Source organism: Heteronotia binoei, chromosome 3 (assembly GCF_032191835.1).
Source record: "Heteronotia binoei isolate CCM8104 ecotype False Entrance Well chromosome 3, APGP_CSIRO_Hbin_v1, whole genome shotgun sequence".
In the NCBI taxonomy this organism is placed as follows: domain Eukaryota; kingdom Metazoa; phylum Chordata; class Lepidosauria; order Squamata; family Gekkonidae; genus Heteronotia; species Heteronotia binoei.
This window is the reverse complement of record NC_083225.1, coordinates 92,987,880-93,273,705: the sequence shown is the minus strand read 5'-3', so window position 1 is coordinate 93,273,705 and position 285,826 is coordinate 92,987,880. Positions and strand designations below refer to the sequence as shown.

The 285,826-nt window shown below is 43.2% G+C and overlaps 2 protein-coding genes and 1 long non-coding RNA gene across 3 annotated transcripts; 2 read left to right on the top strand and 1 right to left on the bottom strand.

Moving 5' to 3' along the window:
- The first annotated feature begins 10,051 nt into the window (after positions 1-10,051).
- Positions 10,052-14,965, top strand: LOC132568948 (uncharacterized). The gene is made up of 3 exons (XR_009555230.1): positions 10,052-10,171; positions 10,806-10,921; positions 14,775-14,965. It is a non-coding gene; the product is annotated as an uncharacterized LOC132568948 (long non-coding RNA).
- A 76,647-nt stretch (positions 14,966-91,612) lies between these two features.
- ABCG1 (ATP binding cassette subfamily G member 1) lies at positions 91,613-188,293 on the top strand. Its single transcript, XM_060234218.1, has 15 exons — positions 91,613-91,767; positions 97,086-97,329; positions 159,196-159,313; positions 160,582-160,714; positions 162,243-162,293; positions 163,434-163,579; positions 164,964-165,087; positions 165,686-165,800; positions 167,070-167,218; positions 169,594-169,695; positions 170,316-170,484; positions 172,023-172,123; positions 178,210-178,368; positions 186,158-186,276; positions 187,829-188,293. Exons 1-15 carry the CDS (start codon positions 91,726-91,728, stop codon positions 188,052-188,054), a joined length of 1,998 nt encoding a protein of 665 aa, XP_060090201.1. The 5' UTR covers positions 91,613-91,725; the 3' UTR covers positions 188,055-188,293.
- A 9,803-nt stretch (positions 188,294-198,096) lies between these two features.
- TFF2 (trefoil factor 2) lies at positions 198,097-266,494 on the bottom strand. Its single transcript, XM_060235263.1, has 16 exons — positions 266,368-266,494; positions 265,359-265,476; positions 264,642-264,788; positions 263,058-263,213; positions 260,290-260,436; positions 258,232-258,402; positions 244,041-244,386; positions 234,134-234,225; positions 232,571-232,717; positions 231,555-231,704; positions 215,328-215,457; positions 214,514-214,907; positions 207,874-208,024; positions 203,861-204,007; positions 199,772-199,854; positions 198,097-198,152 (listed from the first exon to the last, which is right to left on the bottom strand). Exons 1-15 carry the CDS (start codon positions 266,401-266,403, stop codon positions 199,820-199,822), a joined length of 2,367 nt encoding a protein of 788 aa, XP_060091246.1. The 5' UTR covers positions 266,404-266,494; the 3' UTR covers positions 198,097-198,152; positions 199,772-199,819.
- Positions 266,495-285,826: the final 19,332 nt, after the last annotated feature.

Sequence of the window (285,826 nt, the reverse complement as noted above, 5' to 3'; positions counted from 1 at the left end):
CATAGGCAGTTATGAATGTCAATGTTATCCAGGCATGAAAGATATGAATCTAACAAATCCTGGAAGAATGTGTCAAGGTAAATACATATGCCCACAGTAATATGAGAATTTTTATAGCTATATTGCAAATGAAATAACTAAGCTTTTGTATAACCAGATTTTATTGGAGATTGATGTCTGGCTTAGATAATACTTCTGCTAACAGGCTATACATATGCATTTATCAACCGTGGGGCCATCAGGGTCAAACTTTGGGAAAGAAGTCCAGCTCAGCTGGGACTCTTCAAAAGGAAGTGGTAGCTTTTCATATGAGGTATGTATTACCATATAAAGAGGAAGGGCACAAGAGCATTAAGACTAGAGTCTAAAAGTCTGTAACTGCCCCACTACATCTCAAGATGTCCTCCTAGAAGACTTAAGAGGCAGATCTTAAAGGCTGGGCTGGATAGTACAGGAGGAGGCAGTCCTTCAGGTACCCTGGCCAAAGCTGTTTATGTCCTTAAGGGTGAGAACCAGCACTTTGAATTGTGCCTGAAAACAAATGATTAACCAGTGAAGTACTTTCAGCACAGAGGGTAATATGGTCCTTGTAATCAATATCTGATAATAGCCTAGCCACCACATTTTGGACCAACTTGAGTTTCTAAATCATTAAATGGCAGCCTCATTGCAAATCACATTACAGTAATCTAACTTGGATGAGATCAGAACATCAGTCCCCATGGCCACATCATGGTTTTTGAGGAAAGGCTGAAAACATGTACTACACCTTTGACCCATTTCAGTCTTTGGTACCAAGACAAATTTAGTAGCATTGGTAAATGATATTCACTTGCAGTTGGAGAGGGGACAGTCTGTTGTTGATACTGTTAGATCTTTCAGCAGCCCTTGGCACCATTCTTGATACCCCATTCTTATCCACTGCCTGGAATATAGGGCTTTTGTTAAGGAAGTAGCAGTTTCAGTCTTCTTTTTTGGTTTGAACAGAAATAAAGAGTCCCACTGCAGGAGCAAAATCATCTGAATAGGATTTGTCCTATGGAATGCCACAGCATTTTATTCTCTCACCCATGAGGCACTGAATGAAATCATTCAAAGCTTTGCTTTTGGATGACATTAACATGCAGACATCACCTAGCTATACATTTCAAGCTGGAGTTGAATCCAGAGAAGACAGGGGGTCTTGACGTTTTCAAGGAAATGGATCCATTCATTCCGTATGGAGTTGGTTTTTTCAGGGCAGATTAATAACTTGAAAAACTAATTTATATAATAAAAAAATTTAAAACAAGAAACAAAAAAAATAACTTGGGGGTGTCCATCTTGCTGTTTGAAAAGTAGGCTGGCATAGTGGCCAAGCTATATATATTCTTTTAGCTATATCTGGTTCACCAACCCTCTCCGTTTTTATACTCAGTCTATTCAGCTATGCTGACCTGTACTTCAGTAATCTCATGACTGGATTACCATTAACATGCTCATCCATCCATTACCTTCTTCAGGACTTCCACTGGTCCATGGGACTCAGCTGTTAACGAAAAATAAAGCTGGGTGTCAAGATCCCTGGACAACTTCTTCCTGTGGTTTCATGTAAATTAAAATAACTCGGGAGACAAGATGAAACCCTACATAACCCCGTAGCATAAATGCCATGGAGCTGAGTAGCATTTCCCCAAAAGCACTTTCTGACATTTACTAATCAAGTACCATGGTGCCCCTTTACTTGTAACTCAACCAAGCTATCTACAAGAATACTGAGAGGAGAATCAACAGGGACATACTCACCTCACTAGTCTCTCAGGAAAGGTCATTAGTCAGGAAGGTCATTTCTATCCCAAATCTAGCACTGAAATCCAGATTAAAATGTGTCTAGATAATCCATTTCCTCCAAAGTCACTTGAAATTGTAGGGACCATCTGCTTGAGCACCTTGCCCAAGAATGAAATGTTGGCCATTGGGCCATTCAGTTCCTGAAGGGGGATCTTATGATCACTTCTTCAAAGCAGTCAGAACTACATCCTCCTGAAAAGAGACATTTATCACCTTCTGGAGCCATTCAACCAACCTAGTCTGGCATGACACTATTAGCCATGCATTAGTGTTACCAGCTTTTTCATGGATTGCTGCCTTGACATAGTGAGAGGGCTTGCGTGGTTCAGTGAGGCTGCGGGCTATGCCATGCAGGGCCACCCAAGATGGACAGGTCACAGCTGAGAACTCAGACAAAATGTGATCCACTGGAGAAGGAAATGGCAAGCCACTCCAGTATCCTTGTCAAGAAAACCCCATGGACAGTAACAAAAGGCTAAAAAATATGGTGCAGGAAGATAAGCCCCTCAAGTCAGAAGATGCCCAATATGCTACTGGGAAGAGTGTAAGGCAATTACAAGTAATCACAGAAAGAGTGAAGTGGCTGGGCCAAAGCTGAAAGAACGCTTAGCTGTGGATGTGTCTGACAGTAAAAGGAAAGTCTGATGCTGCAAAGAACAATACTGCATTGGAACGTGGAATGTAGGATCTATAAATCAAGGTAAGCTGGATGTGGTCAAAAAAGAGATGGCAAAACTGAACATCTTGGAATCAGTGAACTAAAATGGACGGAAATGGGCAAATTTAACTCAGAGGATCACTACATCTATTATTGTGGGCAAGAGTCCCGTAGAAGAAATGGTGTGGCCTTTATAGTTAACAAGAGAATAAGGATACAATTTAAAAAATGACAGAATGATCTCGGTCCGTATCCAAGGCAATCCATTCAATATAATCCAAATCTATGCCCCAACCACTGACGCAGAAGAGGCTGAAGTGGACCAGTTCTATGAAGATCTACAACACCTTCAAGAACTAACACCAAAAAACAGATGTCCTCCTCATCATAGGGGACTGGAATGTCAAAGTAGGAAGTCAAAAGGTAACTGGAACAACTGACAAGTTTGACCTTGGAGAACAAAATGAAGCCGGGCAAAGGCTAATAGAGTTTTGTCAAGAGCTGGTCATAGCAAACACCCTCTTCCAACAACCTAAAAGGCGACTCTACACATGGTCATCACCTGATGGGCAACACAGAAATCAGATTGATTATACACTCTGCAGTCAAAGATGGAGAAGTTCCTTACAGTCAGCAAAAACAAGACCTGAAGCTGACTGTTGCTCAGATCATGAGCTACTCATTGCAAAATTCAGGCTTAAACTGAAGAAAACTGGGGAAGCCATTAGGCCATTCAGGTTTGACCTTGATCACATCCCTTATGAATATACAGTGGAGGTTAAAAATAGGTTTAAGGTACTAGAGGTGATAGACGAAGTGCCTGAAAAACTATGAAGGTTCATGATATTGTACAGAAGGCAGCAATCAGCACCATCCCGAAGAAAACAAAATGCAAGAAAGCAAAGTGGCTGTCTGATGAGGCTTTACAATTAGCTGAGGAAAGAAGGAAAGCAAAAGGCAATGTTGAAAAGGAAAGTTTCACCCAACTGAATGCAGATTTCCAGAGAACAGCAAGGAGAGATAAGGAGGCCTTCCTGAAGGAATAATGCAAAGCAATAGAGGAAAATAATAGAATGGGAAGGACAAGAGATCTTTTCAAGAAAATTGAAGAAATCAAGGGAACATTTCGTGCAAAGATGGCCATGATGAAGGACAAAAATGGTAAGGACTTAAGAGAAACTGAATAGATTAGGACGAGGTTGCAAGAATACACAGAAGAATTATACAAGAAGGATCTCAATGTTCTTGACAACCACTATGGTTATATCACAGATCTTGAGCCAGACATCCTGGAGTGTGACGTCAAAGGGACTTTAGAAAGCATTACTAATAAAAAAGCAAGCAGAGATGATGGTATCCCAGTTGAACTATTCCAAGTCTATCCCAGTTGAACTATTCCAAGATGCTGCTGCAAATTTATGTCAGCAAATTTGGAAAATGCAACAGTAGCCACAGGATCGGAAAAGGTCAGTTTATATTCCAGTCCCAAAGAATGGTAAAGCCAAGGAATGTTCAAACTATCACACCATTGCACTCATTTCACATGCCAGCAAGATCATGTTAAAGATCCTACAAGCTAGGCTTCAGCAGTATTTCGATTGGGAACTACCAGAAGTTCAAGTTGGGTTTCGGAGAGGTAGAGGAACTAGAGATCAAATTGCCAACATTCGCTGGATTATGGAGAAAGCATGGGAGTACCAGAAAAACGTCTATTTCTGCTTCATTGACTACGCTAAAGCCTTTGATTGTGTAGATCACAACAAACTGTGGCAAATCCTTAAAGAGATGGGAGTTCCAGCCCACCTCACATGTCTCCTGAGAAACCTGTATAAGGGTCAAGAAGCAGCTCTCAGAACAGGATATGGAACAACTGACTGGTTTAGAATAGGAAAAGGAGTTTGACAAGGATGTATATTGTCACCCTGCTTATTTAATTTATATGCAGAGTACATCATGCGGAATGCTGGCCTGGATGAAGCACAAACCGGAATTAAGATTGCCGGGAAAAACATCAACAACCTCAGATATGCAGATGACACTACTCTAATGGCAAAAAGTGAAGAGGACCTAAAGAATCTCTTGTTGAGGGTGAAAGAGGAGAGCACAAAAGTAGGCTTGAAACAACATCAAAAAAACAAAGATCATGGCACCTGGCCCCATCATTCCTTGACAAATAGAAGGGGAAGACATGGAAGTACTGACAGACTTCACTTTTTTGAGGATCCAAGATCACTGCAGATAGTGACTGTAGCCATGAAATTAAAAGACGTTTGCTCCTTGGGAGGACAGCTATGGTGAACCGAGGCAGTATAATAAAAAGTAGAGACATCACCCTGCTAACAAAAGTCTGTATAGTCAAAGCGATGGTATTCCCAGTAGTAATGTATGGCTGTGAGAGTTGAACCATAAGGAAGGTCAAGCGCAGAAGGATAGATGCTTTTGAGTTGTGGTGCTGGAGAAGACTCTTGAGAATCCCTTGGACTGTAAAAAGATCAAATCAGTCGGCCTTAAGGAAAATCAATCCTGACTGATCCCCTGGAAGGTCAGATGCTGAAGCTCAAATACTTTGGCCACCAAATGAGAAGGGAGCGCTCACTGGAGAAGGTTCTGATGCTAGGAAAGACAGAAGGCAAAAGATGACGGCCCAGCAAAAGATGAGATGGCTGGACAGCGTTACTAATGTGACTAACTTGAATTTGAGCAGACTTCGGAGGATGGTGGAAGACAGGGTCGCAAAGGGTCGGACTCGACTGTGCTACTGAACAACAAAATGTTACCAGGCCTCTTACTGAACCCCTGGGAGATATCTGGGGCACAGCCTGCAGATAACCCAGCAATTACATCACTTCCAGACTACATTCTAGGTATCTCTCCAATCCCTATCACTTTTACCACACCTTAAAAAGTTATAGTATTGGAAAAAGGGCAGAAGCGAGCAACTAAAATGACTGAGGGGATGGAACACCTTCCCTTATGAAGAAAGGTTAAAAAGGTTAGGACTCTTTAGCTTGGAGAAATTAAACTTGAGTGACATGATAGAGGTTTACATGGTTATGTATGGGATAGAAGAACTTATGGGCACTCAATGAAATTAATGAGTAGTAAGCTTAGAAAAGATAAAAGGAAGCACTTCTTCACCCGAAGAGTAATTATAACACGTGGAATTCACTGTTGCAAGAAGTGGTGGCAGCTACAAGCATAGACAGCTTCATAAGGAGATTAGAGCAGATGTCCATCAGTGGCTATTAGCTGCAAGGTATAGATGGGACATAATGTCTGGGGCAGTGATGCTCCGTATTCTTGGTGCTTGAGGGGCAACACTGGGGGACAAAATCTGGCCCCACTGATGGACCTCCTTATGGCACCTGGTTATTGGCCACTGACGCAGAGCGCTTGACTGGATAGGGAAACCTGATCCAACATGGCTTCTCATATGTTCCTAAGCAGCACTAGGCATTGAGCAACTGTAGATGTAGTTGGCCACACACTTCTAAACAGGTTGTCCATTTTATCAACAGCTGGCTCCTTGCCTGTAGTCTGACAGTTGCTTATTGGTGTAGAAGAAATGGATAGAAGTGTTGAAGTCATGGGGGGAATCCTAGTTTTTGAGGGGAGGGGATAGAAATTTTGGGGAATATGTAAATATGTGCAATACTTACAAGTGTAATTCTAAACATAGTCAGCGCCAGCGCTGGGGAGCCAGCGCAAGGCTAGCACCCCAGGCCAGGCACCCCTCACCGCCCCTCGCTTCCTCAGCAAGGGTGAGCTTGGCAGAGGCTGCAGTGGGGCTTCTAGCATCAGCATGCAAGCAGGCTGTTACTCTGCCCCTCACATTTGTGCTTGGGACACAGTGACAGAAAGCAAGCGGCGTGTGTGAGCAGCTGGAAGCCTTGCTGCAGCCACTAAGCTCGCTATTTCCCTCGCTGAGGAAGTGAGGGCAGGTGGGAGCACCAAAATCAGAGCCCTCTCCTCAGAGCCACACTCAAGGCAGCTGCCTTATGCTGCCTAATGGATATGCCGGCTCTGAGCATAGTTATACCTCTCTAATCCTGTTAACTTCAGTGGACTTAAAATGGTATAACTCTGTTTAGGATTGAGGTGTTATTTTCTTATGGCACCTGGGCTTATTTTACTGTTTTGCCAACGTAAAATTCATCTGTAACAGTAAGGGGTGAGGCTATGTGAGATTTGTTGTGTATGGCAGCTCCTTTCCAAGGAGCCATCCAGTCTCACAACCTCTTTTTTCCTTTCTGCCCCCCTTCAGTCCTGCAGGAAGCAAGGGTCTTGGCTGGTTGTCACCACTCTGGTTCAATGACTTTAATGGAGAGGGCCCAAAGCACCTCCCTGCCCAGGGCAGCTTCCTCTTCAAGCAGGGCATGCTCTGCTGCAAACAGGGTTGCCAGGTTTATGTTGGAAAATATCTGGAGACTTTGGGGGTAGAACCGGGAGAAAGTGGGGTTTAAGGAGGGAAAGGGCCTCAGCATGGTACAATACCATAGAGTCCACCCTTCAAAGCAGCCATTTTCTCCAGGGGAGCTGATCTCTGCCAGCTGGAGATTGTTTGTAAAAGCAGGAAATCTCCAGGCCCCGCCTGGAGGCTGGCAACCCTAGCTGCAAAGCCAAGTATGGGGCATGATGGGCCCAGGCACAGTGAATAGAAAATACTAATTTATTCACCAAATAGGGTTGCCAACCCCCAGGTGGGGGCAGGGGATCCCCTGGTTTGGAGGCCCTCCTCCCGCTTCAGGGTCATCAGAAAGCAGGGGGAGGGAAGGGAAATGTCTGCTGGGAACCCCATTATTCCCTATGGAGATTTATTCCCATAGAGAATAATCGAGAATTGATCCGCGGGTAACTGGGGCTCTGGGAAGCTGTTTTTTGAGGCAGAGGCACCAGATTTTCAGTATAGCATCTGGTGCCTCTCCCCAAAGTACCCTCCAAGTTTCAAAAAGATTGGACCAGGGGGTCCAATTCTATGAGCCCCCAAAGAAGGTGCCCCTATCCCTCATGATTTCCTATGGAAGGAAGGCATTTAAAAGGAGCACAGTCCCTTTCAATGTGATGGCCAGAACTTTGGAGTTCAATTGTGCTTGTCTCAACCTTGCTCCTGGCTCAACCCCAAAGTCCCCAGATATTTCTTGAATTGGACTTGGCAACCCTATCACCAAATATTGTAAAAAAATTCCTTTTTCACAACTGTTCTATTTAAGTAACACTTATGAAAAAGAGAAGTATCACAGGGTGCACTGTAAAAACAAAGGTCAATACTCCCACTGAACGAACATGGCTAGAAAACAATAAAGCTTCCTAATGCAACTGTTTTAGTGGATTTCTTACTCTTTTTCGATACCTGATTGCCTTAGTTTCCTTGGATGAGGAATAACAGCCTGCTGAACAAAGGCCTCTCTGTGCCTAGCTCTTGGGAGGCTTTGTCTTAACTTTTCCCTAGGCCCCACCCTCCTCTCAGAAGATTGGCTTATTTTTTCCCTCCAATTCCACAGGCCCAGTACTAGGCTTGGAGGGTATCTGGGTAATGTAGGCCCAGAGAAAAAAATCTCAGATTGTTTTAGTGTGAGAGATAAGGTTGCCAAGTCCAATTAAAGAAAAATCTGGGGTCTTTGGGGGCGGAGCCAGGAGACTTTGGGGGTGGAGCCAGGAGACATTGGGGCTGGAGCCAGAAACAAGGGTGTGACAAACATAATTGAACTCCAAGGGAGTTGTGGCCATCACATTTAAAGGGACAGCACACCTTTTTAAACGCCTTTCTTCCATAGGAAATAATTAAGGATAAGGGCGCCATCTTTTGGGGCTCATAGAATTGGACCCTCTGGTCCAATCATTTTGAAACTTGGGGGGTATTTTGGGGGAAGGGACTAGATGCTATATTAAAAATTTGATGCTTCTACCTCAAAACATACCCCCCCCCCGAGCCCCCAATACCCGCTGATCAATTCCCCATTATTCCCTATAGGAATCGTTCTCCATAGGGAATAATAGAGTGCCCAGTAGACATTTCCCTCCCCCCCCCCACGCTTTCAAAAGGGGGAGAGGGCCTCCAAACCAGGGAATCCCCTGCCCCCTCCCTCTCTCTCACACACAAATACTTATTATATCTTCTTCCTGCAGAACTTTACTTGCTGTGAAAACAAAAGCAAAAGAAAGGGAAGGGCTGTTCTCCATAGAAACTATTACTGACCCTTTCCAATGAAGCCCTTCCTGTTTCCTGCGCAGCCTTAAAGGCACACATTTTACAAACTGATCAGTTTGCAGGTTTCTAAACCTGCAGGAGCTCTACAACTACATGATGACTGTGGGGGGTGGGGCTTCCCCCCCTGGCCAGCTGGCTGGGGGCAGGGAGAAGCCTGTAAAAACGGGGGATCCTCGGCTGGGACCTGAAGATTGGGAAGCCTACATGCATGTTCTTTTCTCTCACTGGCCCAGAGCAAGTGGCACCAAAATTTGTGCTGTTTCCCCCCCCCTTTCCGGATACTTGGAGAGCGGGGGAGGAGGCTGCAAATTTGGGGGTCCCCCGCCAGGGGGGGGGGTTGGGGAGCCTAGTGAGAGAGGCTGTTTCAAGGCCTGCAGGGCATTGTACTAGTCAGCCTGGGCTGGAGCCTAGGAAAATTGATGGCATATCTTAGTTTAGACTTAGCTGCACTATTTTCATAAATGAGTAAAATTGTGTTTTAAAAAGCTCTTCACTCATTCCAAAAGATAACATTTCATAGGAGCCTTTTTTGTTCCAACATTTCCAGTTTTTCAATTGGAAGGTGGAAGGGCTTCCTGGGAAAATGACGTAGTTTTGTCTTCATAAGCGACATACAGTCTTGAATGTAGTGTTGCTAATCCCCAGGTGGGGGCAGGGTATCTGGGGCTCTGGAGGGTGCTGTTTTTTGGGAGTAGAGGCACCAGATTCTCAGTATAGCATCTAGTGCCTCTCTCCAAAATACCCCCCAAGTTTCAAAAAGATTGGACCAGGGGGCCCAATTCTATGAGCCCCCAAAGAGCCCCATCCTTCATTATTTCCTATGGAAGGAAGGAATTGAAAAGGTGTGCTGTCCCTTCAAATGTGATGGCCAGAACTCCCTTTGGAGTTCAGTTATGCTTGTCACAGCCTTGATCTTGGCTCCACCCCCAAAGTCTCCTGGCTCCACCCCGAAAGTCCCCAGATATTTCTTGAATTGGACTTGGCAACCCTACTTGAATGCCAGTGCAAGCCTTCTAAAATATAGGCATGCAATGGTGTGCTAATAGCATATTTCTATAAGTGATAGCACTTTCAGCATGATTTGGTCTGGATCATAAGAGACATACAAGCAAATTTAGCATTTTCACTTAGCAGGGGTTACCATGGATGAAATTATTGTGTAAATTAATACTAAATGCCATCTCAAAGAATATGCACATATGGGATTGGAATTGTGGTTCTTCTCTTATTGATCACGCAAGGCAATCCTTTCCATTGGATAGAGAACATGAACCTCCATCTGGCTATGTTGCATTATATTTCAAAATAAATCTAACATTCAATTAAAAGAGCACAAGACTTTCTATTGTACAGATCTTCAGATTAATTTAGTTTTGTTTTTGTTATTACAGATCCCACCCTATGTTTCAACAGGGCTGATTTCTGCTCACTGCCTACAAATAAGTGCCTTGACAAACAATATTACATCTGTTCAAGTATGTTTTAAATATGTATTAATAATTTCTTGGCCACTGTAAGGCCAGAGTGGAAAAGCTAAACAGGGAACAGTGAAAGACAAACAAAACCCTGTCCTTGTCTGGTTTCCTCCCATAAAATGGACAGCTATGGCTATCTTTGTTGCTGTTTGTTTTTTTGATATTTCACATTTCTTCATAATAAAATTAGGGGAATGTGAAAATTTTGTTCCTGCAAGGGCACCATATTTAGAGAAGAGTTAGTAGTTTTGCAACTACTTGCAAAATTTCTATATTGGGTCAAGTGGCTCTCAGTACTAAAAAGGGCAGATGGAGAAAACCTACCCGTTTTTGACCACAAATCAAATCCAGCAAGTTTATGCAAGGCTTTGAAGAGTCACTTGGGCCTCTAGGCCAAGATTCCTTTTTGTTTTCCCACCTTTAATTACCCAGCCCCAACCCAAACCATCATATGAAAACAAACCATTTGATTTGTCTGGCACTATGGGGCCCCAGAGTGATCGGGGCCCCTAGAATTCCCCCCTCCCCACAGCCCTGACCTTATGAACATTTAAATGTTGCTCATTAATAATGAAATGACAAGCTAGCAGTGAAATAAGACTGACTGTGAGATAAGTGTTGCATTTCTTTTCAGGCAAACAAGCATTTGCTTGCCGTATTTTATTCAAAAACCGGAACTTCGTATTTCCTGATCTTTATAACTCTGAAAGTGAGACCTATAGGAATCTGTCTAGTAGGATCAAAAAAATGGTAAGTTGTGGTGGTGGTGGTGGTGGGGAATCTAAATCACTACATATTGTTATTATCATTATCTGTGATGTTATTAAAATGTATTAATAATCTTACTAAGCTACATGGTACAATGTGCTGTATCCTAGGTTCTGCTGACGAAAGAGTAAGGACTGGTGATCCCACCTCATTCCTCTCAACCTGCATGGCTTTTTGTCTGTGCACTGGCAATGCCTTTTCCTGAGTCACGAGAGACTTTTAGATCTTCTTCACCTGTAGAACATCTGCTGGTTGCAGTTTAGTGTTCAAATGTATTTAAAAAACAATATCAAACCATATAAAACAAGTGCAACAATCAAGCATACATACTAGCTGGGAGAGTTCAATTAGAAGGTAACTTGAAAACACAGAAATAGACACCTCTGGATTCATAACATCAAAGTTCCAAACTAAAAAAAAAATTATTAGGAATTGGAAACCTAAATGTAGAATTTTCAGTTTGAAACCTCAATGCATCTAGCTTTTAAGGGTACTCTCATTCATCATCTAAACTGGAAATGAACTCAGGTGGGTGAAGTCACTGCTTGGCCTTCACTTGCATAAAGGGAACACATTCCCTTTAAATGACTGTTGCAATGCCCACTGACACAAACCTGGGAGGGTCGTGGTAGGTCTCTGTCAGCAGGATAGCACATACTGGACTCATAGGCCAAAAACTGGGGCCCAGTCCAAAGAAAATCCCAAACCACAAATCCTTCTTTTCCTCCCCTAGACAATCACCTAGCATTGTGCTACCATCTCTCCAGCCTGCCTGTGGAGCCTGTTTTATTTCTCCTTCAGGCTTTGTCCTGCCTTCTCCACCCTCAAGTAGCCAATCAGCCACCCTTCCCCATTAACCCAATTACCTCTACATCTGGGTCTAGCCCCACCATACTTGTTTCCTCGGCCAGATGGCCCTCTTTAATCAGCTGCTGGCCAGCTTCATGAGATTCTCAAGGCTGTCTTAAACAAGCAGCCTCTTCTTTGCCACTAGCTGATGACATCAGCCAAAGTCAGGAGAAATGCTCTCTTTTGTTGTTGCTTGGTGGATTTTCTTTCCTCATTCCCTTGTGAAACTCCAAGCAAGGTAAGTATTTCATCTCCTGGGATGGGGGTTGAGCTTGGGCACAGGCCCCTCTCAGGACACTCCTGAGAAGTCTCTTGTTCACCATATTCATGTTGGTGTTTGAGGGGCAATTGCTTCTTTTCTAAATCCAATGAGAGGCTAGGGCACAAGCATGTCTAGTGTAGAAGGCAAAGCAGATCTCGGTCTCTCTCTCATACTCTACTCACCGAAGAAAGCATTCCTTTTCTTTATGCATCTCTATATTTGCACTATGCCTAGCAGTTGTTTTTTCTTCTTATGGTTTTTAATAATTCACATTAATACAGACTTCTACTACACTGGGCAATGTGAGATAAATTTTGTTATTCAAAAAATAGCATTTGATATCTTGCAGGAAAAAAGACATATATAAAATTTAATTATTTTAAATATATAATTATTTTATATATAACTTTTTAACAGGCAAGTATCCACCAATATCCACAGGAGTCACTTATTCACTACTGCCCTATAACAACCAATTAATTTGGATTCCTGGGACCTAGAGCGGTGTAGTGGTTGTTGGACTAGGGCTGGGGAAATCCCCATCCAAGCCCTGCTCACCATAGAATTCACTGGGTAATTGAGAGTTGTACATCATGCAGGAAATAGACTAATTAGGAATGTGTGCTTGGATATAGCCAGTCCAAATAGATACCTCCCCCCCAAAAAAGTATCAGTATTTTGTAGGTATATATGGATCCAGATGCACATTGGGGAATCACAGGCAAAGCCAATCTTGAATATATCTGATATATAAATTTGTTCTGTTTGGATTCTGTGGATTGATGTTGGTTCTATTGGGCCTGCAAAACTCCCCTCCTTAAGTTTTTCAGTTTTGATTATCTGGCTTGACATTGGCTCTGTGGGCCTTGCAAAAGTTCCACCCCTGGCTTGTTTGTTCTGTTGGGCTTGAAAAGTACCCCCTTTTGTTTAAGTTTATTGTACTGGGTTTTTGTGGATTGCTACGCTGACTTGTGGTTCTTCATTGGTTCAGTTGGGCTTGTTGATTCTGCGTGGGAGACATTTGACCAGTGATTCTTGCAGCATGCTCTTGGTGATTGTCATTCCAGTTCCAGAACACTTATGCTGTTCCCAGGGACCATCACTGCACTTGGGATGGGGGAAGCACTTCAGGCCCAGTGTGGTTTATCTGGTTCCAGAGACTGTCATTCCACTCTGGGAACTGTCATTCCAGTCCCACAACACTTATGCTACTCTCAGTGGCCATCATTCCATTCAGGGGGCTGTCATTCCAGTCCCAGAACAGTCAGTCTGGGCCCAGAGATCCTCTTTGTAAATCCATTCTCATTTTCATTGCAACTTCTGTTTGCCGTATTTCAATGGTGCCCATGCAAGTCAATTGGCATTCCTGGCTCCTGTTATATCCACTTCCAGCATTTCCCGTTGTTCTCAAAGGGTAATCCTGTCATTTGGTTTACTATCTCTCCTTGTTAAATCAAACAAAGTTTGAATCTAGTGGCACCTTTAAGACCAACAAAGTTTAATTCTGGGTATAAACTTTTGTGTGCACATGAAAGCTTATACCCAGAATTAAATGTTGTTATTCTTGACGTTGCCACTTGATTCAAACTTTGTTCTATTGTTTCAGACTAACACAGCTACCCACCAGAATCCATCTTGTTAAATTAGTTCGAGTTGGATTCTCTACTTTGACATTGACAAGCCTAACGCGAGCACATTGCCTATAATATTGTGGGTTCAATGCAAGGAAATAGTGAGGTGGTAGTGATCATAGCTCTTTTATTGGGTACAGCATAGTATAGGGCTGCACTAAAAGACTGAAGACTGGGCCAATGGGGCCAACTATATATACATCCAGGTTCCCGCGCAAGCATGCCATTGGATCATTCAAACCAGCAGGGGGCCCGTGATTGGAGCAGGGCAGCAAGGATTTGGATCCTACTGCCCATTGTTCCTGAGTCCCCAAGCTCAGGCCTAAAGGCTCCAATGAGCCAGGCAGGAACACCCTTACAATATAACAACATTAGTTCCTATACACAACATTGCCCCATGGTTCTACTGGTTCTGGGTTGGTTCTCTGGGCTTTTTGGTTGTTTGCTTTGAGAGGGGTTGCTTTGCTTTATCTTGTGTCTGTAGCTATTCTTTACACTGGAGAAAGCATGAAATCTCTCCCCTCCCCAGCAAGCAATGGAGGATGGCTGGGGGCACCCTCGGGACTGATAGAATTGGACCTCTTGATCGATATCACTTGAAATTTGGAAGTTATTTAAAGAATTGGTGGTGGCAGCTCTGCTCTTCCAGCCCTCTGGAAAGATTCCCCATAGGGAACAGTGGAGCCAACTAATATTGGGGGGAGGGGGGAATCTGAATACCAAGCAAGTATTTGAAACTTGTAAAACCAAGAATATCAATATCCCAACCCCCCTTGAGCTCCAAATCCCTAGATTAATAGATTAATCTCATGTTCTTTGTTCAGGAACGTTTCTTTCTGAAAGGAGTTCTTTAAAAAGTGAATAGTTCTAAGTCTGTGGCTTGGATTCTAAGTTTTCATTCTGCTAATGATGTTGCCTTTTTTTTGACACAAGGAGTCTTGCTTTAGTAAACAGGTTTCTGTGGAAGAGAATGCTTGAGTTGGTAGAAGGCTCCACTGTTAGTGGAATGAAACCCAGCCATGTGTTTTTATATGTTTATTTTCCTTGGCTAATCTATTTACTGACAGTTTGGAACAAATTTAAATACTTTCAGGTTATTAAAGGAATGACAAGTAAGCTTGGAGGTGACAACTTTGATGTCATAATGGTTGGATACCAAAATGGAAGTTTGAAAGCATATTTTGTACTTCTAACATATGGGCAACAGTTCATTGAAGCAAGAAATCTTACAGCAGATTTAACTGAAGTGATACAAACAATGTTTGATAACCAAACTGAAGTAACAGTCCATGGTGAGTGGTAATGGATATCTTTTTCATGACATGTAATATTAAAAATGTCTTATTAGTTGTCACATCAAGAAATTATCTAGAATAGTACCATCAAAGCTGTACCTCATAACAGATAAAAGGTACATGTCCTAATAGGTAATTAACAAGAATTAAAGGTTAGGATATGTCTGCTACCATTGAACATTCCAAATAACCAAGTCAGCTGAAAAGAGGATAGAGTTAGCTGTCTAATGTCATCTCAGGACTGGTCTTCACATTCAGCAGACTATGGAGGCAATAAGTTGCAGCCACATCACATTCAAGTCAAAGGATAACATTTTTCAAAGTTTAGTTGCATTAAGAATTCCCAGAAAGCATAAAATTAGTATAGCATGTAGAGGTCTAGGCTAGAATTTTTCTTCCTGATGCACAGATATTTAAAATGAAGGCATCTTTTACACAGGAAACATGAAATATATGTTTCTCCCCATCTGTGCTCTAAAATGGTATAGCTGGGTTGCCCTCCTCCAAGTGGCGCATAGCCCATTTTGCCACCTCAGAATTCTAGCATCTCATTCTACACATGATCTGACCTTAGTGATTTTAAGAGCATCAGCTCCCTCTTCCACTTCTAGCTGGCTAGCTTTCTCAAGTATTTCAAGAGATCACATTAGGAGAATGGTCTCCCTCAGAGCCATAGATTTTCAGAGAACTGTGTGTGTAAAGTGTAAAGTGCTGTCAAGTCACAGCTGACTTATGGTAACCCCAGAAAGAGGATTTCAAGGCACGAAATTATTAATTATTGTAGGGCATTGTGTGTTGTATAGCCAGGAGATCCTAAAAATTCTAACTCTTTTAGCATTATTCATCACTAGGGAGGGAACTAGATGGGGGGTTGCGGGGGGGGGGGGGGGGGGCTGAGATAGCTCTGAGAAAGCTGTGGCTGACCCAAGGTCAACCATCTGTCTTCATGAGGAGGAATGTGAAATTGAACCCAGTTCTCCAAATTAGAGTCTGCCGCTCCTTAACCACTACACCATGCTGGCTCTTTCAATGCAAGTGAGAGTCAGAGATGGTTTGCCTTTGCCTTCCTCTACAGAATCTTCCCTTGGAGGTCTCCCATCCAAGTACCAACCCTGTGAGGAACTGGACTTGGAGACACACAGCCTAGTGTATCATTTTAGTTTATTTCCCCCTCATTCTTTCAGCAATTCATATGGAGGCCCCATCAATCTAAAAGAATTGGATAGGAGCATTGGAGGATGCACTCTGTTACTCAGTATCTTCCAAGATTGCCTCTTTGACATGGAGAGTTAATCTCTTTCACCACTGACAGGGTCTTTTGTGGACTTGGAAGATGCACCTATTAGAATACTGTTCTACTTATGGCTGCAAGTCTAAGGAAAGCAAGCAAAAGCTACTTGCTTATCTTCAGCTTCTCCAACATCAGTCTGAAAGCTTGTGAATGAAGATACTCTTTGGCAAAAAACAAAAAAAAGGGGGGGAACAGTATGTATTCTCAGTTCTAGTATTTGCCCATTACTGTTGTTTTGGGGGAGGCTGAAGGTTGTTTTACTCCCCATGTGTTTGCGTGCAGCACACCAATCTCCACAAACAGATGAAGTGATCATGGTCCTGGGTAATTAGACACTTTGAGGTTTATGATACTGAACAGAAAATCCAGGGCAGAATAACTTTCTGGCAATGGATTTTACTCCATCAGACCTATATATAGCTGCAGCAGAGTATTCTATTTCCTATCAGCAGGAAGTCCAGCCATAAGAGGAATGTCCTTTGTTCCAAGAGATGAGGCAAGAAATAAAACCCAGTTCTTTGTTTTGGTTCAAATACCTGGGCATTATCTTTCTTTATAATTCAAAATCCCAAGGTATGAAGGGGGTGTTTACTACTTCAGATAGTATGTTCTCAGGAAGCCAAAGTACAGGTCCACATTTTCACAAAGTTCATGTGCATTGAAACCTAAGACAGACCCAGACTTTCACAGGTGTTTCTGTAGTCAACAGGTTGACAAAGATTTAAGTTTGCCCCCCCAGTCAGAATGAAGAGACAGACACAAAGTGTTGGGTATAAAAACCGGGCCGCTTTATTAAATAATTAATCAACCTATAACTGGCAGGGATGGGACCTGAACGGGACAAGCCCTGGGGTCACCCCCTGACCCTGCCTTGTCCAAAGGGCGAGCCACCCTGCCCCCAGCACAAGCCCGCCGTATTCGGGTTGTAGCTGAGCGGCCAGGCCCCAGCCATTCTCCACCTGGGCTAGCATCAATCCCCCATGGAAAGATCCGCACAGGTGAGGCTCTCCGTGATCTGCATTCCCCGCACTGAGCCGTGTAGCCCATCTGCGGATCCTACAGACCACCTGCACCACTGGTGCTAGGCCATAGGTGCTCCCCTGAAAACACTGTGGCCAAAACATCCTCCAGCCACCGCCAATGCCAAGCCTCTGCTTAGGCATTAGCTCCCCAATGGACAGCCCCGAGCTGACCACAAACCCTGCCACATCTCTTCTAAAAAGGCCCGGTTGCCCAACTCTGAAAGATGAACCCCATCCGGCCGATACAGGTCGGCATCCTCAACCCGTATGGCCCGATGAGGGAGAAAATCCCCAAGCCATTCTCCATGGCTTCCTACAGGGCCCTATTGGCCTTGCGCCAGGTGAAAGGGGCACCTCCAACTCTTCCATGGCAATCTAGCTGACCATACCAGGACCAGCCAAGAAGGACAAGCCCTGGGGTCACACCCTGACCCCGCCTTGTCCAAAGGGCAAGCCACCCTGCCCCCAGCACAAGCCCACCAGATTCGGGTTGTTGCTGAGCGGCCAGGCCCCGAGCCATTCACCACCTGTGCTAGCGTCAATCCCCCATGGAAAGATACGCTCAGGTGAGGCTGTTCCGTGATCTGCAGTCCCCGCACTGAGCCGTGTAGCCCATCTGCGGTTCATACAGACCACCTGCACACTTGGTGCTAGGCCATAGGTGCTCCCCTGAAACCGCCCAAGTGAATGACCAAGATGTGCGGAGGAGGTGCCCTCCTCTCTCCGCACTACGATGGCCTAATCCCCGGCCAACACCGGCCCCCGGCGACCCAGCCATTCCCCAACTGCCCCATCGCTGCAGCCCAGCTGGGTGCCCGTTGGAGACCGCCTGGCTTGATGGGCCACCTGGACACCCTGCTGTGCACGCAGATGAGAACACGATGCCTCTCACTACGAGCCACAGCACCTGAAAAACAGAAAATTGTCAGAACAGATAATAACCAAGAGGCGATGAAACCACCGCCCTGCACAAATACCCCCTAGGTGACCAACGGGCGCACCTGGTTCAAAAGGCTGCCGCCCTCCACAAGCCAACCAATGTTGACATCCCTGGCCTGGGGCGCCTGCCTCGCAGTGTCAGTCTTAGACTGCACAACTCGCTAATACATAGCGCCGAAAAAGGCCATCAACGAGGCCGCATGAAGCAGAGCGGCCCCGAAAGGGGAATTGCATAACCCATGCCACGGAACCAGCCAACTAACATGCAGTCCCGCGGTGCTCCCAAATGCCCGGAATTGGGAAGCCGCTCTGTCGTATGCCCTTCTGTTAGTAGGTCTTCTCAACGAACCCATGGGCTTTACTAATAAAGGCCAACGCCGCCAGTTGGCCCCAAATAGTCCTCAACCCCAAACCTCTTTCTGAAACACGCAGAATTGCATAATATGAGCTGTCGAAATCGGCCAGCAATCCTGCAGCGCAGCGGCCCTCCGAAACTCCCGGAATAGGGAAGCCGCTCTACCATAAGCCCTTCTGGTACTAGGTGCCAAAGCCAGCTGAATGTCCCTACCAGCTTCAGTTTTCCAAGTTACCAGAGGTCCAGGGCATTCGCGCCGGCCACGAGTCCACTTCCGGGGCGAGCTGCTGAAAGCGCTCCATCTATTGGCGAGATAGAGCGTCCACCACCCCATTGCAGCCTTCGGGTACGTGCCCTGTCAGGAACCAAATATTCCACCGGAGGTAACGAAGTGTGAATAACCTAACCGGGTTCATCACCAACACGACTTAGAGGTCAAGGAGTTGATAACATGTACTACCGCCATGTTATCGCCCCAGAAAAGCACAAACTGGTTGGCGAGTTGCTCACCCCAGCTTGATGGCCAACTCATGCAAAGCATGTAAGAGCCAGGCGCATCACCTTGTGCCCGCTAGACCGACAAAAGGTAGTTGCCCCGATAGTGTGCCGTGTCATTAAGCCCGGTCCTATCCTGTAACGCCCACTCAACCAAGGAGCTAAAGCGCTCGAATGCAGCGCAGGAGACCAAGCACCCCATCGGGAGGGTGCGATCCATGTAAAATTTACTCTCCAAACAAAAACCCCAGGAGCTCGAAATCCTTGGGATGAACTGACAAGAGGCGAAATGCTGACTTGATGTACTTGAAACCCCGCAGTACTTTGACTGACTGGTCAAAGGAAGTGTACCGTACCAAACATAATTCCATAATTTACCGACGCCCCTCTGGGGTAGGACTGGTGAAGAATGAGGCGATATTCCCCTGGCGCCTTATTAGGCACCACCCCCAAGGGAGATACGCACAATGTGGGTACAGGCGGCGTATCAAAGGGTCCTAAGACCCTGCCCTCCTGACACTCTTTGGTGATATTAGCCCTAACTACATGCTCAAGACCCGCCACTGACTGAAGATTAGCAGCCAAAAGGGGGGCCCTAGGCCCCTGATAAGGGATCCGAAACCCCAAAGAAAACCCCTCTGACAGATACTGGCCATCCACTTTACGTGGGTACTTAATAATTTACTGAGTACCATCAGTCAAATGGGGCTGGGCCCCTTTTCCAGGGGGCTGCTGACTGCCACCACCGCCCCCGCCGGGGCGCCTACCCCCGGGCCTCGGCTTCGACCTGCTACAGGCGGAGAAGGCGTGAGCCCCACTGCAAAGTGGACACTCGCGCTTGAAATTGCAGGGTTTTCTGGGGCACACTCCCTTAGAAGCAAACTCCCAGCATAACAGCCGGGATTGAACCGGCTGGCCCGCCGTGAGGTAAAGAGGAGAACATTAAACTAACATATGACCATATGAAGCTGCCTTATACAGAATCAGACCGTGGGTCCGTCAGATTCAGTATTGTCTGCACAGACTGGCAGCAGCTCACTGGGCCTCCAGCTGAGGTTTTCTATGCCCATTTGCCTGGACCCTTTTTTAGTTGGGGCTGTTGGGGATAGCAACTGGGCCCCTCGGCTTGCTAAGCAGATGCCCTGCAACCAAGCCAACGCCCCTCTCCAAGACCACAAGCGGAGGGGGGGGCGCCTACCCACAACTCAAAAGATTGCAAAAGGAACCCACACTCCTCAAACCACCCCCTCAGCTCAGCCACCATGGGAAGAAAGGGGGGGCAGGAGGCCCTTCAGCCTCACCGTGAGCCCTCCAACCCCCAAAACTCAGGCTCTCTGCACCCCCGCGATACCACTCCGCATCCCCAAGCAGGAACTGGCCAAACTCGTGCTGCCCTGCAGCAGCCGCCGCCACGTCCCCAAGCCGAACTGGCCAAACTCGTGCTGCCCTGCAGCAGCAGCCGCCGCATCCCCATGCCGAACTGGCCAAACTCATGCTGCCCTGAAGCAACAGCAGCAGCAGCCGCTGCCGCGTCCCCACGCCGAACTGGCCAAACTCATGCTGCCCTGAAGCAACAGCAGCAGTAGCCGCTGCCGCGTCCCCACGCCGAACTGACGAAGATTTAAGTTTCTCATTAGTGTTTCATTTTTTAAAATACAGTTTATGCTATTGGCAAATTTATTGCAAACCAGTTATGACATCTTTCTAGAACATGCTAACAAAATACTTGTCCAGAAGATAATAGGATTTTCTTTTGCTTTATTCTATTTATAACTTATTTATGGTAGTGTATTCAAAATGCTACTCTTGTCTGTTATAGACAATGTCTATCTGTGGGGATGAAAAACTAAAGTAATTCTGAGATTTTCTGAATAATCCTTTAGTACTAATAATGTAGGAATAAGGAATAAACTTTGGTATTTCTGTGAATCTTACTGGCCATAAATATAATCAGTAATTTCATGGCACTGTGGTTCTTTACAGTGTTCTTGCAAAGAAAAACAACAACAGTTTTCATCTGCCATGTTAATTTTCTAGAGTCATTCAAAGACATCTGTCATATTATTTGATAGATGGGTTTTACTCTGAAAAGGTTGCAGTGATTCTGAATTGATGTAGAATCTGGAGAGACTATGTGGAGGCTGAGATGAGGACTTTAATCACTTTAATACCCAGATCCAGGTTATGGGACAAGCTTGCAGCTTCGTCTATTGACAGATGGCTGTTGTTGCTAATGGTTAGCCTTTATAGCAACTCGGGCATCAGGATAAGATGCTCATCTCAAGGCCATCTAACCCAACCAATTTTAGTGAACAAGGGTGTCAGACAGGGTTGTGTGCTCGCCCCCTTGCTTTTCAATTTCTACATAAACTCACTTCTAACCTCCTTTAATGATTTGGCTTTACATCCTCCCAAGCTCGCCGATCGGCATATTCCAGTTTTAGCGTATGCTGACGACGTGCTTATACTATCCAGGACGCAGATTGGTATGCGAAGGGCCCTTCGCCATCTAACCCAGACCAGTCTGCAGGAAAAGTTGGAAATTAATCTAGATAAAACCAAGGTTTTAGTCTTCACCAAACGTTTCAAGGCTCATTGCTGGTTTCTAAATGGTAAACCCATTGAGCAAGTTAAAATTATTAAATACCTGGGGGTGATTTTTCATTATCAGGGAAAGCGTGTGGCACATAAGAACTATGTTGCACAATCTGCGCAAAGAACAGCTGATGCCATCTACCGTTTTTACATCTCTAAAGGGGCCAAATTCTTGCCTGCAGCACTAAGGCTGCATACTGCAAAGACCAGGGTCCAGTTGCTCTATGGTGCTGAAATTGGCCCTTATTCAACCACCAAGCCGTTGGAGATAGTACAAACCAAACTCTTGCGCAAGCTTCTGTCCGTTCCCAGTTGTGTGCCAAACACTGCCATCAGGTTGGAATCTGGCGTCCCAAGCATCGAGACGTCTATGTGGTTAAACACCCTTTGTTACTTTTTGAGGGTTCTCTCAAAGCCAGGTGGCCTTCCCCATCTGATTTTCTTCGACTCTTTTGTGGGAACTTGGGAGAAAAGGTGTCTAGATTATTTTAGACTCTGATCTCTCCCCTGAGTCCCTAGCAATGATGGAACTGAGGGATGCGAAAGAACTTTTGCGCCTGAGGTTGGTTGAGCTGGAACTGAGATCTGCTAGAGCTAGTCTTTCTGCGCACATTTTCTTAGGGAAGCAAGCTGAAGTACTGTCCCCAGCCAGGTATCTTTTCAACATCACTATCCCAAAATATCGGATAGCTTTCTCAAAAGCACGACTCAACGCACTTTTCTCTTCGGTGCTTTTGGGACGTTACGCTGGGTCCCCATATCTGGAAAGATTGTGCCCCTGTAATTGCAATGAGGTCGAAACAACTCTCCACATCGTTTTGCGGTGTCCAAATTACAATGACTTGAGGGCAAGATTAATCTCTCCAATTCTCGGGTCCTTGGCGGGTAGGCCGGAGGATGAGCAGATTGCCTTCCTCCTGTCTGACACTCACTGTGATGTTTCAACTAAGATTGCCCGTTTCTGTTATTTTGCTCAGTTGGAAAGGAGGGAAATTGAGAATGTAAATCTTGGCTATGATTTTTAACAATATGTGTAATAGTTGGCGTAAGGAACTTTGTGTAAGAGGTGATGGGTTTGTTTTTATGATTTTATTTCTGTTTGTATTAAGCTGGTCGGATGACCGTGAATAAAGTACTACTACTCACTTTATACACACACACACACCCCGAGGAAGAGGAGCAGTGGGGGCTCATCACAGCCTAAACATGACCTTTTTGAAGATTTTGTTTTAAACAATTTTTACACCTTTATGATCTGCCTTGGGTTTCAACACTGAGGGTTCTCTAAATATACGATAAGTATACTTCCAGATTGAATCTAGATTCTGGTGAACAACAACAGTTTTTCTTTAATCCCAAACTGCGCCTGAAATGGGCACTAGGCCTCACTGTGCATATACTTATGTCTCTGGCCAGTCCTAGGGTTGCCAGTCCCTAGGTGGGACTGGGGGATCCCCATTTCAGGGGTAAGCCCCAACCCCAACAGTCATGACCTGATACAACATCCCCAACATGATGATGATACAAGAAAGTAACATCACACCAGGGATGTTGCACAGCAGTACTCTGGTATTGGACTTCCATAAGATGTCATCATGTCAGGGATATTGCACACAGTGATGTTTCCCTGCCCCCCACTTCCAGAAAACTCCTTCCCATCCCCACCTAGAGACGAAAGGACCTGGCATCCCCAGTCAGTCCATAGGCTTTACCATTTCTATTGATATATGAAATGCTGGCCATATATTTGGCACTGGGAAATGAAATAAAGCCCACATTCCTGCCTTAGAAATTGTATACTAGGCAAGAAAAATGAGTAGATAAGGCCTTTTGGGGCGGTGTGGATAGGAAAGGAGAGAGGAGGATGGGAAAGTGAAAACTAGATTACACCTATCGACAAGGACCCCATCAGTGCCCTCAACCATAGGCTTGGTGGAACAATTCTGTTTTGCAAGCCCTGTAGAATTGTACCAGACCCTGCAGGGCCCTGATCTCTCCTGGAAGAATGTTCAACCACTCTGGAGCCAGTTGCCCTTTCACAGACCAATTCTATGCATGTTTATGTAGAAGAAAGTCTGTTAAGTTTTGTGGGCATGCTGCATGCAAAAGGCCATGCGTGGCAACTGGAAGGAGTCTGGAAGGGGGACTTGTGGAAGGCACAGAATGGTGATTTTTTAAAAATCCTATGCCGGCCATTGGAGTGCAAGCAGGTGACAGACAATGAGAACAGAAGATCTCCCATACCCAGTGGGAATATGGCAGCCCTAGGAGTAGTCTTAAACAGATCAACTTGGAATAGGGTTGCCAGGTCCAACTCAGAAAATACCTGGGGCCTTTGGGGTGGAGCTGGGAGACTTTGAGGGTTGAGCCAGGAGACTTTCCTATTCCCTAAAATAAATTAAAAATAGAGCAGTGCAGTTCCTCTGAATACAGTCGTTATCTCCTCATCCCCCTGCAGCTGGCTACACTTCCACTAAATGAAAGTGAACACACACACACACAAAACAGCCAAAATAAACTCAGTTTGCAAGCATGCACTTTTGTGATCTCATTGGGATAATTTATTCACTGGAGCTGTTGAATGTAACCGTCTGCTGTACTTTAACCAACTTCTTCAGACTGACAGGAAAATGAAAGTAGAGCAGCCTTGGGAGTAGAGTTTTCCTCCAAACAAACAGAAGGACCTATCAAGAACCACAGCTGTTGTTGTTACTAAACTCAGCTGCTGACATGTCATAACTGACATCCAGGCCGGGGATGTCCGGGGGAGGAAAATGCCGAGCTGAGCTGTCTCACATAACAGGAGCAGGCTGGAACTTCTGTTCGGGGTAGTGGAAGGCAAATTAATGCCTACTGCCTACTTTACTCAGAGAATAGTCCAAGACATGCACAGAAAACTTTAAGGAGATTTACCTTGGTTAAAAGGGAGCCCCGGAGGGGACTTCTTTGAGGCTTTGAGGGGTCTAAGGAGAAGTTGCATAGTCATCGTCTGCAGAAGTGCCCAGAGTCATTTGACATAAGCTCGTCAGGATCCTAACCTTCTTGGACATTGCTAAACATCTAAAGCTTTGAAAGACCAGTGGAAACTTGAATAATTGGAAGAAAAGGTACAGAAGATTATTTTTTTATTCCGGAGCTATTTATAGCTTAAAGGGACAAAGTTAAAAGGTGGGAAGAGAAAATATAGAGAGCTTGGAAGAAGAGGGAAGGAAGAGGTGAAATTTGGATTTTATAAATATAAAGGACAGTGTTAAAAACTGCTAAAAAGTGAGAAGGAATTTATTGTTTTGTCTACTTGCGGTTTTGGAAGTAAAAGCAACATCGTCATACTGGAACAGACCTGCAGAACATCTGAGCAAGACAGGAAATATGTCAAGTATCGTGAGATCTTCATGTGACTTTGTGGTAACAAAAACAGGAAGTAGTGGAAAGAAAACCTACTCTAGGAATATATACCATTGAGAAACATTGGCGGCCATTGCTGGGAGGCTAAATTATAAACATTGTTATAAAAAGAATTCGGGACAGTATAAATTGTTGGAATCAACTGAAAACAGGGTAAGAAGATAAGAACTATTGGTCATATTATTTGTGTGGTCCTCGGAAATTTTTAAAAGAGAAAAGAAATTGCAAGAAGTAATAAAAGGTTGCGGCTGCCATTTTGGAAAATTTAAAAACTTTAAAAATAAATATCTGGGCTTTGGGAGCTCAGAGGACGACAAAATCGGGCTTGCCATAAAGGGCAAGTCCTACTCTTTTGAATCTGATGGTCAAAATGAAAATCGGTGAGATCTAAAATTTCGTTGTTTTTTGAAGGGTTTAAAAGTTTCAAAAAATATATCTTGGTCTAGGAAGCTCTGAGGAAGGTGAAACTAAGTTTATTATAAAAAGCAAGCCCTAATTGGAGAAGATGCAGGAACAATTGGATGTGATGGAAGCCAGAATGATGAGGGGTAAGGAAGATGATAGATGAATCAAAAGAAGAAATTATTGCAGAGATTAAGAAGGATATGGAAGATCTCAGAAAGGAAACTGGGGAAACATCTAAGAAAGTGCATGAAGTAGAAGGAAAAATGAAAGTATATGATTCCACCTTGTTGAAAATTCAAGAAAAAGTGACAATCCATGACTGCAAATTGATGGAAACTCAGATACGTCTGAGAGGAGTACCTGAAGTGGAGGATGGTGACTTGAAAGGATATATAATAAATTTAATTGCAGGATTTTTAGATGAAGATCCTGAAGAGACTAAAAATATGTATGACTATATGTACAGAGTGAATTCACCTTTTGCCAAGAAAAATAATCTACCAAGAGATGTTGATATAAGCTATATGACAAAGGAAATGGTGGGAAGGATCATGAATAAAATTTTTGAAAAGGCACTGATAGTGGGAGGCAGTAAAGTGAGAATCATGAAGGAGTTGCCAAGGCAAGTGATAAACGATAGGAGAACGTATAAAAAGCGGACAGAAAAATTGAGGGACAATGGCACGAGGTTCAGATGGATTATACCTGAAGGTTTGAGCTTTGAACTCCAGGGGAAAAGAGTCACACTTACAAATGCTCAGGAGTTGCGTAGATTTTTTGAAGGAAATAAAGAATTTGCACCATGATGGATTACAAATTATTGTCTTGGAATGTTAATGGACTAAATTCACCACAAAAAAGGCAACATTTCATTGGATTAAGAAACAAAACTGTAATATAATATGTTTGCAAGAAGTACATATTAAACAAAAGGATTATAAATTTTTATGGAACAAACAATCGGGAGTAGAATTTTCTTCACTAGCTGAACAGAAGAAAAGAGGAGTGGTTTTATATATCAAACAAGAATTGGAGCCAAAATTAGTGTTTAAAGATAAGGACGGAAGATTTGTAGCAGTGGAGACAATATTAAATGGGAAAAACATTATTGGGATTGTATGCGCCTAATGGTGCAAAGGATGCTTTTTTCAAAGACATTAAACAATTTGATGAACTGACCTTTGATCAAGTATTGTTAATGGGAGACTTCAGTGGAACAGTTAAAAACTCATTGGATAGATCTGGAGGGGGAAAAAATGATGGGAAAGAAGGGAAATTGCCAAAGTCTTTCTTTGAATTGGCTAAACAAGAAAATTTAGAATATATATGGAGGAAATTTAATCCTGAAGTGTGGGACTATACTTTTTTCCCAGCAAGACACAAAACTTTTTCTAGAATTAACATGCTATGGGGAACTAAAGACTTAAGTCTTATAACAAAGAAGATAGAGATTTTACCTAAAATAGGGGTTGACCATAACCCAATAATGTGGATTACAAAATTGTCCAAGAAATTAAGATGAGACTGAATGAAGATTTGCTACAGAATAAAGAAAGTGACATATCTAGAAAAAGAAACTAAAGCCTTTTTCCAAGTGAATGATAAAGAAGATATTGATTTTCAGACAGTCTGGGATACTTATAAAGCAATAATGAGAGGAGTGTTGATTACTTTGAATAATAAAGACAAGAGAAGAAAAGAACAGTTGTTGGACATTCAAAATGAAATAAAGAAAAAGGAAGGGGAGCAGAATTCCTTTGAGGGAGCAAATAAACCGGGAAAGTATTTGGCTTGGCAATTGAAGAAAGAGAAAATAGAATTATTAACAGAATTGTGGTAGATGGAAGAGAAGTGGTTACTCAAGAGGGAATAAAAAGAGAATTTTTCAAGTACTATGCCAAACTGTTTAAAGGTGTTAAAATAAATTAAGAGAAGATGGATGAATATTTATAAAAGTTAAAAATAGAACCCCTAACTGAAAATATGAGAAAAGTTTTGAATGATCCAATTGAAAAGATAGAAATTGAAGCAGCAATTAACGCAATGAAAAATGGAAAAGCTCCTGGGCCAGATGGATCTACAGCTAAATATTTTAAAACTTTTAAGGACGAATTAATACTAAAATTGCAGAAGTTGATGAATATAATAAGAATAAAGGGGAAAGTATCAAATACATGGAAAGAAGCTGTTATTTCGTTGATGCCTAAAGAAGATAGAGATGCCACGAATGTAAAAAATTTCAGACCAATTTCGTTATTAAATAATGACTATAAAATATTTACAAGAATTTTGGCAGAATGGCTTAAACAACATTTGATAAATTTTATAAAGGAAGATCAAGCAGGGTTTCTTCCCAAAAGACAAAGAGACAATATTAGGACTGTTGTAAATATTGTAGAATATTTTGAAAGACATCCAGAAAAAGAAGTAGCATTATTCTTTGCAGATGCAGAGAAAGCATTTGACAATTTAAGCTGGGACTTTATGTTCGCGGTAATGGAAAAAATGGAGTTGGGAGAAAGTTTTATAAGAATGATAAAAGCAATATACTCCGAACAAAGGGCAAGGTTGTGTGTTAATGCAGATCTTGAAGAAATGAAAATTAGCAAAGGTACTAGACAAGGTTGTCCGCTTTCACCACTGTAGTTTATAATGATTCTTGAAATTTTATTGATGCAGATTGAAGAAAAAGATATACAAGGTTTACGAATAAAAGGATGTACTTACAAATACAGAGCGTTTGCTGATGATATAATGTTTATAAATGAAAACCCCATACAAGTTACACCTTTGCTGTTAATTAAAATACAAGAATATGGGGAGTTGGTGGGACTCTATAAATAGAGAAAAATCTAAAATTCTGTAAAAATGTGCAGATGAATAGACAACAAGAATTACAGAGATTAACGGGTTGTGAAGTTACCTCTAAGGTAAAGTATCTAGGGGTGGAGATAACAATGAAAAATATTGATCTGTTTAAAAATTACGAGAAGTTATGGCATAAAATGGATGAAGATACGCTAAAATGGAATAAGCTTAATCTGTCATTGCTGGGCAGAATAGCTGCAACTAAAATGAATATTCTACCAAGGATAATGTATTTGTTCCAAACTATTCCTATTGTGAAGGATGCCAAACAATTTGATAAATGGCATACGAAAATTTCAGAATTTGTGTGGGCTGGGAGGAAGCCAAGGATTAAAATGAAAATTCTGTCAGATGCAAAAGAGAGAGGCGGATTTCAGTTACCAGATTTAAAATTATATCATGAAGCAGTTTGCTTAGTGTGGATGAAAGAATGGATAACTTCTAGTGTTGGAAGGTCACGGAAATAAATTTGGCTGTCACGCATATTTGTATTATGGAAAAAAGAGGATGGATGGTCTTTTCTCTCACCATTATATAAGAAGCAATTTATTAAATACATGGACAAAATACAAGAAATATGGAGATGAGAGAAGACCTTTATGGATAGTGCCAGCTGAAGTAATAAAGATAACGGCTGAGATAGGTGAAGAAAAGTGGCTGTCATATAATCAATTGTTAAAAATACAAAGTGGAAAAATAGAACTGAAAACTGCTGAAGAATTGAGTCACAAATATGATCGGTTTCAAATGCAACAAATAAAGAGCTTGGTAGAGAATGACATTAAAACTGAAGGAATAAGGAAAGAGCAAACAGAAATGGAAAAAGTTCTGCTTGGAGACAATGATAAACTAATTTCAAAAGTATACAAATTACCTTTACAATGGTCTACAGAAGATGTAGTGAAATCTCAAATGATTAAATGGGCAATTAATGTAAATAAAGAAATAAAGATGGAATCTTGGGAATATCTGTGGAAGAACTCTATGAAACTCGCAACATGTCAAAGTATTAAAGAAAATTGTTTTAAGATGATGTATAGATGGTATATAACTCCTAAAAAATTGGCAAAGATGAATAATAAGATGCCAGACAGATGTTGGAAATATAAAAAGCATGAAGGTTCTTTCTACCATATGTGGTGGACTTGTGAAAGAGCTAAAATGTTTTGGCAGATGATTCAGCAAGAGATTTCTAAGATCTTGGGATATGAGTTTAACAAAGTTGCAGAGACTTTTCTGTTGGGACTACAAATGGAAACATTTCCAAAAAAAGATAGAACTTTAATCTGGTACTTGCTCTCAGCCGCTAGGACATCGTATACGCAGTTGTGGAAGCAAGAAAAAATACCAGAAAAAATGGGATTGGATTATAAAAGTTATGACATGGAGTGAAATGGACAAATTAACAAGAATATTAAGAGACTGTGATTTGGAAGTTTTTAAGATGGAGTGGAAGAAGTTCAGAAGATACGTAGAAAAAGTGGAAAATAAAAGGACATTGGACAATTTTTGATAATGATTAAGTTTTAAAAGAATATAACTTTTGGTTTTATTAATAGTTAAGGGTACCTTTAATATAATAATATAACACTGGCGGGGGTCAAATAACGGGGGGAGGAGTGGGGGAAAAGTAAGATATGAGGTAAATAAATTTTTCTTTTTAAGTTGTAAGATATTGATATAGATTTGCTACCATATGTTACCAATAAAATTGTTTATACTCATAACTGACATCCAGGCCCAGGTAGTATATGCCACGCCCTAGAGGCCTGCTAAAGGGAAGGGAAAAAATAAAATAAAATAACTTGGGAAAACTTAAAAGAAAACCATGTAGGTTCTTTGGTCAGTGTGTTGTCAGGTCCCAGGTCTACCAAATAAAAGACTAAACTTACAGAAAAATATATATACACTTTATTACGAGATAAGGGAATAGGGAATCATAAAATAGGATATAAAAACTAAGTAAAATAAATACAATGTGCACAGAGAAACACCAAAGAAAATCCTGAGGCAATTTGTTTGCTTTCCCTACACTAGACTGTATAGTCAATTCAGATAATTACCTAAGCTATACTCACTGATGCTCATGCAGTCAGGTCCACAACACCAGGAGACATCTCAGAGTCCTGTCCTCCTGACCTTGTTGTGATGATACCTTCTTTTTGAAGAAGTCGTCTGTGTTGGTGGGCACTTAGCCTGATTATATCCTGGCTAGTCAATTGGTTAACCAATCGCTGAGGCAATCTAATCTAGGAGCTGTCATCTAGCCTTGGCTTTAGATGCTAACCTGTCAAGGCTAGATTTAAATGATCTATCTGTCATTGTGAGCTGACTTCACAGATGTGACAAATTACCTTTCACCTTAATTGATAAGTACCTGTTATCTTAGCACAATGCTAGTGCAAATCCTGGCAAACTTACAAACATATAAAGACATTGAGTCACACAAACACTTAGGTGTATTACAGTTTCTTGACAGGACCCTGTTTGTTTCTCTTCTTTCACACATTCACCAGAAGTCCCACATGGACCTGCCTAGTTGCCCTGCCCATTCAGCTTTCCTCTTAGTCTCCCTAACCACAGGATTTAAAGGCACACACAGAGTCCAAAACACAGGCAGTTTGCAGGCTTCTTCTAAGCCTGTCCAGATATAAAGGCACATGGTGGCTGTTTAGGTGCTGGTGGGGAAGAACCTGCAAAACTGGTTGATCTCCCACTGGGACATGGGGATTGGCAAGCCTAACTTGGAATGGAAGTGAGTCCAATTTTATTCAGTGAGGCTTATTCCCAGGAAAAAATATTCTGAGAATTGCAGTCCAAAATTACCTTGGTACAAATCCCATTAAATTTAACAGATTTGTACAGCAATCCTAAACAAGTCTACTCATAATTCTACTCAGGTCTATTCAATCGGACTTACTCCCAGGAAGTGTTCTTAGGATTGTGTTACTTCTGCTATGACAGAAGTGGATTCTTTTTGTGTTGTGCTGGGCTTCAAAATTCTAAAACCCATGTCCTGACTATAGTTTGTCATTTGCCTTCTTCACCATTCTCTTACAATATTTCCAAGGATGCTGGAAAAACACAACTTTTTTTTTTAAGCATGCTACTTTGTTTAATGTTCACTGCTTCCTAAAAGCTGCTGCATTTGTTAATACTTAATATTAGGCTAACATTTTCACAATGTACTTTCAATTTCAGCAATTTCAGTTTCAACTGTAAAAGAAGATTTAACCTGGAAAACAGCCATAATTGTCCTTGGAGTGCTCTTTGGTATTGTGTTAATATTTATGTTGGTAATAATTTCTGTATGTCTTTACATGAAGAGTAGATCTGGCAGATTTAATATTGAACCCCAAGGGCTAATGGGAAACTTTGCATATAAATACTTGTAAGTGTTCCCCTTGCTTTCTAATTGAGCACTTGACATGCTACAGCTAAATTTTAAAATGAGCCTAACGAGGAATAGAAGATGAACACCAGTAGATTATTTATATATGTTTTAAATAGAAAAATGATGTAACTCAGTAAAATTCCACAGAATGTTAAAGAGAATAGTTTCAAACCTGATGTAATGGACCCTAGCTTGCAATGGAACAAGATAACATTGGCAATTTAACTTTGCTTATTTTTGCACACACCTGAGTATTTGAATAATAGTCCTGCCCCACACAACTCACAACATATTTTGAAGCCTGAGCATATAGGTTGGCTATAGAATGTCCTGTTATGTCCAAGCACGTTCATTAAAACCCTGTGCATTAACTGGCCTTTAAGAATCAGAAACATTTCCAGGGGGTGAGAAGGAAAAAGCTATTTAAGATGCATATTCTTTTACAAGGCTGTTTTGTGCTCTGAATCACCCTTATAAAAAGTTCAAGAAATTTATATCTCTGGTGCAGATTTCAGCAATAGGCTGTGTGCTTGTTTTTTGCATGTGAATATCAATCCCCTGTTCAGGTGGTAAATAACATGGATGCTTTTTGAGAGGAAACAAAAAGAGGTGGTAGAACTTTGATCCTCCACCTTCCAGGCCCACTGTCAGCACAGAAATGTCCTACAATAACTTATGCTTGGATCAAACCCAGCAAAGAGGAATAGTGAATGCAGCCTGGGGTACTGGTTATGGGCTTTTCCCCTGCCATGGAAAGGCTTTCCCATGTAGAATATCCAGCCTTCCTTTTTTATGTCTTTTGAAACCATATACTGTAATTTAAATTCCAGTGATGTATCTAAACTGTCTGTGTATGATATTTAAACACAATCCTTGATGTATTTTCCAAACTTGCAAAAATAATTTATTTTATGATGTTCTATGTGTCAAAGCTTTTTTATCTTTTGAATATATAATTTCATTTTTGCCAAGTTGTTTTTTATTTTAAAACATGAGTGGCAGAGTCAGGATTACCCTGATTCAGGTTCAGCGGATGCATATTTAGGGTACACACAGATCAAATATTCCTGCTGGATTTGCACAGTTTATGTATTTGAACAGTTATATAGGCTCAAGGCAGTTTACAAACCTTTGATTATAAGAGTAATACCCAAATAAAGACTACCTTCAACAATCAATGCAACTCAGTGACTGCAAAAATCTTTACACCTCACTAAAATCTCTGGCAAATAATACTATCTTAGAAGTTTTTATAAAAAGCTGGTGCTGTCCTCACTTCTTTTTTGAATGCATTCCATAGTTTAGGAGCTGCCACTGAAAAGATACAAGTACTAGAGGAAGGCAGAAGATCTTTCTAGTATATTTATCCCACCCTTCCTCCAAAATGCTTAGAATGCTTAAAATTATCTGTCAACCCCCCCTTTTAACTTCACAGCAACCCTGTGAGGTGGGTCAGGCCAACAAAAGATAATTTTTCCAAGGTCACCAGCAAGTTTCACAGCAGAACAGGTATTTGAACCTAGGTCTCCCAGGCCCTAATCCAGCCTCTATACCATGCTGAAATGCTTCAGACATAGCAGAATTAATTGATCAGACATAGTAGCTTAAGTCTGATATACTCCCTAGGTTAAGTCTGATATACTCCCTATGATATGTAGGGAGCAGGGGTGGGACATAGTCTGTATCTTACCTTATGGCCCACACAGCATAACTGACATGCTTTTGACACTATCCATCACCTATGCTGCAGTGTAACATTCACATACTGCCTTTGTGCACTGAGATCCATTTTGTGCAGTTAATTTCCCAAATAATTTTCAGAAACTGAGTATGCAGTCTGGGTCTATGATTGGGATTTCATGTGTGAACCATACTTGACCATACTATTAGATTTTATGCCCCTACAGTGATTTTCTTCTGGCTCCATCATATGATAGATGCAGGAACAGAAAGTCGCCACTCCTAGGGTGCGGTCACACATACCATTAGTGACAACACAGCTCCATCTGGCTGACGGATTAAATGTGTTCATTCAGACATGCACATCTGGTAATCGAGCGTCATCCGGGGTCATTACGACTTGCTGCGGATCAGTGCCGCGTTAATTTGACAGCACATAAAGTCCGGCCCTTTTTCAAAACAGCGACACGATCGGCTTTTTGTTGTTTGGACAGCTCACGCGCGATACTGCTTCACCTTTAAAAATAAAAGCCCCAGCAGACGTGCGCATTGCCAGATCATCTGGGAATCTGAGGTGACGCTTCTGCTTCTCCGATCGACAGAGGCATCACTAGGGCAGGGCCAAGGGGGCCATTGGCCCCCCCTAGAGCATTCTCATTGGCCCCCTAGGGCTCTTTGAAGGCAGCAGGCGGCAAGCAATCACAGTCTTTATTGGCGGGAGACGCGGGGAGGCTCTTTCAAGGCAGTGGCGAAGCGAGAGAAGGCCGGGAGGGAAGAGGAAAGCGCAGCTCTCCGCAGGCAGGCATCAGAGGGCGAGCAGGCAAACCAGGGAAGGGAGGACGTTGCGAGCCAACCAGCGAGGGAAAGGAGGCTTTAGACGCGCGGGGCGCAGGAGGGAAGGGAAGGGGGCAGGCAGGCAGAGAGCGAGGGAGTCCCTCACGCAGGAGGAAAACAGGCGGCATCGGCCGCGCTCGCAGCAGCAAGAGGAGGAGCGGGTGAGGGGTAGCGCAGGAGCATTGCCGGCAGTGCGCATGAGCGCCAGTGCTGAAGACTCCGCACCGCAGGCGCTGCTGCTGGCGGCGGGGGAGGAGGGGGTAGGCGACGAGGACCCGAAGTGGGCTTCTTTCTCGCTGGTTCAGGCAGGTGCGCTGAGCTCCCCCAGCCGCCGCTCTCGGCTAGCAACTGGTCTTGCACAAGCCCGCGCCGCCGCCAGCGCCTTGGGAGGGACGGACTGATGGAAGAAGTAGTTTGCAGGACGAGCAGCGCCTCTCCTCAAGTTTCGGGACGGTTACCGTCCCCAAATCTTTCGGCTTCTCCAGGCGGAGGTTTCCTTTGTTCGAACGCGAGGGATTTAGCACCTCTGGGCAGCGCACGAGGACTGCTGCTCTTCCCTCCGAGTCCGGCACACTTGGCCCCAGGGTGCAACCGACTTGGCCCCAGGGTGCAACCCACGCACTTGGCCCCAGGGTGCAACCCACCCCAGTGACGCCACTGCCAATCAACACAGGATCGGGGTGGGGGGACGTTATCCCACTATTCAGAACAGGAAAAAATTCTTTTTTTTCAATGTGGAGGATTTCAAGATATCATTGTCACTGCCAATTTCTAGGAAAATAATTCCTGGCAGTTCCGTGGTTTGGATTGGCAATGTTAATTCTGGAAACTTTTGCCCTTCCCCCCGCCTCTGAAGAAAGTTTTGATTTCCCAGCTCCAAACATTTGGGTGCATGTTCAATGGACCCCCTCCCCTCCCAGAAATCACCATCTGATTACGCATGCTCCAAGAAATGAGCGTGATAGTATTGGATGTCTGATCACGCACAACAGAATGAATCGCATTCTTGGATGCTCGTCTGAACTGCCCTGCATCGAATCAATATTCAGCAGTTCAGATTTGAGCGCTACACACCCGCTTTTAATGGTAGGTGTGACCGCACCCATAGTGTTATTTAGCCATTATATCTGTGTTCCACCCCACCAACCCCACCCCAGGAAATAAAAAACTGTAATGATGGCTCTGCTATTTGGAGAGGCTGGGACATGCAGGCTTAAGAGGGCTAGTATCCTGAACTTCACAAGTTCTCACAGGAAAGCACAAAGAGTACTTCCACATGAGCCTTTTAGTCTGCAATTGTCATTAATTGTTCACCCAGTTTTAATTCAAGTACATTTGTAATCAGGGCCTTTTTTGTAGAAAAAGCCCAGCAGATGCTCATTTGCATATTAGGCCACACCCTCTGATGCCAAGCCAGTCGGAACTGCGTTCCTGTGCGTTCCTGCTCAAAAAAAACCCTGTTTGTGATGATTCTGGGGTCCTTGGCAAAAAGTCCAGAGACACTGCTCCCTGCCATGCCCTCTCTCTGAGGGCTATTTCCTTGCTGGGGCTAGCCCAGCCCCAAACAAGAGGAGGCCTCTGCAGCTTTGATGAGCAGGCTGGGTTCAAGCAGTCATTGCTGCAATAAGCAGATGGCCCAAGCCCTGGGCACAGTGTGTGTGAACTGCCACTGCTTCTGCAAATACACCAGCTCACCAAGTGGGTAGAGCAGCAGCCACCATCATGCTGACCCAGTGGGCAAAGGAGCCACCCTAGTGAATGTATGAATAGGTGGGCGGAGGAGCCACTTTTAACCATGTGTGGGAGGAAGGAGCATTAGGCCCCTCTCCCATGAAAAATCAGCCTCAGCTCCTCAAAAGCTCGCTTGGCTTCTTTTCTTCCCTTTGTCAGGAGGATGCAGCTATGAATGGGCCAGGGCATGGGCCCTTTCCAGGGCCATTTCTGCCCTGGTCACGGAGGAGGCTGCAGAATCAGGTGGTAAGGTGCCTGAAACTGCCACAGCCGCTGCTGCCCACAGCACCTGAAGAAAGGCCAGCAGTGGTGGGGTACCATAGCTAGGTGTTCAGGGATGGTAGGGGTACTCCAGTATAGGGCCCCTGCAAAAGCATGGCCTGGGGTGCTGCCCAGATGCCAACTAGCCAAGGCAGCTGATGTGGGGTGGAGTATGGGGGGACAAAATTGGGGAGGGTCAAGTCAGCTGAAGGGCCCCTGAAGCCAGTATTATGCTGCATCCAGCCAAATACCTGTCCAGTGTGTTTCTTTTAATGCACCCACTAGGAGTGCACTGAAGTCTGAGCAGAGTAAAGGGCGCTGTAACAGCTAGACCAGTGGGCACCAGAGACTGGTTTTGTGGAAGACAATTTTTCCATGGTCCAGGGGCGGGAGGGGGGGGACCATGGTTTTGAGATTATACAATTGTGCACTTTATTTTGGTGTGGTCGTTAAATGTGCGGACTCTTATCTGGGATAACCAGGTTTGATTCCCCACTCCTCCACTTTGAAGCTGCTGGAATGGCCTTGGGTCAGCCATAGCTCTCGCAGAGCTGTCCTTCAAATGGCAGCTGCTGTAAGAGCCTTCAAATGGCAGCTGCTGTAAGACCTCCCCCACCTACCTCACAGGGTGTCTGTTGTGGGGGAGGGAAATAAAGGTGATTGTGAGCCACTATGTCGTTGTCTTATTATTATTACTACATTGTAATATATAATTAAATAATTATACACCTCACAGTGCAGTTGCTAACAGGGGTGGGGGACCCCTGAGCTAGACTCACCTTTCTGCAAGACTGAAGCAAAGCAGTATTGTGTCACAGCACGATAAAACAAACTTTTCCTTTGACTTCCATATTATTTCCTTCTTTTCTAACTCATTTATATCTCCCTTCATCTAATTTTTCCATCCCCCCCCCCATTATTTTCAAGGTTTGGCCTCAACTCATCTCTAAACCTGTTTTGCAACTTAGAATGCGCTTCACAGTAGTTCAGTGGCAAACCTTTGTTAACAGAAGGAGGGGAGTCAATATTTCTCCAAGATCCAACAAAGCAGTACAAGGATGTTTTTCCCCTCCCCCACCCTTTACATGCATGCAGCGCTGGCCTGTGAGTGGTGCTCTAGGCAGACTGCCCCCCCCGCCTCCCCGCATGGCTGCGCTCCATCCCACCCCCATGCCCTGCCGAGGTGTGGCAGCCCCCTTCCTCCCCCCTCCCCTCCCTTTCCCATTTACCTCCCTCCCCCCCATACCACCACTGCCGCTAGCCCCCTCCAGCCTGCCCCCTCCTCTCCGCCACTCAGTGCATCTAAAACGAAGGCCTGCCGGCTCCTAGTAGCCCCCGTCTGTGCGTTTTACTCTTAACAAAATGCACAGGCGCAGGCTGCCAGGAGTCGGCGGGCCTTCGTTTTAGTCGTGCCAAGTGGCGGAGGGGAGAAGCGGCGAGCGAGTAAGCAGAGTGGTGTCAGCGGGCCAGAGGGGGCTAGCGGGGAGCCAAAGGGGGCAGGGGCAGGCTGGAGGACGCTAGCAGCGCCTGCAGCAGCAACACCAAAGGGGGGCGAAGGAGGAAGGCAAACTAGGCGGTTGTCTGGCTGGGGCACAAGAGGGGGGGAGAATCCAATTTGTCATCTCTCACCTCCCGGCGCCCTAGGCAACCACCTAGTTTGCCTAGTAGGCGAGCTGGCCCTGCATGCATGATAATAGAATTTATCTACTTCAGCGATAAGAACTGTGGAACAGAAACTGGAACTTTCAGTCCATGCAGTAGGTTCTTATCATTATTGTTTTGTTGGTTGATTAATTAACCTTTCCCATAGTTATTGGCTTCCATTACTAAGAAAGACTGGTACACCATTTGTTATAAATGTAATTTCTAATGACATTAAAAGATTGCATCATTTGTCATATAGGAAAGCAGCCTTTACAAACGGCTATTAGATCTTCAATACACAATACTGTTAATTAATCGATTGGAATTAGATTCCTGGTGGCAGCATTGCATACCCAAAGAGAGAGAAATAATAAGAAAATTAAGGGCACACCATATCTAACCACAAGATTAAAAGAGAGTAGTCATGGCTTTACGCTTACAAAAATGGTTTGGAAAACAGTACTGCGAAACAAACGTCACTAGATGGCACTATCTGCAGCCATTTGAAACAACTCCACAAGCAACCTCTGGAGGGCTAGCTCATAGGCTTTGTTTGCCAAAACAAATGAACAAATATTGAAACCACTTTTGGGACCAACACAAAGCTTATATAAAAAACCTAGATTGTCATTTGAAAAATGAGTGAATTTAGTCCCATGTAAATAGGGCTGATTAAAAAAAAAATCTAACTGCAATTTCCTATTTAACATTCATAAAAGCCTCAGAAAGAAATTGTTGTAAGGAAAAATTGGGGAAGGAGGAACCATTTATGTTGCTCTGAGTTCCACTGACAAATGATAGGATGCAAATATGATAGACTGACATTGTTATTAAACCTTTAAATTGCTATCTGCATCACACTGAATTCATTCAGCTGGTTGTTCAGGGGAGTGGTGGATTTTCCTTTCTCCCGGGGTGTTCTATCCTGGTGGGCACCTTCCCTGTGTGCCATCGGCACCCGCTGGGGCTCAGACGTTCAGCTGAGCTGATGGCCGGGAGCCCCACGACTACGAGGCCCTGTTCTGGACCCAAATGGCATGTGGAGGCCTGGTGCGCTGGGCTGCAGGACAACTGAGCTACAACCCCAAGACAGCTGCAGAACCTGTGACAAGTAACCAGCTGGAAAGCGGAGGGGCTTAATCCAGATGGCTGGGGAGGATACGGGGGAGGCTTCATCCCCACCCCGGGTTGCCTGAGCTATTCAGAGTCCACTGGGCCCTTAGACAACACTACCGCACTTTAAAAAATTGCACCTTAGACTGCACTTTAAGAACACTTTATGAACAGCTTCACTCTAAAAAAGCAATCTGCACCGCAATAAAAAAGGATAACATCTGGCACTTTAATACCACAGCACTCTTATCTACTGACTTTTAACCTTCCCTACTCACCAAGATGAACATAGAATTATATTGCTGGCTACTAAAATGATTGGAGAAAAGTTGTTTTAGTTAATTAATTGGATCTTGTTAATTGTTTAGCTTTGATGAAATTTATATATTTTTTAGCAAATTAATTGAGGGAGAATATTAATTGGGAGGGTTTTATCTATTAAGGAGCTACTGATTAAATTAAGTTTTTTAGCTAATCAATTAGAGGAAAGATTTTGGGATGGGATTTTTAAATTAATTAACTGTTAGAATTAAATTATTAGGGAGCTAGCCAAATCTGATTGGTAAGGGAAGGGCAGGGTTGGAAGTTTTAACATCTAATATAGAGTGGTGAGGGTGGCTGTACCCACATTGGTAAGGGTCATACCGGTCATCCAACCTGGGGATTCCAGTATTCCTGGGGAGGGGAAGTTATGTCGGTGGGAGCAGAGAGAATTATAAGGGAAGGAGGCCGAGACAAAATAGTGCCTGGCCCCCTTCCAGTCTGCGTCCCATCTCAACGGTGACAGATAGTGGGGTCAAGTGGAATGCCCCGACTCCGTCATTGGTGTTATGTAATGCCAGGTCCATAAATAACAAGACCTCGACCCTTAGGGAGTTCCTGCTTAAGCAGGATGTGGACCTGGCTTGCGTGACCAAGACCTGGGTGCAGGATGGGAAGACTGTAGCTCTCTCCCAGTTGACCCTCCCAGGATACTCGGTCTTTCACCAATCATGGACTAGTGGGCAGGGGGGAGGGATGGCGCTATTCATACAAGAGGATTACTCCTTCCGGGCTCTCCCGGCCCCAACGATCAATGGTATAGAATGTGCCAGTCTGGCGTGGGATGTGGAGGAGGGGTTGGTGATCTGGCTGGTGTACTGTCCACCTAACGCACTGGTCAGCACCTTACTACCCCTGATGGAGGCCATAACATACTGGGCATTGGAATACCCAAGGCTTATGATCCTGGGTGATTTCAATGTCCATGCTGATGATGCAACCTCCAGTCAGGTGATGGACCTAGTGTCTTCCATGGCAACGCTGGGACTCTCCCAATTTGTTACAACACCCACTCGCTAGGCGGGGCACATGTTAGATTTGGTCTTTGCAGCCAGGGTTCTGGTCCCTGGCTCCCTGGTGATTCCCTTGATGACCTGGTTGAGTCTTGGCATGGCCAACTATCCAGAGCCATCAATGAGATCACACCTTGACGCTCTCTGCACCCTTGTGTTAAGCTAGCTCTGTGGTATATCCCGGAGCTGCAGCAGCTGAAACAAGGGCTCAGACAAAGAGATTTCAAAGGGAGATTAGAATAAGAGATGTCTGAATTGCAATTGATAATGAAGCTCAAAACAATGCATCCTTCAAGACTGAATAGAGAGCTAGTTTTCCTGTCTCATTACCAATGTATGTGAATATCATTTGGTATCTGAAATCACTCCACTCTCCAAGATCCAAGTGTTCTAATTCCTAATCAGGGTATTTTTGAAAGAAAACAGATAAATCCATTTAAAAAAAAACTTTTCAGAATAAGCCAAAATAATTCCCCAAATGTACATTGTGCTTGTCAGAAGAATCTGTCAAGCATTGTATACCCATTCTATATTACAGAAGCCAGATCTAGAATTGTTACTTTTATGTTATAGAATGCAGATTGTAGAGTTGTTACTAACCCAAAGTTAAAATGTGAGCACATCAAAGTAGCAGCCCCCACCTTTCTTCTTTCACTTTTACTAACAGATGTAGGAATGTCCTCTTTGAAGATAAGACCTCCTGGGACTTGTTCCCAGGCGCAGCCAGGCCTGAACCCAGGGTGTGCTAGTCGCAATATAGATAAGGAACCCAGAGTGTGAATTTCACACATGAATGTAGATATGTTTATAGAACCTTTGATGTGCCATTTTAAAGCTTATATTCTAGTGCTACAAAGTATCAGTCCCAATCTTCAGCTCGAATGAGCCACATGAATTATCAATAAACCTAACTTTGTTTCAAAATCCAAGGATTGGTTATTTTGAAATCTCATGCTTGACATTTTGGGACTGATCCTTTATTAAGAGTTCATCTGACCTGGCAACTTTTAAGCCGGATAGCTGAAAGAGCACCAGACAACAGAGAACCTACTGATCCATTTGAAGGAGTAGAAGTGCAAACCACCCCCCCCCCCGGCACATCGTTGGGACTCGGAGAGTTGGGGGGTGCAGATCCCTGCTACACATGCAACAACTATTCATCACCCCGTAGAAGTGGGAGCCGCGCACCTCCACAGCACTAATGGACGAGGCGCCAGCACACCATGAAATCATCCTATCAAGGCCAGTGCAAAGGAGCAAAGGCGGTGGGAACCCCAGGAGAAGCTGGGAGGATTGGCCCATAAGAGATGAGGACAAGCGGGGTGGATCCTGACCAGAGGATGGCCGTCCAGCTGGGCCCGAGGGGCCCCGAGCTCGACACCTTGGACAGGTTCCTGCAGGCACTGCTAACTCAATACGAAGACCCCCTTCAGGAGACCCGGGCCATCACGGCCCTGCGCGAGATGCAGCAAGGGGCGAAATCTGTGCGTGAGTACGCGGCCGATTTCAGGGCCCACTCAGCCAAAGTATGAGGATGGAATGAGATGATGAAGATCGAGGCGTTCCAGAGAGGGCTAAATACGAGCCTGCTGGATCGAGCCCTCCAGCAAGCCCGCCCTACCACCCTAGTGGGATGGGTACAACTGGGAGGTGAGGTAGAGATTAACATGAAGCTGGTGGCCCTCCAAGGCCAATTGCAGCAAGGGGGAAAAGGGGGACGTGAGGATCAGTCGGGGGCCAAGTCAGATGGGAAGAAGAATGTGGCCCATGGGGGCCGCCAAAACCTCCCCCAGGGCGCAAGTGCTTCCATGTGGTGATCCAAATTACTTGGCGGGCAACTGCCCGGAGAAACCTCAAGGCCCCCCTTGCTCTGAAACCAGACCCAAGGAGTCAGTTCGGGGAAGCACTGCAATGTCGGCGGCGCTAGACGAGGATACTTTAATTGTGGATGCATCCAGTGAGGAGTCTTGGGGAACAGAGCCGGCGGAAAACGAGAGCGACCTGCACTAAGAGGTGCCGGGCGGCAGGTCGTGGATCTAACGACACCATTGCGGGTGAGAGTGACTGGATCCTTATTTTTTGTACCATTGACATTGTTGAACCAAAAGCTTAAACGCTTTATCCATGCCCAAGCCCTAATCGACTCGGGGTGCACGAGGGAGATTACCAACCCAAAATTAGTGGACGCTTTAGGACTGGTGCGGAAGCCCCTACCCCACCCGATCCAATTCGAGCAAATGGACGGGTCTGTAATGAGGGGGGAGCCTTGCGTAGAAGAGGCTCAGGGAGTACCAGTAGGGATAGAGGACCATTGGGACACAGAAATGTTCGTGATTGCCCCCTCCTCCTCCTTTGACGTGGTATTAGGGGTCAGGTGGCTAGCTAAGCACCAACCAGACATACAATGGGGGGACCAAACAATAGATTTCACCGACAGAAGGTGCAGACACCATCACTGGTTGGGGGCCTGGGGGCCTAATCCTCCCCCCAGGAATGAAAAAATGTGTGTGTCGGTGGAAGAGATTCATTCTATCCCCAGAGAGTACAGAGACATGCGCAGAGTATTCAGCGAGGAGGAGGCGAATGAGCTTACCCCACATCGAAGCACTGATTGCGCTATCGAACTAATCCCTGGCCAGGAACTGCCTAAAGCCAAACTATACTCCATGGGGTGGGCTGAGAAGGCAGAACTATAGACAAAAACCTCAAAAGAGGCTTTATCCGGCCGGCCACTGCCCCACACGCCGCACCGGTGGTTTTCCGGAAAAAGGACGGGAGCCTTAGGTTTTGCACTGATTTTCGTGGGATAAATGGGATTTTGATGTCCAACGCGTATCCCATCCCCTTGATTAAAGATCTACTGAGTACGCTGACCGAGGGATCCATTTTCACAAAACTGGACCTGAGGGACACGTATTTTAGAGTGTGGATCAAAGAGGGGGACGAGTGGAAGACAGCCTTCAACACTCCAATGGGGCAGTTCGAGTATCTTGTGATGCCTTTTGGATTACAGGGAGCCCCAGGGGTGTTTATGAACTTTATCAATGAGGTTCTGAGAGAATACTTGTACAAGGGGGTAGTGGTGTACCTGAATGACATCATTATCTATTCCAAAGAACTGGCTTCCCACGTTCCGTTAGTGAGGAGGGTGCTTTCCACCTTGTATGAGCACAAGTTGTTTGCAAATATCCAAGTGTGAGTTCCATCAAACCGAACTTGACTATCTAGAGTTCAGAGTTTTCGGGAAGGGGCTCGCCATGGACCCTGCCAAAACCATTCCCCCTGTTGCCCGAGGACAATGGAACCAAACCCCCCTCCTCTTGTCAGCAGTGGTGGGAGACGCTGGAAAAGGGGTGGACTGTAATTCAAGAAAACCTGGATGCAGCCAAACGGGACTATAAAGCACATTATGACAAAGATTTTACCTACTGCACCCAGACGAACCCCGAGCAAGAGCTTGGGGGGGGGGCAATATGTCAAGCATTGTATACCCATTCTATATTACAGAAGCCAGATCTTAGAATTGTTACTTTTATATTATAGAATTCAGATTGTAGAGTTGTTACTAAACCAAAGTTAAAATGTGAGCACATCAAAGTAGCAGCCCCCACCTTTCTTCTTTCGCTTTTACTAACAGATGCAGGAATGTCCTCTTTGAAGATAAGACCTCCTGGGACTTGTTCCCAGGCCCAGCCAGGCCTGAACCCAGGATGTGCTAGTCGCAATATAGATAAGGAACCCAGAGTGTGAATTTCACATGTGAATGTTTGACATTAGCTGTCAGATCAGCATGCTTCACTTGCCTCATGCCTTACTGAGCATTTTCATATGCTAACAGTCTTCCCCTTCTATTTACCAAGGTTTGATGGGGCCAGATGCCACGATCTTAGGTTTTTTTATGTTGAGTTTCAAACTTACTTTTGTGCTCTCCTCTTTCACCCTCAACAAGAGGTTCTTTAGGTCCTCCTCATTTTCTCCCATTAGAGTAGTGCCATCTGTGTATCTGATGTTTTTCCCGGCAATCTTAATTCCGGCTTGTGCTTCTTCCAGGCCAGCATTCTGTGTGATGTACTCTGCATATAAATTAAATAAGCAGGGTGACAGTATACATCCTTGTCGAACTCCTTTTCCTATTCTAAACCAATCAGTTGTTCCATATCCCATTCTGACAGTTGCTTCTTGACCCTTACACAGGTTTCTCAGGAGACATGTGAGGTGGGCTGGTACTCCCATCTCTTTAAGGACTTGCCACAGTTTGTTGTGATCTACACAATCAAAGGCTTTAGCATAGTCAATGAAGCATAAATAGACGTTTTTCTTATACTCCTGTGCTTTCTCCATAATCCATTGAATGTTGGCAATTTGATCTCTAGTTCCTCTACCTCTCCGAAAACCAGCTTGAACTTCTGGTAGTTCCCAATCGAAATACTGCTGAAGCCTAGTTGTTAGGATCTTTAACATGACCTTGCTGGCATGTGAAATGAATGCAATGGTGTGATAGTTTGAACATTTCTTGACATTACCCTTCTTTGGGATTGGAATATAAACCGATCTTTTCCAATCCTGTGGCCACTGCTGTGTTTTCCAAATTTGTTGACATAATGTGTGCATCATTCTAACAGTATCATTTAGGACTTTGAATAGCTCAACTGGGATACCATCATCTTTGCTCGCTTTGTTGTTATAATGATTTCTAAAGCCCATTTGACTTCACTCTCCAGGATGTCTGGCTCAAGGTCATCGATTTCACTGTCATGGTTGTCCGGGACATTGAGATCCTTCTTGTATAATTCTTCTGTGAATTCTTGCCACCTCTTCCTGATCTCTTCTGCTTCTGTTAGGTCCCTACCATTTTTGTCCTTTATCATGGCCATCTTTGCACGAAACGTTCCCTTCATTTCTCCAATTTTCTCGAATAGATCTCTTGTCCTTCCCATTCTATTATTTTCTTCTATTGCTTTGCATTGTTCCTTCAGGAAGGCCTCCTTATCTCTCCTTGCTGTTCTCTGGAAATCCGCATTCAGTTGGGTGAATCTTCCCTTTTCACCTTTGCCTTTCGCTTTCCTTCTTTCCTCAGGTATTTGTAAAGCCTCATCAGACAGCCACTTTGCTTTCTTGCATTTCTTTTTCTTTGGGATGGTGCTGATTGCTGCCTTCTGTACAATATCACAAACCTCCATCCATAGTTCTTCCGGCACTCTATCAACTCTAGTTCCTTAAACCTATTCTTCACCTCCACTGTATATTCATAAGGGATGTGATCAAGGTCAAATCTGAATGGCCTAATGGCTTCCCCAGTTTTCTTCAGTTTAAGCCTGAATTTTGCGATGAGCAGCTCATGAGCTGAGCCGCAGTCAGCTCCAGGTCTTGTTTTTGCTGACTGTAAGGAGCTTCTTCATCTTTGACTGCAGAGTATATAATCAATCTGATTTCTGTGTTGCCCATCAGGTGATGTCCATGTGTAGAGTTGCCTTTTAGGTTGTTGGAAGAGGGTGTTTGCTATGACCAGCTTGTTCTCTTGACAAAACTCTATTAGCCTTTGCCCGGCTTCATTTTGTTCTCCAAGGTCAGTTGTTCTGGTCACCTTTTGACTTCCTACTTTGGCATTCCAGTCCCCTATGATGATGAGGACATCTTTTTTTGGTGTTAATTCTAGAAGGTAGATCTTCATAGAACCGGTCCACTTCAGCCTCTTCTGCATCAGTGGTTGGGGTATAGACTTGGATTACTGTGATATTGAATGGTTTGCCTTGGATACAGGCCGAGATCATTCTGTCATTTTTGAGATTATATCCCATTACTGCCTTCCTCACTCTTGTTAACTGTAAACACCATTTCTTCCATGGGACTCTTGCCCACAATAATAGATGTAGTGATCCTCTGAGTTAAATTCACCCATTCCTGTCCATTTTAGTTCACTGATTCCCAAAATGTCGATGTTCAGTCTTGCCATCTCTTGTTTGACCACATCTAGCTTACCTTGATTCATAGAACTTACATTCCACGTTCCGATGCAGTATTGTTCTTTGCAGCATCAGACTGTTCTTTCACCATCAGACACATCCACAGCTGAGCGTCCTTTCGGCTTTGGCCTAGCCGCTTCACTCTTTCTGTGGTTACTTGAATGCTCTTCCCAGTAGCATATTGGGCACCTTCTGACCTGAGGGACTCATCTTCCAGTGCCATATCTTTTAGCCTTTTGTTTCTGTTCATGGGGTTTTCTTGGCAAGGATACTGGAGTGGTTTGCCATTTCCTTCCACAGTGTTCCATAACTTCACAGCTTCCTCTAGCTGTTCACTCCAGGACATGGTAATGGCCACCTCCTCCAGGCTTCAGTTAAGAGTTCTCTCTGCTCTGATGTACTCAGCACAAATGAGAAGTTCCTCCTTGCTTCTCTGAGTTTCATCACTTCTCTTTTCCTCACCTACTGACCAGGTCAGGCTGCCAGAGAATCTTTTCCTGGAGATTCTTCCAAGAGATTCTTTCTTGAGCCTTTCTAGTCTAAAGTCCTCCAAATCTCTGTTCCCTCCTTTAAGAAGAGGAAGAGCTTGCCCCTCCCATTATCTCTCCTGCCAGAGCTACTAGCATATATATAAAGGTAAGCTGGAAAGCAATTGGATTAACTACCCCCTTCCTGTCTGCTCTCTGCCCAGAGAGAGAGAGGAAAATATTTTAAAAACACAAAGTGAAGGTTCTGCTCAGTTCAGACTTCCAACAAAAAGGTATTTCTTCACAATGGCATATTAAACAATGCAGAAAATGGTATTAAATAAGTAGAAAGACAATGCAATGAGACCAAGTCAATAACATACAGCAAAAGATGATACATAATGAACCTGGTAGTATTGTCCACAGCAGGGGTCATTTTGTAGAAAATAGGTGGGTGGAGCTCATCCAGGGATTGTTATGCAGCTGCACATACTATTCAATGGACAAGGAGGTGGAACTCTCAGGAGGAGGAGGAGAAACTCTCAGAAAGGTTCAGGAGCTATGCTCTTGTGAGCTCCCACTGAATCTGAGGCCTGGTCCACAGTCCTGTTCCCTTTATTAAAGCATATTTCTGAACCATTCCACTATCATATAGCACTATTTCCTTCATTTAAAATGCCCTCCTGAGAAATTCTGTTTTATATAGTTTGCAGAATGCCAGAAGTATGAGGGCTTTCTTAACCTCCTGAGACAAATCATTCCACAAGGTGGGGGCCACTACAAAGAAGGCATACATATGGGCAGTTGCTGATCTTGCCCATTTGCAGGGATTTTAATAGGATCAACATAGCTAATTTTCAATGTGCCCCCATCTGTAGATCCTTAAATTAAACGAATGGAGCCATGAACAAGTAAGACACCTTTCTATAGAATAGAAAAAAGATCCATGTTTGCAGGAAAATCTGAAGTCTCAAAAGGGAGGTTTAATCCCCCAATAATAGAAGTAGCACCTGTAGCTATAAGAACTCAATACCCTCAGTGGCCATTCTGTCAGTAAAAGGTGGGTGGGAGATGGCAGGGCCCTTTCCAGGGCAGTTTTGGCACTTGAGGGAGAATTCATCAGATACAGGCCTGGCAGTAACCACCTGGAAACTTGCTACCACCTACCTTGCACAACTCACTCTGGCCTGGCTGCTTGCTACTGTTCAATGAGCTTAGGAACTGGGAGACCAGGTCTGACTCCTCATTCTGCCATGGAAGTTCACTAGGTGACCTTGGGTCCCCACATTGTGGAGAAAAGTGAGTTATTAAAAATAAATAAATATATCTGGATGAAGGGTAGATCAAAGGTTGGTTGGTGGGTGATTGGGAAGTAGGGTTATTAGCTGTTTGGAGGTCAGCTGTAAAAGCAGGAGATCTCCAGGCCCCACCTGGAGGTTGAGAACCCTAGAAAAGGGAGCATTGAAAGGTGAGGTTGCAGGGTTTGTCAGAATTAAGAAAAGAGAAGATCCTGTGGGAAGGGGGATAAAAGGGAAACTGAGGTGCTTTCTGAAAGTCCTTGTGGATTCTCCATCACACAACTGGGCCCAGCCCAGAAGCTGTCACCACAAAACTGTGACATAGTTTTCCAATGAAGAGGCTGCCAGGAAGAAGAAAAGCTAAAGTGGAGTGTCATACTAACAGGGAACAAGGGAGGTCCTTCTGTCTGGGAAGGCCCAGAGCACTCACCCAATCTGTCTTCCTTCTCAGCAAGCACCTTTTATCTGTGACCAAAGAGGCATGCAGACCCAGGCAGTATAACAACAATAAGAAGTTGTAAGTGCTCAAGAACAAACAAGAGGGTTGTCACTTTTAGTGCAATAGTGAACACGGAAACAGTAAAGGTGGTACAAAGCAAAATAAAAAGTTCTGACAAAACTATGACTATTTCCTCACTAGCCTTCATCCTGGTCTCATGCTTCTTTTTCCTGCGGCTTTTCTGCCCGATTTTTCACATGCTACCATTAGGGTTGCTAAGTCCTTCCACCACAGTGGCGGAGGACTTGTTCTCTTTGTGCATGATGCGACGACATCACTTCAAAGTGATGCACCACACTGGAAATGCTCTAGAAATTGTGGTAAAACTCTATGGTTCCGTAGTCCTAGAGCATCCCTGGTGCAATGTCCCTGGCATGATGACGTCACTTGACATCATCGCACCAGGGACAGGGCCCTTCGGGGTTGGGGATCCCGCAGAAGCCTGCTTCCTGCTGGCGGGTTGGGGCCCTCCTGGGTGGGGTATGCCCCACCCTGTCGGGAGCTTGGCAGCCCTAATTACTGTGGGGCTACAACTTGCCCTGCCTCTTTCTCAAGTTCCCTCTGCAGCTTCAGCATCCTGATTTTCAGAGAATCCTGAAGCTGCGGAGGGAACTTGGGAAAGAGGCGGGGCAAGTTATGGCCCTATGGTAGTGTGTGCAAAATCAGATGGAAGAGCAGAGGGGAAAAGGAGCACAGAATTGATACAAAGATTAGTGAGGAATCAGTCTACATGTCTCCTTCCCTTCCTCTAATTCCAACTGACTCATCATTCTTTAGATGAGAGAGCTCTCTTGACTGCAGCCAGGGCATTTTTTAAGCAGGAATGCACAGGAATGCAGTTCCAGCTGGCTTGGTGTCAGGGGTGCAGCCTAATATGCAAATAAGTTAATGCTGGACTTTTCCTACCAAAAAAGGCTTTCCTCCAATCCAGCCTTTTCAGAGAGACCAACCCTCCCTCTTTAGCTGGGCCTTTTATTTCTTTCCATCCAATCCCACCCCTCTGGTCTCTACTGGGCAAGTTTTCCCTCTAAAACTGCTGTCCACCCAATCAGAGGGATAGAAGGGATCTTGGGAAATGTAGGCCCTACAGCTACTCTGATACAGACTTCATTGGAGTCTGTAGGCTTCACTAGGCCTAGGATCGTGACAGGGGGCAGGAAGATAAAGGCAGGATGGCTAGTGTGTGGGAAGGGAGAAGGAAACAGGAAAAGGGAAGAGGCTATGGGAAGGGAAAGAAGGGGAAATTAGATGCCCCCACAAGTCTTTGAAGGTTTGCAACCAGGCTAGGACTGGCCCAGTGGTCGGCACTGTGCAACCAGGCCATAGTTTTCCTGGGTTGAGGCTGTATTGTTTATTGCATTTTATCATCTTGCTCTTACTGCGTTTTCTAATTTTTCTAGTGCATTTTCTGTATTGTTTATATGTAATTTCTTAGTCTTTTTTGTATGTTTGCACTGTTTTCTAATTTGCCTAATTGGTGTGTGTATGTATAGATGGGCATAAATAAAGGTAGGCTTGAATGGCACATCATCCAGCCAGAACACTTAGCCCATCTTTGTACCACAGAGTAATGTCAATGATTGGTAAGAACAGAAGAGTCCTGATGGATCTGACCAGTTGACCATGTAGACCAGCATCCTGTCTCACACAGTGGCCAGGCAGGTACTCCTGAGGGCCAACAATAGAACATAGATGCTGAGGCTTTCTCTTGTTGTTGCATCCTGGCACTGGTATTCAGAGGTCTACTATGTTTGAATGTGGAGGTTTCTTTTAGTTACAGGCTAGTAGCCACTGCTATGTCTAATTCCACTTTAAAGCAGTCTATACCTATGGCCATCACTACATCTTCTGACAGTGAACTGCACATTTTAATCTTTTGTTGTGTAAAGAACCTATTGTGAATCAACCACATTGGATGCTCCTGACTTTTAGCATTTAGGAGAGGGAGAAAAAGCTCTCTGTCCAGTCTGTCTGCTTACCCCATGCATGATGTTATAAACTTGTTCCATGTTCTCCCTCAGTCATCTTTTTTCTAAATGGAAAAGTAAGTCACAGACTCTTCAGCCTTTCCTCATAGGCTATTTGGCCGTTGTTGTTTTTTTTATAAAACAATTTTTATTAGTAACATATGGTAATAAATCTATATCTATATCTTACACCCTTAAAAATTTCTTCTATCTACCCCATATATTACTTTCCACCCACCCCTCCCCCCCGTTACTTGACCCCCGCCAGCGTTATTTACTTAAAAAAAACAAATATTAAAGGTACCCTTAACTATTAAAACAAAAATTTATATTCTTTTTACAACTTATTATCAAAAATTGTCCAATGTCCTTTTATTTTCCACTCTTTTTCTATATATCTTCTAAACTTTTTCCACTCTGTCTTAAAAACTTCAAAATCATAGTCTCTTAATATTCTTGCTAATCTGTCCATTTCACTCCATGTCATAACTTTTATAATCCAATCCCATTTCTCGTATTTTTTCTTGCTTCCACAACTGCACATACAATGTCCTAGCAGCTGAAAGCAAGTACCAGATTAAAGTTCTATCTTCTTTTGGAAATTTTTCCATTTGTAATCCCAATAAGAAAGTCTCTGCAACTTTCATTACTTCATATCCCAATATCCTAGAAATTTCTTGTTGAATCATTTGCCAATACTGTTTTGCTCTTTCACAAGTCCACCACATATGATAGAAAGAACATTCATGCTTTTTACATTTCCAGCATCTGTCTGGCATCTTGTTATTCATCTTTGCTAATTTTTTAGGAGTCATATACCATCTATACATCATCTTAAAACAGTTTTCTTAAATACTTTGACATGTTGAAAGTTTCATAGAGTTCTTCCACAAATATTCCCAAGTTTCCATCTGTATTTCTTTATTTACATTAATTGCCCATTTAATCATTTGAGATTTCACTACTTCATCTTCTGTAGACCATTGTAGAAGTAATTTATATACTTTTGAAATTAATTTATCATTGTCTCCAAGCAGAACTTTTTCCATTTCTGTTTACTCTTTCCTTACATTCTCCACCAAGCTCTTTATTTGTTGCATTTGTAACCAATCATATTTATGATTCAACTCTTCAGCAGTTTTCAGTTCTATTTTGCCACTTTGTATTTTTAATAATTAATTATATGACAACCACTTTTCTTCACCTATCTCAGCCGTTATTTTTATTACTTCAGCTGGCACTATCCATAACGGTCTTCTCTCATCTCCATATTTCTTGTATTTCATCCATGTATTTAGTAAATTACTTCTTATATAATGGTGAGAAAAAAAACGTCCATCTTTTGCCCCCCCATTCGGAATAAAGAGACTGACAACAATGTGGGATAAAGGGCCACTTTATTTAAAATAACGGCAATGGGAATAAACATGGGGCCAGGTTGAGCCAGGGGTCACTTAAACGCAGACCACCTCCCCAACCTGAAACTGGGCGAGCCACAGGCCCCGGGAGTGAGCCGACCCAACGGCTCAAACCCGGCTGGCCAGGCACTAGATCCAGCTCACTGAGGTCCACCCTCCCCCGTGCCGTGCAGCCTGGGCTGTGGACCACTCCCTAGAGACTGGATCACCAGGCTCCCTGGAGCCAACCTTGTGCCGTGCAGCTTAGGTCCCCCAGGGGAGCCTTGCACCCCCAAAGGTGCATTGCCATGTGAGCTCACCAAATGCCCCCAAAAGAACATGTTCCCAATGGTAAAACCGCCAGTGACCAAACTAAAAGCAGCACCGCCGTAGCCAATTGCCAGCACACCATCTACAGTGTAAGGTAGGCGAAAACACTCCCAAGCCAGCCAATTTGCTTGGAAGTGAAAAATTCCTACCTGGCCCCAAAATCGGCGACCAGCCTGTGCCTACACTGCATGACGGGCGGGCGGGCGGGCCGACAAGCCCTGAGAATGACTGCACAGGGAGGAGACAGGCCAGCCTACTTAAGGCTGCCCCACCCCCCAGTCAGTCAGGGCAAACCAAGTCTCCCTCTCCAGCAGGGGAGGCAAAGAACGGCCCCCATCCTAAGGCGGCCGATTGGCCGCCCGGCTGGGTGGTGCCGAATTGCCCCCCCCCATTCGGAATAAAGAGACTGACAACAATGTGGGATAAAGGGCCACTTTATTTAAAATAACGGCAATGGGAATAAACATGGGGCCAGGTTGAGCCAGGGGTCACTTAAACGCAGACCACCTCCCCAACCTGAAACTGGGCGAGCCACAGGCCCCGGGAGTGAGCCGACCCAACGGCTCAAACCCGGCCGGCCAGGCACTAGATCCAGCTCACTGAGGTCCACCCTCCCCCATGCCGTGCAGCCTGGGCTGTGGACCACTCCCTAGAGACTGGATCACCAGGCTCCCTGGAGCCAACCTTGTGCCGTGCAGCTTAGGTCCCCCAGGGGCGCCTTGCACCCCCAAAGGTGCATTGCCATGTGAGCTCACCAAATGCCCCCAAAAGAACATGTTCCCAACGGTAAAACCGCCAAGGACAGCGCCAAGCCTCTGCTTAGGCCACTGACCCCCCACCAGAGAGAACATGTTCCAGCCCATGCCTCAAGTCGGCCAAAAAGGCCTCGTTGCCCTTTATCGATAAATGAACGCCATCAGGCCTGTACCAATCACTACGTTTGGCCTTGATGGCTGGGTGGGGCACATAAACTCCGAGCCCGGCCTCCATATATAAACACAAGGCTCTATTGGCCTTCCTTCTGGCCCGCTCCAAGCCCTCCGGGTCCCAGGCTGCCCGCCACACCCGGCGCGGCAACATGGCCGACCACAGGATGAGGACGCCAGGCCATCTTCGTTTAATCAAGGTGATGTCATCCCGGGCCTGAATAGATAGGGCCCTACCCTTCATTAGGCCCAAATCATTCTCCCCCAGGTGAATCACCAGGATGTGCGGTGGCGGGCCCCTCCTCTCTCTAAATAGAAGCGAGAGGAGTCCCGCCCACTTCATGCCACGCCGTCCCTGCCACTCAATTGTGGCCTGCTCGCTCAGGCCCAACTGAGATCCTCCCGGCATCCGACGTGCCTGATGCGCCGCCCAAAAGATGATACTGTGGCCGCAAATAAGGATCCTCCTTCTATGCGAGCCAGCCACAGCACCTAAGAAAGAAATAAATTCAGAACAGTTAACACCGTGAACATAACCAAATGTTGAAAAACATCCCTAAACGATCTCAAGGAAGCAGAGGCCTAATATAGGACTTAAAAGCCCGGGACTTCCACCGACCCACCCAACGGATGACATCACCTCCATAGCCCATAGCCGCAGCAGTAGATGCTGCGCCTATGCGAAAGGAGTGAGTGCCAAACCTCGAGCCGCCAAGTCCCAACTTTTCCAGTGCCCGAGTGGTAATGGCCCAAAACTGAAACTTGGAAAGCGGGGAGGAGTCTTCATGGCGAAATAACAGGCCCTGATCCATCCCTCGTACTTCCAAATAACGTGCCAAAGCTAGGACAGGGCACAACTCCTCCTCTGGACACGGGCCCAGCGTAATCGCACAACCTTTTTGTGCCTGATCGGTCTTAGACCGCCGGACACGAATGAGCGCCTGCCCCCTTTCCAAAGTAACATCATCCACCCTCAGGGCCCTATCAGAGCTGTCAGTCCGCAAACCTGCAACCAGCTCGGACACCCGCAACGCCCCGAAAAAAGCCGTCAACGCCGCGGCATGAAATAGAACTGGATGCACATACCGACACCCAGGTGGAGTGAAGTCCCCGTAAAATAGATGGCGAAATTGGAAGCCTGCCATCAACTTGGCGACCTACCTCCCGAGACCACCCCTCCAGCATTTTGGCAATCCGAAAATCCTTGGTGCCATCCGCACACCCACGGGACTTGCTAATAAAAGCCAACCCCGCGAGCTGGCCCCTAATGGACCTCACGGAGAGACCGCGATCCTTCTGCCAGACGCAGAACTGCAGCAAATGCGCAACCGGGACCGGCCATGTTTTATCCAGGCCGGCACCTACTCTAAACAACGCAAACTGCTTTGCCGCCCGATCATACGACCTCCTCGTACTGGGTGCAATTGCCAGATGGATGGCCCGGCTCACTTCCTCCTTCCAATTCGCCAAAGCTCTGCCGGCATGGGCACTGGACAGCTGTCGGCCTCCGGGGCGAGCTGACGAAAGCGCTCCATCTGTTGGCGAGACAGAGCGTCCGCCACCCCGTTACTAGAGCCCGGTACATGCCTGGCCGCAAACAACACATTCAATTTCAGGCAACGTAGTGTAAAACGCCTAACCAAACACATAACTGGAGGGGACCTGGAAGTGAGATTATTGACAACATGGACCACCGCCATGTTGTCGCACCAGAAATGCACTGTGTGGTTGGCCAAAGAGCTTCCCCAAATAAAAACTGCAACCACAATAGGGAAGAACTCTAAAAATGCCAAGTTGCGAATCAAATCAGAGTTCCGCCACTCGGCTGGCCAAGGCTCAGCGCACCAGTGCCCCCGAAAATAAACCCCAAAGCCAGTGGTGCCCGCAGCGTCAGAGACAATCTGCAATTCGGCCTCCAAAAGCATCGCCTCCCTCCAAAAGGAAGTCCCATTGAAGTGTTGAAGGAAATTCTCCCAAACTTCAAGGTCCTCCCGCATGCTCCTGGTCACCCGAGTAACATGATGAGGCAAACGCAACGCCGTCATACCGTCGCAAAATTGCCTTAAAAACGCCCTGCCGGGCGCCACCACCTTACACGCAAAATTCAGGTGGCCAACTAGCTGCTGAAGCTCCAGAAGCGAAACCTTCTTCCTTGCCATCATTGCTGCCACCTTTTCCCGCAGGCTACGCAACTTATCCTCCGGCAACCTGGAAGACTGCTGTAAGGTATCAAGCTCAATACCTAAAAACGTCAACAAGGTCGCGGGGCCCTCAGTCTTTTCAGCTGCCAAAGGCACTCCCAGCTCAGCGGCCAGACTCTCAAAAGACCTAAGTAGATAAGCGCATTGACCTGAACCCGCGGGGCCAGCGAACAGGAAGTCATCAAGGTAATGCGCCGTATCGCGGATACCTGTCCTGTCCTGCAATGCCCACTCCAAAAAAGAACTAAACCGCTCAAAAGCCGCACAAGACACAGAACACCCCATAGGGAGAGCCCGGTCCATATAGAAACTGCCTTCGAAACAAAACCCCAACAACTCAAAGTCCTCCGGGTGTACGGGCAGCAATCTAAAGGCTGACTTGATGTCGCATTTAGCGAGCTCCGCCCCTACCCCGCAATGGCGAACTATGCGCACCGCCCGGTCAAAAGAGGTGTACCTAACCGAGCACAACTCGTCAGGAATGGCATCATTAACTGACCGGCCCCTAGGGTATGACAAATGATGGATTAGGCGGTACTCCCCCCTGGCCTTTTTAGGTACCACCCCAAGCGGGGAGACTCTCAAATTAGGCACAGGAGGTTCCGCAAAGGGGCCCATAACGCGGCCTTCCGCGCACTCCTTCTTAATTTTCTCACGCACGACGTGCTCTAGCCCCCTCACGGATTTCAAGTTGGAACACAAAAAGGGGGCTCGTGGACCTTGATAAGGGATCCGGAAACCAAACATAAAACCTTGCAACAGATAATGCCTATCATCCCAACGAGGATAACTTAACAACAACCTACTGAGGACCGCTATTCTGATGGGGCTTGGGCCCTTTTCCAGGTGGCGGGTTGGAACCTCCCTGCCTCCTGAAGCCCCTATTTGGCTTCGCCCAACTACATGCTGTGAAGGCATGCGGTCCCCCACACACCGGACATTCGTGCCTGTAACGACAGTCCTTCCTGGCACAAGCCCCCTGGGAGGTGAACTCCCAACAAAGCAGCCGGGGTTGAACCGGCTGCCCCGCGGGGGCGCGGGGAACAGCAGGCTGATTGGTCCTCTGGACAATGTGACCACTGTCCGATCTGTCGCCAGAATTAGGCTTCGCGGGAGCCATCAGCTGTAACCATAGCTGTTGGCTGATTTGATCCCACGGCAACCCGGGATTTACCGCCGCCCTCATGCGAAACGCCTCATCATATTGAAGCCACGCTCCGCCCACAAAGTCACTATATGCGCGATAAATAATATCGCAGTATTGAAAGAGTGCGGCTGCCCTCCATGGTTGAGCCCTGGCAATTACCCCAGCATAGATTAAAAACCCCGGCAGCCAGTTCGACCAGGACCTGTCCACCTTCCTTCTCTTAAGCTTTTCCTTATCCTTCTCATCCATCTCCTCTTTTGGCTTTTTCTCAAGCTCACGATACAATAAGCTGAATACGTCAACGTATTCACCCTTTAAAATCTTTTCTCTAGTTGCGACCGTAAGGTGGTCGCCTAGAGGCATAGCCGAATCGCCAAAGGGTATAGCGTGGAAAGGAATCGACGCGTAGGAAAAGGAAGGTTGTGTTGGAAACCCAAGTCCACCCCACTGCTGCGTGGACCAAGGCAAAGAGGACGGAATGGCTACCTGACCACCCCAAGGAAGAACTCCCCCAGCCACTAGGTTTGACAAACCACCAACACCGCCTGGAGGGCCCGCTGTAAGCGGCAAAGATGACCAAGCAGACCCAGTACCTGCTTGCCCAGTCGTGGGAGAAGAAAAAGGCGACCACCCCAAAGGAGGCTGTTGGCTCGTGGAGGGTCCTCCGGCCAAAAATGGAAAGCCCTGCCCTTGTGAAGGCACAGCTGTACCAGCCCCAGGCCCGATGACCGGGCCCCAAGGCCCCCAAGGCCAACCAGACCCACGAGACTGAGCCAGCAACCTACCTTCCTGTTCCAGCGGGACCACTGCCACGTCTGCTGGCTCCTGCCCCTGCTCATCTTCTGGAGCGACCTGATCCGGCGAACCACCATCAGTTCCACCCTGCAAGGCAGATAAGCGAGAAAGAACCTCTCTCTGAAATGCGATGGTTGCCGCCCTGCCGCTTCCTGTAAGACCCGAAACTCGCCGTGAAGGGCCGGCCACGCCTCTTTCCCCTTCTAAAGCAGCCAAACTGTCAAGGATCGCAAGGCGAGTGGCACCATCATCCCAGTCCTCTGCCAGGGGTAACCCTGGACAGGGCCGCTTAGTTGGCTTTTTGGCAGGCTGCTTGCCCTTTGAAGGGCCCTGGCCCTTTCTAGGACCCATCACGTCCAATCTGATCAGTGACCCAACAGAGTCCAGACGTCAGCTGGGAACGAGCCCCTTTGGGTAAGGTCCTACTGAACAATAAGCCCCACCTAATTGACAGTATAAGGAAGGGAGGCTTAATCCCAAACCTGCCTGGAGGCACCAAACTATTTCTTCCCCCAATCTACAAGCCAGCCACACAAACACAAGGCACACAGCCTAAACTGGAATATAGGGGGAGGGGGGGGGGTGAACTAAAGCTGAATCCCACACTAAAAACAGCCCTGGTGCCTGGGCTATAACCAACCCCAGGCCAGCAAAACCTCCCACCAGAGCACACAGCACACACCACCACCTAATCAGGATGGAGGGGAAGAAAGGCGAGCAGAGGTTCAAAAGACCCCATCCTAAATCCCCACCCTTGAAGTCAATGCACAGCAGCCCAACACAAAAAGGTGGAAGGAGGTTAAACGCTCTCTCCGAGCTAGCTTCAGGGCAGAATTCCGAGCCCTAGCAACAGGTCTTGATGGGCCCCCTATAGTATTTTAACAGAACCAGCACGAGAAGAGAGAAGGGCAGGATTCAAAGCCCTAGCAACAGATCCCAAAGAGGCCCCCTATCTTGACTCCAAGGAACCAGCGCCGAGGCAGCCAAGCAAGAGGCCCAGCAAGGCAAGTAAACTGAATACTCCCTGTAGGAGCCCGTTCTTTCCGCGGCTCCCTCGGACGCCAACAGCACACTTCGGACAGCTGCCCCCAAAACGGCCCGCCCGGCCGTCGCTGGCACCTCCGACGCAGCTCCCGACGCGAACTAAGGCCCAGCACAGCCATGCCTAATCGTGGCAACGCTGCAGACCTTCTCCGACAAGCCCTGAGAACGACTGCACAGGGAGGAGACAGGCCAGCCTACTTAAGGCTGCCCCACCCCCCAGTCAGTCAGGGCAAACCAAGTCTCCCTCTCCAGCAGGGGAGGCAAAGAACGGCCCCCATCCTAAGGCGGCCGATTGGCCGCCCGGCTGGGTGGTGCCGAATTCTCCATAATACAGCCAAATTTATTTCCGTGACCTTCCAGCGCCAAAACTTTTTTATTTAACAACATTATCCATTCTTTCATCCACACTAAACAAACTGCTTCATGATATAATTTTAAATCTGGTAGTTGAAATCCGCCTCTCTCTTTTGCATCAGTCATTTTAATCCTTGGTTTCTTCCCAGCCCACACAAATTCTGAGATTTTCCTTCGCCATTTATGAAATTGTTTGCCCTCCTTCACAATAGGAATAGTTTACTTTGAAACAAATACATTATTCTTGGTAAGATATTCATTTTAATTGCAGCGATTCTACCCAGCAATGACAAATTAAGCTTGTTTCATTTTAGCATGTCTTCATCCATTTTACGCCATAACTTCTCATAGTTATTTTTAAACAAGTCAATATTTTTCATTGTAATCTCTACCCCTAGGTACTTTACCTTAGAGGTGACTTCACAACCCGTTAGTCTCTGTAGTTCTTGTTGCTTAATCATCTGCATATTTTTACAAAGGATTTTTGATTTTTCTCTATTACTACAAAGTCCCGCCAAATCCTCATATTCTTGTATTTTAGCTAACAACAAAGGTGTAACTTGTATGGGGTTTTCATTTTTAAACATTATATCAGCAAAAGCTCTGTATTTGTAAGTAAATCCTTTTATTCTTAAATCTTCTATCTCTTTTTCCTCTTGGATCTGCATCAGTAATATTTCAAGAGTCATTATAAACAACAATGGTGAAAGCGGACAGCCTTGTCTGGTATCTTTGCTGACTTTCATACCTTCTGTAAGGTCTGCATTTATACACAACCTTGCATTTTGTTCAGAGTATATTGCTTTTATCATTCTTATACAATTTTCTCCCAGCTCCATTTTTTCCATTACTTCAAACATAAAGTCCCAGTTTAAATTGTCAAATGCTTTCTCTGCATCTGCAAAGAATAATGCTACTTCTTTTTCTGGATGTCTTTCATAATATTCTACAATATTTACAACAGTTCTAATATTGTCTCTTATTTGTCTTTTGGGAAGAAACCCTGCTTGATCCTCCTTTATAAAGTTTATCAAATGTTGTTTAAGCCGTTCTGCCAAGATTCTTGTAAATATTTTATAGTCATTATTTAATAGCGAAATAGGTCTATAATTTTTTACGTTCGTGACATCTCTATCTTCCTTGGGTATCAACGAAATAACAACTTCTTTCCATGTGTTTGGTATATTCCCTCTTATTCTTATCATATTCATCAACTTTTGCAGTTTTGGTATTAATTCATCTTTAAAAGTTTTAAAATATTTAGCTGTATCTGGTCCAGGTGCTTTCCCATTTTTCATTGCATTAATTGCTACTTCAACTTCTATTTTTTCAATAGGATCATTTAAAATTTTTCTCATATTTTCAGTTAAGGGCTCTATTTTTATCTTTTGTAAATACTCATCCATCTTCTCTTTCTTTATGTTAACACCTTTAAACTATTTGGCATAGTATTTAAAAAATTCTTTTTTTATTCCCTCTTCTCTTCCATCTACCACAATTCTGTTAATAACTCTATTTTCTCTCTTTTTCTTCAATTGCCAAGCCAAATACTTTCCCTGTTTATTTGCTCCTTCAAAGGATTTCTGCTGAAGACTTTTCAAACTCCATTCCACTTCTTTATTTAAAAAATGTCTCAATTGAGTTTGTAATATTGTGATTTCCCTTAAAGTTTTCTTTTTCCCTGGTCTTTTTCTCAACTCCCCTTCCTTTTTCTTTATTTCATTTTAAATGTCCAACAACTGTTTTTCTTTCATTTTCTTATCTTTATTATTCAAAGTAATCAACACTCCTCTCATTACTGCTTTATAAGCATCCCAGACCCTCTGAAAGTCAATATCTTCTTTGTCATTCACTTGGAAAAAAGCTTTAGTTTCATTTTCTAGGTATGTCACTGTTTCTTTATTCTGTAGCAAATCTTCATTCAATCTTCATCTTCTCAATTTCTTGGACAATTTTGTAATCCACATTATTGGGTTATGATCAGCCCCAATTTTAGGTAAAATCTCTATCTTTCTTGTTATAAGACCTAAATCTTTAGTTCCCCACAGCATGTCAATTCTAGAAAAAGTTTTGTGTCTTGCTGAAAAAAAAGTATAGTCCCGAACTTCAGGGTTAAATTTCCTCCATATATCTTCCAAATTTTCTTGTTTAACCAATTAAAAAAAAAGACTTTGGCAATTTTCCTTCTTTACAATTATTTTTTCCCTCCAGATCTATCCAATGAGTTTTTAACTGTTCCATTAAAATCTCCCATTATCAAAACTTGGTCATAGGTCAGTTCATCAAGCTGTTCTGTAATATCTTTTAAAAATGCATCCTTTGCACCATTAGGCGCATACAATCCCAATAACGTTTTTTCCCATTTAATATTGTCTCTACTGCTACAAATCTTCCATCTTTATCTTTAAACACTAATTTTGGCTCCAATTCTTGTTTAATATACAAAACTACTCCCCTTTTCTTCTGTTCAGATAATGAAAAAAATTCTACTCCTAATTGTTTGTTCCATAAAAATTTATAATCCTTTTGTTTAATATGCACTTCTTTCAAACAAATTATATTACAGTATTGTTTCTTAATCCAATGAAATGTTGCCCTTCTTTTTTGTGGTGAATTTAGTCCATTAACATTCCAAGACAATAATTTGTAATCCATCATGGCGCAAATTCTTTATTTTCTTCAAAAAAATCTACACAGCTCCTGAGCATTTGTAATTGTGATTCTCTTCCTTTGGAGTCCAAAACTCAAGCCTTCAGGTATTATCCATCTAATTCCATTGTCTCTCAATTTTTCTGTCAACTTTTTATATGTTCTTCTATCACTTATCACTTGCCTTGGCAGCTCCTTCTTGATTCTCACTTTACTGCCTCCCACAATCAATGTCTTTTCAAAGTTTTTATTCATGATCCTTCCCACCATTTCCTTTGTCATATATCTTATAACAACATCTCTTGGAAGGTTATTTTTCTTGGCAAAAAGTGAATTCACTCTATACATGTTTTTAGTCTCTTCAGGGTCTTCATCTAAAAATTCTGCAATTATTTTTATTATAAATTCCTTTAAATCACCATCCTCCTTTTCAGGTACTCCTTTCAGACGTATCTGAGTTTCCATCAATTTGCAGTCATGGATCATCACTTTTTCTTGCATTTTCAACAAGGTGGAATCATATACTTTCATTTTGCCTTCTACCTCCTGCACTTTCTTAGATGTTTCCTCAGTTTCCTTTCTGAGATCTTCCATATCTTTTTTAATCTCTGCAATAATTTCTTTTTTGAATCATCTATCATCTCTTTCACCCCTTTCATCATTCTTGCCTCTATTGCCTCTAATTGGTCCTGCATTTTTTCCAATGAGGTAGCCCTTGTTCGGGGCTGTTTGTGTTCAGACATTTAAAAACACCAAAAATTTTAATCTCACAGAGTTCAAATTTAACTATCATGTTCAAAAGATTAGAGCTTGCTTTTTATAACAAGCCAAGATATTAATTTTTAAAAACTTTTAAACCCTTCAAAAAACCACAAAATATTGGACCTCACCAATTTCCAATTCATCTATAAGGTTCAATAGAGTAGGACTTGCCCTCTATAACAAGCCCAATTTCGCCTTCCTCGGAGCTCCCAAAGTCAAGATATTTATTTTTAATTTTTTTTAAATCTTCCAAAATGGCGGCCGCAACTTTTTACTGCTCCTTGCAATTTTTTCCCATTTTAAAAATTTTCAAGGACCACACAAATAATATGACCAATAGTATTTATCTTCTTACCCTTTTCTCAATTAATTCCAACAGTTTTTAATGTCCCGAGTTCTTTAAAAATATTGTTTTTTATTTTGGCCTCCCAGCAATGGCCGCCGATGTTTCTCAGTGGTATATATTCCTAGAGTGGGTTTTCTTTCCAATACTTCCTGCTTTTGTTGCCACAAAGTCTCATTCACACTGGTAAGGAGATCTCACGATACTTGATGTATTTCCTGTCTTGCTCAGATGTAATGCAGGTCTGTGCCAATATGACGATAGTACTTTTTCTTCCAGAACCACAAGTAGACTAAACAATAAATTCCTTTCCACTTTTTAACTGTTTTTAACACTGTCCTTTATATTTATAAAGTCCAAATTTCACCTCTTCCTCCTCTCTTCTTCCCAGCTCTCTAAATCTTCCTTTTCCACCTTTTAAATTTGTTTCTTTAAATTGTAAATAATTCCAGAATGAAAGATAGTTATCTGTACCTTTTCTTCCAATTATCCAAGTTTCCACTGGTCTTACAAAGCTTAAGATGTTTAGCAATGTCCAAGAAGGGTAGGATCCTGTCGAGCTTAAGTCAAATAAGTGACTGAGAACTTCTGCAGATGATGAAAATGCCACTCCTCCCAGAGACCCCTCAAAGCCTCAAAGAAGCCCCCCCCCCCAGGACTTCCTTTTAGTCAAGGTAAATCTCCTCAAAGTTTCCTGTGCATTATCTTGGACTAACTCTGACTGAGAAAAGTAGGCAGTAGGCATTAATTTGCCTTCCACTACCTCAAACAGAAGTTCCAGCCTGCTCCCGATGTGAGAAGCAGCTCAGCTCGACATTTTCCTCCCCCGGAAGTCCTCACCATTTGGCCCTGTTTTTTAATCTCCAGTTCCTAGAAGCTTCACTGCTTCCATGGCTAGGCCACCTTCTTCATTGCATCATCATCAGATACTCTTCCCCCATCTACCAACAATTTTGCCCCCTCAGTGGCATATGCTTTATACGCAGGTCCAATCCTCAGGATCTCTACATAAAGGAACTTTGATAGCAGGACTGAATTGACTTGAGACCTTGGAGAACTGTTTTGAAGTGCTAGCAAGGCTTTAAAAAACTCGAGGGAGAATGGAGAATTCCCAGGAGAAATGGGGGAAAGAGATGCTTGGTGGGCAGGACTTTAGGGAATGCAGCAAATTACACATAAACAAAAAAAACTATCCAGAAGTGTTTTCCTTAGAAACTTTAGCTCAAAGGTAGTCAAAGCAAAAAAAGAAAGAAAAAAGCTGGCTTGAAACCAACACAGTAAAGATAGGTATACTATAGTCTATGTGAGGTTAGGGAAAAACTGATGTCATTAAGAAGCCAAGGAGAATATCAAGTCTGTGTAGAAGTGATCTTCAAGGAGGCCACTGGGGAGTGGGACCTCAATTTCACTGAAATGGTCTTTGGCATCATTTATGTTCCTTTTTAGTTCAATATAAGATTGGTGATTACAGTATCCTCTTATATAAATAAGAATTTAATTTATTTTTATTTAACATTTGGATTTATATCCCAACCTATCCCACACACGGCTTGCAACAGTAAAATCAATAAAGTTAAAATAATATCATAAAAACAAGCATTACAAAATCAGGAGCAGCACAATAAACAAGCTTACAGACATAGGCAGTAAACTACCCAATAGCATGTGGTTGATGACTAACAGTATGATATAAACACCATAATGGTGAAATGCTGGGGGAAGTGATGACTTTCAAAGGATGCCTGCTGCATTAATTAAAAGCCTGTCCATAAAAATTATCATCCAATCTCTCTTTTAAATGTGGATTATAAAATCTTTGCTGCAATATTGGCACAACATTTGAAGAAAGTTTTACAGTCTATAATACATCAAGATCAGGCTGGATTCCTTCCTAGAAGATACTTGAAAGATAATGTTAGAACAGTTTGTAATATTTTGAAATATTATAAAACTCATCCAGAGAAACAACTGGCTCTAATTTGCTTGGATGCTGAGAAGGCCGTCGATAACGTTCGTTGGCAATTTACGTTACAGCAACTGAAAGGTATGGAATGTGGTAAAAAAATTTTGAGAGCAGTAGAAGCAATATATTCTTTTCAAAGAGCAAGGGTGACAGTGAATGGTGAATTAACAGAAGCAATTAATATTCAAAAAGGTACAAGACAAGGTATAGCAGGACCCCAGAATAAATGCTTTAATAATCATAATCAACACGCGTAAAAGCAAAAACGCGAGCTTTGATAAGGCAAACACGAAAGGCTTTTGTTAGCAATAAAAAGGCAGAGCTTCAGCAAAGCTAGAAAGAGGAACTAACCTTAGCAAGCTATGAACTGATAACCACAAACCACAGTTGTTTACAACAAAGGAAACAGAATCCATACCGTGTGGAAAGTCCCTACCCGAGCTGATAGGAAGTCTTTATATGGCTTTAGGTACAGACCTGCTAGTTGTGATCACTATCACTCATCCTAGTTGTGATCACTATCAGTCATCCCAACCTACCGTCTATGATCACTATTACTCATCCAACCTACCCATCGTCATAATTGAGATCACTATGAATCATTCCAATATAATGGGAAAAGCCCATTGACTGGAACTGATGGGTAATAAGGGGTCATTATTGTGGGGACTAAACTAAGAGGTAAGGACATGTGTGCTGGATAATGAAATGACAAGAAGGAGAAGTGTGAAAAAGGGGAAGTGGACATGCTATAAAAGCTGTGAGTTTTCTATGCTCGTTGCTCAGTCTCTCCTGAGAGCCTGAGACCCTGCACGTGCTTGTAATAAACCAGAAGCTGTTTTCCTGACAACGCCTCTCTGCCTCTGTTATTGATCCAACTGAAATTGGTAACGTATAGCTCTCCCGCTACAAAGGCTGTCCACTGTCACCACAACTTTTTTTTGTGTGTAACCAAACTTTTATTTTGCAATATATTGAGATACATTCATCTATTCAAATTCAAATATACTTCTCCAATACATTACATATTTTCCTCCCCCCCACCACTCTTATTCATGACCTCCGCCAGTACTTAAAACAAATTAAAAGCATATTAGAGGTAAATTCACAATTATAAAATCTTTAGAGAAAATATATATATATATATATAATTCACTAACCTTTTCCCTAATAATCACTTAGCACTTATTAAACACAACGCTCATAATTATTAATTCAGTTCCAGAGTTCCCTCTATCTTAGTCTTATCTTAACTCTCATATATATATATATTTACCAAGTAGCTATGTTCTACTAATACTTTTATCACACTAGCACAATACCTCTTTATCATTAAAAGTTCAATTAATGTTGTCATACACTACTAAATATCTTTTCACCATTATAAATTTTTTACACAAAGAGTTATCTTTCCCTAACCCTTTCTCTATAATTCGCTTAGTGCTTATTAAACACAGAACCCAAAGTTATAAAATCAACTCTGGAATTCCAACTGTCTTAATTTTATCTTAACTCATATATACATAATTACCATGTAACTATATTCTACATTCAATAATCACAATTCTTCTTTATCATTTAAAGTTCAGTTAATGTTGTTATAAACCACTAAGTGACTCTTCACCCTCCATTGTATTTCCACGTAACTTTGAAATTTACTCCAGTCTTCTTTAAACTTCTCCAAATTGTTGTCTTTTAAGATTCTAGTAAGTTTGTCCATTTCACTCCAGTTTTTTTTGGGGGGGGGGGGCTGTATCTTTTTTTTTTAATATGTATCTTTTTATTATTAATACATTACCCGTTTCTCTACATGGTTTCTGATATCCATTTTACATTTACCCCCAACCCACCCCCCTTAGTCTATTCATCCTTTTCTTCTTCCAGCCAGGGACAAAGGACTCGAAGCTTCCACTGAATGTCCACTCTCCTTTCTTCCTTCGCCCATTTCAGATACGTCAGCCACTTTTCTTTAATTCTTGATCTTCTTTCTTCCCATGATTCTTCTTGCAACATTATAGCGGCTATATCTGACTGGACAAAATCAAAGAGATAGTTATGCCAAGTACTTTCCTTCCATTACTTTTATCCTTCCATCCTGCCGCTATTACCACTTTACCCGCTGTTATCATTGCTTTTAGTAAATGTTGGTTGTTCTTCCCTATTTTTTCATTCCCTAATAAACTCATCTGCATTAGTTCAAAGTTAATTCTCGGCTCTACCTGAAAGAATTTCTTTATCATTCCCACTACCATATCCCATAGTTTCTTGGCCTCAGGACACTCCCACCACATGTGGGAATACCATCCCTTTTCTTTCTTACAGTGCCAACACTTAGGGCTCAACCCAGGAAACATATTGGCTAAAGTAGCCAGAGTTCTATACCATTTAGTGAAAAATTTCAATTCCATTTCTCTAACCTTATGTATCTTAACTTTTTTTAAACCTTCCATTATCTTCTCCCCTGTTCGTTTCGTTATTTGGCCTTCTAAACTCCATGACCGTTGAAGGTAGCTTATTGCTCCTTCGTTACCTAAATTCATGCTCCTATATAGGATGCCTACTAATCCTTTTTTTGTTTTACCCATTAATTTATAAAACTTTTCCATAGGTTCTTCTTCATTTAAGTTACTCTTCTCCACTTCCTTCTTAACTTTAGTATACAATCCTGTAGCCTTAAGCCAGTATTGTATTCCTACAACTTCTTGAAATTCATGTAATGGTTTTAACTTATCTAGTATTAACAAATCTTCTACCCTTCTAAATCCTTTAGCCTTAAGTAGTTCGCTCCACCTATGCTCCTTGTCTCCTTCCATCAACATTTCCATTTCACTCCAGTTAAGAATCTTTAAGACCCAGTCCCATTTTTCAGGTATTCTGTCTTGCTTCCACATTTGCACATACAATGTTCTCGCAGCTGAAAGCAAATACCACAACAATGTTCTGTCTTGCTTCGGAAAGCTTTCCATTTGTAATCCCACCAGAAGGACATCTGGTGCTCTCTTAATATTATAACCCAAGATTTTCGAGATCTCCTGTTGAATCATTGTCCAAAATTGTTTCGCCTTTTCACAAGTCCACCACATGTGGTAGAAAGAACCTTCATGTTTTTTACATTTCCAACACCTATCTGAAGCTTGATTACTCATTTTTGTTAGCTTTTTAGGTGTCATGTACCATCTGTACAGCATTTTGAAACAGTTCTCTTTTATGTTATAGCACGTAGATATTTTCATTGAATTCTTCCATAGGTGTTCCCACGTCTCCATCTGTATTTCTTTATTAAAATTGATCGCCCATTTAATCATTTGAGGCTTCACCACCTCTTCTTCTGTAGCCCATTTCAATAACAATTTATACATCCTTGAGATCAATTTTTCATTCTTGCCCAACAGCATTTTCTCCATTTCTGTTTTCTCTCGTCTTCTACCTGTACTCTTAATGTCTTTCTCTATCAAGCTTTTAATTTGTAACAGCTGAAACCAATCAAATTTGTCCTGCAATTCTTCAACCGATTTAATTTCAACTTTGCCCCCCTTGAACTTTAGCAGTTGTTCATATGATGCCCCTTTCCCTTCCCTTACACTTTGCGGCATACTTATTACTTCTGTTGGCACAATCCAAAGTGGTTTCCTCTCATCTCCATATTTACTATATTTTTTCCAAGTATTCAGCAAACTCCTCCTTATATAGTGATGTGAAAAAAAACCATCCATCTTCTCTTTCCCTTAGTACATATACGCATGCCAACCAAATATATTTGCATGTCCTTCTAGCGCCAATAATTTTTTATTGATCAAAGTCATCCATTCCTTAATCCATACCAAACAAACTGCATCATGGTATAGCATTAAATCAGGTAATTGGAAGCCGCCTCTTTCTTTCGCATCTGTTAAGATTTTCATTTTGATTCTTGGTTTCTTGCCCGCCCAAATAAACTCTGAAATCTTTCTTTGCCACAGATTAAATTGTTTCTTATCTTTCACTATTGGGATAGTTTGAAATAAAAACATCATCCTTGGTAGAACATTCATTTTAATTGCAGATATCCTCCCCAGCATAGATATGTTTAGTTTATTCCATTTTAACATAACACCTTCTATTTTATGCCAGAGCTTTTCATAATTGTTCTTATATAAGTCAATATTTTTCATCGTCATCTCCACACCTAAATATTTTACCTTGGAGGCAACTTCACATCCAGTGGCATTTTGCAGTTCTTTCTGTTTGTTTAGTGTCAGATTCTTAGTAAGGATTTTCGATTTTTCTTTATTAATATAAAAGCCAGCTAACTCACCATACTCTTTAATTTTCTTTAACAACAAAGGCATCACTTGTACTGGGTTCTCGTTAATGAACATCACATCGTCTGCAAAGGCTCTGTATTTATAGGAAAAACCTTTCAACTTCAATCCCTCTATTTCACTATCTTCATCAATTTGGGTCAACAAGACCTCTAGGGTCATTATAAACAACAATGGAGATAGAGGGCAACCTTGTCTAGTGCCTTTGCTGATCTTCAGTTGTTCAGTTAAGTCAGTGTTCACACAGAGTTTTGCCTGTTGTTCTGTATATATTGCTTTCGTCATCCTTATAAAATCATCTCCTAAATTCATTTTCTCCATAACTGCAAACATAAAGTCCCAATTAAGATTATCAAAAGCTTTTTCCGCATCCGCAAAAAATAAAGCCACCTCCTTTTCTGGGTGTTTTTCATAGTATTCAACAATGTCTATTACATTTCTGATGTTGTCTCTTATTTGCCTCCTAGGGAGAAAACCTGCTTGTTCTTCCTGAATAGAAATGTTTAAATGCTGTTTGAGTCTTTCCGCTAAAATTCTAGCAAATATTTTGTAATCATTATTCAGTAGTGAAATCGGTCTATAGTTTTTAACATTTGTGGAGTCTCTTTCTTCTTTCGGTATTAATGAAATAACCGCTTCTTTCCAAGAATCTGGTACCTTCCCATCTTCTCTAATACAATTCATCAACTTTTGCATTTTGGGTACTAGTACATCCGCCAAGACTTTATAAAATTTTGCTGAAAAGCCGTCTGGACCTGGAGCTTTGCCTAATTTCATTGAGCAAATCGCTGCTTCAATTTCAACCTTCTCAATTGGCTTATTCAAGATTTTTTCCATATTATCATTCAAGGGTTTCACTTTTAATCTTTGCAGATAGGCATCAATTTTTTTCTTTTTTTATCTGTTGACCTTTATATAATTTGGCATAGAATTTAAAAAACTCCCTTTTAATTCCAGCTTGATCCACAATTTCTTTCCCTTCCACACAAATTTTATTAACAAACTTTTTCTCCCTTTTTTTCTTAAGTTGCCAAGCCAAATATTTCCCTGGTTTATTGGCACCTTCAAATGATTTTTGCTGTAACCTTTTTAGCATCCATTCCACCTCCTTGTTCAATAAATGTTTCAGCTAATTCTGCAAAATTGTGATTTCTCGCATTATTTTCTTTTTCCCTGGTCGTTTTTTTTAGATCTTTTTCTTTTTTGCCTATTTCTGCTTGTAAGTCTCTCAATTGCTTTTCTTTAGCTCTTTTGTCTTTGTTGTTCAGTGTAATTAGTAATCCTCTCATCACTGCTTTATACACATCCCAAACGGTCTGTGTTTTAACCTCTTGGTCTTCATTTGCTTGGAAGAAAGCTTTAGTTTCTTTTTCCAGAAACTTCACTACTTCCACTTTTTGCAACAGATCCTCATTTATTCTCCATCTCCTGCTCTTTCTCATAGCCTTCGCTGACCACATTAATGGATTGTGGTCTGCACCTATTTTTGGAAGAATTTCCATCTTATTTGTAATAAGTCCCAGGTCCTTCATGGACCATAACATATCAATTCTTGAGAAGGAGTTATGCCTTGCTGAGAAAAAGGTATAGTCACGTACATTAGGATTAAACTTTCTCCAAATGTCTTCCAGACTTTCTTGCTCTATTAACTCAAAGAAAGAGTTTGGTAGCTTCCCATCTTTCTTCTTTTTGTTTCCAGATCTGTCCAAAAAGTTGTTAATGGTTCCATTGAAATCTCCCATTGACATAACCTGCTCATGAGTCACTTGGTTAAGTTGTTGCAAAATGTCTTTAAAGAAAACATCCTTCACCCCGTTAGGGGCGTATAAACCCAACAACAATGTTTTTTTTTTTCATTTATCAACACCTCCACTGCAATGTATCTGCCATCATTGTCTTTAAAGACCAATTTAGGTTCTAGTTCTTTTTTAATGTAAAAAACCACTCCCCTTTTTTTTTTCTTTAGCTAATGAAACAAATTGTTCTCCCAATGCCTTATTCCATAAAAATTTGTAATCCAATTGTTTAATATGCACTTCTTGTAAACCAATTATATTACATTTCTGCTTGTTAATCCAATGAAAAATTGCCCTTCTTTTTTGTGGTGAATTAAGTCCATTTACATTCCAAGAAATTAATTTGTAATCCATAATGTTTTCTCAGTTATTCTGTACCTTCAAATTCTTTATTGTCCACAAAAAATTCATTCATTCCTTGGGTGTCAACTATTGTTTTTCGCAGTCTTTTATATTCAAAGCTAAGACCTTCTGGTAGCATCCATCTGTATCTTATGTTCTTCTCCCTTAGCTTGTCCGTCAATTTCTTAAATTGTTTTCTGTCACTAATAACCTTTCTCGGCAGCTCCTTCATTATTCGTATTCTGCTTTCCTCCCTCACCATTGGGGTTTCAAATTGCTTGCTTAGGATCCTTCCCACCACGTCTCTCCTGGTAAACTTCACTACTACATCCCTGGGTAGTTTACGCTTCCTGGCAAATTTTGAATTAACTCTATATGCATAGTCACATAAACGCTCCACCTCCTCAAGATCTTCTTCCAAAAATTCTGCCATAATTGCGACAATGTTAGTCTTTACATCCTCCCGTTCATTCTCAGGCACTCCCCTTAGCCGAATCATATTCTCCATCAACTTACAGTCTTGTAGTATTGCTTTGTCTTGCATTTTCTTAATGGTGGCATCTTGATCTCTAATTTTCACTTCTATCTCATCAGTCTTTTTAGCTGTTGCTTGAGACTCTTTCCTTAGGTCATCAATTTCCTTCTTAAATTCTTTCTTTACCTCTTCAGCACTGGAGTTTATTTCCATAGTTAATTTTTTCTCACTTCCAGTTATTAGATCTCTCATTACCTTCAAAATTCTTGCTTCCATAGCTTCAAGTTGTTCATGAACTTGTTTAGACATTTTACCTTCTCCCAGTGAGGCAGCTCTTAACCTTGTAACTCTTGATTCCAACTTCTGCTCAGACATTACTGACTGCCCATTACAAATAGTGGATTTTTAATTGGTAACTTCAATCTCCAATCTGATAGTTGCATTTAACAGAGCAGAGCATGCCTTTTTCAACAAGCCCAAGAATGCCGTCCTCAGAGCTTCCTAGCACAAGATATTAATTTTTAAAGTTCCAAGCCTCACTTTTTAAAAAGCTTTCCTTTTACCCTCTAGGGCTTGTTTCCCATTTTAAAGCACATAGTCCAAGTTATTTAGCCCTTAGGGGATTGTTTATATATGTTTTAAGTCCTTTTATAATCTACTTTCAGGTTATTTAGTGAAAATCTTTTGGCCTTTCTGTAATTAGCCTCCAATGTTTCTCTATGATTACTGACTCTTGCAAATATCCGGATGCTTGGATGCTCCTGTTCACTCCACACTTACTTCCTTACTCTCTAGCATTGAAGTGTCTCAATGGTTACAGAAAACGTCACTTCCTGCTTTAAGGAGAGAGTCAGCCGCTTGTTATGACTGGGGTTTTTTTTCGAAGCCACAGGAATCAATAACAAAAGGTATTTTTCTGCACATTTCTGCTTTCTTTTAAGTCCAAAGAAACAACTTCTACCCCCTTCCACTTCTCCTTGATTTTCCACTTTGAAAAATAGTTCTGGGTCCCAGATCTTCCCTTTTAACAAGCTTAAATTACTCCCGGAATAAAAGACAAGGATCTTTACCTCGTTAGCGACGTCTAATTTTCCATTACCGTCCCCTTTATCTCAGAAGTTGTTGTAGTCCATAGGAAGTTGAAGCTTTAGTGAGTTTATGTCAATTTAATGACTCCAAGGATTCTTTGTAGGCGGTGGAATGCAATTCTTCATCGGGGAATCTTCAAAGCGGAAAAAAAACCCCTTCTGGGATCGTTCGTCAGCCAAAGTGAATTCCTCTCTAAATAAACATGCATGCCATAGACAAGTTCCTTTACTGGAAAAAGTAGACAGTAGGCTTTATAAAACCTTTTCTGTCCAAAAACAAAGAACTTGGTCTGCTCCACACAAGGAAACAGGGCAGCTCACTAAGCTTCAACTCCGGAAGTTGTCACCACAACTTTTTATTCTATCTCTAGAGATAATGAACAATCAGATAAGAGAAGACACAAGTATCAAGGGAGCAGTGATAAAAGGTGAACAATACAAACTGAGAGCTTTTGCAGATGTCCTAGTTTTTATATTAGAGCAACCAATAGATTCAATAGACTGTCTTATAAACAAGATTACACAATTTGGTTACTGGGCAGGACTGAAGATCAATTATCACAAAACAAATTTTTTGACAAAGAACATGACGATGGAACAAATCCAATCTCTTTGGCAAAAATCAGGGGTTTTGTATGAGAAAAGAATTAAATATCTAGGTGTACTTATCTCAAATAAGTGCAGCAGCTTAAAAATAGATAATTATGATAAACTACTTAAAGAAATTTAAAAAGATCTGGAAAAATTGCAAGATTTGAACTTATCCTTAATGGAAAGAATAGCCTCAATAAAGATGAATATCCTGCCAAGGTTATTATTTTTATATCAAACTATTTCAGTATTTCTAAATAGTGGGCTTTTTCAATAATTGAATAAGATGGTCTCTAAATATGTTTGGCAAGGCAAAAAAACCTAGAATCAAACTAAAGACATTGCAAGACTCTAAGTTAAGAGCAGGTATGGGCCTCCCAGACTGGCAATTGTATTATAAAGCTTCTGTGCTTTTGTGGGTAAGAGACTGGATATTATTGAATGACAAGAGACAACTGTTGTTAAAGGGACATGATCTTACTATGGGGTGGCATGCATATCTATGGTATCAAAGATTTGAAGGACATTTCTATTTTAAGAACCATTGGTTTTGGAAATCTTTGTATCATACATGGCCGTGGTTAAAAACGAGAATTTGCCAAAAAATTCCAAGATGGGTTTCTCCAGTGGAAGCATTTACCCATCCAGATCTTTCAAAACCTAATCAGAGTTATAGATATGATGACTTGTTGGGAAAAGATAATCAGCTGAAAACTAGAGAGGAGTTGGAAAATATGGACATTAAAATGAACTGGTGGTTGACTTCCAGAGTTGGAACATGGAGAATTGACCCACTTCTTTCAGGAGGAGCGGACTGGAGCCTTTGTTTTGGGCATAAAAGGCGATTCCAATGCCTGCTGCCTACATTTTCCAGTGAGGGAAATGTCTAAGACATGCTTGAAGAATTTTGAGGGGATTTACTTTGGCTGACGAGGATTCCCAGCGAGGTTTCTTTTCGGCTTTGAAGAGTCCCCGGTGAAGAATTGCATTCCATCATCTACAAAGGGTCTCCGGGATCATTAAATTGACATAAATTCATCAAGATTCCAACTTTCTGTCAATTACAATAACATCTGAAGGTCAAGAGAACGGTGTAAAAGAGAATAGACTTTCTTTAAGGTAAAAGATCTTTATCAGTCCAGGACTAAAATAAGGCTTTTAAAATAAAAGGATTAAGATCTGGAATTAACTGTAAGAGTGTAAAGTTAAGAAGAAGAGGAAGGGGGTAAATTTGGAACTTTTGGAGTTTAAGACAAACAGAAAAGTGCAGAAAAACAACTGATATTTGAAATACCTGTGATTTTGAAAAAAATCCCCTGACATAACAGAGTTGCTGATCGTCAAGATGACACAGGAAGTGACGTTTTACAGCTATTGTGAGATTATCAACTGAGAACGAGATTTCATGGTCAGAAAGTCAGGAAGTAAACACTGAAAGAAGGGAAATCTTTAAGCCTCCTGGCCATCTCTAGAGCCAGAGATCATAGAGAAACATCGGTGGCCATTAAAGAAAGGTCAAAGGTTTTAAATTTTTTAAAACAGAACGGGACTTCAAAAATTAACAAAACCAGCAGGGATCATCCCAAAAAGGTGAAATATTTTGGACTATATATTTGAAATCAAAATTTAAGGACTATTAGAGAAAGGAAAACTTTTTTAAAAAGGGGCTTGGAAAAGTCACGGCCACCATTTTGGATTAAATACAAACTTTAATAATTAATATCTTGAGCTAGGAAGCTCGGAAGACGGTGATTTTGGGCTTGTTGGAAAGGGCAAACCCTGATCTACTGAATTCTGCCATTGGATTGTGGATTGGTGAAATCAACTTTAGAGCCCATTCTGTGCAATGGGAGGACAGTGATGTCTGATACCCAGCTCTATCTATTGATGGACGGCCGGACTGGTGATGTCCCTACAAATCTGGACCGGGCGTTATAAGCCGTGGCTGGCTGGCTCAGGCTGAGTGGGCTGAAGTTGAACCCGGCGAAGACTGAGGTCCCTTGCGTGGGCCGCGGCGGACCAGGAGGGGAGATCACCCTACCGGCTTTTGACGGTGCGCCACTGATACCAGTGCGCAGGGTCAAGAGCCTGGGAGTGCTACTGGAATCCTCCTTATCAATGGAGGCCCAGATAGCAGCCACTGCTAGATCCACCTTCTTCCATCTTAGGAGGGCGAGGCAGTTGGCTCCCTTCTTGGAACGCAGCGACCTAGCAACTGTGATCCACGCAATGGTCACCTCGAGACTAGACTACTGCAATACCCTCTACATGGGGCTGCCCTTATACCGAACACGGAAACTTCAGGTAGTGCAGAACGTGGCGGCCAGGCTGTTGGTGGCACTACCCCGGTGGGAACACGTGCAGCCTGGGCTGCGGGACCTGCACTGGCTGCCGGTTGTGTACTATGTTCGCTATAAGGTGCTGGTTATTACCTTTAAAGCCCTATATGGCGGAGGACCTGCCTACCTTAGGGACTGCCTCTCCCCATATGTTCCCCAGAGAGCACTGAGATCTAGTTCTCAAAACCTTTTAAAAATCCCTGGGCCAAGAGAGTCTAGATTGAAGACAACCAGGGAGCAAGCCTTTTCAGAAATGGCCCCCCGATGGTGGAATCAACTTCCAGAGATGGTGCGAGCCCTGCGGGACCTGAATCAGTTCCGCAGGGCTTGCAAAACCATTCTCTTTCAGCTTGCTTTTAAGACAGAACCCGGCTAAACTGACCTGTAGCCACCTAGTCATCCTATGTACGATTGTGAACTATAGCACCTTAACTCAATTTTAATTCATAATAGTTGTTTTATCTATTTTAATTAACTTATGTAACCGAATTGTATTTTAATTTGCCTTGTCTTGATTGTATTTTATTCAAATCATGGTATTCCATGTCTGTGAGCCGCCCTAGCCTGCCTCTGGCGGGGGAGGGTGGGATATAAAAATAAATTTACTTTACTTTACTTACTATTGTGGATCAAGCAGGAATTAAAAGGGAATTTTACAAATATTATGCTAAATTATTTAAAAGTCAACGAGTGGATAAAGAGAAAATAGAAGCATATTTGCAGAGAATAAAAGCAAAGCCCTTAACAGAAAACATGGAAAAAAATTTAAATGAACCAATTGAAAAAGTAGAAGTTGAAGCAGCAATTAGTTCAATGAAATTAGGTAAAGCACCGGGTCCTGACAGATTCTCAGCAAAATTTTATAAAGCCCAGGCAGATACATTAGCACCAAAACTTCAAAAATTGATGAATAATATTAGACAAGATGGGAAAGTGCCAAAAACATGGAAGGAAGCTGTTATTTCATTGATACCAAAAGAAGATAGAGATGCCATGAATGTAAAAAATTACAGACCAATTTCACTACTTAACAATGACTATAAAATATTTGCAAGAATACTAGCAGAGTGACTCAAACAGCATTTGAATGCTTTTATTCAAGAGGAGCAAGCAGGCTTTCTCCCCAGAAGACAAATAAGAGATAATATCAGAACAGTAATAGACATTGTGGAATATTGCAAAAAGCATCCAGAAAAAGAGGTAGCATTATTCTTTGCTGATGCAGAGAAAGCTTTTGATAATCCGAATTGGGATTTTATGTTTGCGGTGAAGGAGAAGTTAAAATTGGGAGATGATTTTATAAGAATGGTCAAGGCAATTTATACAGAACAACAAGCCAAACTTTGCGTGAATGCAGATTTGACAGAACAAATGACAATTAGCAAAGGAACAAGAAAAGGTTGCCCTCTGTCTCCGTTGCTATTCATAATGACTTTGGAGATTTTGTTGATGCAAATTAAGGAAGATAAAGAAATAGAAGGGCTGAAACTGAAAGGTTTTTCTTACAAATACAGGGCATTTGCAGTTGATGGGATGTTTATTAATGAAAACCCATTACAAGTGACACCCTTGTTAAACAAAATTCAAGAGTATGGAGAACTGGCGGGTTTCTATATAAATAAAGAAAAATTGAAAATTTTAAGTAAGAATTTGTCATTGAGTAAACAGAAAAAATTACAAAGCTTAACTGGATGTGAAGTTACCTCAAAGGTAAAGTACCTAGGTATAGAAATTTCAATGAGAAATATTGACTTGTATAAGAACAATTATGAGAAGCTTTGGCGTAAAATTGAAGAAGATATGTTAAAATGGAATAAACTGAATTTGTCTATGCTGGGTAGGATCTCTGCAATTAAAATGAATGTTCTACCAAGGATTATGTTTCTTTTTCAAACAATTCTAATAGTGAAAGATAATAAACAATTTAATTTTTGGCAAAAGAAGATTTCAGATGGGTGGTGAAAAAACCAAGAATTGAAAATTCTGATGGATGCGAAAGAAATGGGTGGTTTCCAATTGCATGACTTTAAATTATATCATGATGCAGTTTGTTTGGTATGGATCAAGGATTGGATAACTTTGCTTAATAGAAAATTATTGGTACTAGAAGGCCATGGAAATATTTTTGGTTGGCATGCCTATATGTATTATGGAAAGGAGAAGATTGATGGATTTTTCTCACACCATTACATAAGAATTTATTTATTCAGTTCTTTTTAAACTTTTTAACTCCTGTTAACCCTTTTAATTCTAGTTGATCTTAACCACTATCATATTAAGAGAATTGGATTGCTGACGACTAAATAGATTATTATTGGTTTTTATGGTTATTTAAATTGGAGTATTGCTTAATTGATTGGCTAATTGAAGATATTGTATTTTTGGCAAATTAATTGGGGAAGGGTAATTGATTAGGAGGGTTTTTATAATTAAGAAGCCAGTGGAGTTTATTAAATTATTTTTAGCTAATGAATTAATGGGTAGACTGTGGGAGGGGGTTGTTAGCTAAATAACTATTGGATACTATTGGCAGGTCAGTTTAAATTGGGGATTGAAAGATTGGCTGGGAAAGGAAGGGTTGGTAACGGAGTAGGACAGTGAATTAAGTCTATGTCAACTGAAGCTGTGGTGGACACTGTCAGGAGATGGCTGGCCTGGGGATTCCAGTACTCCTGGGGAGGGGAAGGTATGACGATGGGAAAAGGCAGAATTATAAGGGAAGGAGGCCGAGATATGATAGTTCTCAACCCCCTTCCAGCCTGCGTCCCATCCCGATGGTTGTAGGTAGCGGGGCCAGGATGAATTACTCGCCTCCGTCACTGGTGTTATGCAATGCCAGGTCCATAAATAATAAAACCTATACCCTTCGGGAGTTCCTGCTTGAGCAGGATGTGGACCTGGCTTGCGTGACCGAGACCTGGGTGCGCGATGGTGAGACCATAGCTCTCTCGCAGATGCCCCCCCCCAGGATGCTCGGTCTTTCACCAGTCATGGGCTAGCGGGCAGGGGGGAGGGGTGGCCCTATTCATATGAGAGGCTTACTCCTTCCGGGCTCTCCTGGCCCCGGAGATCAAGGGTATTGAATGTGCCAGTCTGGCTGATGGGACGTTGGGGAGGGGTTGGCGATGGTGTACTGACCGCCTAACACACCGGCTGGCGCCTTACCGTCTCTGATGGAGGCCGTAACAGGCTGGGCATTGGAGTACCCAAGGCTTCTGATCCTGGGTGACTTCAATGTCCATGCTGATGACGTGACCTCCAGTCAGGCGATGGACCTAGTGTCATCCATGGTGACACTAGGACTCTCTCAAATTGTTACAAAGATTACTATCTTTCTTTCTGGAACTTTTTACAGCTTAATGGAGTAAATTTAAAAGGTGGGAAAGGAAAATCTAGAAAGTCTGGAAGAAGAGGTGAGGAAGAGATGAAATTTGGACTTTATAAATATAAAGGACAGTGTTAAAAAGAGCTAAAAAGTGGAAAGGAATTTATTGTTTAGTCTACTTGCAGTTTTGAAAAAAGCAACAATCATCACTTCGTCACAGACCTGCAGCACATTCAAGCAAGACAGGAAGTATGTCAAGTATTGTGAGATCTCCTTACCAGTGTGAATGAGACTTCGTGGCAACAAAAGCAGGAAGTAGCGAAAGGAAAACCTACTCTAGAAATATATACCATTGAGAAACATCGGCAGCCATTGCTGGGAGGTCAAAATAAAAACAATTTTTTAAAAGAATTCGGGACATTAAAAATTGTTGGAGTTAACTGAGAAGAGGGTAAGAAGATAAATAGTATTGGTCATATTATTTGTGTGGACTTTGGACATCTTTAAAAGGGGAAAAAAATTGTAGGGAGCAGTGAAAAGTTGCGGCCGCCATTTTGGAAGATTTTAAAAAATTAAAAAATAAATATCTTGACTTTGGGAGCTCCGAGGACGGCAAAATTGGGCTTGTTGTAAACGGCAAGTCCTACTCTTTTGAATCTGATAGTTGAATTTGAAATTGGTGAGGTCCAAATTTTTGCTGTTTTTAAATGTCTGAACACAAGCAGCCCCGTACAAGGGCTACTTCATTAGAAAAAATGCAGGACCAACTGGAGGCAATGGAGGCCAGAATGATGAAAGGAGTGAGAGAGATGATAGATGAATCAAAAAAATAAATTATTGCAGAGATTAGAAAAGACATGGAAGATCTCAGAAAGGAAATTGAGGAAACATCTAAGAAAGTGCAGGAGGTAGAAAGCAGAATGCATGTATATGATTCCACCTTGTTGAAAATGCAAGAAAAAGTGACAATCCATGACTGCAAATTGATGGAGACTCAGATACGTCTGTGAGGAGTACCCGAAAAGGAGGATGGTGATTTAAAGGAATTAATAATAAAAATAATTGCAGAATTTTTAGAGGAAAACCCTGAAGAGACTAAAAACATGTATGACTTGTGAACTCACTTTATGCTAGGAAAAATAACTTACCAAGAGATGTTGACATAAGATTTATGACAAAGGAAATAGTGGGAAGAATCATGAATAAAATTTTTGAAAAGACACTGATAGTGGGAGGCAGTAGAGTGAAAATCATGAAGGAGTTGCCAAGGCAAGTGATAAATGATAGAAGAACATATAAAAAGTTGACAGAAAAATTGAAAGACAATGGAATGAGGTTTAGATGGATAATACCTGAAGGTTTGAGTTTTGAACTCCAAAGAGAAAGAATCACAATTACAAATGCACAGGATATGCGTAGATTTTTTTGAAGAAAATAAAGAATTTGCACCATGATGGATTACAAATTACTGTCTTGGAATGTTAACAGACTAAATTCACCACAAAAAAGAAGGGCAACATTTCATTGGATTAAGAAACAAAATTGTAATATAATTTGTTTGCAAGAAGTGCATATTAAACAAAAGGATTATAAATTTTTATGGAACAAACAATTGAGAGTGGAATTTTTTTCATTGGTTGAACAGAAGAAAAGGGGAGTGTTTTTTTATATTAAACAAGAATTGGAGCCAAAATTAGTGTTTAAAGATAAAGATGGAAGATTTGTAGCAGTAGAGATAATATTAAATGGGAAAAAACCGTTGTTATTGGGATTGTATGCTCCTAATGGCGCAAAGGATTTTTTTTTTAAGACATTATACAACAGGAACTGACTTATGACCAAGTTTTGTTAATGGGATATTTTAATGGAACAGTTAAGAACTGATTGGACAGGTATGGAGGGGAAAAAAATAACAGCAAAAGAAAATTGACAAAGTCTTTTTTTTGAATTGGTCAAACAAGAAAATTAGGAAGATATATGGAGGAAATTTAACCCTACAGTTCGGGACTATACTTTTTTTTCAGCAAGACACAAAACTTTTTCCAGAATTGAAATATTGTGGGGCACTAAAGATTTAGGTCTTATAACAAGGAAAATAGAGATTTTACCCAAAATTGGGGCTGATCATAACTCAATAATGTGGATTACAAAATTGTTAAGAAGTTGAGAAGATGGAGATTGAATGAAGATTTGCTACAGAATAAAGAAATAGTGACATATCTAGAAAATGAAACGAAAGATTTCTTTCAAATGTATGACAAAGATATAGAATTTCATATGGTCTGGGAAGCCTATAAAGCAGTAATGAGAGGAATACTGATTACTTTGAATAATAAAGATAAGAGAGCAAAAGAAAAACAGTTGTTGGACATTCAAAATGAAATAAAGAAAAAAGATGGGGAGTTGAGAAAAAGGCCAGGGAAAAAGAAACTTATGAGGGAAATTACAATATTACAAACGCAAATGAGACATTTGTTAAATAAAGAATTGGAAAGGAATTTGAAAAGACTGCAGAAGAAATCTCTTTTTTATTTTTTATTTTTTTTATTTTAACGTTTATTTTGGACATGTATGGAAACACAAAAATAAAGAATAACACAAATTATCTACATCTGTTATCCACTTACACAGTTTAAATTCACATTAGAAGAGGTTGATTGTGGTTAACTCCAGTCTTAATAACATCTCCTACTTAAATAAAATCAATAATATAACAAAAGTATTTTCATAGATATATCAGTTATATCATTTTTCCCCCAACCAATTATAGAATTTTTCCCATTTTTCCAGAGCTTCACTTTTTGACATCCCTCTAACTAAATTAGTTAAAACATCCAGTTCGGCGACCTGTAATATTTTTTGAACTAATTCATCTTGCTGAGGGCAAGCCTTTTGTCTCCAAAATTTGGCGAAAAGAGTTCTAGCCGCCGTCAAGATATAAACAGCTATATATTCATCTTCTCGAGGGATTTCGTTTCTGACAAAGGAGAGTAACATTAACTCCGATTTAAGTTGTATATTTATCTTTAGTATCTCAGATAGCATTCTATGAACACCTACCCAATATCTTTTCGCTATTTTACATGACCACCACAAGTGGTAGAACGAGCCATTCATTATATCACACTTCCAACACTTCGGAGAAATGGTAGGATTAATTTTATTCAGTTGGACCGGTGTGATATGCCATCTGTGAAAGAGCTTAAAGAAATTTTAGTTTTGCCTTGTTGGGACATTGTTATAAGCCTTCAAAGGCACTGTTCTAGCCTATATTATAACAATTATACGCAACAATAGAGAACAGAAATCTCTCTCTCGGCTTGACTTCCAGAACGAAGATTTAAGAAGGGTGCAGTAGTCCATGTCTGCTGCAGGCTCGCTGGTGGCTGACAAGACCAATGCAGGACAGGCAGATCCGGCCACAGTGGCTGCAGGGAAAAGTCTGATTTGGGGTTGATGCTGTAGCAGTGCGATTCTTCCTCAATCTCCTTTTGTCTTCAAGACCAGCTATGCGTGTGTTCTCAAAGGAAGAGACAGCCTGGTGGATGGTGTGCCTCCATGCTTTGCGATCTGAGGCTAGGTCAGACCACTGGTGATGGTTGATGCGACAGGTGCCAAGGGAGTCCTTGTACCTCTTCTTTGGTGCCCCTCTATTTCGATGGCCGGTGGAAAGTTCGCCATACAGAGCAATCTTGGGAAAGCGGTGGTTTTCCATCCTAGAAATATGCCCTGCCCAGCGCAGCTGCGTCTTCAACAGCAGTGCCTCGATGCTTGTAACCTCCGCCCTCTTGAGGACTTCAGTGTTGGTCACAAAGTCACTCCAGTGGATGTTGAGGATGGTGCGAAGGCAGCACTGATGAAAGCGTTCAAGGAGTCGCAGGTGATGACGGTATAAAACCCACGATTCGGACCCGTAGATGAGGGTTGTCATCACAACCGCTTTGGAAACATTGATCTTTGTGCCTTTTTTCAGATGCTTGTTGCTCCACACTCTTTTGTGCAGTCGGCCAAATGCACGGTTTGCCTTTGCCAGCCTGTTGTCAATCTCCTTGTCAATCTTGGCATCTGAGGAGATGATGCACCCCAGGTAGCTGAACTGCTGGACTGTCTTCAGAACTGATTCACCCACAGTGACGCAGGGAGGGTGATAATCTTCCTGGGGTGCAGGCTGGTGGAGAACTTCTGTCTTCTTCAGACTAACTTCTAGGCTGAATAGCTTGGCAGCCTCTGCAAAGCAGGATGTCATATGCTGCAGAGCTGATACCGAGTGGGAGACAAGTGCAGCATCATCAGCAAACAGTAGCTCGCGGATAGGTTTTTCCATTGTCTTGGAGTGAGCCTTTAGTCACCTCAGGTTGAACACGCTGCCATCAGTGCGATAGCGGATGTAGACACCATCGTCATCATCTAGATCTACTGCGGCTCTTTGAAGCATCACGCTAAAGAAGATCGTAAAGAGAGTTGGCGCGAGAATGCAGCCTTGCTTTACACCTGTGCCTATTGGGAAGGGCTCCGAGAGGTCGTTGCAGTGTCTGACTTGGCCTCGCTGGTCTTCATGTAGCTGGATGATCATGCTAAGGAACCTTGCGGGACATCCTAAACGTTCCAAGATTTGCCACAGGCCTTTCCTGCTAACGGTATCGAAAGCTTTGGTAAGGTCGACAAAAGTCACATATAGACCCTTGTTCTGTTCCCTGCATTTCTCTTGGAGCTGCCTGAGAACAAATACCATGTCGGTGGTGCTCCTGTTAGCTCTGAAGCCGCACTGGCTCTCTGAGAGGAGTTCTTCTGCAATGGTGCGCACCAGTCTGTTCAGGAGTATTCTGGCAAGGATTTTGCCTGCGATGGAGAGTAGGGTTATCCCCCGGTAGTTGGAGCAGTCTGATTTTTCCCCTTTGTTCTTGTGTAGAGTGATGATGATTGCATCGCGAAAGTCCTGTGGTAGTTTGCCTTGTTCCCAGCAGGTGACAAGTACTTTGTGAAGTGTGCTATGTAGTACTGTGTCCCCATGCTTCCAGATTACTGGTGGGATTCCATCAACTCCCGCTGCCTTGCCACTTTTCAGTTGCTTGATGGCTTTGATAGTCTTTTCTAGGGTGGGGATCTCATCCAACTCTGTTTTCACTGGTTGAAGTGGGGTGAGGTGGATTGCTGAATCTTGAACTACGCGGTTGGCACTGAAGAGAACCTGAAAATACTCCGACCACCGGTTCAGTATGGATGCCTTGTCTGTGAGGAGCACTTGGCCGTCTGCACTACACAAGGGACTCTGAGCCTGATATGATGGGCCATATACTGCCTTCAGGGCTTCGTAGAACCCTCTTAAATCACCAGTGTCTGCACACAGCTGGGTTCTCTCTGCAAGCTTGGTCCACCACTTGTTCTGAATGTCTCAAAGCTTGCGCTGGAGGTTGCTACATGCAGCGCGAAAGATTGCTTTTTCCCGGGACAGGAGGGCTGAGCAAGATGTGTTTGGTAGGCAGATCTCTTTTTCGCTAGTAATTCTTGGATCTCTTGATTGTTCTCGTCAAACCAGTCCTTGTTCTTCCTTGTGGAGAACCCGAGGACTTCTTCAGAGATCAACAGGATGGTAGTTTTTAGGTGTTCCCAGAGTGCTTCTGGAGAAGGATCTGTGGGGCAACTGGGGTCCTCAATTCTTGACTGGAGTTTTGCCTGGAAGGCAGCTTTAACTTCGGCTGACTGAAGGCTGCCAACCTGAAGCTTCCTCCGAGGGATACCTCCTCTCCTGGGTGTGGGTTTAAAGTGAAGACAGAGATTGCAGCGTACAAGACGATGATCCGTATGACATTCCGCACTGGGCATTACTCGGGTGTGTAAGACATCTCGAAGGTCTCTCTGGCGCACCAGAATGTAGTCGATAAGGTGCCAGTGCTTGGACCGTGGGTGCATCCAGGTTGTCTTCAGGCTGTTCTTCTGCTGAAAGATAGTGTTGGTGATGGTGAGCTGGTGCCCCGTGCAGAATTCTAGCAGGAGGTGCCCGTTATCATTGCAGTTGCCAATGCCGTGTTTGCCAAGTACTCCTTTCCAGGCTTCCGAGTCTTTACCTACTCTGGCATTGAAGTCGCCAAGGATGATCACCTTGTCCTCCAAAGTCCCCCGAGCCGATGAAGGCAAGGATCGCGATAATAGAAAGACAGTCCTCTCAGCGTCCTTCAAAATGGATGCCTGAGACTTCCGCCCCGCCCTACAAAGATTTGGGGGAAGCACGCCCAGCCAAAAATAGAAAGGGAAAACTCCAAGCAAACTCCAAAGCAGAAGTATCGCCACCGAAGAAAGGGTAATAAAACCGAAAAAGCTACCCAACAGCGCCTTCCACGCTCCACCTCTGTGGTCCGGTGGCTGGAGCTAAAGCGCCCGAAGACGCCTTCGGCCCCCAGGATAAAGGTAAGAGGGGTAAATGCTGAAGGGTCCTTGATGGGCTCCCCCTTCCCCTCGCCCCTTCTATGTACCAAAACTCCACAACCGGAGTTTGTACGGACCATTGGGGTCCCCCGAAAAGGCCGAAATTCAGCTAGTCTCGGACAGAGAAGGTCCGAAACGCAGCTGCGCCGCCCCGCCGACTACCGCCAGAAGAAATCTTTTGAGGGAGCAAATAAACTTGGAAAGTATTTGGCTTGGCAACTGAAGAAAAAGAGAGAAAATAAAATTATCAATAAAATTGTGGTAGATGGAAGAGAGGTGGTTACCCAAGAGGGAATACAAAGAGAATTTTTAAAGTACTATGCCAAATTGTTTAAAGGTGTTAAAATAAAGAAAGAAAAGATGGATTAGTATTTACAAAAGATAAAAATAGAACCCTTAACTGAAAATATGCAAAAAGTTTTGAATGATCCAATTGAAAAAATAGAAATTGAAGCAGCAATTAATGCAATAAAAAATGGAAAAGAACCTGGGCCAGATGGATATACAGCTAAATATTTTAAAACCTTTAAAGATGAGTTAACACTGAAATTGCAGAAGTTGATGAACAGGATAAGAACAAAAGGGAAGGAAGCTGTTATTTCGTTGATATCTAAGGAAGATAGAGATGTCACGAATGTAAAAAATTATAGACCAATTTCGCTATTAAATAATGACTATAAAATATATACAAGAATCTTGGCAGAACGGCTTAAACAACATTTGATAAATTTTATAAAGGAAGATCAAGCGGGGTTTCTTCCCAAAAGGCAAATAAGAGACAATATCAAAACTGTTGTAAATATTGTAGAATATTATGAAAGACATCCAGAAAAGGAAGTAGCATTATTCTTTGCGGATGCAGAGAAAGCATTTGACAATTTAAATTGGGACTTTATGTTTGCAGTAATGGAGAAAATGGAGTTGGGAGAAAGCTTTATAAGAATGATAAAAGCAATATACACTGAACAACGTGCAAGGCTATGTATAAATGCAGATCTTACAGAAGATATGATTATCAGCAAAGGTACAAGACAAGGTTGTCCACTTTCCCCATTGTTGTTTATAATGACTCTTGAAATATTACTGAAGCAGATTCAAGAAAAAAAAAGAAATAGAAGGATTAAAAATAAAAGGATTTACTTACAAATACCGAGCATTTGCAGATGATATAATGTTTATACATGAAAACCCCATACAAGTCACACCTTTGTTGTTAGCCAAAATACAAGAATATGGGGAGCTGGCGAGACTTTGTATTAATAAAGAAAAATCAAAACTTCTATGCAAAAATATGCAAATAAATAAGCAACAAGAATTGCAGACACTAACGGGATGTGAAGTCACCACCAAGGTAAAATATTTAGGTGTGGAGATAACAATGAAGAATATTGATCTGTTTAAAAATAATTATGAGAAGCTATGGCGTAAAATGGATGAAGATATGTTAAAATGAAATAAACTTAATTTTTCACTGCTGGGTAGAATAGCTGCAATTAAAATGAATATTCTACCAAGAATAATGTATTTGTTTCAAACTATTCCCATTGTGAAAGATAGTAAACAATTTGATAAATGGCGAACGAAAATTTCAGAATTTGTGTGGGCTGGGAAGAAACCAAGGATTACAATGAAAATTTTGACAGATGCAAAAGAGAGAGGTGGATTTCAACTACTGAATTTAAAATTATATCAGGAAGCAGTTTGTTTAGTGTGGATAAAAGAATGGATAATGCTGTTAAACAAAAAACTCTTAGTGCTGGAAGGTCACGGAAATAAATTTGGCTGGCACACATATTTGTATAATGGAAAAAAGAAGATGGACGGTTTTTTCTCTCACCATTATATAAGAAATAATTTGCTAAATACATGGATGAAATATAAGAAATATGGAGATGAGAGAAGACCGTTATGGATACTGCCAACTGAAGTAATAAAAATAACAGCTGAGATAGGTGAAGAAAAGTGGTTGTCATATAATCAATTATTAAAAATACAAAGTGGCAAAATAGAATTGAAAACTGCTGAAAAGTTGAATAATAAATATGATTGGTTCCAAATGCAACAAATAAAGAGCTTGGTGGATAACGATATCAAAACTGAAGGAATAAGAAAAGAACAAACAAAAATGGAAAAAGTTCTGCTTGGAGATAATGAAAAATTAATTTCAAAAATATATACATTACTTTTGAAATGGTCTACGGAGGAAGAAGTAGTGAAATCTCAAATGATTAAATGAGCAATTAATATAAAGAAATACAGATGGAAACTTGGGAATACTTGTGGAAGAATTCTATGAAGCTCTCGATGTGGCATAGTATTAAAGAGAACTGTTTTAAAATGATGTATAGGTGGTATATGACGCCTAAAAAATTGGCAAAGATGAACAATAAGATGCTAGACAGACGTTGGAAATGTAAAAAACATGAAGGTTCTTTCTACCATATGTGGTGGACTTGTGAAAGAGCAAAAAAGTATTGGCAGATGATTCAGCAAGAAATTTCTAAGATCTTGGGATATGAATTTAAGAAAGATGCAGAGACTTTTCTATTGAGATTACAAATGGAAAAATTTCCAAAAGAAGATAGAACTGTAATTTGGTACTTGCTTTCAGCTGCTAGGACATTATATGCGCAGTTGTGGAAGCAAGAAAAAATACCAGAGAAATGGGATTGGATTATAAAAGTTATGACATGGAGTGAAATGGACAAATTAACAAGAATAGTAAGAGACTATGATTTAGAAGTTTTTAAGACGGAGTGGAAAAAGTTTAGAAGATATGCAGAAAAAGAGTGGAAAATAAAAGGACATTGGAAATTTTTGATAATGATTAAGTTTAAAAAAAAAGAATATAAATTTTTGTTTTAATAGTTAAGGGTACCTTTAAATATTTGCATTTTAAGTAAATAACACCGGCGCGGGTCAAGTAACGGGGGGAGGGGTGGGTAGAAAGTAATATATGGGGTAGATAAAATAAGTTTTTAAAGATGTAAGAAATAGATTTATTACCATATGTTACCAATAAAATTGTTTTATCTAAAAAAAATATGATCCAGATGCCTCTGGAGATCATCTACTAAGGTGACCACGTCTCTGTATCTTGGGCAGGGTAAAAGTCAGACTGGAAGGGGTCCAGGGAGTCAGTTTCCTCCAAGAAAGCCTGGAGCTGTATTGCCACCGCCTTCTCCACTACCTTGCCCAGGAATGGTAGATGCGATACTGGGTGGTAGTTACTAGGACCATAGAGTCCAGAGATGGTTTCTTCAGGAGAGGGCAAACCACTGCCTCCTTCAAAGCCCCCAGTAACATCCCTGATAACAAGGAAGCATTGATGATCTCCCACAGGAGAATCCCAACCTCGTCACCACTGGCTTTTATGAGTCATGATAGGCAGGGATCAAGGGGTCAAGTGGTTGGTTTCACAGCCCCCAGGGTCTTGTCAACCTCCTCCTGAGAGAGCAGGCTGAACTGGTCCAAGACCAGACCCAGAGACGAACAAGGGGCATCCAGTTCACACTTCTATTTGTCCTTAGCTTCTCTTGAAAGGGCTGAGAGCCGGGCTTGATCATTGGAGATAGACAGAGCAGTGCCAAATTGAAATTGTATCCCTTGGTGAGCTGCCTGAAGAAGGATTCACTCTGAAAATGGACGGAAGCAGCAGTCCAGCTGCAGCCACACCAGTTTGGGAACTGCAATCACACCTGCATTGAATTTCAGGAAGTCCTACAAACGAAGAAAAAACATTGTATATTGTAAAATGGACTGTAAAATAATTCCAAATTAATATGTGAAAGATATCGTGGTTTAAAACATTGTTTTCAATATATGCATTAGTTAAAGCTCTCACAGAGTGTTCTAAGGTGAGTGGGAAGTCATATATCTTACTCATACCCGTGAGCTCTCTGGTTTCACAATCTCCAGGTAACAGCTGGAGATCACTCAGAATTACAACTGCTCTCCAGATGGCAGAGATCAGCTCCCTTGGGGAAAACTATGGACTCTGTGGCATACCCTGCTGAGGTCAGCCACCCTATGACAACTAGTGTGATGTAGCAGTTAGTGCTTCAGAGCAGGGTCTGTCAGACTCAGGTTCTTGCTGTGGAAGCTGGCTGAGTGATTTCGAACTGCTCACAGACTTTCAGTCTAACCTATCTCACAGGGTTGTTGTGCAGATCAAAAGAGGGAGAGAAGAATGATGCAAGCTGCTTTGGTCCCCACAGCGTCTGTGTGACCACTGTCATGCTCCCCCAACACCCCATAATTATTATTCCTTATCTCCATTCTGGGCCACCACAGACACAGGAACACAGACACATGTGGGAAGGGGGAAACTGGCATCTGTTTCAGATGCAGGGTGGGTGGGAAGACAGTAAGGGTGGGGGGTAGGGTTGCCAATCCCCTGGTGGGGGCAGGGGATCCCCCATTTGGGGACTCTCCCCCCTCTTCAGGGTAATCAGGAAGTGGCGGGGGGATGTCTGCTGGGCACTCCATTATTCCCTATGGAGACCAATTCCCATAGGGTATAATGGAGAATTGATCTGTATGTATCTGGGGCTCTGGGAGAGCTGTTTCTTGAGATAGAGGCACCAACTTTGCAGCATAGCATCCAATGACTCTCCTCAAAACACCCTCCATGTTTAAAAAAGACTGGACCAGGGGGTTAAATTCAATGAGCCCCAAAAGAAGATGCCCCTATCCATTATTTCTAATGGAGGGAAGGTATTTAAAAGGTGTGCAGTCCCTTTAAATGTGATGGCCAGAACTCTCTTTGGAGTTCAATTATACTTGTCACAACCTTGCTTCTGGCTCCACCCCCAAAGTCTTCTAGCTCCACACCCAATGTCCCCACACAATGTTTCCTCTCAGCTGTGGAGTCTTGTGAGCAAAACTACTTTGTGAGCTACTGGCATTAAAGTGAGCATAAATTAGTTTGCTCTAGGGCCATTTTTCCTGAGCTGAGACAAAAATGTGTGCCCTGGAGGCTAAAAAATTGTGAGCTAGCTCACACTAACTCAGCTTAGAGGGAACACTGGTCCTCAGATATTTCTTGATTTGGACTTGGCAACCCTAGTGAGGGATAGGGTTGCCAAGTTCAATTCAAGAAATATCTTCGGACTTTGGGGCTGGAGGCAGGAGACATTGTGGGTGCAGCCAGGAGCAGGTCAACCCTAGTAGAGGGGGGGGGGTGAGTGAAAGCCAAGGGGTGGGGGTGGGTGGGAAGAGACTAAGATTGGGGAGTGAATTGCTAAGGGTGTGGTTGAGAAGGAATGGTGGTTGACAGTTGAGGGGATAGTTGGCAGTGGAGTGAGTGAGGGTGAGAAGGTACCAAGGGTGCGGGTAACGAATGTCTTCACTGGGTGAGTGGGTAGACACCAAGGGTGGGGGGCACACCCTCAGAGCCTCTTTCTCTACAACCCATTGTATTTTTCCTCACAATGGGCCTTATTCTTAGTTTAGTAGACATTACTGTACACAGTATGTGTATAGGGTAGGGAGTTGCAAATGGTAGATTAACCTAATGCAACTAGTAATGGAAAACACACTGATCGCTTTATGAAACTAAACAAATCATTTTAAAATGGAACTTGCTACTTAAAACATCCATTGAAAGTTAAAAAAAAAATCTTAATTGATGACTGGATTATTTACCACACTGAAATTTGTTGTTGTTGTTCAGTTGCACAGTCAAGTTCGACTCTTTGCGACCCGACAAAGTCACGCCAGGCCCTCCTGTCTTTTACCATCCTCCGAAGTCTGCTCAAATTTGTGTTAGTTACATTAGTAACACTGTCCAGCCATCTCATCTTTTGCCTTCTCCTTCTTCTTTTGCCTTCTGTCTTTCTCAGCATCAGGGTCATCTCCAGTGAGCACTCCCTTCTCGTTTGGTGGCCAAAGTATTTGAGCTTCAGCATCTGACCTTCCAGGGAACAGTCAGGGTTGATTTCCCTTAGGACTGACTGATTTGATCTTCTTGCAGTCCAAGGGACTCTCAAGATTCTTCTCCAGCACCACAGATCAAAATACTGAAATACAGAACCTAATTTCAGTGCCATTGCCAATCTTTGGCAGGACACAAGGTAATAATTCTCAAATAATATGCATCTACCCATTGCAGGTCCCTCACCGGATAAACACAACCCGAAACAGTTAATTTAGGATTGGGAAAAGCCGTTTAGCTGGCCACACGGTCTGACCCTCAGGCAGCCTCCCGGCACTTCTGGCGCTCGAAAGGACCCTCTCGCGCTGCGTCCTTTGCTGGGGAGCCTTCGCTTCGCCCTCTGCCTACCGTCGCCTTTCCACGGCGCTCTTTTGCAGAGGGGCGATGAGACGCTCCGACTAACGCCACCGAGGGCTGGATGAAAACAAGAGCACGTTTACCTGGAAGTCCCAAGCTCCGCCTCTACTGATTCTCAGCCAATCGAAAGCGAGGGGGACGCCGAGCTAGAGCAGCCGGTGTAAACACCCCAAACGGTCCCGCCTCCACTTTTGTGGATTTGCTCCTGGCGCCAGCTATTCCTCAGGCTGCGGCAGCTGCTGCAGGACGTCCGTAGGCGCCCTCTTTGCTCTTCTTGTGCTGTCCTGAGCGCAGCCTCTGGGGCACATGGCATGTCTGATGGCAGCTTTCTCAGTGGGCGCCGCCTTGGTAAGTGTTCTTAATGCGCCTAGGCAGCAGTCCTGAGGCGCGCATACGAAACCACTAACATGATAGGAGGATCCTGCATTGGATAGCTTTTCAGAGAGTGTGCGAGAAATAAAAGGCTTCTTTTAAAGGAGGGAGATGTAATTTGCGGATAAGGGGACAGGAGAGCGCTTGTTTTTGGAAATGTCACCTTTCCCCACCCCAGCGGTGTTTTTAACCCTTTGAGCAGCGTCTGATTCGTAAAGAATGAGCTTTTCGGTCGGGTCTTTGAAACGGGTCGGTATTCTGCCTTGTATTAAAAACAAAAGGTAAGGGGGGGGGGCAGAGAGACCCCCCACCCAATGCAGATGCAACCTAGTTGGCTTGATCTCCGTCCTGCCGGCCCTAAGGAAAGCGCTTAAAAGCGAAAGAGATAATACCGAGGAGGAGCAGGAGATGGTCAAAGCAGGGAGTTAATTCGTTCCCGCGAGAGAGGAAGGACGCGTCTCCAAAAGTGACCCAGAGTCGCTCAGAGCCCAACCGGTCGTTGCCTCTTGATTCCTAGCGCTGCTGTGATGGATCAGCCTCCTCTTTAATGTGCGTGCTTGCGTGTGCGTTTGTGGATTCACTGAAGGAGAAAGAGAGCTGGTTTTATTTTGCATTAACTAAGACATCTTCTGCTCATCAGTGCTGAAATTGCTTCGGTAAGGAAATAACTCTTGTCTTTTGTTCCCTGTCTGGCATTGTGAATGGCTGTGATTTTTAATGATAATTAATATGTGTTTAAAGCCTACTGATTTTTCCCCCTTTATCTCTCCCCCCCCCCCCATAACCCTATTAACAGATTTTCTCTTCTGGGTTTTGAACTGTTCCAAAGTTGTAGCTTACTGTAGCATTATCATATATTGGTATTTTCCTGGCATAGGATGGGTAGAATGCAGAGTTTGTTTTGTTTTTTTAGAATTTTTTTTTGTCATTTACATCATCTTGGATTTGAAGTCAGCAGCACATAGGCAGGGTTTGACCGAAAGTTACCTCTGCCTCGAGCTCATGAGAAAGATGGGGGGGGGGGGGGAGGGAATTAGATGGTTTTATGAGCATGCTCAGTCTCTCACAACTGTATCCTATGGTTTGAAAAGAGATTTACTAAGGCACAAATAACATTTCCTTCTCATTATATAATGGATTTGGTATAAACCTATAATGGATTTGATATAAACATTGTTGTAGTTTTAAAGTAAGTTTCTGGATTCAAGAGCGAAGGTATTATGTCACACTTATTAGTTTTACTGTTTTGAAAGGCAATGTGTTTATTGTTCAGCCTGGTGCTTTTTATCACAAAGCAGTTCAAATCATGAAAAGGTGATTGGGATAACCCCCCCCCCCCCCCGGGAAACTAGACATAACAGTCCAAAGGAGGGGATAGGTTATATGAGCTGAAATTTAGAATGTGTCTACTGCAACATCAGTTCAGATGCATTACTTTAAAAGGTATTGTAAATGTTCAGTATTATAAAATATTAAGTGTGCTAATTTGTTCAGAGAGATCTGCACTGACTCCAATGAATTATTTGATTTTCTGTGCTTCCCCTGGCATCCCAGAATAATAAACCTCATGACTTGATGACTTTTTGAATGATCTTGGGATAAGATCAACCATTCTGAACAGCAGATGTGATTTAGTTGTTATCCTACAGCCAGACAGCATCAAGGAGTCCTTATTTTGCTGTGTGATGACTGAGGAGAGGACTGCTTCCCCCCTGAAAAAGAATGCAGACAAACAATGTCATTACAGAATCCCCCTTTTCATCATCTGGCATAATGAAATGATTGTCTAGGTTTGTTTAACATCTTGGCCAGTTTGCATCTTCTCTCCATTCCCAGCTCTCTCCTCACCCCAGCTCACTCCCAAATAAATATTTTATTTATTATAATGTAATATTGTAATAAAATCTAACCAAGGGACAGAAGTGACTTCAGAAGATGTCTGCACCTAAGTTAAGATCATGTTAAATTCTTAAACGTAATCATGAATGGCCCTATATATTAAGAATGCATATATTCAGTACTTTAAACACAAATGACAAATATTTTGATAGTACCCAATCCCACAAAACAACCCACTATAAAAATAAATGGTAATTGTTTGAGAATTTCACATGTGGCTTGAAAAATTGGACCTTCAAGTATTCTAGAAAAAAATGCAAGAAATAAGCAGTAACATACATTCACAGGCTTTTGGGGGGTTTTCTTTCTTTTTGGTTTGGAAATTAAATCTACATTGCCATGTTCAAATTACATTATTATTGTCAAAATGTTCAAGCAGCTGGTATGTCTTGTTGGATATCTGACCAGTGTGGACATGAACAAACAACCAGATTTGGCAACATGAGCTGATCTCCAGTTCTTCAGAAGGTAGGACCAGAACCAATGAGTTGAAATTAAATCAAAAGAGTTTCCAGCTCAACATTAGGAAGAACTTTCTGACCATTAGAGCAATTCCTCAGTGGAACAGGCTTCCCCAGGAGGTGGTGGGTTCTCCTTCCTTGGAGGTTTTTAAACAGATGCTAGATGGCCATCTGACAGCAATGAAGATCCTGTGAATTTAGGGGGAGGTGTTTGTGAGTTTCCTGCATTATGCAGGGGATTGGACTAGATGACCCTGGAGGTCCCTTCCAACTCTATGATTCTTCAGTTGTGAATATTGAGAAGGATCCAACTAGCTTTTCCACTGAAGAAGAGGGGAGGAGAGGGTCCCCTTTGACCACTAAACAAGCTGAGCTGAAAATCATGGATCCTACATGGATCCATGTGCAGTGAGGGGCTGGAGGAAGGAGAATTAAGTGACATGAGTGAAAAAGATGGCTGGATTCAAACCACTTAGTTTAAACCTTTAAAACAGTTGATCATATTTTTAAATACAAACATAGATGAGGCTACCATATCAAATCAGACCACTGATCAATATGGTACTATATATTCTGACTGGCAGAAGAGGTCCAAGGTCTCAAGAAGAGGTCTTCCCTAGCACTGTTCTCAGTAATCTGTTTATAACAAAGTTTGTGTCCAGTGGCACCTTTAAGACCATTAAAGTTTTATTTATGTTATTTGAAGAAGTGTGTTTGCATGCACAGGAAAGCTTATACCGTGAATTAGACTTGGTCTTAATGGTGCCACTGGACTCCAACTTTGTTTTGCTGATTCAGACCAACATGGCTACCCACATAAATCTGTTTAAGTAGAGATGCAGTGGATTTTAACCTGGGATCTTCTGCATGTGTTCTACCATTAGATTATGACCCACATTGTAACACAGTATAATGTTTCATTTAAACCTGCTTTGGCTGGTTGGGTGGGATATAAATCCAATAAACTTAAAGGTTCAATGTTGGGGAGGGGGAGAAATCCCTAAAATGACACTTCTTCCTTGCAGTAAAATTATATCAACAATAATAACAAGAAGTGATCTTTTATAAACTTTTAATATTGCCAAAATCTGTCGTCAGCAGAAGCCACTGCCTTACTCTGCACAATGGTAAGGTTTTTCTTGTTTGCACATTACTTTTGGAGAGAAAAGTCATAAATATGGGAAGGTTTTAGGGTGAAAGTGAAGTATTAAAAATTGACAATTTCATATCACAACAAGTGGAGGTGAATTGTAGAAATGTCCTAAAGAGAATGGGAGGATGCAAAAGCATCATTACATTTCATTTAAAGGTGCATAAAGTTATAAGAATGATAGGAGTGAAAAACATTTTTTCCAGATTAATGAATTTAGGCTAACTAAACAACCCCTTGAAACAGAAAGAATGGCTCTGGTGCACTTGCTCTAAGACTTAAGTTCTGGCTGCTTTCTGATCATATTGAAGCTTCCTCAGATCATTAGCCTATTAAGGCCCATATTGCCTGTTCTGAATGGCAGTGAGGCTCCAAGGTCTCAAACTAGGGTTGCCAGGTCCGACTCAAGAAATATCTGGGGACTCCTGGAGCCAGGAGACTTTGGGAGTGGAGCCAGGAGCAAGGATGTGACAAGCACAACTGAACTCTGAAGGGTGTTCTGGCCATCACATTTAAAGGGACTGTAAATCACATTTAAAGGGACTTCCTATTATTTGGAAATAATGAAGGATAGGGGCATCTTCTTTTGGAGCTCATAGAATTGGACCCCCTGGTCTAATCTTTTTGAAAATTGGGGGTGGGGGGTGGGGGTTGAGGAGAGGCATCAGATGCCATGCTGAAAATTTGGTGCATCTACCTTAAAAAAAAAGCCAGTGCTGGATTAGACCCTGTGGAGGCCCCTAGGCAGTCAAAGTCTTGGGGGCCCCCTCGCAAATTATCTCAGAGTCAGAATGCCTGTCCTACCACCCTCAGTCCCTGCTACAGCAGGCAGGAACTTTCTCAAAAGCCCCTTTGACAAAGCTTCAGGGGGGAGGCAGAGACAGGTAAGCTTGGAGACAACACCAGCAGCAGCTACACCAGGCAAGTTGGGCAAAGAGCGGCTCAGTTGATGGCTGCGCATGCAGGATGGGAGAGCTGCAAGCAGGGGGGAAACTGAGCCTCAGAGTCTCAGAAGTAGAAAGAAAATGGAGTATATCCTGGGGAGGACAGGGACCTCAGTTGGGCACAATGCCGTAGAGGCTACCCTTCAAAACATCCATTTTCGCCAAGGACATGGATCTCAGTACATGGATCTAGAGATCAGCTATAATTCCATGAGATCTCCAGATCTCAACTGGAGGTTGGCATCAGATGCATTACTGAAGATGTCTACCGAAATATTCTTTTGTCTCTAATTGCTATAGATCAGGGTAGCCAAACTTGCTTAATGTAAGAGCTGCATAGAATAAATGTCAAATGTTTGAGAAGTGCAAGGCAGGCAGGCAGGAAGGAAATAGATGGAGTAGGGAAAGAGAGGTTGAAAGAAAGCAACTTTAAATGCATTCTGCAAGCTGCCAGCTGGCTTGGCTTGGAGAAGTGATTTAATGAGAGAAATGCTTTCTCCAAGTCAGCTGATGGGGCAGTGGGGGCTTCAAGAGCAACACAATATGTGTGAAAGAAACACATGTGGATTCTAAGCTGCTGCAGTTTGGCTGCCCTTGCCATAGGTGAATATTGAATCTGAAGGAATCCTTTCTGGGTAAACAGCCATGTTATCTTCTAAAACCTTAGGAAAGCATCATAGAACTTACAGTGGATGTTTGTTCGTTCTCATTCTCATTCTCTCTCTCTCCCCCTCCCCTTCTCCCACCATGAGAACTAGTGCTCTGGAGCAAGTGCTTAATGAAAGTGTTATCCTAGGAAAAACTCACATATATGTTTGTATTTTTCCTTTTGTGTTCCAGAATGCCAGCAATTCTTCACCTGCTATGCCTGAGCCAAAGTCTGTATGTGTTTCGGTAGATGAGGTGGTCTCCAATGGCACAGATGCACAAGATGTCCATTTACTAAACTGCCACTTAAAAAAGTTGGACAATGCTTTGACAGAAGCCCATCGCTTCTCTTACTTGCCAAGGAGACCAGCTGTGAATATTGAATTTAAAGAGCTCTCATACTCTATCCAGGAAGGACCATGGTGGAGGAGGAAAGGTAAGAAAACAAAAATGTTATAGATGAATACTGAGGGAAGTGTTCCTTGTCTTCTGACTTTGTGAATCATAGACACTACTTGGTAAGGAAGGCAGAGAAAAGTGGAACACATTAAGGAAAAAGAACTGACCCTTTCTGTTGTAAAATTTAAATTAAGATTTGGCTGTAACATAGTAATAATGCCTGCTTTAGATATTCAGTTTGTTCTTTGGCACTTCATGTTTTTTGGAATAAATACCTTGCTGATTATAACATGTAAATGGGAATTTTTCTTAAAAAAGAACTATGTGCCCTCTAGTTGGTTGGGTCACTATCTATGTGGCGTTGCCCCCAGTTAGTTACAATTCCTAGAGCTGTATCGGACAGCCAAAGATTAAGGAGATGATCCAGCTCTAAATGGTTTGATACATTACTGTAGACTAAATGGAGATCTTAATATAGTTTACTTAGGTTCTTTTTGAAAGTGCACTCCAAATGGAAGAAACAAGGTAAAGGAAATTACTCAGCCTGTGACCTTTAAATAACTTAGAAATGATCCTTAGACCATGTCCACAATTATGAAGTAACAATGAAGTATGAGAATAAACATGATTTCCATTTAGTTGTGTCTTGTACATGACAAAAGTAGATGGGAATGTGCCATCCCCATAGTCAGTCTTGGCATTCAGTTGCAGTTAATACCCACGTTGCATGCAAGTATGCACACATCAAGACCAAAATCTCTTTTAATTCTAAGCTATTTCTCATGAACTAAGACATTCAATTGGACCTTTGATATCTGATATCATAGGCTCCAGCCAGGCTTGCTACTTTAGACCAAGCCCATAGGATAGACCACTTCATAGTAACCAGATGCCGAACTCACAGCTGTATGTAAATAAGGTGGTACTCAGAAAGATCTGTTACTCAAGGATCTGAAACAATCAAGTTAAACTTTGGATGTTTGACAGTAATAGCTAGTCATATAACCTAGCTGAGAAGGCTTGTTTTGCCAAGAGGAAAATGCAGAAAAAAATGATTGATTTACTTCATTCAACCTCACTTTTTTCTCTTCCATTTTATCCTCACAACCAGAGCCTTTTTTTGGAGTAGGAACGCAGTTCCAGCAGGCTTGGTGTCAGGGGGTGTGGCCTAATATGTAAATGAGTTCCTGCTGGGCTTTTTCTACAAAACAAGCCCTGCTCACAACAACCCCATGAGATGTAATCTTCTAAGTGATGAGGTCTTTTTATACCTAGTATGCGTATCTAGAAGAATATCGCTTGACATCTGACAGCATTTTATTTACTTTATTTATATCCCATATATCTTCTCAATGGGGACCTAAAGTAGCTTACATTTTATCCTCACCCAGCAAGCTTCCAGGACACCAGTTGGGATTCAAATTGGGGTCTCCCAGAACCTTGTCTGACACTAACCACAACACTGTATTTTTGTTACTTATAACTGTAGTGCTTTTCACACAATATCATTACCTTCTACTATTACTACTACTGTAACTAAATAATAATGTTTTGCTTGGACTTGGCAAACATTGAATAGAAAACATTGACAGCCAAAATGGTAAAATGTCTGGCAGCCACTGTTTTAGATTACTGGCATAGGAGAATTTATTGTTGAAATTATATATCTTTTTCCTTGTAACATCTGTTCTCCATGAAGGGGAAACAGGATGTATATGAGATTCCCAGCAGCAAGTCTTCCACAGAGAAAATTACCCTAGAGTGAAAAATGTAACTCTTGAGGCTGGTGTCACATATTTTAATGAAGTAATTACATTTCCACATGGGATTGTCTACAGTTATATGAACTGGCATGGATATATTCTGATTCTGTGGTTCATACATCTCATCATATCAAGATTCAGTGCTTGGCCTGCCTCTTTTAGATGTGCATGCCAATACTGAAAAATCTGTCTTTGTATCATCAGTTCCTACTTTCTGGGGGGACGGATGCAGAAAATCACTATAATTGGCTTGTGAAGCTGTTTCTTTTCTTTCCATACATGGTTCGTTACCTTTGTGTAAACTAAGTGTAAATTATCATGAACAGTAGACCTCAGAATTTCAACAGTTGAAAAGAAAAATAGATCATGTGCGCAATTCTAGAGTAACAATGAAGTAAGAGAATAAACATGATTTCCATTTTTGTGTGTCCTGTACATGACAAAAATATATAAGAATCTGCCATCCTAATAGTCAGCCTTGGCATCCAGTTGAAGTGAATACCCATGTTACAATCAAGTGCACTCATCAAGACCAAAATCTCTTTTAATTCTAAGCCATTTCACATGAACTGAGACATTCAATTGGACCTTTGTTATATAAACTTAGAATTCTGGAGGGAAAGTTGCTGTTTTAAAGTATGTGAATCAAACCTGAAATAATATTTTGAACATAAAATGTAATACTTTGTAATACAGTTTCAGTATTTTCATTCTCTAATAAGAATGGAGCAGATTTCTTTGTAAGACTTCTCAGGATGAAGTACACTAACATCGATTCAAGCTAGCCCTTGAATTTAGGGATACACAATCTTCCCATGAACTATGGTATATTTTAACTGTATGAATCGAAAGGAAAACTCATTTGACTTCACCTTTTCATATGTTTTTGCACTTTTAAAAACAAATTACTGAAAGCACTTTACTGGAATAGAAATTGGATTGGTGGGAGTATATCACATACCTTGGTCACATAGAAACATGTGATGAATCAGTGGCCAACTTCTCAGCAATTCAGAAAACAAGCAAGCAGAAGACCTTTTTCCCAGGAGAAAAAAATGTCAACAGAAGAACAAAGGTCCAAAGAACCATTAATAAAAGTAATGAGTTTACTAGTTTCTGCCTCATATTAAGAAGTAATAGCCATGATCCCAAGTAAGTGAAAAGAAGCTTCTTTATGAGGAGTTTCTTCATTTGAGGAAATGTTGCTCCTACAGATGTACAATGCTCTTCAACATTTTAGAGAGTTGGGAGGACAGCATTTTTTCATACCAGACCCTGTGCACACATCAAAGGCCCTTTGTGTGTTTTAGTATTGCTTCACTGAAATTTGGTTATTGAATTCTAGTTCTTTTTAGGAAAAAAACCCCTGTGAAGTCTCAAATTGTGTTTGGTGCTTCCTCAGTCACTGGACTGTTAGTATCACTTTTGCATGATTTAATGCAGAGGTGATGCTAACAAATTTGGCATATTTTAAATACCATGTGCCATCTTATCATAATATGTATATATATAATTAGTAAGCTTGTCATCTTTATCGTCTTCACAGTGACAAGAATTCTATCACTTTCTCTTTCTGGATGATAATGTGTAGAAATGGAATAAATTTCTGCAGGACTTTAGTTAGTTACAAAAGGCAAGCTTGCTAAGTGATTAGGTACATACTGTGGTAAACTGCTGCTTAGTAAATGAACATCTATATTCATGTTGTTTGGTCCACATCTTTATAATACCTCAAGAATTTGCATATTGTTGACTTAGGATGTTGAAAATGAAGATATTTTAGCCAAATTTTTTTTTAAAGACCAGTTTAAATAACTTCTATATTGTTGGAACATAAATTTTGGACAATTATAAATCTTTCAAAAATCAATGTTTGAGATTATGCCATCAGGAAAAATTAGACTCCTGCTTTTTAACTAAATGATTTCAAAACTGAACTGCGCATTTAAAAACAGATGGGGAAAGTAGCCTTCACAGAACACTGCTTTCATTGTTGTTGAATGACAAAACCTGGTTTAAATGTACTAGGTTTCTCTCATTTTCTGAGATACTGTTACAAATCGATTCTGACACTTTCATTAAAACAAACATTTGTGCTAGTTCTTGTATGCTTCCACATCCTGCATCATTTAAAGATGCAAATGATTAAAAATAGGATTTGCTCTAAATTATTTGTTAATCCTAGTTAGAGGAATCAGAAAAAGCCTGTCCTTATCATAGCAGGTGCACTGCAGTGGAGGTGCCGCATGAGCCAGCTCTCTCTCATACATACTCGGTTACTGTCGGTCAATGCACGATAGTAACCTCAGTCTGTGATGCTCTGGCAGGGAGGAAGCAGATGCTGAGTGGCTGCAGTGCGACTGTTGCTAAGATGAGAAAGGAAAAGAATGTAGACTAGCAAGGACCAAAATCACTGCTAGAAAAGATATATATTCTTATTCTGCTATGTATACAGGTTGCATTATTTACACTCATGCTGACACCTGCATTTTTAACATAGCAAATGGCTTGTCGTTTTGGCTGCCAAAAACATTGCTCACATTTCAGAAAGCAAGATAAAATCAGAACTATTAAGCCACTTCGGAGACATCTTTTTAAAAGGATCCTTTCAGAATTGTACCTGCTTAATTTTGGATTTTTCCCTTTTTTTACCAGAACAACATAGATCCAATTAGACTAAAATAATTATTGCTGAAAAAAAAGTGGTAGATGTTGATTTAGCATCTGATGTGTGCAAACAAGATTTTTTGAGCTGATGGCTTAATTGGAATATGATACCAGTCCTCACAAAACCATGCTCTCGCTTGGTGGGTGTGTGTGTGTGGGGGGGTAATCTAGTTGCAGCTTACCAGGGCTTTTTTTGAGCAGGAACGCACAGGAACACAGTTTTGGCTGGCTTGGGTTCAGGGGTGTGGCCTAATATGCAAATGAGTTCCTGCTGGGTCATTTCTACAAAAAAGTCTTGTGCAAAACAATGGTGTTGTCAGGGGGTATGGTCTAATATGCAAATGAGTTCCTGCTGGACTTTTTTCTACCAAAAAAGTTCTGCAGCTTACTTATGGTGACCTAAGCAAGGGGTTTTCAAGGCAAGTCAGAGATGGTTTGCCTTTGCCTTCCTCTGCAGAATCTTCCTTGGAGGTCTCCCTTCCAAGTACCAAGTACCAGTCTTTGAGATCTGATGAGACTGGGTTATACCATTCCACCTTTCCTCTGTTGTTTTTATAAGAAGTGTCTTTATAAACATTCTTGTAATGAATGAATAGAAAAGCAACATCAGAATGAAGCTGTTCTAAATCATTACTCCGCTCTGATCAGAAAGTGTCAAGAAACAAATTTCTTGTTTTAAACAGCCAACAAAACTTGAGTTTTACATGGAGCCAGTTGGGGTAATGAGAATTTGGGTTGGTGGGATCTGTGTAGAGTTCATCAAATTGTGGAAAAGCTCAGCAGTGTGGTTGTTTTTCCTGCACTCAGCTCCCAGTTTAACTCTTCTTCATGGAGCAGTCTCCCAACTTGCTTTGGGCAGCTTTATTATGGTGGTGTGGTAAACATAGCTTCAAGATTGAGCGGGGAGTGCTGTAACAGAGCCATCACTACTGAAAAGGTATAGTTCACAAATGTCCTCTCATGTGCAACCTGCACTGAAATGAAGCTTGAAAGAGCCCCCAGAGTGTTCCTGGGCTGGCATTAATACAGGAAATGGACTGGCTGTTCTGAGTTAAAATCTTAATGTGGGATACAGTTTGCAAGCAGAGCATACTGTCCAAATTGCTATGCAAAGGTGTTTGTTTATTTACTTCATTGATATTCTTCCTCATTGGGAACCCAAAGTGGTTTACATTGTTCAGCTGTCCTCCACTGTATCTTCACAACAATCATGTGATGTAGATTAGGCTGAGAGTGTCTGACTGGCCCAAGGCCACCAGCCAAGTTTCCATGACACAGGGCTGACTGAAACCTCCATCTCCCAGATTCCTATTCTAATAGTATAACCACTACTGCTCATGACTGGCAGTTGGTTCCCACAAAGTCCAACTCTTAGATTAAAGTGGTGGTGCGGTTCACACTGAAAACTATTTCTGTTTCAAACAATTTTATTAGTAACATACGGTAGTATGTTCAATTTCTTACATCATTTATAACTAATTTTTTCCTCTATCCCATATATTACTTTCTAGCCACCCCTCCCCCCATTACTTGACCCCTGCCAGTGTACTATACTTAAAATATTAGTATTAAAGATACCCTTAATTAATAAGAACCAAAATTCATATCCTCCTCCCTCTTATACTTAGTCATTATCAAAAATTGTCCAGTGTCCTTTTATTTTCCACTCTTTTTCTACGTATCTTCTGAACTTTTTCCACTCCATCTTAAATACTTCTAAATCATAGTCTCTTAAGGTTCTTGTTAACTTGTCCATTTCACTCCATATCATAACTTTTACAATCCAATCCCATTTCTCTGGTATTTTTTCTTGCTCCCACAACTGCGCATACAATGTCCTAGCAGCTGAGAGCAAGTACCAGATTAAAGTCCTATCTTCTTTTGGAAATTTTTCCATTTGTAATCCCAACAGAAAAGTCTCTGCAACCTTGTTAAATTCATATCCCAAAATTTTAGCAATCTCTTATTGAATCATTTGCCAATACTTTTTCGCTCTTTCACAAATCCACCACATATGGTAGAAAGAACCTTCATATTTTTTACATTTCCAACATCTGTCTGGCATCTTATTATTCATCTTTGCCAACTTTTTAGAAGTCATGTACCATCTATACATCATCTTAAAACAGTTTTCTTTGATACTCTGACATGTTGAGAGTTTCATAGAATTCTTCCACAAATATTCCCATGTATCCACCTGTATTTCTTTATTTACATTAATTGGCCACTTAATCATTTGAGTTTTCACTACTTCATCTTCCGTAGACCATTTTAAAAGTAACTTATAAAGTTTCAAAATTAATTTTTCATTAACTTCAAGAAGAACTTTTTCCATTTTCGTTTGTTCTCGTCTTATTCCTTCAGTTTTAAGATCACTTTCCACCAAACTCTATTTGTTGCATTTGAACATAAGAACATAAGAGAAGCCATGTTGGATCAGGCCAACGGCCCATCAAGTCCAACACTCTGTGTCACAGAGTGGCAAAAAATTTTATATATACACACATACACCTGATGGACCTGTGCTCCATATTTTTATCTAAACCCCTCTTGAAGGTGGCTATACTTGTGGCCACCACCACCTCCTGTGGCAGTGAATTCCACATGTTAATCACCCTTTGGGTGAAGAAGTACTTCCTTTTATCCATTTTAACCTTTCTGCTCAGCAATTTCATCGAATGCCCACGAGTTCTTGTATTGTGAGAAAGGGAGAAAAGTACTTCTTTCTCTACTTTCTCCATCCCTACTCCTTTCTCTACTTTCTCCATTTGAAACCAATCAGACTTATAATTCAGCTCCTCCGTTTTCAACTCTATTTTACCGCTTTGTATTTTTAATAGTTGATTGCATGACATCCATTTTCCCTCTCCTAACTCAGCTGTTATTTTTATTACTTCTGCAGGCACTATCCATAGTTTTCTCTCATCACCATATTTCTTATACTTCATCCAGATATTTAGCAAGTTATTTCTTATATAATGGTGAGAGAAAAAACCATCAATCTTTTTCTTCCCATAGTACATATAAGCGTGCCAGCCGAATTTATTTCCATGACCTCCCAATGTTAAAAGTTTTTTATTCAATAACGTCACCCAGTCTTTTATCCACACCAAACAAACTGCATCATGATATAATCTTAAATCTGGTAATTGAAATCCTCCTCTTTCTTTAGCGTCTGTTAAAACTTTCATTTTAATCCTTGGCTTCTTTCCAGCCCATACAAATTCTGAAATCTTCCTTTGCCATTTATTAAATTGTTTGCTGTCTTTCACAATCAGGATAGTTTGGAATAAATACATTATTCTCGGCAAAATGTTCATCTTAATTGCAGCTATTCTCCCAAGCAATGACAAATTAAGTTTGTACCATTTTATCATGTCTTCATCCATTTTACGCCATAACTTTTCATAATTATTTTTAAACAAATCAATGTTCTTCATTGTTATTTCCACACCCAAATATTTTACTTTAGAGGTAACCTCACATCCCGTTAAATTCTGCAGTTCCTCTTGTTTATTTACTTGCATATTTTTACATAAAAGTTTTGATTTTTCTTTATTAACATAAAATCCCACCAATTCTCCAAAATTTTGTATTTTAGCTAACAAAGGTATCACTTGTATAGGATTTTCATATATAAACATTATATCATCTGCAAATGCTCTATATTTATAGGTAAATCCTTTAATTCTCATTCCTTCTATTTCTTCATCTTGTATATGTATCAATAAAATTTCAAGAGTCATTACAAACAACAGTGGTGAAAGTGGACAACCTTGTCCTGTGCCTTTGCTAATTTTCATTTCATCTGTGAGATCTGTATTTATACATAACCTTGCACATTGTTCAGTATATATTACCTTTATCATTCTTACAAAGTTTTCCCCTAACTTTATTTTTTCCGTAACTGCAAACATAAAGTCCCAATTCAGATTATCAAAAGCTTTCTCTGCATCCACAAAAAATAATGCAACTTTCTTCTCTGGATGTCTTTCATAATATTCTACAATATTTACAACAGTTCTAATATTGTCTCTTATTTGTCTTTTGGGGAGAAAGTCCTCTTGATCTTCCTTCATAAAATTTATTAAATATTGTTTAAGCCATTTTGCCAGGATTCTTGTGTATGTCTTATAATCATTATTTAATAGTGAAATTGGTCTATAATTCTTTACATTTGTGACATCTCTATCTTCCTTTGGGATCAACGAGATTACAGCTTCTTTCCATGTATTGGGTATTTTCCCATTTAATCTTATCCCATTCATCAATTTTTGAAGTTTTGGTACTAATTGTTCTTTAAGCATTTAAAATTTTTTTGCTGTATATCCATCTGGTCCAGGTGCTTTTCCAATTTTCATTACATTAATCGCTGCTTCGATTTCTGTTTTTTCAATTGGATCATTCAAAATTTTTTCCATATACTCAGTTAAGGGTGCTATTTCGATCTTTTGCAAATATGTTTTGATCCTTTTTTTCTTTTCTTTAACACCCTTAAATAAATTAGCATAATAAAAAATTCTCTCTTTATTCCTTCTTGGTCCACCAACCCTTTCCCATCAACCACAATTTTGTTAATAATTTTACTTTCTCTCTTTTTCTTCAGTTGCCAGGCCAAGTACTTTCCAGGTTTGTTTGCACCCTCAAAAGATTTCTGTTGTAGTTTTTTCAAATTTCATTCCATTTCCTTATTTAACAAATGTCTCATTTGTGTTTGCAATATTGTAATCTCCCTTATAATTTTCTTTTTCCCTGGCCTTTTTTTTAATTCACCTTCTTTTTTCTTAATTTCATTTTGAATGTCCAAGATCTGTTTGTCTTTTGCTCTCTTGTCTTTATTATTCAGTGTTATTAGTATTCCTCTCATTACTGCCTTAAAGGCATCCCATACCATCTGAAATTCTGTATCTTCTCTTTCATTAACTTGGAAATAAGCTTTAGTTTCATTTTCTAAAGAGGTCACTATTTCTTTATTTTATAGTAAATCTTCATTTATCCTCCATCTTTTCGACTTTTTACACAATTTTGTAATCCACATTATTGGGTTGTGAACAGCTCCTATTTTGGATAAAATCTCTATTTTCCTTGTTATAAGTCCCAAATCTTTAGAACCCCACAACACGTCAATTCTAGAAAAGAAGTTATGTCTGGCTGAGAAAAAGGTATAGTCCCGTACTCACTGAAAACTATTTCTTCATAGTCTGGCTCCACTTCACAGTGGCCACTGTAATTGTAAACCATGTGGAATTACACAGATCATGTTAATTCTAGTTTTCAACATGACGCAGATATTTGTTACCAAGGCTGTATGCAGTTATAAAGATTATTTGGGAGAGCTTTTTCCAATGTGGGAATGGAAAGGGATAAAATCCCGCTGTAATGAAAGGGAGTTGTGGAATTGGCCAACTGACTGTTTGTAATATTTGCAAACACCCTCTTCCAACAACCTAAGGTGACTCTACACATGGACATCACCCGATGGGCAACAAGAAATCGGATTGATTATATACTCTGCAGTCAAAGATGGAGAAGCTCCTTACAGTCAGCAAAAACCAGACCTGGAGTTGACTGCGACTCAGATCGTGAGCTACTCATTGCAAAATTCAGGCTTAAACTGAAGAAAACTGGGGAAGCCATTAGACCATTCAGGTTTGATCTTGATCGTATCCCTTATGAATATACAGTGGAAGTGAAGAATAGGATTAAGAAACTAGAGATGATAGACAGAGTGCCTGAAGAACTATTGATGGTTCATGACATTGTACAGAAGGCAGCAATCAGTACCACTCAAAGAAAAATAAATGCAAAAAAGCAAAGTGGCTGTCTGATGAGGCTTTACAAATCTGAGGAAAGAAAGAAAGTGAAAGGCAAAGGTGAAAAGAAAAGATTCACCCAGAGAACAGCAAGGAGAGATAAGGAGGTCTCCCTGAAGGAACAATACAAAGCAATAGCGGGAGATAATAGAATGGGAAGGGCAAGAGAAACTTGGAGAAATCAAGGGAACGTTTCATGCAAAGATGGCCACGATAAAGGACAAAAATGGTAGGGACCTAACAGAAGCAGCAGAGATCATGAAGCGATGGCAAGAATACACAGAAGAATTATGCAAGAAGAATCTCAATGTCCTTGACAACCATGACAGTGAAATCGCTGATCTTGAGCCAGACATTCTGGAGTGTGAAGTCAAATGGGCCTTAGAAAGCATTACTAACAACAAAGCGAGTTGAGATGACGGTATCCCAGTTGAGCTATTCAAAGTCCTAAAAGACAATGCTGTTAAAGTGATGCGCACATCATGTCAGCAAATTTGGAAAACTCAACAGTGGCCACAGGATTGGAAAAGGTCAGTTTATATTCAAATCCCAAAGAAGGGTAATGCCAAGGAATGTTCAAACTATCGCACCATTGCATTCATGTTACATGCTAGCAAGGTCATGTTAAAGATCCTAAAAACTAGGCTACAGCAGTATGTCGATCAGGAACTACCAGAAGTTCAACTGAGTTTCGGAGAGGTAGAGGAACTAGAGATCAAAATTTGCCAACATCTGCTGGATTATGGAGAAAGCATGGGAGTATCAGAAAAATGTCTATTTCTGCTTCATTCTGCTAAAACCTTTGATTGTGTGGATCACAACAAGCTGTGGCAAGTCCTTAAAGAGATGGGAGTACCAGCCCACCTCACATGTCTCCTGAGAAATCTATATAAGGGTCAAGAAACAACTGTTAGGATATGGAGCAACTGATTCGTTTAGAATAGGAAAAGGAATTTGACAAGGATGTATATTGTCACCCTGCTTATTTAATTTATATGCAGAGTACATCATGCGGAATGCTGGCCTGGATGAAGCACAAGCTGAAATTAAGAATCCTGGGAAAAACATCAACAGCCTCAGATATGCAGATGATACCACTCTAATGGCAGAAAATGAGGAAGACCTAAAGAACCTCTTGTTGATGGTAAAAGAGGAGAGCACAAAAGTAGGCTTGAAACTTAACATCAAAAAAACTATGATCATGGCATCTGGCCCTATCATACCTTGGCAAATAGAAGGGGAAGATGTGGAAGTAGTGACAGACTTCACATTCCTGGGATCCAAGATCACTGCAGATGGTCACTGTAGCCATGAAATTAAGACATTTGCTCCTTGAGAGGACAGCTATGGTGAATCTAGATAGTATAATAAAAAGAAGATACATCACTCTGCCAACAAAAGTCTGTATAGTCAAAGCAATGGTATTCCCAGTAATAATAATAATAATAATAAAATTTTATTTATACCTCGCGCTTCCCGCCGAGGCAGGCTCAGGGCAGCTTACAAGGTATGGCAAAAGCCATGCTGAACAATAAAACAGTTATACAATTCAATACAATTTACCATTAAATTTTTACATAATCTAAAACAGTCTAAAATCAGTCTAAAATAGTCTCATCTCATTGCTATCTCAGTTATATTAATGTTAATGATGGCGTGATGTTTATTTCAGGCTCCATCTTGGAAGGCTAGCCGGAAGAGGGTGGTTTTGCACGCCCTACGGAATTGGCTAATGTCCCGTAGGGCCCGCACCTCTTCCAGCAGCTGGTTCCACCACTGGGGTGCTTTTATAGAAAAGGCCTGTTCTCTAGTTATTTTTAGTTGGCCTCCTTTGGCCCAGGTACTTCCAGAAGGTTTTGTGAGCTGGATCGCAGTGCTCTCTGGGGAACATATGGAGAGAGGCGGTCCCTAAGGTAAACAGGTCCTCAGCCAGATAGGGCTTTAAGGGTAATAACCAGCACCTTGTAACGAACTCGGTAAACAATTGGAAGCCAATGCAGCTCCCGCAGCCTAGCCCGCACATGTTCCCACCCAGGTAGGCCCAATAGCAGTCTGGCTGCTGCATTCTGCACTAGCTGCAGTTTCCGAGTTCGGCACAGGGGCAGCCCCATGTAGAGGGCATTACAGTAATCTAGCCTCGAGGTGACCGTTGCATGGATCACTGTTGCCAGGTCATTGCGTTCCAGGAAGGGAGCCAACTGCCTCGCCCGCCTAAGATGAAAAAAGGCGGATTTGGCAGTGGCTGCTATCTGGGCCTTTATTGTCAAGGAAGACTCCAGTAGCACTCCCAAGCTCCTGACCCTGCGCACTGGTACCAGTGACGCACCGTCAAAAGCTGGAAGGGAGATCCCTCCCTCCGGACCACCGGAGTAACGTATGGCTGTGAGAGTTGGACCATAAGGAAGGCTGAGCACAGAAGAATAGATGGTTTCGAGCTGTGGTGCTGGAGAAGACTCTTGAGAGTCCCTTGGACTGCAAAAAGATCAAATCAGTCAGTCCTAAGGGAAATCAACCCTGACTGTTCCCTGGAAGGTCAGATACTGAAGCTGAAGCTCAAATACTTTGGCCACCAAATGAGAAGGGAGCCCTCCCTGGAGAAGACCCTGATGCTGGGAAAGACAGAAGGCAAAAGAAGGGGAAGGCAAAAGATGATGGCTGGATAGCGTTACTGATGTAACTAACACAAATTTGAGCAGACTTTGGAGGATGGTGGAAGACAAGAGGGCATGGCGTGACTTGGTCCATGGGGTCGCAAAGCTTTGGACTCGACTGTGTGACTGAACATTTGTTTAGTTGTTTGGGCTGGCCTCCTTGACAGTCATGTTTTCTGCTGGAGTCTGATAAGATCTGCTTCCTTCAATAGCACACTTGTTGCAATGTTAAGTGTTTTCTTGTCTGTCTTTTGAAAACTACATTTAATTTGCTTTCTCTTTACAATGTATTCATTTGAAAACTACATTTAATTTGCTTTCTCTTTACAATGTATTCATGTAAGACAAGTCTTGTCTTTAAAAACCTAGACATATTTGTTGTAGCAGAAATATTTATGCATCAGAGACCACTTTATCAGACACACTGGGCTCCAGCAGGCTACTCCATTATAAATCTGCTAGACTACTACATTGATCTTCAGAGGCTCTGCTTTGGGTGCCTCTGCTTTCTGAGAATAGGAGGATGGCAACCTGGGAGAGAGCCTTCTTGGTCATGGCACCAAAGCTTTCGAACTGTCTCCCCAGGTGTATTTGTCTGTTCCTTTTTATTGCCTTCTTCCACCAGTGAGTGAAAACTTTTTGTTTTGTTTTTCATTCCTCCATGATATCTCCTTCCTATCAATGTTTTAATTGCTGTTTTTATGTATTGTATATATTTTAACTCTTTGTTTTAAAAATTGTTTTAATGATGCGTGGTTGATTTTAATGGGTTTAAATATGATTTTATCATGTATGTTTTCCTCTCTTTTTCTTCAGTTGCCAGGCCAAATACTTTCCAGGTTTATTCGCTCTCTCAAAGGACTTCTGTTGTAATTTTTTCAAATTCCATTCCAATTCCTTATTTAACAAATGTCTCATTTGTGCTTGTAATATTGTAATCTCCTTTATAATTTTCTTTTCCCCTGGCCTTTTCCTTAGTTCCCCTTCTTTTTTCTTTATTTCATTTTGAATGTCCAACATCTGTTTTTCTTTTGTCCTTATTGTTTAATGTAATCAATATTCCTCTCATTACAGCTTTATAAGCACCCCACACCATCTGAAATTCTATATCATCTTTATCATTTATTTGGAAGAAAGCTTTAGTTTCATTTTCTAGAGATGTCACTAATTCTTTATTTTGTAATAAATCATTTAATCTCCATCTTCTCACTTTTTTAGACAATTTTGTAATCCATAAAATTGGGTTATGATCTGCACCTATCTTCAGTAAGATCTCTATTTTCTTAGTTCTAAATCCTTTGTACCCCATAACATGTCAATTCTGGAAAAAGTATTATGTCTTGCTGAAAAAAATGTATAATCTCGTACTTCAGGATTAAATTTTCTCCATATATCTTCCAGGTTTTCTTGTTTAACCACTTCAAAGAAGGATTTTGACAATTTTCCTTCTTTATTGTTATTTTTTTCCTCAGATCTGTCCAATTTATTCTGAATTGTTCCATTAAAGTCTCCCATAATCATGACCTGGTCATATGTCACTTCATCAAGTTGTTTTATAATGTTTTTTTTTTAAAAAAATCTTTTGCACCATTTGGTGCATACAGTCCCAATAATAAGGTTTTTTCGCATTTATTATTACTTCTACTGCCACAAATCTTCCATCTTTATCTTTAAATATTATTTTTGGGTCCAATTCTTGTTTAATATAAAAAAATCACACCCTTTTACTTCTGTTCAGCCAATGAAAAAAATTCCAGTCCCAATTGTTTATTCCATAAAAATTTATAATCCTTTTGTTTAATATGAACTTCTTGTAAACAAATTATATTACAGTTTTGTTTTTTAATCCAATGAAATATTGCCTTTCTTTTTTGTGGTGAATTTAGTCCGTTTACATTCCAAAATAATAATTTATAATCCATCATGGTGCAAATTCTTTATTCTCTTCATAAAATTTATGCAGCTCCTGTGTATTTGTAATTGTAATCCTTCTTCCTTGTAGCTCAAAACTCAAACCTTCAGGTATTATCCATCTATACCTCATTCCATTGTCAGGTAGTTTTTCTGTTAATTTCTTATATGTTCTCCTGTCATTTATCACTTGTCTTGGCAATTCTTTCATTATTCTTACTCTGCTTCCTCCCACTATCAATGTCTTTTCAAAATTCATTTCTAAGCTCTTTCATTTCTTTTTTAAAGTCCTCAATATCTTTTTAAAGTTCTTTTTTGCAAGCATTTATCATCTTTTCCACCCCTTTCATTATCCTAACTTCCATTGCTTTCAACTGATCTTGCATCTTCTCCAATGAGGCAGCCCTTGCATGGGTTACCTTTGACTCTGACATTAAAAAAACAGCAAAAAATTTGATATCACCAAATTAAATTTCAAGTATCAGGTTTGATAGATTAGAACTTGCCCTTTCAAATGAGCCTAATTTCCTCCAACCTTCCCAGGCTCAGATATTAATTTTTTAAAAATTTAGCCTCCCAGTAATGGCTGCCGATGTTTTTCTATGGTAATATAATCCTAGGTCCACTTCTTCAATAATTACTTCCTGCTTTGCTTGCCCCAAGTCACATCCTCACTGGTAACAAAGTCTCATGATACTTGACGTATTTCCTGTGTTGACTGTAGAAACTGCAGATCTCTGACGATGGTGCTTTCACTCCACGACCGCAGGTAGACAAAACAATAAATTCCTTTCCAATTTTTAACACTGTCCTTAATTTAACAAAGTCCAAAATTCACCCCTTCTCCTCTTCTTCTTCCAAGCTTTCAAACTTTCTTTCCCACCTTCTAATATTATTTTGTTTGCTTTAAAATCATCCCGGAATGGTAGATAGCAATCAGTACCTTTTTCTAAGGTTATCCAAATCAACACTGGTCTCGTACAGCATCAGATGTTTAGCAGTCTCAAAGAAGATTAGGATCTTCTCAAACTTATGTCAAATAAATGACTCTGTAAGCTTCTGCAGATGATGAATATGCAACTCTTCTCCGGGGATCCCTCAAAGGAGCCCCTCCCCCCAGGACTCCCTTTTAGCCAAGGTAAATCACCTCAAAGTTTCCTGTGCAAATCTTGGACTAATCTCTCACTGAGAAAAGTAGGCAGAAGGCAAAAATTTGCCCTTTACTACCCCGAACAGAAGCTCCAGTCTGCCTCCCTTAGAGAGGCAGGTCAGCTCAGCATTCTCCAAATCCTGGAAGTCCGATTTTATCATGTATGTTTTAAATTGTTAGCTGCATTGGTGGCCCTTCTAAGGGCAGAAAGGCAGAATACAAATTTTGCAAACAAAAAAAATACATAAGATCACCTCTTCACATATGAACCTGCCCAGATGTAGAGATTATTGTCAGAGGCCCTGCTCTTTGTGCCCTTCTCTTTGAAAATGGCACTTGTGGTGTTGGGCAGGGCTTTCTCAGTGTTACGTGTTGAATCCCTTCCATTTATCTGTTTGCTACATTTCTGTTCAATGGAGTTGTGGCTGGTGAGTGATTTTTTAAAAAAAAATCCCAGGTCTTTAGTGCAAACAAGGGGGGACAAGAAACTTGCAGGGAGTAGGGATGTGCAAAAAAAAATCGGTATTACACGGATTTGGAAGTATACGGGGAAAAAAAAATTGGAATCCCCGTATACTACTGAATACCGTATTCAGAATAGCCGCATATAAGGTAGATGCGCAGCTATTTCCAAATATACGGCCCTATTATACCCTATGGGCCAATGAAATCAATGGCAAATAGGGTATATTTGAAGCCGCCTGGAGGGGAGGGGGTTTGAGGGAGAGCCCCCATATTTGCAGGGGACCTGCAGGGGACTCTTCCCTCCAACCCCCCCAAGTCCCAAAAAGATTGGGCCAGGGGATCCCATTCCAGGGGCACCCAAAGAGGGTGCCCCTATTCCATCATTATACCCTCTCTCTCTCGGCTTGGCTTCGCGAACGAAGATTTAAGAAGGGTGCAATAGTCCATGTCTGCTGCAGGCTCGCTGGTGGCTGACAAGACCAATGCGGGACAGGCAGGTCCGGCCACAGTGGCTGCAGGGAAAAGTCTGATTTAGGGTTGGTGCTGTAGCAGTGCGATTCTTCCTCAATCTCCTTTTGTCCTCAAGACCAGCTATGCGTGCGTTCTCAAAAGAAGAGACAGCCTGGTGGATGGTGTGCCTCCATGCTTTGCGATTTGAGGCTAGGTCAGACCACTGGTGATGGTTGATGCGACAGGTGCCAAGGGATTTCTTCAAGGAGTCCTTGTACCTCTTCTTTGGTGCCCCTCTATTTCGATGGCCGGTGGAGAGTTCGCCGTACAGGGCCATCTTGGGAAGGCAGTGGTTTTCCATCCTAGAGATATGCCCTGCCCAGCGCAGCTGCGTCTTCAACAGCAGTGCCTCGATGCTGGTAACCTCCGCCCGCTTGAGAACTTCAGTGTTGGTCACAAAGTCACTCCAGTGGATGTTGAGGATGGTGTGAAGGCAGCGCTGATGAAAGCGCGCAAGGAGTCGCAGGTGATGACGGTATAAAACCCACGATTCAGAGCCGTAGATGAGGGTTGTCATCACAACCGCTTTGTAAACATTGATCTTTGTGCTTTTTTTCAGATGCTTGTTGCTCCACACTCTTTTGTGCAGTCGGCCAAAGGCACGGTTTGCCTTTGCCAGCTGTTGTCAATCTCCTTGTCAATCTTAGCATCTGAGGAGATGATGCACCCCAGGTAGCTGAACTGCTGGACTGTCTTCAGAACTGATTCACCCACAGTGATGCAGGGAGGGTGATAATCTTCCTGGGGTGCAGGCTGGTGGAGAACTTCTGTCTTCTTCAGACTAACTTCTAGACCGAATAGCTTGGCAGCCTCTGCAAAGCAGGACGTCATATGCTGCAGAGCTGATACCGAGTGGGAGACGAGTGCAGCATCATCAGCAAACAGTAGCTCTCGGATGAGTTTTTCCATTGTCTTGGAGTGGGCCTTTAGTCGCCTCAGGTTGAACAGGCTGCCATCGGTGCGATAGCGGATGTAGACACCATCGTCATCATCAAGATCTACTGCGGCTCTTTGAAGCATCATGCTAAAGAAGATTGTAAAGAGAGTTGGCGCGAGAATGCAGCCTTGCTTTACACCTGTGCCTATTGGGAAGGTCTCCGAGAGGTCGTTGCAGTGTCTGACTTGGCCTCGTTGGTCTTCGTGTAGCTGGATGATCATGCTGAGGAACCTTGGGGGACATCCTAAACGTTCCAAGATTTGCCACAGGCCTTTCCTGCTAACGGTATCGAAAGCTTTGGTAAGGTCGACAAAAGTCACATACAGAGCCTTGTTTTGTTCCCTGCATTTCTCTTGGAGCTGCCTGAGAACAAATACCATGTCGGTGGTGCTCCTGTTAGCTCTGAAGCCGCACTGGCTCTCTGGGAGGAGTTCTTCTGCAATGGCGGGCACCAGTCTGTTCAGGAGTATTCTGGCAAGGATTTTGCCTGCGATGGAGAGCAGGGTTATCCCCCGGTAGTTGGAGCAGTCTGACTTTTCCCCTTTGTTCTTGTATAGGGTGATGATGATTGCATCGCGAAAGTCCTGTGGTAATTTGCCTTGTTCCCAGCAGGTGACAAGTACTTTGTGAAGTGAGCTATGTAGTACTGTGCCCCCATGCTTCCAGATCTCTGGTGGAATTCCATCAACTCCTGCTGCCTTGCCACTTTTCAGTTGCTTGATGGCTTTAACAGTCTCTTCTAGAGTGGGGATCTCATCCAACTCTTTTTTCACTGGTTGAAGTGGGGTGAGGTGAATTGCTGAATCTTGAACTACGCGGTTGGCACTGAAGAGAACCTGAAAATACTCCGACCACCGGTTCAATATGGATGCCTTGTCTGTGAGGAGCACTTGGCCGTCTGCACTACGCAAGGGACTCTGAGTCTGATATGATGGGCCATATACTGCCTTCAGGGCTTCGTAGAACCCTCTTAAATCACCAGTGTCTGCACACAGCTGGGTTCTCTCAGCAAGCTTGGTCCACCACTCGTTCTGAATGTCTCGAAGCTTGCGCTGGAGGTTGCTACATACAGCGCGAAAGGTTGCTTTTTTCCCAGGACAGGAGGGCTGAGCAAGATGTGCTGGATAGGCAGATTTCTTTTTCGCCAGTAAATCTTGGATCTCTTGATTGTTCTCATCAAACCAGTCCTTGTTCTTCCTTGTGGAGAACCCGAGGACTTCTTCAGAGATCTGCAGGACAGTAGTTTTTAGGTGTTCCCAGAGTGCTTCTGGAGAAGGGTCTGTGGGGCAACTGGGGTCCTCAATTCTTGACTGGCGTTTTGCCTGGAAGGCAGCTTTAACTTCGGCTGACTGGAGACTGCCAACCTGAAACTTCCTCCGAGGGATACCTCCTCTCCTGGGTGTGGGTTTAAAGTGAAGACGGAGATTGCAGCGTACAAGACGATGATCCGTATGACATTCCGCACTGGGCATTACTCGGGTGTGTAAGACATCTCGAAGGTCTCTCTGGCGCACCAGAATGTAGTCGATAAGGTGCCAGTGCTTGGACCGTGGGTGCATCCAGGTTGTCTTCAGACTGTTCTTCTGCTGGAAGATAGTGTTGGTGATGGTGAGCTGGTGCTCCATGCAGAATTCTAGCAGGAGGCGCCCGTTGTCATTGCAGTTGCCAATGCCGTGTTTGCCAAGTACTCCTTTCCAGGCTTCCGAGTCTTTACCTACTCTGGCATTGAAGTAGCCAAGGATGATCACCTTGTCCTCTGTAGGGGTCTTCCGTACGAGGTTGTGTAGATCAGCATAGAACTTGTTCTTTTCTGCAGGATCTGCTTGAAGGGTTGGGGCATACACACTGAAGAGTGTTGCATGCTGCTTGTTTTGAAGTGGGAGGCGCATGGACATGATGTGATCTGAGTGACCTGTTGGCAGGTTTTCGAGTTTGGAGGCAATGGAGTTCCTGACCATGAAGCCAACGCCAGAAAGGCGGCTCTCAGCCTTTGACTTACCTGACCAGTAGAGGGTATAGCCAGCACCGTGTTCTTGAAGACTACCTTCCTCAGGGAAACGGACCTCACTGAGAGCTGCTATGTCGATATTCAACCTGAGAAGTTCGTGGGCAACTAGAGCAGAGCGTCGTTCAGGGCGACCACTGTCTACTGTGTCAAGCATGGTTCTGATGTTCCAACACGCAAGCTTTAGTCTTTGCACACTTTGTGAGGCAGGTGCATGCCTTTTCTTTGTTGTTATTTTTTGACCGCAAGTAAGGATGCCCATTGACCGCGGCTAGCCAACTGGGGTGGAGGAGACGAGCTTTGTTTAGGCCACCTTTTCTAGGCCCCTCTCCGTGTGGAGCAAGCAGTGCTGTCCCTAGATAAGGCTGCTTGGTCGTTCAGGGTGCTGCCGAAAAATGCTTTCGTCTCCGGGTTAGCATCAGGCAACCAATACCCTGAACCGCCTACATGCAGGATCGGGACTGCGGCTTCCAGTGGCACCTTCCACCTTCCGTTTCGCCCCTTGCCCATCGCTGCAGGACTTGATGCGTTGTGGGTTGTGTATGTGGATATGCCCTTCAGGCCTGCGCAGAGGAATTTTTTAGGTGAAGCCCAGTGTGCGCGGTACTGGCTCCACCCTTTCACCTGGGGGTCATCTGCCATGGCCCAGTAAGCCGGGACGCCGGCAGCGAGTCCTCCAGGTGGTAGGTGTTACATTAACGAGCTCTATCTGCCCGGGTTTGATGTTAGAGTTTTCCTTCTCTTAGGCTGGCAAGGCTGCCCATCCGGTTATACCGCCGGACAATTCGGTCGCACCATGACGTAGCAAACTCTGTGAAAAACGGGGGGGACCAGCGAGAAGGTGTTGCTACGGATGCAGTAATGCAGGAGAGGCCATAGCAGTGACCATCTGCCAGGCATAGCCAGACAGTGACCACGCGGCATTCACTACACCGGGAGAGGAGAGGCTATGGATTGCGCATACACTTTCCCTGGGGGTGTAGGATACCCAGAGGGAGCCCACCCCCCACCCCCTTATTGAAATTGAAATCAATGGCAACATAGGGCATAATTAGAGGCTACTGGGCAGCAGGGGGTTTGAGGGAGAGCCCCCAAAACTGCAGGGCAGCTTCAGGGGACTCCCCAGCATGCAATCCCCCTGGCCCCAAAAGACGGCACCCATCTGTGGGCACCCCAAAAGGAACACTGCTCCCAATGGTGAGAAAAAACCAATTAGAGCCACTTCCTCACTGCAATTGTCGTGGGAAAAGTGGCTCTGGGGAGCAGGAGGTTTTGAGGAGATCCCCCCAAACTGCTGTGCAGCTTCAGGGCACTGTTCCCCACAAAACCCACATGGCCAAAAAAAATTGGACCAGGGGGTCCAATTCCTGGGGCACCCAAAGCCAAACCTAACTTCACACCAGAGAACCTAACTTCACACCAGAGAATCTCTATAGGACCCAAATGCACTACATCCCTCTATCTACTCTATGAACCCCGCAGGCCTGGAACCAATGTAAACCCAGTTGCCAACGTCACTGCCACACAAAACACAATCTGCTCAAGGTCTGCTCTGCAGACCTGGCTGCAGCAAACCCAGATGCCAGCTCTCCAGCCCTGCCCCAAACATGGGGAGAGCTGGCCAGCCACAACAAGCATGCTGGCTCTGGGTCTCTCACCCAGGTGCTAGCTTCCCTGCCACAGAACACACAATCTACAGATGCCAGCTCTCCAGCCCTGCCCCAAACAACACGGGGAGAGCTGGCCAACCACAACAAGCATGCTGGCTCTGGGTCTCTCACCCAGGTGCCAGCTTCCCTGCCACAGAACACATAATCTACAGATGCCAGCTCTCCAGCCCTGCCCCAAACAACACGGGGAGAGCTGGCCAACCACAACAAGCATGCTGGCTCTGGGTCTCTCACCCAGGTGCCAGCTTTCCTGCCCCAAACAACACAACTCTAGTCTCAAACAAGAGAAGTGGTGGACCACCACACCTAGCTCCACATCATTCTGTAACACAAAGCAAGAAGCATTTTGACTTACCTCTATAACAACAAGAAAGTGACCCAGCCCACACACACCCTCGCCAACCCCCACACCAACCAGAGGTAATTTAAAAAAACCAAAACAAAACCAGCAGAATCACAAAAGGCCAAGCAAAGCAACTCAAGTGTTTAAAAAGTGGCCTTTCACCAATAAGAAAACTTAGGCCAAATCAGTCAACAACACCCCCCCACCCCCAAACCAGGAAAAGTGACAACAGGAAAAAAAGGTCAGGCAAAGCAACTCAAGTTTAAGTGGCCTTTCACCAATAAGAAAACTCAGGCCAAATCAGTCAACAACAACACCCCCACCCCTAAAACCAGAACCAGGAAAAGGGGGACAAAAGTGGCCTTTTAAACAATGAAAATTAGGCCGAACAGCACCACCACCACCCAATAACCTGAAGAGAAAAGTAACACAGCAGCAACACAACACAGCAGCAACAAATCAAACACTGAAACAGTAAAAAACTCAACTTTTAACAATACAGGAACTCCCCCCCCCCAAAAAAAAACCCCTTCACCCTAACCCCAAGAAATCCAAGCCACCCAAATCAGGAGAAGTAAAACGACACTGCACTTTTAAAAGTCCTCTCACTAAATTAAGATATGGGCAAATTAGCAAACCCTACCCCCACCCCAGGCCCCCACCCCCAGCAGAACCTAACTCCAACCCCAAATAGGCTACCCACCCAGTACTCACCCACCCAAATCTGGACAAGTAAAGGGACTCTAGTCCTTTTACCAACAAAAACTAAAACAAGAACCCCAAAACTGTCTTACCGTGTCTTCTCTGAGTCCAGGGAAGTCTGGTAAGGCTGAGTGAGAGAGCAGCAGGCAACAGCTGAAGCCAAGGGCCAACCACCAGCAGCAGCACAATCTCTCTCACACCAACCCACATACACCAACACAGCAATGGAGGAGTCCAGCAGGAAGACTCCTTAAAAAGGTTCTCTGGCCCTACAGAGAGCAATTTCAAAAAATAGCACTGCTCTCTGATTGGCCAGACAACAGTGCTTACTTGAATACCCAAGTAAGCAAAAGATCAAAATAACAACAATGTAGCTGATGGCTGGGCCATCAGCTACACAACAGCCCTGCAAAGCATGCATTTGCAATGCATTTTGCAAATGCATGCTTTGGATTGGCTGCTGGGGCTCCTCTTCCCCCCTCCCTCCCTGATCCCTGGGAGGCTATGGGAGAGGCAGGAAGAGGCCACTAAAGGCGGGAAAGTAGGCAAGCAGCTCCACTGAGGCTGCAGAAGCTACTTTCCCGCCTTTTCTATTGACAGCCGTATACTTCCGAATAGCTATTCGGCAGTATACGGTGAGCCGTATTCGGCTGCCGCATAATAGGCGGCAATGGGAATCGGCTACGGCCAATTCCAAATACAGCCGAATCAGTGTTGATTCGGCTGTATATACGGTTCGGCTGAACCGAATGCACATCCCTAGTAGGGATGTGCAAAAAAAAATCGGATTGACACGGATTCGGAAGTATACGGGGGGGGGATTCGGAATCCCCGTATACTCCTGAATACCGCATTCGGAATAGCCGCATATACGGTAGATGCACGGCTATTACCGAATATACGGCCCTATTATACCCTATGGGCCATTGAAATCAATGGCAAATAGGGTATATTTGAAGCCACATGGAGGGGAGGGGGTTTGAGATAGAGCCCCCAAATTTGCAGGGGACCTGCAGGGGACTCTCCCCTCCAAGCCCCCCAAGTCCCAAAAAGATTGGGCCAGGGAATCCCATTCCAGGGGCACCCAAAGAGGGTGCCCCTATTCCATCATTATACCCTATGGGCCATTGAAATCAATGGCAACATAGGGCATAATTAGCGGCTACTGGGGGGCAGGGGGTTTGAGGGAGAGCCCCAAAATTTGCAGGGGACTCTTCCCTCCAACCCCCCCAAGTCCCAAAAAGATTGGGCCAGGGGGTCCCTGTCTTTGGGCTTCCCAAAAGACCCAATGCTAACAATGATGGGGAAAGCCCAATTAGCCACTTCCTCACTGTAATTGTCGTGGGAAAAGTGGCTCTGGGGAGCAGGGGGTTTTGAGGAGAGCCCCCCAAACTGCTGTGCAGCTTCAGGGCACTGTCCCACACAAAACCCACAAGGCCAAAAAAAAAAAAATTGGACCAGGGGGTCCAATTCCTGGGGCACCCAAAGCCAAACCTAACCACATCAGAGAATCTCTATAGGACCCAAATGCACTACATCCCTCTATCTACTCTAACCCTGCAGGGCAGGCCTGGAAGCAATATAAAACCCAGTTGCCAACGTCACTGCCACACAAAACACAATCTGCTCAAGGTCTGCTCTGCAGACCTGGCTGCAGCAAACCCAGATGCCAGCTCTCCAGCCCTGCCCCAAACAACACGGGGAGAGCTGGCCAGCCACAATAAACCTGCTGGTTCTGGGTCTCTCACCCAGGTGCCAGCTTCCCTGCCACAGAACACACAATCTACAGATGCCAGCTCTCCAGCCCTGCCCCAAACATGGGGAGAGCTGGCCAACCACAAAAAACCTGCTGGTTCTGGGTCTCTCACCCAGGTGCCAGCTTTCCTGCCACAGAACACACAATCTACAGATGCCAGCTCTCCAGCCCTGCCCCAAACAACATGGGGAGAGCTGGCCAACCACAAAAAACCTGCTGGTTCTGGGTCTCTCACCTGGGTGCCAGCTTCCCTGCCACAGAACACACAATCTACTCTATAAAAACAAGAAAGTGACCCAGCCCACACACACCCTCACCAACCCCCACACCAACCAGAGGCAATTTAAGAAAACCAAAACAAAACCAGCAGAATCACAAAAGGCCAAGTGTTAAAAAAGTGGCCTTTTCACCAACAAGAAAGCTCAGGCCAAATAAGTCAACAACACCCCCCCCCTAAAACCAGAACCAGGAAAAAGGGGACAAAAGTGGCCTTTTAAACAATGGAGATTAGGCCAGACAGCACCCCCCCCCCCAAGAACCCAAAGAAAAGAGTAACAGCAGCAGCACAACACAGCAGCAACAAATCAAACACTGAATACTTTTAAAACAGTAAAAAATTAACTTTTAACAATACAGGAACTTTGCCACCCCTTCCCCCCCAAAAAACCCCTTCACCCTTATCCCAAGAAATTCAAGCCACCCAAATCAGGAGAAGTAAAAGGGCACTGCACTTTTAAAAGTCCTCTCACTAAATTAAGATATGGGCAAATTGGCAAACCCCCCCACCCCAGGCCCCCTCCCCAAGCAGAAACCCCCAAATAAGCTACCCCACCACCACCCAAATCTAGTTAAGTAAAGGGACTCTAAGTCTTAAAAAAAGTCCTTTTACCAACAATAAATAAAAACAAGAACCCCAAGAGTGTCTTACCTTGTCTTCTCTAGTCCAGGGAAGTCTGGTAACTTGGTAAGGCTGAGTGAGAGAGCTGCAGGCAGCAGCTTAAGACAAGGGGCAGCCAGCCCTTTGCACAATCTCTCACACCCAGCAGCAATGGAGGAGTTAATCCAGCCAGGAAGGAAGACTCCTTAAAAAGCCCTTCAAAGCATGCATTTGCAATGCATTTTGCAAATGCATGCTTTGGATTGGCTGCTGGGGCTCCTCTTCCCCCTCCCCCCCTCCCTGATCCCAGGGAGAGGCGGGAAGAGGCCACTAAAGGCGCCAGAGTACGCAAGCGGCTCCTTTGAAGCTGCAGAAGCTACTTTGCCGCCTTTTGAATTGACAGCCGCATACTTACGAATAGCTATTCGTAAGTATGCGGCGAGCCGTATTCGGCTGCCGTATAATGGGCGCCTATGGGGATCGGCTTCAGCCTATTCCGCATACAGCCGAATCAGTGCTGATTCGGCTGTAAATACGGTTCGGCCGAACCGAATGCACATCCCTAATCCCTAGCAGGGAGAGAGCATTCCTATACTTTTGCTTCCTTCTCTCTTCCCTATTTTCTGTCAGAGTTCCCTCTTCTCTTTCTGCTCCCAGCCCATATTTATCAATTTTCCCTCACCCCCTTCTCCTCTGACCACTTCTATATAAATTTTCTCCTCTCTTTCTACCCATCCCCTTCTCTAGCAGTCCTCTCTTACCCCCTTTTTCTTCTCACCTTGCATATCATCTGCTCTACACTGTCCCAATGTCCCCCCTTTCTTCCCTGCTTCTCACTTGGCCCCTCTCTTCCTCTCCCCTCTATTTCTCCTTCCTTATTCAACCTCCTTTGTTTCCTTCCTCCCTCAGACAATCCTCCTTTCTTTCTCTCCCCCCCCAAGCCAATCCCCCTTCTTTCTTCCCCCCAGACAACCCCCCTTCTTTCTGTCTCCCCCTTTCCCCCTTGCCTTTGAGTCCACTGGTGGCCAGGTTCTGGTGCCACCATAGCTGGGCTAGGCAGAGGCTCCTGGGCTCTACCATGGCCAGGCTTCACTGCTGAAGCAGCTGCCACCACCAGGCCTTGCCACCACTGAAGCCACAGGAGCAGTGTCACGTTCTCAGGATGCAGGCAGGCAGGAGTCCAAAGCCAGTCCATGGTCAAAGTCCAGGAAGTCAAGCAGGAGCCATTCACCAATGCAGAATCAGAAAATGTCCAAAAGCCAAAAGGTCAGAGTGCCAAGGAAATCAAGCAGGTCAGGATCAGGAAGGAAATCAAGCAGGTCAGGAAGAAGCGTGGATGCAAGCCAGAGAATAGACTTGTTGCTTCCACAAGGTTACCAGGTCCTGGGTGGAAGCTATATGGGAGTCTTAATCAGCCTGCTCCCTGGGTGGTAGTGACTGCTAGAACTCAGTGCTGAGAGACCTGAAGTCCTGGTAGTCAGTCAGCAGGGGCAATGGGGCTAGAAGCAAGGGGTAGCCCATTTAGCTGCCTGCCCCTTTAAGAGGCTGACAATGAAGCATACCTTGGTCTTGTCATTGGAGAAGTCTCTGGCACGTAATTCAACATACAGTTTGCACTGTGCCAGGAATGCAGGAAACGCCTCCACTTTCCCAGTGAACTTCTCTGGGGGAAGCACCGGGCACTTGGTGGGGCAGCAACAGTGGCTTGCTGCTGTTGTAGGTGAGCCAACATTTGAGTGAGGTGCTGTACCTGAGTGAGCAAGGTTGCTAGCTGCCCAGAGCCTCCGCTTGCCTCCTCATCCATCTTGTGGAGTGAGTGTGTGGGTAGAAACAATCTGTCACGTTCTCGGGGTGCAGGCAGACAGGAGTCCAAAGCCAGTCCAAGGTCAAAGTCTAGGAAGTCAAGCAAGAGGCAAGTCACCAATGCAGAATCACAAACCGGAATCAGAAGTCAGTGTCCAAAAGCCGAAAGGTCAGGGTGCCAAGGAAATCAAGCAGGTCAGGATCAGGCATCAGGAAGGAGCATGGATGCAAGCCAGAGAATAGACTTGTTGCTTCCACAAGGTTACCAGGTCCTGAGTGGGAGCTATATGCAAGTCTCAATCAGCCTGCTCCTTGGGTGGCAGTGACTCTGCTAGAACTCAGGGCTGAGAGACCTGAAGCATTGGCGTGCCTCATGTCTTCGCTCTGAAAGTTCTTTCCGAAGCCTGCTTCGAACTCTTGAGATGGGAGGAGGAGAGCTTGGAGGAGATTGATCATCAGCAGCTGACAATAGTGCCTGGAGAGTGATTGATGGGCCAGCTGCTGTTTGTTCAGCTGAGGAACTGGCTGGCAACTCTTCCAGGTCTGTTAACCCTTCCAGCTCCTCCTCATCAGGTCTCATGATAAGCATCAGCATCTGGGATCCTATTTTACTTTTAAGGGTTTAAAAAAAAAACATGCAATTTTTAAAAAAAGATTTAAGATTTCTTCAAACCTAGGGGTTTTTCCAAGTTTGTAGGAAAATCTGTTTTGGGTAAGTGTGGAACTGATATGCAGATCTGATTTGCAAATCAGAGGCAAGCTTGGGATGTAGTATATAGGGTTGTGTTGCTATCAGTGTTAATTGCACTTTTGTTAGTTTTAATATTTTCATTAACTGCTGGCTTTATGGTTGTCAATTTTATAATGTTAAGCTTTTATGGCAGTTATAGCTTTACTGGTTTTATTCTATTTTATGTCATTTTTGTCAGCCACTACTTAAATAAATATCTGTCAATCCATTTGACTATTCCTAATGTTAATGTCAAAAAAAGAAATATAGAGAGTAATAGGTATAGGGGTTGCCAAGTCCAATTCAAGAAATATCTGGAGACTTTGGGGTTAGAGCCAAGAGCAAGGTTGTGACAAGCACAACTGAACTCCAAAAGGAGTTCTGGCCATCACATTTAAAGGGACCACACACCTTTCGAATGCCTTCCCGCCATTTGAAATAATGAAGGATAGGGGTACCTTCTTTTGAGGCTCATAGAATTGGACCCCTTAGTTCAATCCTTTTGAAGTTTGGAGGATGTTTTGGGGAGAGGCATAAGATGTTATGCTGCAAATTTGGTGCCTCTACCTCAAAACACAGACCCCCTAGAGCACCAGATACCCACAGATCAATTATCCATTATACTCTCTGGGAATTGGTCTCCATAGGAAATAATGGAGTGTCCAGCAGACATTCCCCCCACACACACACACACTTTCTGATGACCCTGAAGTGAGGGGAGGGCCTCCAAACTGGGGGATCCCCTGCTCCCTCCTGGGGATGGCAACCCTAAATATGTTGAGGATGATACAGTTGTGTTGCGATGAATGCCTCAAAAACCAAGCCTGTGGATCAGGGATGAACTCCCAGTGTTTTCCAGAGTTCCAGCTTGCAAGAAGATTGGGTGTCATTCCTGCAGTTGTACTGATCTTTTGCTTATCACTGAAACCCAGTTCAAGTTCAGAGATGAGCAGCTGCTAGTTATCTTACTTTTTGCTGGAACAGATGCTTGGTAGCATGCTATCTATGCATAGCTCTCTAGTCCATTGGAATAGGTTATTGGAGTGGGTACAGAGGGTGCCTTGCCTTCACTTTCTGCATTAAGCCACACACAGAAAAGTATATTATTTCAGAAGGCAGTCATTGGAAGCTAAACCGTTGTAGCAAATCAGGCTGTGTTTTTATCCCGTGCTGTTTTTATCACCTTCGGGTGTTCAGTTAGAAAACATTTGGGCTATGATTGCCTTTGCTTTAAGAATTTGCTAAAAGGTGTATTGCAGCTTGAAGAAGCTTTTTGCTAAGATGTCTATTACAGCTTGAATATGCTCTCTACCAAGAGGTTTATTGCAGCTTGAAGAAGTCTCTGCTAAGAGGTTTTTTATAGCTTGAAAAAACTTTTGCGAAACAAGGGTATTAGTACAACCTTGTTCGTTCCCCTTTGAAAATTTGGCTGCATCCATTGAGAGACATTCATCATTTGGAATATCACACCAGGATGACATGGAAAAGCTGGACAATTTTACCATATAAAGGAAAAGAACTCTTGGTGTAAATGCTTCCTTTTGTTCAAAGGACTGAGTATTATGGTTGTTTTGATGAAAGCAATATAGGTGGGTTAAATACAATTTATATTTGAATGGTTTTTCTTGTTATGTAATTGGATATAGAAGCTGGGCTTTTTGCTTTTTGTTTCCTTGTTTTTATCTTGTTGACAGATTCTGTTTTTATATATTTGCATCTTGTTGCTTTGTTAACTGCTCTGAGTCTAAAAAGATAAAGCAGGCAAGAACATTTGAACTCTTGTTAGCAATAATGATGCTGATAATCGCTTGTACTATATTGGACTTTTGAGGATTCTGGCAGGAGCTAGTGCTGAGATCTTTTTACACACACATACGCACGCACCCTGAACAAGCTGCTTTTCAGTCAGGCCTGTAGCCAGGATTTTTCATTTTGTGGGGCAAATTTTTTTTGGGGGGGGGGGGGGCACCCATTTTGCTTAGACTTTGACTTATAAATAATAAATAAATAGTAAAAACAAGTAATCCTCCACTCATGTATCAATTGGATGTTTCATGTTTATTTCAAAAATGCTAACCAATACAGATCTTTTGGTGTGTCACATGCATTTTTATTTTACCACAAAAGTGCTATCATTGCAATATTTGTTATATTTGTCACTCAAAAAAATTTCTGGTTACCATTCAATCAATAACGTATGTGTTAGTGCAGGTTATATGGAATTTAAAGGTTAGTGCAAAGCATATAAACAAAGGCACAATAAGTAATTACAGTACTGCTGATGGCAATTTAGTTTCTGTAGGGCCTTGATCCTAACAACTTGTCTAGAGCACAGCCCATTACAGTTTAGGGTTGCCAAGTCCAATTCAAGAAATATCTGGGGACTTTGAGGGTGGAGCCAGGAGACATTGGGGGCGGAGCCAGGAACACGGGTGTGACAAGCATAATTGAACTCCAAGAGACTTCTGGCCATCACATTTAAAGGGACAGCACCTTTTTAAATGTCTTCCTTCCATAGGAAATAATGAAGGATAGGGGCACCTTCTTTTGGGGCTCATAGAATTGGACCCCCTGGTTCAATCATTTTAAAACTTGGGGGGTACTTTGGGAAGAGGCACTAGATACTATATTGAAAATTTGGTGCCTCTACCTCAAAAAACAGCTCTGCCAGAGCCCCTGAAACCTCCAGAACAATTCCCCATTATACCCTATGAGAATCGATCTCCACATAGGGAATAATGAAGATGTTTCCCTCTCCCCCCCCCGTTTCTGGTGAGTCTGAAGCAAGGGATTGGCCTCTCTACTCACCAGTTGCTGCCAGCTTCTTCACAGCAACACAGACATACCATTGAAGCCTTTCAAGTCAAGCCTCTGGAGGTGCAAAGGCACACGGTCCTTTGCAGGCTGGGCAGGGCTTCCCCCCCTCCCCCCCGCCAGCCAGATGACTGGGGGTGGGAAGCAGCCTGGGAAAACGGAAGAAAGGCTGCTGTGATCAGGGCTGGGTGGGAAGGTAAGGGCAAGGAGAAGCTGCTGAGATCGGGGCTGGGTGGGAAGAGCCACCATCCCCCCCCCAGCTTTCCGGATTTTTGGCGAGCAGGGGGAGGAGGCTCCAAATTGGGGGTCCCCCGCCCAGGCGGGGGATGTGGGAAGCCTATTACAGTTTACGTCTGAGTGACTGGGCACAGAAATTTTCTATGAAAGCATCCATATCAATGTTGTTTGTGAGTGCTTTCTCATAACCTAGCAGTACTAGATTGTGTTTATGCTGATGGGACATTGATAGCCATTGCGGTTTCAAAACTCGAGTGAGACAAGAGAATGCCACCTCGCATGTAGCTGTGGAAGCTCCAAACGTTACAGCAGCAGCAAGGACTTTGTAGACATTACAGTATCCATCTCTTAGTGGAAACAGCACTGAAAGAGCATTGTGGATACTGTCCTCTTGTTTCGAAGTGGATTTGTTGGTACTAAATGGCCCATTTTCAGAAGAGATGCTTCTTGTGCAAAGGCATTCTCATTAACATTAATTAATTTTATGAGAGGTTGTATTGATTTCACATCCAAAAATGTTTTTGAGCTTGGAGTCAGTGAGTCCAAGGTAGATAAATATTCCATATTACGTTTAGAGAATCGGGCTTCAGCTTCTGAAATTGAATAGTCGAGGACTTCGATGAATACCTGTTTTAAGAGCATTTGATGGGACATCTCACTGGCAGAGTAGCTTGATCCACCACTTCCTTCCGGGAAAGTTGGTAGAAACCATTATCAAGGACAGAATGAATAGGCACATTGATGAACACGGGTTATTGAGGAAGACTCAGCATGGGTTCTGTAAGGGAAGATCTTGCCTCACAAACCTGTTACATTTCTTTGAGGGGGTGAACAAACATGTGGACAAAGGAGACCCAATAGATGTTGTTTACCTTGACTTCCAGAAAGCTTTTGATCAAAGGCTCCTTAGAAAGCTTGAGAGTCATGGAGTAAAAGGACAGGTCCTCTTGTGGATCAAAAACTGGCTGAGTAATAGGAAGCAGAGAGTGAGTATAAATGCGCAGTCTTCGCAGTGGAGGATGGTAAGCAGTGGGGTGCCGCAGGGCTCGGTACTGGGTCCCATGCTCTTTAACTTATTCATAAATGATTTAGAGTTGGGAGTGAGCAGTGAAGTGGCCAAGTTTGTGGATGACACTAAATTGTTCAGGGTGGTGAGAACCAGAGAGGATTGTGAGGAACTCCAAAGGGATCTGTTGAGGCTGGGTGAGTGGGCGTCAACGTGGCAGATGTGGTTCAATGTGGCCAAGTGCAAAGTAATGCACATTGGGGCCAAGAATCCCATCTACAAATACAAGTTGATGGGGTGTGAACTGGCAGAGACTGACCAAGAGAGAGATCTTGGGGTCGTGGTAGATAACTCACTGAAAATGTCAAGACAGTGTGCGTTTGCAATAAAAAAGGCCAACGCCATGCTGGGAATTATTGGGAAGGGAATTGAAAACAAATCAGCCAGTATCATAATGCCCCTGTATAAATCGATGGTGCGGCCTCATTTGGAGTACTGTGTGCAGTTCTGGTCGCCGCACCTCAAAAAGGATATTATAGCATTGGAGAAAGTCCAGAAAAGGGCAACTAGAATGATTAAAGGGATGGAACACTTTCCCTATGAAGAAAGGTTGAAACGCTTGGGACTCTTTAGCTTGGAGAAACGTCGACTGCGGGGTGACATGATAGAGGTTTACAAGATAATGCATGGTATTGAGAAAGTAGAGAAAGAAGTACTTTTCTCCCTTTCTCACAATACAAGAACTCGTGGGCATTCGATGAAATTGCTGAGCAGACAGGTTAAAACGGATAAAAGGAAGTACTTCTTCATCCAAAGGGTGATTAACATGTGGAATTCACTGCCACAGGAGGTGGTGGCGGCCACAAGCATAGCCACCTTCAAGAGGGGTTTAGATAAAAATATGGAGCAGAGGTCCATAAGTGGCTATTAGCCACAGTGTGTGTGTATATATAAAATTTTTTGCCACTGTGTGACACAGAGTGTTGGACTGGATGGGCCATTGGCCTGATCCAACATGGCTTCTCTTATGTTCTTATGTTCTTCAGCTGTATAATCCTCAAAATGTTTGTCCTTCCTCTTTCTTTTGCTAAGCTTTTTTTCCTGTTTCTTCACTCTCAATAGCAATTCCATTCACTTTCAAATCTCAACACATTTTGCCAAAAACAACTCAAAATGCATGTCTGCATTACTTCTCTCCTTAACGGCAGAAATGCAGTGATTCACAACTTGTTCTGCTCTTCCTAAATGTATGGTTTTGACTTGAAGTGCTGCATTACCTGGCTCAAATATAGACAGCACATCTTTAATCAATAGTGCTACAAAACAAAATCTCATATTTGTACATGAGCCATGCATACCATTTGCCTCCATTTGTAATTCTGGGAGCATTCCCTTTGAGATCTCCAATTTTATCGAGCACTTCTATAACTTTAGAGAAGTTATCATATATTGATCCTGCAGTGGCCAAATGTCCTGTCCACCTATGTTCAAGTAGTCTTTTTAGCTGAGTCCCAGAATAAATTTGGTTCACTCGATGTTTTTGGATGAAATTGTATAGTCCATTACACGTCTCAAAAAACTGCTTTACAGGTGGTATTTTTGAGCAGGCATTCAGAATCACAAGATGCAACTGATGATTGTAGCAGTGTATGTATGGTATGGTTTTACTCACTTTATCTTGCAGGTTTTTTTGGACTCCACATGTCAGACATCACACTAGCTCCATCATAGCACTATGCTATGAGTTCCCCAGGATTGAACCCACAGTCAGTAAGAACCTGAAACATAAGTTCAGTTATGTAGTCTGCTAATTGGTGAAGCTCATACAAACCCAAAAGGTATTCTGATGTCAAAGATTTCAGGTTTTCACGGCTGGTAACATCATTAGGGTTTGTAGAATCTTTCGGGATCAAGTGCCGTGTTCTACTGGAGAAAGTTTTCCTTCCAGACGTTTCGTTCTCAGCTGCGGAGAACATCCTCAGTGGTGTTGCAGCCGGAGCAGGCGCTCTGACCTTCTTGGCTGCTGTGCATTGAGTGGGGCCAGGGCTGCTGGAGAGCTGCTATTTCTAGGCTGGAGGGGGTGTGATGAAAGGGCAATTGGTTTGTGGATGTGCCCATTGTTTGGTGGGGCTTCCTGGAAGGGTAGTGATAAGGAAACTGGCTGTTGAATGTGACCATTGTTCTGTGTTAATTGCTGGGAGGGTTGGAAGGGGGTTGAAGATAAGGAAGATGGTTGTTGACTGTGCTGATTGTTCTGTGGAATTTGCTGGTTGTTCTGAGACTTTCTGCAATTTATAGTCTGTAGGGTGTTTTGCAGAGCTGGGTACCAAGATTGGTGGATGAAAATGCCTTCTTCCTTTCTGTTAAAATTGTGCTGGTGTTTGTAAATCTCAATAGCTTCTCTGTTCAGGCGGGTATGATAATGTGAGACCGTAGAAAGGACTTCAGTTCTTTCAAAGTGGATGACGTGGTCTCCTTCTTGAAGTGCATGTTCAGCTACAGCTGATTTTTCTGGCTGAAATAAGCGACAGGACACCATAATGTTGACACAGTCTTCAAGCCCACACAACAGATCCGCCACATGCTGCGCTCGGCCAAAGATATGAGAGACCCACTTTCAACCCCTGGAGTCTACAAAATACCCTGCTCCTGTGGTGCAGTCTACATTGGCACTACCCAACACAGTATCAACACCCGTCTCACCGAACACAAGAGACACTGTCGCTTGTTTCAGCCAGAAAAATCAGCTGTAGCTGAACATGCACTTCAAGAAGGAGACCACGTCATCCACTTTGAAAGAACTGAAGTCCTTTCTACAGTCTCAAGAAAAGCACTCACACACAGTGCAAAATGAAGTCTGGAATCCCAATCTTGAGTCTGCCTTGGCTTCTAATTCCACCCTTCCCCCATGCAGACCCCAGAGAGCCCCTGCCTAGGGCCGGTTCTAGACTATCTGGTGTCCTAGGCAAGGCTAACTTCTGCCCCCCCCCCCCCCATAACCAACTGATATCACACAAATATAAAATGTAAACATAACCATAACCTGAGCCATGGCCTGAGCTGGTCAGAGCCTTCAGCACTACAAAATTTGGGGTGCATCAATAAAAAGAACATGTTTGCAAGAAGGGATTTTGTCAATGTTCTAAGCCCCCTTAGACCTTGATCCTGCCCCAATGAGATCTGAAGGTTACCCTGTCAAAATAGATTTTGTAATTTAAAGTACTCACATTCAGCTCAAAGAAGGGGGGGGGGGAGCGGAATAACCGTTTCCACTTTCTTTCTAGGGCTTCCTACACAACAGGCACAATACATGTATCTGTATGCTTGTAACCTCCCCTCAAACACTGGTGAAGGCAACTGGGAACACAGCCAAATCTGAGTAAGCATCAAGTAGTACACTCTAACAGTGGCTAATAATGCTGTCTAGACATAGGTGACCCTTTTTGCCTTGCACACTCCCTGGTTACTCAGAGAAGCACAAACAGAAACTACGGAGTGAATCCTAATATGTGTCTTTACAGGACAAGGACAGAAACGTATCTATTTGCCTGATGAGGTTTATTAGTTAGACACAAGAGAAGTTTAATTGCATTTCCTATTTCCTCAATGCGAATCTTATGAATTTAGGGGGAGGTATTTGTGAGTTTCCTGTACTGTGCAGGGGGTTGGATAAGATGACCCTGGAGGTCCCTTCCAACTCTATGATTCTATTATTCTACTTGCAGGATCTTCTAAGGCTTCTATGCCTTAGAAAGGCTTCTTTGCTTTAGAAAATAGAAAAAATCAGAAAATGGATCCCCAAGCTATCCAAGCTGAGTCCAGTGGCACCTTAAAGACCAAAAAAGTTTTATTGAAGGTATACCATTTTGTGTGCATGCACACTTCTACAGATTCTCCTATATAAGCACAGAATAAAGAATTGAGTGGATCTTGAAGAATTGAGTGGATCTTGCACAAGATTGTGAGCAAAAGCAACAACTGCAGAAATATACACGTCAGTCCAATTAAAACCATTCATTTTGCACAATACTAGTCGTATTAATTTATGGGAAATATGAAATTCAAGTCACTTTTAGTCCAAACCATGTTCTTCCTATCCAAACTTTTGCCTTTAAAAACAGAATCTGATTTTTGTGCACAGATCCCTCTGTTCATGAGTCCCTGTTCCAAAATGCTGGGTTTCTTCCCAGTCTGAAGAGGGGGGGGGGATCTTTTCTAGCTTCCTGTGCCTGGGTCAAGTCACAACAGTGGCACTGAGTCTCCAGAGTTCCAGGGAGGGAGGGAGGGAGAAAGGGAAAAAGGGGGGGGGGGAGGGAGGGAAGGGGCCTTTCCTTTGTGTGCCTTAAGTCACTGCATAATTTATTTATTTTTGGCTTGGGACAGAACTGCCAGGGAAGAAGCAATCGGCTGCATTTGAGCTTTGGGGATGGGGTGTGCTGTGTCTTGCATTTCAGTCCTGAAATTACAACACAGCGGATGCTATGGAGGTGACCAGTGGAAGTCCACTGGTCCCCAGATGTAGCTCCGCAAATACGCTCCGCCAATCAAGATCTGTGGTGGGAAGTTTAACTAGCCAGGATTGGACCTGGCCAGACTGAGGGTTGTTCTGGAGTAACCAAAGCTTGCAACAACCCGCGAGCGGAAGCCGTCCGAGGAGATGGCACCGGGCAACCCAGAGGAGGAGGAGGCAAACCAGCTACGTCGCCAACCAGGAATGGGGCCGAGAGCACCCACGCGGCCACGAGCAGCAGAGAGACCAGCCAACGCTAAGTGCGCCAGCTATGGGGATCCACACGAGCATCAGGACTGCCCTTACTGCAACGTGGACTGCAGGAACTGCGAAAGAGTGGGCCACATAGCACGGGCTTGCCGGGCCAAGGCCACCCACAGACACCAGTCCACCAACCACGACTTAACCGATGCCTACTTGACCACATCGACTAGCCTGCAGGTAATGAACTTGCCCCTCACCACCCCAGATAAGGTCAGGGTGTCGGTCCTAATCGAGGGCACTCCATGCCTGATGGAGCTGGACTTGGGCTCCTCCATAATTTCGGAGGAGCCTCTAAGAAAACTTTGTCCCCATGGCCGGTCCCAGCTGCGACTGGCGGACTTCATACTGCGGGACTTAAAAAAAAACCCTGTACAGATTTTGGGTTGGGCCACTGTAAGGGTAGAGTTTAAGAACTTTAAGGGCAAGCTGGACATTCTCGTGGTAAAATGCCAGCTCACCACATTACTGGGGCTGGCCTGGTTTCGACCGCTGGATATTCAAATAGTGGGGGTGCAGCAGATGCGAATGCAAAATTTCGAGCACGTGTGCCGGGAATTCCCGGAAGTGCTTGATGGGTTTCTGGGGTGCTACAAGAAGCCTCCCATCACCTTACCCCTCAATCCTCACGTGAGACAGATAAGGCTGAAGGCCAGGCGAGTTCCGTTAGCGCTTAAACCAAAAATAGAAGCGGAGCTGGACCGCCTCATGGCCCAGGAAGTGCTAGAACTGGTATCCTATGCTGCATGGGAAACACCCATAGTCACTCCAGTGAAGCCGAATGGAGATGTGTGCATATGCGCTGATTACAAGTGCACAATAAATAAGGCACTTCAGGACAACCCATACCCTGTTCCGGTGGTCAGCCATGTACTGGCAGCCCTAGCAGGCTCTAAGGTTTTTGGGAAACTGGACTTGGCCCAGGTGTACCAGCAACTCCCGGTGGACGCCGAGACAGCAGAAGCCAAGACCATTGTGACTCACAGGGGAGCCTTTTGGGTGCAGTGGTTGCAATTTGGGGTTAGTGTGGCTCCGGGGATTTTTCAGAGCATAATGGATGCTCTTCTCAAAGGGATCCCCCGAGTGCAACCATTTTTTGATGACATTTTGATCGCCACCCTGGATGCAGCCGTCTGTGTGAGGTACTCCACCGTTTCCAGGCGGCAGGACTTAAAGTAAAGTGGGAGAAGTGTTCCCTCAGGGTGTCGAGGGTAGAGTTCTTGGGGTTTGCAGTAGACGCTGTGGGAATCCACCCGACGGCCAACAAGACCAGGGCTATTGTCCACGCCCCGGCCCCCTCATGCAAGATGGAGTTACAAAGTTTCTTAGGATTATTAAATTTTTATCATTCATTTTTGCCCCACAGAACCCCTTCATAGGCTCCTCAATAAAAACACCTCGTGGGTCTGGGGAAAAAAGGCCACCGCTTTTCAGGCAGTCAAGGACCTCCTAGTTTCCAATGATGTGCTCCACCATTTTGATGAATCCTTTCCAGTGATTCTGGCTTGCGATGCTTCCCCGTACGGGGTGGGCGCCATTCTGGGGCACCAACTCCTGGATAGGAGGGAGGTTCCCGTGGCCTATTATTCGAGGACCCTGACGCCCGCGGAGCACAACTATACCCAGATAGACAAGGAGGCCTTGGCAATAGTGGCGGCTGTGCATAAATTCAACGACTACCTGTACAGTAGGCGTTTCACGATTGCCACGGACCATAAGCCGCTACTGGGCTTCCTTGCTCCAGACACCGCAAATTCTGTCACAGTGCATCCTGCGGTGGAACCAGTTCCTCAACTCGTACACATATGCCCTGGTTCACCGCCCTGGCAAGGCTATGGAACATGCAGACGCACTCAGCTGCCTGCTGCTGCCCTCTATGGACCCGGATCCCGCCCCTGCCAACCATGTGATGCTTATAGAGACTCTACCAGAGAGGCCCCTTCATGCCGCCAAGGTAGTTAGGGCCATGGGTAGAGACCGCATCCTCGCACGCGTTTTAGATGGGGTGGGAAGGGGGTGGCCCACAGGCAAACTGGATGCAGAATTCAGGGCATTTGCATCACGCAGAGAAGAACTGTCCAGGCACAAGGGGTGCCTTCTCTGGGGTAGCAGGGTGGTGGTGCCCCCCCCCCATTGCGGAAGCAAGTTCTGGAAGCCCTACACAAAAGACACCCGGGGATAGTGCGCATGAAGGCCCTGGCACGTAGCTATGTATGGTGGCCGGCGATGGATGAGGAGATAGAAGGGTGGGTTCGAAGGTGCCAACCCTGCCAAGAATCCCAACCTGATCCGCCCAGTGCCCCTGTCCACCGCTGGGAGTCCAACAGGAGGCCATGGTCCTGGTTACACCTAGACTTTGTGGGGCCATACCACGGCCAAATATTCTTTATCTTAGTCGATGTATACACCAAGTGGTTGGAAGTGATTCCCATAGCTTCAACCTCCACCGCGGCGGCAGTCAGAGCCTTGCGAAGGGTCTTTTGCACCCATGGGATTCCCGAGACCCTTGTCACGGACAATGGGACCGCTTTCACCTCATGGGAATTCCAGGAGTTCTTGAATCAGTACCTCATCCAGCACATTCGGTCCACTCCTTTCCATCCAGCCACCAACGGCCAAACAGAGCGCATGGTGCGCACCACTAAAGAGGCCCTGGGTCTCATTGTACAGAGAGATTGGGATCACCGCCTGGCAACCTTCCTATTTGATAACAGAATCACCCCCAACCCTGTCACCGGGTTAAGCCCTGCCAAGTTACTAATGGGGAGGAAGTTGATCACGAGGCTAGACAGGTTGCATCCTTACCTGGCTATGGACCTCTGCAGTTCCCCCGAAACCAGGAAAGCCGCTAGGGGATTCTTTCCAGGGGATCCGGTATACACAAAGAACATTGCAAGCGGGCCGGAGTGCTTAGCCACCCGGGTGCTTTGGGTCACCAGGTCCCGCTCCTACAAGGTCTCTTTGGAGGGGGGCCAGATCCTAAGGAGGCATATTGACCAGCTGTGCCGTCGCACATTGCCGGAAGAACCAACAGTGATCAGGGGAGGAGGAAGCGGGGGAGTACTAACAGCAACACCCCTGGAAGCTGCCCAGCGTATGCCGGCCGCACCGACTATGTGGGCAGAAGTGGAGGGAGCACGCCCCAGAGAGGAGATTCCGGAACAGCAACAGGTGACGGACAGCCCTTTTCCGGCGTCACCCCACCACGAGGCACCAGCCACCCCGCCAGCCACGGCGGCCGCTCAACTCCCCAAATAACCCCGAGGAGGTCGACCCGGGAACACAGGGCGCCAGCCTACTTGAAAGACTTCGTGTCTTGAACTATGGGGGGGAGGAGTGTTGTGTCTTGCATTTTGGTCCTGAAATTACAACGCAGCGGACGCTACGGAGGTGACCAGTGGAAGTCCACTGGTCCCCGGATGTAGCTCCGCAAATATGCTCCGCCAATCAAAATCTGTGGCGGGAAGTTTAACTGGCCAGGATTGGACCTGGCCGGACTGAGGGTTGTTCTGGGGTATGTATATAATTGGGACCCGGCCCATGATGCCTTGCTTTGTGATGTACTCGCTAATAAAGCATGTTGCCTTCAACATGTCTCGTCACTCAGTACATTACAAGGTGGGAGAAGAAAGAAAAGCCTCTGAAGAGTAGCAAGTGAACGGAAAAGAGGAGTGTGGGTGGAGAGGGAGAGGCAGGGAGGGAAAGAGGAGAGGGGGAAAAGGAAGGAAGGACACCTTACAGGTCCACTCTGCTGCCGCTGCAGCCAGAGCCGGGAGAGCCTTAGGGAGGGAGAGGAAAAGGAGGGAAGGAAGGATGCTGCACTAGCCCATGCCACCATGTCCTCAGCCCCAGGGAGGGTGGGGAGGGGAAGGATGGAAGGACACCCCTCTTGTGCACGCTGTTGCTGCTGCTGCAGCCAGAACCCCAGGGAAGGAGAAAAAAAGAAAGGTGATGGAGAGTCTATGACGCTGCCAGAGCCCCAGGGAGGGAAAAGAAAGGAAGGACACCGTGCTGGAAGACTGCACAAAGCTTTCAAGTAAAATAAGGGGGAGGGGAGATTGTAAGATTGGGTGGGAGACAACAATACCTGGGCTTTGCTGGAAACTTCAGCCAGCCAAATGAGGGACGCCTGCCTGTGCAATTGGCGAGCTCTAAGAAGATGCGAGGAGGGCAGGCAGGAAGACTGAGTACTTCAGCTTCGTGGTGCAGCGTGCCTTAAATGCAGCGCAGGGGGAAGCCCAGCCATGAGGAAAGCAGCAGCACACGCTGCGCACGCAGAGAGAGAGTGGGGGGGAGACTCAGGCTTGCTCAGGGCATGGCTGGGGCTCAATGCTGCTGCCGCTGACAGCAGAAGGCAATGCAAGATGACAACGTGACTTGAAGTGCAGAGGCTGGCAGTGGCAAAAAAAAGTTGGGGGGCTGGGTAAGGTTTGTAAGTCGGGGGGCCTTGGAAATGGGTCAGGGGTCTGTGCCCCATGAGGTCCCCTCGTGGCTACCGGCCAGTTTTCAGTTCTAGCATTTCATTATCATTTACATCTTTTCTTGCGTTCAGAAAAATGACCTCATCAGGAGAAAAAAACTGACATTCCACAAGGCACTTTGATCTGTATAAAAGATGATGATGAAGTAGTCTGGTAATGACTTAAATTAATAAAACATTTCTTCAGATCTAGGTGTAGCTTATAGGCTTTATCAGATTTCCCCCCTAGTGGTGGTAGTGAGGAATTCTGCTGTATCTCCCGCATGACAGAGCTGGATATTTCTTCATTTTCTGTGTGCAGAAAAGGGATCATAGACCTGGACTGCTTTGACTCTCTTCCATCCTATAGTTATCAACTATGGCTTAGGAAATATTTGGAGATTTGAAGGTGGTGTCTGGAAAGAACATAATTCAGAGAGAGGGGGGAGCTCAACAGGGACATGATGCCATAGAACTGATCTCTGTAGTCTGGAAATCAGTACTTCCAGGAGAACTCCAGGACTCATCTGAAGGTTGGTAACTTGATGCCTTACTGTTTGTCTATTTGTCTGGGGGGAGGGTTCTTGCTCCTCCTCCTTCAAGGAGTTCAGGGAATATGTATGATTCTCCTCTCTTCCATTTTTGTCCTCAAAGCAAACCTGTGAGGTAGAGTTGAAAAAGAATGACTGGCTCATGGTCAACATGTAGGGCTTGGATTTTGGCTGTGATCACATACACTAAACAATGCACTTTCAATGCATTGCCCAACCAGATTTTACTGTGTGAACCGGCAAAATCCAGTTGGAAAGTGCTTTGAAAGTGCATTATTTAGGATGTGTGATTGCAACCTTTAACTTGAGTCTCTCCACTCATAGTCCAACATTCTAACAACTACACTATACTGGCGATTTAGCAAAGAGAAGATCTGGAGGGATCCTGAGTCTTGAAACATATTTGGAAGACAGTCACTGAAATAACTACCCAACAGTTTCAAAGGGTAGATCAGTTAGTTTTGAGTCCAGTAGCACCTTAGAGGCTGACAAGACTCTCAGTCTTGAAACTGTATACCCTGAAGCTCATGTCAGTCTCTAAGGTGCTACTGGACTCAGAGCTAAATGAAGTACCCTAAGAATCTCCCCAGGAGAGCAGCAAGAGACAGGGATGTCCCTCCTACCTGCTCCAAATGAGCTAGCTCCACTTTCTCCCTTGATCTCCAGTGAGGTAGCTCTAGAACAATCTGTAGCTCTGGAAAGCCTTACACCACCACCTTGCTGTCAGAGATAATGGGAGACATTCTAGCCTCCTCAAAGATCTTATCTCCATCACAGCTTGTGGTTCTTTAATTTCCACAGAGGCAGGGCAGGAAGCACACCTTTTTGGTTTAAGACTAGTGCTAGAACAATAGTCTAGGCAGGCTTCCTGCTAAACCACAGAGCCAGTACATAACCTTCACACTGGTCTATGCTTATTCCTCTACTTACTTTTGCCTTGGTTTGCCCATGTCCCACCTAAGCAGAGCTGAGCTGGTCTTGGCTGAAATATTTGCTTTACTGGAGCATTCAGAAACTGATTTATGTGCTTTTCATACTTGATACACTTGTCCTGAACCCCACAGAATTTCATCAAAAAAGAAAACATATTAGCATGTTTGTGCTAATGTACAAATATAAATATACTATCATTCATTGGAATTAATTGCAGGGTCTGTGATACAAAATAGGAACCTGCTATTGCAGGGTCTGTGATAACAAAATAGGAACCTGCTACCAAGGGCATGGTAGGCCTGTTGCGAGGGCAAGAAAGTGAAATTGTAACAGGTAATGAAGAGAGGGTGGAACTGCTCAATTCCTACTTTTCCTCAGTCTTCTCTTCTGAGGGAAACGGTGCTCAACATGGCAAAAACAGAACATATAAAGAGGGTATGAAGTTCCAACCTAGGATCAGTGTTGGGGTAGTACATAAACACCTAGTTTCTTTAAATGAAACTAAGTCCTCAGGGCCAGATTAACTGCATTCAAGGGTTCTAAAAGAGCTTGCAGTTGTAATTTCTGAGCCTCTGGCTATTATTTTTGAGAATTCTTGGTGAGCAGGAGAAGTGCTGGAAGATTGGAGGTGGGCAAATGTTGCCCCCATCTTCAAGAAGGGAAAAAAAGAGGATCCAGGTATTTATTTATTTATTTATTTATTTATTTATTTATTTATTTATTTATTTATTTATTTATTTTATTTATTTGGGATTTATATCCCGCCCTTCCCACGAATGGCTCAGGGCGGCTTCCAACAGTTAATCAAACATAAAATTTAAACAATTTCAAGTATAAAACAGTTAAATATTGAAACAGTTAAAAACATTAAAAACAGAGTAATTCAGTTTCCTGTAAACAGATGGCTGGCCAGTTACCTCAAGTTGTCATCCTAGCTAAATATAGGCTAGGTATAGGCTAGCCGGAAGAGGGTCGTCTTACAGGCCCTGCGGAACTGCGCCAAGTCCCGCAGGGCCCTCACCTCTTCCGGCAGCTGATTCCACCATACGGGGGCCATAACGGAGAAAGCCCTTTCCCTGGTGGCTTTCAGACGGGCTTCTTTTGGCCCGGGGATAGTGAGGAGATTTTGTGTTCCTGACCTCAGTGCTCTCTGGGGAACATGTGGGGAGAGACGGTCCTTCAGGTAGGCAGGTCCCAGGCCATATAGGGCTTTAAAGGTAATAACCAGCACCTTGTACCGGACTCGGTATATCACTGGAAGCCAGTGCAGAGTCCGGAGACCCGGCTGGATGTGTTCCCACTTTGGGAGACCCAATAACAGCCGGGCCGCGGCATTCTGCACCAGCTGCAGTTTCCGGGTCCGAGACAAGGGCAGCCCCATGTAGAGGGCATTGCAGTAGTCCAACCTTGAGGTGACCGTAGCATGGATCACTGTTGCCAGGTCGTCGCGCTCCAGAAAGGGGGCCAGCTGCCTTGCCCGCCTAAGATGAAAAAATGCGGACTTGGCAGCGGCTGCTATCTGAGCCTCCATCTTTAAGGAAGGCTCCAATAGCACCCCCAAGCTCTTGACCCTGTCCGCCGCCGTGAGCAGCGCACCATCAAAAGCCGGCAGGTATCTACCGACCCGTCAGCTTGACATCTATACCTGGAAAATTTTAGAACAAATCACAAACAGTCAGTCCTGGAACATTTAGAAAGAATGGATGTGATTACTAAGAACCAGCATGGTTTTCTCAAGAACAAGTCATGTCAGACTAACCTGATCTCTTTTTTTGAGAAAGTGACTACCTTGCTGGATCAGGGGAATGCTGTAGACATTATTTATATTGATTTCAGTAAGGCTTTTGATAAGGTTCCACATACTATCCTTGTTGACAAGTTGATAAAATGTGGTTTGGGTCCTGTAAAGTAAAGTTCTGCATTTCGGTAGGAAAAGTCCAATGCATGGTTATAGAATGGGGGAGACTTGTCTTAGCAGTAGTATGTGTGAAAAGGATCTAGGGTCTTTGTGGATCATACGCTGAACATGAGTCAACAGTATGATGTGGTGGCTAAAAAGGCAAATGTAATTTGAGCTGTATCAACAGAAGTATAGTGTCCAGATTACGTGAAGTGATGGTATCACTTTACTCTGCTCTGGCAAGACCTCACCTGGAGTATTGTGTTCAGTTTTGGGCACCACATTTCAAGAAAGATATAGACAAGCTGGAACGGGTCCAGAGGAGGGTGACAAAGATGGTGAGGGGTCTGGAGACCAAGTCCTATGAGGAAAGGTTGAAGGAGCTGGGGATGTTTAGCCTGGAGAGGAAGTGGCTGAGAGGTGATATGATCACCATTTTCAAGTACTTGAAGCGCTGTCATATAGCAGATGGTGTGGAATTGTTTTCTGTGGCCCCAGAAGGTAGGACTAGAACCAATCGGTTGAGAGTAAATCAAAAGAGTTTCCGGCTCAACATTAGGAAGAACTTCCTGACAGTTAGAGCGATTCCTCAGTGGAACAGGCTTCCTTGGGAGGTGGTGGGCTCTCCTTCCTTGGAGGTTTTTAAGCAGAGGCTAGATGGTCAACTAACAGCGATGAAGATCCTGTGAATTTAGGGGGAGGTATTTGTGTGTTTCCTGCATTGTGCAAGGGGTTGGACTAGATGGCCCTGGAGGTCCCTTCCAACTCTATGATTTTATGATTCCTGTGAGTCAAGTAATATAATCAGTCAAAACTGTTAAGAGACCAGGTTGATTTGGAGATAAGCCAGAAATGAGCCTTGCTTTAGATTTAACCTAAGCTAACCTTACCTGGATTTTTACTCCTACTCAGTAACAGTGGGCTTTAAGAGTATACTTGTGTCTGTGGGAAAAATTCTGGAAGGATGTGATTATGTTACAAATTGTTTTCAGATGCCCATATATACCAGAAGCCTGGCAACCACGTGTATCTGAAGCACATACTATCCACAGTACTCCTGAGATATATATGGTCACCATGAAATGTGCAGGTTGCCCTGTTCAGCAACCACGCATATCAGAAGCATGACTTAATGTCTGGAAGAGGCTACTGTTAAAGACATTTGTATTTTCTGATCCAGTGTATTGCTGACAGTCTCATTTAAACAGCAGTAACTTCATCTGTGTGTACCTTTGTACCAGAAGCTAGGAAATAGAAATTGCTCAGTTCTTTTTTGACTGTAGGATTAGCGCAGGTAATAACTGGAAATGAAAGCAAGGAAAATGTAAATAGGAACTGAGGATCTTTTCTGAAAAGAATGAGGATTTTAAAAGGACATTTTATAAACAGTATTGGTTCTCAGCTGCAGTTTATTACGTTTTAAAATTTAGACAAATTTCTCTTTGTTACGTTTTGAATGAAGTAGGAATAATGATCTGCTTTGCCTTCCAAAGTTATTTTGCAAAAAATGTAAACAAGCTGATAATGCTAGTGAAGAATCAGGCAAGTTGCGATGCAGAAGATTTTTGTGCCAAGCTGTGATTGGTCCCCAGTTGGTATTAATGAAAATGTGTTTGTTTTGCTTCTGACTGTTAAAACAAAATATGATATCTGTGGTCTCTAACAGAGACTGTTGAAATGATTTTTTCCCCTGAAATCAGAAGCAAAATGCATGGGATTACATTTGATAACAAACATTACGTTATGGTATGATATATCAAGGAATCAAACTGATAAAGTGGGAAGAATGGCAATATGTTGGAGATCTAGACCACACTTCTCAAACCACTACATCACTTACCAATGGAACTTGTCCCTGCCTATCAGCTATTTTGTCAGAAAGCATATGTATTGAAAAGCAGAGTCTGGAAAAAAATACTACTTACTTAAAAAAAAAAACCCTGACAAAATGTTTGCATAAGGTTTGAATGACTTGAAAAGAAAATGCCAATGGATTCATAGAACAGATTAAAATAGTGAGTTATGCAAAAATTATCTCACATTTCCCCTTATTTGGAGAGAGAACAAATGAGCAGCAGGTAATGTTTTTGAGCAAAATACATTATTTATGACTGTAGTTCCTCAATCCTGTCAGTATAAGGATAGTCCGATGGAATACAGCGCACACCGAGTCATTTGCATGAAGTCTGATGGGAGCAGGGTTATTATCGTTCATTGACCCAGTTAAGAAGCTCTATCTGCACTGTGAGGCAGGCTACTTATATCAAAGCAGAATCTGGCTTTATGTTTCTCACATGATATTTTTGTCTGCTTTGCAAAGTCAGGTCATAGCAAAGTCTTAGAGAAAAGAATTAGATGTTCATTTTAACCATTTAAGTTACAGTATTTTGAAGAAGTATAGTTGTGCTGGAGAATTCTTCTTTACAAAACAATGGATTGAGCAGTTCAAGTGACTTGCTTTTCCGGTTCTCTGCAGCTAATACTACACGTGAACTTGAGTTCTAGCAGGCGTTTGTGGTTGAATAAACTCTGAAGCTTGTGCATTTTTATTATAATGGAGATGAATGTATTGGATCTGTGACTAGAACAAGCTCATGGAACAGATTTATTCCCTTTACTCTCTGCACCCTCCAGAAAGCTTCTTTTGATGGTTGAGGAACCTTAAGGGGCACAGAGAGAGAGAGATTGCAGAGGAAAACTATAACAAATAAGGAAAGTTGGCAGAAATTACTCCCTGCATCTTCTTTACACTCTTGCTTCATTGTGGAAGATCTTGCTTTTGAGGGGAAGGAGTTGATATCTGAAATTTTATCCTCAGGATTCTGTTCCCTGCACTGGATGCCAGTTTGCGGAGGGGGGACCCAGGAGCACATTTTCAGGAGGTGCAGGAGTCACAGACAGAAAGGAGAAAGGGCAGATATGTCCTCTGTGAACTTGTTCTGCTTATGGCTTTAGGAACCCATGCTTTATTTAAAATATTATCCAAATATTAATAATCATAGCATATAAAATCAAATGCCGGTGATCACTGCTTGGAATTTTTTAATGCCGCTTATAATGTATGGATTCAGCACTATATAATGGTTTTAAAAAATTGTAATATGTTTTTAAACTGGAAAATGTAAATGTAAATTATGGTTTTATATATTTTATTGGTTTAACTGTGTAGATACAATACTGTGAGCCGCCCTGAGTCCGCTTGCGGAGAGGGCGGGATATAAGTCAAATGTAATAAATAAATAAATAAATAAATAAACCATCATTTGTAAAGTGCAATTTCAGTAGGTTATTTGGTTTTTAAAAACTAAGGGAGGATGGAAGAATCCCATTCATATCATTCTGATATAGATTTTTTCCTCTGGAGGAAATGAATGAAATTTGTCTTCCATTCTTAAGGTGTTAGGTATGCACCTGAAATATGAATTTCAGTCTAATCGCAGGGAATATTGGAGCCTTTATGTGATCTAAATCTGGGATGTTAACTTTCTGAAAGGTAGAAATAGGCAATGCACCTTATATTATCTTGTTGAAACAGATATACATTGGTGGCTACACTGGGGGTTAAAATAAAATAAAAAAAACTTTAAAGAAGGTGAAAATGCAAGACAATTGAAAATTATCAAATAGAAGTTCTGAAGAGGCTTATGAAAATTATGGCATAGAACAAGAAAGCTGAAGTCATATTCAGTCTTCAAAAAGGAAAAGCCAGGCTTCACATAATAATCCACTTTCTCTCTTGTTGATTCTGAATAACTTCAGTGGGGGTGCGGTCACACGTCACATTAAAAGCGGGTGTGTAGTGCTCAAATTTGAACCGCTGAATATTGATTCGATGCAAGGCCGATCAGACGAGCATCCAAGAATGCGACTCATTCTGTTGCTGAGCGATCAGACATCCAATACTATCAAGCTCTTTTCTTGGTGCATGTGTGATCAGATGGTGATTTCTGGGAGGGGGGGTCCATTGAACATGTACCCAACTGTTTGGAGGTGGGAAATCAAACGTTGCTTCAGAGGCGGGGGGGAGGGGAAGGGGGGGAAAGTTTCTAGAATTAATGTTGCCGATTCAAACCAGGGAACTGCCAGGAATTACTTTCCTAGAAATTGGCAATGACAATGATATCTGGAAATCCTCCACATTGAAAAAAAAGATTTTTTTCCTGTTCTGAATAGTGGGATAAGGCCCCCCCCCCCAATCCTGTGTTGATTGGAGAAGCAGAAGCATCACCTCAGATTCCCGGATGATCTGGCAATGCACATGTCTGCTGGGGCTTTTAAAAAAAAAAAAGGTGGGAGGGGCGGTAAACATTCAAAGGGGCAGTATCACACATGAGCTGTCCAAACAAAAAACCCCCGATCTTGTGCCACTTCTTTGAAAAAGGGCCGGACTTTCTGCGCTATCAAATTAATGCATCATTAATCTGCAGCAAGCCGGGATGACCCTGGATGATACTCGATTGCCAGATGTGGATGTCTGACCGAACATATTTAATCTGTCAGTGAGACAGAGCTGTGTCGCCACTAATGGTATGTCCAACTGCACCCTGGGAGTACCCATACATTTATTTTGATTTTTTTTCTAAAATAAGAATTTCCTACATGTAAAGTGCATACAATATTTAAATGTGCAAGCAAATAATAAATTTGCAATAAGTGTTACAAAATGCAGTGATTCACACCATCTGTTCAACTTTACAACCACAAATGATCGGGTTTTGGGGGTCTAACAGCCTAGTGGACTGTCGCATCTCATTAGTGCCTCTGAAGAAAAGCATTATTCAGTTATTAAATGTATACAATGAACAGGCTGTCTTTCTGGGAAAAGGCAAGGTACCCAGAGCTTCAGAAAGAGTTGTTATTATTATTGTTATTATTATTATTAAATTTTATTTGTATCCCGCCCTCCCTGCCTAGGCAGGCTCAGGGCGGCTAACAGCATTCAATAAAACATTATACAAAATACAATAATTAGAAACAACATTAAAATTATACATAGTTAATACATATCTTAAAACTAATCCAGCATATATAATCTATAACTTAACAGCGGCAGAGATGTTCCGGGTGCTATTTATCCATTTACATATTTAGATAATGGCAAGAATCACTAAAGAGTTACTTTGTTGGATCATCCGTTCGGCCATCCTCTGTCAGCAGTCTAGGAAGGCCTGCCTAAAGAGGATGGTCTTGCAGGCCCTGCGGAATTGGTCTAAGCACTGCCTCTGGGAGTTGATTCCACAGGCACGGGGCTGCCACGGAGAAAGCCCGTGCCCGAGTGCTCTGTAATTTCGCCTCCCTTGGCCCAGACTTGTTCTTCCCTGCTGACCTCAGTGCTCTTTGGGGCTCGTATGGGGAGAGACGGTCCTTCAGGTAGGCAGGTCCTCGGCCATATAGGGCTTTAAAGGTAATAAGCAGCACTTTGTAGCAAATCCGGTATATAACTGGCAGCCAGTGCAGTTCGCGCAGCCTTGGCTGTATATGCTCCCATTTCGAGAGTCCTAATAACAGCCTGGCCGCTGCGTTCTGTACAGTTGTATATTTCATTTAGTTAAGGCTTTATTCTGCTGAAGAATACAATGCAAGCTGTTTGGTCTAGGAGTTGAAATTTAACATGACTCCTATCACATTCTATCCACAGTCTAGTCCGGTAAACAATTACAAACTGCATTTTTCACTAAGACATACTTTATTACCTGCTTGATTCATATACAGACAAAGACAAATATGGTGACCAATTCTGTTTTGTCAAAACCTTCATTAAAGGATCAGTATTGGTTTTCTCACTCTAATTTCCCACCTCTTAAAGGTAAACAGCCTACTTTGTGGAAAACACTGAGATGTATTTGTACATTAATGTGTAAGCTTAAGGGTTTATTCCAAGGGTAATCTGATTGCTTCTTACACATGCAGGATTTAAGACTTCTGGGGAAATTTTCTCACAAGCCACTTACCTTTAATATATTCAGATCTCACAGTTGTATATACCTTTTTTAAAAGTTTGTCTAGATTTTTTAAAAAATAATTTCGCTTTGAAAATTTAATAGGAAAGATGTATCAGTTAACAAGACCATTTCAACTGTCTGAATAGTGCAAGGAAAGAAAGTCACCATATGAAGTCTCTCTTACCTTACAAATGGTGACTTCCTTTAAACCTGCAAAGATATAATCAAGTCTTTTTTTGAGCAGAAACGCAATTCCAGCTGGCTTGGCATCAGGGAGTGTGGCCTGATAGGTAAATGGTTTCCTGCTGGGCTTTTCTACAAAAAAGTCCCACGTGAAACAATGGTGATGTCAGGGGGTGTGGCCTAATATACAAATGAGTTCCTGCTGGGATTTTTTTTTTAAAAAAGGCCATGAGTATAACCATTCCCAGACTTTTCCCTGCAGCCACTGTGGCCGGACCTGCCTGTCCCGCATTGGTCTTGTCAGCCACCAGCGAGCCTGCAGCAAACGTGGACTATTGCACCCTTCTTAAATCTTCGTTCGCGAAGCCAAGCCGAGAGAGAGAGAGAGATAGCTACTCTTTATCAACTCAAGATATACTAAAATTGTCTTGTGTTCCAGTCCTGGATTGTGGCAGCCTACATCCAAGTTTATACCTGCAGAGATTTATGCAATTTTCTTCTGCTTGATCCTTGAGACTACATCTGGCTTCTCCCCCACTCAACCCTGGAACAGAGTTATTATTTATGAGGGAGCACGAGGTCCTAGAAATTGACTCCTTTTCCAATGAAGACCAGGTGCTCAGAAGACCTCAAGCTCAGTCAGGGCTCCCTTACTACCTGAGTCCCTAGATACAGAGGTCTTGGCAGAGGAGCCTGTTACAATAATAGCACTATCAGAAGGTTCAAATGACCATCCAGTTCCAGGGTCAACCATCCCTTGACCATATAGCGCCAGTCCCCAAAAGTTGGAGGTAAGGTTGTGTCTTGGGCCAGCCAGGCTGAGCAACAGCAAGGACTCCACAGGATAAGATGACTCCTTGGGAGAAGGAGGGCCTCAGGACATCAACTCTGAACCAGCAGAAATCATCAAGATGATGAGCTACAGACTTGTCAGCAGAGCCAACAGCTGATGCAGAGCTGCTGCATTTCCAATAGAGGAAGCCCAAGTGGTTGTTTCCAGCTCTCCAGCCTTACACATACAATATCTTTTGAGCCCTAGAGATAAAAACTTTGGATAAAGCTCCAGGAGGAAGGCAAAGTGCATGTTTCCTGGCCCGATGCTGTTTGCTGATGATGAGTAGCTGCAAGCTGCAACTGGCTGCAAGTAAGACCAATCCAGCTGACATCTATAAAATCCAGTCAAGAGAAACTGCTTGATTTGGAATCAACAAGTCACCGACTGTCTGACTCAGTGACTACAGCTCTGGATTCTGCTTTCCTCTTGTGACCTTCAGACTGGCCTTGGACTGACTCTCTCTCTCTCTTCAGCCAGTCTTCTGGTTCTGGTTCTGGTTCTCAGTTCAGTTTGCTGTGTTAAATAAATGGTTTGTTTACCAATTACTGGCTGAACTCACTCTTTAATAATTTTGATACATATTGTAAATGTGTATCTATATAGAGGCTCTAAATCCTATACAGGCCTTTTTTTGAAGAAAAAACCCAACAGGAACTCATTTCCATATTAGGCCACACCCCTGATGCCAAGCCAGCTGGAACTGTGTTCCTGTGCATTCCTGCTCAAAAAAAGCTCTGTAAAGACATCTCTAATGTCTCTGGTTGCTTTATGAATTAAAAATAGTCAGCGTTTATAGCTGAAATGCCATTTATTAGACATTTTAGTTATTTGTTGAGACTTGTAATGTATTATGTGTCATTTTTGTTAGATTTTCCAGCTTTATCTGGTGAGACAGATGAAGCATGAACAGAGGTTGCTATGTAGGCCATTCTAAAGTATTATTCTAGAATTCGTACAGTAACTAATTACTGTACATAAATCTGAATAAAGGCCTAATGCTTGCAGCAGTTTTCCAAGAAGAAGCAAGCTGTTAAGGAATACTGATGTTATTTGTCTTGTCCACCATCCTTCTGTGGGGAAGCTTCATGGAGGTGTAGTGGTGATTATGCCATAGTGACAGATGAGACAAGGCAAGGGTGTATTAAACTCTATGAAACTGCTTCACTGCAACAAAAGAAGGCTCATACAGGAAGATCAGGCATATTCTGAGTGCCAAAGACAGCTAAGGAAGTGGTTTGTTTCTCTTTAATAGTCACAAAACTAATTATGATGATTTAATGGAGCAGTGACTGAACTTAATTTATTCCTTTAAACGTGAAGTAATTAACGTGAAGTAAGAAATGGTTGTCAACAATTGCATTTAGAGTAGGTTTCCTGAACTTCAGCACTTCATTAACCTGCTATGAAATGAATAGCATGAGATTCATAAAAAGTGTATGTGAAAAGGTTGCATGATTCCTTGGCAACAGACCATTCACTGTAAAAAACAGGGGTGTCAAACATGCAGCCCGGGGGCCAAATCAGGCCCCCAGAGGACTCCTAACAGGCCCCCGAGCAACTGGCTCTGCTTCCTTCTTCCTCTCTCTTGCTTCCTTCTGCATCTCAGTTTTGCAAGGCTTGCTCAATCACACAGGAGCTACAGATAGGGTTGCCAAGTCCAATTCAAGAAATATCTGGGGACTTTGGGGGTGGAGCCAGGAGACTTTGGGGGTGGAGCCAGGAGACATTAGGGGTGGAGCCAAGATCAAGTCTGTGACAAGCATGATTGAACTCCAAAGGGAGTTCTGGCGATCACAGGAGGACATTTAAAGGGACCGCACACCTTTTAAAAGCCTTCCCTCCATTGGAAATAATGAAGGAAAGGGGCACCTTTTTGGAGGGCTCTTAGAACTGGACCCCCTGGTCCAATCTTTTTGAAACTTGGAGGGTGTTTTGAAGAGAGGCACTGGTTGCTACGCTGCAAATTTGGTGACTCTACCTCAAACAAACAGCCCCCACCCACAGCCCCAGATACCCACAGTTCAATTCACTATGGGAATCGCTCTCCCTAGGGAATAATGGAGCACCCAGCAGTCATTCCCCCCCCCACCGCTTTCTGATAACCCTGAAGCGGGGTGGACTCCAAACAGGGGGATCCCGTGCCCCCACCTGGAGATTGGCAACCCTACAACAGATGCAGGAATAAGATCTGCAGTCTTCGAAGGTTCCACCAGCCCCACATTTGTCTGCTTTGTTTCCTGCCTGCCGACGGGCTGGAAGAAGGATGAGAGAGGAGGAGGTGAAGCGGTGGGGTGAGCAAAAGCAGCCAGGGGAGGCGAATGATTTCCGGAGAGAGATGCAACTTGCAAGCGGTGGGGCCACAGAGCCAGAAGGCAGGAAGGAGAGCGACGGGGACCGACGGAGGCGGCGTTAGAGGGATCAGAGCAGCAGCCCCGAGGAGCCCAGAAAGGCTGGGAAGGCGACAGACCTGGAGGCTCCCAGCCCAGTTGCACTGCAGGGCAGGTTCCGGCCAAGGCCTCCGCGGCCGGAGAAGCAACCAGGGCTCGGCGTCGGCAAGCCAGCTCTTCCAGACTGGGGCCGCCGCACAGCCGCCGCTCCGCCCAGCCAGGGGGTGGGAAGGGAGGAAGCCGTCGCATGGCAGGCCCTAGAGCCTGGCGGCTCTCCCTTTGCCTGGCGCAGTGGTGGGCACACTGGCTTAATATAGGAGCCACATAGAATAAATATCACATGTTTGAAAGCCTCAAGACGTGAATGTCAGTGGTAGGTAGGTAGGTAGGTAGGAAGGGGGGGGCAGCGAGCGGCAGCGGCGTGGCGGCGTCGCCCGCTCGGGGATGGGGTGCCGGCCATTTCCCTCCCTCCCCCGCTTCCGTTTGGGGGGGGGGCGGGGGAAGAGGGTGGAAATCCTGGCGTCCCCCGCTAGAGCGGGAGGGTTGGGACGCCTAGCTACAGAGCAAGGCCACAGTTTTCTCCATTGGTTGAGGCTCCTCCCCCTTCTGGTCCCCTGGGGTGGGAGGGAAGGAAGGAGCCAGAGCTTCCTTTGTCCAGTTTTTTGGATTCCATGAGAGAAATACAAAGAAATCACCTTTAAGACCAACAAGTGCTAATGCTTCACCCATGTTTTATTTTAAGTTTATAGAAAAACCACTTTAATCATGTTTGTCTGTGTCCTTTAAAAAGTTGATATCTCTTCTACCTAATCTTAAATAGGTACACACATGGCCTGGCCCAACACGACTTGGCCTGACCCGACAAGGTCTCATTTATGTCAGATCCGGCCCTCATAACAAATGAGTTTGACCCCCCTGGTCTAAAACAATCCGATCAGACAGCAATGGTGGTAGCTATAGTAGAGAAAAAGGTGTTTTCTTCCATCCCCACAAATATATATCTAATAGCAATGAAGCAATTCCAAACTGCCACTAAACTGATTTCGCTGCAAACCTTGGGGGGATAGTTAAATCTTCCCCAATAAAAATTGTTGTCTGCACACTTGCAGACACTGCACTTATCATGATTCTGTGCCAGCCACTGGGAACCCCTCTGGGATGCCAGGAGCTGCTCCAGGCCAAGAATGGTGGATGCTAGGAGCCACTCAGAGCTTGGAGCAGCTCCCAAACACCACTGCCACTGTGGCTGGGCTCAGTAATGGAGGAGATGGGATTTCCTCCCCCCCGTGAGTCTTGTGGGCCCTCACTTGTAATAGTCCTATTCAGTGCTTTTTTTTTTTTTTAGCAGGAACATACAGGAATGCAGTTCCAGCTGGCTTGGCGTCAGGGGATGTGGCCTAATATGCAAATGAGTTCCTGCTGGGCTTTTCTACAAAAAAAGCCCTGGTCCTGTTCAAGTTTTATATTTCTCTGGAATCTTAGATGTACTTAGAAGGCATGGGGTCCATCTAACAGGTTCATTATCCCTGTGGAAGGTTTTGCTTTCCATAATCTACACCTGTACAACTAGTGTGCTACCTAAAGTGTTGGTTCTTATCACATTTTACATAGATTTAGAAAGATGTGACCCAGTTTATTAAGCTTGCCAGTCCCAAGGTCCCAGCGGGGGTTCCCCTTTTTGCAGGCTCCTTTCCTCCACCAGCCAGCTGGCTGGCAGGGGAAAGCCCCACTCCAACAGCCACCATGTCCTTTAAACCTTGGCAGGATTAGAAGATACTTCCAACAGTTTTTCTTTTGGAACATGTGTTTAAATTTCAGCAGCAGAATAGTAAGGGCGGGCGAGCAGGCAAAGCCATGAGTGTGTGAAGCTGTGAGAAAGGCAGAGAGCAGAGTCCTTCTGTTGCATTCACTTTAGAAGTTATTTCTATAGTAAAATGGATAAGAAATAATTAGCTAGAACCTGATTATGGAATGGAGGAAAACTCCACCCCCTAGGCTGCTTTCCTTTCCTGTCTAAAGAATCTGGTTTTGAAATACAGCCGATTGCTACATTCAGCAAATCCTATGAATAAATTACCCCAGTGAGATCAGAAAAGTTTGGGCTGACAAAGGGACTTGTGGCGGTATGACAAATTTCACTTTCATTTAGTGAAAGTGTAGCTGCCAGGGTAGGCAAAAAAAAAAGAGGATGAGGAAATGAACACTGTATTCAGGGGAACTGCAGTGCTGTATTATTTATTTATTTAGGGAAAGGAAAAATCTCCTAGCTCCACCCCACCCCCCCAAATACCCAGATATTTCCTGAATTGGACCTGGCAACCCTACAGTATACTAATAAATTAGTTGCTTTAAAAAAAAAAGTATACGACATAGCACAGAATATCATTACACGTATGGAGAAAATATTACAATCAGGGGATAGGGTTGCCAGCCTCCAGGTCTGCTTTTACAACTGATCTCGGGCTGCTAGATATCAGCTTCCTTAGATAAAATGCAAAAGAACAGTGGCAGCACAATATATGAAATACAAAAATACAAAATATTGTGCACAAACAAACACTCTTAACTGGTGTATATGAAGTTCTATTATAATGAAATGAACAGCCCACAACAGTGGGCATACATTCATACAGTATAAATAGAAAACAACAGTCTCAAAACAATACTCCAAGGAGGACCCCACACAGTCACAGAGTTTTCCAAAATGAGTACAAAGACTCAAAAATAATGTTCCGCAGGAGTCCCTCCGTTGTTTGTTGACTTCTGAAGGACAAATTCTAACCTTCACGCAAACCACGGATTTGATTGCGTTCCGCTGCTCCTGCAGCTTCCTCGTAAGTCAAACTGAAAACTCCAGCCAAGTTCTTTCTCAAACGCCCATTTAGGTATCTAGCTGCAAATTAAGATACCTAAATGGGCGTTTGAGAAAGAACTTGGCTGGAGTTTTCAGTTTGACTTACGAGGAAGCTGCAGGAGCAGCGGAACGCAATCAAATCCGTGGTTTGCGTGAAGGTTAGAATTTGTCCTTCAGAAGTCAACAAACAACGGAGGGACTCCCGCGGAACATTATTTTTGAGTCTTTGTACTCATTTTGGAAAACTCTGTGACTGTGTGGGGTCCTCCTTGGAGTATTGTTTTGAGACTGTTGTTTTCTATTTATACTGTATGAATGTATGCCCGCTGTTGTGGGCTGTTCATTTCATTATAATAGAACTTCATATACACCAGTTAAGAGTGTTTGTGCACAATATTTTGTATTTTTGTCCTTAGATAAAATGGCTGCTTTGAAGGGTGGACTCTATGGCATACTATGCTTAGGTCCCTCCCCTCCCCAAACCCTGCCCTCTCCTGGATCCACCCCCAAAGTCTCCAGGTATTTTCCAACACAGACCTGTCAACCCTATGGAGGGGAAAGACGGTAAATGTAAGAAATGTCAACTTTTCTTGAACACATATCAAGCACAAACAAAATATCTTGGGGGGAAAAATCACTTCAGTAATGGACTCTGCTTCTTTCTTTTCTTTTCCCAGAGTGCCACTAGTGGCACATAAGATGGCATATAAAGAATCAACTACAAAACATAACAGTAACTGTTAATACTTTGGCGGGGAGGGCGGGGTATAAATCGAATTAAACATAAACATACCTTTTTTAAAAGCAGTCTTTCAAAGACATGTTTTAGTTTTCACAGGACACATATGATGCCTATGTAGAATTTATGGCTCAACAAATTCTAAGGAAGATTAGCCTCCGTGTTCTGCAGTAGAATGATTCTAGTTATTTATGTCTCTAAATATTTTTAATCCTTTTTAAGGGATTATATAGGGCACAGTGCTGCTACTATATGGGCAAATCACCTCTACTTGGTTGACCTTCATAAGCAGTAAGACCTTTCACCCATTTCCAGAGAGAATAATGCATAGCATTGTGTTTTGGCATCTCAGTAGCTGGAGTGCTAATTAAGAAGATCCAGTTCTAAAATTCATCTTGTACTATCCCATTTTTAGTGGTGAAATGAAGCCATTACATGCTAAAGTAACAGCATGTAAGGTGTTTAATGTTGCTTGGCCAGATTTGCAGCCCTGTCAAATAAAATAGCACCTGGGCTCAAATTTCTAAAGCAAAACAAACAAGCAAACAAAATCCAACACCCAGCTCTGCAGTTCAAAAATACCTTCTGAACTAATGAAATGACTAATCATTAAATCCCAGGTGGACAATTCTGATGGCTTTCTTTTCTTGTAATCCATGTTTCCACTAGCAGTTCAAATCTGCATATATACTTTAAAAATTTATTAGGGGCATATCACTAAGGCTTTGCTGTACAAGGCTTTGCTGTGCAAATGTGTGGGGAGGAGCTACAAGATATAGATGGGAACTGGCATTTTATCTAGCTTTTGGCGCCTTCTCACAGTATAAGAACTTGAATGTGGTGTTCAGGAAGTTAAGGATGCTATATATACATCAAAACAATTTTGGACTTCAGGATATTTGAAAATTTACAGGAATGACTGGAATCAACAACTAGACTAGCTGGTCCTACCCAAACAGAAATCAATTAGAGGCCCCAGAGCACAGAGTTGCTTCTTTCAAATAGTGATTTCTAGCATCTAATGCTTGCAACCCAGCTCACTTCCTCATATTCTTCCTACAACTCTGTATATCAATTCCTATACATTCCATTAGGCTTAGCAATCAAACTGGGTAAACAGTTCTTCAGTTCAGCAGACAATCATTTTGAACTAGCGTTGCCCGCTAATTGCTGGTATTCAGTGGGAGATGGGGGCAAGAACACTGGGGGAGGGGGCTGCTGGCATTGCACATGATGTGATGTTGCTTCCAGAGGAAACATGGAGTCTCCAGCAATACCTACAGTGACATAAAATTGTACTATTTGACATATTTATAGACTTTAAAAGTATAAATATTGTCATTTTCTATATTAAAAAAATGCAGATAAACCAAATACCTTAGAAGGAATTGCACACTGCTGCATCCTATGCTATCATGGCAACTTTTCCATCTGAGTGGTAGGACAGACTAAAAAGTTGAATGTAGAAAACAAATTTTGAAGTACTCAGTGGAATTTAATATTTGAACAAAAACTTCTTATAGAGTCACAATAGGAGTGCCAACATGTTTGGATTTTTCACTAAACTTTACAGCATTGAACACCCTGAACTCTTTAATAATGTATTATCATTCAAACATTATGACATATTAATTGTTGCCAAAATTATTTGTATTTAAACAAAATGCCTTGAAAATATTGTATATGTCCACAGTGCAAGGGGTTTTTTTCAGTATTCCTCAAAAATTTCGTAATTGTTCCACTGGAAAAAAATGGAAAGCCCTCAGATGTTTTCATTATGTGCATTTGGAACAAGAAAAATGCTTTGTAAGGCAAGGTTTCCTTGTTTTAAAAGAGAATATATTTCCTATGAAACTGAAAGAGGTGTTTAACATTTTCATATTATATATTTTAAGTTTTAGTAAACTGCCTTAAAAAGCATTTACTCATTCTAAAAGAAGTTCATGGGAGTTACTTTTCAGTGTTTCTCCAAAGTTTTGAATCTTTCCATTGGAATTGCGGGGAGGAAGCACAGGGGGAATACCTCTCAGTTTATTTTTCTAAGCCCTCAGAACTCTTGGGGTGTCACAAATCTTTATTTATTTAAATTATTTTATTTTACTGTCAACCTTCCTGTGCTTTATACTGTATGTGTAACTGCAGAACAAATGTAGACTTGCTGAATGAGTCCCTCATTTTTGTACAAGAATGCATGTACAAGTTGCCCATTTTGCTATATTCAGCATTTTTTTAAAAAAAATGTTTATGGTAAGTATGTCTGGAGGTTCCCAAGGCCCCATGCTCCCCTTAGCTGTGACAGCCCTTTGCTGACCCAGAGGAGGCACCCAGAATGATGAGGTTAACCTAGGGAAGGAGATGAACGCAACTTGCCGCCACAGAAAAACTGCTGCCAGTCAGCTGTGACAGACAGCACTGCAGCCTGACATCACTGGGAAGCACCAGCAAGGATGGAACAGCACCAGCCAGGCTCATGGGCCCGTCCCAACCTGAAGGGATAAGGGTTATGGCAGCACTGAGTATGCACCTGGCAGGGGGATCAAGCAGGCAAGTGTGGCCAGGGTGATGCAACTTGCTGCAAAGTGGGTGTAGTCAGGCAGAAAGCAGAGTTTGAAGTAAATAAATAATAAATATAACTAAAGATGGGGGCAGATAAAAGGAAGATTGTTTGGTGGGTGGGAAGGAGAAAAGGAAGCAGACAAGGGGAGGATGTGGAGGTTGCCAGGAGGAGGAAAAGAGGAAATAGTGAAGGGAAGTTCCCCTCTGCAGAAATGGGTCAGGTCTGGTGCTGTGGCTGGCATTGTACAACCAGATCATAGTTTTCTTTGGTTGATACTGCCAGGGGAGGGGAGAAGGGAAAGCTGAAGATTTGGAGGGGGGTGCAAATAAGGGTAGGTTGGCTGGTGCATAGGATGGATAGAAGGAAGCAGGAAAAAGGGAGAGGCTATGGGAGTTTTAGGGAAGGAAAAGAGGAAATTGTGAGAAAGGAGAAGATGAGATACCCTCTGCAGGTCCTTATGTGTCCCGTGCTTATTAAGTATTATATTTCCTTGTATGAATGTGTATATATGGACTTTCTGTCCTGACATGTTGTCATGATCCTGGGCCTATAAGCTCCAGAGAAGCATGCCTAGGAGGTAGTACTGAAAGCCTACATTTCCCAGGATCCCTTCCGTCTCTCTGATTGGGTGGCAAAGTTTTAGAGGGAAACTAGCCCAGAGAGGGGTGGGACCTGGGAGGAAAACATAAAAGGGCCAAGTACAGACAGGGTGGTTCTTTGCTGAAGAGGCTGCAGGCAGGGAGGTTCTATTTGGAAGGCTGAGCTGGAGGCAGGCTGTAGTCTAGAGAGCTTGCAGCTGTGAAGAGATCCCTCACCCAAGGGAGGTGGTGAGTTTTGGCATTAGTAGCAGGGACCTTCTGGTTAGTTGCATCAGGTCTTCTATTTATTTGCACTAACCTTTACTGTTTTCATATTCACTAATAGCACTAATAGCACTAAATCTTTATCACCCACTTACTGTTTTAGAGCACTAATAATAAACTTCTTTTTGTTGTTATCCTGCCTGGGTCCTCATGTCTCCTTGGCCACAGTTAAGAGGTATTTACTAATATAAGGAAGACAAGGTTGGTTGGGTGCTCTGAGCTCTCCCATGCAGACCTTTACCAGAGTGGCGGCAGCCAGTAGCAGGCCCTCCTAGGCCCCTGCTGTATGACACATGTTGTTAGCGATTAGAACTGTAATACAAATAATGCTTAATGTGGTTGTGTGTAGAAAATTTGATGATAAACTGACTGCTTTTATGCAGTTGTTTCAGTAATCATCATTGCAGCAATGCAAAACTTATGTGATCTTCTGGCCTTTTCAGAATGGATCTAAAACAGAGGTTGGTTCCAGACACATAACAATGCATGAAGTCGGCCCTGTAGACTGTGAGCATATTGAAGATGTTCATCATTTTCACTTTCCTTTTTTAAAAGTCTGTGGTTACTGTGCTTTGCAAAAACTCCTGTTTTTTTTATTTTCCTCACAACCTTCTTAGCTGCTAGGGAAAATCTACTGAATAAGGATAACAGCTTGGTCCATCTTTCTCTGCATGACATCAAATCAAAAAGTCTGACTATTTGTTGCATTCACCACATGAAAAAGTAGTCAGGCGCTGATGTCAAGAATTCTGAAGGCGTCAGCCAATTCTTGAGCAAAGTCATGGAGCTTTTTGATTTGATGTCATACAGGGAGAGCAGGACCTAGCTGTTTTCCTTGTTCAGCAGATTTTCCCTAGCAGTTCAGAAGCCAGGAAAATGGCTGACTGAGAAGAAAAATCTGTTGGCCACTATTGGTTATTCCTTTTTCAGCCTGATATCAGTTACACAAAGAGAGATTAGTGAAAGAGAAAAAAACTAAGATGTAAATGCTAAAATGTGATTGTCATAGGACCCTGTGAATGCATTACAATAGGTAAGATATGGTTGATATAAGGATGGTGTGGACTTTTTGCTGCAATAGTTTACGAACACGGATTAATAGATGCCCTCCCCTTTCAGGTTTCAAGACCCTATTGAAAGGAATTTCAGGGAAGTTCAGCAGTGGAGAGCTTGTAGCAATTATGGGTCCTTCTGGAGCTGGGAAGTCAACCCTCATGAACATCCTGGCAGGATACAGGTTAGTATACCACTGTGATTATAAGTACTAATTCACACATTCTGGTTTTGAGGTGCACACCTAAGGTTTTTTTTGTGTGTGTGTGGACTCCTAAAGAAGTAATATGTGAATGACACAAATATGTGTTTGAAAATGTGTGTCATAGAGGTACACTCATCAAGGAACCACGATTGGCTGCACCTCCCTTTTAAGTTTACACTCAGCTGCCAGCTTGGATTTGCAACCATGTAATCCATGAAAAGGCCCTAAGAAGGGGATCCAGCTCTCCTACCTACTGCCCCCGCCTGCACTGGTGCAGCAATGGTAGAATTTCTTTTTTTGAGGGGGCACTCAAAATTACATTATGCAAGCGTTGCCGTGATAATGCCATGACATCAACTCAAGTGATGTAGCCAGAACTGATACCACCGACTCTAGCAACCTCCCAAAATAAAGTGATAAAACCAGAGAGTTTGGGGGGATTGCTACAGCATCACAGCAACACCATGACATGGTGTTATGTGACTAGAAATGACATCATGGCATTGTGTGATACTGTACCATGATGGACCTGTCCCAGAAATCTCCCAGGGGAGCCAGCTCTCTAGCCCTGATGTTCTTAATATATTTATATTTGTTTATATGTCTGAATGCTTATTTATCAGCACTACAATTTTACAAAGCTGTTTTTACAAACAACTGATTCACCATTACAAAGTTCTCCTGTCTCCCACATAGCTGCCACAAGGTCTTCTAATGAGATGTGCACTAGGTGCTGCAGTCCCAATCTGAATTGGGCCTGTATATGCCTAAGAATTAAGTTTTGAGCACACAACTCCCAGTGAACATATGATCCTTGTGACAATGGAGGCCATGTTGAGGACACGAGGACTTTGTAACATGTGAACTGGCCCCTGAGGTATGTAAATTTTCATTGGATTTACTGGTTCCATTTCTGCAGTAAATAAAGTTTTGATTATGCAAATATTTTCATTCAAGCTGCTATATGCATGTAAGAGTTGTAGTGGTATAAAATTAGATTTTTGTTTTTTGTCTGGTTTGCAAACTGTATTTTTGTGAACATTGAACTTGGCTCCTGTCCCAAGGTTTCAAAAAAAGTTTTGGATTATTGGAAAGCCATTGGTAACCATTTTACAGTCTCCATACTTGCCTATGCACAAATGGTATTGATGTCACATTTGTAAAAAATCGATATGCAAACCAGATATTAATTTTTGTATAGATACAGAGGAAGAATTCAGTCATTTCCATTTCTTAACTGATTTCAGAGAGACTGGAATGAAGGGAGAGATCCTCATCAATGGACAACCTCGTGATCTGCGTTCATTCCGCAAAGTGTCCTGTTACATTATGCAAGATGACATGCTACTCCCACATCTTACTGTTCAAGAAGCCATGATGGTAAATAGAAAAAGCACTTTCTGCAACCTGAATTTGGTTACAATTTTGTAAAGGAGCGGGGTATAAATATTTTAAATAAATAAGGCAGGCTCTTATTCTTCCTACTGACTGTGTTTCTTTAGGATTGTCTCACAGTTTATGTGACAATCATGTTTGCTGTGATTACACCTTTGGTTGAAAGCTAGAGTTTCACCCAGCACAATGATGTCACTTCTGGATCATGCTGGAAGTAACATCATGGTGTTGGCATGTCATTGATTCCCCCTCCCCCAATTTCCCTTGGCATGTTCCCCCTGCTGCCCAACTGAGTGGCAGAAGGCAGAGCCAGTAGCTGTTTGTGGGGTTTTCCCCACTAAACCAGGAGACCTGATCTCTCTATGCTATGAGTCAACGTGGCTACTTACCTCTTTAATATAAATTCAGGAAGTCAATAGATAAAGTATGATTTTAAAGGGGAAGTGTCCATGTCCAAGATGCAGGTCCAACATAAGGACCATCCTCTTTTGGTGTGGTGCCAGAGAGGCCTATCTGAATAGATAAATCTAAAAATATCTGTTTTCCAAGCTCTTATGAAATCAGCCTGGCAGTTCTTGTCAGACCTCCACAGCCTTCATTTGCAGGGTCAACTGCTCTGGAATTTCATGGACCACTGTTTGCAACAGGGTCAAACTAAAGGCATCCTCATTATTATTATACATAAGTATAATTATAATTAAATGGACTTCTACAAAGATGATTTCCCTAGTTTATTTATTTGAATGACACACATATATAGGGTCAAATGGTTCAGTTCATCTTAATTATAGCTACCAAAATAAAGCTATAATTTTCTGGGCCAAGATGTCTGTTTTAATGAATACTTCAGCTTTCTGTCAGAAACAATGACTTATCATTTGTTACTATAATAATAGAACAAAACCTTGGATAGAGCAGTAAGAAAGAATGAAGATACATAAATGCTGGGTGATTATAGCTGAGATTGGATGCAAGAAAGATTGTGAATAGACGTAAATTAGCATACACATACAAGAGTTAACAAACAGATGTGGGAATGGAGACCAGTGGAACTTTCAAGTCAAAAAAGTTCAGTTCTGGGTACAAGTACAATCCTCCAGATTCGCTGAAACAGATTTCCTCAAATATTATATATGGGGGTGGGGTTAGTTGCCAGGAAGATAGTAAGAGTCAGAATGCCTAAGTAACTGACTAATAATAGATCTAAGATTGGAATAATACATTAGGTAAGACATGTAAATAGCAGTAACTTGATATATAGATAGTATAAGAGTCAACAACAGATGTGAGAACTAAGATGGAGTCCAGTGGCACCTAAAAGACCAACAAAGTTTGATTTCTAGGTATAAGTGAATATCTTAGCATGTATAGTGAGATAAGAAGCTGATATCTGTTAAGTCCTGGGGGTTCCATTGTTCTGAGTTTTGTAGTAATATAATTCAGCAATTCAGACAAGACAGAGTTACCAGATGTGACTGCTTCTAAAAACATCATATTTGTGCTAATATTTCAGGTATCTGCTCACCTGAAACTTCAAGAAAAAGATGAAGGCAGGAGGGAGATGGTATGTATACTGCTCTGGTTATGAAGTGAGTTTGACACTACCAATTTTTTAAAAAATGTAATAGTAATGAATAAGCTAAAAATTCATTTTTATTTATATCTTACCTTTCTTCCATTAAACTGAAGGCAGCATACATGCAGCTGCCAGGGAATGTCTTATTCAGGCACTCACAAGACCGAGCCCAGCGTATCTTCAGCTAGGTGGTTACATCATGTACCTTCAGACCATGCCTTGGTAACCAAATTGGCAGCTTGTATTTGTTGGGGGTGCAAATACAGCCTATTGCTGCTGTATTTTCAGGAATACTATGAAAAATGCAATACAAACAATTTCACTGTTAACTGTTTTATGGGGAGGGGAAAGCAGTATGGAGTTACTTGGCAAGCAGGTCCCCAAAAGGATTTTTAGAAGCATGGCTGGAACAGTACAATTAATTTATGTGAAGGTGTAAGCATATAGCCAGTGGAAGTGGTGGTAATTTATGCTATTAGGAGTTATTTATAAAGTGAAATATTTAGTTAGAAACTTCATAAAACTGGAATTTGAGTGTTCTTTCTGATTAAGAATTAATCTTAAGCAAGTAGATGTTGAACAAAAGTGGCACTGGAAAATGAAGTCCAATTTTATCAAAAGATTTTTAAGCACACACACCCATCAACCAAAATGATTCTTTCCCTGTTCCACTTTCCACACAGGAAATACTCTTCCCCTCTGTAATGGGTAAAGGCACAGGGAAAATGGTAGAGTGAGGCTTACATTGCTACTTTGTAATGAATAAATAAAGGAATACAATTCCTATCATAATCTTCTTTTAAAAATTACGCCCTAATTCTGCTCCCTCCCTCCTTACTTCATTGAGAACAGCAAAGGTGTTAAAGTGCTTTGAAAATCTTTTGTGATTGGGGTTGCTTCAGTTTGAGTGCGGAGGGGGTTAGTGGAGACCTCCTCCTTTACCACTTTCCTCATGTAAGACCTTTTATGAGCTCAAAAGAAATTAGGCTTTTTAAAAAAATGAAAATAAAATATTGATCATCTCAATATGTTGGTACTGTATCTAAGATTCTGTGTTCTGTAGAATCAAGTATGGGTAGAAGGTGTTGAAACTATGGAATATTTTGTTTGTGTTGTTCATCTGTCCAGGTAAGGGAGATCTTGACAGCTCTGGGTTTGCTGCCATGCGCCAATACTAGAACTGGAAGTCTTTCAGGGGGTCAGAGGAAGCGTCTTGCCATTGCTTTGGAGCTGGTGAACAACCCACCAGTTATGTTTTTTGATGAACCTACTAGGTAACTATGATCTAAAATAAGCATGGATTGTTTTTTTCGTTTGCATTAGATAATGTATTGTTCCTGGTTGGCACCTAAAATACAAAAAAAAAAAAATGGGGCTTCCTTTTAAAGCCATTGTGTTCTATGTGAGAAGTATACCTTCCTAAGAATGTGGGTCATTTTTCGATGAGAAAATAGATTTTTTTCCCCCATGATCCTTATTTTAACTCAGATTTTGTGGGTACACATGTGTGTGTGGATTTGATAATGGAGTGGAGTGTTCATGTCTTGTCCTTCCCATTCAGTTCAGCGCAGGTAGTTATGAGGTCTGTAGTCCCTAATACTTTTGTTGCTGATTTACTGTGGGAGTGAGAGCCAGTGGCAACCCCCCCATATTTTGCATATGTTGTTTGGTTCCTTAAGAGCTATCCTTGATCATGTGCCCTGTGTGTGCCCCGGAGATACTTGTGCTCTGTGAACCACCATTTGCTGGTTGGCTCCAGCCCAAAGGATGTTTGCTTAACCTTGACCAGGGCCAGCGCTTTTTCTGCCCTGGCCCCACCCTGGTGAGATCAGGGCCCTAGGAGACCTATTACAGTTTTGAAGGGCCTGCAAAATGGAGCTGTTCCGCCAGCCTTTGATTGAGGTGGTGGGCATTCACCAGTTGGCCTACTTGATTCAGCTTTAAACTCTGTGCTGCTGTTAATAAGATCTAGCTTGGCCACAGTCCAACTGCTCCCAACTCTAGGACTGTTGAACTGTAATCTGTACAATGCCCACCTTTTTTAACTGCTGTAATTATGCTGATATTTATTTCTATATTAACTTCGTAATTTCCTGTTGTGACCTGCCCTGAGCCCTCTTATGGGAAGGGCAGGATGTAAATCAAAATAAATAAATAAAATCAGCCCACTCAAAACATCATTGTAGTCAGAAGGGATCATGTAAATGTTCTATCATCCCTTGCAAAGGGCTTCTAGCCAAGAGAGCACAATTTGACCTCAGTTTATTGGAATTTGGAAAACTGGACTCCACAGCCATATCTTTTCTAAAATGAGTAAGGCAGTTTAAAAATAAGCTCCTTTAAAAATATTGAGACCTATTATTAGCAAATGTGTAAGGTGGTAAACAACTGAAAAAAGAGAAACACATTGAGAGAACAGAAATTGTTCTGGCATAATGGAGCATGGCAAGAGCAATCTTGTTAATGGCAAGGCAAAATACGAAAAAACTGTGACAGCCAATGGTAGTGTTAAGGACCATCTGGTGGACATGCCTGATGCTCAGACACCAGTGTAATTGCATATCACCCATTCTTTTCAAGTGAATTTAGGAAGAAGTCATTACAAGTGCCTGTTAGTGTGTGGAAGCATTAGCTTGATGCAAAATTCTTTCTTCTCAGTGGCCTGGACAGTGCATCCTGCTTTCAAGTGGTATCTCTACTGAAGGCTTTAGCCCAGGGTGGCCGCTCCGTCATCTGCACTATACATCAACCCAGTGCCAAACTTTTTGAGCTCTTTGATCAGGTACCATTATGAATTTGTTTTCCCCTCCCCTTTCTCATGCCTTTATGTATAGGAATTTCTGTCACAGACTGCTTGTCCTTCCTAGGTTTCAAACTTTTCTTGGAAGTCTCCTCATACTCTGCACACAGAATTGCTAATAAGTCTTCGTAGTCAACATATATTGTAGCCCTTCCCCACCCCCTTCCTGAATAAACTTCCTGGTCATTTTTGCACTCACCTCCAGCCGGCGCGACCCCCCTCTTCACCGCGCAGGATCTGCACGGATTTCGCACTAAATGCCGCGGAGCAGCCCTTTGCGCCGGAAACTCCCGTCGCAAAAGCCGTTCAAACGGGAACTGCTGTGACTTGATGGCAAAAAAATAGTGTGCTTTTCAAAAACTGACCCCACTTCCAGAACCACTGATGGCTAAAAATCACCACAGTTTCCTGATCAATACATGTTACATGCGTTCAGCTGTGTTTCAGTGTTCTCTGATTGCACATCTTTTACCCCAGTCCATGCAATGAATAGCAAAAGCAATCAATGCTGCACTGCCTAATTCTATAACCAGCCTGGAGCAGTCTTTGGTCACGTTGTTATCATTTTTCTTTCTTTCAGCTCTATGTTTTGAGCCAAGGGCAGTGCATTTACCGTGGAAAAGTGTTAAACCTTGTCCCGTACTTGAGAGATTTGGGTTTAAGTTGTCCAACCTATCACAATCCAGCAGATTTTGGTAAGTAAAGTTGAGGAGTTTCTCGGCTTAAAAGAGCTTTACTTTTCTTGCAGCTTTTCTTGTTAATGTATGCCATCTAGTGGTAGATAGGGTTGACAAACCCTGTCCATTTTAGAATTCCTGATTTGCATGGGTTGTCGCTCATAGAACAATAATGGTGAAAGAAGCTGTATTTGCTGATTCCCTCCTCCCCCACACATATAACTTGCACAAAAGCCCTGTCTTTGTCCTGCCTGGTCTACTGTATTTTGTTGGTAGATTTCCTAAATCAGAAGCCATAGGCATCTAATCAATTTAAGTCATTTCAGCAACAGCTTTCCCTCTCCATAGAATTGGCTTTCACAGTTACATGCAAATGTGAAGAGGATACAATTGACATGTAGATGAGGGGAGTAGGGCTTTGTCCTTCAACCTCCAGGTTCTATTCAGAAGACCCAAACAACATGGAAGTTGAGAGATACTCAGAGCTTGTATGGATACAAGAATATGTAAGATTTGCACTTTGCACAAATGTCTATCCTGTAGTCTGTATTGTTTTCAGGCCACAGATCATGCATATGGCCCTGTCCTGGCATTGTAATTGCCACCCCCCACACACGTTGACTGTATTTTGTTTGCCTCTCTGTGTGGCTAATGTAGGTACAACACATGTTATTTTCTTCCCCCTGTGGTCTTTCCAGATCTTCCATGAGCACAGCAGTGATGCACTGACAGAGTTCCTGTGAAGATGCATTCCAAAATGATACCCTTTGGGGCAGTTGCAAGATATATTTAGTGCTTCAATGGTTCTAGTTCAAATGTGTATTGTGTAGCTTCATTCTTTGGGGGGACACAAATTTCCCATCCACGGATTTATGGTGCAATAGAAGCTTTATCTAAAATAGTCTAGGGCTTTTTTGACACAATTGATGTAGGCAAGTGCTTGCTACCTCAGTGGCATATTATCTTCAGGTGGTAGGAGTATGGATATAGATAGGTCGGTGGATCAGAATAATGAGTCCAGAAAAGCCAGTAATTATGTAATGCTGTACCATTTCTATCTAAGCTCAAATATATACTAAGTGCACTTGTGTACAGAAATGGTCCATTTGGGCTCTTCATAGCAATGTGACACAGTTACTGCTTTGCTTTCCATCACATGGTCTTCTGATCTCACTGGTTGTAAGGTTTTGTTCTCTGTATAAGAGTAATGTTTTGTGCTTCAGATACTTGTCTCTTTCATGAACATGAAAGTGGAGTGAATAGTTCCCTTCTTTTTGCTTTGTATAGTGATGGAGGTTGCTTCTGGTGAGTATGGAGACCAGAACAACCGGCTAGTGAGAGCAGTCCAAGATGGAATGTGTGACACAGATTACAAGAGAGACTCTGGAGGAGAAAGTGAACTTAATCCCTTCCTGTGGCACAGACCATCTGAAGAGGTATTTCAGATGAAAATGATTTCTGAAATGGGAAATAAATTGGTAAAAATAAACTGAGATAGAGTCCCCCAAATAGCTTCTCCTGGGATGATGCCACTGAAGTCAATTAGCAGTTCATGAATAAATTACGGTATGTATCACTGTTGGTGTTGAGGCACAGGCTACCAAGACTCTGCAGGGGTGGGGAATCTTTTCAGATAATTTCCCCATATAGCCTGATTGATCCATTGGTTTTCAGATGGCATTAGATAATTTTTTCTGCTGATATGGTAAGTTCTTCTGACTACTGAAATGAAGAAATGACTTGGGCAACTGACACAATCATTCCTAGGCATGTCTCTCAGATCTAAGAGCTCAAGAAGCCTTGTGGTTTGCTGAGGGGCTATGGGCTATGGACAATGAAGAGACAAGTGTGACACTAGTGCAGGGCTGTCCAACTGCCAAATCAGGCCCCTGGAGGGCTCCTATCAGGCCTGCGAGCAACTCACTGTCATGTGCTTCCTTCTCCCTCTCTTGCTTCCTTCTACATCACAATTTGCTTTGCCAGGCTTGTTCAATCACACAGGCACTACAGATCAAAACCTTTATTTTCTCCATTGGGTAAGGTTTCACCCTTGGAGAGGAAGGGAGGGGAAGGAGAGCATGCTTTGCCAGGATCTCTCAATCACACAGAGCTTACTGAGCCAAGCCTCTCTTCCTTCTCTTGGCTGAGTCTCCTCCACCCCCTCATTCCCTGGGGAGGGAGGGAAAGAGCAAGAGTTTCCTTTGCCCAGTTCCCTTGATTGCAGGGAGAAATAAAAAGCAACTTTTATTCAAGGTATGAGCTTTTTACCTTGCTGCAGAGAGAGAGAGAGAGAGTTTTGTTGGCTCATTATGCAAAGGCTTTCTTGGGTGCAACTGGTTTGCATCCCCCTTTCACTGTATTCATGCTCTCATGATGCAGTCTTTCTCAGCAGGAAAGTAATGTGAGTTATGAAGAATAACAACAAGCCCATGAGGTGGATTAGGCTGAGCATGTGTATTTGTCTGTTTCCTTTATAAAGTTTATAGCTACCCTATCGGGCATTATATTTTATGACACATATGGCCTGGCCCAAAAAGGTCACATTTATGTCTGATCTGGCCCTCGTAACAAATTAATTCGACACCCCTGCGCTAGAGAAATCAAGCATGACCTATAGCTTATTTTAATGACTAGTCCATATTTCTCTGCCATCATTATATCCTTACAATAGAGACCTGAGGAACTGTTTTGGGTTGTCAAGGGCCCGTTGGGTTCTGGCCTACTGGAGGAGGTGGACTGTCTACAGCCTACTGTGATCAGTTTACTAAATACTTTGTAAATAAAATCTCTCACATCCAATCTGACTTGGACTGTATAATGGCAGTAACAGGATCAGATGGTCCCAGAGTGCCAGTTTGTCCAGTTGTATTGGGTACTTTTTAGCTTGTCCAGTTTGAGGATGTGAATAAGATTCTTGGTAGTTTGAGCCTGACCACCTGCTTGTATGATCCTTGCCTGGCAGCTTAACTCTCCTACTAAAACATAGTTTTCTGTGACATCTGAACCAGGCTAGTAATGGTTAGCACACAACATAGTTTGCCTGTAGAGCAGAACTGGAAACAACAGCTTTTTGATGGGTCCAGATTCTGTTTGTGCATATGATTTTGATGTAATGACAAATGATGTCTTATAAGAAAGCAGGAAGTACAAGCAGAAATTGGATCATTCCAGTAACATCAAACATTTGCTATTACATGTAAAGTGTTTTACAGTTTATTAATCTAGCTAATCTAAAGGCTGGTCTAGGTGACACAGACATTTAGTGGAAATTTCTGGTTTTTATCTTACAAATTAGCTTATTTAAAGAGTTACTGCATGTGTTTGGTGTGTTGGTAATTTGTCACCCCAGGAACCACCTCAATAATTCTGCAGTGCTTGCCTGTGATCTTTTTGGCTAGTGTTATTTAGGACAGTTGTATTATGCTTCCACGGAAATTAGATTTTTGATATCTTCCACCACTGAATTCTGATTCCAAACTATCTGGAAGTTTGGAGACTATCTAGCCCTTTGTGTCTATGTTTCCCCTTTCCTTTTGCAACATCCTATATGACACTTGCAATGATGTGTGTGATGGCAAAAATACCAAATATTGCCTCATAACTAGGAATATGATACATTTGTCTTATTTAGACTAAGCATGAGACAAAAGAGAAACTGAAGTCAGGAATTACTGACCCTTCAAGTCAGTTTGTGGGTCAACTGGGACATGAAAAGCAGTCTCAGAGATCAACATGCAATATTTATGTCCGCTACAGCTGCCTGAAAAACAGAAGATCCTGCATTTAACTTTTTGTTTATTTATTCCCTCAGGATTCTTCATCCACAGAAGGTTGTCACAGTTTCTCAGCCAGCTGCCTTACTCAGTTTTGCATCCTATTTAAAAGAACTTTCCTCACCATAATGAGGGATTCGGTAAGGCTATTTTTAAATACTTAAAAAAAACACCAATAGCGTATTGTAGTTACCCATTTTAAAACATAGAACCACAGTATCTGTATGCTTTGCATAAAAACAGGCAGAACAAGACTTCTGTTTGTTTCCTTCAGATAATATCAGAGTGCCACTGTTAATGGAATGGAGCCTTGGGTCATCATGGTGCTTAGTTAACATGATGCTTACTTAACAAGACAAGCCCTTGCCCTGAGAACTTAGCAATCCAAAATGTTATTTCTAAAGTCTATATTTAAGTCAAATTAGTTAGATCTATTAGTTACATCTATATAACTAAAAGGTATTTTCTGGGGAAAGTTTAGCAGAGTGGAAAATGCTGGCTCTTTTCTTTTGCTATGGTCCATTTAATTGGTGGCAGTAAGAAGAGTAAGCCCTTTGGGGTAGCCTAGTATGAAGCCACATTGCTGTGCACAAATGTTCTAAAAGTCAGATTTATAACATGGTTTTATTTGTTTATTTATGATATACATTAAACTATACCATGCAGATGAAAAGCCTCTATCTACACAATATAGACAGTTTACTTTACTTACTAGACCCCCAACGGTCTCATAACAAATATGTTTTTGCCTTACATTCAGGTCCTGACACATCTACGGATCATGTCACACATTGGAATTGGACTCCTCATAGGACTGCTATATTTGGGAATTGGAAATGAAGCAAAGAAAGTTCTGAGCAATTCCGGCTTCCTCTTTTTTTCCATGTTGTTTCTTATGTTTGCTGCTCTCATGCCAACAGTGCTTACATGTGAGTAACGACAACACTTTATATAATTTATGAAGAAGGTATTTTCTAAGTGGCATGAAGCAAACAGTGCTAGAACATCATAACTCGCAGGGTGCATTACCCTTGACTTTGCCAACAACTTCAGTTGATCTGGCTTTGAAATTGGATGAGCATGTTTACTGAATAAGCATTGTAATGTTTTTTTAAACATCTCCTTTTGAAGAAGATTCACTAGTATAGTGCCATTATTCAGGGTCTACCTGTTGGTCTGAACTAGAAATAATTTACTTTTTTTGTGAGCCACTGTTTTCAGCTTCTGCTACTAGAACATTGATAGAACCACTCACAAGATTCTTACGGTCATGAAACACTTGGCCATAAACCTTGTGGGAATAACTTAGTTTATCTAATGATTTGTGTAATTTAGAGCTTGCTTTTCATATAAATGCATTCCTTGGAAAGGTTTTATAGGTGGGTAGTAAGCAGTGAATTGATTTGGTGAGGCAAGAAATGATGAGATTCTAGGCAACATCCATGCAGAGAGTGGGCTGTGGGTGACTTCAGATTTAGCCCTTGAAGACTGTGGAAGATGCAGCAAATCCACTAATTATGAGCCAGTTACTGCAGCTTTCTAAATCTGGGTTCAAATGGCAGCAGTTTAGGCATAGGAAGAGAAGGACCCTCCACACTTAATCAAGTTACCCAGTGAGTAGAATGAAGTGGACCTGGAGAGTCTGTCTTTCTACTTCCTAGGGTTGCCAGTCCCCTGATGGGGCAGGGATCCTCTATCCCCAGCTGGCATTTCCTGCCACTGTTCTAAGCAATTAAAAATGGCTGTTAGGTGATGGCAGGACATCACTTCTGGGAAAATGCAGAAGCAATGTCACACACTCTAGGAATTGGCCAAAACTCTATAAGAAAACCACAGAATTGTTGGTGATTCCTAGAATTGTTGGTGATCCCTAGAGAGCCAGTTTGGTGTAGTGGTTAAGTGTGTGGACTCTTATCTGGGAAAACCAGGTTTGATTCCCCACTCCTCCACTTGCAAATGCTGGAATGGCCTTTGGTCAGCCATAACTCTCGCAAGAGTTGTCCTTGAAAGGGCAGCTTCTGTCAGAGCTCTCTCAGCCTTACCCACCTCACAGGGTGTCTGTTGTGGGGGAAGGAGATAAAAGAAATTGTGAGCTGCTCAGATTCTGATTCAGAGAAAAGGGTGGGGTGTAAATCTATGTTCTTCTTCTAAGAAAGGTTTGGCATCTTTCCATGTTTTTCCCAAAGTGATGTCACACCACTGGCTGACAGTCCCATCCATATCCCTGCCCCTATCTTCCACTGGTTGCCAAGCCAGGCAACCCTACTGCTTCTTTACAGAGACATCTGCATGCTCTTCATGTAGCCATGCATCTCAAAAGCTTGGATTAAATGTTTTCTGCTTGATGACTACAACTGAGGAACAGTTCCTGGACAATGGCCAACACACACTTTCCAGCAGACATGTGTCAGCAATATTATAAAGAAGAATTACAATCAGTTTGTAACAATTTTCTTGTTTAACATAGTTCCTCTGGAGATGGGTGTGTTTCTTAGAGAACATCTGAATTATTGGTATAGTCTGAAGGCCTACTACTTAGCAAAAACAATGGCTGATGTCCCTTTTCAGGTAAGCATTATTTTACATTCCACACAATATTTTGTATGACCACAAGACAGATAACAGCCCTTCTGAATGCACTCTTTTTATGCATAATAGAAAGCAGTGATGAACACGTTTTTAATTATGTGCTGTTGTTGTTTCAACTTAATGGATCGCCCCATCCTGGCTAGTGTTGGGCTCTGGGCAATGTACAACACAAGAATAAAATACATTTAAATCAATAAAACCAGTTACAATAAAAAAGAAATTATAAACCTTGATGGTGTCTCATTTAAAGTGCTGTTCTTCAGATTCCCAGTCGTTACATCAGGGGCATCCCTCCAATGGGGGGCAGGAAGAAGAAGGTGCCAGCATGGCAACCATCGCTGTCCTTATGCAAAGGCTTGGTGGAACATCTCTGCCTTACAGGCCCTGCAAAACTGTAAAAGATTCCGCAGGGGCCTGATGTCTGGCAGAGCATTCCAACAAGTCGAGACCAGGACTAAAAAATTCCTGGCCCTCGTTGAGTGCAACTGGACCTCTTTAAGCCAGGGATCAACAGCAAGTTCTGACCAATGAAGTGTGACGCCCTTCCAGGGACATTGTGGAGGAGGTGGTCCCATAGATACATCACTCCCAGACCACTCAAGGCCTTAAAGGTCATAACCAGAACCTTGAATTTGACCCAATATTCAATCAGAAGCCAGTGCAGCTGGCTCAGCACAGGTAGAATATGTGCCATCCATGGCGTTCCTTTCAGGACTCACGCAACTGTATTTTGTTTTGATTTTATAATTTTTATTGATTTTAACTACAAAAAGAAGAAGCATAAGCATATATACATAAAAGGGGGGAAGGGCATATACAGGATGGGAAAAACAGAAAAAGCGAAAAGTACAAATATATCAGTTATAATTCTGCCTCCAAATAGAATACTCAATCCGTTCTACCTGCAAGTATAGAGTTCTCCATGTATTTTACCATCTTTATCTTTCATTATAAAACATTTTTACTAAACTTTTACTTCCAATGCAAGTCTAAACAATTCTTCTTCTACACAAATAAGTATAAAAAAGTCAGAGCAATCTCAACACGGAACTGGTTTGTTAGTTTAACAATATCTTCATTAATATAAACACATAAAATTCATATCTTTATCCTTAAGAAGCTAAAAAAAAACATAGTATTTTGTCTATCTCAATATAAACAGTTTCTCCTGGGAGACGTATTAAAAGCAAATCTGCCATATTACAAAATAGCTGTGCTGTCTGCCTTTTTAACAATTAATCCAACTCTTATATCCCTGTTGGTCTAGAAAAAACAACTTAATACAACCCAAAAATAAAAGTCACATACCTGTTTTTATTGAGAGTTCCATACCCAACTACCCACAAAGATAGAGACATTTCAAGAGACCCTTCTTGCTAAAAAGAAATCTATCTCCTGATTTATAACTAAATGCACCTTCTCTCTCCTTAATACAATCTGAGACCAACATCTTTATCCTTAACAGGCTAGAAATAGAACACAATAATTTATCTATCTTATTATAGACAATTTCTTCAAACAAACATATTAGAAGGAGATCTACTAATTTACAAAATAATTATGTCTACCTTCTTAACAATTATATACTAACTTGTAGGATTACCCATATCAATAGCAAACATAAAAAGCTAATATCATTATCTGTTACAGACAAGTTCACCAATTTACCAAATAATTATGCTGTCTGGCTTCTTAAAAGTTGATCTAGGTTAACTATTTTTACATATTGTTTTAGACAAGACAACTTATTATAGCCCCAAAAAAGAAAAAAGAATCTCACTTAGACTAATATCACATATCAGATTTTCGTGCAAAGTCCATATCCAGCTATCCACAAAGAGAGATCTAGTTCAGGAGGCTCTTCTTTCTGAAATATTTCCACATCATGATTTTCTGGTTAAAATGCACCTTCTTACTTCTTAATGCAGACATCTCTTTCGAAGAAAGTTGGAAAAATTCCACAGCCTTTGTTTTTCTCTACATAACTTCAGTCAGTCTCCATTTCTGGTCTTTTTTAGTTACGCCATAGGGTTCCATTTTGATTTTCTTTTGTTCATTTCCCAACGAGTCACTCTCCCATTTCAGTTCAACAGACATCACAAGGTTCTCTTTAGCACTCTGCTCATGTAGATGTGAGATTTCACTAGCTTTCAGCACAAAACCTCCCATTTGTTTCTTAACCAACTCTGTCAATAAACCAAGATCCTGCTTCAAAGAATTCAAACTGCTTAAAATCTTTTTTGTGAAAGATTTCGCTTAGCAAAGCCATTTTTCTCTGTCAGCAAACTCAGTCCATTAATTCAAGTTAAAAAGTAGCTCAGAGTCGCAGATAGTCCGTCCTTCCCAATCTCCTCCAACTGGAGTTTTGAGTGTTAGCGTATGAATTTCAATCAGACGACAAGGAGAAATCCCTCTAACAGGTGTCTCATTTTGTTCAGACCATATTGCAGCCGAATAATAGTCTCTTTAACAAATATCCAATTATAATCCGGGTCGATTTAAGTATCCATATTCAGGTTAATTCAAATTATTTCCAGTACTTAGAGATGTTCTTTAGCTTTTCGAGGCCTCATTCACAGGGAAATTGGAGGTATCGACCTCTTTCCCTTCCTTTGAACTGCCCGTTTATTGAAATGTAAAACGACCCATTAGCCATTGGCAATTGAAAGCCCACTTACTTGCTACGTAGAATTGTCATGCTTGAGGTAGAGAAGTGATAGATCAAAAGCTTATTGAAGAGAAGAGAAGCAAGCGATCGGGCGTTCACCTCTTGCTGCTGTAATGGGGATCACGATGGGGGGAGCTTTGGGGCACACAGAGAGAACAGGAAACTGCTGTTGCGCCCCTGTTTTGCTATAAAAGCCCCATGCCAAAAGGAGACCCCTTCAGGGCCTATTTGAGGGTGTCACATCCGTGGCACCCCTCCACCCGCCTGATTCGGGGGGGCGCAGGCAGGAGAACCCGTGGACCCCACTGAGATCAAGGTGACGTAGCCCAGAAAAGCCGCACCACTGTATTCTGGACCCATTGAATTACATTAGCTATACATATAATAGGCATTTCCCAACATCTCCTCTTTTTGTTATGCTCTGTTAATCTGTTATACTCTGTTATTCCACTGTTTTGTTATGCTCTGTTATTCCACTGTTAATCATGCCAAAGAAACAGAAGAATGAGGGGAGGCATATATTGATGATGGAGGGAAGTGGGAGAAACTGTGCAGATGGATCAATTGGTTCAGTTCCCAGTGGCTCCCATTGAATTTTATGGGACAAAATCTGAGTTGCTGCATCAGTTTGAGGGGGGGTGAAGATCAGTCTTCCATTCCAGACCCTTGGTAAATCAGGAGCAGGGCTAATGGCATTCTTGAGTGAACCTTGTCATTTCCCCTATATAAGTGGCAACTGATAGCAGAGCAGAAAAAAAACATGCCCAATCCTGACAATGCATAGCCTGGTCTTCACTAACAGGAAAACTGTTTAAAACAATTTTATTTAGTAACATATGGTAACAATATCTATTTCTTGCATCATTAATAACTTCTTTTTATCTATCCCATATATTACTTTCTAACCACCCCTCCCCCCGTTACTTGACCCCCGCCGGTGTTATTTACTTAAAATACTAACATTTAAAGGTACCCTTAACTAATAAAAACAAAGATTAATATTCTTCTTCCTTCTAAGACTTAATCATTATCAAAAATTATCCAATATCCTTTTATTTTCCACTCTTTTACTACATATCTTCTAAACTTTTCCCACTCCATCTTAAAAACTTCTAAGTTGTAGTCTCTTAAAATTCTTGTTAATTTGTCCATTTCGCTCCATGTCATAACTTTTACAATCCAGTCTCATTTCTCTAGTATTTTTTCTTCTTCCACAACTGCACATACAGTGTCCTAGCAGCTGAAAGCAAGTACCAGATTATAGTTCTATCTTCTTTTGGAAATTTTTCCATTTGTAATCCCAACAGAAAAGTCTCTGCAACTTTCTTAAATTTGTATCCCAAGATCCTAGAAATTTCTTGTTTAATCATCTGCAAATACTTTTTTGCTCTTTCACAAGTCTGCCACATATGGTAGAAAGAACCTTCATGTTTTTTACATTTCCAACATCTATCTGGCATCTTTTGTTCATCTTTGCCAACTTTTTAGGAGTCATATACCATCTGTACATCATTTTAAAACAGTTCTCTTTAATACTATGACACGTCGAAAGCTTTATAGAATTCTTCCACAAATATTCTCAAGTTTCCATCTGTATTTCTTTATTTACATTAATTGCCCACTTAATCATTTGAGATGTCACTCCTTCATCTTCCATAGACCATTTTAAAAGTAATTTATATAATTTTGAAATTAATTTTTCATTGTCTCCAAGCAGAACTTTTTCCATTTCTGTTTGCTCTCTTCTTATTGCTTCAGTTTTAATATCATTTTCCACCAAGCTCTTTATTTGTTGCATTTGGAACCAATCATATTTATTATTCAACTCTTCAGCAGTTTTCAATTCTATTTTGCCACTTTGTATTTTTAATAGTTGATTGTATGACAACCACTTTTCTTCACCTGTCTCAGCTGTTATTTTTATTACTTCTGCTGGCACTATCCATAACGGTTTTCTCTCATCCCCATACTTCTTATATTTCATCCAAGTATTTAGCAAATTATTTCTTATATAATGGTGAGAGAAAAAACCATCCATCTTTTCCCCCATAGTACATATAAGCGTGCCAGCCAAATTTATTCACTAACAGGAATCCTGATAGGTCAATTGTGCATACTTGTAAAAAGCCCTGCCCTCCAAGATTTTTTCAACACCTGGAGAGGCTTTTCTTTCTCTCTCTGGTAGCCCACCACCACCATCTGACCTTTGTAGGATTTGCCCACTGGAAGGGTCAGGACTCCCAGCTTCCCTTTCCAGATTTGAGGCCTTGCCTCTGTGTCTCCTGCTACCCTGGTTACCATGGGGGACTGCCTTGTGCACCCTTGGAGGAATAGCCAACTGCCTGCCCTCCCCCAATGTTCCTTTTAAAATAGTGTGTCCAAGATGGTGGAGGCCTGTGTGGTACAGAGAACTACTACCAGCATCAAAAGTTATACAGTATTCGTTAAAAAGAAAAATTTCACAAGCATACTTTTATCACAGCACCTAATTGAGCAAGGGATTCAAAAGAAATGGATAAAATGCAAGTCCTCTCTCCCTCTCTCTACACATGCCCTATCAGATGTTAGAATATAGCAGGGGTGGCCAATGGTAGCTCTCCAGATGTTTTTTGCCTACAGCTGCCATCAGCCCCAGCCATTGGCCATGCTGGCTGGGGCTGATGGGCGTTGTAGGCAAAAAACTTCTGGAGAGCTACCGTTGAGCACCCCTGGAATATAGGAGAGGCTCCTAAGGCGTAGGAAGTTACAGATCTCTACCATTACCTTGAAGCTTCCTTCTGCAGACCTCAGTTCTGTCTTCCCTGATGGACAAAGCATGAAAGAGACCTCCACTTTGCTGCAAGGAGTTTTTATCTTCCCCTTTCCCTTCCCACTAACAAGATCAGACCTGATCAGAGAAGCTTTTCTGGAAGTGTCCTGAAATTTAATTCATGGAGATATTACTGTAGCCTTTCTAGTTTAAAGTCCTCCCAATCTCTGTTCCCTGCTAGGAAAACTTGACCCACACATTATCTCTCATGCTACATCTGTTAGCCTTTGTATGAAGGTAAACTGGAAAGCAATTGGACTGACTTCTCCCCATCCAGCCTGTTATCTTCCCAGAAAGAGGGGGGGGGGACTTTTAAAACTCAGAGTGATAGTTTTGCTCATTTCAAACCTCCAAAGAAAAAATGTATTTCTTCACAGTGCTAATCTGGAAGATGCTAGAGGACTCTGACAGCTGTCCTGACTCTTATATAACACATTGCCTAATAATAGCATTGGGTGTAAGTGCAGGATAAGCAGAAGTAGCATAGCAGGAAGCTCCGTCCCATTACTAAAATAAAGTCAGACCTTGTGTTTCATTTTTGACATCAAGAATGATGCATTGATTGAAATGTGTTTGTTTTTCCTGCAGGTTATGTTTCCTGTAGCTTATTGTAGCATTGTGTACTGGATGACAGCACAACCATCCGATGCTTTGCGATTTGTCCTGTTTGCAGCATTGGGAACAATGACATCACTAGTGGCTCAGTCTTTGGGACTTTTGATTGGCGCAGCTTCTACTTCACTCCAGGTAGTGCACTTTTTAAAAGAATGAACTTCCCTGCTCCTTTTAAAAGTCATATCATATTCATGTGCTTGCTGAGCTTTGGCATGCTGGAAGAAGCTGTCAAGACTTTGAAAAGGTTGAGAGGGAGTCCCTGAGCTAGCCCAAGCACCCAGGTACAAGAAGCTTTTCAATCTATGGTCCTGAGCTTCCTGACTATTCATCCTTTCCTGATAGGGAAAATGCTCCAACCCCCTAAACATCCTGGTTGCCATCTTCTGTACTTTTCCCAGCTCCATCATGTCCTTTTTGAGATAGTGACTAGACCTGTATACAGTATGCCAAGCGAGGCATCATAATAACTAGAAATAGTAAGAGAATACTTTGAGCCAGTCACTCACTCTCTGCCTAACCTTGGGGAAGGACGGTGGCTCAGTGGTAGAGCATCTGCTTGGGAAGCAGAAGGTCCCAAGTTCAATCCCTGGCATCTCCAAAAAAGGGTCCAGGCAAATAGGTGTGAAAAACCTCAGCTTGAGACCCTGGAGAGCCGCTGCCAGTCTGAGAAGACAATACTGACTTTGATGGACCAAAGGTCTGATTCAGTATAAGGCAGCTTCATATGTTCATATGTTCATAACCTATCTTGCAGAGTTGGGATGATTAAATGTGGCGAATGGAGAGCTATATGCTTTCCTCTGAGCTTCTTGGAGGACGTGTGGAATAAAAATATGATCTGTGGAACTGTCAGATCAGCACTACTCAAAAGGCCAGCAGGAACAGGGTGAGGTTAAGACAAAATGTAGTGAATAGCAAAGCAAGAACCATCTGATGTATTATGTAGTAATTGATCCAGTAGGAAAGACTAACTGGTAAACTAGTGATGGTATGGAAGAAACCGAGAGGATTTGTGTGAGAACTATACTTGATAGGTTGGGTACTTACTTCACTGAAAGGCTAAATCTGCATCATAGAAATCCTGAGCAACTCTGAAATCTCTAACACTTCTGAGCTGCTCTTTACAAACTTGCCTTCTGTTGAGACATGCCTGCAGAGAACACGTACGTGAACTCACATGAAGCTGTCTTATACTGAATCAGACCATTAATCCATCAAGGTCAGTATTGTCCACTCAGACTAGCAGCAGCTCTCCAGAGTCTCAGGCCAAGGTCTTTCACATCACCAACTGCTTGGTTCTTTTAACTGGAGATTGTGGGGGTTGAACCTGAGACCGTCTGCATGTCAAGGAGGTTCTTTACCACTAAGTCATGACCAAAAAAAAAAAGTCCTGGAAGGAGAGGGGAGTTTTTATACTGTACTTCTAGTGCTGAACACACTGCTTTAGTGGTGGCTGAGCCCCCTGAGTTTCTGAAAAAAGGGAAACATGTTTGTGTGTTATAGCTTCTTATGATAATGCAGTTGGAAGGACATACAAGCTGCACAGTAACCATCAGATCTTCATCGTGGTTTCTGTGCAGTCCCACACATGGGTTGTGCACCAAGCCACAACTCCTTCCTTGGAGAATTCAAAAGCTTGCCTCAGGCATTTTGGCACACTCCTCCCGCTCCTGGAAACGGACACCCCCTGCGCATGCCAAAAGCGGGGGAGGAGCGACACACCCACTCAGTTTCTTCCTTACCGCCGCTTCATCAACACTCTCCTCGTTGCGCTCCATACTCTTAGTCACTCTTCGTCGCTCAGGCCTCTTCGACTCTTCAACTGGTATCGTTCCGAACCTTCTTTCTTCAGTTTGTTGCTATCTAAAAAAAAAAAAAAATCTTTCTTCAGTTTTCGGCCTTCTCCCCCTTCTCCCTCCCAACCTCCGGACGGGCTTATGAAAGGGCGTGATACTAAAATTACTTTTAAAAAGTGTCTCAGATGGGGGACTAAAATTCTTTCGACAGATGGACACTCTTTTCATTTATTTTGTTCGGGAGAGTCGCATCGTACTGATACTTGTTCCCACTGTGCCCAATTTGGCAAGCAGGCCAGGAAAAATAGGGCGGCCAGATTGAAAAGCCACCTTCTGGAATCGTTACTGCGCCCCACTATGTCTCAAGGGTCTGCAGCGGGTTCAGCTTCATCGGTAGCTTCAGTGGCTTCGGTTCCCAGGAAGCAAAAATTTGATAAGCACTCTAAGCAGTCGACTGACAATTCCTTAAAGAAATCCCATAAGTCTCGGGACCGTGTTGAGCCCCGCTCCTCGGCTTCAACTTTTACCAATACTCATCCTCAACCTTCGGCTCCGTCCTCGACTCTGACTCCTACAAGCACTCAGCCACGAGCTCCGGCGTCATCCGCCACTTCGACAGCTCCCACACCTCTGCCATCCCTCTCAAGTTCGATCTCTGCTTCTATGGGGTCTACCTTAGGAACCCTTTCAGCTATGGCCGCCATGCCTACCCTTCCAGCAGAACTCTCGGCTCCTACCAGCGTGATTTATGAAGAATGACAGGCTCCAAGACTCGAAATAGCTTCTTCAGCAGTGATTCAAATCCTTTTTAGATCGCCGTTGGTACCTAATGATCTTCCCGAAGAGATCCTCGAACCCATTCTATCCTCTCGGGTTCAAACCCCGAGTGTAACTTTTGCGATACAGAGAGTTTTCAAGACATGGCGCTCTCTCCATTCTACAGGGAAGCCTTGGCGCAAGTCTCTGACTGCTTCCAATCCAATTGTTCTCAACCGTTGTCCCCACGTCGACAGTATTTGCCATCCTACAGAGACGTTGCTGTACACACCACCCGGCACAGACGTTCACAATCTCATTCCCAACACTGACGTTCGCCTATGCTTAATCAAGCTGACTATGTACCATCTTGGTACCGTCTCTCACCTCGACTCCATCATGGATGTTGTTACAACAGCCCATCACAATCCAGATCCCCCTCTCCAGTGGATTACTATCATAGGTACCATCACCATTACTATTTGCACTCTCCATCCATTGAAGGCTACTGTCCCTCTTATCACCATGAGTCTACTCTCGGTATCATCATAGCCCAACTCGAGCCTCAGTACCTAAACAACCATTGGATGCTGGAAATGTTCCTGGACGCTTGCAAAACCAATCTGCCTTACCTGCCGATACCTCTCAGCGCGGCTTGCCCTCGCAGAACCTACCGTACCTCTTGAATGACAACCTACCACAGCTGTACCGAAAACCCCTGTCGATCAAGGTCAGGGGCGTGATCCTGCTTCAAGCACTCCACAGAGGGTCCCTGTGGACTCAGACACTGACCTATCAGATTCTTCTTCGGAGTATGCTTCAGATCCCCCCACTTCTCTGGCATCTGATGTCAGCCCCCTGCTGATTTATCACCTTCAGAGGGATCAAAGGCTTACCTGGACCTTATTTCAAATATAGCTAATGCCCTTAACATCAACTTATCAACAGACCTTCCTAAAGTCTCAGATGTTGTTCACGATCTAGTGCAAGCTGACCTGCCATCTGGAACTCACCTACCAATGCTACTCGTACACCTAGAAGGCTTGAAAGAATCCTGGGATAAACCTGCTTCAGTGTCACCAGTTCCTCGACGCTTGGATGCTTTGTACAAGATCCATGCACCAGAATCCAAATTTCTTTTCAGTCACCCACCACCGAACTCGGTCAGTGTACACTCTGCATCTAAATCCAAGCAGACAAGACACCCCGTCCCCCCCGGACAGGGAGGGAAAAAATTGAATACCTTGGGATGGACACTGTACTCTATCTCGATAGCTACGTCAAGGATGCACAACTATCTTGCTTATTTTTCTGCTTAAACTTTTAATTTGACTAACCAACTGAACTCTCTTGTTCCGTCCCTTCCTGACTCTGCCCAGAAATCTGCTGCTCAACTCCTAACCGAGCTTTCTAAGGTCAGTAAACAACAAATAAACACAGTTTGCCACGCCATTTCATGCTCTTTATGATCAATGGCTGTGGCTATCGCCATGCGCTGCCATGCATGGTTGCGCAGTACATCTTTGCAGCAGGACATCAAATACAAAGTAGAGGATTTACCCTTTGAAGGTTAGGTCTCTTCCATTTGACCACCAATGATATCCTCACCTCAGTTGTTGATGGAAGGAAGCGTGCTAAGTGCTTAGGGATGACTCAACCATCCTCTCAGCAATCCTTTAGATCCCGACCTTGGAAACCCTCCTATTGCAAACGGCCGAGATCCCCCAAACAATCAGAATATTGGAAACGTAAAGCACCGCCCACCAAACAGTTCTTTCACCAAAAACCCAGATCACAGGCCACAGGAAAGCCTACCCAACCTCCCAAGCAGTCTTTTTGACTCACCTCCTCCCACACGACTAAACCGTTACCTGCAAACATGGCAATTCATAACCTCAGACATATGGGTCCTAAACATCATACAGCATGGATACCTCATAGAGTTCCATTCACTTCCATGATTTCATCATTTCGTTTGGATGCCGCCTTCCCCTATGCTGGACTCAGAAATCCAGATTCTCTTGGACAAGGCAGCCATAGAACCTGTTCCAACTCACCTTCAAAGAACAGGTTTCTATTAAAAATATTTCCTGGTCCCAAAGAGAGACAGCAGTCTCCGCCCTATCCTGGACCTCCGACGATTGAACATGATCATCCCTCACAAATAGTTTCGCATGATAACCCTACAGTCTATCCTCCCTCTTATACCTCAAGGTGCTTGGTTTGTGTCTTTAGACCTTCAGGATGCTTATTTTCATGTGACAATCTCCCGCCACCACAGAAAGTTTCTGCGCTTTGCCGTCGGCCTCCAACATTTCCAGTTCCGTGCACTGCTATTTGGCCTATCCACGGCCCCTTGCGTTTTTACAAAATGCATGTCTGTGATCGCCGCTTACCTTCATCAACAGCAGATTTCGGTGTTCTCGTACATCGACGATTGGTTCCTGACTGCTCTATCCCGGAGTCAACTACAGAGAGACATTTCATTCACTCTTAATCTCCTCCAACATCTAGGCCTCTGTGTGAATCTACTCAAATCACATCTCGAACCGTCTCAAGAACTTCATTCATAGACACTCATCTATGCACAGTTCCTCACCTAGCGTTTCTTCCTGTAGACCGCAGTCTTCACCTAAAATCCCTAGCAATGACCATCATTGCAACTCCTACTCAGTCCGCTCTCATCATACAGCGAATGCTAGGGTTGATGGTGGCTACCACATCCGTCCTCAGATTTGCAAAACTTCAAATGCGCCCCCTTCAGCTTTGGTTTCTGTGAGCCTTTCGCCTCATCTTCAGCACCAAACGTCACTTCTGAAAGTCCCTCAACACGTTTTAGACTCTCTCGTGTGGTGGACTCTGGACACCAACATTTTTTCAGGAAATCCTTTTCTCCTGTCTTCCCCAACGGCAATAGTTACCACGGACGCCTTGAAGATGGGATGGGATGCACATTTAGAGGATCTCTCTGTACAAGGTGTATGGTCCATCAAGGAAAGTGCACTACACATCAACTGTTTAGAACTCATAGCAGTAGACCAAGCCCTGAAGTTGTTCCTCTCATCTGTCAGAAGCGCACATGTTCAAGTCACTTCCAACAACCTCACGAAGGTCTTTTACATCAACAAGCAGGGAGGGACAGCATCTGCCACTTTGTGCAAGCTAGCCAGATCTCTCTGGACATGGTGCATAGAGCAAAACATCTTCCTGACTGCTGTTCATCTACCTGGTGTCAAAAATGTTTGGGCAGACACCCTGAGCAGATCCCTCACAAACAATCACGAGTGGTCTCTGTCTCTCAGATACCTTCATCCAGTATTTCAGAGGTTCGGGACCCCCCAAGTAGATGTCTTTGCTTCCCCTTCCAATGCGAAGTGCAGGATTTTCTACAGCAGGGGGCGTCTAATGCGTCATTCTCTAGGGGATGCCTTTCTCCACAAATGGAGCGGACACTTGCACTACATTTTTTCTTCCGTACCTCTGATCACCAGAATGCTGCAAAAGATTGCTCTCGACCAGACCAACTGCATTCTGATATTTCATGGTGGCCCCGCCAACCATGGTTCACCAGACTGATGCTTCTTTCACACAACACTCATTCGCAGTTTCCCCCACAGAAGGACTTGCTCTCCCAACAGAGGGGGAAAATACTTCACCACGACCCAGCCATACTCAAGCTTATAGCATGGAGGATCCACTTCTAACACTCCCACCACCGGTTAAAGACGTTATCACTAATGCTAGAAAGCTGTCTACTTGCCGCTCATACCACTATAAATGGAAACACTTCTCTATTTATGCAACTCAGCATCATTTTTCGCCTGTTTCTGCTTCAATTTCTGATATCCTGACATATATTTTAACTCTCCATGATTCGGGTCTCAGTTTCTCTTTACTGAAGGTCCACCTCTCAGCATTATCAGCTTATCATTTGCCAATTGATGGTTGGATGGTGTTTTCAAACTCCATCACCAAGTCCTTCCTTAAGGGACTGCTACACATGAATCCACCTGTAAGAACTCTCTTGCCATCTCTGGTTCTATCACAACTTATGCAACCTCTATTCAAACCGATGGCCTCGATTTCCCTTCAACTCCTGTTATGGAAAATGGCGCTCCTGGTAGCCCCGACGTCCGGTAAACGGGCTAGTGATATCTGCACTTTCCAAGCAGATCCACCTTTTACGATTTTTCACCGGGACAAAGCTGTTTTGCATCCCAATCCCTCTTTCCTTCCAAAGGTTATTTCTGTGTTTCATCTCTCAGGCTCCACTGTTCTTCCCTCCTTTCAAAATCCGAAGGACGATGGCCAAAAAACCCTCCACAACCTGGACGTTAGAAGGGCATTGGCCTTTTACCTGGGCAGAACATGCCCTTTCCGTAGGGACCCCAACCTCTTTGTCACTTACGGAAAGCCTAGACAAGGCGTGAAAATCTCAACACAAAGACTTTTGAAATGGGTCTCATCGGCAATTTCATTGTGTTACGAATTGCTCAAACAGCCCTTACCTGCACCGCCAAGAGCTCACGAGAGCTGTGGCCACATCGTCCGCTCTTCTCCACGGTGCATCCTTAGAGGACGTCTGTGCAGCTGCTGTGTGGTCCTCTCCCTCTACCTTCATCTTGCACTATGCACTGGACATCCATGCAAGACGAGATGCGTCTTTTGGCCAGGCTGTTCTCCATTCAATCTTCCATTGAGAACTCTTCCAGGTGGGTGCCTGCAGGTACAGTATATTTGATGTTACTCATGCCAGCACCCTCCATCCTACTGTAATATACTGCTTGCTAGTCACCCATGTGTGGGACTGCACAGAGACCACGACGAAGATAAACAGGTTGCTTACCTGTAACTTATGATCTTCGAGTGGTCATCTGTACAGTCACACACGCCCATCCAGCCTTCCCCGCTGCTGGCAGTTCCTCTTATTACCTATGGTGCAATTCCAAAACTTTTGTCCGTAGCTAGAAGAAACTGAATGGGTGCATCGCTCCTCCCCTGTTTTGGGCATGCGCAGGGGGTGTCCGTTTCCCGGAGCTCGCCTGAGGTGAGCTTTTGAATTCTCCGAGGAAGGAGTCATGGCTTGGCGCGCAACCCATGTGTGTGACTGCATAGATGACCACTTGAAGATCGTAAGTTACAGGTAAGCAACCTGTTTTTTGTGGTGCAGTCTTAAAAGCAGAAGATACAATTTATCACTTGCAGAATGTTTTCTAAGGTCTACTGCAGTAACTGAAAATGCTTTAAAACAAGGAGTATACAGAAGTATTTACAGCAAATGCAAAAGGCCTTTTAGCAGGGATAATTATGACAAATTATAATACAATTTTCCACTACTAGTGTATTTGTTTTTTGTTTGTTTTGCTTAGGTGGCAACATTTGTAGGTCCTGTTACAGCGATCCCAGTTCTCCTCTTCTCAGGATTCTTCGTCAGCTTTGATACCATTCCAGCATACCTCCAGTGGATGTCTTACATCTCATATGTCAGGTATACTTCAATAATACCTGATGCTTCTCCATTTGTGCCAAGTTTCTGAAATTGAAAAATGCCTCCTTTGGGGACCCTTTTTAAAAGTGGAAGAAGTTTTTAGACAAGAAATATACACATTTGGCAAGCACCTTGAGGCATCTATTGATGAAAGGAGTTTGTCTAAGCCAGCCACTTACTGGCTGTACACTAAGGGGGCATGGAGAGGCTGCTCTTGTTGCAATTCAATGCAGAAAATAAAGACAGTGCCAGAAAATATTGGTTTTTTAAAAAGTCCTTCTGTGAGCAGAAAAAGCTGCACACAGGATGGCACCTTTGGATCTCTCTCAGCAAGCCACACATAAGAAAGTATGAGAATGATTTGATGTTACAGAGATCATATATATGAGCCTGTTTGATTAATTAGATGTCATATAATATTTGGGCCTTAAAAACCTGGGTTCATAGCTCGGTTCATCACAGACTCTCTGAAAGCCCTTGAGTATGTCACCTGTGTTGCATCTTAAAATTGAGATTTCAGCTATTTGCATGCAGAAGATTTAAGTTAAAGGATCTCAGCAGCTTAAGTTAAAGGATCTCAGGAAGCAAGGTCCTTAAGTTAAAGGATCTCAGGAAGCAAGGCTGAGACAGACCCACTTCTGCCTGACACCCCAGAGAAGTAATACCAATTAGAATAGGCAGTACTGAGCTATTTAGATCAATGAAATAATTTGGTGAAGGCAACTTCTGATATTTATATGTAAATGAATTGAATATATGAAGCTGCCTTATACTGAATCAGACCCTTGGTCCATCAAAGTCAGTATTGTCTTCTCAGACTGGCAGCGGCTCTCCAGGGTCTCAAGCTGAGGTTTTTCACACCTATTTGCCTGGACCCTTTTTTGGAGATGCCGGGGATTGAACCTGGGACCTTCTGCTTCCCAAGCAGATGCTCTACCACTGAGCCACCGTCCCTCCCCAAAGAACATATGAAGCTGCCTTATACTGAATCAGACCCTTGGTCCATCAAAGTCAGTATTGTCTTCTCAGACTGGCAGCAGCTCTCCAGGGTCTCAAGCTGAGGTTTTTCACACCTATTTGCCTGGACCCTTTTTTGGAGATGCCGGGGATTGAACCTGGGACTTTCTGCTTCCCAAGCAGATGCTCTACCACTGAGCCACCATCCCTCCCATAATGATGGTAATGCCCTCAATTTGCAGAGTTTTGACCTGAATTCAGGCTCATCACCTGTTCCCATCAACGTGTGATTGGTAATCTAAAAATCTCAGATAAATCTCAGATAAATAAAAAAAAATGCTACCTATTGTTTCTGTGCCGTGGGGTGTATTTTTGGGGGGTGGGGTATTAATCTGCATAGCACCTGTTTGCTTATGGAGCCTTCTTTTGCATTTGAATAGCTCTTATCTAATTGGACATTGAATAATATTTATTTAGAGTTCTGAGTGATGTAAATATAATTAACATTCCCTAACATGAAAGCAGCAGTGAATTCAAGATGTATAATATATGCCCTGGTCTGTTTTGATTTTACATAATACCCTTCTCTCTCTAGGTATGGGTTTGAGGGTGTTATTCTTTCCATCTATGGGTTGGATCGTGAAGATCTCCACTGCGATGAAGAAATTTGCCACTTTCAAAAATCAAAGGATATCCTTCGAGAGCTGGATGTAGAAAATGCAAAACTTTACCTGGATTTCATTGTGCTTGGCATTTTCTTCATAGCCCTACGCCTTGTTGCCTACTTTGTCCTCAGATACAAAATCCGAGCAGAGAGGTAGAAAGAAAACGTATGTATTGATCGCATAGGGAGAACACTATTCATGCAGTTGTGGACGGTATTTATTGCCTGATGGTGGCAGACAAGTTTCCAGACCCCAAATGGGTTTGTGATCTAGCCTGTATAAAACCAATTGGATCAGTGGATGCCTAGTTATGGTAATCAGTTCAGTTGGGTTAGGTCAACGTTTTGTTATACTGCCTGGCTTTATCTAGGAAGAAGAACTAGAAGGGAATTTTGAAGTGCAGAATGTCAGTACTGATCACAGGAACTTTCTTTCATGAAAACTGTTTCTTGGAAGGTCGCTGTAGTCCTGACTGTGCAAGTTACCTGAAATCCTCCATGAAAGCAGAAATCCACAAATTCTCAAACTAACAAAATAATTCTAATTAATGGATTTTTAAAAGAATACAGGTAATTTGGTTCTTCTTTACATGCAGAGCTCTGCAGCTTTATTCTTATGAGCTGGTTTTATACTCCCAAAATTGTAATATGAAGATAAAATGACATTCCTAGTAAGAGCTGTAAAGGAATTCCAGAGCACGGAAAATATCTCTGAGTTGTCTGTATGGAATTCCTTATAGCATTCTGTGTTTGCAATATCCTTTAGTTTTCCTGTGATATTTGAAAGCTTTTATTATCCAAATTAACTACCTCCCATGAATGCAGAAGCTAGGAATTCCAGTTCTGAAAATACAGAATCATATTTCAAATCACATTTGAAAGTTTTAAGGAATATTTTAAAGGACTGTCAGTGGTTCACTGTTAAGAATGTTTATGGTAAAGTTTTTTTTAAGCACCCACAATGTCTCTAGTTAGTTATCTCTAGTTTTTTTGAGGGGGAGAGGGCAAGTTCAGCTTCAGATGACAAAATGAAGCAATCCAGTTTTTTACCAGTCCTAACATCCCCCCCCCCCTCTTGAAAGGTCCATACTGGCTGCAGTCCAACAAAACATTAGGTGCCCTTAAGCCCAGTAAAACTGAACCATGTAAGCAGCATGCCTGGATTGGTCTAAAGAATAATTAATCCATTATGCCACCTGTTTATATTTGGCCTCCAAATCAAGTTAATCTCATTAACCTGATGTTGAATAACCATGTTTTTATTTCAGCAAAGAGCGCCTCCTATATGAGCCTGCTTCGGCAGGGAGGGCGCGTATAAATCAAATAAATAATAATAATAATTTTGGAGAATTTGGTTCAGTTTGTGGCTTTACATAGCTATCTAAATGAGATAGTTATCCACATAATAAACATTGCTGGAGAAAAGTACAGACTTGATAAAGAACTGAAAGTCATATTGAGCTCAAAGTGTTCGGATTAGGTAGATGCTGACATGCTGTTTTGTGTGGGTGACCCACTAAAAGCTAGAACAGGCTATTTTAGGCACCCTGGTAAGATGTTTGTTAACCCCCCCCCCCCCCGCCCGTGACTTTTCTAGCTGTTAAGATTCAAGGTGAGTCACCCCTTTTAGTCACCCCCTATTATGTTCAAATATACTTAGGATTATTTTGTGAAATTCTTTATACTGATGGGAATAATTTAATTTAATTTGCTTATTATATATGAGAGGATACAGACCTGCACCACTAAGGACAGGCATCCAGGAGCACTTATTGACTCATTCATCCAAAATTAACAGCAGTCTCTCTTGAAAATGTATCCTGATGTCACTGTACTCTGGATGTTTTATACACAATGTTCTCATGCAGCTAATTACCCAAAGGAGTAGGATTCTACCTTATCTATTTTTTCCTGAATAAATAAGTACATTTATTTTTCCCATTTGACTCAGTAGGTTACAAACACTTCCAACTTTCTAGGGTTTTTAATAATAATAATAATAACTTTTTATTTATATCCCGCCTTCCCCACGTAGCAGGCTCAAGTTGACCTAGGGTTGCCAATATCCAGGTGGGGGCAGGGGATCCCCTGGTTTGGAGGCCCTCCCCCCACTTCAGGGTCATCAGAAAGCAGCAGGTGAAAGTAGGGAAATGTCTGCTGGGCACTCCATTATTCCCTGTGGAGACCAATTTCCATAGGTATAATGGAGAATTGATCTGTGGGTATCTGGAGCTCGGGTGGGATTGTTTTTTGAGATAGACGCACCAAATCTTCAGCATAGCATTCAATGTCTCTCCCCAGAATACCCTCCAAGTCTCAAAAGGATTGGACCAGAGGGTCCAATTCTATAAGCACCAAAAGAAGGTGCTCCTATCCTTCATTATTTCCAATGGAGGGAAGGCATTGAAAAGGTGTGTGGTCTCTTTAAATGTGATGGCCAGAATACCCTTTGGAGTTCAGTTATGCTTGTCACAACCTTGCTCCTGGTTCTACTCCAATGTCTCCTGGCTCCACTCCCGAAGTCCCCAGATATTTCTTGAACTGGACTTGGCAGCCATAAGTTGACCATTGTGCAACTATTCCCAGCACTGTCAGAATCATGTTGTATAACGCTGGTAACTTCTTAGCCTTTCCTGTGCTTCCATCTATTATCTGTAATGTGGAAGTTGCAAACTACTAGTTGACTACTGGAGCACATAAATGGCATCAATGATATTTAAGAATAACTCTTCCATCTCATTTGCCTCATGAGGAACAGCAGGACGGAATTCAGTTTGTAAAGCTTCAGTTTCTAGCGTTTCAAACTTTTATTTACCAGATTAAATGGAGAGTTAGAGAAATTGCTACATAGTCTCTCCTCTTTTCCTGTTTTCTTCTATTCTTCCACTCACTGGCCAACCTCCTTAAAACATATTTGATGAGATCTGCTCAGCTTTGGTGAGATTCTCAAAACAATTATTACTTAAGCAGAAAAATAGATCCATTGAAATGAATGGGACCCTCCTTCTGTGATCCAGACAAACCTCAGAGAAAAGTTATATTGAATTTTACTAAATACAAGACTCTTTTTCCCATCCCCAGCTCTCATTAGCCCTGATTTCAATGAAAAGTAATCCCTTCATATCTTCACTAGTAAACTGTAGATGCCACGACGCCATCGAGAACATAAAATAAAAATTCTGTATAGGAAAAAGCTTTCTGTTGAACAAATGCTTTTGCAAACAAATATGGAATTTACATGTATAAACTTTCTTTTTTGGAAGCAACTTCAGGCATTTGATGTAAACAGTGCAATCCTGTAAAGAGTTAAAAGGAATCTTAGCCCATTGATTTCAGTTCTGCATAGGGTTGTGCTTTCAGATCAAACAATGCTGCTCTTTTTGTTTCCCTTCCAAAAATAACATAGAAAGACCAATTTCTACTCTAATACTATATAACTCTCCACAATTAGTTATTTGGTGGTACTTCTTGTGCTTAAAGCCACAAAAAATAAGGTGGTTATTTAAAACCACAAATAAGCAGATGGGAAGAGAGTTCGGTCATCATTTGGTGTTGGCTGGCACAAAACATAAAAGGTTTGTCAGAAGCAGATACCAACTTGAGTATTCTGTTCCTCTTAAAATGTAATGTGAAGGAATAGATCTCATGTAATATCATGCAGACTGAAAGACATTTCCAGCCTTTCTTCCTAAAAATAAGATGTCATGGTTTATGGAATTTTTGTTAATGTTATGGAATTTTTGTTGATTTAGGAAGCCAAAACAGGTGCACAGTGACTTCTACAATGGCATCGATTACCTTTGCCAATAAACCATTCCATATTTTTTCAGTTTTAGAATTACGGCTGTGTGTCTTGGACTGCATTTATTTTAATTTCTAGTAATGGAATTTTATGTTTCTGTCTCAGAGCCAGCATGGTATAGTGGTTAAGTGTAGCAGACTCTAATCTGGAGAACTGGAGTTGATTCCCCAGTCTTTCACAGGAAGCCTGCTGGGTGATCTCGAACCAATCACAATTCTCTCAGAACTCTAAGTCCCACCTACCTCACAAGGTGACTGTTGTATCAGAATATTTTGGTTTTGTGTATTTGACATACTCAAATAGGGATATTGGCTGTTTATCTTAATACATATACTAATCCATCTTCCACTATATTTTAATGTATTCTTTTTTTCTATGGCAAACTATATGATGTTATAACCTCTTGAGATACTAATGCCCTTGTCTACTGCTTTGTTCTCTTGTGGGGAGAGGAAGGGAAGGCAATTGTAAGGTGCTTTGAGACTCTTTAGGAGAGAGAAAAGCAGGGTATAAAAACCAACTCTTCTAATTGTTATTTTCTGGCTAAAAATACCAGTTGTCTACATATCCCTTGGTACCTGAGTCCATGGCCTGTTTTTTTTAAAAAAACAACAAAGCAAATTAAATAACATTAACGCAACAAACATGAGACCAAAATCCTGCACTCATTGTACATTTAAGCTTACATTGACCATCATGTTAGCCAGTACTTCAGGACAATATCTCTGTTTCCCCCAAAATTGCTTTGGGGATTGATATAGCCTGATTACTGTTTTATGCTATTGCACATTCTATTGTAGTTTTAAATCTATGTTGAGCAATGGCAGTTTTCATTCATGGCTTTAATGCCACCTTGCAGCTGTGATAAAAAAGATTGTATATGCTTTACAGAATCCCACTGTTTGGTACTTGAACCTTATGTGTATACATCAGCATGATTGGCGGCTCAAATCTGAGGTTATAGCTCCTATTTAATCCTGAAAAAAATCTGTGTAGCTGAATAGTCACTATGTGAAACTTGCTCTGAAGAATCTGTTCTAGAAAAGCTCCTGGCTGGATATCTAGTGGGCTGGACTAATATTTGTATTGGTGCTTTCCATTTCAGTAATGAAACTTGATGTATAGGGAATCAAAAACTTCTAGCTGTGAAGACGCTGTGTCTGTCGTATGTATGTTTTTTCTTTTCAGCATTATTCACCCAACAATAATTTTCTTCTTCAATTGCTATAAATTATTCCTGAGTAGAAAAAGTAGATTACGTTTTGGATAATCTGTACTGTTATGAAGATGCTTGCCAATGAGATTGTTGACAAATGTGACCCGTCCTACACAGAGCTGCTCTGGCCCAAGCCCTTCAGAATTAGTGCATCTCTGTATAGAACTGCACTGTTAAATCATAAATATTTTAGGCACGAGTTAGTAGCTTCAGTGCTGTATCAACCATTCCGAGCAAAGAACATGACTCCTGGAAATCAAGCATTTTCAAGTCCTACTGATTTCAAAGGGAAAGAGTTGAGCATTGAAGTTAATGAAGGAAAAAGATGCTCCATGCTGTCTTTCATCCAGTATTTAAAATGTCTAGAAGACCCTCCCTGTCCCTTCTTGAAGAATGGTCCTTACATACCCCCCCTTTTTAAAAAAGCCTGACAATCCGTTTTAAGCATTTGTGTTATCTTTTTTTAAAAAAAGGGACATGATCCACTGTATGTGAGATGAAATGTGACAGTATTGCTAGGTTTTTCTTTTTAACCTTGTTTCCAACTATTTGTGCAATACTGACTCTTGTTTGTGGTGAACTGTTGCCCTTAAATCTTATTTAGTTATTTAAGATATTTGTGTATGCGTGTTGTGTTTTTAATTTAAAACAAAAAGCAAATGTCAATGCAAGTAATCTGTCAAAAAAAAAATCAGCGTGCTGAAGTGTGCATACACTGTATATCAACTAGCTTGTCTCTTTTGGAGGTGTAATGCACACAGCATTACTTTGGATTCCTGTTGGTTTTGCTGTTCTAGAGACTGCTGCTTGTTGCACGCTCTGATATATTGCACTGTTGTAGATATATGTAAACATTATCATTTTTCCAGGTGGCTCAGTGATCTTTGTAGTTCAGACAATGTAACTGATTGAACTACACGTACCTGAATTCATGTACCTAATAAGATTTGGAATGTTGGGCATTCTAATTCTATACTTTACAAAGACTAACATTAAAAGCTTTGTATATTTCTGTATAGTTAATTCCTATAGGATATTTGTATGTGCATTATTTTCCAAAGTAGATCTCTCATTTTCTGAAAATGGGGAGCACTTATGATAATGAAGTACAAAGAATAAAGTGATGCTATTTTCAGACAACTACCTTAGTCTTACTTCTGTTTTAAAGCTAACTGAACAGATACAATGCTGAAGGACAGCAGTTCAGAACTTTTCAGCGCCAGGAACTATCTTTATTCCCAGCCAGAAATATGGAGTCTCCTTTTCATTTTATGGTATTTATGTGTTTTTTCTTTTCACTCTCTTGATCCAGTCCCTCCTCTCTTTCATATTTTCTCTTCAACTTCCTTTCTTAACAAACCACTAAACAAAAAGAGAATCTGACTGGCACACAGTCTACTTTATACTGGGGTGTATGTGTTCTGAACTATGATTTAACAGATATATGCAGGTTTGTATGCATACAATTATTTCTGTAAAATCCAGCCAGTTACCCCTCACAACTGACTAGTAGGCTGAGAACCAAAGATGTGCACAAAAACAAAAAATGTGTTTTTATTCAGACATATTGGACCCGCAAAAAAATTGGAATTCCCAAAAACACCTGCATTTCAATAAAGGTATGGCATTTGGATTTGGGGTTTTCCAAAAATCTTTTTTTTTGCTCCATTATGCCCTATGGGACCACTATAGTCAATGGGAAATCTATCTGGGGGTATCCAGAGGTCTTGGGGGGGCTGGTTTTTTTAGGTGGAAGCACAAAAATTCAGTGTAGTTTCTGGTGCCTTTCCTTAAAAGACACCCCCCAAAGTTTCAAAAGGATTGGACCAGGGGGTCCAATTCTATGAGCCCCCCAAAGAAGGTGCCCCCATCCTTCATTGTTTCCAATGGTAAGGAGAAGAGGAAGGAAGGAAGTCAAACCAGAGAGTTTGCAGTAGAACATGGAGGGGGAACCAGTGCATGTATAGAGTGCCCCACAGAACCAATACATGTACAGAGTACCCAGCAGAACCAATGCCAATGTGGCAACACCAGTTCAACAGATCCATGTGGGGAGGGGGGGTGCAAACACAGCTCAGACAGTATTTGTACAGAGTGCCCTGCAGAACCAGTGCATGTACAAATTCTGCTCCATCCCATGACCCAGACGAAAACTGGATTGAAAAGGGTTAAGCACAGAAGCGTCATCCAGGAAGCTCTGTAATTGCACTGCTACTGCCCTCTCAATAATCTTGCCCAGAAAAGGCAAGTTTGACACTGGCTGATAGTTTGCCAATACGGCCGGGTCTAATGATGGTTTCTTTAGAAGGGGGTGGACCACTGCCTCCTTAAGAGGCTGTGGGAAGGTCCCTTCAGATAGGGACCTGTTAACAATTTCCCTCAAAGGAGCCTGTAATTCTCCCCGGCCAGCTTTTATTAGCCAGGATGGGCATGGGCATGGGTCCAGACTACACATGGTTGAGCGTACAGTGGAGAGCATTCTGTCAACTTCCTCCAGGCTGAGTCAAGTGAAATAATCCAAAATCTGAGTAGAAGACATAGATGGAGCCTTGAGTTCATTTACTGTTTCAACTGTGGCAGGGACATCATGGCGGAGCAACACGACCTTATCTGCGAAAAAGCCTCGCAGCCTATATCCAATTTCCTAGCATTTGTTTTGCCCTGCAATAGGGTAGTTAAAGATCAAATTGTTCTAAACAATTGCGCTGGGTGTGAGTTCGCAGATGCAATCGTGGCCATAAGATAGACTTTCTTAGCAGCCTTGACTGCCATCTTATAGGTTCTCATAAACGACCTATAAGATGTTCTTGCCGCTTCATCACAGGCATGCCACCTCTGCCTCTCTAGACATCTGAGCCTCTGTTTCATCAACCATAGTTCCAGGATATAGAACTGCACCAGTTTTGAATCGAGGCGGAGAGGGCGCCTAGGAGCGATCTCATGAATGGCCATGGAGAGCCTGTTTTGCCAGGTCTCCACTAGCTCATCAAGAATCACAAGGGGGCCAAGGATACCATAGAGCCATCTGAAGCCACATAGGGTCCATTTGGCTCCACAGGCAAGCTAGAATGTGCTCGCCGCCCAAACAGGGTTGGAGTGGAACATTCACGTGGGCCTTCAGGGCATAGTGGTCTGACCATGATGCTGTGCCAGCAGTAATACGACCCACTGTCATCCCCATTGCAAAGACCAAATCTAGCATGTGTCCAGCCTGCTGGTTTTTCCCTCACTTGGAAATAATGGAGGATGGGGGCACCTTCTTTGGGGGCACATAGAATTGGATTCCCTGGTCCAAACTTTTTGAAACTTGGAGAGTCTTTTGAGTAGAGGCACCAGAAGCTACAGTAAAAATCTGGTGCCTCTACCTAAAAAACCAGACCCCTGCCTATACCCCCTGGATAGATTCCCCATTATAGCCTATGGGGATCATTGACTATAATGGTCCACTTAGCCTATAATGGAGCTGAAGGCATTTAAAGGAGTCATGGTCCCTTTAAATGTATTTATGAAGCTGCAGCTTCACCTGAAACAGTATTTAAAGGGAGTTCACTCTCTTTAAATACAGTTTAACTGTGGCTGTCCAGGATTGGCTATGCCTGATAGGCAACAATACATGCCCCTCTATATTTGGTTGAAAGAATAACAGATAAATACCAATAAGGCATTTTCAGGCTAAATTTTTGGCTTGGGTAGAGCTGAATGCACACCACTACTAAGAACTTTTACACATGTCATGAAGAACGGCAGGGGTAGCTGATGGGAAGGAAGAGTATCTTATACCTTAGTTACAGCCATTTACTCTAGTTCCAGTTTGGTGTAGTGGTTAAGTGCGTGGACTTTTATCTGGGAGAGCCAGGTTTGATTCCCCACTCTTCCACTTGCAGCTGCTGGAATAGCCTTCGGTCAGCCATAGCTCTTGTCCAGAATTGTCCTTGAAAGGGCAGCTTCTGTGAGAGTTCTCTCAGCCCCACCTACCTCACAGGGTGTCTGTTGTGGGGGGTGGGGAGGGAAGGTAAAAGAGATTGCATGTTGCTGTGAGATTAAGAGTGTATGGTCTGTTATAAATCCAATATCGTCTAAATAAGTAGTGAAATGATGGAGACCACACTTTAATAAACTTCTGGTCTACTCAGTTTTACAGACAGGTCTAGAAAAGGGAAAGAGAGTGACAGAGAGAATATTCTTGAAACTTGTTATTTAAGGTGCTTCCCTAGCCTGCCATTTCACTCCAAACCACCTCTTCCAAAAGCTGAGTCTTCTAAATAAATGCCCCATCCTGGATTTGATTACACATTTGCATGTAACTTGTAGTTTTAAAACGCTGTGCAAACTCTCATGCTCATTCCAGGGATGCTTTAACACCCTTTTGGGGCTCACATCCTGTTCACTGGTTGTGAACAGAGACCAGGTTGTTTGATGAGTGGTCCAATAGTTCTTTGATCATTTCAATGGTTTATTAGCATTTTGTGTATGTGCATTCTAACATAACCCAATAGAATTCTATTGACACCCCCTCCCCCCATCCTTGATGCTAATTGCTCTTCAAGCAATGGTTTAAACAATCACTCCCATACAATATAATAGTAATAATAGTCGTGCAAATGCAGTGTTTCAATCTTACCCTTCTGTGTTTATAGCAGTAGTTACTAACTGGTCTTTAGTGACAATAACAGCCACTGGTGAGTTTGTATTAGTAGTGTCTTTGAAAATGCATAATTTTGCAAAACTGGTAAAGCAGAAGGACATTATTTCCAAGTTGTTGGCCACCTTATCCAGCACACTTCCCAGGGCGCTCCAAACTATTATCTGTGTGTGCATACAACAATTCCTAGGATGGATGACTGGAAGTGTTCTTTTGGAATTACTGAGTCCTGTAGATCGGCCTCAGAATTCTTCACAGCTGTTAGCTACTGCTGGATTCACTGGCAGTTATCAACTTCTTCCCCCAGATCCAAAAATCATGAGACCCTTATATGTGCTAGCAAAGTCTGCCCTTTATCCCCCCCCCCCCCCCCAATATCCCCACTTCTTCCAGGCATCATTCTGGAGAAATCGCAATGGACATTTGCTTATTCCTTTTATTCTTTCAGGTATGACAGAGTGCAAAAGGTATATGTAGCCAAAAGCAATGTGCGGCATCATCACAGGAGAGCATATGTAGCAGCACATTAAAATCAATTTTATTTTCCATCTTGTAGGCAGCAAGATTCTTGAATCACATTTACTTTAGATGCATTCTGAAAGCAAAACAGGATTTTAAAAGCACATTAGTGATGTAGCTCTTTAAGATTGCAGTACACAATTCAAAGTCCTACCGACCCCCATGAATATGCTTAGGAAGCTGCCAACTGAAAAAAAAATTATTCTAGTGTGTCATTAGGTCCAGAAGCTTACATTTTACAGTTTGCCTTTTTTTCCTTTGTGGAATAAAAGGTAAGGACCATAAATGTTCCCAGGTGATCTCCCATCTGAAGAAATTATTACATTTATTTATTTATGGGACATATATCCCACCCTACCTACAAACAGGCTCAGGGCAACTTACAACATATAGTGATATAGCTCTTTAAGACTGCAGCAAACAGTTCAGAGTCCTACTGACCCCCATGAAATTATCAAATAGTTTATCAAATATAGATTTAGTACCCTACAACTAGCTTGGTTTACTGAAAAGAAATCTCATCCAGAATTCCAGTCCAAATCTCCCAAATTCTTAAAATGTATCAGTATGAATATCATGAGGTATTTAAAACACCCTAAGAAATAAAGAACCTCCCCCCCCATATCTTGCAGTCTAGCCTACCATAACAGAACACAAGTCACTTTGAATACTTCCCGCTAGCTTCAAAAGACTGTGCACTTTCCCAGCAGTTAAAACTGTCAAAGTTTCAGTAGTCCATTTCCACCCTGTAAATCTCTATTAAAGGAACAGGACATTTTCCTTAAAGCAAATTGGCAGCAACTGGAATGCCTATTATAATATCCTTCTTTAAGGAGGCAAATAAATCTAATGTTAACTAAATATAATCCAACTAGAAAGTATAACCATAGACAGGCAGGTAGTAGAGACTCAGAAATCTATGTCAGCTTTAAAAGTAAGAAGGGAGAAAACATGCAAAAGTCATGAAAAGTATAAAAACAGAGAACTGCAAACATCTTTAAACTGTCTAGTGTCAGATATGGAGCCAAATTGGAGTACATATTTATTTACAAAGAGCTGTTTGTTCTAAGTCCTTGACTTAACTCACATGGTTATCCAATTTGGCAAGCAAGTACAATATACTGGCTGGGCTCTAAACATGTCTATTACAACAAGCAAATTACTATAGAGTTACTCTAGGCCTTATTTTCATAAGAGTGTCTTTTTAGCCAACAAAAGAAGACAATCACCCCCAAGGAACTCTAAGCCAACCACCTGGGAATGCAGTCCTCTTAGCTTGATAGGCTATTTACACCTACCATGGATAGGATGATCCGTACATAGCTTTTAGGCATAAGGGCTTCTAGTTTGTGAATGGACAGTGTCACCCTAAGCATTGAAGTCAATGAGCTTCAAAAAGTATAACTATGCTTAGGAGGGCACTGTGAGAGAAGTATTAGACATGGAAGGAAATTTGGTATTTCATGTATCAGTGAACAGTTCTCTGCTAAACCAGGGAAGGGATGGGATAGCTTTTGACCTAGCTAGAAAATGGGTTTTAAGCAACTTAACCAAGCTCATAATGGCAACTGAAGAAAGCAATGTAACATTAAATAAAATCTAACACTCAAGCTCAGTTTGTGGCACCCTCTTAAGTAGTAAAGGGAACAAATAACTAAGCTGCCAGTTCACAGGTTATTCTGGGGCTGCTTGTACCTCAGAAATCATGGCAGTTGCTGCAGCTGAGATCGATGAGCTATTGACTCACACCTCATGTTGCTCATGTACTTTGACGAGACCTGTGAGTAAAAAGAAGTGACCCCAAATAACATGTGAACCAGCTACAACATACTTCACTTTCTTCTCTCAGTTTCTCCACCACTGCGGACACACATGGAATGACATGTTTATCGGTTCAGAGAGTGTTCAGCTCATTTCTTTTGGGTACAGCCTGCATTACTCCCACTGAAGGCTTGGCTCCCCAGTAAATCAAAAGGAGTCTAGTGAAAGTGAGGCCTTTAAACTGCATCTGCTGTTCATGATGGCATGTAAATAGTAAGGAACGGAGCTTTTGAAGTATGACTTCAAAGAAGTATAGTGTGCATGTGCTGGGAGATAAGACTTGGGCATGTCACTGATGGGGGGCTTTATCATTTGTAAATATACAAGACCACCCTCCCAATGCACAGGCAGGTTTTTCTTAAGCACAGATTTAGATAATGCATTGAGTTATATGTGCATATGCTTAAATAGGCAAATATACTCAATTCCTTATTCATCCTAATTCATATAGTTGGGCAGGTACAGATTTTAAAGGAACCTTGGCTATCGTATAATCCCTCAAAAGCATTCTCCATCACATTTTCTCCAAATGATCCTTCAGCCATAGAATACCTTGGTTCCATCACAGATCCTTATTTGAAAATACCTTACATGTTGAAGATCCTAAGCAGTGGTCCTTTCCCCAGTTTTAACATTTGGTACTATATTTCTGAGCAATGTATCTCTCCAATAGTAACTGTACATTCCTATGCAGTTATTCCATCCTAAGTCTATTTACTTCAATGGGTGTGAATGGAAGAAAGTAGCCTTCACGCAGCAAAACACTACTTTGGTGTTGGTCCCCCTTTGCACTCATACTGTCCCCAAGCATTCCATGCCCCCAGGCCTGCTTTTCTTATTTAATTTGTTTAACTCTAAGGTGGCTGAATTCCTTTCATCAGCACCTCACAAGAGCAGAGATCCATGCACCCTTCTAGACAGCAAGCACAAGGCTGTTCTATGGCTAATGTTAAACACTGTTTTTCTCCCCCATGTAGTGCCCTTCTTAGCACAGCTATTTTGCTGTGCAAGATGGAGCAAACTAAATGTATTAATTATAGAAAGTGACTTCCATGGATCCCTTATACAAATGCTTTGCTTCAGCTAAGATTGCCACAGTTTCAGCCAGACCTCCTAGCTGTCTCTTTAAGGTCCGTATCATCTGCAGCAAATGCCAGGTGATGTTATTTAACTTCATGTTATGAAAAGTTTTGGCTCTCTATTTCCACACATTAAGCCTCCATTAAAGGGGCAGGGTATTTTTCTCTGGGTCTGTTGGCAACTGCAGCTTCAACAAAGCTATGCTCATAGGCCAATCCACTGGAGCAACTGGATCAGGTGCTCATAGGCCAATCCACTGGATCAGCTGCAAGCTGATATTACTTAAATGTTGGGAAGGGGAAGAGAAGTGTCTGGTAGATGGAGGAAATTGTTCTCTTGTATCTGTGTGTTTCTATGATTCCTGCTCTTTGCCAGCCATCTTGTCGTTCTGTCATGGCCCTCTGTCCATTTATACCCTAGGAGCCAAACTCTGTGTGCTTATCTGTATCCCTCAACATGTAATGCGGCTTCAAAAAGCAGCTACAGTTGCCACTAGTATGGATTTGGGCTATGGCACAGAGGAAAGGGAGGCCGTTTTCGCACTAGCGTTTACTCCGGCATAGCACCCCATTTACCTCCGGATCTTTTCCTGGTTTTCGCACCTGTTGCTCCGGCGCTGCGTCTTGCTCCGGTGCTGCAGGGGTTTCACGCCGGAGTATCTAGATCCACCTCCTTCCGGAGTTTTTGAAAACCTCTGGATCCACACCGGATCCACTCCTCGGAGTTTGCTGTGGGAAATCCATCCACGCCGGATTGACTGCTTTGTGGGCGTCACCCTCTCCCTTTCCGTCCTCCCACCCCATCCACCCCCTTGGCCAATCATCAGCCGTTCGCGGCGCTTCCCAAAAGTGCCCGCACGGCCATTTTTTTTAAAAAACTTCATCTTTCTTGCGTAATAGCGATATTTTGAAATTAACAAATAGAAAAAAAAAACCCTCCTGAAGCGGCGGGTATGTGAGGTTGCTTTTCCGCTGTTGCGTTATTTCGCAACTTTGAAATTGCATTATACATTATACATTGTTGGGGGGGGGGGAAATCTAGTGCCGGCGTGGGCCAAAGCGTTCATGTGTGTGTGTTTTAAAAAGGCAATGCCTCCCTCAGCTGTGCCACCAGCATTTCTGGACCTGCACAAAATCGCCATGTATAAAATGGGAAGTTGGAGTCCTGCATTCTCCTCCCTGGCTACATTCCGCTCGGTTAGAAAACAGACGCGAGCTCGCTCTTCACACGCGCCACAGAAGGGGAAGGAGAGAATGGGGCGGGGGGGGAGCTCTGGCAGCAGGAGTCAGTCAGGTCCCCGTTGCAGCTGCAAGCGCCAGCCGGGGAGGGGGAAGAGCGCGGAGGAAATGCCAGCTTCGCCACCCGAGAGGGATCGAGGCTGGGAAGGGAAGAAGCTGCCACACACACACACACAAAAACCCCTCCATTTCTCTCTCTTCGTTATTGCGATATTTCGCAACTCCGGAAAATAGACGCGAGGTCGCTCTTCACACACGCCACAGAAGGGGAAGGAGAGAATGGGGCGGGGGGGGGGGAGCTCTGGCAGCAGGAGTCAGTCAGGTCCCCATTGCGGCTGCAAGCGCCAGCCGGGGAGGGGGAAGAGCGCGGAGGAAATCCCAGCTTCACCACCCGGGAGGGAGCGAGGCTGGGAAAGGAAGAAGCTGCCACATACACACACACACACACGCAACTCTGGAATTTGTGTTGGGGGGGGGGGAATCTAGTGCTGGGATTCTCCACTGTGAATGCTTCTATTAATACATAAAGGGCTGTGGAGGATACTACAGCTGCAGCCACTCCATAAGCAGAAGCGGCACACGTGATGCGGTTTACATTGTTACGTTGTTACGCAATTAGACTTGCGCTTAAAAAAAAAATGATTGACAGGGCATCGAACTCAAGTCGATGCTAGTGCCAAAACGATTTGAGCCGGGGCTTCATGGAAAGCGACTCCACTAAAGAGGCAATGTGCGAAAACGAGGAAAATGATCCGGACATAATTGCGCCAAGGAATAAGGGGAGCAAACGCTAAGTGCGAAAACGACCGGAGAGTTTCAATTTCTCCACACACATATGGACAGTTTTTCCTGGAAGGAAATTCCCCCAGGGCTTTTAAAATCATAGTAGAGAAAAGAAGCAGATGCCATATTGGCACATGTATTTTTCTGCACCAGGACTTTGAGAATGCTGGGGCAGGAGACATTTTCAAAGGACAAGAGTTAACTTCCCCTTCATCAACATCTTGGATTGAATTCACACATATCCCATCCTATGGGTGGTTTTGTAGCTAAATTATATGTTGGACAATCTGATCGCAAATCCTCACTATCACAAGAAAATTTGAATTTTAGTATATGGGCTAGTGCATGCACCTACTCTATTCATAGTAGATGTTTGTTTTTGTCTAGGTGTAGCAGTCCATGCTTTTAAAAATGGGAAGCCTGACTTAGTGTGAGTAGACATTACAACTTTGCATGCCACCACATGCAAATCAAAGTTCTGATAGAACCCAATGCCAAAACCTTACTGAAGCAATGGGGATATGCCACATTTCAGTGCTCAAAGCGCATTGGAATAAGTACAATAAAACTCTACCATGTACCAGGATTGCCAACTCTGGCTTGCAAAATTTCTGGAGATTTGGGGGAACTCCGCAGGAACTCCAGATGCCAGCTCAAGGTTTGTTACCTTAGTGCATCTTAATTCAGCAGTGATTTGCAAAGTGGGAGATTATGGTCAGCTAGTTACACTTTTTTTTGCCATGAATAAAGAACTGCTATATGCAGAAGGGGCAAAGTGGCAACTGTTCAATTATACTGTGGGTTGTCATAAGTCTTTTAACTGACAATATTGAAAAACTAATGAAACCAGTGAAATGGATACCTGGATCACTATTAGGAAAGAAGCACCAGATAACACCAGGAATACTCGAATCGTAACAGCATCCTCTGTTGTTGCATTCTTCTGCGCTGATTGCTGGATAACCACAGTTCACTCTGGCACTGGTTCGTACTGCACATTGTTGGGCCGCTATTAAGAACATAAGAACATAAGAGAAGCCATGTTAGATCAGGCCAATGGCCCATCCAGTCCAACACTCTGTGTCACACAGTGGCAAAAAATTTTTTATATATACACACACATTGTGGCTAATAGCCACTGATGGACCTCTGCTCCATATTTTTATCTAAACCCCTCTTGAAGCTGGCTATGCTTGTGGCCGCCACCACCTCCCGTGGCAGTGAATTCCACATGTTAATCACCCTTTGGGTGAAGAAGTACTTCCTTTTATCCGTTTTAACCTGTCTGCTCAGCAATTTCATCGAATGCCCACGAGTTCTTGTATTGTGAGAAAGGACTTCTTTCTCTACTTTCTCCATACCATGCATTATCTTGTAAACCTCTATCATGTCACCCCGCAGTCGACATTTCTCCAAGCTAAAGAGTCCCAAGCGTTTCAACCTTTCTTCATAGGGAAAGTGTTCCAGCCCCTTAATCATTCTAGTTGCCCTTTTCTGGACTTTCTCCAATGCTATAATATCCTTTTTGAGGTGTGGCGACCAGAACTGCACACAGTACTCCAAATGAGACCACACCATCGATTTATATAGGGGCATTATGATACTGGCTGATTTGTTTTCAGTTCCCTTCCTAATAATTCCCAGCATGGCATTGGCCTTTTTTATTGCAAACGCACACTGTCTTGACATTTTCAGTGAGTTATCTACCATGACCCCAAGATCTCTTTCTTGGTCAGTCTCTACCAGCTCACACCCCATCAACTTGCATTTGTAGCTGGGATTCTTGGCCCCAATGTGCATTACTTTGCACTTGGCCACATTGAACCGCATCTGCCACGTTGACGCCCACTCACCCAGCCTCAACAGATCCCTTTGGAGTTCCTCACAATCCTCTCTGGTTCTCACCACCCTGAACAATTTAGTGTCATTTGCAAACTTGGCCACTTCACTGCTCACTCCCAACTCTACATCATTTATGAACAAGTTAAAGAGCATGGGAACCAGTACCGAGCCCTGCGGCACCCCACTGCTTACCGTCCTCCACTGCGAAGACTGCCCATTTATACTCACTCTCTGTTTCCTATTGCTCAGCCAATTTTTGATCCACAAGAGGACCTGTCCTTTTACTCCATGACTCTCAAGCTTTCTAAGGAGCCTTTGATGAGGAACTTTATCAAAAGCTTTCTGGAAGTCAAGGTAAACAACATCTATCGGTCTCCTTTGTTCACCCCCTCAAAGAAATGTAACAGGTTAGTGAGGCAAGATCTTCCCTTACAAAACCCATGCTGAGTCTTCCTCAATAACCCGTGTTCATCAATGTGCCTGCTCATTCTGTCCTTGATAATGGTTTCTACCAACTTTCCCGGTATTGAAGTCAGACTGACTGGCCTGTAATTTCCCAGATCTCCTCTGGAACCCTTTTTAAAGATGGGGGTGACATTTGCTACCTTCCAGTCCTCAGGAACAGAGACAGATTTCAATGAAAGATTACATATTTTTGTTAGAAGATCCACAAGTTCAACTTTGAGTTCTTTCAGAACTCTCGGATGTATGCCATCCGGACCCGGTGACTTATTAGTTTTTAATTTGTCTATCAGTTGTATTAAAGACAATAAAAATTAATGCACTATTTGAGCTTCTTTTGTGAAAGGTAAAGTACTGACACTATCTGATTTTCAAAATGTTGTACAGAACACTTGAAGCAAAGGGACAACCATGTCATAGAATCAGAGTTGGAAAGGACCTCCAGGGTCATCTAGTCCAACCCCCTACACAATGCAGGAAATTCACAAGTACCTCCACCCATCCACACCCCAGCAACACCTGCTCCATACCCAGAAGATGACAATAAACCTCCAAGATCCCTGGCCAAACTGGCCTAGAAAAAAATTGCTTCTTGACCCCAAAGTGGCAATCAGCATTTCCCTGGGCATGTAAGAAAGGGCCATGAGAACTAAGCACTGATGCAACCCTTCCTGTTCTTCTTCTCATGATCTGCCTAAATTCATAGAATCAGCATTTCTGTCAGATGGCCATCTAGCCTCTGTTTTAAAATCTCCAAAGAAGGAGAACCCACCATCTCCTCGAGGCAGCCTGTTCCACTGAGACACCACTCTGTCAGAAAGTTCATCCTAATGTTTAGCTGAAAACTCTTTTGATTTAATTTCAATTTGTTGGTTCTGGTCCAACCTTCTGGGGCAACATAAAACTATTCTGCACCATCCTCTATATGATAGCCCTTCATGTGGTGATCATATCACCTCTCAGTCATCTCCTGTCTCTGATTTATCACACTGCCATTTAAAGGCTCTACTCTGTTACTGCATCTTTCATTGTGCTGCCACTAGCACTTGAGGGGACTAGTTTACTCTAGGGATGAACCCCAGCCCCTCCCCTTACTTCTCCTTAAATAAGCATGACTAAATGGGCTTAAGTTAGGTTCAGAGATTAGACTACTAGCATTCAAAATAGAAAGAAATGTAATAGGAAATTGAGAAATACACACATGGACAAGATACACAGCAGGCTGAACAATGATCTGAATAAAAAGCAATATGACCACCATTCTCTGAGCCTAACTCTTGCATTCCCTAAATGATGGCAAATTTAAGACAATCTATGCACTGTTGAGGTTGCAAGCATTCGGAAATGTTCCAATACTTTGGTTTCATGGGCTGATAACAGCCAGCTGTTTTGGGGTGGCTTGCAGCCATCCCGAATAAAGCCCACCAGAAATAGAGTGCCCTGGACCTTCCGGATGGCGCTCAAAAAAGGGGCAGGCCATGGGCACCCGGGGAGTGTCTGGAACGCTCTCACATTCCATCGGTGGCTCCCCAGGCATTCTTCAGGCATTCCCCAGCCTTCCAGATGGCCAGGAGCTGCCTCGGAGACGTCCTAGCAAAAAGGCATCACTTTTGCTGTTGTGCCTTTTTGAGGCGGGTGGAGTGGCCTCGAGGATGGGGTGAGATGCTATCTATGTGGCAAATTTCAGTTTGATAGAGTTACAGAGCCTGACACCCCCCCTCCAGTTTGCAGGAAAATCTTTCTCATTTCAGTATGGCCCCAACCCACAGGTTTATATATCTGCAGATGGGGGTCAGACTTCACTATTAGATATATTGTTTACAAGTATGGTTGGGGCCTACCAGTAATTTTACTTGATCTCAACCAATTTTCCTCCTCACTGAAGACCTTGACCTCCTTCATAGCTTTTGTCCCTAAACCCCAGGCATTATCTTTTGGGGTATCAGAAGTAGTCCCTCCTCCCTCTTTGCCTGTTGAAAAGTGTGTGGGAACCAACTCAGACTGTTGAGTTCAAGCATACCTTAGGATCAAAGCAAAACAAAAAAATCCCTTAACTTTGCTTTCCTTGGAAATCAAAACCAATTTACACATTATCATTATTTAGCACAGTTCAAGGCTTCAATACATGCATCTTTAGCTAGATGTGGATTCCACCCCCCCCCCTCACAAGAGGCTGCTAGGTACATTGTACTTTTGCCTAATCCACCAGCTGAGATTATAGACCCAATAAGAATCTTGGATGTCTATTAACTGTCTGGGATTGAGAGCAGACACTGTATTGAGGCTCTGAACCGTCATCTTTCTACATCAATCACTAATAGGTATAAAGAGCCTCAAACTGTGATAGTGTATATGGAGCCTCAAACAGAGGCCATAGAATATGATGCGAGAGGGACAGTGAACTGCACATAGCCCTTGCATAGTGTCTTCACCCTTGTTCTTAGAAATCACCTATATAACACTGTAACTATGTAACACTGGCATAAGTGTGGCAAGCACAACTGCTGCACTAAGTGACTCTTATTAAATTGGTTTAGTGTTATTCAAGAAGAATTAAATAGTCTCACTTACATAGTATGGTATATCCATTTGCCAGGCTGCTGAGTCCTAAAATCAGGACAACAGCCCAGAACAAAAATCTCTTGTGCTCCATGGTGACTTTGCAGTTCTCTATGCTGAAATTTTGTTTTAAAGTTGTGAGGTCTAGATGGAAGATCTGCTTCTAATAATTTTTATACTCTCCTGTTTGTTCAGTTTTTATTCACAGCAGTTACCGGTATCTTGGGAGGGTAATTTTTGTGTCCTAACTCCACCTTTGTTTTGATTCTGATTAAATTTTTTATGTATACTACCTACATTATCAAGCAATTGATAGCTGGTGGGCCTATTAATCTTACTGGGAGGGTTGTGTAGGCAATGATGGGCTTCTCATTCCTTCCTCATGAATCACGTCAAGTCAACCTGAAATTAATCCATATCCTGTCAGTGCAGCTATTCAGTCAGTCCTATTGCCTATATATTAATTAAATTCTGTCCTTTCTCAGGTAAATATTCACTCAAGTCAAATAGGAGTTAATTTTGGCTCACAAGGCAACAACCTTTGTCCCGTAGGCTCCCTCCCTCACACTGAATTTGGTTGCTCTTCAGCACTTAATCTATACTTTTAAAAAATTTTATATGATTCTTCCCCTTCCCCTCTCTTCCAAAGGCCCTAGTATTTTAGTTGCTGTTTGCTTTGGAATCTGTGTGTTGTCATTTTTGTTTATTTGGGGTTCTACTGCGGCTTATTTGGGGGCAGTATGGGCAGTGGTTGAAATTAATTTACCATAATGTATTTCTCAGCTTTATTAATTTTAATTATCTTTTATGTATACTTTAATTATCTTATATATATCCATCCCACCAATAGGCCAGTGGCCTGAGAAGGCTCTTCCATTAGAAGCTCTTATACCTTGTCTTAAAATCAAGGTCCAGAATAAACAGCTTATCTTAAGCTGAAACCTGAAGCAGCAAGTCTCCTTAAAAAGGGCTTAGGCAAGTCCAGGCTTGTCCTGTCAATAAAAACAGTAACTACTATCCAGGATGATTGTCCTGTCAGTAAAAACAGTAAGTGACCAGGACGATTTGCAAAGATCTGTAAAGGCCACCAACAGTAGCTACTTGCACCATAGCTGTCTGGTTACAAACAGAAATTTAACAGAAAATTCTGTTTAACTCAGTCACTATGCAATATATTCCACATGACAGACACATAGAAAAGAGCAAGAATCCAGTAGCACCTTAAAGAATAACCTACCACAATTTTTTTTAGTCTTTAAGGTACAACTGGATTCTTTTCCACTGCTCTTTTCCACTACAGAAAGACTAACATGGCTACCCATATGATAGATATGTCTTAGGCTAATGATGACTATGCACAAACCTCTTTGACCTCTATTTTTATAATTACAATTGAAAGTACACTTAGTAACTCACGAGGAGTAATTTATTGACATAAGGCGTAGCTGATAAGAACTTTTGGCTGTGTTTAGTTATACCAAATCATTAAGCGAGCCTTAAACATACCAATCTTTTGATTAATCACTTGATTCTATGTCCTTAGATATGCTAGAGCTGTGTTAAAGTTGGCCTCTATATGTAACATACAGAGCTCGTGAAGTTTCATTGGTAGCTTTTACCATAATAGAGAACATAAAGCATCAGGCACTGGTTGCGTCTCATTCAAGATTAGGGTTGGCAAGTTCCCTGCTTCTTGTAGTGGGGGACTTTTGCGCACGCAAGGTGCGATGACATCACCTGGAAGTGACGTCATTAAAATGTACCATAGAGTTTTTTCTCCCAAATGGCTAGAGTGTCTGGGAAAACCATAGTTTCCCTGGCAACGCCTAGAGCGGCCCTGCACATGTGACGTAGGCGGAGGTTCCCCCCACTGGCCCAATGTGGGCTGGGAGGTTGGGAACCTCCCAGGCGGGGGAAACCCCTCCCGGACTAGGGGCTTGGCATGAATGGAACTTTGTGGGGCTGGGTCATGCGTGTTGTAAAATGTAATGCCAGGTAGCAGAGATATAAACGTTATAAAGGACACAAACACAATTAAATATTTTTTTACTTAAAATACAAACATGCTTAAAACTCTTGCAATATTTTGTTTAAAATGGAAAGGTGGGGAACAGTGGGATTTGGCAATGCAATTTTAAAAATAAAACATCAAGAAAAAGCACATGAAACACAGCAGAAACTAGAAACATAAAATGCTCTGAACCTAGGAAAACATGAAATGGATGGGCACTGCAAGCTTCTCCCCCCCCCCCATCCAGTCTACTCAGATTGGCAATGGCTCTCCAGTGTAATAACCTCCTTTGGTTGTGGGTTCCCAGGTTAGAGCACTCATTAGACACCAGTTCTCAGGTCCATTCAGCAGAAACAAGCTGGCACAAAGCATCAACCCTTTATTTGCAGGGACACAACTCCAGGAAGCAATGGCTTCAGCTAGCCATAGGAATGCTAGAAAGTGAAACTGCACTGCATTGAAATGCATTGCAGTACAGACAAAGTTGCAAGGAAAATGTAGAATGGATTTTCCATTAAGGTCTCTGGACTCAGATAGACTTTTTGTCTGGGCACAGAGACTTCAATGGAAGATCCATTCCACATTTTCTTTGCAAGCCCAGAAGAGCTTCCTGCTGCAGCTGGCAAATACTAGGCAGAAAGAGCTGGAACTCTGGCAGCCTCAGAGCTTTAAAGGGTGAGGACAGGAGATGGAAGAGAGGGATAAAAAAGCCATGGGCCTGACTAAAGCCCCAGATGGGCCTGTCACTACAGGGGGCCCAGGAGGGGCCAGGCCACTCTATTAAAAAAAAAAACCCTTCCCTCTGTTGGAGGGCCTCCAGGACCCAAGAAAAAGGGAGGGGCGATAAGCCCCTTGGCATTCTGGAGCACCTGACATGACTGACAGGAAGCATCAAAAAGGTTTTCCCTTTCACTGCTCCTTCCTAGCTGGCCCAGTGTCTCACACACCAGAATGCCAAGGAGCATAAGTCCTTTTGCATTCTGGCGACCGAAACCCCACTGACAGGATGCATGAAAAAGAGGCTTCCCTTTTAATTGCTCCTTCCCAGCTGGCCAGGGCTTGGCATTCTGGCATGCAACACAAGATGCAGCTCACAGGAAACATAAAAAAGGTTTCCCCTTTAATTGTCCATCCCCACCCCATTTCAACCACTGGAGCTGCTGCGGCCGCTGCTTCCCTACCGGCAGCACATTTTATGCTCAGGTCCTTGTGGCATGCTGCCCCAGACATGCTCCAGTGCTGCCATCAACTCCTCGACAGCTGTACTAAGATAGCCTGGGCTGCAGGGAGCGAGCAGACAGGCAGAGAGAGAGACAGCAAGAAAAAAAGTGGGAGAACAACAGCGACAGGGGAGAGCCAGAGCTAAAGACAAGAGAGACAGTATGAGAGAGAGCTGGGGTTGGGCAGGCTGGCTGCTGGAGGGAAAAAGCAGACAAGCCCCGCGGCCCCTCCATCAATTTTTTTCTCCAGGGCTCCTCCACCCAAAAATTTCTGGCTATAGGGCTGGCCCTGGGTGGGCTGGTTCTGGCCTGTGGACCAGACATTTGACACCCCTGTTTTAGGGCCCTGTATCTCCACCCACAGTAGGCTTGCTAATCCCCTGGTCCCAGCAGGGGTTCTTCCGCTTTCCCAGGCTCCTTCCTGCCCCCAGTCAGCTGGCCGACGGGGGAAAGCCTCGCCCCAGAGGACCAGGTGCCTTTCCACCTCAGAGGCTTCAGTCTCTGATTGAAAGGCTTCCTCTTGGGATGGTGTGTCTGTGTTACTTTGAAGAAGTTGGCAGCAACTCGTGAGTAGAGAGGCCAATCCCTCGCTTCAGAGTCGCCAGCACTGCTGAGCACTTCATTATTCCCTATGTGGCAATCGATTCTCATAGGGTATAATGGGGAATTGCTCTGGAGGTTTTGGGGGCTCTGAGGGAGCTGTTTTTTTAGGTAGAGGCACCAAATTTTCTGTATGGCATCTAATGCCTCTCCTCAAAGTACCCCCAAGTTTCAAAATGATTGGACCAGGGGGTCCAATTCTATGAGCCCCAAAAGAAGGTGCCTCTATCCTTTGTTATTTCTTAAGGAAGGAAGACATTTAAAAAGGTGTGCTGTCCTTTTAAATATGATGGCCAGAACTCCCTTTGAGTTCAATTATGCTTGGCACACCCTTGTTCCTGGCTCCACCCCCAATGTCTCCTGGCTCCACCCCAATGTCTCCTGGCTCCACCCCCAAAGTCTCCCAGCTCCACCACCAAAGTCCCCAGATATTTCTTGAATTGGTCTTGGCAACCCTAACCCACAGAGATTCTGTGAGGGAATGTTTTGACTCAGTGCTCTCTTTGTTATAAACAACACCACTTCTAACATGCACCTCCCTGTCAAAAGCAGGGCATCAGGGAGGGCCTTCTACTGGCTGCCACCACTCTGGTAAGGGTCTGTCTGGGAGGACCTACAGCACTCACCTGTCTGCCTTCTCAGCAAACACCTTGTATCTGTAACCAAAAACTGTAGACCCAGGCAGTATAACAACAATAATTTTATTATTAGTGCTCAAGAACAATCAAGTGGGTTCTAATTATTTAGTGCAACAGTGAACAAGGAAACAATAAAGGTGGTGCAAAAAAAACAAAAGCCCTGATACATCTAATTATACATTTCCTTCAGTCTGATTCCAACTGACCCACCACTCTTTGGATTAGGGAGCTCTCATGACTGCAGCCTTTCTCCAGCCCAGCATTCCCAGAGAAAACTCTAGGATTGCAGCCTCTCAAGAGAGAAAAACCCTCCCTTTCTAACTAGCCCTTTATTGTTTCCTTCCAAGTCCCACTCCTCTGTTCTTCACTGGGCAAATTTTCCCTCCTAAACTTCTACCCACCCAATCGCAGAGCCAGAAGGGATCCTGGAAAATGTAGGCCTGGTTACTACTCCAATGCAGGCTTCCCTGGAGCCTGCAGGCCACAGTAGGCTTAGGATCATGACGCTCCCTATCCTGTCTACAGAGTTTCTATCCAGAGATAACAGTGTCCAATTTATATAGATGCAGGTAGAAAGCCGTGTTGGTCTGAAGCAATAGAACAAAATCAGAGCCCAATAGCAGCTTTAAGACTAGCAAAGGCGTGAACATTCTCTCTGTGGAAGTGTGCATGCTTATGAAAGTTCACACCCTGAATAAAACTTTGTCTTAAAGTGCCATTTAGGGTTGCCAATCCCCTGGTGGGACAGGCAATGGAAGTTAAACAACTACTGTGATGATAAACAAAATTTATAGTAACCATTTAAAAACCTTCATATATTTTAATGCTCCACATTTTAAATTTTACATACTTCATATTGTAATAAAAGTCCAATTTAAATATCCATTCATACATTTCATATTGCAAATTTTGCATACTTCATGTTGTAATAGAGGTCCAATATTAACATTCCCATATTGCAAAAAAAGTCTATGAGCACCCGGATATAGGCCCATTTCATCAGTAGACTTCCTCAGGAATAATGCCTTTCTATGTTTTTTCAGGTGTAATAGCCACTAGTACCAACCAAATGTTCATGATTCTTCTTGCCACATCTTTTCTCTCAATCTGGAATAAACCAAGATAATGACAGCAAAAGCTGTGGCTCTTTCCCTCCCTCCCCAGGGGACCAGGAAGTGAAGGAGCCTCAACCAATGGAGAAAATCGAGGTTTTGCTCTGTATCTCCTGGGCAATTGAGTAAGCCTTGCAAAGCAAGTTGAGATGCAGAAGGAAGCAAGAGAGAGTGAGAAGGAAGCAGACAAATGCCAGTTGCTCACGGGCCTGATTTGAGCCTTTCAGGGGCCTGGTTTGGCCCCTGAGCTGCATGTTTGAGACCCCTGCCTTAGGGTACAATGAAGAATTGATCTGTGGGTAACGGGGGCTCTGAGGGAGATGTTTCTTGTTATACAGGCACCACATTTTCAGCATAGCATCCAATGACTCTCTTCAAAACACCCTCCAAGTTTCAAAAAGATTGGACTAGAGGGTCCAATTCTATGAGCCCCAAAATAAGATGCCCCTATCCTTCATTATTTCCAATGGAAGGAAGGCATTTAAAAGGTGTGCAGTCCCTTTAAATGTGATGGCAATTGGCAAGAACTCCCTTTGGAGTTCAGTTATGCCTGTCACAACCTTGCTCCTGGCTCCACCTCCAAAGTCCCCAGATATTTCTTGAATTGGACTTGGCAACCCTAGTGCCATTGGATTCTAACAATGCCTAGTTTCACTTCTCCCATTTCAACAGCTTTCACACTTACTAAATAATGCACTTTCAATCCACTTCCAATGCACTTTGCAAGTTGCAACTGGATTTTACTGTGTGAAATGGCAAAATCCACTTGCAAATAGTCCCCAAAGTGGATTGAAACTGCATTATTTAGCATGTGTGAAAGTGAGACAGGTTTTTGAACTGCCCGATATATCCACATTGTCACTTATAGCATAAGCACTCCAGCTTTCCTGATCTGGGCTTGGAGACTTCTAGCATTGGCATATAAGTGCCTACATGTTGTTTCCCTCTGTACAGACCCCTACCTTCCCCGGTCCTTAGAATTTTTAACATATTCCTCAAAACAAGCATATTGTGTTGCTTTTAATCTGCCTACATTTTCCTTGTTTTTTCTAAGTTATTTTATTTCCACACGTCCCTTCCCGTGGCCCAAGCCACCTCAGTGGCGTGGAGGGGCCGCTCGGGCAGAGTCTCCATAAGCATCACATGGTGGGCAGGGGCGGGATCTGGTTCCGTCGAGGGTAATGGCAGGCGGTTGAGGGCGTCAGCGTGTCCCATGGCCTTGCCTAGGCAGTGAACCAGGGCATATGTATACGAGTTTAGGAACTGGTTCCACCTCAGAACTCGCTGTGATACAATTTGCGGGGTCTGGCAGTCTGGGGCGAGGAGGACCAGGAGCGGCTTGTGATCCATGGTGATCGTGAAGCGCCTACCATACAGGTAGTCGTTGAATTTATGCACACTTGCCACAATCGCCAAGGCCTCCTTGTCGATCTGAGCGTAGTTGTGCTCTGCGGCGGTCAGGGTCCTCGAATAATATGCCACAGGAACCTCCCTCCCGTCTGGAAGTTGGTGCCCCAGGACTGCGCCCACCCCGTACGGGTAAGTATCGCACGCCAAAATCAATGGTAGGGCTTCATCAAAATGGTGGAGCACCGCATTGGAAACAAGGCGGTCTTTGACTGCCTGAAAAGCGGCGACCTGCTGCTTCCCTCAGACCCATGGGGCGTGTTAATCGAGCAGCCTGTGGAAGGGTTCCGCGATGGCCACTTTGTGGGACAAAAATGAATAGTAAAAATTTAATAATCCCAAGAAACTTTGTAGCTCCGCCTTGCACGTGGGGGGCGGGGCATGGACTATCACCCTGGTCTTGTCCTCTGTCGGGTGGATTCCCTCGGCGTCTACCGCAAACCCCAAGAACTCCACCCTCGGCACCCCTAGTGAATACTTTTCCTTTTTTACTTTCAGGCCCGCCATCTGGAAGTGGCGTAGCACCTCTCTCAAGCGGCTGCTGAACTCCTCCGCGTCCGGGGCCGCGATCAGAACATCGTCAAAGAACGGTTGCACTCCAGGGATCCCTTTGAGAAGAGAGTCCATTATGCTCTGAAAGATCCCCAGAGCTACACTAACCCCAAATTGCAACCGCCGCACCCGAAAAGCTCCCCTGTGGGTCACAATAGTTTGAGCCTCTGCTGTCTTGGCGTCTACCTGGAGTTGCTGGTACGCCTGGGCCAGGTCTAGTTTTTTAAAAACCTTGGAACCCGCTAGGGCTGCCAGGACGTGGCTGACCACTGGGATGGGGTTTGGGTTGTCCTGTAGCGCTTTATTGATAGTGCACATAGTCAGCGCATATTCGCACATCCCCGTTTGGCTTCACTGGGGTGACTATGGGTGTTTCCCAGGCAGCATAGGATACCAGTTCCAGCACTCCCTGGGCCATGAGTCGATCCAGCCCCGCTTCTATTTTAGGTTTTAGAGCAAACGGAACTCACCTGGCCTTCAGTCTTATAGGTCTAACAAGGGGATCAAGAGGTAAGGTGATGGGCGGCCCCTTGTAACTCCCCAGGGTCCCATCAAAAACTTCAGGGAATTCCCGGCACACGTTCTTGAAGTTATTCGTTTGCATCTGCTGCACCCCCACTAATTGAATACCTAGCGGTCTAAACTAGGCCAGCCCCAGTAATGTGGTGAGCTGGTGCTTAACCAATAGAATGTCCAGAGGCCCCCTGAAGTTCTTACTCTCTACCTGTACCGTGGCCCAGCCCAAAATGTGTCAGTAACTGTGTAGCTTAGAAGTTACTGCATCTTAGATCATCTACTGTCATCTACTGTCAAAGTGATGAGGTCATGTGACTGTGATCACAGGACTGGCTGATGCAATGCCCGGTAATTGCCTGTAGTCACAGTGAGTCAGCATATTTGCTGATTGGTGGGCTGAGCTATAAAAGTGCTAACTAGCAGGGTTACTTTCTCTCTCTGTATTGATGATTGTCTGGCGTAGCACTTTGAAGCTCTGGATTGTAATTATACTGCACTTATCTCTAAATATTTGTAAATACACTGATAGTTTTAGTAGAACCAGTGTGAAGACTCTTCTTATCTGCGTTACCATTTTTATCAGCCTAATAGCATGCCGCTCTGCTAACATGCACTGTCCGTCAGGGTTATGGGCCCAGCCCGCGTGCTGCGTTGGTGAGGCTGTGCTGGCTGTGGAGGTACATGTGGAGGAGAGTCGTGTTGAACAGAAGTGCATGAGCGAGTCGGCGGAAAGTGTCGGAGACGTCTCGTTATCCCTGTCAGTGAGTGACGAGGGGGAGGAAGGTGTCCAGCTATCGGAGGAGAGTGGAGATATGGCTCAACTACAAGCCGTGCCGGTGGAGAAGCTGACCTCGAGCAATTATGCCGTGTGGTCTCTCCGGATGGAGTATTTCCTACGGAGGGAAGGACTGTGGGAGTTTGTTTCTAACCCTCCTATGGATCTTACAGCAGCTGAGGTAGCTCAAGGGCAGAAGGCTCTGGCCCACATTATTCTGTGTATGGGAGACGATCAGCTCGTTTACGTTAGAGGCAAAGCTACTGCTAGCAAGGCTTGGAATGCACTGCGTGGTATGTATGTGCGTACTACAGCTGGTTCGCTTATGGCCCTAACACGCAAAATGTATCGTATGCTGATGAGGCCGGGAGGCTGTGTTAAAGAGCACATTAAGGCTCTGACTGACTGTTTCACAGAGCTGGAGATGAGAGGAAAAACTGTTGTGGCTGACGACCGCATTTATATTTTACTTTCATCGCTGCCAGGAGAATATCTGCAACTAATCACATCATTAGAGACTGTAGATAGTGCAACATTAACTATGGACTATGTTTGTGCACATCTCTATGATTTCCAAGACAGGATGACTGCAGCGTTCCATTCTGGGAACGGAGCCAGTGCACCTGCCGGTGGGAGTGAGCAGACTTCTGAGCAAAGCCCGAAGCCTATTGCAAGGCAGAAGCAAGAGGTTGGCCCAGTTGCTCTTCATGTGAGGAAGTGCTATCAATGTGGGTCTACGTCTCATCTCAGAAGGTTTTGTACCGAGGCGAGGAAGCAGCGGAAGCAGAAGACATTGTCATCATCTGGGAGTTGGGAGCAAGCCAAGCTGGTGACTGCAGGAACGTCTAGAGAAAAGTCTGTTTGGCTGGTGGACTCTGGTGCAACCAGTCATATTTGTACTGACAAAACTCTAATTATAAATGCCCAAAAGCCTGTATTAACACATGTGAACCTTGCTGATGGGTCTGAATCAGAGGTTATGTGTAAAGGCAGGGTAAGTTTCCCAGTTCTGGGATATGAGCTGGAGGAGGTGCTCCTAGTTCCGGAGCTGAAATCTAATCTATTGAGTGTAAGTGCTTTAGCAAAAGCAGGGTTTGATGTAAGTTTTACTGGTACTGATTGCAAGGTATCTAAGAACGGGAAGGTTTATTCCCGGGGGAGACTAATTGATGGTGTTTATGTGATGGAAAGCATGTCTGAAAAAGCAGAACAAGTATCTAATCAATGCCCACATGACTCATGTGTACATTTGCTGCATCGCAGTCTGGGGCATTCTAGATTTCACACTATAAATAAAACCTTATCCCTGTTACCTAATGCATCAGTGAAAGGCTGCAAAGCATATTTAGATTGCCAGATATGCAAGCAGGTGAAGAGTAAAGCGTTCCTTGTGGCTAAAGAGAGTTTAAGAGTGTCAAAAGGGCCACTAGAGTTGGTTCATACTGACTTAGTGGGACCATTTCCAAAGAGCCACTCTTCCAATAGATATCTATTAGTAATTATTGATGACTGTACTTGTTTTTGCTGGTCATATGTACTCAAACATAAATCTGATGTATTTAACTGTTTTAAGTTGTGGGCTATTAAGGTGCAGAAGCAACTTGGAGTGCAGTTAAAGGCTGTTCAATCTGATAAAGGCGGGGAGTTCACATTCAACCAATTTGAGGCTTGGATGGAAAAGCAGGGTATTGTTCATAGAATAGCAAACCCAGCAACCCCTTCAGAGAATGGTGTGGCGGAACGGGCGAATGCCACATTACAGCAAATGATGTATGCAATGTTAGCTGATGCTAATCTACCAATAGCATACTGGGCAGAGGCGATTATGGTGGCAACATTTTTGCATAATAGGCTCTGGACCAAAGCCACAAACAACATTCCTTATGTAGCATTGTACCATAAGGAACCAAGTTTGGAGTTTCTGAAGGTGTTTGGATCTAAAGCATGGGTAAATATTCCTTTGCAGTTGAGACGCAAAGGAGGTGCAAGATCCAAGAAGCTAGTATTTCTAGGATATCAAACTCATATGAAGTCCTACAGGTTTAGTGATCCAGACATGAAAATCACGCTGAGTAGGTCAGCAAACTTTAGTGAGAATGTCAGTTGGCCAAGGATACATGGCACTGAAATGAAAACCCAGGTGTGGTTACCATTGACTAAGAACAGTTCTGAGGTGGAAATTAAATTCCAGGATTTGAGGGAGATACCGAGCATGCTGTGTTACGATTGCACAAAGCATTGTATGGATTAAAACAATCAGGACATGCCTGGTATACCTGTTTGAAAGAGGCTTTGCTGCAGGAAGGTTTCCAACAGGGTTTGGCAGATCCCTGCATGTTTACCAAGCAAGTAAAAGTGTCAGAAATAAATCTACTTATTTTTGTTGATGATTTACTGGTAATATTTGATGTGGATGAACAATTAAATTGGTTTTTGAACATGGCAAAAAGGTTGTTCAAGATAAAACATCTAGGTCCTATTAGTTATTACCTAGGAGTGGAAATAACTCAGTGCTGAAGGCTATTTTGAACTGTGTCAGAGCAGAAAAAATTATAAATTGCTGGATCAGCATGGGTTAAAAAATGCACATAGCATATCCACGCCAATGGCAACTGGCTATGCAAATGAGCCAGAGGAGAAGTGGTCAGATGTACAGGCATACCAATCTTTAGTGGGATCTTTGCTTCATTTAGCTTGCTGGTCCCGCCCGGACATCTGCTGTGCTGTGCACATGTTGTGTAAAAAGGCTGCTAATCCATATACAAAGGACTGGACAGCAGCCAAAAGAATTTTAAGATACTTGGGAGGCACAGCAGAGATGAAGTTATCTCTAAAGGCTGGAAAACAGCCACAGCTGAGCGCTTACTGTGATGCAAGCTGGGCAGACCTCCCAGAAGCAAAGTCCACATCAGGATTTATTATATATTTAGGTGAAGCACTTATTCAGTGGAAAGCCACAAAGCAATCATTCGTTGCATGTAGCACGTGTGAAGCTGAATTTTGTGCACTAAATGACTGTGTGCTCAATATTGAATGGATTATTCAAATGTTGAAGGATATGAATATGAAATGTGAATTGCCAATATCCATAATGAGTGACAGTTCAGCGGCAAAACAACTGGCTGAGAATCTCTGTGCGAAAGGCAGAAGCAAGCACATATTGATATGGTATTATAATGTAAAAGAAGCAATAAGTCGTGGTATTATGACATTGATTAAATGTTCCACGGACAATAATGTTGCAGATTTGTATACAAAATGTTTAGGCACAGAGAAACATGTGAAGTTGACAAAGATGTTGATTATACAGTAACTTCAAATCTAAGGAGGTGTATCAGTAACTGTGTAGCAATGCCCGGTAATTGTCTGTAGTCACAGTGAGTTAGCATATTTGCTGATTGGTGGGCTGAGCTATAAAAGTGCTAACTAGCAAGGTTACTTTCTCTCTCTGTATTGATGATTGTCTGGTGTAGCACTTTGAAGCTCTGGATTGTAATTTGTGACGGAACCGGCCCGATTCTGCCTTCAGGCCCGGTCCCGTCAGCTCCCTATTGAGTCGCCAACTCCTGGAGGGAGCTATTTCTCCTCCTGCCCCTTGGGCGCGCTGCCACCACCTGCTCAGTCCCGGGGTTCCGATTGAGAGGAACAGGACTCCCAATCCCCCTCTCCAGCTGTGAGGCTAAGCCTCCAGGTCCTCTGCCACCCTGCACTTGGGTTTCACAGAGACCTCAGCACTTCTTTGGGGCACCCCTGGAGGATTGGCACCTTATCCAACTGCATGCCTTCCCCCCTTCACCTGGGGCCCCCTTCTTAACACAGCGTGGTCTAAAGCGGTCTGGGGATCTATGTGGTACAGAGATTGACTGCCAGCATTTAAACAGTAAAAATATATTTATTTAAAAAGAGAAACAGATAGGAAAAGAAAAACAAAACAAAAACAGTTGCATCTACAAAATTAGCACAGCACAGAACAGCACAGCAAACAGCCTGACAAACAAAATGTGTTATAAACGCGTCCTGCTGGCCCTGATCTAAACTTGCCCTGTCTTGTGAATTACTTACTTAGTCTGCCTGCCTGGGGGCCCCCCAGGCAGGAGCCTCCATTGCTCACCACATGCTCGCTCGAGCCCCAGTTCAAATCTGCCTTCTCTTCCTGCCTAACACATGCAAGGAACAACAGCACTTCCTGCCTCTCCAGGAGATTTTCCCCCTAGCGTTGTTGGTTTGGCTCTGGAAGGGAGGGGGGGAGTGAGGGGAAGGCTACAAAGCTTGCTGAGGGATTTACTGACCCCTGCCAAATGAAGCACCACCACTGACTAAGCCCGGTAATTGTCTGTAGTCACAGTGAGTTAGCATATTTGCTGATTGGTGGGCTGAGCTATAAAAGTGCTAACTAGCAAGGTTACTTTCTCTCTCTGTATTGATGATTGTCTGGTGTAGCACTTTGAAGCTCTGGATTGTAATTATACTGCACTTATCTGTAAATATTTGTAATACACTGATAGTTTTAGTAGAACCAGTGTGAAGACTCTTCTTATCTGCGTTACCATTTTTATCAGCCTAATAGCATGCCGCTCTGCTAACACGCACTGTCCGTCAAAATGTGCACGGGGTTTTTCTGAAAGTCCCACAGTATAAAATCAGCCAGTCTCAATTGGAGCCGGTGACGGGGGCTTAGGGTCTCCTCCAAAATTATAGATATGGAGGAGCCCAAGTCCACCTCCATTTTGCATGGAGCGCCCTCGATTAGGACCGACAGTCTAACCTTTCGGGGGCGGTGAGGGGCAAGTTCATTACCTGCAGGCTGGTCGATGCTGTTGTGTGAGCATCGGTTGAGTCATGGTGAGCGGCCTGGCGTCTGCGAGTTGCCTTGGCCCAGCAAGCCCGCACTATGTGGCCCACCTTCCCGCAGTTTCTGCAGTCCCGTCTCTCGTGGGGGTTGCCAGAGCTGGCACACTTGCTGTTGGTAGGTCTCTCTGTGGCTCGTTGCTGTGTGGGGGCTCTCGGGCCCATTCCTTGTTGGCGGCAGAGCTGGAAGGCCTCTTCGTCCTCTGGGTCTCTTCCTGGTGGACTTCTCCTTGCTGGTTGTTGTATGCTTCGGTGGTTCTTTCAAACGTGGTTGCTTCGTTGAAAGCTTGTTGAAGGGTGAGCTCCTCCTTTGCGAAGAGCTTTTGCTGCAGCCTTTCGTCGCGGAGGCCCCATATGAATCGGTCTCTCAAGGCTTCCTCCCGCTTGTTGAAACTGCAGTTCCCTGCAATCTGGCGGAGAGCAGCCAGGTAGATGGCAGCCATTTCTCCGGGCCCTTGATCTCTCTTGTGGAAGAGGAATCGGCGGGTGATGATGGAAGGCTGGGGCAAGAAATGCCCGGTGAGGATTCTGACGATCTCCCCGTATGTTCTCTCGGTGAGCTTCGCAGGGGCCGAGAGACCTCTGGCGATCTCGAAGGTGGACTCCCCGCAGACGCTCAGGAGTACGTCCCTCATGCGGCTGTCGTCGGTAATCATGTTTGCGCTTAGGTAGCATTCGACCCGCTCTGTGTAGGTCTCCCACCTCTCGGGGTTGGTAGGGTCAAACTCAGCAAGATGGCCCGTCATTACACTCGGGTTCGCCATGGCGGCGGCGGGCGCTTCTGTCTCTTGCGGCTCCGTGCCTTCCTCGTCTCCAGCCAGGTCAGCGACTTCCCGCTTTGGGAGTCCTCCTAGCTAGATCCCATCTTCATTGCCAGTGTAATGTACTCAGTGACGAGACATGTTGAAGGCAACATACTTTATTAGTGGGTACATCACAAGAGGGAGAATGGCGGGCCGGGTCCCGATTATATACATGCCCTGGAACAACCCTCCGTGAGGCCAGGTCCAATCCTGGTCAGTTAAACTTCCCACCACAGATCTTGATTGGCGGTGCGTATTAGCGAGCTACATCCGGGGACCAGTGGGGTTCCACTGGTCGCCTCTGTAGCGTGCGCTGTGCTGTACATAGGGATTAGAATGCAGGACATAACAGTTTGGCATTTGGAAATGCAAAACAAGGTGTTTAAACTATGAAAGGTGAGGTGAGAAATACAAAAGAACTCTTGGGGTTCTCCACAATGCACAAGCATGGTTATGAGATTGGGGATCTTACATTTTATTGAGATAGAGCCAAACATTAATGGCCTTGAGCAACAGCAATTGTTAAATACGTGATAAGGGATTTTGGAAATCCAAGACAAACGTGGGGGATCTGGAAAACCTTGCAAGTAGCATTTCATTTCCTCCTGTAGCTCCTGCCCCACTATTTCCTCTTCTCTTCCTCCGGGCAGCACTCTTTTCTTACTTCCTTCTCTCCTACCCATCCACCTACCAAGTTACCTTTTCTCTGACTCTCATCTTCTGTTATATTTATTATTTATTTACTTCACGTGTACCATGCCTTTCTTCACAATGATGACTCAACGCAGGTTACATCCTTCTCTTCTGTTGCATTTGATCTTCACAACAACCAAGGGTCATATTGTAGAAAAAGAGGTGCCGGAGCTCAACTAATTTGCATTTCTCATTTGCATATGCCACACACCCCTGACATCACTGGAAGGTATACAAAATTATATCAGCTCAGCATCTACATTAAAATGCCTCTTGCATTATATTTGTTACAGTAAAACCGTACTCCCATTATACTTTTAAAATTATTTTCTCCTATGTGGCCACACCGACATGATGATTTCCATCCGTCTGCTTTATATATTTTGGTTATTTTCCCATTTTTTTTGGTGGGGAAAAATATTAGAAAGTTTGTCAAATCTTAAAGTTCAGCAAAATTCTCACAGTGAGGGTTGGAGCCCAGAAGTAAGTATGGGACGGGGGAGGGAGAGAAAAAATGAGCACATAAAATTTAGAGGTTCCGAAGCTCCTGTGAGCTTCTGCCCAAAATGAGGCCTGATAACCCTGGGAGGTAAGTTAGGTTGATAATGCATAACTGGCCCAAAGTCACCTAGCAAGCTTTCATGACAGAGTGATGATTTGAACCTGGTTTCCCAGATTCTAGTCTGATACTGTAACTACTACACAACACTGGCTTTTGGGGGGTGCATGCTGGTGGCATACAGCCAGGCCTGGGTGAGTCATGCAGATCATGTGTATCAGGTTGCCCAGTAGTTGTTGCTAGGCCTGGCAACAACTACCTAGAAACAGCCCTGCTGCCTCCCTTTTCCTTTCACTGATAGAAAGCAAGGGTTGAAAGATAGCAATACTATTGTGCTTGACTACCAATGACCACTGAAGGCATTCATTTATTAAAGCTACAGGTGCTACTTCTATTATTATTATTATTATTTTTGGGGGGGGGTGTTAATTAAACCCCAATGGGTTTCTTCTTTGAAATTTCAGCTCTTTTGTTGTACTTGCAAATCCAGGCCTTTTTCAGGTTTATAGAAAGAGCTGACTTGTCTGTTCATGGCTCCAGCCTCCATAAATTTGGCTGTTGATAATTAGAGATATTGATGATGATGATGATGATGATGATGATGATGATATATATGAAATCTAAAGTTAGAGATCCCAATCTACAATCAAATTATTTAGCTGTATCTGCGTAGACATCATAATTAAGCATATAAGAACATAAGAGAAGCCATGTTGGATCAGACCAATGGCTCATCCAGTCCAACGCTCTGTGTCATACAGTGGCCAAAAAACCAGGTGCCGTCAGGAGGTTCACCAGTGCAGCCAGGAAACTAGAAGCTCTCTATTGTCTGCCCGCCTCCCCCAAGCACCAAGAATACAGAGTATCACTGCCCCAGACAGAGAGTTCCAGTAATACACTGTGGCTAATAGCCACTGATGTACCTCTGCTCCAAATGTTTATTCAGTCCCCTCTTGAAGCTGGCTATGCTGGCAGCCATCACCACCTCCTGTGGCAGTGAATTCCGTGTGTTAATCACCCTTTGGGTGAAGAAGTACTTCCTTTTATCAGTTCTAACCCAACTACTGAGCAATTTCATTGAATGTCCATGAGTTCTCATATTGTGAGAAAGGGAGAAAAATACTTCCTTCTCTACCTTCTCTGTCCCATGCATAATCTTGTAAACCTCTATCATGTCACCCCTCAGTCAATGTTTCTCCAGGCTAAAGAGCCCCATGTGTTTTAACCTTTCTTCACAGGCAAAGTATTCCAACCTTTTAATCATTCTAGTTGCCCTTTTCTGCACTTTTTCCAATGCTATAACATCTTTTTTGAGGTGTGGTGATCAGAACTGTACACAGTACTCCAAATGAGGCCACACCATTGATTTATACAGGGGCATTATGATACTGGATGATTTGTTTTCAGTTCCCTTCCTAATAATTCCCAGCATGGCATTGGCCTTTTTTATTGCAGTCGCACACTGTCTTGACATTTTAAGTGAGTTATCTACCATGACCCCAAGATCTCTTTCTCTTGGTCAGTCTCCGCCAGTTCACACCCCATCAACTTGTATTTATAGTTAGGATTCTTGGCCCCAGTGTGCATTACTTTGCACTTGGCCATGTTGAACCTCATTTGCCACATTGACTCACACTTGCCCAACCTCGACAGATCCCTTTGGAGTGCCTCACAATCCTCTCTGGTTCTCACCACCCTGAACAATTTAGTGTCATCCGCAAACTTAGCAACTTCACTGCTTACTCCCAACTCCAGATCATTAATGAACAAGTTAAAAAGCATCAGACCCAGTACTGAGCCCTGCAATACCCTACTGCTTACCACCCTCCACTCCGAAAATTGCCCATTTATACTCACTCATGGGGTGTTTTCGCACTTACGTTTTACTGGCGCGAAGACCCTCCTCACGCCGGCGGATCTGCAGTGATTTCGCACTAGAAGCGCCGGCGCAGCCCATTGCGCCGGCTACTTCCGTCGCTAAGCCAGCGCAAACGGAAACCGCCAAGAAGCAGGAAAACGTTTGCGCTGGCTTAGCGACGGAAGTAGCCGGCTCTTTGGGCTGCGCCGGCGCTTCTAGTGCGAAATCACTGCAGATCCGCCGGCGTGAGGAGGGTCTTCGCGCCAGTAAAACGTAAGTGCGAAAACACCCTCTGTTTTCTATTAATTAGCCAGTTTTTGATCCACAAGAGGACTTGTCCTTTTATCCCATGATTCTTGAGCTAACAAAGGAGCCTTTGATGAGGAACTTTATCAAAAGCTTTCTGGAAGTCAGGGTAAACAACTATTGGATTCCCATTGTCCACATGTTTGTTCACCCCCTCAAAGAACTCTAACAGGTTAGTGAGACAAGATCTTCCCTTACAGAACCCATGCTGAGTCTTCCTCAATAACTTTTGTTCATCAATGTACCTACTAATTCTCTCTTTGATAATGGTTTCCACCAACTTCCCCGGTATTGAAGTCAGATTGATTGGCTTGTATTTTCCTGGATCTCCTCTGGAATCCTTTTTAAAAATGGAGTGACATTTGCTACCTTCCAGTCCTCAGGAACGGAGGCAGATTTTAATGAAAGATTACATATTTATGTCAGGAGATCCACAATTTCACCTTTGAGTTCTTTCAGAACTCTTGGATGTATGCCATCTGGGCCTGGTGACATCAGTTTTTAATTTGTCTATCAATCGTAGAACCTCCTCTCTCATCACCTCAATCTGACTCAGGTCTTTTAACACACCTTCCAAAATCAGCAGTGGGCAAACACTTTCCATCTTCCATAATGAAGACGGAGGCAAAAAATGCATTCAGCTTCTCAGCCATTTCCCTGTCCTCCTTCAGTAATCCTTTTACCCCTTGATCATCCGAGGGTTCCACTGCCTCCCTGGCTGGTTTCCTGCTTCTAATGTATTTGAAGAAATTTTTGTTGTTGGTCTTTGTTTTTTGCAATATGTACTTCATAGTCTCTTTTTGTCTGCCTGATCACAGACTTGCATTTGATTTGCCACAGCCTGTGTTCCCTTTTATTAAGCTTTCCACCGCTTAAAAGAATCCTTCTTACCCTTTACAGCTTCCATTACTTTGTTTATTAACCATGCAGGCTTTTTAAAATACCTATTTGTCCCTTTCCTGACTTGTGATATATATTTCTGTGACCATCTGCTCCATAGCACAATCATTGAGAATGTCTAGAAACTCAATCTCTTTCTCCTGGCCAGAACACATATTGACCCAATCAATCTGCGGGTAGTTAAAATTACTATTATGACATAGTTTTTATGTTTAGCCGCTATCTTTAATTCTTTCATCATTTTATAATCATCCTCTATCTTTTGATCCAGTGGGCAATAATGAACTCCCAGAGTTAAACTTCCTTCTGGGCTCACTATTTTGACCCAAAGCAGTTCTAGAAGGGAATCTAATTCTCTTACCTTCTCAATCTTACTGGACTGTATACCCTCTCAGACATACAGAGCCACCTCACCTGCAACCCTTCCCTCCCTATCCTTCTGATATAATTTATATCCAGGAATTACCGTGTCCTCCTCATTCACCAAGTTTCTGAAATACTCACAATGTCTATAATTTCCCCCAACACTAAGCATTCCAACTCCCCGATTTTACCTTGGACACTTCTAGCATTTGTATATAAACATCTATAATTTCCCAGGCAAGCTAGGCCCGCAACCTTCCTCCTGCCACCTCGAGACTTTGGCAGACAATCCATACTGTTTGTCACCATCTGACACCATCTGTGATGAAACATCCAGATAACAAGTAGAAGATTTCATGAGCTCAATAAATATTTTTTATATTCTATTAGTATTTTTAGAATATAGATACGTCATAATGTGTAATTTTGTCATTTTACCCTTCTCTGCTAGCAAACTTGTTCTTCATATCCTCAAGATATAGTTCAATTCTCAAGTTTGTATCTTGTAACTAAAATTATAGGGTTTGTTTTTACTAGAATGTTTAGAAACTGAAATGTTTACAGGCTATTTATTGGGTCACATAGTGATCTTGAAATCTGTGTATTCTAAATTCTAGCCCAGTTACCACTGCACCATAATGGCTTCATCACAAATAGCAAAACGAAAAGTAAGTTGCATAACAAAAAAAATGCTGCATCTTTAATATTTAGAATTTTTATTATTTTATTGCATTTAGAAGTTGCAAAGCACTGATATATTGAGAAAAACATAATCTGTAACTAAATGGATATTATAAGATGCGAACAAAATGCAAAGTGACTTGAAAAGCTACATGGTTTGATCATGGTGTACAAAATGTGCTACTTTCTTGCTTGAATTTTTCAGTAGATGGGAAGTTCCTTTTGAAAGCACTTTTTAAAATTTTCCTTTTAACACTCTGAAAAAAGTACAGAAAAACAACAAATATAAGGAACAGGGTTCTCCCCTTTCAAATGGACAGCATATTAAACATTGACATTTTATTTCAAAATACAATTACAGTTTTCATGGAAGCATAACTGCAAGCTTTTATCAGATAATTCTTTGCTTCTACCAACCAGCTTTTCTGTTAATGGGGGAGGGGGAGGAAGAAGAGTTTCCTTTGACCACGCAGAGGGGCTATGCTGGGGTTCTTTGCACTTGCATGGGCAAAAGTCATGGGACACAGGAGCTATAGTAAAGAGGAGGATTGGGACAAGACTGAGTGTAAAAGCTGACTGGCTGGAAGTGCATGTGTGTCTCCTTATATACAGTAATCCAAATGGTGACTCTGCCAGAACAACTAAACTGAAAATCCTGGAGGTCTACCAGGGCAGGACATACAAAGCTTCAACTCTAATGGCCAGTAATAGAATCTAAGTTCCTGATACTAGTGAGTCACTAGCAAGTGTTAGTGCTAAAACACTGATTTTGTCTTTTTAATCATCCTTAGAGCACACAGTATACACCCATGCCAAGTCTTTACCCCAGTTATGCATTTAGGCTACATCTGTATATGTTCTGCTTTTACAGTTTTACTATATGCATCTAGCTGATAGATCTACACCATGATACAGCTTGGTTGAACATCAGATGCATACCAGTGCTCAGCAAAGCTGCTTTATCTTTGATGTATACTGTGGCGATGATTGTCCACGTCTCCATGGAATCAGGTATACTGCTGGTGCTTGGATGTCCCTTACTAAATGGGGTTGGACTCAGAGGTCATTTCCTGCTGGTGGAAGACATTTTTTACCAGTGGAACAGAACTTTCCTGTCATCTCTTCCCCCACTACACCTTGCCAATGTCCTTGAAATGCTACACCTGAGGTGGCAGGGGGCCCTCGGGTATAACATGAGGGCTGAACTGGGGGTCTGCAATAAGAATAGGAAATCAGTAGAAATTGTCCTCTAATTCCTCATGCAAAATGACTTGCTTCCGATTTCAGAAGTGCACTGTGTCTTGACAGTCTTTCCCACATCCTACAACAGTATGTAACATGAGCTTGGAAGAATACAGTGTTGTTCAGAATAACAGCTCTCATAATTTAATATATTTATTATCTCAGTGGCTTCTTTTTTCAGCAAAATTACTGGTAGATAGCATGGGTGGCCCTGTTCCTCCACAGTCTGGAAGCACTTCCAAAGGATGGGGGATCCCTGTTTCCCATAATGCAAGCTATATAGGACTACAATCAGTCAAGGGAAAGACCTGGGTCATCTCTTGATGACTGGGCTCAGGAACCATTGGAAGAAACATTACTAAGTGGTGTTCTTTAGGGGGAAAGAGATGCTGGTAGGATGGTTGTATGGCCACCAGCCAAGAGAAGAGTTGCTCTGTGATGCCTTCTGGTGCTCTGTCCTTCATGTCTCCTGTAGGGAAGGGATGCCAAGCATCTTTGACAGCCATTTGGTGCAGCTGGCCCAGGGGTGGGCAAAACCAAGCAGAGCAGAGAGCCACCCATCTGCTGTGCCAGATACTAATGGATGTACCAGAAGGTGTACCAGGTGCTGATGGGTGTACCAGAGCATCTCCTAGTCAGTGATTTTAGAACTCGCTGGAATTTCACCTGCACCATGCTTGAGCATTTGTTTGAGTAGAACCGCTCCCTGGACAAGGTGGTCTCAGAAGATGACATTGTGCAGGAGGAGAGACTACTCAAGTACAAGGAGTGGCTGACTCTCTTCCAGATGGTGGAGGTCCTTAAGGCTCTCCTCTGACATGGCAAACCTGGGGCTTGTCATTCCTTTCAGGGGAAGATGGCAGCCATTCCTGACCCAGGCACAGGATGTGCAGACATCCTTCAGCAGAGCATGTGTTGGTGTTGAGGCTGGAAGAAGGCATTGCATTCTGCCCAGAACCTCCCACCAAATAGAAGATCTACATGTTGGTGATACTGTGTGACCCATGCATCAAAGACAACCTCACCCAGCATGCCTGCTAGCTCATTTCCTGGAGAGACAAGCTCTATCAGGAGCATTTGCAGGCCGAGAGGGGCACACCCTGGAGAGAAGGAGAAGGAGTAAAGCAGCACAGCTGCTCCCCTACAACTTCCCCTTCAGGGCAGGATCCCGCCCCCAGCCAATCTCAAGATAGCCATGATGATGGATGCCATCAGGGAGGCAGTTGGCACCAGTAGGAATGTGAGGCTCATAGGACAAGCTCTGGCAGATGAAATGGTGAGGAACTATCTATCTGAGCCCTACAGATTGCCCAGCACCAATCCACTGAGCACCTAGGCCAGGAAAAAGATGATCTGGCCAGACCACTCTCTTGTGTGTGGCTCAAAAGCTTGTCTTTTGCACTTTGATGAGTGTGCAGAGTGAATGTGTTTTTCCTAGATGGGCAGTATTGTCAGCTCGCACCACTCACATCTGCTCCCCTGGAGGATTAAGCTATTGGTCTTCCTGCAGATAAATTTGTGGCTCTTCAACTATCCAGTCCTGGATTTTGAGAGTGAGGGAAATGAATGTGTGCTTGAGCCTACTTCCTCTCAGCCTGTGCTGGGGACTTAGGAAAAGTGCTAGTTCCAGAACTCAGAAGTAGAAAGGAACAGCAGGGAAGTTATCCAATTTGATTGGCACTTTATAAAATCCACATTACAAATCATGTTGGTTGGGCTCAGCACTTCTTGGCACAATTCTGCACAGAAAATAAATAAATGCAGTGCCAATAATGTTGTTCTTGCCAGTCTCATAAAGAAAAACCCTGTTGTGCTTCCTCTTAACAGGGGTGAGAGGGAACAGGATTGTCAGTGATGAAGGGCAGCTGCAGCTCCTGAGGCTCCTTCCGTATGCCAGGGATGGTAAAGGCTGCAGATCAGTGTGTATGTGAGAGAGTGAGAGTCTCTCTCTCTCACTCGCTGTGTTTGTGTGTGTGTGTGTGAGAGAGAGAGAGCTGCCTGGGTTCTGACATGTCAGGCTGGTTTGGTTTGGATTCTCTGGTTTGACATTGGGCTTGTTGGTTCTATTAGCTTTTGGAGGCTTTGGGACAATTAGTGATCTTGTGTGTTCTTTGCTCTAGAGAAAGCAAATAGCCCCCCCCCCAAAAAAAAATAAACAGGAAACAATGGAGAAAAGCAGGATGGCTAGAGGCACCTTGTACAAGAAGACATAGAATTAGACCTTTCAATCTTATTCACTTGAAACTTAGGGGAGAGTTCTTCAGATGACAGGCAGTTCTAGATTTTCTGCAATTTTGGTGTCATTTACTTGAAAAAACAGCCACTTCAGCCCCCTGGAAAAAGTCTCCAGGGAATAATGGACCCCCAAAATTTCAGAATTTTGGGAGGAGGAACCCCAAATTCTGAAATTGTACCAGGGACCCAAATAATCCATAATACTGGTATGGAAACTATTTCTAAAATAAAAATCTGGAAAAATACCATTTTTTTTCAAGTGTACATCTCTAGGTATAGCATGAGCTAGAAAATTGGTAGTAGTACATGAATCAATATAGAATGTAAGCTGTGTTTCTTTACAGAGAAAAATAAGTTTACATCTGACTGTTTACCTTGCACTTCCAGAACATGATAGAAACACCAAGGAACAGCTGGGGGATGAGATTCAAAACAGCATTTTCTTGCCTCACATGCCTCAGCAGTGATTCCTGGGAACCCACAGTTCTTTCTGACTTTCACATTAGAAGGACATACCTTTTTATCTATACAGAGAACAAAGACAATTAGTGGATCCTATTCCCAGTGTTTGTCAGTCAGTCACCTTTATTATCATGGGTCCACTGATTCACAAGATGGCTGATGATGCCATACATAAACACAGAGGTCTAGATCCTATCTTGTATGAAGTATTGTGTCTCCCACCTTTGTCTATGCTGTTTTTGTCCTTGTCAGTGTGGTGCTGCCCTTTTGTTTCATTACAGCTCAAAACACACAATCAGAGCTTTTCTCAATCATTTAAAGTGCTAACACTAATAACGCAACATTAGTGTACTCAGCCATACACCAAAATGCTGAATTCAAAACAAAATGCTAGCCTTGAGTCACCTGCTTGCTGTTGCCACTTTTTTAGGAATTCACACGTAAGCTTCAGCGACAGCTTTGCAAAGTGAATTCACTTTTGTAATTTGGGTTCCATTTACTCTGCATATAGTGGCTTAATAGTTCCTCTCTTTACATACAGCACTGGTGGATGCTTCATGAGAAGAAAGATGGCTGGAGCATTTAGTTTTGCTACAAGAGGATAGCCTAGTATATATTCTCCACAAGGCAGGATTACTGTTGTCCATACTGCTGTTGACATTTAGGATTGCTATTTGAACCTCTTACATGCCTTTGCTGACAAATGCTCCAGCTAGGATGTGCTTTGCTAATGATCAGCCCACAGATTAAACAAAATGTATCCAGGCTGAAATACAGGACATGTTATTCAGGAGTAGTAGACAAACTCTCATTTCTGTAACATCCATTAAGTCCTTGATTAGGCACATGCATAGATTTTCTGTATTACACAACATTAAAGATGAAGTATGAGTTATAAACAGAAAACAGAAAAATTGAGATATATTACATGTGGGGCGAGCTGCAAAAAAGCACCAGGGGACTCCAGGGACTTCTGAATTGAAGCAGCACCCTACATTCCTGCATTGCTCACGGTTGATTCCAGGATATCCACAGTTGACTCTTGTTTTGGGATTTATATTGCATCGGCATGCAGCTGTTGAAAACAAAAAATATTTTTAAATGTATTTAAGTATTCATACAATGCTTTTCTCCACAATGGGGACTCAAAGGGACTTACAACATTGCTCACTCCTCCTCCTTTTCATCGTCAAAACAAGAATGCTCTGAGGTAAGTTAGAGAATGACTGGCCCAAAATCACTAGATGAACCTTTGTGACAGAGTGGGGATTCCAGTTTGGGTCTCTTAGCACTCTAACCACAACACCACACACATAGTTACTGTATCATATAGTATGCCACACGCATAGTCATCATATAATTTGTGCAATGCCTTTGCTGCCTCTCATTGAAGTATCGATGGCGTTTTCCCTCAGTTCCACATTTCCTATTTTCCTATTGAGCAAATAGGAAATCACTGCTTGTGAAAACATAAATCTTTTGGTTAGCATTCCATTGGCAGAGAGTTAAGTCTGCTGAAATCAGGGAATATACCTTTTGAGTACATCAGTAACTGACATTTATTCCCTTCTATAAATACCTAATCTATGTAGGAAAAAGGAGAACACAAATGCCACATATGTATAGTTGCTGCTAAATATTAAGTGTATCAGTGTAATGGACTATTCTGGAGCCTTAACACCCTTAAAATGTCGCATGGGCATGTCATCTCTACTCCTGTGCTTGCAATAGCCTCTTCTAGCCATTTCTTGGGCACACAGATTGTTTCCATAATACTTAGGCTGTATCTGGCAATGGCGACAGCTCAACCACAAACCTATCCTATTATGCTGGCACTTATCTTGGAGTCAGCTTGCAATGTCAAAACAATGTCATGATAATGCACCACCAGGGCTTGAATTCAGCAGAAGCTCACAGAAGCACAGCTCCTGAACCTCCAACTAGGGTCTGCATGCTGTGGTGAGTTCTTTCCCCGCTGCACACAGATCCTGGGGCATATGCAAATGAAATATGCTACTGAGCATCTGCACCTTTTTCTCTACAAAATGACCTCTGTGCACCACCAAAGCAATTATTTGATACTGAATTCGCGCAGGCATTTTGGGGTCCTACACCTGTTTTACTGGTGCAGGTATTCACAGGAATGAGCCTTGTGAGCCACTAGGGGGAAAGACAGTGTATAAATGAAATAAAGGAACAAATACCATAGCAATTGAGGTTAATTAATTGGGTTATGCTGCTGGGAAAAAAATCATCATGGGGGGAGGAACCCAAAATTCTTACCATATATTTATAGACAGTTAAAATTTGCAAGTTCTTATCGGTTAGAATTTATGGAAGGATGTGATTCTCTTTCTCTTAACATTTTATGTTCCATGACAGCAGGGACAGCTCATCCATTACATTCTAAATTTATTGTTGAATATGATACTTTATTTTGCCTTCTGTGGCTGCACAAGCAGCTCTAGGTACAAAAGGAAAAAATACTTACGTGGAGCTTTTTTCCCTTCAACCAGTGCACTGAATCCTAAAACTAAAATAAGAGACAGTAGCCAGATCCCCTTTTGCTCCATGGTAGTTATTCTTGGGAAGAATAAATTTCAGTCAAGAACAGTACCTTATATTATAAAGAGCACTCATTTTATACTATAATTCATGTTTGTGTTCAAAGTGTAGATAACAAATGCTAGCCATGCTCCACCTCAAGTATCTCTCTTCATTTGATTAGACAAAGTAACCTACTATTTGCTCCATACAGGGTGGTGCTGTCAAGGTGATAAACACAAATGGAAGAGATAAATGGCATTGGTAGTCTAACTTTGACTATCTCAGTTGGGATATTAGTCAGCATTTCAAATATCTGAGCAGTTTCTCTAGGTAGACGTATAATGGGCAGCTAGTTAAAGTGCTAGGAGATATGTGATAAGATTTTCCTAGCATTTGGGAAATGAAATAATAGCAGCTTGTTTTTCTCCTCTAGAACTAATACCAGCAGGAGAAGGCTGAAATCGATTTTGCTCTCACCCTACGCTGCTCTGACGTTCCTCTTTTCAGCACGGCATCCTTCTGATTTCCCACTATCTGCCCCGGGGCTTCAGCTTGAGTCGGCGTTTTTGCGCGTCAAAGAGAAACCACTAAAAAACAGTGCTCTTTGCCGCACAAAAATGTCAATCTTTGCTAACACACCGGGGCAGTTAGTGGAAAATCGGAAGGATGCCGCACTGAAAAGAGGAATGTCAGAGCAGCATAGGTGAGTGGGAAATCGGTCTCAGTTTCAGCTAGTAAAACTGAATGTGATGGTCAGTGCCTTGCACAACTGAGCAGAAATCTTCTACGTTAGTCCTTAGAAACAGAAGGAGGGTCAGGAAAAAGAGAGAAACACACAAAAATAACTTTAAAAGATATTTTAATAGTTCTGTCTCAAGTTCATAGTAGTACAAAGTTCAATATTTTAAATGAAAACTGACATAAAAATATTCTTATTTTCTTTTTTTTAAAAGGGGTATGTTGCCTCAGTGACTGATATTAAGGCAATGCTATAAAGCATCAACTAGTTCTGTGCTTTGTTTTCATGCCTCACATACATTTGTGCTTTCTGCTTTGTTTTCATGCCTCACATACATCCTTGATCTCCTTCAGTCCGGCTTCCACCCATGGGACAGAGACGGTGCTGGTCGCCCTAGTAGATGACCTGCAACGGCATCTGGATCGGGGCAGCTCGGCGGTACTGATGCTGTTGGACCTATCGGCGGCGTTCGATATGGTCGACCATCGGTTGCTGGCCCGCCATCTCGCCGACGCGGGGATTCAGGGGTTGACCTTGCAATGGCTTTCCTCTTTCCTTGAAGGTCGGGGACAGAGGGTCGCTATTGGGGATGAGCTGTCCTGTAGGCACACGCTTGATTGCGGGGTGCCTCAGGGTGCGGTTCTTTCCCCAATGTTATTTAACATCTATATGTGTCCCCTCGCCCAGATTGCCCAAAGGTACGGGCTGGGTTGTCACCAGTATGCTGATGACACCCAGCTTTATCTGCTCATGGACGGCCAGCCGGTCTGCGCCTCACAAAATCTGGACCGGGCACTACAGGCTGTGGCTGGGTGGCTCAAGCAGAGTGGGCTGAGGCTAAATCCGGCGAAGACAGAGGTCCTTTGCTTGGGCCGTCAGGGTCCGGGAAGGGAAATACCCCTTCCGGTTTTTGACGTTGCGCCGCTGATTGCGACACATAGAGTCAGGAGCCTGGGGGTACTTCTGGAGCCTTCCTTAACAATGGAGGCCCAGATAGCAGCCACTGCCAAGTCCGCATTCTTCCATCTTAGGCGGGCAAGGCAGCTGGCTCCCTTCCTGGAGCGCGACGATCTAGCAACGGTGATCCATGCTACGGTCACCTCGAGGTTGGACTACTGCAATGCCCTCTACACGGGGCTGCCCCTGTGACGAACCCGGAAATTGCAGCTGGTGCAGAACTCCGCCGCCCGGTTGTTATTGGGGCTCCCAAGGTGGGAGCACATTCAGCCGGGACTTCGGGCTCTGCACTGGCTGCCAATATCCTACCGAGTTCGGTACAAGGTGCTGGTTATTACCTTTAAAGCCCTATATGGCCTAGGACCTGCCTACCTGAGGGACCGTCTCTTCCCACATGTTCCCCAGCGAGCACTGAGATCGGGAACTCAAAACCTCCTGGTTGTCCCCGGGCCAAAAGAAGCCCGTTTGAAAGCTACAAGGGACAGGGCCTTCTCCATAATGGCTCCATCTTGGTGGAACCAGCTGCCGGAAGAGGTAAGGGCCCTGCGGGACCTTACCCAATTCCACAGGGCCTGTAAGACAGCCCTCTTCCGGCTGGCCCACAACTGACCGGCACTGAGTACTGAACACTGAACATCGAATTTGAATTGAGCATAACTTAAGACCGCTGAATGATTTTAATGTTTTATGTATATAACAAATGTTTAGATTTTTAACTATAAATTATGTAATGTTAATTTTAATGCTTAATTTTATATTTTATGTTAGTTTTACATGTTGTAAGCCGCCCTGAGCCACAAAGTGGGAAGGGCGGGATATAAATCTCAGATAAATAAAAAAATAAAAAAATAAATTTATAAAATTGTACCAGTGTTAGATAATATTGGAGGGGAGAAAATTAGGAGAACCAATTTTCAAGCAAATTCAGGATAGGAGAATTTGTTGGGAAGTGTTCAATTTAATTCTAAGTCATCCAAACAGAGATGACCCCAACACACTTTTAAAGTATGTAGAATATCTTTGTATCTTCTCAGGACACTCAGCTTCTAATCTTCCTGCTACGAGCATCCCCATTCAAACAATTCCAGTTCTTCACAGCCAAGTGTAGTGCTCACCAACTCACAGTTGATGGGCAGGGATACCACCTAAGAGGCCAATAGCTGGCTTCCTGACTTACCATTCTCTGGTGGATGTGCTATGTGTCAGCAATTTTAAAGTCAAGTATTCCCCTCACTTAAGATTTTTTGTGGGAAAGATGCATAGTTGATACAGAATACTACTTCTGCTCCTGTTCTATTTGCTGGTTGCTAGGCAGCCAATCATTTGGTGAACTGTTCAAATGCATCAGCTGGCTAGTTTTGTAGCATTTTCACATTGTTCCAGAACACAAAGCCAAATAGTGGAACTAGGTGGAGATGGTCTTTGGTGTGTTGTTGATCTGACTTTGCATGCGCATTTGCTTGTACCTCTTCTAGTGAAGACATTGAGCACCTTGATCTTGTCATATCTAGGATGGCCAGCTTTGAGTGAGGAAATACCTGGAGATTATAGGAGGAGTACCTAGGGAGGAAAAGGAGGAGAGGAAGAGGAGGAGGAAGGAGAAGAAGAATTTGAATTTACACCCCACCCTTCACGTGGCATCTCAGAGTGGCTTACAATCTCCTTCCCTTCCTCTCTCCACAACAGACACACAGTGAGGTAGGTGGGGCTGAGAGAGATCTTTTGAGAACTGCTCTTGAGAGAACAGCTGTGCTGAGAACTTATGACTGGCCCAAGGTCACACCAGCAGCTGCATGTGGAGGAGTGGGGAATCAAACCCAATTCTCCTAGATTAGAGTCCATGCACTTAACCACTACACCAAACTGGGGAAGAGAGGGATTTTAGCAGGGTAGAATACAACTTCAAAAGCAGCCATTTTCTTCAGGGGAACCGATCACGATTGCATGGAGATCAATTGTAGTAGCTGGAGATCTTCAGGCCCTACCTGGAGATTGGCAACCCGAATATCAGTCACTATGGAAGCAGCACAATGCCTCACAAAGCAAACCAGAAACACTCTCCCCACACACACACACACACTGGAGAGAGATTGCTGAAAAATGAAGGGCATCATCGCCTTTATTGGTAGGCAGGAGGGTGGAGTTGTCTTAGTTCTTCTATACTATCAGTAGTCATAGTTCTTCTATACTATCAGTAGAGGCTGTTGCCCTCACCTATTGTTAAATATTTTAAAAGTCCTCTTATCCATAAATTGTTAGGTGTCTGCACTTCCTTGACAATGCAGACAACTTTATGATTGTAAGAAATATACTTCTCTGCATATGCAATGTAGCATTGGTGCCTTCAACAAACAGTTTAATTTGAACTAAATTTTGATTGTTTTTTAAAAAAAATATGCAGTTGCTAACTTTTTAAGCTATTACCTATCATAATTACTTCAGTATACTGCCCCCCCACACACACACACAATGCAAAATAGTTAAGCTTAATCAACACAAGACAGAAGTGCTACAGGTGGGCAGAAGACCTCGTCTGTGATTTCAGGTGTCACCATTCTGAATGGGGTTGCACTCCCCATGAAGGAAGAGATCCATAGTCTGGGTGTGCTCTTGTATCCAGGTAGGGTTATCAGCCCCCAAGACCCAGCAGGTGTCCCCCTGCTTCTGGGCAATTAGATCTACCACCGGCCAGCTGGATGGCCAGGGAAACCCCATCCTCAGATGGGGACATTGCAATGTTCTGGCTTTGAGGCAAAATCCAGGGTTTTGAAAGCAAAAAAAACCCCATAGAGTTTTGCTCCAAAACCAGAGCATCATTTGTGACATCACCAATGTAATGACATCATGCCCTGCCCATCCCCAGAACACCCCCTAAATCCCACTGCCGTGATAGCAAGGAGACCTGGCAACTCTAGATGCATGACTACTGCTGTATATGCATGTGGAAAATGTGGGCAAGAGTGTCTTTAATCAAATTTGATTGATTAGCCAGCTACCCCCTTTCCTGGAAGAAAAGATTAGGCCACTGCATGCTCTGGTTACATCCAGATTAGATTACTACAATGCTCTCTGTGTGGGGCTGCCCTTCAAAAGTGTTTAGAAACTTCAGTTGGTTCAGGATGCTGCAGGATGAAGTTTAGAAACTTCAGTTGACTGGAGTAACCCAGCAGTGGCTTCCAGTTTGTTTTTGAGCTTCAAAACCCTGTATGGTATGGGACCATCATACCTGAAGGACTGCCTAATCCTTCATTAACCTGCTTGATCACTGCAGTCATCTCCAGAAGCCCTGCTTCAGGTGCCCCTGTCTTCTAAGACCACGAGGGAGGCAACCTGGGAGGCCTTCTTGGTCACGGTATCAAAACTCTGGGACTCTTCCCCAGGGACAGTTGTCTTCATCTTCTGCTGCCATCCTTTGCCAGTAGGTGAAGATTTTTTTTATTTCATTCAGCATTCCCTCAATGATCCCTCCTTCCTGACCAATATTTTTATGTTTTGTACACATTTTAACTATTTTTTAAACTCTTTAAATTTGATCTAATCTGAAGATATGTAAATCTGGTGACTGGAGATGTGAATAGGCAAGACAGATCTTTCTACAAACCTAAAAAGGGCCCTAGGGTTTGCAGAAAAATACACACACACACATGCACAAGGGGGAAGGTTAAAAACTGGAAAATGATGAAAGGAGTAAATGGAGCTATAAGCAATGGACTTCCTCATTGGTTGTTGCTAGGCAACCACAGATTCCAGATTTATTGTTGTCAGTAAAAGGCAGGGACCTTTCTAGGTCTTTTTTGGCCTTTGAGGGAGGACTCATCAGAGCCAGGCCTGGCTGGGGTTGCCAGTTCCAGGTTAGGAAGTTCCTGGAGATTTTGTGGTGAAGTCTGAGGATGGCAAGGTTTGGGGAGGGGAGAGGCCTCAACTGGATATCCAATCCAATCCAAATACCTTTATTGACACAGAAATAAAAAGTACAGCATAGCAAATTTACATGGAGTTTCAGCTATAAAAACCAGTCAAATATCAAGAAGGGGAGCTAGTCTTTTGCTCCCTGATTGTTATGGCAGCCAAAAGGTACTTTGCAACCAGGCTTGTGATATGGGAACATTGGTCAGATAGTAGAAAAAAAACTAACTTCACTTCAGTTAATCCATAAAAATTAGACAGAATAGGTTTGATTATACAGTCCCGCACTTCCTCATAAAAATCACAATAAAGTAAGACATGGGTGACCGTTTCAAGGTGCCTTCCATTACATGGGCAGACTATTCTGATAAGGGATGTTGGCAAACCTCCCAGACAATACCGCTGAGGGTAGAACATTGAGTCTTGCTAACATAAAAGAGCGGCGTAACTGGGGTGAAGTAATCTGGGAAAGGTAGGAGGCAGGCAGCCCATGATCTGGGAAGATACCAGATGCTAAAGGGGAACAAGTTTTATGTCCAGAACAACAAAGGGACTGTTTCTCAATATCTAAGATCCTCTGTTTTAAGATTCTGAATGCCTGCGTTTCACTTAGCATATAGAGGTTGTCCAAGGGTACACCTATGGAATGTATTTTCTTCTGGATCTGACTATACCAAGTGGAAATGAAGGAATCCGCTAGTATCATATGGATATAACTAGCAGGGTCTGCCCTAAAGTGTAGGCATAGCCAAAACTTTATAGTTAGTAGCCATGCCCTGGTCTCAATCAAATGGATTCTAGTCTCTGGGCATATTGCAGCATAGCTGACACAGTTGGGGACCCCTAAAATACGGCATAAAAATGCTGCCTGAATTTGCTCAAGTTAGAAATTGAGGGTGCAAACCCAAATGGGAATCCCATATAATAACTGAGACACTGTTTTAGCATTAAAAACACAAATGGCAGCTGGGACAAATTGGTTATCGTTCTTGTAAAAAAAAGCTAACCACCGCAGATGAACTATACCTTGCTGAGATGACTGCTTTGTACTGCATTGTACTGTCCAGTTATGATATTGGAAAAAGACCCCCAAGTATTTGAAAGATTTCACCTGTTCAATATTATTTCCCTTGAGGCACCAGCTTTGTGGTTTCCAGGACTTTGAAAAAACTAAAATTTTGGATTTTACATAGTTTATAGACAGGAAATTTGTCTGGCAGTATGAAGTAAAAGCGAATAACAGGCGCTTGAGGCCCTTCTGTGAATGTGACAGTACAACTGCATTGTTGTCGTAGAGCAATAAAGGGATAGCGAATGGTCCAAGTTTGGGGAAGTGACTATCAATAGCATTTAGAGAGGGGGCCAGATCATTCAGGAATAAATTAAACAAATAGGGGGCTAGAATACAGCCCTGTTTGACTCCCTGATTGGAAATGATCTTTGAAGTTAATGCACCTAGGTCGTTATATCGCACTTGACAGCTATTAAGGGAATACATTTTACGAATACAAAAAAGTAGGCATTTATCCAGACCCATGATGTCCAATTTGTTCCAGAGAAGATCCCTGGGAATAGAGACAAATGCCCCTTTTAAATCAAGGAAGGCCGCAAACAGCCTTCTTCCCCCTCTACCACTGTATTTCTCTATCAGATGGTTTATACAGTGGTCCATTGTAGACTTGCCAGGACAAAATCTGATCTGTTCCCTACTTGGGAGATTTTGCTTTTTTGTCTATGAAGTGAGTTTTCCCAAGAGGTGTCTCGCATATAATTTGCTTGCTATGTCAAGCAGACGAATTGGGCGATAGTTCTCTGGTTCTTATGGGTCACCCTTCTTATAAATTGGGACAACTATGGAATTTGTCCATGATTCAGGCATGGTCCCTGTTTTATCAATCATTGTGAAGAGAGTCACCAGAGGGGAAGCCCACCAGTCAGAATTGTTTGTAAATAATTCTGGTGGGAGTCCATCTGGGCCTGGGGCCTTCCCTGCCTTCAAATGATTGATTAGGTTATTAATCTCATTAGGACTAACAGGGGGCCATTCAGGTAGATCAGGAGGGATTTGTTCTTGCTGATCAGATACAGTGGTCAGAGGGTCAAAAAATAAATGATGGAAATGGTCTATCCAGATCTCAGCAGGAATGGAATGTCTAGAACAGTGGCTCTTCACATCAGAAGCACCAGTAACTAATGACCAGAAAAGCTTACTGTTAGAGGCATTAGAGGCAGTAATAAGTAAATCCCAGTTCTAAATAGATAATTGTCTTTTCTTATGAGCCACTGTAAGCTTATTTTTCAGTTCAAAATAGCTCAGGGGGATATTAGCAGTGAGGCTGTTACAATAAGTGCGATATACTGCAGGCAGTTGGCGTTTCAGTTTTTGGCATGTCTTCTGAACAAGGGGACTGGATTTAGCGGTCGATTGCTGTTTATAAAAGTTAATTATAGCAGAAGTTATATTGCTATAAATTTGAAGGGCCTAAAAAGGGTCTGCAGCTTCGGCCAGTTGCTGATTTAATTCCATTAATTTATTTGTTTGGAGAAACAGGTTAATGCTTTCTCGAACTGTCTCTGTCCATCTGACTCTTGGAGGGGCAGGCATATCGACAGGACACAGAGTTGAATGGCTAACAGCCTCAAATTTTAGTAAGGTAATCAATGGAAAATGGTCACTGTCCAAGCTCTCACTCACTAAAAAGTTCACAATAAGTTTTCTTAGACTGGGAGAAACAATAACATAATCAACAACACTACTGCCTAATCTGGAACTAAATGTGTACTCCCTCAACAAGTCATGTTGCATAGACCCATTTAATATAGATCTATTAGAGGGGATACAAAAATTTGCCAGAAATACTGCTGCATTAACATGGGGGTCCTTAGAATTCCTTGAAAAAAATCAGGAATTTGGGGAGGGAATCATGCAGGTCAGGACCCAAGGATTTATATAATTATCATTACCTATTCTAGTGTTAAAATCACTCATAATTATAAATTCGGCAGAGGGGTACTCCTGCTCCAGGTTCTCAATATACATGCTAAAACTGTTTCATTGTGCTGAAAGGTCTTCTCTGTTTAGACAAGGGGGTAAATATACATTAACCATTGTTAATGTTAGGACTGATAGTTTAAGCAAAAGTGCCTGGGCCAGTGAAGAGCAAGGGGGCAGAAAGGTAGTTTCTGTTTTAATCTGGTAAGAAATTAAACAACACAGGCCTGCTTTACAGCAGCCCATTTGCTTAAGCTTAATTGCTGGCATGGAATAGGACTTATAACCTTCAAATTGTATTTCACTTCTGAGCCCAAGTTTCCTGGCATGATATAATATCAAATTGTTTGAGGAAAGTCCGAAAATCTGTGCTAGTCACCCTTTTCTTCCAACCTGCAATATTCCAGGATAAAATCTTTAGGGTTGGTTCTTGGGCACCTTTGAATAGTCAATTGGACTCTGATATCTTATCCAGAACTCTCCCCTGGTCAAGAAATAAACTGCCATTTTTGGTGGAGTTTTTGAATGTCATTATTGGGACAGGAGCCTCTGCGGGTAGATGTAATAAATCATCAGAACTGGAGATGATTTGGGGCTCTATTGAGGATAGTGAAGCATAATCAGTATCGTGGGAGGATGGATAGTTTCCAACATCACAACATGGGGATTTAACTTGTGCTTCCATACAGGGGACCAGTGAGATCAAAGTTGAGCTGGGCTCAATAGGAGGGTTGCCAATCCCCAGGTGGGGGCAGGGGATCCCCCGGTTTGAAGGCCCTCCTCCCACTTCAGGGTCGTCAGAAAGCGGGGGGAAAGGAGGAAAATGTCTGCTGGGAACTCTTATTCCCTAGGGAGATTTATTCCCATAGAAAATCATGGAGAATTGATCCGCGGGTATCTGGGGCTCTGGAGGGGGGGCTATATTTTTTATAGAGGCACCAAATTTTCAGTATAGCATCTAGTGCCTCTCCCCAAAATACTCCCCAAGTTTCAAAAAGAATGGACCAGGGGGTCCAGTTCTATGAGCCCCAAAAGAAGGTGCCCCTATCCTTCATGATTTCCTATGGAAGGAAGGAATTGAAAAGGTGTGCTGTCCCTTTAAATGTGATGGCCAGAACTCCCTTTGGAGTTCAATGATGCTTGTCACAGCCTTGATCTTGGCTCCACCCCTAATGTCTCCTGGCCCCACCCCCAAAGTCTCCTGGCTCCACCCCCAAAGTCCCCAGATATTTCTTGAATTGGACTTGGCAACCCTACTCAATAGTCAGTGTACAATTGTCATTCACTCCATTCTGAGAACTGTCCTGCAGGGCTGGGTCGCAGTTCTGGTGCAGACTTGCTTGCATTGCCAACCCCTTAAGCAGCCCTCCATCTGGTTCCTGGTTAGAAAGGACTGCGATAGGGATAGCACAGTCTGCCTCCATGCTCTCATGCAACGTAACATCTGCAAAACTAGCACGTCGGTTCTGCTCTGATCTGCACTTGAGCAACTGGGTTTTCAATAGCTCTAATCTGTCTATGATCCGTTGCTGTTCTCTCTTGGGGAGTTCCACAAATGCATCTTGGATACCCACTTCCATTGGAGTCACATCTGATAGCAGATCTGATAAGTAAGGCACAGATTAATTGTTTGCAAAGACTTGGCAAACAGCAGAGTCTTTCTGGTTGACAATGCTCATTGCTGCCCTTATGTTCTTCTTAGGGCTCATGCGTGATCTGAGCTGGTGACTTTCTTCTTCATATATCACTTCCGGGCAGAGAGGAGCCAAAACAGTGTTCATGTAATCACGGGTTGGAAAAATCCCTTTGGACATCAAGTGCCCTTTGTTTCTAAGAAGGATTGAGGTGATTCCCAAAGTACAGAAGGACAGTATAACTCTCTGTGTCTAATGCACTCTGGGCAACAGTTCTAGATCTTTTAAGTCAAATGTCTTTAACTGGTTGCCCAATAAGGCCTTTAAGTGGGGATTCCCCAGTCTTCAGGGCTCCAAACTGCTGCCAACCAAGTAGACAGCTGGGAAGACCCACCCCCAAAGTGTTGACACAATAATATCACATGGAAGTGACATCATTGTGCTGGGGATATCACACATCAACACTAGCATTTTGGCCAAAAACCTTATGGTAACAATAGAGTTTCTGCCAAAATGCTGGAGCATTGATGCACAACGTCCCCAGCATAATGATGTCTCTTCCATGTGATGTCATTGTACCTATGATGTCGCAGATGGCATGTCACTCTACCCTCCCCCCCACACACAGATGACTCCCTACCACCCCTGCCACCAGGCAACCTTACCACCAGACTTGCATGACTCGACTAGGCCTAGCTACTTGCTACTGTTTAGGAGCAGGCACCCTATGAAAGCCAGTGTGGTGTAGCAGTTCAAGCTTCAGAGAAGTGTCTCGGAGATCCAGGTTCAAATCCCCATCTTGCTGTGGAAGTTCATTGGGTAATTTGGACCAATCACATGCTTCTAGCTTGACCATTCTCATGGGGCTGTCATGAGGATAAAAATGAGCAAAGAGAGTAATGTAAGCTGCTTTGCCTCCCCATGGAGAAAGGTGGGGTATTAATTAGGTAAATAAATAATATAGCTGAGATGGGAAACAGATAAAGGATAGGTGAATGGCTAAGAAGGAAAGAATGTGTCAGAGAATATGGGGGTTTTCTAGGAGAAGGGAAAGAAGACATAGTGTGACTAGGTAGATACAGGGGAAAATAAGGTCCTATCCCCACAAGTCCTTGATGGTTCACTGCCATACAAGTGGACCTGGCCCTCCGGCTGGCATCACACAACTGAGCCAGTTTTCCTAAGCAAAGGCTGCTGGGGAGGAGCTTGACAGAAGAACTGATAAAGGCAAGTTGGCTGTTGAATGGGAAGGAAATAGGTTGGCCAAGTCCAGGTTAGGCAATTTCAAATGATTTGGGGAATGGAGCCTGGGGAGCAGGGCCGGTGCATGAGGCTACCTCGGGCACCACTTCTCCTAGGGGTGCCATGAGGTGCCCCCTCTCCCTGCTGCCTCCCTCCATTTCCCCGCAACCATGGCTGCTTCCTGCCGGAAACGTGCAGCCTGCCCCACCCCTGCTTTAAAGGGGGCCAGCTGCCTTCAAAGCAGGGGAGAGCTGGACTGAGCGCTGGCGCTCGCAGCCCAATGATGTCACTTCCGGTGATGTCATCGGGCCACATGCACGAGAAGATATGAGGGGGCGGGGAATAGATCTCAGCCTACGGGCGCCAAAACCCTTAGTGCTGAGCCTGCTGGGGAGGTTGTGTTTTAGGGAGGAGAGGGACCTTGGAAGGGTATAATGCCATCAATTCCATTCCAAAGCAACCATTTCCTCCTGGGAAACTATGGTTGCCATCCTTCAAGTGGGCACTAGAGATAATCTAGAATTGAAACCTATCTCTAGATGAAGCACATGGCTGCTTTGGAAGGTGAAAAACTTGTCCTCCCAAGACTCTACCGCAAAATCAACAGGACTTTCCCAAACTGGAGCTGGGAACCCTAAGGGGAAATAGCTATTGGTAGTTGGAAGATCTGTTGTGATTCCAGGAGATCTCCAGGCCCCACCTGGAGGTTGAAATCCCTATCAGGAGAGAAGGAAGCAGAGAAAGGAGGCAGGCAGTAGAAGCTTCCAGGAAAAGAAAAAAAGAAGTAGTGTGCAGGGGGAGGGAGACAGGAAAATGTGATGCCTTTCACAAGTTCTTGTAGGTTCCTATTTGTAATGTCTATTTGAGAGGAGTTGTTTTAATGGGTGAATAATGTAATTTTAGATTGTATATTTTATATTGTTAACCACCTTTGTGGCCCTTGTAAGGACATAAAAGTGGGATATAAATTCTGTAAATAAATTAGTTAATTAGTGTGCTGATTTTTGACAGACTGTGACTGGCAAGCTACAAGGCTGGAAGATTGGAGGCAGGCAAATGTTGTCCCCATCTTCAAGAAGGGGAAAAAGGAGGATCTGAGTAACTACCAACCCATCAGCTTGACATCTACACCTGGAAAAATATTAGAACAAATAATCAAACAGTCGGTCCTGGAACATTTAGAAAGAATGGATGTGATTACTAAGAGCCAGCACGGGTTTCTCAAGAACAAGTCATGTCAAAGTAACCTGATCTCTTTTTTTGAGAATGTGACTACCTTGCTGGATCAGGGGAATGCTGTAGACATCATTTATCTTGATTTCAGTAAGTCTTTTGATAAGGTTCCACATACTATCCTTGTTGATAAGTTGGTAAAATGTGGTTTGGATCCTGTTACCATTAGGTGATCTGTAACTGGTTGACAGATCACACCCAAAGAGTGGTTGTGAATGGTTCCTCATCCTCTTGGAGAGGAATGACAAGTGGAGTGCCTCAAGGATCTGTCCTGGAACCTGTTTTGTTCAACATCTTTATCAATTATTTGGATGAAGGAATAGAGGGAATGCGTATTAAATTTGCCAATGATACTAAATTGGGAGGGGTTGCAAATACAGTAGAAGACAGAAACAGGATACAGGATGACCTTGACAGGCTGGAAAACTGAACTAAAACCAATAAAATGAATTTTAACAGGGATAAAAGTAAAGTTCTGCATTTCGGTAGTAAAAATCCCATGCATAGTTATAGGATGGGGGAAACTTGTCTTAGCAGTAGTATGTGCGAAAAGGATCTAGGGATCTTAGTGGATCATACGCTGAACAGTGAGTCAACAGTGTGATGCGATGGCTAAAAAGGCAAATGCAATTTTGGGCTGTATCAACAGAAGTATAGTGTCCAGATCACATGATGTGATAGTATCGCTTTATCCTGCTCTGGTAAGACCTCACCTGAAGTATTGTGTTCAGTTTGGGGCATCACATTTTAAGAAAGATATAGACAAGCTGGAACAGGTCCAGAGGAGGGGAATGAAGATGGTGAGGGGTCTGGAGACCAAGTCCTATGAGGAAAGGTTGAAGGAGCTGGGCATGTTTAGCCTGGAGAGGAGGTGGCTGAGAGGTGATATGATCACCATCTTCAAGTACTTGAAAGGCTGTCATATAGAGGATGGTGTGGAATTGTTTTCTGTGGCCCCAGAAGTTAGGACCAGAATCAATGGGTTGAAATTAAATCAAAAGAGTTTCTGGCTCAACATTAGGAAGAACTTCCTGACCGTTAGAGCAATCCCTCAGTGGAACAGGTTTCCTCGGGAGGTGGTGGGCTCTCCTTCCTTGGAGATTATAACAGCGCACCTCGCGGTCTCACTGGATCGCTTCTATATGCGGCTTATGGCTACCCCAGCCCCTCTTCAGCCTCAGTTCTTCCTCTTGAATTTTACCTCACGGCTAGGAAACTCAAGGGGTGGGTGTAATATGGATTTCTCAATACTAGTCTCTTCGGGGGTTTTGTTTTACTTTCAGTTGGATATAAACTCAGTTTGTAGATAGGGGACCATAGCAGCTTTGATAGTTTTCCCAATATACTGGCACCAGAGAACTTTAAGTTAAACCACAGAAATTTATTAACATACACACACCGTCTTCAACTGGGGAATGGGAAATATATACATGGGCTATATCGTAGCTCAAGCAGTTAACAGTTTCTTCATAGTTCAGGCTTTATAATATCTAGTTCACTTAGGTCTCTCAGGTTTCACAGATCATATAAATTCACTCTCCAACACTATTCTAGGTCGGCCTCTTGGGTATAATGTGCCAAGTCCCTTAAGTCGACTCGTGTCTCTTCTCCCAGCCCTGCAGACTTCTAGACCCACATCTTTCCCTCAACCACCTCTTTAGCTCTTAAGAGAAGTGTCTCTGTGTCTGTGACCTCTCAGGTCTTTTACTGTGACTCTCCTTTAGTCACACACAGCCCCTTGGCTGTCTTTATAGAGTGAACAGTGAGCTTTGCTTCTCTCGAAGACTCTCCTCAGCTCCTGTCTCAGCTCCTTCTCAGACCAACTGCTCTCTTCGGCAGTCTCCCTCAGACTCTGTCAGACACTAACTGCTCCCAGCCATTAGCTGTCAATCACCTCTGAGAGTTCCGAGCACTCTGGCCCCCACCCTCAGGTCACCTGACGCAGGCTCTATGCGTCCTTAGTTTTCTTGCTAACCCGTTAATTACCGTCACAGAAGTTTTTAAACAGAGGCTAGATGGCCATCTGACAGCGATGAAGATCCTGTGAATTTGGGGTAGGTATTTGTGGGTTTCCTGCATTGTGCAGGGGGTTGGACTAGATGACCCTGTAGGTCCCTTCCAACTCTGTGATTCTATGATTCTACATCTGGCAGTAGGTTATGTGAAAGACCTCTGCCCGAGACCTTGGTGAGCCACTACCAGTCTGAGTAGACAATACTGACTGTGATAGACCAAGGGTCTGATTCAGTATAAGGCAGTTTCAAGAATCAGGGAGTGTGAGAAAAATGCCCCTATTTCCAGAACATCGTAGTCACTCGTTTGGTTGCCAGGGTGCCTGGAGACTCAACTCACACACATCTAGCAGGAGAACATGGGTTTTGTCGACCAAACTTGAAGGGACTTATGAGTACTAATAGCCACAATGGTGCAGCAGCACTCCGTGTCTCTCGAGGAGGGCTAGCCAGGAGAACAGATGGTTTCCAGTCACTCCGTGTGATCCCCATCTCAGCCTTTGCAGCGGAAGAAAGTGTGCTGCCAGGAACTGTCCAGGCAAGCGGTTTCCAGACTCGACCATAGAATCCATCTTGGGAGGCTAACATCACCAGCAGCTATCTTCCTGCAGCGCATAACAGTGAAGCGGGAGGCTCACATACTCAACAGATGTCACCTATGCATAAAGCCATCAAGCTTCTCTTAGACATGGATCCTGCCAGACTGCCTAAGCCTTTGTCCAACGGAACTCAAGACAAAGACTGGTGCCAATAGAAGATCGAAGAGGAGGAAGAACATCTTCACCCAGAGATAGACCGGTGTTACCTAGGTAGCAATTTGGCCATCTATTGTCATCTTTTTAGATAAGTTTGATAGCTTAAGTACCCCCCACCTTAATAATTTTTCCCATTCTTTCCCTTAATGGGTGTCCTGGAGCCTCCCCCTTGTCCCATTGTTACCTGGAAGTCCAATCAGGTAACTAAGGCCAAGTCTGCTCATTGGCTAGCTATGGGCATCCAATCAGGGACCACCAATTAATGGGCTATTGGCTACTGCATAAGCCCAGCCCTTATGGTCATTGCAGAGCCTCCCCTTTTCTGAGGTCATGTATCAGCTGACCACCTGTCATCCGACCCTGTACCTCCCATTCCCTAAGGACTCAAGGTAGTCCTTATAACCTGTGGTCCAGCTCCACACAGGTATGCATCTAGCAGTACCCCAGTTCTGCTGTCTAGATACATCCCCGATTCTTGGCCAGTTGAGGGTCCCCTCCCCCTAGTCCTTGTTCGTCGCCATTGGAGCCTTCCTTGAAGACTACGATCGGTAATTATCACCCTGTTTTTCCATCCTTGTGTGATCTCTGCATCTCTCTCTATTTTTCTTAGGACTGTATGTATGTTTTATGAGTTTATTGTCTTGTATGTGTGTTTTATATTTTTCTATAATAAATTTTAATTGTTTTTACTTAATTAGTGTCCCTGGTGCATTCAAGCAATAATTTCTGGATGTGTATCCTGTATACATAGATTCAAAGATCCTTTTTAAGCCAGGTGCCCACCTGTCAATTCTCCAATCACGTTTTGAGGACATTTTGGCTTACAGGAGGATCTTCTGTCTCAGAGATGTTCTTGAGATACAATGAGAAACAATGAGATACACCTATCTTCTTCCTCTTCACCCCCCAGCTTTGCATTGTACCATCATAGTAATGGTATTAGGCTTTGGACATCACTGAAGAAGTTTTACCAGCTTAATGCACAATGACTCCCACATGTGGCACTGGCATGACAGCACATACAACAGATGCAGAAAAACAGGAGCAGGAACTCACAGGAACTCACAGGAGCACAGCTCCTGAACTTTTCTGACAGCCCCCCTCCTCCTCCCCACCTATCTTGTCTGTTGAATAGTAGATACAGCTGCATATCAGTCCCTGGATTAGGAGACCAGGCAGCCAGCCAGCCACCAGGAGCTTTGCCACACACCCAGCAGCCCTCATTAACCCCCGGAGAAGCCCACATCACCCTTTCTCCACTTCTTATGTGATTTTGGGCTTCTGGTGGCTTGCTGGCCTTTTGACAGGGGAGGGCAGCCAAGGAGAGCCCCAGGTGAGTGAAGCCTGCTTGGGCTGGCTGGATCTCTAGCCAGCCCAAGCAGGCCTCACTCACCCGGGGCTCTCCTTTCTTGCATCAAGTTGCTTTTGGCTGGTGAGGGGGCAGCATATGCTAATGAGTTATGCTAGTGAGCTCCACCACCTATTTTTCTACAAAATGACCCCTGTGTTCAAACACTGTCTCTATCTACAGCCTTTACGATTCTCCTGGGCAAATTCACCTTCAGCTTTTACCTCCAAAAATCCCTGGCAGTTTAAAGCCAAAGAGATTTGTCTACCTGGAAGGTGGCACTTGAGGTGCCAGCTGAACCTGGTCTTCAAAGGAAAGAGACATGGGTGGTATGCTGATACATGGAGCATCCTCAGCACAGGTGCTTTAGAACTAGCTCATTAGATGAATGAGATGGAAGCAAAGGAGTCATATGTTATTAAGCCACAAGGAACCCATTAAGGCTGCTTCTGTATTATGTCACTTCATGTGGTGGGTTGTAATGTTTGTGTTGGGCTTACTGTCAAAGTCAGCTCTATCAAGTTGATTGTCTCCATGGGAGCACTGCACATCCTTGATCCCAGCATGGGGATATTCTGTGTGATTGAGATAAATTGCATAACAAGCCCCGCCATTCAATACACCATCATTCAGAAGAAGATTTGGGATACTGGAATTAGAATCCTCTCTGGGCAGGATTCCTGCAAACTGGAGTTTCACTGCATACTCACAGTATAAGCTATTTCTTCCAGCAAGCCTACAACCAGGTTTGCCTGTTTTTTCCTCTCATTCCTATGCAATTTTATAAAATAAGTACATCACAAAATCTACCCATGATGAGATCATCTGCTCAGTTAACCTTTATTAATATAATTTATAATAAAAGGAACAAAAAATCATACAATTAAAGCAATCAAAATAAATCAAATTTATAAACTAACATTTAACTGTACAATGCAACAAGAGTAGAGTTCCTTCACTTCTTCATTTAAAAAGCAAAGGTACTAAAGCAAACCTCAGCTACCAAATTCAGGACCTTAACAGCACAGTCCAAAGAGTTACAACAGTCTTCCAGAACACTAGGCAATCAAAGCACTGTTTATGCTTTCCTCAAGCTAATATCAGTCAGTTGGGAAAAATCCTGTTTGTAGCAAATATATAGTTCTGTCCTTTGAACTTGGAGAAGGACAGACATCAGCTCAAAGGCACATGACATCACATGACATAGATTAGTCCAACATCTCTTTCCCTCAGTGTCAAGTCAGATTCTTGCAGAAAGCCCATAAGCAAGACATAAACATTTTAGCCTTTTCCTGCCATGCTCCACCCCGCAATTGGAAAAGAGTCGTGGGCCTGATTAAAGCCCTGGGAAGACTGATTCTGGCATGCGGGCCAGACATTTGACACCTGATTTAAGTAGATAGCTGTACTTGAAACCTGTTGTGATTTGCTGGTGCACAAGGCATTGCTAGCTGCGTTAGCCCTCTCCACTTCAACAATTACCCATGTGCAGTATATCTTCTCCACTTGGGGCTTTCCTAGAAGGCTTTATGTACACCTTCCTAGATAGAACTGTATCGTGCACTGTCACCAGTGGCAATGTAAAATTTGGCAGCAGACGGCATTAGAACACGCACTGTCCCTTCATATAATATCTGATCATGTGCAGAAAAGCATATAGAATGGGGCCACATGAGAGAATGCCCATAATAGACCCGTTTCTTGAACAAAACGTTCCAGCCACATGATTCCTGGTCTCATGACTGGTTAAACCTTCCAGAACATTCAATGGGTGACTTCAAAGTAGCTGTTTTACTGCAAAGGAACTTCAAGAACAGAATGGAGAGGGAAATTGCTGAATTACAAATTATTATGAAACTTGGAACAAATACCTCCCCAGGACTGAACAGGTTTATTGAGGTTTTTTTTTATCTCATTACATATGCTAAACCCATTCTCACCAAGTATAGCTATATATCCACAGTATTCCAATGTATTTCTCTTTTAGAATAGTGTATGATGTTTTTTGTATTGACATACTCACATAAGGGATTTTTATCTCATTACCTATACTAAACCCATCTTCCACTATAGTTTAATGTATTCCTTTTTTCTAATGGCAAACTAGAATGATGTTTATAATGTATGTTACATGTTAAAAAGTAAATTAGGTGGACAGGAATACCTCTGGTAAAGATATGTTCTCAATTTAACCCAGAGTTGCAAGAAATAGAGCAATTAACAGACAGCATTTATTGCCTCATGACACTCTCACTATCATTCTCCCATTCTGACATGTTACTGATTTCCCACACAAATGCTATCCAGATCAAGTGTTATTTCAGTTTGTTAATTTTACTATTTTACCATTGGCTTCTAACTTTGTACTACTTTGCATTCTTAACCACTGCCCATCAGCTATATGTAGCTCTGCTCACTGTACTCCATCCCATAGTCTGATGAAGTATACATGCATACAAAAGCTTACATTCTGAATAAAACTTTGTTGGTTTTAAAGGTGCTACTAAACTCCTACTGTGTTCTATAGAAAGTGTTGTATCTCACTTCTGCCCTCTAGTGGTCCTGATAGCACACTGCACAGAGAATTCATAAAACTAAGGTTTGTCCATCTTTAATCTGTTCTAATGCTGTAGTTTCTTGCTGAAATTCTGCTTATAGTGTGATGCAAAGTTAACAACATATTAGTAATTAGCCTGGGTTAGAAATGCCCTGTCATTAATTTAATAGTTTACAAACCTGACACCATTTATCCAAAACCTTCTGTGTCAGACCAGGACTGGGGATTAGGGATGGGCATGGACCAGATCACAAACTAAAGTTCATGACAAATTTTGGCTGGTTTGCAGTTTGCGAACTGAAGTTCATGGCAGGTCAACAGCACAAACTTTCCATGAACTTTCAAGTGGTTCATGGTGGTTTATGAACTGATTCATTTTTTCTTTTCAGGCTTTAGTGAACAAAGATTTTTGAGGGAACCATTTTGGAATTCTCTGGAAGCCTAACACTAAAATGGCATTTGAGCCACATGGCAAACTGCTAAACTTAAGAATCATTTGAGATCAATCCATTTGGAGGAAGAGTGCAATCCACACAGGACAGACTTTTAAGAACTGCCAAGATCATGACCAGTATGCAGGATCAAATTAGATAATCACAGAGAGAAAACCATGCAAATCTATAAGGAAGGGCAGGAAATTAACATTACTATATACCCTCTCCTATTTTTTTCAATTTAGTGGCACAGAACTCAAAAAGCTCTCCAGAGCTTCTGCCAGAGGGTTCCTCCCCCATACAGATTGTAGCCCTGTGGAAACCGTGGTAGAGTTGCAGCTGACTTTGCACAGAAATGCGCACACATATGCACACACACAAACTCATATTGCCAACAATCACAGCTTACAATGCCAGTGTCAGTGGGTTCTGTTGTGCACTCTGTACACTCAAGATATACCTCCATATTATGAGATTATGTGACCCCCATTTTTCACAGTAACTGATAACACAGAAAAAAATCCCCTAGTGCTCCACAATATGGAAAACAGGACTTCACAGTTACTTGTCAGTTTCAACACTGGGTTTCTCCCCTTTGCCTGAATTCCTTTCTGTTATGTCTTGAGACAAAAGCTAATGCACCACATGGCGATCGCGACAGAGGTGACCCACTGGTCCCCGGATGTAGCTCGCTAGACGCCCCACCCACCAAGACCTGTGGCGGGAAGCTTAAACGGCCAGGATTGAACTGGTCAGACTGGGGGCGGGGGCAGTTCCGTGGAATGTATATAAACGGGACCCGGCCCGCATATTCTCTGTCTTGTAATGTACCACCGAATAATGCATGATGCCTTCAAACAGTCTTGTCACTCAGTACATTGCAGTGGCGATGAAGATGGGATCCTAGCCAAGTAACTCTCGAAGAGGGACTTTGCGGACCTGGCCGGAGACAAGGAAGGCACACCGTCTAGGGAGATGGAAGCACCCGCTGCTGCAGCCACAATGGCTAACCCGGGTGGAACAATGGGTCATCTCGAAGAGTTCAACCCCGCTAAACTGGAGAGGTGGGAGACCTACATGGAGCGGGTCGATTGCTACCTTCGAGCAAACATGATAACGGACAACAGCCGTAAGAGAGAGACGTGCTCCTGAGCGTCTGCAGGGAGGCCACATTCGAGATCGCCAAGGGTCTCTCGGCCCCCACGAGGATCACAGAGAAGACGTACGAGGAGATAGTCCAACTCCTCACTGGGCACTTCTTGCCCCAACCTTCAATCATTGCCCGCCGATTCCTCTTCCACAAGAGGGACCAAGAGGCGGGAGAGATGGCAGCCGAATACCTGGCCGCTCTCCGCCAAATTGCGGGAAACTGTAGTTTTGACAAGCTAGAGGAGGCCCTGAGGGACCGTTTCGCCTGGGGCCTGAGAGAAGAAAGACTACAACAAAAGCTCTTCACAAAGGAAGAGCTCACCCTCCAAGGGTGCATTCGAGAGAGCTACTAAAGCTTTCCACAACCCGCGGACAGAAGCTGTCCACCAGTATGGGGTGGGCGCCGTTCTGGGGCACCAACTCCCGGACAGGAGGGAGGTTCCCGAGGCCTATCATTCGCGGACCCTGACCCCCGTGGAGCATAACTATGCCCAGATAAACAAGGAGGCCTTGGCAATCGTGGCGGGTGTGCATAAATTCAACGACTACCTGTACGGTAGGTGTTTCACGATTGCCACGTACCACAAGCCGCTACTGGGCCTCCTCGCCCCGGACCGCCAGACACCACAGATTCTGTCACTGCTTGTCCTGCGGTGGAACCAGTACCTCAACTCGTACACATATGCCCTGGTCCAGCGCCCTGGCAAAGTTATGGGACACACTGATGCCCTCAGCTGCCTGCCGCTGCCCTTTATGGACCCGGATCCCACTCCTGCCCACCATGTGATGCTTATAGAGACTCTACCCGAGAGGCCCCTCCACATCGCTGAGGTTGCTCGTGACACGGGCAGAGACTGCATCCTCACATGTGTTTTAGACTGGATGGGAAGGGGGTGGCCCACGGGCAAACTGGATGCAGAATTCAGGGCATTTGCATCTCGCAGAGAAGAACTTTCCATACACAAGGGTTGTATTCTCTGGGGTAGCAGGGTGGTGGTTCCCCCCCCCCACTGCGGAAGCAAGTGCTGGAAGCCTTACACGAAACACACCTGGGGATAGTGCGTATGAAGGCCCTGGCACGTAGCTATGTATGGTGGCCAGAGATAGATGAGGAGATAGAGGGGTGGGTTAGAAGGTGCCAACCCTGCCAAGAGTCCTGGCCAGATCCGCCCAGTGCCCCGTCCGCCACTGGGAGTCCAATAGGAGGCCATGGTCCTGGCTACACCTAGACTTTGCGGGGCCATACCAGGGCCAAATATTCTTTATCCTAGTCAATGTGTACACCAAGTGGTTGGAGGTGATTCCCGTAGCTTCAACCTCCACTGTGGCAGCGGTCAGAGCCTTGTGAAGGGTCTTTTGCACCCATGGGATCCCCGAGACCCTTGTCATGGACAATGGTACCACTTTCACCTCCCGGGAATTCCAGGAGTTCCTGAATAGGTACCTCATCCAGCACATTCGGTCCGCCCCTTTCCATCCAGCCACCAATGGCCAAGCAGAGCACATGGTGCACACCACAAAAGAGGCCCTGGGTCACATTGTACAGGGGGGAGTGAGACCACCGCCTGGCAGCCTTCCTATTTGAGAATAGAATCACCCCCAACCCCGTCACCGAGTTAAGTCCTGCTGAGTTGCTAATGGGGAGTAAGCTGATCACTAGGTTAGACAGGTTGCACTCTGACCGGGCTATGGACCTCCGCAGTTCCCCCAAGACTTGGGAAGCAGCTAGGGGATTCTTTCTGGGGGATCCAGTATATGCAAAGAACTTTGCAAGCGGGCCGGAGTGGGTAGCTGCACGGGTGCTGCGGGTCACCGGGTCCATTCCAACGAGGTCTCGTCAGAGGGGGGCCAGATCCTAAGGATGCATATTGACCAGCTGCGCCGCCGCACCTTGCCAGAAGAACCAACAGCATTAGGGGGAGTGGGGGAGAACTAACAACAACACCCCCAGGAGCTACCCAACCTATGCTGGCTGCGCCAATTATGCGGGCAGAAGAGCACCACAGCGGACGGAGAGATCCCCCCAGAGCGGAGGTTCCGGAACAGCAACAAGCGGCGGACAGCCCTCTTCCGGCGTCACCCCACCACAAGGAACCAGCAGCCCCGCCAGCCACGGCAGCCGCTCCAACTCCCCAAATAACCCCGAGGAGGTCAACCAGGGAACACAGGGTGCCAGCCTACTTGAAAGACTTTGTGTCTTGAACTAAGGGGGGAGGAGTGTTGTGTCTTGCATTTCAGTCCTGCAATTACAACACTGCGAATGCTACAGAGATGACCAGTGGGAGTCCACTGGTCCCCAGACATAGCTCGCAAATATGCTCTGCCAATCAAGATCTGTGGCGGGAAGTTTAACTGGCCAGGATTGGACCGGGCCAGGCAGAGGGTTGTTCCGGGTTGTGTATATAATTGGGGACCCGGCCCACATTCTCTCTCTTGTGATGTACTTGCTAATAAAGCATGCTGCCTTCAATGCGTCTTGTCACTCAGTACATTACACAGTCCCTTTTCTTTCTGCAACAATTGCAGCCATGCATTTTCAGCTTGGTTTATGTATACTGGTGTATAGGGCTTTTTTTGTAGAAAAAGCCCAACAGGAATCATTTGTATATTAGGCCACACACCCTGATGTTACCATTGTTTCACACAGGGCTTTTTTGTAGAAAACATCCAGTAGGAACTCATTTGCAGATTAGGCCACACCCACTGACACCAAGCCAGCCAGAACTGCTTTCTTCTGCGTTCCTACTTAAAAAAAAGCCCTGCTGGTGTTATCTCAGCCATTGATCTGGTAGCTAACATCACCATTGATGTGTCATTTGGTATCACTAATGAATATTTTGTTATTACTAGTATAGATGTTAAAGTTCTTCCCACCTCAGAAATTGCAACCTGAGTCAGACAGCCTCCACAAACTGGATAATTTAATAGAAAACATAGCATAAAGACTTTTCCCCCATGTAATTATATACAAATGTCAGAGTGAGAGTGCTAAGGGAAGAAACCTCTCAGGAGGAAATTTGCTGTCCCTTCATTCCACAAAGCCTCTTCTTCAGCCAGCATATATTTCTTCCTCTCCATTTCTTCATACTGAAAAATTGCCTTGCTTTGTTAGAGGATGAAAACACCAGGGAACCTTTTCAGCATACTGGAAGTGCTCATAGCAGCATCCTTTCTCCAAACATTCATCAGCAGTGATGCCAGAATACCCACATTGCACCCTGTTTTTTGGTGACATGGCACACTGCTTAACAGGCCCTTAAAGGAAAAGAGAGTCAGAAAAGCAAAAGCAATGGCTGGATTGAGTAGTCATGCCTCTACATTAGTAAGCTAAAGATGCTTTAAAATATTATGCTACTGTGAGAAAGGCCTCATTTGGGGGATGAATTTGAATTTTTGATCTCTACCACTTTGACCCTCCCCCCAGCTCCCCATTTAGTTTCACTTGCCATTCATGTGAACACCCATCATTGTATCTAATAGGAAAGTGCCTCCCCCCACACACAAACACACTAGTGGCAAAAGAATCCAAACAGACCAACCCTAGGCAAAATAGGGGTCTTCATATATTTGGGGATCCCTAGGTATGGAAAGGCATCTATCCTTCATCAGATTTATTTTGGTCAGATTGAACCTTGTGTTAGGTAGATCTTTCATGCCAACTTCATATTCCTTGGACATATCATTTTGATTCTATGATTAATAGAATGGTAAAGGGCTGAAAATAACGCTATGAAAATGTTTCCACATCACTTCCTGCAGTTCAGTTTTCTTGTGGGAATTTTGGTTGACAGCTACTTATGAGAATAGCTTATTTGCCAAAAGGATTCATCAATGGATGTGTTCATACAAAATTATTTCTATTTGTTCATTTATACTCCATTTTCCTACCTTATGGGAACCAGAAGTGGCTTATGACAGTCTCCCCTTCTCCATTTTATCTTCACAACAACTCAGTGAGGTGGGTTAGGCTCAATGTGTGTGACTAGCCTATGGTCACCCATTGAGCTTGAAAGGTAGAATGGGTGCCACTTGGTGATGCATAGGAGCTATGGATTGCCTGGCCTGGCAATGCCAGCCTTCTTTCCATAATGACAGCCATAGGAACAGTTAGCATCCCAAAGGCTGGAGTCATAGCTACCTCCTGAGTCCTGTGGCCTGGGTAAGTCTGGGAGAAAGTCTGGCCTCAGACAGTAGATGTGTTCCATGAACTCAGAAGCATATAACTCTGCTTAGGATGGCACCAAACATGCCACTGCAGTCCGTACCTATCTGCTGAGTTGTTTCCCTCTAAAATCAGCCTCATAAGTAAGTAATTAATTGGGGATAACATTCTATTCCTTCCTTTCAGCTGTGTTCAGATGAGAACTGTCAGGTGGCTAATGCCCATCACAAGTAGTTGGGCTTTGTTTTGCTGGCAGTTTTAAGTTCCCAGTGTAGGCCTTCATTCATTTTTTTTAAGCTACTCCAAGCTCCAGTACATCTAACACAACTGACGTGGCTGTCCTTACAGTCTCTGTCCCACTTTCCCTCTATTGTCTTTGTCATAGGGCTGCCAGGTCTGTGTTGGAAAATACCTGGAGACTTTGGGAGTGGATCCAGGAGAGGGCAGGGTTTGAGGAGGGGAGGGGCCTCAGCATGGTACAATACCATAGAGTCCATCCCTCAAAGCAGCCATTTTCTCCAGGGGAGCAGATTTCTGCCAGCTAGAAATAAGTTGTAAAAGTGGGAGATCTCCAGGCCTCACCTGGAGGCTGGCAACCCCACTTTTTGCCATTTTGGCTTGTATGCTGTTCTGGGCAAGGAACTACCTTACAAAACCCTTCTAATTGCCATGTCAGAATAATCTTCAAATATAATTCCAATACTCAAAAAGCCAAAACCAAATAACACCTAATTCTATTCTTATGGGAAGAATAAATCTCAGATTTCATGGATCTTACAGTGCAGTTCGGTAGATAATATAACAACAGTTAAGTTAACAGGATATTATACTCCTTTCAGAGCCTTTTATTTTCATTCCTGGTTTCTGAAAGCACTTCTTGTAATCACTGATTATAATAACCCAATCGCTTTCTCTGCACGTCTGCCTGACCTTGCTTTTAGACATATCTGTCTCTACAGCAAACATAACTTTGGTATTACCTGTGTCAGATAGAGGGTGAAAGCACCATCGTGTACCAGCAACATATGAATTGAAACAACATCTTCGTTCTTGGCATTCCTCTGCAGTGATGCCTGGGTATCCGCATTCTTTTCTTGCACTCCTATCCATTACACAATGCTGGGACACTGTTCAGAAGTGTGAACCATATTACTACCATCCATAATTTCAACAGATTTTCTATTTTTCTTACCAGTGGTAAGCATTGTAGGCAGGACCACAGAAAAGGTAAAGGTAAAGATAGTCCCCTGTGCAAGCACCAGTCATTTCCGACTCTGGAGTGACGTCGCATCACAAAGTTTTCACAGTAGGTGGTCTGCCATTGCCTTCCCCAGTCATCTACACTTTCTCCCCAGCAAGCTGGGTACTCAAGGTAACCTGAGGCAAAACATAATCTAAGGGTCTTCCTTCAGCAGCCCACCCCACAAACACTGTTATTAGTTAACATAATGTATTTACCTATACGGGATCTCAACAAAATGAAAATATTATATAATTTAGTATGTAACGTTTTTATTGGAAAAAAAAATATTAATGATCAGTACCAATTCACTGGATTGGCAAATAGTCTCCATATATCTGATTGTTTAAGCCTGGGGTGTTGAATTCATTTGTTAGGAGGGCCAGATCTGACATAAATGGGACTTTGTGGGGCTGGGCCACGTGTGTCATAAAATGCAATGTGAGGTAGCAGAGATATAAACTTTATGAAGGACACAGACAAACACAATTAGGGATATTATGTTTTAACTTAAAATACAAACATGCTTAAAACTCTTGCAATATATTGTTTAAAATGGAAAGGTGGGGGAATAGTGGGATTTGGCAATGCAATTTTAAAAATCAAACTTCAAGAAAAAGAACAAGGATCACAGCAGAAAATAAAAATATAAAATGCTCTGAGCCTGGGAAAACAATGAAATGGCATTGCAAGCTTCTCCCCCTGTCCAAGGTCTATTTAGATTGGCAATGGCTCTCCAGTGTAATATCCTCCTTTGGCTGCGTGTTCCCAGGTTAGAGTACTCACTAGGTCAGGTCCATTGAGCAGAGACAAGCTGGCTCAAAGAATCAACCCTTTATTTGCAAACAACTCCAGGAAGCATGAGCTTCAGCTGTCTATATAGGAATGCTAAAACTCATTGCAGCACAAAGTTGCAAGGAAAACGTTGAATGGATTTTCCATTAAGGTCTCTGGGCCCTATCTATCTGGACACAGAGACCTTAATGGAAAATCCGCTTTACATTTTCTTTGCAGCTTTGCTTCCTGCTACAGCTGGCAAAGACAAGGCAGAAAGAGCAGGCAGCCTTGGAGCCTTAAAGGGTGAGAACAGGAGAGGGGAGGAGGGGGAAGAAAAGAGCCCCACGTCTTGATTGAAGCCCTGGGTAGGCCAGTTCTGGCCAACAGTCTGTACATTTGACACCCCTGGTTTAAGCTATTCCCCTGAAAGGCAAAAGGTCAGGCAGTTTCTATCCTTAGGCATTATGAACCAATATGTCAAGACAGTCTTCAGCCTTTTGATGTTCCTGGTACGTTTTCCAGTTTTGCACCCACCCACCCCTGCCCCTGATTGTAATGCATGAACTATAAGGATGCTTGTTATAGACTACTGCTTAGGGGAGAAATTTAATGTTTGGTCATAGAACTATGCTCCACTCCTGTATTTTGAATGTTGGTTCATGCATTCTTTCTACCACATCAGTAGGAGTTCTCCTCTGGTTGTTTGGAACTCAGAGGATACAGGGAACTCCTATCCATCAAAATTCTGAGCAAACAGCAAGGAAGGGAGGCTTATTGGTTTACTATTATCTGCCTTTGAGGACAAGCCTGAGATCTATGGCAGGGCATGTATTTTGCACTTAGATGGTCCCTGGCTCAGTCTCCAGCATCTCCAGTTAAAAGGACCAGGTAGTAAGTGATGTGAATGACCCAAGACCCTGGAGAACCACTGCCAGTCTGAGTAGATAGTACTGACTTTGATCAGGGTTGCCAATCCCCAGGTGGGGATCCCCTGTTCCAGAGTCATCAAAAAGCGGGGGGGGGGAATGTTTGCTGGACACTCCATTATTCCCTATGGCGACCGATTCCCATAGGGTATAATAGATAATTGATCAATGGGTATTTGGGGCTCTGGGAGGGGCTGTTTTTTGAGGTAGAGGCACCAAATTTGCAGCATAGCATCCAGTGCCTATCCTCAAAATACCCTCCACGTTGCAAAAAGATTGGGCCAGGGGATCCAATGTTATGAGTCCCAAAAGAAAGTGCCCCTACTCTTCATAATTTCCAGTGGAGGGAAGGCATTTAAAAGGTGTGTGGTCCCTTTAAATGTGATGGCCAGAACTCCCTTTGGAGTTCAGTTATGCTTGTCACAACTTGCTCCTGACTCTACCTCCAATATCTCCTGGCTCCACCCCCAAAGTCTCCTGGCTTCACCCCCAAAGTCCCCAGATATTTCTTGAATTGGACTTGGCAACCCTAACCTTGATGAACCAATGGTCTGATTCATTAGCTTTGTTCATTCATGCCTTGTGTTCTCCCAGGAAATAGGAGCAGGACAGGAAATCCATCCCCCAGTCAACCTGTCCTCAGCATTTGTGACTATATTCAAGAAGGTATTTGTTGTATTCTCTGCTGCCTTTTCTATATCAGCTTACTAGTGTTAGTAATTCTGTGAGCATGATTAACTATTGCCCTGTGACTTTTTCTGGAATCCTTGGAAAAAATCAAAGAACATAAATATAAAGCCATTACCATCATTTACCGGAGGGTGGAAGCACTTGGGTTCATCAGAAGCCTTTCTATCATAGCAGCAACCAATTCTTCGGCATCTCTTGTATGTTATACCAGGATATCCACATTCCATTCTTTCTCGTGATTTGATCATTTTCTTTGCAAACTGAAGTGAAACTTTGGGAACAATTGCAATAAAAAGTCTCAGCCAGGGCTTTTTTTGGTAGAAAAAGTCCAGCAGGAACTCATTTGCATATTAGGCCACACCCCCTGACACCAAGCCAGCTGGAATTGCGTTCTTGTGCATTCCTGCTCAAGAAAAAAAAAGCCATGGTCTCAGCTAAGAACGACAATAAATTCAGTCCAGACTAAGACATAGCTTATTACTTGCTGAAATTCCTCCCATCAAAAGCTATCTGAAATAGAAAATGCTTTAGGCCAATTCATGTGGCTACTATGATCATGTGGTTGTCACATCACATAGATCAGCCCTTGAAATTCTCTATGTGACTGTGTCAGATTTTTAGATGCAACTGGAGCAGGTGACAAGACTTCTTGCACAATGTGGAGAGCCATATTAATTTTGAGAGCCCCATCACAACTGAGGTAGAGGTAGAGCTTGCTGTCCACAAGGTCCCCCATTCTATCCCTACCTTCTCCAGCTGAAATACCAGGTGACAGGTGAAAAGAATGACCTCTACCACTGACAGGTTTTTTTTGTAGAAAACAGGTGATGGAGCTCATTAGTATAACTCATTAGCATATGCCTCTGTCCCCACCAGCCAAAAGCAACCCGATGCAAGAAAAGAGAGCCCTGAGCAAGCGAGACCTGCTTGGGCTGGCTAAAAATTCAGCCAACCCAAGCAGGTCTTGCTTGCCTGGGGCTCTCCTTGGCTGCCCCCCCCCCCAGGCAAAAGGCCAGCAAGCCACCCACCACACAAAATCACATAAGAAGGGGAGAAAGGGTGGCGCGGGCTTCTCCAGGGGTTTTCAAATAATATGTTGTATTCCAAAAGAAGTATTAGAAGTAGCAGCATTTAAGGATACTTGGTCTCCTGAATTACTTAGGAATCGACTATCATGCTGCATAAGCACATACACAGCTTCAATGTATAATAAAACAAATCCAATCTGTTTGTGTAATTTCAGCAGAGATTCAATAAAGAACATTTTTGTTGCTGCTGCTACTGTTTTCTACTTGTCATCCTCTCACCTTCTTATTGTGATTGTTTTTATTTGCATATTATTCTGTAAAATCACAAAGAATAAAAAGGGTTTACAAAAAAAAAAAACCCTTGGATCTGTTAGATTTTTTTTAAGCAGCTGGAAAAGTCCATGGAACCCAGCTGAATTTTTACAAGGTTCACCCCACTAGAAACTGCTGGAAATTTTTTCTTCTTGTGCCTAAAGTTGAGCCATATGGTGGGCTTGATTCTACAAGATCCTTTTGTTCTTCAAATTGCTTTTGCACCCAGTAATCCACTAATTACCTTTGCAAACAGCAAGCATCATCTGGAAAGTTTGGACAAAGTAATATTAAAGCACAAGCTGGGTGACTTTTGATCTTTCCCCCTGCACATATACCAGTTTGTCACAAATCATTACCTCTCTCTCCAGAAGGATGAAAACACCACGGCACCCCAGGTTCTGTTGCATCAAAGCAGCATCCTTGTTCTGTGCATTGCTCTGCAGTGATTCCCTCATACCCACAGTCCTCTCTGTCTTTGACATCCTTAAGGCACTGGCATGCATCTGTTTGGAAGGAAGATATTGAAACTCCTTTCTCTTTTTTTACTTGCCTTTTAACTCTTCATTCCAATTTGCCAGGTGTCACACCAAAATTACTGGCACTTTGAAAAATCCCATTGCAACTATGTAATTTTATAGCCTTAGGAAACATTGACTAATAATATATGGACAGTCATACCTGGTGAAAGGCAGCAGATGGCCTAATACACCAATCACAAAGAGAGACAGGACAGGAGTTAGCATTTTTGATGAAAACTGGGAATGACAGTTGTCTGTTCTCCAGGAAGAAGCCATCTCTCTGCTCAGCTTGAATGGTGTTAGAAGAGTGTAACTCTGCTTAAAATTCAGCTGTTGATTTGCCACCTGCTGAAGCTGATGATATTTACAGTGCAGTCCTTTGGAGAATTATTCCAGCTTAATTTCAAAAGGTTTAGACTAGCAAAAATCTGTGTGTTATTGTCTGTTTACATTTGACTCTGCTTACCAGCCATTCTGTAGGTGTCCATAAAGTTAATATATTTGATGTTTGTTCTTTACCTTGAATGGTTTAATGTACTGAGAAACAATACTTACATGGTGGATGACTTGTATTTTTGGGGTAGACAAAGCCTACCCACAGCACAACTGCCAGGAACAAACATGACTTGTATTCCTTTGCTATATTTAGCTTATATACTTCAAGGATGTTGATCTAAAATGGGGGGAGAAAAAACACTTGAAACCTTAATTGCTTTAAATACAAATATTAAACTAACCTACTTAGCCTAACTTTCAAAAAGGTTGTGTGGAGGTTTACAGCACTGCAAATGTAGTCTCATGCTTGGCTGGTATTTAAACATTTTTCACAGCTGCGAATATGGCTAATACATCTTTGTCATGTGGGGGTGCGTCACTCTAAACATCTGTTGTCTTAAAAAAAGCATTACAGAAATCAATGCAAGCACAGTCCTTACACTGCAGGTTCCCAGGCAATGGAACCATAGTTTGATACTACTGTCTACTTCACATACAACTTAATCAATTCTTTTAAAAAAACATTACAAAAGACAGTTTAAAAAGTTCAAAGTTTAAAAGTTCTCTTTGAAATATTAACTACTTTCTCTATGATGTCTTAATTAAATTACCAAAAATGTCTATTAAGAGTTAAAAATTAATGTAAGGATCTTTATAGCTGCTAGAAGAAAAAAAATACTGTGATCCAAAAAGAGCAATCGGCATAATCCTTGCAGGATCAGGTCCATGAGCAGATGATTGGTTCTGCCAATCCTGGTTTGCATTGATCAACTCTGCAGGCAGGATGGGAATAAAGTCTACCCCAATTATCTGTTTTGGGAATGCATGCACATAGACTTTTGTATACAGAAGCATTCTAGTCACTACACTGCTTGTAAGGATCTGCAGAGTGATCCTTTCTCCTCTTGAGAGCTTATGACTGTAAAAATACCAGTATGTCCTTATTCACAAATAAATCTGTTTTTCTTCAATATTTCCAAATAGCAAAAAAAAGGTAAATATAATTTGAAATCATATGGCATTTATATAGAGGAACATACAGAATAAATCAGATAAACCCTTGTCTTACTTGAAAAGTTGAATTGCTAGGAATAAGTAGCTCCATTCTGGAAACCACACATGGATGCTGGGGGAACACAGCACTTCCTGTCTTCTTCTTCTGTCTCAAAGACTCTTTGAATAATTGCTCTTAGTTCATGTATCAGAATCAAATGGCTGTGAGGTTACATAATTCTGCAGCTAAAATGCAAGCTTTAGTTTAAAAAGAACAAAGAACAAAGCACTTGTTTATACGTGACAGTACAGGCAAAGGGCATAAAGCCAGATTTCTCAAATTGTTTATGCACTCAGCTCATTAGCTGTCCAGTGACCAGGTCCTATGAGTGCAATGCGAACAAATAAAGTGCTTAAAATGGGGCAGGACTAATTCTGTGACATGTGTGAGTTAGTCCAAGACATTGTGCTGAAACGAGATGCCTAGCCAGGATGGCATGTTGGCATGTTTAGGGGTGGGATGGTGGCTCAGTGGTAGAGCATCTGCTTGGTAAGCAGAAGGTCCCAGGTTCAATCCCTGGCATCTCCAATTAAAAAGGGTCCAGGCAAATAGGCGTGAAAAACCTCAGCTTGAGACCCTGGAGAGCCACTGCCAGTCTGAGTAGACAATACTGACTTCGATGGACCGAGGGTCTGATTCAGTATAAGGCAGCTTCATATGTTCATGTGTTCACAGCAGTGGTTCACTTTGCAGAATAACCTTATAAAATGGGATTGCAACTGGACAGCATGCTAGTGCAGCTGAGACTTATCCGAGGTCATCCCAGCTTGGATATATAGCAAGAAACCAGGACTGATTTCACACTAGGGCTTGTTCTGGGTGAAGAGCCCTTTTGCCTCGTGCTTCTCTTGGTTTTCGCACAAGCTGCCCCGGAGCTGCGAGTTGGCGCACCACTTTTCCTCAGCAAGCAGAAACCACTTGTAAGAGGATCTCACTTGCTGCAGGAAAGCAGTGCACCAACTTGCAGCTCCAGGGCGGCTTATGTGATAACCGAGATAAGTGCCAGGAGCAAGAGGGCTCTCCACCCAGAGCAAGCCTAGTGCAAAATCAGTCTAGAACTCTACCATCCCTGTCAATAAACAGTTCCCATGTATTTTCTAAAGTAACAAGACTCAGTGTGAACATATTCCTAATGCAGCTAGGGCATAACTTTTCTGCACAAACTTCAGCACCTCTTTCATGGAACCACAATATACTCTTTTCTGGTTGCAAAATGTTGATGTATTTTCTAGCCACTGATTGTGGGCTGAACCACGAGCATAACATTAAGCCTAAACTTCCTTAGATCTACAATCTATCCTAAATTAGAAATGCCAACTTGAAAATGTCTGAGCTATACAAACTAGATAACTAAAGAAAGACTACATATCTGGGTTGGGGAGATGAAGGGCAATCAGTGAGTCCTTGGCTCTAAAGTGCTTAGCACTTGCAGCCATGATGGTTGAACATGGTCATAGATGACCCAGGATCAAATCCTTTGCCAGCAGGGAAACTAATTGGGCTGGCTTGGACCCATGATTATTACTCAGTGACATTGATCATCTTCAGATGAGTAGGAATCTAATAAGGAAAGCTATCGACCACATTTTTGCCCCTTCTTTCTTGCAAGGAGATTATCAGTTCAAGGTGGCATTCTGTTTTTTGTTCTGTCTTCACAACTCCTCTATGATTTAGGTTAAGATGAAGCCCAGGATTTCCCAGAAGCCAGATTTTCCTGATATTATATCCTGAACACTTCACCACACACTCTGAGCATTTCACTGAACTGATCTATAAAGCATTGAAAATGTTAGAAATAATGATCAATTAAGTTAGAAATAATGCAAGGTAAAGTAGTCTCCATCATTCATTGGACCTTCCAAAATATTCTTCAGAATTTTAAACTTAATGACATTTTTTTGCTGACTTATGGCACCCCAATAGGGCTTTCAAGGCAAGAGATATTCAGAGGTCATTTGCCATTGTGAGCCCTAAACTTGGTTGGTGGTCTCCCATCTATACTACGGCTGACTCTGCTTAGCTTCTGAGAGCTGACAACATCAGGCTAGCCTGGGCAATTCAAGTCAGAACAGATAGGTGCGGTCACATGCTCCTTTAGTTCCATCTTACCCATGGTTCCCATTCAGATTTTATGAGCACGTCCAGACAACCTCATCTGTCCCTTGAACGCAACTCATCAGCATCCCGACTTGCCCTGGTTTGATGTCAGTGTTATTTGACCCTGGAGAAAGTCCGGCACTTTCCCCCAGAAGTGGCACACATTTGGGTTATTCCTGTTTGGACAGCTCATGCGCAATACTGCCCCTTGGGATGTTTGGTGCCTGCTATCCACCCCTCCCACATTTTTTCTTAAAAAGCCCCAGCAGACACAGGCATGACCAGATCATCAGGAATCTGAGGTGAGGTTTCTACTTCTCCAATCAACATAGGATCCACGGGAGAACAGGGGGGGGAAATCTTTTTTTTAATGTGAAGGATTTCCAGATATCATTGTCAATGCCCAGTTCCAGGAAAGTAGTTCCTGGCAATCCTTTAGTTTGAGTCAACAACTTAATTCCCAGAACTCCCCCACCCACCTTTGAAGCAATTTTGATTTTCCACCTCCCAATGGTTGGGTGCATGTTCAATGAAAACCCCGCTGCAGGAATCACCATCTGATTGCTCATTCAATCGACTTTGGATCTGCTTGATCGGTTGTGTTTATGTTCCAAGAAAAGAGTGTGATAGCATTCAATGTCTGATCGTTCAACAACAGGATGAGATTGGGACGAGTCTCATTCTTGGACGCTCCCCTGATCAGCCCCAATATTCAGCGATTCAAATTTGAGTGCTGCATGCCCACTTTTAATGTGACATGTGACCACACTCATGAAATATTTTTTTCTGGTGCTTTATACTTCTATTGTTACCCACCATCTGAATTTAACCATAGGCTTCCTGGAGTGAACACCAGTCAACAGAGTGAAGCTAAATTGTAATTAACTGTTACTTATGTCTTTTAACTTTGTATGTTTACTTAATGTTGTACACCACACTGAGCTCTTCAGGGGAGGGCAGTTTATAAATTTAATAAATAAAAACAATGATAACGTGATTGGGGGAGGGGCATGTACATGTGTTTACCCACTTATGTCTAAAGCAGGGAATGGAAGGTCTACTGATAACAAAAATGGAGTCACAGGCAAAGGAGAACTAAATCCTACCACCTTCCTTGCCCTTCCTGTGCTTCATTCTGCACTCTTGTGTCTAGCCTGGATTTGATTCCAGTCTGAATTGGGCTGGGAGAAAGTGTTGAAAGCAATGGAATGCTATAAGTTTCAAGCATGGAATCTCAGGCACTAAAGTGTTAAGAATGATCTGTCTCAGAGCAGAGTATGGGCAGTTATTATTTATATTATTTTCACCAGCATTTGGGTTTTCTGTCTCTCAGGAGGGATGACCAGTTTATCATTGAGTCTGGGACGATTCTGTACACACACTCCTGGCTGTGCAAAGATGGCCTTTGATCTGTGATGTCTTTAAGGTGCAAAACAACTGGGAATCCATTCACTCCATAACTGGTGGGGAGTTTGGGGGCACTATTTTCTTATAGTGCAGTTACTACTGAATTGATGGGGATTTATCAAATCCTACCACAGAAAAAAAATCACATCTTTTATAAGTGAGCGAGAAAAGGCTGCCATTATCCCTTTATTTCTTTCCCAACAGTCCCCACTTCTTTCAAGGACCATAGTAGAAAAATTACAATCAAGATGTATTACATCCTTTTATTATTTCAGGTATGACAGCATGCAGAAGGAATAAGCTGTTGAAAGCCATATGCAGGATCACCAACAGGAGAGCTTATGCGGGTACACGGTTAAAAATGGACTTTATTTTTCATCTGAAGGAACAATTAGAGTAGACAAGTAGACTCTTGATTCACATTTATTTTAGAAGCATTCTGAAAACAAAACAGGATTAAGAACGTATTAATGGTGTAGCTTGTTAATATTGCCATGCATGCTTACTTTGGAGTAAGCTCTATTGACATCTATGAGTATGCAGAGGAACTGAAATAAAAAAAATAAATTTATTCTATTGTGTCAGGTTCAGCAACTTGTTTTTTCCATCTCAGCTTTCTTCCTCCATGGCACTCAAGATGGTAAACATAGAGCTGATTGTATCTCAAAGTTCATGGACCTTTGGATGATAGCCCATCCGGGACTGCAGGGAACTTAGGGTCAAGTTTATCTGTCAGGATAGTTTTCTGCTTGTTTTTTATGGGTACATCCTGAAGGCTTGGCTCTCCAATAAGTCTACAGAAGTTTGGTGAAAGTAAGACCTTTAAACTATGAAAAGAAAGCTACATCTGCTTGTTCATGATGGCATGGAATTAAAAACTATCAGGGAGTAGAACTTTTGAAGTACATAAAGTGCATAAGACTTGGGCATTTTAAAAAACTATTTAACTTGGGCATTTTATTGGTTGGGAGCTTTATTGTTTGCAAAAATAAAAATAAATAAAAGTATACAAGACCCCCCTCATTCACAAGAAGGTTTTTCTTAAGCACGGAATTAGGTAATGTGTTGTGTTATGTACACATAAGCTTAAATATGCAAATACATTCATTTCAGTGTCTGTCCTGGTTTTGATAAGGTTCCCCATGATATTCCAACAGGTAAACTGGAGGAATGTGGACTGGACTCCAGTATAGTTAGGTGGATAGGGAACTGGCTGAAAAACTGCAGTCAAAGAGTAGTTTTCAATGGCAGTTAATCTGAATGGAGGAAGGTGTCCAGTGGAGTGCCACAGAGCTCAGTTCTGGGCCTGGTACTTTTCAATATTTTTACAAACAATCTGGATGAGGGTATGGAGGGGCTACTCATTAAATCTGCAGATGACACCAAATTGGGAGGAGGAGAGAACACACCAAAAATAGAGATAGAATTCAATGAGATCTGAACACACTGGAAAAGTGAGTGGATATGAGCAAGATGCAATTTAACAAGGATAAGTACCAAGTTCTACATCTGGGTAACAAAAATGAGGAACACTCATACTGGATGGGGGATACATTTCTAGGTAGCAGTGTATGTGAACAAGATCTTGGAAGTATGGGTGGACCCCAAGTTAAATATGAGCAGCCAGTATGATGCAATGGCAAAAAAAGCTAACGTGATCTTGGGGTGTATCAAGAGAGGCATAACATCCAAATTGCAAGATGTTGTAGTCCTGCTGTACACTACAGTGGTTAGGCCACACCTGGAGTATTGTGTGAAGTTCTGGAGGCCTCACTTCAAGGAAGATGTGAACAGAATGGAGCGGGTGCAGAGGAGAGTGACAAGGATGATCAGGGGCCTAGAGACCAAGCCCGTTGAGGAAGCGCTGAGGGACTTGGGAATGTTCAGTCTGGAGAAGAGGAGGTTGAGGGGGGACATGATTGCTCTCTTTATGTATTTGAAGGGCTGTCACTTAAAGGAGGACAGGGAGCTGTTCCTATCGGCAGCAGAGGACAGGACTTGCAATAATGGGTTTAAATTAGGGACGGTAAGGTATTGGCTGGATATTAGGAAAAACTTTTTGATAGCAAGAGTTGTTCACCAGTGGAATTAGCTACCCTAGGGATGTGGTGAGCTCCCCCTCACTGGTAGTCTTTAAGCAGCAGCTGGACAAACATTTGTCAGGGATGCTCTAGGCTGATCCTGCATTGAGCAGGGGTTTGGACTAGATGGCCTGCGTAGCCCCTTCCAATTCTGTGGTTCTATCTTGTCTCACATATGGCTTAGATTCACAGACATATCACCTCATCCTTTGACTTTATTATTTTTAAAAAATTATGTGGCAGCTAAATTGTTGAGGAGATTTGGTCACAGATCACACAAGCCCATATACAAAGAAAAAATTGTCCCTTAGTATATGGACTGGTGCATGCAGCCACCCTATCTGTAGTACTGTTTTATTCCAGATGTAGCAGTCCAGGGTCATGAACAATAGGAAGCCTGACTAAGTGTGAGTAGAAGCTGCAACTCTGCATGCTACTGCATCCAGGTCCATGGTTAGAGAATACCTAGTCCTGAAATCCTGCTGAAACGATATCAGTGTGCTACTGTTAAATGCTCGAAGTCATAACAAGCATGGGATAAGTACAATAAACTCCACAGTGTGAACTGAGCTGGTTTGTAAAGTGGGAGGTTATATATAGAACACATTTTATTAGCATTATCAAGTAGTGTCATGTATTTTTTTGAGTGTACACAGCATTACAGGTAGTTGTTTCATGGTATATTTCTGGCCAACCAATTACAAAATCTGTTTGTCATGAATGAAGAACTACTATATGCAGAAGTAGGAAGCATGGTCATCGTATAATTGTCATGAGAGTTGAAATAAGATCTCAAAAATAATTTAATTCACATTGGATGCAGTCCAATAATAATGCACTTTCAATCAACTTTCAAGGCACTTTTCAAATGCATATTGCTATGTGAAATGGCAGAATCCATCTTAAACAGTTTTTGAAATGGACTGAAACTGCATTATTTATCATGTGTTACTGCATCCATCATTCAGAAAGGAAGGATACGAACAAAACTGATACCTGGATCATTATTAGCATAGAAGCACCAGATGACACCAGGAACACTCGAATCAAAACAGCATCTTTTTTCATTGCATAATTCTGCACTGATTCCTGGGTAGCCACAGTCCACTCTAGCACTGGTTTCTACTGCACATTGTTGCGAAGCTATTAAAGACAGTGCAAATTAATAAAAATTGTTTATGAACAATACAGTCTGGTTTTCAGAATTTTGTGCAGAACACTGGAATACTCTATACCAGGAGTCCCCAACCATTTTCAGCCTTTGGGGACATTCCAAATTCTGAAGTGGCATGGTGGGCACAGCAACAAAATGTCTGCCACAAAATGGCTGCTTCAGAAGGTGGAACCAACCACAAAATGATTGCCACAGCTTAACTCCAGGAACATAGTGGAGATCCTTGGGCTGTGGTGGCAGCTTTTCCCAAAGCAACATTTTTTAAAAAAAATCTTCACAGCCAATCAAGTCTTCAATCTGAAGCATTACTTGGCAAAGGCCCTATGTGGCCCTGCCCATTTCTTCAAAAAAAATTGGCAGGCTCCAGAAAAGATGACAGCAGGTACCATGGTCCCATGGGCACTGCACTGGGGACTCTTGCTATATCCTACCAAAACAATGAGATATGTATGTCTCCTGCTCCTAGCTAATAGAAACTGAAGAAGGTATTGCTGTCTAGTAACTGATTGCAATAAACTGTGTATTCAAGATTCTGTGACATGCCACATTTTGAGCCTTCTTGCACTTGAATGATATATATCATGCAATACAAACAGCATGCAGAAAAAAGAGCAATATTATCCTGTCATACATTTTGATCAAGTATAACTATTCTAAACAATTGTACTCTTGTGTAAAAAGCAAACTTAGAAAACCAAACCCATGTAGCTACCTACAGTGAACTATCAAGAGAAAATGGCCACCTGCCTTTAATTCCAGCTCCCAGCCATTTTCACAACCACCAGCTGGTTTTGTGTAATATGCTGTAGAGATGCCATCAAGGCACTCTAGAGAAAGTTACTCTTACTTCAGCCCTATTGCTTTCAATGAGATTGGGACTAAAGCACAACAAACTCTCTTTGAATTGTTGTAATAAGTTGTAATAAGCAAAAGACTGAGCAAAAAGCTGGCTAGATCTAACCCTACATGCAGTGTTGCATAATGCTGCATGCCTCATTAAACAGTACACTGTTAACCAGATGTAAGTTCTTTGTAGCAACCATATTATCTGGGGCTGATATCCCCTTTGTAGCAACCATGTTATCTGGGGCTGATATCCCCTTCCTACACTTGTCTATGATGATAATGATATTGGATTTATATCCCACCCTATACTCTGAATCTCAAAGTCTCAGAGAGGTCACAATTTTCTTTCCCTTCCTCCCCCACAACCGACACCCTGTGAGGTAGGTGGAGCTGAGAGAGCTCTTATAGCAGCTGCCCTTTCAAGGACAACTCCTATGAGAGCCATGGCTGACCCAAGGCCATTCCAGCAGCTGCAAGTGGAGGAGTGGGGAATCAAACCCAGTTCTCTCAGATAAGAGTCCACCCACTTAACCACTACACCAAACTTAACCACTACACCAAACTGACCACGGTGACTGGTGAGGGGTCTGCAGTAGTGACAACCTTGTCAGCACTTCACCCACCCACCTTTTCCCAATGCAGGGAAGCAACGTGTGGAAGGCATGGTAGGGCTCTCCCTGGCACCCTCATGGCCCACAGAGGCCCAAGGCAGAGTGGAAAAGGCATCCACAATCATAATAGTTGATTAGGGAAGAAACACTAAATAAAAAGGGACAAGGTTATTACAGAATACATTTTACTTAACATTATTTAAACTATGCATATGGCAATAGGGTACAGTGCAAAAAAAATGAGCAAACAGAATCAGTACTCCCCAGCCAAGGAACCTAGCCAGAATACTGAAGGGCACTATGCATGAAATACAAATGTGGCACAATTAACTGGGCATAAGCCCCATGGAACAAAACAAGATAGCTATATCTCTTTAAAAGTACATTACTGGGAAAAAAAAATACTTTAACATGTTTCTGCTTACTTAAAAAAAAAAGCAAGCTCATAACAACATAAATATACTTAATGAGGAATAAAAATTTGGGAGAAGGGAAGTGTCGGTCCTATACTCCATACAAAGGAGGCATATTAGTGGGTCCCTCAAGTTTTCATTACATTGATATCATCATCATCATCATCAGTAATAAAAGCCCAACCGCAGTGGCAAATCTGAGAATTTTCATTGGTTGGATGTGCCCTATGCAGGATTGGCTTGCACTCTGTCTCTGGTATGCCATTGGCTGATTCTGCTCTCCCCTGCCCACCACCAGCCCTCTCAGGAAAGAACCCCCCAAAAGAAGGCCAATGACCTTTGAGAGAGACAGTTCTCTGCTGACAGGTTCTCCTGGGGGCTTACAGATCACTACTGCCTCTCCTCAGGGCCTGTTGTAGGAAGTCCAGGATGGTCCATCTCCTCCCCCCCATCAACAATGTGGCCCTGTTGTAGGAAGTCCAGGACAGTACATCTCCCCCCCCCCCACACACACACACAAATGACACTGCTGTGAAACAAACAGTAAATTGTGAGATACATGTTCTTGAGACAAAACAGTAGTAGTTCCTTGTATAATTCTCTTCAACTGACACAAAAGGAATATTCATTCACAGCAGGGAGGGGCCAGTTCCAGATTGGTGGGAAATTCCTAAGGTATCACTACAAGCCTCTGACGGAGAGGCATTTCCTCTTGAGAAAACACTGTTGCAATTTTCCAGGTGAGGACTGGAGATCACTCAGAATTACAACTGTTCTCCAGACAGCAGAGATCAGCTCCCCTTTAAATGTGTGTGTGTGGGGGGGGGGGGGGTGACTGCCTTCATTTGGGTGGGTTGGAAGACAGCAAGGCTGGGGCACACTCACCCAGAGGCCTTTAGTGGTACCTTCCCAGGTTGGTGGGAAATCCCTGCAGATTCTGTGGTGGAGTTGAGCATACGAGTTAGGGCTCCAGAGTTGGGTCTGCCAGATGCAGGTTCTTGTTGTGAAAGATGGCTGGGTGACTTCAGACCAGTCACAGACTTCCTGCCTAACCTGCCTGATGGGGTTGTTGTTCAGATCAAAGGAGGAGGGAGGAAAATTATGTCCTCCCCACACTGTGAAGAAAGACTGCCCTTTTCCTATGTAGAGGCTGCAGGGAGGAGAAGGCAATAAAAACCCGAAGCCAGAGGGGCAGATAAACAGAAGGAGATAGAGTTTCCATTTCCAGGTTAGGAAATTCCTAGATGTGTAAGGGGTGAAGCCTGGAGAGGGTGAGGCTTGAGGAGGGATAGGACCTCAGACAGGTACAATGCCATTTCCTATTGGGGAACCACTGGAGATCACTCAGATTTACAACTGCTCTCTAGATGGCAGAGATCAGCTCCCTTTGAGATGGGGAGGGAGTCAGTGCTTTCACTTTTGTGAATGGGAAGACAGCAAGGGTGGTGGGCACTTGCCCAGAGCCACCTTCTAGAGCCTGTTGTATTTTTCTTCACAATGGGCCTTACTCCTGGTATATTTATAACAGTCAAATGTGGTCCCAGCTACAGATAATTAAATCCACAGATCAGGACTACAGTGACTGAAGGGAGATTCCCCTCCAAACTTGGGAGACCACCCCCGCTTCCAGGTTTGCAGAAAGATTTTAAAACTTCATGTAATATGCCATAGCCAGGGTAAGAAACTAGGGGCGTTTTCGCACTGACCTTAATCAGCAGCGACGCCCCTCTTCACCAATTGCTGCAGAGCACCCGGAAGAGCCGCAAAGTCCTGCAGCTTTTGCGGCGCAAATGGAAACCGCCAAAAAACACCCTAGGATTACTTAAATTAGATGTATATAAAGCATTTGACACACTGTCCCATGAATTTTTGTGGTCCATAATGTCGAAATATGGAATAGGCCAGCCATTTATAAATACAATTCAGGAAATTTACAGAGAAGGTACAGCAGTTGTAAGAGTGAATAACGAACATACGGAACAATTTCCAATTTTAAGGGGAGTAAGGCAAGGCTGTCCACTTTCACCAGCCTTATTTATAATGGCGATGGAACAATTGGCTGAAAGAATTAGGAATTCAGACAGGATAGAAGGATGCAAGATGGGCAAGGAGGAGATGAAAATTAATTTATTTGCAGATGATATAATTATGATTATAGAAAATCTCGAAGAAGGAATTAAGGAAATGAAAATCATATTAGATGACTTTGAAGCGATGTCAGGATTAAGAATTAATACGGGGAAATCAAAAATAACGTATTATAATGTGAATTTGAAGGAAAGGAAGGAAATTAGGTTAACTAAAATAGGAATGGGAGTCAAGAAATTTAAATATTTGGGAATAGAAATTTATAAAAATATTAATAAGATAGTGGGAAAAAACTATAAAAAGGTATGGGAAAAGATAACAAGAGATATGAAGGGATGGAGGAAGAAAACATGAGTATAACTGCTAAAGTAAAAAGTGTTACAATGTTTTGGTTACCAAAATTATTATATTTATTCCAAACAATACCATTAGAAATGAATAAACAAAATAAGTAATTGGAATACAAAAATACGAGAATGAATTTTTGGCACTAAGAAATTTAGAATTGTAAAAAAGTTAGTATATAATCATAATCCTGAACTAGGATGGGGAGTACCGGACATAAACTATTACGAAGTTTTTCAACTTAAAGCATTGCTAGAAATAGAAAGAGAAGGGAATAAGAAATGGGTTAGGTTTGAAAATGAAGCTAACAAAGGGGTAGGGAAATTTGGTATTTTTACAAATAAATGGACTAAAGATCTTAAATTGGATACAGGACCAAGGAAAAGTACATTAATTATCTGGAGAAAGAGGCAGCCAAAATGGTTAAAACGAATATCCAGATGGTCGCCTTTGGAAAATTTGGAAGAGGAAGGCATAGACTATAGATGGGGGGAACTACTTAAACAAAAAGGATATAGTAGAGTACAGGACTTGTTATCTGCAAATATTTAAAAACCATTTCAAGCTCTAGAGGAGGCAGTAGGTGCAAAATACTGGTTAAAAGCTGCAGGCTTATACACCTTAGCCAATATGTTTCTAGGATTAAGCCCAGACTGTTGGCATTGTAAAAAAGTGAAAGGATGGTACACCCACATGCGGTGGGACTGTCATGAGGTTAAAATAGTATGGGAAAATATAATAAGAATAATAAACAAGCTCTTTCAAGTAAAGCTAAATATAGATTTTGAATTGATGTTAATGAGCACTCTAGGCAATTCAATAATAGGAAAAAAGAACCAAGATCTATTAAAAACGATGATACTAGCTGGTAAAGCAGTAATAGCAGTAGAGTGGAAAGATAAAAATAAATGGACAGAAAGAACCTGGCATAATTATTTGTTTGAATTTGTTCAGTCAGATATAATGGATATAACAAACCAGGATCTGCCATGGGAAGACAGAACATCGAGGATCAAAGAAAAGTGGTCGCTTTACCTGAGCTGGATAAAAGAGGAACAGAAGGAAGACGTTCAGTGGAAGTTTTACCCCTATGCCCCTGGCTGAAAGAAGAAGTTTCGACTGAGGGGGGAGGGATGGGGGAGAAACATTTATAATGGAACAATGAGACAATGGAAAATTGTACATTCTAATTTGTAAATAATAAAAAATTATATATATATATATATATATATATATATATATATATAAAATAATTTTAAAAAAACTTCAAAAAGCAGGAGTGTGTTTCACCATTGCTGTATTAGTGGAAAAGAAGAGGATCAGGAGCCTTCTCCTCCCTGCACACAGGGAAGTGGGGTGTTGGAGGCAGGCGGCTGGGTGAGAAAAAAAGCTTCCTTGCCCATCTGCCTGCCTCCAGTGCCATTTCCACAGTCTCAGTGCTCAGCACCTAGGGGAATTGGAGATGGCAGTTGAGGTAACAGCACTGGAAGTGGGTGGTTGGGCAAGGAGGCTCCTTCTCATTTACCTTCCTGCCTCAATAAACTGCAACACAATCTGCAACATTTTATTGTGGGTCTTACTTGTTATGTTATAATAAACTCCATTTTTTGGGTTAAGTTTCTTTCCCTTCTTTGTTTTTCCATTATAAATGTGAGTACCAGGTTTTCTGAATTCACAGCTTTGTTTTTAAAAAGGTTTCTAGCCCCTCCCTTTAAAGAAATGAAAGGGGAAAGGCATATGCATGGCCAGTGCGTGGGAGTAGGCCAAGTAGGCAGCTGCCTAAGGGCAACACTTGGCCTATGGGGCACCACCAGGCACCCTCTCTCTCCACATGTAGTGTGTGCACGCCTTGGATCCTGCCTTCCCCAATGGAAAGCAGGCTCCATGGAGCACAGATGCTGCTCAGCCAGTTTCGTGTTCCAGGTCACCTGGAGAAAATAGCCATTTGAGAAGGTGGACTCTAGGGAATTAGACCCATTGAAATCCCTCCCAAATATAGGGGGCTGCCATTTTTTACTCCCCCCTCCCAAAAATATATATGTAGATCCAGTTCTGCACCACCCAGCATTGCTGCTGGCCTCTCTGCTACTCTCCTCTGGCTCATTTCCTCCTCCAAACTCCATTTCCTAAAAATGTGAAACATTTCAAGTTTGCTTCTGTTCATTTCCCCTGTATTTTTTTAAATGGGGGGTTCTAGTGGGTGACTCACCTAGGGTGCCAGAAAGCCTAGCACCGGCACTGGGCATATGTTCTAGGGTTGCCTGGCCCACCCTGGTGACCAGCAGGAAGCCAGATGGGAACCAGTGCTCCCTCTAATATGTAGAGTCTTGTGAGCAAAAATTCTACTTTGTGAGCTACTGCATAAATTAGTTTGGTTTGGGGCCATTTTTCCTGAGCTAAGACAAAAATGTGTGAACTGGAGGCTAAAAATCTGTGAGCTAGCTCACACTAACTCAATTTAGAGGGAACACTGATGGGAACATGGAGTGGTAGGGACACGAGGGGGGACAAGCTTTAACATAGAATTCCCAGATTTTCCTGGAGTAGCAAGATGACATATCGTATATGGTGGTTTTAAGAAATTTCTTTCTCCCACTGACTGCTGGTGTACTGGGGATCTCCCTCCTCTCTGTAATGGAATGGGATGGAGACTTATGTGATTTTTTTTAAAAAAATGAAAGCTAAGAACTTAGAGAACCTGATACACTTGTAGGGTTGCCAGGTCCAACTCCAGAAATATCTGGGGATTTTGGGGGTGGAGCCAGGAGACTGCAGGGTTGAAGCCAGGAGCAAGGGTATGACAAACATGATTGAACTCCAAAGGGAGTTCTGGCAATCACTTTTAAAGGAACTTACTGCATGCCTTTTAAATGCCTTCCCTCCATTTAGAAATAAGAAAGGATAGGAGCACCTTCTTTTGGAGCTCATAGAATTGGACCGCTGGTCCAATCTTTTTCAAACTTGGAGGGTGTTTTGAGGAGAGGCACCAGATGCTGTGCTGAAAATTTGGGGGGGAGGCAGAGCTCCAGATACCCATGGATCAGTCCTCCATTATATCCTATGGGAATCATAGCATATAATGGAGTGCCCAGCAGACATTTCCCTCCCTCACACACACTTTCTGATGACCCTGAAGGGGTGGGGAGGGCCTCCAAACCAAGGGATCCCCTGCCCTCAATTTGGGACTGGCAACCCTATTATGCCCCCCTGGAATCCCCCCACCTCGAGCCCTGGACAAGGTTCTGGGAATTGTGAAAGCCACTATGTTTAATCTAGATCCATGTCCTTCAAATCCTGAGAAGGTTAGGGTTTGGGGATTGTGAATGCCTCCCTAATAGAATGAGCTTTTTCCAAAGGTGTTCTGGCTTCAGCAGATGGCTCCTGAGGTGGGCTACAGATTCTTCAGGAGCAGGGATTTGCACCATAGCTAAAGGCTGGGCTGGGACCAGAATAGACCTTTGGTTATAGTCAGGGTTTAGCTGCATCCAGGTTCACAGACAGAACACATACTAGCCATACAAGCTGACAGAACCAGTAATGTTCTCTGCTCAGCTAACAACCTAGATTTCCTGATGTGGAAGAAGTCTCACCTATTCCTGGGCTTTATCCTGCCAGAGTGAAGGCTTGATTGCGCCCCTCTGCAGAGAACTATATGTGCCCTGGAGCAATCTGGCTCAGTTGCTGGAGCACTGACTCTCTGTTGTTGAGTTGACTCCTTGTGGGCCCACCACCTCTGCTGCTCTCCCCTCAGGTGGTGGTGGTGGGGGGGTGGAACTGGAGAACTGGTGGTCTGGCCCTGCAAAGCAAAGGGCTGGCGGTCCCAGGGGCCTGCAAGTTGGTAATATCATCTGGAAATATCTGGGGACTTTGGGGGTGGAGCCAGGAGACTTTGGGGGTGGAGCCAGGATCAAGGGTGTGACAAGCATAATTGAACTCCAAAGGGAGTTCTGGCCATCACATATAAAGGGACCACACACCTTTTAAATGCCTTCCTTCCATAGGAAATAATGAAGGATAGGGGCACCTTCTTTGGGAGCTCATAGAATTGGATCCTCTGCTCCAATCTTTTTGAAACTTGGGGGGTATATTGGGGAGAGGCACTGAATGCTATGCTGAAGATTTGGTGCCTCTACCTCAAAAAACAGCTCCTCGAGAACCCCAGATACCCGCAGATCAATTCTCCATTATTTCCTATGGGAATCAGTCTCCATAGGGAATAATGGAGTTCCCAGCAGACATTTCCCTCCCCTCCCCCCACTCTCTGATGACCCTGAAGCGAGGGGAGGGCCTCCAATCCAGGGGATCCTCTGCCCCCACCTGGGGATTGGCAACCCTATCTGCAACTGAGACCTCACTGTCCAGGGTTTTTTGGTATGATTCATTTAAAACATACACATAAATATTAACTTGTTTTCCCTGGAAACCAAAACCAATTCACACATTATCATATCTGACAGCTGAAGGCTGTCAGGCAACTTTAACTGACTGAGGTTTTTTCCTTGCAAGCAGCTGCTATGCATACTGTTTCTCTGCTTGGTCCACTAGTCAGACTGTATATCCCCAATTAGAAACTCATTTGAAATGCATCAAATCTCTGTGTTTGAGAGTGGGGCTAAATTGAGTCCACCTCCCTGTCATCCCACTCCACCAAGCAACTGATAGGTGTTAGGAGCCACAAACTCATGCATGTAGCCTCAAACAGAGTCTGTAAAATGACACACATTTCCAGACACCTTGTGAGACATGTGTCAGCAAGCTGCACAAGGCATCTGCATACTGGGAGACATTTGTCTGTTTTTCAGTTTTCCTCAGTAAGGAAAGGAAAGGTCGCTTGCGCAAGCACCAGTCGTTTCCAACTTTGGGGTGACATTGCTTTCACAACATTTTCACAGCAGACTTTTTTACGGGGTGGTTTGCCATTGCCTTCCCCAGTCATCTACACTTTCCCCCCCAGCAAGCTGGGTACTCACTTTACCAACCTCGGAAGGATGGAAGGCCGAGTCAACCTCGAGCCGGCTACACCAGTGAAAAAGTGGCATAACCAAGCCGAACACAACTGCTGCAAAGTGAAACTTATTAAATTGGTTTAGTAAGCCCCCTCATGGTGAGGGGGTTTGTGTGTGTCAGCAAAGTTGAGAGCAGTACCATAAGGGGTCTAGATTCTGTCAAGAGGCTAAACTCCTAGCAGAGTGACTCAAAGTGGAATGGGCACTGGACCATAGGCACTGGGGCACTAGATTAAAAAGCATCCACTCCCTTCAGGAATCAACAGCTGCATCAGCAGAAGAGAACAGACAATTCCAGTGGTGATGGGGAATCCTTGAAGGCAGCTACTGAGCAGCAGCTGTAGTAGAAAATGACACTGGTGGAGGATTTTTCATGGGTGTCAGTGCCACTTCAGCTGAGTACGTGAAGAAGAAGGTAATGTTACATTGAAAACCATGTGATGAGAATATCCAAAATGGGGGGGGGGGGGGAGATAGGACAGTTGCCATAAGTTGAAAGGGCCTTGACAGTACTTCACACACACACACACAAACACAGCTAGTCAAGAAGAATTATATAGTTCTACTCACATAGTACAGTATATCCATTTGCCAGGCTGCTGAGTCCTAAAATCAGGACAGCTGCCCACAACAAGAACCTCTTGTGCTCCATGGTGACTTTGTCCTGAAATTTTGTTTTAAAATTGTGAGTCCTAGATAGAAGATCTGCTTCTAATGATTTTTATACTCACCTGTTTGTTCAGGTTTTGCCAGATTATATTTAACCAGGAAGGGCTATTTTTGTGTTATAACTCCACCTTTGTTTATATGCATGCCAGGTAAATTATCACACAACAGATGGTTGGTACTACTATTTATCTCTGGGAGGATTCTGTAAGTAAAGGTGGGCTCATTTCCCTCATGAATCACTCAAGCCAAACTTAAATTAATCTATATTTTATTTTCTTGATTTAAACACAATTTTATTTGGAAATATATGGTAATTATATCCAGACACTTACTACCTTCCCCATACATTACATTTTCCCCTCCTCCCCTCCCCCCAAATCTTGACTTCTGCCGGTGTCAATTACTTAAACTTCTAATATCAAAAGGTATCTTTAACTTTAAAAGAATCTTATTAATACAAAATAAAAAGAATATATATATATATTCTTATATATATATAATTTTGCAAAGAAATTTAAAAAAAACATTTCTTATTCTTTATAAAGTCCCACCCAGTTGTTATAATTCATCTTCTTTCTTCTTCTGAAAACCTAAGTGGTATTCTCAAAAATCACCCAGTGTCCTTTTATTTTCCATTCTTTTTGCCCCCCCCCCCCCAGTCAGAATGAAGAGGCTGACATAGCGTTGGATGAAAACCGGGCCGCTTTATTAACAACTTGAATGAGCAGGAATGGCAAGGGGTCTAGGCATAACAGGACAAGCCCTGGGGTCAAACCCAGGACCCCGCCTTGTCCTGGGAGGGCGAGCCACCCTGCCCCCAGCACAAGCCAAATATCATCTGGCTGGTGCTGAGCAGCCAGGCCCAAACTCCACCTCAACCTCCACTTAGGCTGGCATCCAACCCACTGGAACAATCCGCCCCGGTGAGGCTTTGTCGTGATCTGCACTCCCCGCATTGAGCCGTAAAGCCCATTTGCAGTTCGTACAGACCACCAGCACCCGCTGGGACAGAGCCATAGGTGCTCCCCTAAAATACTATAGCCAATACCTCATTCTGCCAAGCGACAAAACTAACACCTTCTCCCCAAGCTCTACACTAACCAGCAGTACAAGGTAGGCGAAAAACAGATCCACTTATGCCAATCCAGTGAAAATGAAAAAATTCCTACCTGGCCCCTAATAAGGCGACCGGTAAAAACTTGTACTGCATAGGGCAGGCGGGTGGGCCGAGAGCCAAAAAAGAACTGTGTTCATTAGGGCGGGGGCGGGGCTTTATAGTCCCGACACCATGCCCCATCAGCTCCCCGTATGTCAAGGAGCTGAGTCATCCCTCCCTTCTTCAGGGAGGGCAAAATCCGGCCCCCAGCCTGAAGCGGCATTGCCGCTCAGCTGGGAGAAGGCCGACTTGCCCCCCCCAGTCGGAATGAAGAGGCTGACACAGTGTTGGATGAAAACCGGGTCGCTTTATTAACATAACTTGAATGAGCAGAAATGGCAAGAGGTCTAGGCATAACAGGATAAGCCCTGGGGTCAAACCCAGGACCACGCTTTATCCTGGGAGGGCGAGCCACCCCCAGCACAAGCCGAATATCATCTGGTGCAGAGCCATAGGTGCTCCCCTAAAATACTATAGCCAATACCTTATCCTGCCACCGCCAATGCCAAGCCTCTGCTTAGGCATTTGCACCCACCAGGCGGCCCAGAGCCGACCGCAACCCCCTCCTAAGCTCGTCCAGAAAGGCCCGGTTTCCCAATTCCGATAAATGAGCCCCGTCCGGCCTATACAGGTCCACATTCTCGACCCGTATTGCCAGATGAGGAAGGAATATGCCCAAGCCCCCCTCCATGACCTTTTGCAAAGACCGGTTGACCTTGCGTCTGCCGCACTCGATACTCGCAGGATATAAGGCAGACCGCCAGACCCTACGTGGCAAAATTGCTGACCAGATCAAGAGGACCCCCGACCATCTCCTCTTGATGGCCCACAGATCCTGCTCCGCTTGCAAGGAAAGGGCCTTCCCCTTCATAAAGCCAAGGTCATTACCACCCAGGTGAATGACCAAGATATCCGAAGGGGGCGCTCTCCTTTCTCGAAAAAGCAGCGACATGATGCCTGGCCAACGTAGGCCATGGCGGCGAAGCCACTCCACTGTCGCCCACTCGCTGACACCCAGCTGTGTACCAATTGGGGATCTCCTAGCCTGGTGGGCTGCCCAGAACACCATACTGTGCCCGCAGATGAGGATGCGACGCCTCGCACTACGAGCCACAGCACCTGAAAAACAGAAAAACGGTCATATCCCGGAAATAATAAGCCAACGGGCAACAACTGTAATTACCTCCCAGAAAACTTCTCTAACCAACGGGTGCACATAAGACTTATAAGCCAATGACTGCCATCGGCCCATCCGTTGTATGGCAGGGGTGTGTGTGTAACCCATTGCAGCCGCTGTAGATGCAGCCCTGATTTGGAATGAATGGGTCCCAAATTTGACACACACACCCAAACCCAGCTCAGCCAGGGCCCTACCGGTCACCGCCCAAAATTGATACTTTGTGAGGGGGGAGCCTCCAGATGCCAAAACAAAGGGCCATCACCTTCACCCCTGAGCAAAATATATTGCTCCAGAGCTCTAACTGGACACAGCTTCGCTGCGGCACATCGGCCAATCATAATGACCGTCCCTTTACCATGCTGGTCGGTTTTTGACTGACGTACCGTCAGCTTAACCTGTCC

What these genes read in the sequence shown, in the direction of transcription:
- ABCG1 (XM_060234218.1), top strand. Translation starts at nt 91,726, where the DNA reads ATGGCATGTCTGATGGCAGCTTTCTCAGTGGGCGCCGCCTTG. An exon ending in GGCACAGACCATCTGAAGAG is followed by an intron (nt 167,219 to 169,593) that starts GTATTTCAGATG and finishes TTATTCCCTCAG; the next exon opens with GATTCTTCATCCACAGAAGG. An exon ending in TCTTACATCTCATATGTCAG is followed by an intron (nt 186,277 to 187,828) that starts GTATACTTCAAT and finishes TTCTCTCTCTAG; the next exon opens with GTATGGGTTTGAGGGTGTTA.
- TFF2 (XM_060235263.1), bottom strand. Translation starts at nt 266,403, where the DNA reads ATGGAGCTACTTATTCCTAGCAATTCAACTTTTCAA. An exon ending in AAATACAAGTCATCCACCAT is followed by an intron (nt 264,789 to 265,358) that starts GTAAGTATTGTT and finishes CCTTCCAAACAG; the next exon opens with ATGCATGCCAGTGCCTTAAG. An exon ending in AATTGTACACTGACTATTGA is followed by an intron (nt 234,226 to 244,040) that starts GTAGGGTTGCCA and finishes ATTCTTCCCAAG; the next exon opens with AATAACTACCATGGAGCAAA.